The sequence below is a fragment of the Mercenaria mercenaria genome, chromosome 9, assembly GCF_021730395.1.
Source record: "Mercenaria mercenaria strain notata chromosome 9, MADL_Memer_1, whole genome shotgun sequence".
Taxonomy (NCBI): Eukaryota; Metazoa; Mollusca; class Bivalvia; order Venerida; family Veneridae; genus Mercenaria; species Mercenaria mercenaria.
Genome location: NC_069369.1, coordinates 7,567,026 through 7,855,383, shown reverse-complemented (window position 1 = coordinate 7,855,383; position 288,358 = coordinate 7,567,026). Strand labels below are relative to the sequence as shown.

Below are 288,358 nucleotides of genomic sequence, written 5' to 3'. Positions count from 1 at the left end.
CCGTCGTAATTAGAAATATTCCACTACTTTCTTTATAATAACAACCCTAATTGCGACAGCCCAAGGTATTCAAACGAAGACCATCTTGAAAGATAAACAAAACACTTTTAACACAAACTGCATGTAAACAATCATTTAGAGACCGATAATGGATATTTGCCTCCCATTTTTCTTATCGCTGTTACTGAAGATTATATCACTGCGAAAAAAGGGTCAATATACGGGAGTATACGGTCCCGTATATTTCGAAAGTACGGGAGTATACGAGATGTATATTACCAATATACGGACCTAGTATACGATCCCGTATTCGGAACATCAAGTATTCGGGAAGTCCGTATATCTATCATGCAAATACGGGATCCCGTATACGGCGAATATACATTTACGTATATTTCCCGTATATATAAAATATACAAGTTTTCAAAAAATTTCCATAGAAATGGTGTTTATTCGTGTCCTGCTTCAACATAAAATTTTACTTTCATGTATTCGAAGGGTCTATGACATTTTTTCACTTATACGTACCGTATTTTAGAATATACGGAACAAGTATACGAGCCTGTATATTCGGGATATACGTAGTGTACGGGTCCCGTATTTTTGTCATATACAGACTTTGTATGCATCTAATATACGGGGGGATATACGGACCTGTATTTTTTAATATACGGGCTTCGTATTTTTTCTGTATACGCATGATATACTTAGTATACGGATTCCGTACTTTTGTCATATACGGGGAATATACGGAACTGTATTTTTTGATATACGGGCTACGGACTTGTCCCGTATATGCATGGTATACGTAATATACGGATCCCGTACTTGTGTCATATACGGACTGTATTTTCATCTGATATACGGACCTGTATTTTTTAATATACGGGCGAGTGTTTTCTCCCGTATACGCATGATATACTTAGAATACGGAACTGTATTTTTTGATATACGGGCTATAGACTTGTCCCGTATATGCATGGTATACGTAATATACGGATCCCGCACTTGTGTCATATACGGACTGTATTTGCATCTAATATATGGGGATATACGGACCTGTATTTTTTTAATATATGGGCGAGGCTTTTTCCCGTATTTTTTTCACATACGGACTGAATTTGTTTTACATATACGGCGAATATACGGACCAGTATTTTCAAAATATACGTTTACTAGACTTTTCCGTACATGCACTATGTGTAGTATACGGATCTCGTAGTACTACTTCTTTTATTTGACCTCATTTTGTATATTGAGCACACACTGAAAGATGACATAGAAAGAAGGTGAAACACATCTACAGCAGAATACGGGATGTTAGAAAAAAGCAAGACAAAGACAGGGTATGGGAAAAAATAAAATTATGAAGACAAGTCAGATTCAATTCACATTTATTCAACTTAAGTAAGTCATAGAATTTTATTTAAATAAATAAATACACTACACTATAAATACACTGTACATTCACAATTCTGCAAAGTAAGTAAAGAGTAAAGGGAGTGTCTAGCTGTCCTTTATCCGGACGCATAGTCTGCGTTCTAGCCGTCCATTTACCTGCCAATAAAATCAAAAATGGCGAAACAAATAGAAAATGATGATAGTGTTGTTGTCGAGCATTCAGTTACTTTATATTCTATTAACTGACGAGGTACCACGCAGTACACAGTTCATATGCATCCAGGCAATTCCACGAGAGATGCTCTCATCATTGCCCAACTTCTTTTAATAAATGAAATTACATTGACAAAATATTGAAATAAAATATTTTGTAAGTATCTGTTTTGAAATACAATGGTTTTATTCCAAAGTTATAAATGAATTACTATAGGTAAAAGTCTTGTATTTCACACTGGCTTCTTAATCAATTTCATGTTCTTATAAAACTTACTAGTTCTAATGTTTGAAAATGATTTCGTAAAACTATCTTGTTATTTTCATGCTAATATTTTTTACTTAATATTGAATTCTTGATAATAATGATAACAATATAAATAAGTTCATATATATAGAATATGTATCAGTTAGGAATATACAATAGATATGGACTATAAACCATCAAATTCAACGAAAGCTCTCTAACAACGACATCAACATCTCCTTCTAATCGTTTTGGCAAATTTTCGTTTTATCAGCTGACAATGCAGTAATCTATTCAAGACGTTTAAAAATATACTTTCAAAATTTTGTTTGCAGATAATTAATGATATATCAAATAAATAACAGGTTAAATTAAATTAAATCAATACTTATTCATTAAAAAAATCAATTACTGGACGACTAGAAAATCCCCATAGACTATGCTAGCCATCCGGTAACCAGACAGCTAGACTGCAGGTTAGGAGACCGGTTACCAGATGGCTAGACTATTCCTTTTATTTTGACGGGACACTACACATTTGATGAAAAAGAAATGCAAGATCAGCCACATGAAATTTTTTAATTTAAGTGTTTGTTATGTTATATGAACTGGGCAGTTACTAACTGCTCTTGTCGAAAACGAAATGCAAGACCAGCTTTCAACTTCATCCTAAATTTTCTTATCCTTTTACTAAATTATGAGCTGTGCTTACCGACAAAATTTGAGCAATTACTGCAAGACCAGCTTTCAACTCAATCAACCTAAAACGTTTCTTTTTTGACATAATTATGAACTTTGCTATGAGAATATCAACATAAATGCACATGAATGTGCTGAAATTCTCTAAATAAATTGAAAACATTTTTAAATCCATGTTTTCTGTCTTAAATGCTGTATGAACAGAATTTCATTTCATATTGCAAAAGGTATATTATGTCTATGATTTATCTAGGAAACATTTTTAAATAGACACCATAAGTTTCCCTGCTTGGATGCTGTACAAACAAACAAGAACTTTATTTTAATTCTGGAGAATGTATACATTTTGTGAGAATAAATTTTATTTCTTGAAAGTGGTAGATTTTATTTATTTATTTTTCAAATGAAGTACCATGGTAACCAGAACTATGTCTGAATATCAATTTCATCAACTCTAGAAAACGGTCTCTTGCTGTTCAGTGACGAAAATTCATTTTGAAATCTAGTGAGTTGTTGTGAAAATTTACCAACATAAACGCAACCGAAAACAATTGCTTGCAAATAAGCATATATAAATTTTTCATTGAAGATTTTATGTTTTCTTTTTCCAGATCTAACCACGTGCATAAATGCACAACAAATTGACAAATATATTCACCATGTGCACCATAACCCTAACAACTTGTTTCTGTAAGCCCCGTTTCTTTGATTGATGCTGTTGCCTTAAATATCTTCTTTTTGTTTATCACGTGTATCACTGCACTAAAAATATGAACATGTGCATCATTGCACAAAAGTGCTATCACAAGAAACTTGCTGCTGAAAAAAGAAAACGTTTGCAAATGAAATAAAGTGTTTTGTGTTGTTTCTTTTTACAAATAGGATCACGTGTATCATTGCACAAGAAATAATTAAGCAATGTTTGTCCCAAATAAAACCAGGTATATATCAGTGCACTAGAAATTTATTTTCAAATATAAACACATGCATCATAGCACAAGAAATACGATCACGCTCATCTTTGCCCAAGAAATGTAACTGAAAAACATTTGTTTGAAAGTAAGATCACGTGCACTATTGCACAATAAATTTGAAATTGATTTTGTTGTTGTTTTTGTTGTTTCGCAGATATGGCCACGTGCATCATTGCACAAAACATTTACAAACAAGTTCATGTGTACCATTACCCAAGAAATTTGTTACTGTGAAATTAGTTCGTATCTTCCTCTCTATGCAAACAGCTGTTTTCCCCGGGTTATGTCATTAAGCTTTCATTTACTTGACCCTTGTTTGTTTATGCAAAATAGCTGTGACTGTATTATATGTAAATATCAAGCATATCTTTACAAAAACTGAAAAGACTGTAATGCTATTAAAACTGCCTTAAGCTCTAGGTGGTTCTCGTTTATATCCCATTGACCAATTCATTCCAGTACTCCACCACTCTAGTGAAGATGCGGTGAAAAGTGCTATGTTGTAAACATTTGTAATCACAGGTTTCTCACAGGAAGGCAGATTACTTATCCACCATTTGATATCCTCTCTACATACGTTGGTCAACTGTATTCTTGAATCACAGTTCCCTTTATTAGTCCCCTACTGGTTGAAAACCAGTTTCAGGGACTATAGGAATGCGCTTTTCCGCCATTCCGTCTGTCCGTCCGTCCGTCCGCAATTTCGTGTCCGGTCTATAACTCTGTCATCCATGAAGGGATTTTAATATTACATGGCACAAATGTTCCCCATGATGAGACGACGTGTCATGCGCAAAACCCGGACCCCTAGCTCAAAGGTCAAGGTCACAATTGGAGGTCAAAGGTCAACAGGGCTTTTTTCCTGTCCGGTCCATAACTCTCCCATCCATGAAGGGATTTTAATATTACTTGGTACAAGTGTTCCCCCATGATGAGATGACGTGTCGTGCGCGAAACCCGGACCCCTAGCTCAAAGGTCAAGGTCACAATTGGAGGTCAAAGGTCAACAGGGCTTTTTTCCTGTCCGGTCCATAACTCTCCCATCCATGAAGGGATTTTAATATTACTTGGCACAAATGTTTCCCATGATGAGACGACGTGTCATGCGCAAAACCTAGACCCCTAGCTTAAAGGTCAAGGTCACAATTGGAGGTCAAAGGTCAACAGGGCTTTTTTCCTGTCCGGTCCATTACTCTGCCGTCCATGAAGGGATTTTAATATTACTTTGCACAAATGTACCTCATAATAAGACGATATGTCATGCACAACTTTCAGACCCCTAGCTCAAAGGTCAAGGTCACACTTAGCAGTCAAATGTTAACATAGCATGAACAGGGTCTGTTTCGTGTCCGGTCCATAACTCTGACATTCATTAAGGGATTTTAATATTACTTGGCACAAATGTTCCCCATGATGAAATGACGTGTCATGCGCAAATCCCGGACCTTTAGCTCAAAGGTCAAGGTCACAATTGGAGGTCAAAGGTCAATAAGGTTTTTTTCCTGTCCGATCCAGAACTCTGTCATCCATCAAGGGATTACAATATTGCTTGGCATAAATGTTCCCCATGATGAGATGACGTGTCATGCGCAACACCCAGTACCCTAGCTTAAAGGTCAAGGTCACACTTTGAGATCAAAGGTCAGTAGGATTTTTTTCCCTGTCCAGTCTATAACTTTGTCATGCAAAACAGGATTTAGATATCAGTTGGCACAAATATTTTCCTGGATGAGACAAAATGTTATGCGCAAAACCCAAACCTAGGGTCTAATGTCAAGGTCACACTTGAGACCAAAGGTCAGACACAAGAATGACTTTGTCTGGAGCATTTCTTCTTCATGCATGGAGGGATTTTGATGTAACTTGGCACAAATGTTCACCAACGTAAGACGGATTGTCATGCGTAAGTACCAGGTCCCTAGGTCTAAGGTCAAGGTCATATTTAGATGCATGGAGGGATTTTGATGTAACTTGGCACAAATGTTCACCAACGTAAGACGGATTGTCATGCGCAAGAACCAGGTCCCTAGGTCTAAGGTCAAGGTCATATTTAGAGGTCAAAGGTCAAATTCAAGAATGACTTTGTCCGGAGCATTTCTTCTTCATGCATTGGGGGATTTTGATGTAACTTGGACCAAATGTTCACCACCATGAGGCACCCTTGTTTTTAGAATTACGTCCCTTTGTTTTACTATAAATAGATTTTATTGTAACTTTTTTATTATTGGCCGTAGAGAAAAATCGAGACCACTTTTCTGTGGTACAACATGCATGTTACATCCATATTTTAGGTGTATTTTGACCTATCTCTACCTGGTAAAGAGTTTCTTGTGGACTTATATTATATAGATTTTTTTTTGTTTTTTTTTTGTTTTTTTTTTTAAGATTAATTTTCTTTTGTTGGTACTATAAATAACTTATATGATAACTTTTTTATAATCGGCAAAAACATTTCAATATGAAAACAACTGTGGGTTTTTATATATGCACATTTTAATCCAAGTGTGTTGTTATAACATATTGTATATATAGTACAATATTGTTTATACATCATTGACAGATATCAGTTCATTATGTTATATACTGCAGTAGAGAAAATTAGGTGCCTCCCAGTAGGGGACTTTGTATTGCATGGCAATACTTCATTCACTTGTTGACCTACAGCATATCCATATCATTTCGTAAGATCTCTAAGCGTTTGTAAAATACTGTAGCAGTGGACACTGCAGGGGAACAAGCAATTCGAATAGATAAAGGCACCTTATCCAGAATAGATTGACAAAGAGATATAATTTTCTTGCGCTTTTCATTTGATAACGCTACTGTCATTTAAAAGTAAAAAAAAAAACTAGAACGACTTTTCCTAAGCCATCAAATAATTTCACAGTCTTTTTGCACATTTTGAAGACACTCTTTGTAATTATCGCCATGGAGAAGATTCATCAATGAAACCAGTATTCAAATAGCCTTGCTTCCTTAAGTGTGAAAAAGCATATTTCAAGAGTTTAGTGTAATATCGTGTATCTAAATTCAACCCGTTTGGCAAACAGCAAATGTTCCCCAGAGGAAAAAAACACAACTATTTTCTGCATTGTTCCGCCACATTTACGCTTTAATAAGCATCTTTAGGACTGCAGCTTGCGAAGTATGAAAATGGTTTCATCAGTAAAATAGCAGATTTGAGCGTTTCCATTTTAAAATGTTTCGAATCAATATGTTCATTTAATCTTTTAAGGTTTAATATCAATCGAACTAAACAGTCTTTTTTATACCTGATAAACACATCTGAATATCTGAAAATCCGGAGGTTTTTTTTGTTTTTTTTTAATACATGATCATTTGCATCATTTCACCAAGATTCTGTCATTGATACTTTTTCCTGTCAAATAAGATCTCCTTGCAGAAAAAATATGATCACGTGCATCCTTGTACAAGAAATTTGTAACTGAAAAACATCATTTTCCAAACGTGGCCACACGTATAAGTCACTAACATTAGTTCAGAAAGTTTATCATTTATTTCTTTTTTATTTGCACAAAAAATATGCTATTGAAAATTTATTCCTTTTAATACTTTCTATCACGTGTTTCCATGCTGACAAAACCATGCCACGGGATTTAATTGGTTTATTTTATCCTTTGCACCCATAACATAATTCATATTTTTGGCATTTTGGCATCTTAGCACAGAAAACTACAACAACACACAAGCACTGTCAACAGTTTTAGGTCCTCAACAAAACACCCAAATACACATGTCCATCACTTGTACTTGAATATCCTTCACTTGCAACTGTAACACCGTCTTGCAGGCAAAGATTCAATTAATTAAATACGTATATCACCTCAGACTGCCAATAACATTATAGCACAAGTAGCACTACCAACGTTCGTGACTCAAAACCTAATTCTAGTAGCATACTCTAGTAACATTTTGAACAATTTCTACTAGTTGCAGTGTTCATTCAGACTATTTTCTAACATATAGCAAATAATTTCTCAATTTATTTAAATTTCAGTAACAAAACATTGGCTACTCTTCAAGTAAATATAACAGAAACTATGAGGGAAAAATCTCAAGTTGACAGTTTATCATGGTAACAAACTCTTTTTAATACATTGATCTACCAGTTATATGTGCTAGTTCATGAAATTGAATATACATGTATACTATATACATTTATAACTTACATTCTCTACAACCTGTGATTAATATTTCCAGTTAATCCTCGTCGACACTGCACATCACAGTACGTGCATTTCACTTTTTCGATTTCCGAGGTATTAATATATAAATGTATGCCCTCATCTCTGTATATATATAGGTGACATATAGGCCCACTGGGCCGGCTGCTTTCATTTATTTGTTTGTGTGTATATGCATATATATTTTGTTATTGCACATGTCACTATTATAAAATATTTACTTACTTACTTATTTAAACATTTTGTGCATTAGACTACTTTCAAAAAACCAACTGAAAAACCCAACATAACAATTCAGTTCTGACAAATAAAAGAAATATTCGATATCAGACCTCTCGTCAGTCACTTTACTCTCATATATTACAATTTTTAATCACTAAACTTTAGCATCTCATATTAATCTGGTTGCAATAATGAAGAAAATAAACATACCCGTTCGATCCACTTTTCCTTATTCCTATCACCTTACCTTTTATTTTTCCATACATATTTAATACATACATGTTTCATTTCATCACTATGTTTATATATATATCCATTAATACTGCTTTGAAATCAAGAAAAGAGGACAACGTATTACTGTCCAAGGTACTTGTTATGTCTAACATAAAATTTTATCAGCTACATTAACAACAATGCTGCTGCATGCATGTCCAGTAAACAACTGACCAAGTGGCTTATTATAATCGGGGCACATAGAGGGCACTTGAAATAGTGAAAATGATTAGAGGCACACAAACCAACAAGAGCTGTCACAGGAGACAGCGCGCTCGACTATTTCCATGTCGGATAGTGAAACTGGGCATACCTGATGAGGCAGCTGGAGCTGTCACTGGAGACAGCTATTAGAAAATAGCTTAAGTCTGTGTCATATGAATCTAGTAATAACATAGATAGGTAAGTATATCAAAAAATTAAACAAGTATGAAAGTGACAATTCATGGAAAATGTCTGCAAAAGTAATGCATCATGACTTTGTGTCATGATGTGTCTAATAATGTGGACCAACTATTTGAAGTTTGAATCAAATAAGTGAGATGGAGCATAAGTGAAATCACAACTCGAAAGTGAAATTCTAGTGAAAATGGAGCAAATCTCACAGCATTCTGGTGCCAACATCATGAACATAGTGACATATGATGTGGGTGACCATGTGGAAAAACCATTTTAAGTTTGAATAAAATCCATTTAGTAACAACAAAGAAATAGTGATAAAGCATCGTAATTAAACTGATATTCTAAGCAATAAGGGGACAAAAGTCATTAAATATTTGAGCCAGAATAATGTACCTTGTGTCATATGATGAGGACGACAATGCGGAAGAATTAGTTTAAGTTTGAATCAAATTCATTAAGTAATAACAAAAATAAAGCGAAAGTGCACCAACATTAACCGGAAATTCTAAGTAAAAAGGGGGCATAATTCTTCAAACATTGGTGTAAGAATTATGGTCCTTATGTCATATGATGTGGATGATGATGTGCTACAACTATTTTAAGTTTGAATCAAATCTGTTTGGTAATAACAGATATAGAGTAAAAGTGCAAAACAAAAAACTTTAACCTGAAATTTTATGTAAAAAGGGGGCAAAATTTATGAAATATTGGAATTATGACCCTTGTGTCATTATAATGTGGGTGATGTTGTCAAATAATTGATTTAAGTTTAAATCGAATCCCTTCTATGATAACAACAGATTTAGTGAAAATGCATCAAGATTAACCTAAAAATTTTAAGTAAAAAAGGGACATAATTCATGAAAAATTGGTGTGAGAGTTATGAACCTTGAATCATATGATGTGAGTGGTGATGTGGAGCAATTATTTAAGTTTGAATCAAATCAATTTAGTAACAAGTGATAAAGAGTGAAAGTGCACCATTACTTTAACCTGAAATTCTAAGAAAAAGGGGGAGATAATTCTTAAAATTCCTTAAATTATTGCTGTAAAGGTTTTGGCCCGTGTGCCAGATGATGTGGGTTAAGATAAAAAATAACTATTACAAGTTTGAAGCAAATCCATCAAGAGAAAAAAAAGAGAAAGTGCATCAAAACCTTAACCAAGGTGTGGGTGGCACAGAAAGACGCCAGTGCGAGTAGGATAGCTCTCCATATACTTCGTGTAGACGAGCTAAAATGCACAAGTTCTTTGTGTCATATGGCTGTCTTGTAAAAGAAACTTAAATTTAATAAAGATACAACTTATCTAAACGTTTGGTTGAAATCAAATAATAAATGTAGAAACTTTTATGCACACAAGCTTTAAGTCAGCATTTTCAGCTATTTCAACAGGTCTAACTCCTTTGAGCAAACAAGGAATCAAGATTTTATAGAAATACAAGTTTTCTGCAACCATTGTGAAAATAAAACAAAAAATAAAGACGGTTTTGTGCACATAAGCACAATGAGCATGAACAGATAATGGACAATGTCAAGATACTAAACAATATACAAGAGGTTAACTCACAGAGCTAAAAAGAAACACTGTTCTTTGGGACCAGTATGGCTCTAGACTTGTCTGCTCTGTATAATCTAACTGTATTGAAATCAAAATACATTCTGTAGAAATATGATGTTTCATAAAAAATATAAAACCAAGGTCACACATGTTTTCTAAAGCTTTCCTCAAATTCTTTAATAGTAGATATGCTTCAGCAATGAAATTATTACATGAATTTTGCTGTCAACATGCTGCTTTAATCATAATAAAAAACAAGACAATACGAGACTTTCATATACAAGTAATTGAATGAAAACATTACAGCTGCTCGCCAACATAATTTTCAGTACACTGTATAAAAAAAGAAAAATTAATTTGAATCATCAAATAAAATTCTCTCTGTGTATGTTTCTGATAATGACTGTTTTGTTTGAATTAAGAAGCCACAAAAATGAGCATTAATCTTTTAAAATTCCTATGAAACTGTGTTGACGTACCTCTACACAGTCAACAGTTTTTCTTCAAAGATTTTCACATATCTATAAATAACAATTTATGTCGTAATATATTATAGTTACTTCACAAGATATTTTCCTACTCTGAATTGTGGGCAAGCAGCTATTAATACATAATTGGTTAGCAAAATCAAACAGAAAAATATACAAATGTGAAAACTGAAGAGCAATTTATGTGCTATAATAAAGGCAACCAATATACAGATTTTCAAAAAGCTCTATCAAATAAATGTATATTAAGACATCAATGTATTTTTAACTCATGAATCTTTGCTGCAATTCTAACTTAAGAGCGTCATATCACTAGCAAAATTGGTGAACAGACTTTCCTTTTAATTATTGCCCTGGTCTTTTAATAACCAGATAATTATCAATTATATTTTTGCCAAACATTTTTAAAAAGTTTTGTGGACTCTAGTATTAAGTTAAATAGAAAATGTTAAACACTATCTTATTGTCAAAGACAAATTTACTTATATTTTAAGAAGTTCCAAGATGCATAGAAATATTTCAACAAAAAACAGAATCATCTTATCTTGCTAAGTCTTTTCCTCCTCAGTTCCTTCAATTTCGCAAGCTGCCTCCTCCTCTTATCCATCAACACACAATTCATCCTTTTCTCTTTTTCATCATCAGTCTCACTCTCACTCTCTTCCGATTCACTCTGCTGTCTTGTATTCTCACAAACATACTCATTTCTAACAGTCAATACCTCTCTCTCAACCATCTCCTCATCACTCTCACACACAAACTCTCTGTTCACTGTAACTGGTCTCTCTCTTTCAGAATCTTGTCCTCTTCTCTTCTTCCTGCTTGCATAGAATGACAACCCCTTCTTTTGTCTATCCTCCTTGATACGTGTATCGATTCCGTGCAATATGGCAGTGAGGGATGGTTCCCTTCAGGCAGGGAACCTTACCACCAAATCCTCCCCATCACTCTCTTCGTCACTCATGAGGTCTGAGTGTACACGTCTCATGATGTCCACCTCACCATCTTTTGCGTGCTTTCTCCTCAATGTGTACAACTGTAAATGAAATGAACCAAATATAAACAATGAAAGATGTTCCACCCAAAACAAATACAGCAATCCTAAAGATACTTTTTTTCAGACCGATGGGGACATTATATTTTTTAATGAAAGATATTTTGAGTCAGAACTTAAGGTGATGTTTGCTTAACTAGATATAGACTTTTCTCCTTTAGAAATGCTACGTGGCATTTCACAGTTAAACACGGAAAGTCCGGGGGGAGAGGACCCGGCAGAATGCTTAATGAATTCATTATTTATGGTACCCCTGTATTATCAGATTTTCTACTAAAGTTATGTAACAAATTTCTAACATTGGCTATTTCCCAGATTCGTTGAGTGAAGAATTGATCATTCCGATCCATTAAAAGGATAGTTTAACAAGAACTGAAAATTATGGAGGAATAACACTCCTCAGTTTTATTTGCAAATTGTTTACTAAGTTGCTAAACAATAGACGGAATGAATGGGCAGGGGATTATTATATTCTGTGCGAGGCAGGCCAAGTCTGGATTTTGTGCTTAAATGGAAACATCTGATAACGTATGTGTCCTACATGGCTTGATCTCACATTTTATTAACTTTTTTTTTTATTGTGTTTTTGTTGACTTCTCAAAGGCGTTTGATTATTGTTAGGGACAATATATGGCATAAATTATTGAAATTTTGCGTGAAATCAATGGTCAAACTAGATAGAGAAATAACTAAAAGTTTCGAAAGCTATTTAGGTGTAAGATATGGTGATGCTTATCTCCTTTGATCTTTTCTTTATATTTAGATGATCTAGCGGATGAACTATATCTAGATTCATCAATAAGTTGATGTAAGTATGCTTAAACTCTTCCTACTTATGTACGCAGACGATATCGTTATATTTGCAAATTCGGTACAGGAATTATAAAAAGCCTTAAATAATTTAGATTATTGTTCCAGATGGAGGTTACATGTTTATCAAAAACAAAATCATGGTTTAAGGAGATGGGGACGCTAATCTCAAAACCTGAAAGTTTATTGTATGGGCACAGAACTTGAAATTGTAAACAACTTTACATACCTGGACAGCTTAGCTCAATAGGGAGAACGCAGATCTACGAATCCCGGGGTCGTGAGTTTTATCATTGAGCGGGCAGTATGTTCTCCGTGACGATTTGATAAAAGACATTGTGTCTGAGATCATTCGTCCTCCACCTCTGATTCATGTGCGGAAGTTGGCAGTTACTTGCGGAGAACAGGTCTGTACTTGTACAGAATCCAGGAACACTGGTTAGGTTTCCCCAGTTAAATAGCTGAAATACTGCTGACAAATGACGTTAAACCCAAAACAAACAAACAAAATTCACGGCTACTAAACGCTAGCGCCACCACCAAATTGTGGTGATAAGGAAAAGAGCTATCGACATTTCCGTGGTGCAGCTATCGGCCGTTTCAGCTTTTAAACACGTGAGTAAAATTTATATTTTATCCTATATTTTTATTGATAGAACTTTTTTCGAAAATCGGAGAATGTAGTTCCGTGTAACAACACTTTTACTACAGGTTAGCTGTTATTTCATTAAAATATTATGCAAATTGTGGTGCCAGGAGCTTTTCTCCCGAATCTGACAGTGGCACATTTTCATATCGGCCAGTATTCGAGCACCATTCAGATGAATAGACACACTGTAAGAACAAACCTGCGCATGCAAATGGTGTAGAAATAAATTACACGTATTAACACACACAAAAAAATAACGAAAAACACCAGTAAAATGGAAAAACACCAGTATTTTTGAAAGTGGTGGCGCTATCACTCTAGTGGTGGCGCTATACAGTAGTGGTGGCGCTGTTGTACTATGGGCTAATATATTCAATTGAAATGTATGAAAATCCCACAGCGGAGCTTTATATGGTTGTTGAAATCGTGGACTTGATGCTAAGGGTTTCGTTTTGAGGAGGCTGCGTTTTTGGTGCGTGGCATTCCCTGTTTGATATTTGTCTTTGTTTTGAATTAATTGTAAAATTTCTGTCAGTTACAATGTAAGTACGCGGATCTTTGAATTTACTTGAGCGGTCTATCGGTGCCACTTGAGATTATCATTTATCTTTACAATGTGATAAATTTTGTGAAAAGATTCTTTTGAAGCATGGACTGAAACCGACAAACATGACAGCAGACTCGGTTTGGTCGTGCGTGAATTGTAATACCCCTCACGTCTGTCTTCTAGCAGTAAATTAAAAGATTACAGTTTTTTTTAAATCATTTTATATTTTAGAGAGCATTTTTGTGAAGAACTATCTAGTTCTGACTTACCACTACTTTATTGTTCTAGAATCCCTTGAATAATTTATGTATACACTGTTTATCTATTTCAGATGGGGATTTTCAAGGGAAGAAGGAAAAGGGGACTTTTCCTTACATCTAAAAAGAAGAAGAAATACGTCATCCAGTTTTGCTCACCGACAGGAATAGGTCCGCTAAAAACAAGTACTCCATGGAAATCAAGTTCTGAAAAAAGAAAACGGACTCCAAGAAAAATATCTCCACACAAAAGGGCTAAATTTATATCACCAATTAAAAGATGTATTATTAAACTTAAATCACCATCTAAACAAGCAAACACAGTTGCCAAACCGTTCAATAAAAAGTCAAGAAAAACTTTGAAATATGAAGATGTTTCAAATGATTCAAGTAATAACAATGAATACGAGGAGTTATCAGAAAACGCTTACGATCTGGAGGATTGTGAAACTGTTTTGTACTCGTTTGAATCTCAGGGAGACTCCACTGTAAATTACGGAGATAATACCACGGATTCGTTTGTTTTTAAGGAGGAATATGAAGAGGATAGTATTGTAGATGTATTCAAGGACGTTTTACAAATACTTGAAAAAGAAAATATGAAAGAAGAGTTTATGTCATTTTTAAAATTAGTGTCCGCTGGAAAATTTCCACTCGATAATGTAGCATTAATGTTGTTCATTGACGTTATAAAATGGTTCAATGCTAGTGACGTTAGGCAAGTCAGATACAATGATACATCACTGAAATTTTTTTGGCTTGGAAAGAAGTTATTTGGTGGACGATTTATACGATTCATGTCAGGTCCGAAGAACGAAGCAGATATGATTTCTGGTAAAACTGCATTAAGACCAATGGATTCAAAGGTGAATTTTGCATGTCCAAGTGAATCTATTCTCTCTAACTATAACCCACTTGGATATGAGCTTGAAGCAGAAAATGGACCGGGTATATTGCAGTCGATGATTGATCTCACAGCAAGCAAAAGTACGAGTGGAGTTTCATACGTTTTAATGTTTGACGGAAAGAAAATAAAAAGAGGGGCAGATGTAGATCTTCTTGGATTTGAAGACGAACCAATTGCTGGAAAAAGAGACGCCCTTGAAAATGACTTGAAAGTTATCGATGAAACACTAAACACATTACAATTATTCAATCATAACATCGAGATGGCGCGTGAATCGGACCAAAATATGAAGGACGAACTGACTGTCAAAGTACAACTTTGTTTCAGTGTTATATCTAAGTTTTTAAGAGAAATGCGAATCCTGCGACAATCAAAGGCAGTGGCTATGCGCAAGTATAAAGAACGGATAGAAAAAGACCCGTCTTTGGCAAAGACATTACAGTATGCAATGGATGCCTGTCGTACTTCGTCATACCAGACAGAGAACTGTATTTCAGTATTTCTTGATGTTCAGTGGGAAATTTGCAAATGCAGCGCGTTTTTGCATGGGGCTCTTAGTTTATTTGCAAAATCGAAAAAAGTCAATATCGAGAATCAAGGAAATGTGAAACTCCTAAAGCCTGTAACTGATATGATGTCTGAACTTGACACAGATAATCTGCCAACAAGTCTGATTAAACAGAGATCTCCGGAATGGCACTCTGCTAGAGAAAATGTTAAAGTAACAGGAAGTTCTATCTATACCGCAGTGGGTTGTGATGGACTTAAAAAACAAAATGAACAATTTGACAGTGTTTTCAGTAATATAGAAAAACCAAGACCAAATGAAGCTCAGGCAAAAGCAATGCAACATGGTGTAGATTCTGAGACTAACCAGATAGCGACCTTAGCTGGCGTCGTTTTACCAGCCTTTTTTCCTTACATGACGTACTGGGAAGAGGGTTATTACCTCGAAGATCGAGTTATAGTCTCTCCAGATGGCAGCATTAGAGACAATTCAACATCATCTGTTATATATGCCTTCGAAGGGAAAGCACCAGTAGAACGCCAGTTTACCACCAGGCAGCAGTATAAGGTTCCTGAGAGGTATATTACTCAAACACTGTATGAACAGAAAGTAACGCGTGCAGAAAAAGGAACACTGTATATGTGCTGGACTCCTGAAAGTTCCACTGTATTTATAGTTCCAAAAAGTGAAGAAATATGTTCACAAATTCAACACGTAATTGAAGATTTGTACTTAAGGGATATCCCAAAGAGGAGAACCAGGATTTCAAATGAATCAAAGCAGTTGAAACAAAACCTGAAAGATCACGTGTCTAAGTGTATATTCGTTGGGGAGTTTCCTTCCGTTGAAGCTGAACAAAACACAAATACTGAAAAACCTGCTACCGTGGCAGATGACTCGAATAAAGACTATGAATACAGTGATTTGTCTAAATCTCTTTTAAAAGCAAAGTCTTCAATGAAGAGCGCATACAATATTCAACGTAAATACGCATCTCAGGTCGTGGTGTATCTACTTGCAGACTTGGATAGACTTTGGAAATCGGAATTACCGCATGCAGTACCAGTAATGTACTGTTACAGAGGATATAGTTTGTCAATGGATGTAGCTAGAAATCTCCTTGAACATTGTAGGAAAGCATGCACTGACCAAGGACTCTTCTGATGGTGAATTTATCCAACTAATGGTTAAAGGTCAGGACGGAAGACCTCTTACTATGTGCCAGCTTAGCAAGTCCGTGTGGAATGAAGTTTGCAAAATCAAAAAGTCCGATTTAGTGAAATGTTTACGCTCACTGAACAAGAAACACATATCAATTGAAGAAGGGGGACACGTTTCATTGATATCGGTTGATGGTGGATGTAACATTACAACACCAAGGAAAGGTTGGAAGAAGAAATCTAAAACGGGAAAACACACTGAAAACAACATAATGATAGACATTGAAGAAACTGATAACATGAATGAAAATGTTCTGTCGGATGACCACATGAAAGAAATTGAAGGACAAAAGGCAAGCATTGTTAATGAAGTGGATAATTTGTTTGACGATACTATTGAATATGACATTGAAGAGCTTTTAGAAATTGAAAACCAGTATACAAAGGCAGGTACATTTCCAAGGAGGCTCGAAAATGATGAACTTAAAATCATCTTGCAAATGTTAAATCAGCGAAGACCAAAAAAATGGAACTCTGTTTCAGTTGAAAAGTTGTCTGAGATCATGGAAACCAACATGAATGTATTAACCAAAGAGGAATTGCTAGATGTTGCCAAATACTTGAATATAACATTGAAGGGAACAGGTAAAGAAGTTGCAGTTACAAAAGTAAAGAAGTCGGATCTGGTGGAGCAGTTAGGGAAGCTTTTAAAAAGCACGACTAAAACCCAAACAACGCAGCGGAAGAAAACGACAAAAAATCCTAAACGTCTACAAGACATTGCTGCTGGGATACTAATAAAAGCGTCATATCCAAAGCAAGTGTTAAACATCGCTTATGCCGAGTACATATGGCCAGAAAGGGTGAAACTATGGAAAGAGAAAAATAGAGTGGCACAAACGATAATGGTGAAGACGGAAACAGAGGAGATGAATTTTGAACCATATTACGTACCGGAGTTTGACGAAAACAGTGGTGTTTTCAGGATTTTCACTTATGATAAAACACATCTCGGAACCAATTTGCGGAAATGCATGTGTCTGGACAAAGTGAGAGGAATTTCAATCCAGGCGTGGAAGCATGTATCGAAAGCAAGACCTGACATCCTTCACCCATCTCTAGTCGAGGTTGATGATGATGGAAGAATTTTAGATCAAATGAAAGAGTCTCTCGCTAGAAGTATGGTAAGCAAAGAGGTGGAACAAGAAATGTTGGAACATGGATTTGGAAACGAAGCTGAATTTTGTAGTGTAATTCGTGAAGGACTGTATGTTGCTGATGATGTTCCAGGCATAAGCGCATTAGACAGGTGTAGAAAGAGAATTTCTCTTATGCAGTGGTTAGATAAGGGAGTTGATTTCAGTCAGTTTCCACCATATGGCGGACGTATTAAAGGCCTCTCACACATATTATATGAAGGACTCAGACTAAGCCAAGAAGCAAAGATGTATTTGTATGCCCTTGCAAAGTCTGGTACATATTGTGTCAGGGCTCCCAATACACTTTGCAGTGAATCATTCTTCGGTACCATGCAAGAGATGGACCCATGGGGACAGGGCATTCTTAGTTCAAGCGGTGTACAGAAGCATATATCAGATTTTACAACTATCACCGCAATGAAAATGGATGAAAAAAGGTAAGTTTTTATTGAACTTTTATATTTATCAGCTATTCTGTTTCATAGGACTTTTGCTCGGAAAAGAAAAATAAAGACTTGTTACACATTTCTGTTTCCGACTCGCGTTAAAGTGATCTATAACAAAATGTTTATGCAAAAATATTTTGGCTATATTAAAGTCAAAGTTATAATCAGAAATATGTGTAATTTCTTTAAGCAAAATTCCGACGCATTTGCCTTTTAAACATTTATTTTTACTGTTAATATAGCATTGTATAAAGTACTGTTACTGAAGAAATCATCTATAACAAAAGAGTGCTCTAACACTATTTATTCGCGATGGGCGATTATACGTCGGGCGTTACAAATTCACGAGTGCGCAGCCCTCGTGGACGAGACGTCATTCTAGCGTAAGCGTGTTTTAATAGAGACAATCTTATTAGAATTATTAATAGACATACTATTATATATTCTAATACGCTTGTCTCTGTTAAAGCACTCTTACGCTAGAATGACGGCACGTTAACGTGTGGTGACGTCAAAGTTTTTGTTGCAACAAAGAAAGAGCGCATCTATATTCTACCTACTGTTTTACATTAAGGGTATTTTAGAATCAAAATAATTTATAACTAAACCGTGTTTAACACTATTTATACACTCGGGCGGTAATACGTCGTACGAATAACTTCACTCAGGCTGCGCCCTCGTGATATTATAACGCCCGAAGTATAACCGCCCATCGTGCATTTATAGTGTTAAAACACTCTTTTGCTATAAATTATTTCTTAAATATGTTTTTTTTTATTATTTATAAATGTTTAACATTGTTTTTTTGCTTTCTGTTTTGTTTTGATATAACTCCATCGTAGCGAAATATGACCATTTTGTTTCCATTCACCGTAAAATCCAACTAACTCACTTTTATTATATTGATTAATACTAAAACCAAGTTGAAGAAAGTCTACGTGTTAAAACTTTTTCAAAGGTATATAGGTTCAGACATCAACGTTTCTTTTTCACCTTAATGTTAAAAAAAAACCACATAAAATATATCAATGGTTAATACCCTGTTCATTTTAAAACAGACACGTGTACATGAAGACAAAGAAGGATGCAGTTTATCCGTTACCAAAAGTAGTATCGTCACAAGAATTGTACACTAATGAGGAAGAACAGAAAGAGCAGGAACCAGACGAGATAGTGCAACATAGTGGTATCGAATGTCACTGTAGACAGGAACGCTTTATCCAATGCATTGTTCCACGGTAAAAATAATTCATGCACGTCAACCATTTGCATTAAAGACTGTTCCATAGAAATTTGCATGTCATAACAGTGATAGCTTGAACGCATAAGCTCTTCATATGTGCGCGTCAAACGTACAAGTAGTGTTGCTTTCATTTTTAGACAGAGAGTGATTTCACAAGATAGTGCATAAGCATACGTGTAGTGGATCACCCTATTATATGACTTTCAATCCATTATCGAAAGTATTAGGGTTAAATACATCTGTAATTTTCTAAGTGATAAATCACTTAATATATATTCAACTGGTAAAAATGTATGAAATAGGTCAGTTTAGTAAGAACATGAAATTTAAAAAAAAAGTTGTTTGTTTTACATGAAAGATAAAAATATCGTTCACTCAGGAACACCTTATCATATATTTTCATTTTTCGTGAAGACATTGCATCTTGTGTTCACTTGTGGAATATATATCAATATTACACTTAAACAAGCAAATTCTTATTTCTTTTAAAGACCAAGCGATTATTAAAAAAAAGGAATAAAATTCTACACGTCTGGGCACAAATCCATGTGAAATATTGCAACCTCTGTTTTATTGTCGATTTTGTTATTTTATTTGCAGAGACCATTTCTTCGATTCAGCGGCAAGAGCCAGACTATACAAAGGCGAAAAAACCTACAAATCAAGCGTTAATTCGGGAGTATTACGAGGTGAACAACCCATACGATCACAATATTCGTATAAAATAAACGAAGCCAGGATGCTGCCTTCAAAAAGGCTTGGTATTGAAGATAAAGTTTATCAGTGACTTTTTCACAAAATCAATTAATTGTTTCTGAAAGAAAGTGATCGGGAAGGACATAATTATGCCAGCTTTAATAATGGACTTGTCCACTAAATAGCATACACGGATATACCAAAACAGTATCTTACAGTATCATTATAGATTCTATTTACATATATATACATATATTGTGAAAGTTAAAGAAACTCGTTTCCACCGACATAAATTAAAACAGGAACAGATAAAGACTCTTAAGTTCTGGTTCTCTGATATTACAACATCGTGAAATGTCTTGAATATTTTGATGTTAAAAGTGTTTTTTCCATGACTTTGCATTTTGCATATTGTTGATAATATCATTTGTCAGTTAAACTTTTGAACAGAGTTGCTAAATTTTAAGCACAGTTGCCAGCAGTAACAGGTTTGTATTTTTATAACACTGTGGAAAACTGCAGTAAAAACATCTGAAAAGATGGTCGTTTTATCTTTTTATTGTAATTTTAATAGACTTTAATAAATTTTAATGAACAATAACCAACATTGAGTAACAAAGTAACATAAATCAAGTAAATCACAGACTGATTTGCAAACATGTTTGATTGGGCGTAGTGAAGTAATATTTAACATATAATCACATATCTATTAACTATGATTGGAAAAAATAAACAAGATAACAGAAATTTAAAATGTAGGGTTAACGCACGTTTTTTTGTGTAACAACATCTGCAGAATCCCAAGGGATTGGTTGGTGCACGAGCCCGTAGGGCGAGTGCACCAACATAGCCCGAGGGATTCTGCAGATGTTGTTTCACGAAACAAACGTGTGTTATCGCTATTCTTGCATAAAACACAACTAAAGTGCTGGAAATATTGAAAAAGCAAGACTATTCAGCTGACATTAGCCGATCGAAGTCGGCCGTTTCAGGTTGTTATGGACACATGTTTTATTTATGCATTTCCAGGGCATACAGAAACAGTGCATATTTTATACATGTCGAACGGACATTCTTGTTATGGTAATTTCTTTAATATTAAATATATGTAAAATAAGCATGACTTCCCCTTTTTCCGATATATCGGTAGGAACTTTAGCTTTAGAGGCTCGGAATTATGAGAAAAGGGCATACTGTACACGGCATCCTGTCTTTAGACAATTTGCAGGTGAGGTGCCGACAGAATACAATTCTGCTTGGTTTAAATTAATAGTCTGTCCCTTACGCTTTTTAAATGTAAATATTATCGTTTAATAGAAACTGGTATCGATACCTATATTCTTCATGTCGTTAAAAATGAAATCTCTAGGCCTATAACTAGAAAATTTTGCTTTGCACCCCACCCCATCGCGATCAAAGTTTGATAAACACAAAAATTTGAATTTTTCCAACATCGATATAATCAACTTAGATTGGATTTATAAACTCAAACATGGTTGGTGAGATCTACAAATAAATTGAAAAATATATAATAAATACCTTCTGTTCATCAAATGTTCATTAACTATGGAAAAATTCTTCAAACTTTACGCTTCGTCATGTTTATGCTTTACATTACACACCATCACTACATCAGTAGACTGCATAGATGTGTAAAGTAGACACAAACATTTTTTAAAAGTTTTAGTGTAAGATTTAAAGTTAGCATGTCAACTTTCTCGACTCAAATTAATTTGGAAAACGAAATTGTATTTTTGTAAATATTGTTTGCCTATCATTTTCAGGGATTAAATCGCGGCGTGTAAACTTACTTTGAGTCTAATACGCGTAATAATACAATAATAAGGAACGTCAATTCAGTCGCGTATCAAGAGAGGTAGCGCTTATTACAAGTTAAAGTAAAGTTAGGTTGAAAAATGATATTTTTAATAAAAATGCAGATGAAAAGATTTCATAAATCTCGGACCTTTCGACTTCGGCCAAAATTGATTCGGGATCCATAATTTGCTTACGTTGGACCCGCAACAGCATATTCAAAACGTTCACCAACAGCGCGTGCTCACGAGAATCTCCTTGTTTGTACACGTTTTTTCCCTGTTTGTGCATGCCCGAAATCGGCAAAAAACAAAGGTTTTATGCAAGAATAGCAGTTACGTGACAAACAAAGGTTAACAAATGAAGATTTTTCCATATTCGTAATTCTTAAAATGGTATGTCAAAGTATTTCAAATGAACCCAAAATAACGAATAACAGGTCTTTCCACGTTGCATGCCGACATAATTAGTTTATCATCTTTAATCTATTCACCTGACTGCCAAAACGAAAATATTTTCTACGATAATGCAAATGTACATACATTGCTTTACTTCATAGAGAAGGGTCATTGTAACATAAGTACTGTGAAGTACATAAGAGTTTTTGGTAGGATGGAATAATAATTGTTCTTTTTTACAAATATTTAAGAAACAAATGTAAGTTTTTGAGTGCAGGTCTATCTGTGAACTAAATTTGGCACGTAAATGTACTAAACTTTACCTGAAATAAACTGAGTATTATGAATAAAATAGCAGAGATCAATACGGAATCACAGATAATTACGCAATTATATACAGAGCGATTGGCAATGATTTGTGTTAAAAAGTTCACATTTTAACAACAATCAACTATATACCCGGTGAGAAATCAAGGGGTACTCTTAACTGACAACTGATGTTGCCTAACTATCATTCAAGCAAAACGTCTCAAAAAGAAATACCAGCCAAGGAACTAATTGTCATAACGGTGCACATTCCGAAGGTGTCTCGAATAAACATCTTTACGAGTAAATCGCTTCCCACACAAATCACAAATATTTTGTGGATCGAAGTGTGACTTCATATGGACATTCATCGCCCGTTTGGAAGAAAATCTCTTGTCACATGATGAACATGAAACGTTTTTTTCAGGTGCTTTACCACACGTTTTTTGATGTCTTGTCAAATTTCGTTTGTAAGTAAATTGTGACTGGCATTGCGCGCATTGATACTTTTCCTTCCCGTGTTCTTTTCTGAAATGATCGTTTAGTTCTAATTTGTTGTAGAATTTCTTTCCGCATATAGAGATCGGGCATGGATAGTTCTTTTCGTGTGCATGCATTCTCTTCTGGTGTTGATTCAACGATTGCCGTGTAGCCATGCGTTTATCACACAAGAAACACACTGTATTACTTATAGATTCCTCGTGATAGTTTTTTATGTGGAACTTGCATCTCCACCTTGAGCTAAATACGGAACCACAAGTATCACATGTGAACTTCTTGCGCGTACCTTGGTTCATCTTTGTTCTTCCTGAAAGAGACAGTAAATAATTTTTAGCCTTTTACATGTGACCAAATAATTCTACCAAATTACGTTAAGATAGTACTGCACACCTTTAACACTAGCAGTGATGGAGTAACGTAGTTCATCTATAAAACACAGAATAAACCCTGGACCTGGCGTCCGGAAAAAAAAATCATCTCATGAAGTAATGGCAGCCTGTATGAAAACTTCATTAAAATGGCACTATGTCATCAGAGATGTGATTTTCCCAATAGTGTCCAACTATGTTTCTTAAATAATTTATTCCAAAATACCCCATCTGAATGTGAATCAGATATATCTAAAGTTGACTGTTTGAAAAGTTCAGTATTTCGTACAGTGTTCTATGGTATAGCGGAACACTAACTTTTCCTGCAAACCACTTGGAAGAAAATAAATTTGTTTTTCCTGTTATTCCTAAGTAAAATGTCATATCATTTGGTCATACTATGTAAATTTATATTTAGAACATTAAACTTTGAGGGGGGCGTCCGTTGCCAAGTGGTTAAGGTCGCTAACTTCGAATCACTTGCCCCTCACTGTTTTGCGTTCGAGCCCCACTGCTCGGGGCGTTGGTACTTCGTGTGAAGAAGCCATCCAGCTGGCTTACGAAAGGTCGGTAGTTCTACCCACCCAGGAGCCCACTCGTGATGAAATAATACACGGAAGGGCACCTGGGGTCTTCCTCCGCCGTCAGATATGTAAAGTCGCTATATGACCTATTTTTGTCAGTGAGACGTTAAACAAAACTCCCCAAAATAGCTTTGTTTCTAACCTATCTACTATTTTAAAAGTGCAAACGCATGAAAAATAGATGCCTGCGTCGGGAATACGAAACCGGGCCGCCGCAGAAATAAAAACATTTTGAACCGTCTTAACCGATACCGCCATGTTTAACGCGTTAATTATAGGTATATCAATCATTACAGCTTTTCAGTTTTTATTGTATATAAGTAAAAATAACTAATTCTCATGTGTTTCAATATGAACCGCGCCATGAGAAAACCCACATAGTGCGTTTGCGACCAACATGGATCCTAACAAGACTGCGCGGATGTGCAGGTTCGTCTAGATCCATGCTGGTCGTAAATGCATTGTGTTGGTTTTCTCATGGCACGGCTCAATTATCATGTATTCTGTCAGTAAATTTCAATGTTTTCTTATTTATATAAATAGCATTAAGTTTCTGTTACTAAACTAGATGCAGGAACCTTTAAAACCGCATATTAATACACTATTTATCCTACTCAAGAATATACAGTATAGCAGTACATAAAATAAACGGTGTGTAGAGCGATACTCTTTTATAAACATTCTGCGATCAAATACTTTTCATTCACTGATGCTTTTTAAATAGACACTGATTTAGTCTGTACAGGATATATATTCATTTTCGTATGATGACGTGTGAAAAAAAGATCTAAAAACAAGAAAACATGAAATGTATGTAAGTTTGTCCGTCTGCAAGCCACGGAAATTTCTACAATAATCGATGTTATCAACCTATCCCACGCTGTACACAAATTACGTTACTCAACAAAATGCATAGTAGATCTAACCTCTACATGATCGCAAAATAATCTACATGTATATGGATCAGATTGTACATCTTGCTCTATTGATTAATCATATTTTAATCGAGTGGAATTGAAAATGTACTGTACTCACTTTTCAGAAAGAATTGTGAAAGTAATGTCTTTTGTTTACAATGACATGCAAACGACGTATAAAAACAAAGGGAAGTAACTTTCAGAATCTGAATTTAACAAATAAATTCTACACTAACTTCATATAATTTCCTGGACACAAATCTTTGTTTGAAATAAATGTATTGCTACTATTTTCCTTGACCTGAATTAAAAGTACACTTACGTTTGTATTTAAATAGAATATTTACAGGTTAGACATATAATTCTACATTAGCGTTTTAAACAAAGGAAAATATTTACTTTGACTACAAGAGTCTGTGAGTATTGTGTTCTTTTATTTTTTTGGATAGAGAATGTTTCATAAAGCTAATTAAACTATGATCGTGTTTTTCTTTCTTTAATAACATAATTCCTTGCAGGAAAATTACCAATTAGAGAAAAGTGCTGTTTGTTTTGTTCCGAATGCGTCAGTAGTTCGTATTATTGAATGCCGTAACAGCGCCACCACTACTGTATAGCGCCATCACTAGAGTTATAGCGCCACCACTTTTAAAAATCCTGGTATATTTCTTCTTACCCGAGATTCTATTATTCATGGTGTGTGCGTATATTAATATTTATCATTTCTACACCATTTGCATGCGCAGGTTTGTTCTTACAGTGTGTCTATTCATCTGGATGGTGCTCGAATACTGGCCGATATGAAAATGTGCCACTGTCAGATTCGGGAGAAAAGCTCCTGGCACCACAATTTGCATAATATTTTAATGAAATAACAGCCAACCTGTAGTAAAAGTGTTGTTACACGGAACTACATTCTCCGATTTTCGAAAAAAGTTCTATCAATAAAAATATAGGATAAAATATAAATTTTACTCACGTGTTTACAAGCTGAAACGGCCGATAGCTGCACCACGGAAATGTCGATAGCTCTTTTCCTTATCACCACAATTTGGTGGTGGCGCTAGCGTTTAGTAGCCGTGAAATTACATTCTGGATGTTACGTTTATCACAAGGGGGACTTTTAGAGTTTTTCAGTTCTGTAAGTCAGTTCTAAGTGTCAAAACAACCACTCAGAATGATTTGATATTTTCCGAGTGTAGTTAGATATGAAAAGAATTCATCAAATAATAAAATATTGGTTTAAAGAAAATAAGATAAGAAAAGAAGATATATCGAACGCTTTTAATAGGGATTTTGCTCAATGTGTTGAAAATGTTCCTTACTTTTTTGGCATTATTAAGACAGCGTATCAAGGATTATATTGGTCAAGAACCCACCAGCTTAGCTAAATAGGGACAGCGAAGATCTACGGGTCGCGAGCTTGTTCCCTTGGCGGGCCGTATGCTCTCCGTGACGATTTGGTAAAAATACTGGTTAGGTTAACTGCCATTACATAACTGAAATACTGTTGAAAAAACGGCGTTAATCCCAAACCAAACATACCTTGGTCATGAGCTACATGCACGTCTAAACCAGTCATCACGGGCAATATTCTATAATAACAGTTTTCTTTTGATTACAAAGAATATCTAGACACAATTTTGTATGCCAATACATAGATACGCAATGACTTGGTTAAGACTGACTTCTTACAGACTACAGGTAGCAGTTGTTGGTAGATGGAATAACAATAGAAACAATAGAAAATGTTCATACTGTCACATATTAGAAAAAGAATTTCGTTTCGTTTTTGAATGCCTAGTTTATGAAAACTAAAGAAGTAAATATATTCAGTCGTTTTACAGAATTAGACCAATGTTAAAAATGCAGTTTCTGTTTATGTTAGGTAATACAAAACTCCATAGTGCTTACCAAATTATGTTTACCTTTTATCTTTTACCATGCTTCAGTATAATGTGACTGGATGGGGTATCATGCCACGTGTCTACGGCGTGATATTCCAATGAGGCAGCACTCTAAAGTTGGGCATTGTGCTCACTGCTACAAGTAGACACCGTCGTTTATATGACTGAAAAATTGTTGAAAAAGACGTTAAACCCGAACACACTCAGACATAACCTGAGAAAGAGACGCATTTAGTTATATGTTTTTTGTTTTTAAGGGTATTGTTTTACAGACAGACATGTATTAAGTAGCCAACAAAGTTGCCGTCGAGACATGTGCGACTGTTTATATAAACTGCATTTACTGGTGGGTCCTTTTCTGTAGCGTTTTTAAGGGTAAAATAATTTGACATACTTTGGCTTGAAATTACATAGACAACTTTGTAAAAGTCAAATCATGATACTTTCTGTGATACTGTTTTCATTGTGTCGCATTTTCAAATTTTGAGATAATGTAGGCTAGTATATACTTGTTTTTGCTTTGACAACTGAAGAGGCCAAAAGACTATAAATAAGTTCTAGTCGAAAAGGTGAGAGCTTTAACACGGTCCGGGGGCTTTGCAGATTTTAACGAATGAATTAAGTGTACAGTTGATATTCCCGCATCAAAATAAGATTAATTAATTGTTTTTCGTTTTCTTTAACTTCATCAAGAGAAAACTGGTGACGAGAACGCGTTTTTATGCAAAGATTGTTATAGTACAGATTGAATAAAGCAGTATGACATCTAAACGAGATGAATTGAATTTAAATTCATGTGTTATATCATCTTCTCTTATTACGAAGTTAAAACTTTATCCTGTAAAAATAATGAAATGAGAATTCTACTGGAATTGGATCAAATCTAGTATGAACAAAGAGAGACAATTCGTATAGTAATATGTCGCCGTTACTGTATTATTATTTATTATGTTGAATGTATGTGATAATGGGTCATTTCTACCTGCTTCATATGTTTTGTACATATATATCAAAGTGGAATGAAATAAACTACCTGTATGAACATACATTTCGGATTTCTGTGAGTCCATTTGGAGCTTTAGCAGAAAACATTAAGATCGAATAATACGATACTGTCTACGAGTAAATCGTTTAACACCAGTACCAGTGTTACTTGGAGAAATCGGACAGCTTCCCAGAGTTTACCACAGATGACTACTTTTGTAACAAGCTTATAAAACACTAACCAAACACGCATTCATCATCAAACAATAGCTGGTGCAGTGAAATTAATACTGTCATGTACAGCTCAAATGTTTGAAAGCAGCATGCTCGCATCCTTTGAGTGAAAATAGAAATCTTAACTATGTTGGCTTAATACCCAGTTTTCGTTTTTCTTTAGAAATACAAAGTCACAAAAGCGATATTTTTGTTCAGTTATATCAAAAAAGTCAAACTGAAGTAATGCTGTAATATTATGAAATTAACAAATAGAATTGATTGTCTTTTGATTTATAATTAAAATAATTATCGCCCTGAAATTGATTTACATATGAGTGGTATGTCTCCGTTAATACCAAATGAAATGTTAATTCCAAAAATTAATATACTTTTATTTTGTTGCAATGTGAAATATTCTGGTAACTTGGGCCACGAATAGTTTAAGAAAATTGATAAATAATGTCCGCCCGCAAAATCTGGATCATGCGCTAACTTTAAAATCATACAGGATACTTTAATGGAACTTGGTTATAGTGATAAAAGACTATAACACGGTGGTACACTTGCTTTTATTGTGTTGCCATGTCAAAATTTCCGGTTTGTGCTATAAATGTATCCTGGAGTAACTTCAGAATTACGTAGTTTTATGACAGTTGGGTTATAATAAAGGTTATTAAAAACTGTGCTTGTGTTTTGTTGTAACTTTGGAAAAAAACTGTTATAACAACAAGTAGTTATTATAAACAAGATGCAAATAGAAAACTGACGTCTGTAAACTAAGTAATACTAAGTAAAACTAATCTTGTGATAACTTGAATAAACTATTCTGATGTAAATTGGTACTGTGATAAAGGAAAATAAGGAGATAACGCACATGTTTGTATTTTGTTCCTTTTTGAAAATTTACAAATTTAAAAGATTATTATATATCAAATATTCATGTTAAAAACATGTAAACTACAGTCAGACTGCCCCACTTGGTTACACATATCAAAACTTTCCCGAGGAACTCGCGGACCATGCATAGACTGTGCCACCCGCCACATCCTCACCAAAATCCTGGATACGTCACTGTATTTTTTTCTCGAAATCTTTTTTTTCCTTCTAAATACTACATTACTATATCACCAGGATTTGCGACTAGAATCGTCTCCATAATTCCTGCCAATAGTCTGGAACACTTTTTTTCTTTCTGGAATAAACGCTACGTAAATTATGTTACATTTAGAAATATTTGAGCATCGGTCAAGGTTTGAATTTACTGAATATTTTCTTGCAAGTTTCAGTTAATTTATTGGTGGGTACTTCTTTTCAATTCCAAGAAAATGCTGTGAAATCATTCAGAGACCTGCATCAATCTCAGCTTGAAATTTGGTCACATTCTGACTCAACTAATAATAATGATTTCATATTGCTAACCGGTCTATGTCGGGTGAGACAATAAACTGTCCTTTCACAAAACGTGTACTGGTTGGTGCGATTTTTTTCCCTGCAGAATCATCATTATGAAAATTATTATCCCAAAGAACTAAAAAACAAAAACAAAAAAGGTTCCAAGTAATTCACGTTGTAAAATTGGTGCTTCAGTGGAGTAACAGCGGGATTTTTTTCTGAGGAAATAAACAGGTAACTGCAAACATGTGACTAATTATAAAATAACATTGTGTAACAGTTCATTAAGGGCACGATACGTATGCTTATGGTATTTAATATAATGCGTAGTATGTTTATTTTTTATATTTGACGCGATCGAAGAACATATCCTTTCCGCAGCCTTAACGTACTAAAACGTATTAGCGTCTGATGGCCCTTTCACGCTTCCGTAGAAACAACATTTATTACACGAAACTTATTTTGAAAATATTTCTGAAATGTCTAGGTCTGCAGCTCTCAAATGCGGTTATATCTTACATCTGAGGCATATACTGACACTCAAAAGAAGTCCACGCACATACATTTAGACGGGGTGACCCCTGTGCGTGACCCCTGACTATCTACGAATCAAAATGCGGCTTTCGTTTTTAGGTCTAGCAAATAGCTGAAGGTCGAGTGACGTCATTTTCTGTGTTGTCAAAAACATACATATGCCTGGCGAGATTGCATAAGTATGTGCTGGCCGTCCTAAGGATATCTGGTGTAGATGAAAACATCATGGTGGCTCATGTTCGAAGACAATCTCTACTGGAGCATTTCTGTGTTTTACATGCCATATCTTCATTTACCTTTACCTGTAAACGGGATTCGTCAGGCGTTGGTAACTCTTATATACACTGTCCTGTAATGTTGGAACATGATAGGGATTGCAAGCGAAGAAGGCGCTCCATCAAAGGTATACAAAACACAAATTTCATATTTGAAATCATGAACAGCTACCAAGATAGCTTATGAAAATATAAAACAAGCAAGGTTATATGTACTATTACAGGGTTATGCATTAGATTTAAAAGTGTATTCACTATTTACATTTATAGCTAAATACAGTATAGATGTACGTGTACTGTCACTAAAACCTGAATATTTGTTAGAAAAGGGCTATAGCTTCATGAAAGTACTTCTGCAAAACAATTAATTTATATATTTATTAAAGTAACATGCGTCTGATGAGGATTTTCAAACTTGGAAGGAAATATGTAGAGTTACAATATTGTAGTGAGTGATGACCACTGTATAGCTTAACTCGTTTTTAACGCCCACTGATGTTTTAGCCACTTGTGCCCCGATATTATTCGTTAAGACCGCGTTGTTTATGTTTTTCTTTGTCTATATATTTGATGTAAGCATCCATACATACACTGCTGTGTTGCTATAAAGGCATGAACACATCCGTATATACACTGCTGTGGTGTCAAGCATATATCTTATTCATGTAAACCTATCTACCTACACTGCTGTGGTGTTGGGGCCATGCATGTTAATCATGTACACGTGCATTCATACACTGCCTCGACGTTAGGGAGGCGTATATATTGATCATGTGCACATCCATACATACACTGCTAGGGGTTTCGGAAAGCATATATATGTTAAACATGTACACATCCATTCAAACACTGGCGTGGTGCTGGGGAGGCGTTTATGTTAATCACGTACGTATCCATACAAACATTACAATCGTGTCGTGGAGGCGGATATATTAATCATGTACACATCAATACATACACTGATATGGTGTTATGGAGGGATTAATCATGTACATATCCATATATACACTGCAGTGAGATTAGTGAGGTTGGAGAGGCGTATATGTTAATCATGTATATACATACACTGCAGTGAGGTTGCAGAGTCGTATATGTTAATCATGTACACACCCGTACATACACTGCAGTCGTGTTGTGGAAACGTATATGTAAATATCTTGTACACATTTATACATACACTGCTGTGGTGTCGTAGAGGCGTATAAGTTAATCATGCACACATCCATACATACACAGTCGTGTCGTAGAGGCGGATATGTTAATCATGGACACATACATACATACATACACTGTTGTGGTGACGTGGAAGCGTATATGTTAATTATGTACACATCCATACATACACTGCAGTCGTGTCATGGAGGCGTTTATGTTAATCATGTACACATCCATACATACACTGCAGTCGTGTCGTGGAGGCGTATATGTTAATCATGTACACATCCATACGTACACTGCAGTCGTGTCGTTAAGGCGGTATGTTGATCATGTACACATTCATACATACACTGCCATCGTGTCGTTAAGGCGTATATGTTGATCATGTACATATACATATATAAACTGCAGTCGCGTCGTGAAGGTGGATATGTTGATCATGTACACATCCATACATACACTGCCATTGTGTCGTGAAGGCGTATATGTTAATCATGTACACATCAATATATACACTGCAGTCGTGTCATGAAGGCGGATATGTTAATCATGTATACATACATACAAACACTGCAGTCGTGTCGTAGAGGCGTATATGTTGATCATGTACACATACATACATACACTGCAGTCGTATCTTGGAGGCATATAGGTTAATCATGTACACATCCATACATACACTGCAGTCGTGTCGTGAATGCGGATATGTTGATCATGTACACATCAATACATACACTGCAGTCGTGTCGTGAAGGCGGATATGTTAATCATGTATACATTCATACAGTAGGATGCACTTAACTAGTAACCCTCAAGTTCACTTAAGTTTCACGAAGAATGCAACTTTCCAGTCATGCTATAACTCTAAAGGACGAATATTTCAATAAGGCGGTTACTACCCTAGGTTCGTACACTGGGTATATCAAGTTCACCCTCAAATTAAATAAACTACAGACCAAGCCAATATATTAAATTGCTCTAAGAATTAATGTGTAGTTTTAACAAACTTTAGATTTGTTGTGAAACAAATGTAATTTAAATGTTATGAATAAAAGGGAATTAATTCATGCGATTACAAAATTAAGTTAGAATTACTGAACTTCTAATTAGCATATGGAAAAGTCAAAACAGTTACATTCCTCCCTCTATGTACAGAAAAAAGTTATGACGAAGGAATATATTTTTTTAGGTAAAACTTAACAATGAACATGGTACCTATGATTCATAATTATGCTAACCGGGCCAACAATACGGTAACACCATGAAATTTCGATATTATAATTGATTCATAACTTCTAGCCCAAACTATCAATAAGTAGTCAAGGCTGACCCAAACACCACGAGGTCATACTGGACAGGTATACTTCCTTAATGTGGAGATTTTAGGGGTCAATCATTTGAATATTAAACTTAAATATCTGATAAAGCAGTCAAAGCCGACGCAGAAGTACCAAAACCAATTTGTACCTTCAATCATAGCTGTTATTTTTCGATCTCCTCTGATCGTTCAGCACTGTTAGTGTACTGTTTAATTTTTAGCTTGTACATTTCGGCTTAGGTTGTTCCAATACTCCCGCTGCTTTAAAAGCTTTGGATATTGTTTAATCACCCCTTGTTTATGTTGCCTGCTTTTTAATTTTGTCTTTTGACAGTTTTTGGGATATACAGGCTCCGTAAACACAGACCTACTCTCTAAATTCCATTTTGTTTAGTTCTGCCCATTGTTTTCTCGTTTAGGCAAAGACATTATTTTATCTGGGGACCATATGCCGCTGCACACTGTGCATCATTGAAGGTTCCATGTGCACCGCCGTATGAATACATCTGCGGATGTCTCTAAAGTATATTCTAGTACTTATAACATGTGTAAATATTGAGTTCTGGTCAACCCGGAGCCAGAGGGCGCGGACGGTAGCTTGCACTTCCACTATGGTCCAGACCAGGCTCAGTCAAATCTAACCTGCAACATTTTCGTTTATGTCGTGCTGGGCGACCTGTGGTGTTCCACTTTTTAGCTCGCATGTCACAAAGTGACAAGGTGAGCTTTTGAGATCGCACAGCGTCCGTCGTCCGCCCGTCCGTGCGTCCGTAAACTTTTGCTTGTGACCTCTCTAGAGGTCACATTTTTCATGGGATCTTTATGAAAGTTGGTCAGAATGTTAATCTTGATGATATCTAGGTCAAGTTCGAAACTGGGTCACATGCGGTCCAAAACTATGTCAGTAGGTCTAAAAATAGAAAAACCTTGTGACCGCTCTAGAGGCCATATTTTTCAATGGATCTTCATGAAATTTAGTCAGAATGTTCAACTTGATGATATCTAGTCAAGTTCGAAACTGGGTCACGTGCCGACAAAAACTAGGTCAGTAGGTAAACTATTAGAAAAACCTTGTGACCTCTCTATAGGCCATATTTTTCAGTGGATCTGTATGAAAGTTGGTCAGAATGTTTATCTTGATGATATCTAGGTCAATTGAAACTGGATCAGCTGCGGTCAAAAACTAGGTCAGTAGGTCTAAAAATAGATAAACCTTGTGACCTCTCTAGAGGCCATACTTTTTAATGGATCTTCATGAAAATTAGTCAGAATGTTTATCTTGATGATATCTAGGTCAAGTTCAAAACTGGGTTAGGTGCCATCAAAAACTAGGTCAGTAGGTCAAATAACTTAAAAACCTTGTGACCTCTCTAGAGGCCACATTTTGCATGGAATTTGTATGAATGTTGGTCTGAATATTCATCTTGATGATATCTAGGTCAAGTTTGAAACTGGGTCAATTGCTATTAAAAACTTGGTCAGTACATCTAAAAATAGAAAAACCTTTTGACCTCTCTAGAGGCCATATTTTTCAATGGATCTTCGTGAAAATTGGTCTGAATGTTCACCTTGATGATATCTAGGTAAAGTTCGAAACTGGGTCACATGAGCTCAGAAACTAGGTCGCTATGTCAAATAATAGAAAAAAACGACGTCATACTCAGTTCAAAACTGGGTTATGTGGGGACAGGTGAGCGAATGAGGACCATCATGGTCCTCTTGTTTATTCTAGCATCTGTTCAACATACATTATTTACAATTAGTCAACGCCACAACCACTCAGCACTTCAATCATACAGCCCGGCATAATTCCTAATGGAACCTGGGGAGTTTAAACAGTCACCCAACTGAATATAAGGCACAATTATCAAATAAGCAGCCCCAGCTGTTTCGACAGCGCCCAACCAATATGACCAAACATGTGTCTCAAAGGAACCTGAGGGAATTTTAAGCGGACATTTTAACACAGTTTTGAAAGTGGACCTCCTAACCGAATATCACTCAGATGTCGTCATATCCTGATAGTCCATTATTAGATGTCGTGACATCTCTATATTTCTCTATATCAAACTGATCAGTTCCCACAACATACATATCACATTAACAGCTATTTAAAGTTGTAGATACCAATATATTTAACGTAATAAGCAAAGTAATGAAAAAAATATCTAACCTTACATCTAAGACATTGAAGTCACATTAACAATTATTTAAAATTGTAGACATCAATATAATTTGCATAATAAGCATAGCAATAATTAAAATCAATATACACATATCCGTGTCCTTGGTAGGTCGCTAACACTAAAAAAGATCAAAAATGGCCATATTTATTTTTCTACACACGGAAAATCACTATATTACACACAACTCCAGCGACGAAACAGTGATGGTTCCAAGTTTCGTAGTCTTCTTGAATTCCTGAATTAATCCGTGAATTCGCTGAAAACGTAAAAACTACCCAGGGAAGGTGAACGCATGATTAAAGCATGGTTAAAGCACCTCTCTATGGGTGCTATCCCAATGCTCAACCCTACTCTCAAGATATTAAATTTATTTACTCGTAGACTTTATGAAAAAAAAATATTAGAAAATTAAAAAAAAATAAAGAAAGTACAATTTACGGGTTTGTGTGGCGGCTGTAAAAAGTCTCCCTGTACTTGGACTCAGTGTTGTTATATTTTCTGGTCCTTTTGGATCATGGAGTCCATTTAACATAATGTGTAGCAGAGTTCCGCTTAAGTCGGTGTTTGGGGGGTGCGTGAGAGGTGTTGCACATTTCATTACCTCTCATGGACAGACTCAATCAAACCGAGACTGCTATTATCATTCTTGGTTGCATTCTTTGCTTCCAAAGGATCTTTTTACAGATTTTATTATTTATACATATCTACTTTCATAATTGCCAAAGCTAAATGTCTGCTTAAGGAAAGAATTAACTATGTACATACGGGTCTATTTCCTTATAGTGTTCTAAAAAGCTTATCATATGCTTCCTGTTGCCTTCTTAGAGCACGCAAACACAAAAGTTTTTCTCTTGTAGCATTCCCTCTGGATTGTCTTGATTTGAGAGAGTTTATTTCTGGTTTGTGTAACCTCCAGATACGTACTGAGACAACCTTTGGATCAACATACAGTTCATTCTCTCGGAAATGTAACTCAGTGGAAGCATTAGGCTGACATTTCTTGCAGTGGCTTTGTGCTGCCTGTAAGATTTTGAATTCTACCTTACAATAGCTACATGTGTAGTACTTATTCTTAGGAAAATGAAATTTAATGTGATGTCTCCGTAAAGAAGAGGGATGACTAAAGAATTCCAAAGACTGGCAGTTAATAACGGGGCAGCACGTACCATACTCTGGAAAATGTTCTTCCTTCGAAAATACTCCTCCTCGTCAGAAGATGCTGATAATTGTAAGACATCACTATCAAAGCAAATAGCAATTTAATGGACTAGTGATTTCATTAGTCATGAACTTCTTAAATCGCCATCATCGCTCTAATCGGTAGTATTTCTTAAACTACTAAAATTAGATTTACTACGCCTAGTACTTGCTGTCACAAATCGGGCCCTAGATTACCTAAAGAATGAAACTACTAATAAACTTTGATAATGTGGCAGTTGACCTCAATACAATCGTCACTGTTTATTTTCCAATACAGGTAAATCCAATATTTGCTTTACAATAAATCTATGACGGATTATCTTTGAACACCCCTGGACATATAGGACTCATCTGCCACATTATCAAAGTTTATTAGTATAACTAAGTTGTTTTGCTTTTGTTTTATAAATCTAAGGCGAATACATTATTCTTTGTTTAACTCTACGTCCAATGCTGACTGGACTTTGATTTTCAGTTTCGACATGTGTAACCTCATCTTCCTCAATCTCACTCTGGTCTAAGAAATTGTGATCAGGAATTTTCTCAGTCTCTGAATAACTGTCAAGCACAGGATCTTCCTTAACAATCTACGGTTCTGGGGCACTTTTGCCTTTATGCACCGCTTTTTCTATTTATCAGTTTATGGTTTGCTAAAAGTGCGATTGTACTAACGGATATGTTAACGTTAAACCTCTTAAATTCTAGTGGATTTTATTTACAGTGCGTTTTTGTAAACATCATGTTTGTAAACATTAAAGAGTTCGTTTTGTAACCTTAACTCCGGCTTCCATAATTTAGTGTTTCTAGTATAAGAAAAACGCGAGCTCAAACTAAAACAAAACATATTCAGAAATTAGAAAGGTCATTTTGTAAGTGAGAAAATTTAGTTTGAAAACGTGTAAACACGTATGACCTAGTAATCGAACTGTAATAAAGTGAATCTATTATTATTATTGAAAACTATCAACCGCCTAAAGCTTTACCCAATGTAAACTTTAACTGATATACCCTGCTCGCAGCGCCAAAAATGTAATCGTTCTATCTGCTCACACTTTAAATAGTGTCAACCCAAGCTGATTCTGCAGGATGCACTTAACTAGCAATCCTCAAGTTCACTTACGTTTCACGAAGCATGCAACTTTCCAGTCATTCTACAACTCTAAAGGACGAATATTTCAATAAGGCGGTTACTACCTTAGGTAATCAAGTTTACTCTCAAATTGGATATACTAATGACCAAGCCAAATCACGGTTTTCGATTTTATTATAAAGCCCCAACAAAAAAAGACGTGCCAAATCTAAGTTCTACTATGATAGAATAATCCAGGCAATATGTGACAAGTATAATAAGCTAGTACTGTAAGACAATAATCCTAATTATGGAGAGCCAGTAGGAAACTTACGGGTTGTGACGAAGGTGCCGACCGTACCCAGACTTATATAAAATCGCACTACATGATCATGACAGAATACCCTTTGAAGATGGAAAACGTATATGATAACATGGATCCACTTGGGAATCTCCCTTTGGTTTATGACAGAAAATGGCTGTCGGGAACCCGATTTGTGACTAACTAACGTACTAGACGTAGGGTCAGAACTTGCTGACCTAGATACAATAATTTCCTAAGTATTTATGTAAGCTTTCAATAACAATTAAACATGTATAAAATTAGTATATTAACATATTTATAAACAAGAAATGTTTTGCTCATATCATAAATACAACTCTCTTTCATCTGAAAGATTTATTAAATTGCTCTAAGAATTTGTGTAATTTTAACAAACTTTAGATTTGCTGTGAAACAAATGTAATTTAAATGTTCAGAATAAACGGGAATTAATTCATGCGATTATAGAATTAAGTTAAAGTTACTATACATCTAATTAGCGTATAGAAAAGTCAAAACCGTTACACATACACTGCTGAGGGGTTGTGGAGGCATATATGTTAATCATGTATAAATCCATACTTACACTGCTGATTTGTTATGGAGGCATGTTTGTTAATCATGTACAAATCCATACATACACTGCTGATTGGTTGTGGAGGCATATATGTTAATCATGTACAAATCCATAAATACACTGCTGAGGTGTTGTGGAGGTGTTCATGTTTATCATGCACACACCCATACATTCACTGCTGTGGTATTGTGGAGGCGTATACAATATCTCGTTTTCTGTCAATCAAATAAAAGATTAAAGGAATGACAGTGCATTGTATCTGTACACTGAAAGAAATCACGACGATTTAAAAGCAATGCCTGGTACGCTTTTTATGTGTAGCGTCACGTATATTTTTTTCCGTTAAGAGTTTTCTCCAGATATATCAATTTACCTAAAAGAACAAACGCAACCAGGTGCCATATAGCAAGCAAAAATTGTTATTGTTGAAAAAGTTGTGGGAAACGTTGATGGTGCAATCAAATCAAAAGGCCTATGTACCAGATAATTTAAACAAATGGACAAGACAGTATGTGATAGGGTTTTTATAACAGTAGATCGATCTGGGACTCTGTATTCAGCTCGAGTGGATTTTGCTAGATCGTATCTCACGAGGCGCTCACGCGCCGAGTGTGATCCGTCCTTGCAAAATCAACGACAGCCGAATACAAAATCCCAGATCTATCTACTGTTGCAATGACCTTCTTATTCTATACCTACAGCACACCTTTTTGTTTGTTGTTTTGTTATCAAACGAAATCTTAAAGGTTTGTAGATGTTGAAATAGAAATGCGAGACAGTTTTGCGTGCGCTATTTATAGAACTGTGTCAGGTCATGCATATTTAATGAAAGTAGTCCAGCACCATACAATACAAAAGGTACAATACGGAATGTTTGTCTGCCTGTTCATTTTTGCTTGTGAAATACAAGCTGTATTTTTGACAGAATTTATATAGTTATATAATTAAAAGTGGTAATCTGATTGTCAATGAGTTTGTCTATGAGTTTTTGAGTTATCCATGGATGGTCTACATCGGAAAAAAATGGCTATATATATCAAGAGTACATAGCATATATGATGACATGTTGATAATGCATGGACGTTGCTAACCTTTTAAGCCTCTAAAGTATAAAGAAAGAGATCAACAAAATACATTTCAAGTTTTAATATTTAATATTACTGTGCGAGAATTGGAATAAAACATGTCGCAAATATTATTAATTATTGGGTTTGTTACTGACCCTCTACGGAAATATGTAGGGCCAGCATGCTTTATAGAGGGCGAGGCGAAAACCCAATAATTGATTTGTTTTATCGACCACTTAATTACGTCTCCGGGCAAGTAGGATAGCTCCCTCATTCGTTTCAAAATTTCTTGTAATTACTTTTACTTTATCGTCATTTTTATATCGAAAATGCAAATTTCCGCCATTTTGAATTGCGATTCTCATATAGGGTCACTCACTGACCCTCTGTAGAGATATAGAGGGCAACCACGTGACACTTCTCAACCAATGAAAGCGCTAGAATCTGGTGGGAGGTAAAACAATTTCCTGTATGACTACTGACACTACAGCAATTGCAACAGCGTTTATTTTGATGTCTGTTTCTTTTGTTTTGCTGGTATATTGTGATAAAATTAACAATAATTGTGTTGGTAAGGTTTGTTATAAATGAAATAATGTTCTCCTTGATGCATTTGCATAATTCATTAGCACTAAAGTTCAACTTTTCACTTTGAAGCGCTATGTTTAGGGTAAAATTCTGTCACAAATTGTATAAATTTCCTTCTTTTTCTGTCAGATCTGAAGGATTTATGCTTTAAATGTCAAGCGAGTTGTCGCCATATATTAATATAATGTTCATTAATTGAAAACATAATTTCAACGTGTAAAGGAGAGGCAACTTTGTTTTTGTGTTCGTTTTATCCAGTAGGTAATTTCAAATTATTCAAAGCACTGCAAAATCTGCAAACAAGAAAGGTAGAAATAGATTCTTCTGACAACCATTTTATTTACATGGAAATGTCAAACAAAACCGCGGATTTACTTTGTGTTTCTACAACAATATATATATTAATGTCAATCAAGAAGTCACAGCCAACCTCGGGCACTTCCAAATCACAAGGAGAGGGGTGCCCTCAGTTCCATACCCATTTTCAACGAGTCTTATCAACCTCTCAGAAATTTTAAGCGGTGGCCTCTTTTAATTGTAAAAATATCAAGGCATCGTCTCATGCAGTCCTAGAATTTTTTAAAGACTATCAATTTATTTTATTACAGGAACATTGGTTGTTCCAGGTGCAATTATTATTGAGTTGTATTTCAGAAAAGATGGACTTTGTAGGTAAAGGGACAGACTACAAAAATCCACTACTACCCATCCGGCTACCACGAGGATTTGGGGATGTCGCGATCATGTGGGACGAGTCTTTTAGTAAGTTTGTCACGCTAATACAGGATGGCTGGGAGCGGATTCAATGCATTGAAGTTGGGGATAACCACTCAGACAATAAAAAAATTCTACTAGTTTCTGGATATCTTCCATGTCATGGTTACTCAACGAGCAACGATGATTTCTGTGAAGTAGTTGATGAGCTCTTTGAAATAGTTACTAAGTATAGAAATGCACAAAAGATCATGATAGGTGCAGACCGTAATGATAATCTTGGGTCAAATGTTACCAAGAAAGACAGACATATATGTTAGTAGTTACTAGAGAGTGAATTTTCATGTGTTGGCTCCACTTTTTATTCATCCAAATGGTGATTCTGAGTCAGAGATAGACTAGGTTTAGATTTCAAAAGACAGGAATTTCTAGTTCGCGAAAAAGAAATTGTACACATAGATTCTAATGTGTCGGGCCACTTGCCCATAGTCATAACTGTGAAAAATGAATTGAATACTGTTAAGGGAGGCAAAACAGGAAATAATTCAAATCCCACTTCATGTAATGTAAACAGGGACAAAGCTGACAAAAGCGTATATTCTGATATAGTTGCACTGAAACTTGAAAATAGTGATGGGGTCCGGGATGGAAACATTAAAAACTCAGTTAAGGCACTTTGCAGTGTTGTGAAATAGAAAAAGTGGAAACTCCACAGGTCGCTCAACACAACAAAAACGAAAATGTTGCAGGCTCGGTTTGATTGAGCCTGTTCATGGACGGTAGTGGAAATGCATGCTACCGTCCACGCCCTCTAGCCCCGGGTTGAGCAGAACTCAACATTTACACATGTTAAAAGTACAAAAAACAATTTAGAGACATCCGCAGAAGACGCATGGCTTGCTGCTGCGGGTAAAGAGAAAAGCAATTTATGTAACGTGTGGTGCAGATACTTTCTATTCAATAAAGTCAGTGTATAATGCAAAGACAAGTGATCACTAGTGTAAATACGTTTTAGGTGGAGGATTTCCGCTTAACGCATCCCGGTATTGCCCTGGGGTACGCCATTGCTGGCGGTGAAGATACAGAACAGAACAGAATGACTAAAGGCAGAAGATAGGGTTAGGTTACTTCACAGTTAACAATAATGATACTTTGTCAATTCTGTTTGATTAGTAACTAGCTAAAACTGTAGACTGAACTGTTGAATTGTAAATAAATTATTGTTGCATTATTTTCATTTTATCTCTGTTTTCATAAAGTGTCAACGAAAGCTTGAAATGTGATTAATTTTTGAAGATGTGTTACAAAACAAACCCAAAAATATACACACTCAATTAAGTTAGTTCTTCATTGTTACATAATGACATGTGTGACGGTAAACATGAAATGAAATATGTCAGGTAGAAAAACCTTAAGCTCTTTGAACTTAATATGTTACAGGCAATTACTGTGAAAATTAAGACAAATGAAGTTTGTGTTGTGTTCTGAAGTTTATTTATATTGTACCTGACTGTTTGTTTCAGGGTTAACGGCAAATAATTGCTCTCACGGCTAACAAATGATATAGTGACGTGTGCACATTTTCCTATAGAAGTATAATATTTTCATGTAAGACTTCAAATATTTGGCCTTAAGACAAACGTTTAACTAATACATAGATTATTCTATCTCGAAAGTAATTCTTATAAATCTCCTAAACGAATCTTAGTACGTTCTTTTTCATTCGATGTAAGCATCGTTATTCCTGTATTTGTAGTGTTCCTACATTTTGCCTTTTTATCATGAAAAGAGAATAATCATAATAAGAAAAGCCGATTGTACCCGATTTTCTCTCTGTTTTTCTTGTCTTTCTTGATAAATTTAAGCAGGATTTTGTTGGGCATTGTTAATAGCTGTAGTAAATTTAAACAAACATGGTTTTGGTCAGCATATCAAACAAACCCCACAATAATATTTTGACATTAAATCCGGTTTACAAATATACGATTTCGCGTGAACATACCCAAAATGGAGAGATGGCAATAATATGATAACATTTGGGACACACACATTTTTTATATAGGCATAACCGATCAACATTTTTACAGTGTCTCTTAGAATATACCTACCCCCTCTCTTGAATGACATATAAAGGTCAAATGCCAACTGACACCTATATAGAACTAAGTGACAATTAAAATGTCATATAGCCAATCAGACACTTGTAAAATAGAAAACATTTTATTTTATGCTTATTGGTGAAATACTGGAAAATAGCAGTGAGATATAAATCGATATCACTCACAGTGCCGAACTTTTTTTTTCCAGATAAATGATCTCCCTTGAAATATATTCTTTAAATACCTCCCTTTGCTGCCTTTAAAATTACTGATTATACTAATACAATACAGAAGTCATGAACTGCTAGACAATCCTATATAGAACAGACTAGCTATATAATTAAATTTGCAAAGGAAATAATTGCTACCTTTGTCAGCTTGGTTGCTAGGCCTTGCCATTGATGTAGCTACGGACATGTGTGTTTCCTCTACTTTTTTCCATTGGTTCACTATCGTGTGGTAGATTTTACTGGCGACAACACATTTAGTTGGTTGTTGTCTTAGTTAATTATCACAAGACATCAACTCAGCCTTACGTAATATGCCAGCATTTTCGTCGAAGTACTTTCCCACTCTAACTCCAAGCACAGCCAGTTGTGTTCCAACTTCCATCCATTTTGTTATGCTATGCAGCTCCTAGATCAATATTTCCTAGCTATTTCTATTGAATCGATGATGATATTTAATTCTACAGCTTGATTTTCCAAGGACTTACGCATATTCCACAGTTGTTTAGATTTCTAGTGTTGTTTTTTTCATCTGACCTTCAGCGTGTGTTTTGGTAAACAAAGCAAGCTTCCGGTTATTCAACGAACTGACGGATTGACCCGAAAAGTTTTAAATATGCTTCTACATAACTACCGGCATTTGTCAATGTCTCTGTTAGCCGCGGACTGTGTATTTTTACACAAAATATTTAAATGCAGTTTTTGTTTTTAAAAACAAAATGGCGTCGTGTTGATTTAATGAACCTAATCACCAATATTCGATATTAATGTGCCTAAGTGTCCATGGTAATTTAGCGGATGTATCATATGTAACACGGTAGCTTAAATAAATCCGAATTTCGTCATGAAATATTGGATTTATATGAACATTTATGCACGTAATAAACAGAAAACTCGTTGATCTTCACAAACTAGCCTTCGTGAAAATATTCAATTGTCTCCCTTATCGGTGATGATATATTTCGATATCTCACTGCAAACAAACAAATATCCTCTATGTATTACACATTTCTGTATTGTTAACATTGCCTCTTTATCCAATCAGTTTCATGTCTCATTGATTCTTACGGATTTCCCTACTACATTTTAACCAATCGAAAGACGATTTCAATAAAAAATATCTGACCAAAATTGAATAGTACGATATACATATATTTAGAAAAAGTGGAAACTCCGCATGTCCCTCAGCGCGACAAAAATGAAAATGTTACAGGCTCTGTTTGATTGAGCCTGTGCAAGTGCAAGCTACCGTAGAACTAACATTTACACATTTTACAAGTAATTAAAACAATTTAGAGACATCCGCAGACGTGTTCATACGGCGATGTACATGTAATGCGGCTTCTCTTTTTTTATGATCACCCTTCGTCCGTCGTCCGTCCGTCCGTCCGTGCGTCCGTCCGTCAACAATTTCTTGTCTGCACGATAGTGGTTTCATTTATGATTTTATTTTAACCAAACTTGCATACAACTTGTATTACCATAAGATCACGGTTCCTTTCTTGAACTGGCCAGATCCCACTATGGATGCCAGAGTTATGGCCCCTGAAAGGGCCAAAATTAGCTATTTTGACCTTGTCTGCACAATAGCAGCCTTATTTATGATTTGATTTTTACCAAACTGGCACACAACTTGTATCACCATGAGGTCTTGGTTCCTTTCTTGAACTGGCCAGATTCCATTATGGGTTCCAGAGTTATGGTCCCTGACAGGGCCAAAATTGGCTATTTTGACCTTGTCTGCACAATAGCAGCTTCATTTATGATTTTATTTTAACCAAACTTGAACACAACTTGTATCACCATAAGTTCTCGGTTCCTTTCTTGAACTGGCGAGATTCCATTATGGGTTCCAAAGTGATGGCCCCTGAAAGGGCCAGAATTAGCAATTTTGACCTTGTCTGCACAATAGCAGCTTCGTTTATGATTTGAATTTAATCAAACTTGCACAAAACTTGTGTCACCATAAGATCTCGGTTCCTGACTTGAACCGGTCAGATCCCTTAATGGGTTCCAGAGTTATAACCCCTGAAAGGGCCAAAATTAGCTATTTTGACTTTGTCTGCACAATAGCAGCTTCATTTATGATTTGATTTTAACCAAACTTGCACACAACTTGTATCACCGCAAGCTCTTGCTTCCTTTCTTCAACTGGCCGGATTCCATCATGGGTTCCAGAGTTATGGCCCTTTAAAGGTCCAAAATTGGCTATTTTGGCTTTTGCAGCCATATACATGTAGAGACTTCATTTATGGTTTTATTTGATACAAACTTCCAAAATATCTTCAACAACAATAAATCTTGGATTCCATGACAAATCAGATCCAATCATAGGTTCCAGAGTTATTTTATATCTGTTTACCTCCCCTGATTGGAATCAAAATGGATTTATATCAGTAAGTACTTACAGGACTTATTTGAAATTTCATTATTGTTATTAGTTGGACTGAGACAATCAGGGTAGATAACTATGGACTGATTTTATGTCAAATTACCTCCCTTTATTTCAAATTAAAATTGTTATATCTCCATACCTACTGAAGATACTGATCTGAAATTTCATTTATGTCAACAGATTTATTTGGCAGATCCTTTTGTCCACTTACAATATTTTTTTTAATTACTTCCTTTTTTACATTACTATAAATAGCTTATCTTTAGTAACTTTTTTATTATCGGCCGTAGGGAAAACAAGAGACCAGTTTTCTGTGGTACAACATGGATGGTACCTCCAGTTTTTAGGTGTATTTTAACATATCTATACCTTGTTAATTTTTTTTTGTTTTTGGTTAAATTTCTTCCCATTGTTCCTGTCTTTTGGACTTAGATATTTTTTCTGAGGACCTTCTTGTCCTCAAGTGCAATGATAACAGGTGAGCGATATAGGGCCATCATGGCCCTCTTGTTTTTTTTTGAGGGGGTGGGGTTTGGTTGGGTTTAACGTCGCACCGACACATTTTAGGTCATATGGCGAACTTCCAGCTTTGATGGTGGAGGAAGACCCCAGGTGCCCCTCCGTGCATTATTTCATCACGAGCGGGCACCTGGGTAGAACCACCGACCTTCCGTAAGCGGCTTCTCTGATACCCATAAATGCGCAAATAAAATATGCGCAAGTCAAAATTTTCATTGTTTCTCTTTGAAAGAATCAGCAAGGCAAATGTTTTTCCAAGAGCACTTGACACCCTGTACAATAATAATTGAACTACATGCGTCATGTCCCATGTGGTTCTGGGACGTATGAAAAGAATTGGAACCACTACCTTACCCTTGCATGATCGTAAGAGGCGACTAATAGGGTCTTAACACTTGGTTTTGCTGTAACTCTGTGATTCCAGCAGGTATGCAAATTTTGATTCCATACCTCATGTTTTTATTCCGATGTAAATGAGATGTGAAACCAAAATTTGTAGTCCTGTTTGGCGCCATATAGCCTATACTGTGTTGGTGCGCCGTAAAACCCAAATAAATAAATAAATACATACGTCAAGTCTATAAGTCCGCAATTATGAACAGTAATCATTCGAAATATATTATACTTGGAAACTGAACACACTGTTGTTCCTTATTCATGTATAATATTGATACATTAGACAGGTATCGATCTGTTTGTACATATAATTTATCTCATACTGGCATACTTGTGCTGTATTTTCTGCGGGAAATTATATGAGCTGAAAATAGGCAACTTTACAAACTAGGTAATTAAATTCCAAGTTACAAAAAGTACTTCTACCAGTAAGAGGCCGGTACTGGTTCTATCCGGAACAGAAGCCTTCGCCTATATCGATGCAAAACCCGGGCACGTTCGAGAACCATTAGAAAAGATCTGGATTACAGATGTAATTCTCGGACACCAGGTGCCTACCGTTATTCTCAGGTTGAACTCAGGATTATGACGAACTTTTGATAAATAAGAATGCTCTTCTTTAGACGTATATGTAAGTACTTTATTACTGCACGCTTTATATAGATATGATGAAGAGGAACTTCTTATGTTCAAGTCATATTATTATGAATAAAAAGGTCTTTAGAAAGCGCAGCATTTTCAGTGTTAGCTATATATAATATATAACAGATTTATATAGCACTTATTTTCATGATGAGCACGTGCTTTACACACAAAGGCAGCCACGCACAGCACCAGATTCAGCGTCTACAAGAATCTGACCAGAGAAAGACCACAGACGATCTGTAATCCAGCTATTTTCTAATGGTTCTAAAACGTTCCCGGGGTTTTGCACCGATATAGGCGAAGGGCCTCTTACTTTGGTAGAAGAACTTTTTTGTAATTTGGAATTTAATGACCTATTTTCTAAGTTGTAACTAAAATATTAAATTGCATTTATTGGTCATGTCAAACAAGAGAGCTCTGCTAAAATCTTAAGCCATAGTATATTGAAACATGTCTGTTTCTATATCATTCCTCGATGATGTTTTAAGTGGAATTTCTCCACAAATAGACTGATTTGTGACACACCTTCGCCTTTTACGGGCACCAAATGCTTTTACTCCTCTGATTAATGCCAGACTAGCATTAGCAAACTGTATGTATGTAACGTTTCCTCACTAGCGCCTATTTCTCTTTGATTAAGGATGAACCTGTTACGATGGCACTCTGGCATTCTCACGATATTAAAAAACAATTTTAGTATCTACTGTAACAAGGTGACAGACATCTTGCATAAGAAAACCCCAGGCTGGATGTCTCATTATAAATAAATCATACGATATTACTCTATCTAACAAGACATATTTGTATACTGTTGTCACTAAGGAGAGAGAGGGAAAAAGTGTGGGGGATTCGGTTGTGGCATTGTCGTGAAGGAAAGTGTGTAAAAATATGTTCATGAAAAAATGTACCATATCTTCTAGAATATTTACTTCCCCTGAAGTTCCGCAATAGTCACAATCAGCGAATGTCAAACATCGTGAAGATTGGGTTCTTAAATTTTTCAGGCATGATTCTTACAGAATATTTAGATCAGCTTAGATCTGAGCAAGTAGTGCGAGTGGGTGACTTTTATATCCGTTGAGGCAATAATTTAGATTGTTTTTACAATGTTTACAATTATTTTGATTTTTTTCAACACGTTAAAACCCTACACACTTCCGTGATCATATTTTGGACTTGATCATCAATTGAAAAGAGAATATAGATTTTCTAATGTCACAGACTAAATAAATCATATCTGATCACTGTTTCTTAAGCTCTTGGTTTTCAAATAGTTCATAAACAGAAGTTGGAATCTGGAATCAAAGAAACTTTGCTGTATGATTATAAGAAGATCTTGAATGTTGCTGAACTATTATCTGTTTACCAAATATACCTTGGGTACCGGAAATCTCTCAAACAATATAAAAGATTTATAGAAAAAAATCTACTTCAAGTCAAAAACAAACATGATTACAGATATTGACAAAAAAGTTAGTGACTGACCTATTGCTTCAGTATCAAAAGCAAAGAATGGATACAGTCAGTCTAATATAAGTGAAGCAGAGGCCAATGTGAAAAGGCTATATATGGGTAATTTCATGTCTACTCGGTCGTAATGAAAGACCTTCCTTTGCCACCAAATACGGATGATACGGTCCTTGTCAATGATTTCAACTTAGTTTTGTTAATGAACTTTGCTTTAAGTGCATGTTAAATCAGATTCAATATGTAAAGTTTTTTGTAGTTTCCGATTAGCCTTACTCATTTGGCTTATCGGGATGACTTATTTTATGATCTGATATTTTATACTTGTCATCACTCTAATCCTTACCCGTATCTGCATTTTACTGTTAGGAAAACGAAGACTTTAAAAATCCAAAAAGGTCATAATATACTGGCCAGACTTACTGGCTTTAATAAATTAAACATTAATATTCATGTAGAAACTTCATTTGGGTTGAATTTAATCCATAATTTTAAATAAGAGACTTAAATCTTCGAAAATATGATGTGACAGGTGCGAGGAGATATCAACCCTGACACCGGTTTCAATAACAGCAGACTGCCGATACGACACTAAATTACAGAAATAAAACACAAAAATGTCAGCGAGGCAAGTTTATGCTTTAATGTCAACACAAATTCATTATCAGGGATGTAATCATTACAAATACTTTGTACATGTACCAGAAAACGTTCCCAACGGATTTTAATTGGGGATTTCCTAATAGAAGTATGCAGAATAAGTTTGGACGTGACGGAGACAGCGACAGTCAAAGGTTATCACACTGTCCCGAAACGTCCGATTATTTGGACTAGCTTCCGATATGCCCGAGTTTATATTTAATGTAGCTCGGTGATTTTAAATGATTTTTGTCTCTACAGCTTTTGATAAATATTCAAATTTCCGTTTTAATCCTATTTAACATGATATAAATATAGCATTACTTTACAACTTCTGTTGTATGATGGTTACAATATAACGACATCAAAACGTACTGAAGTCGACTCTTTTTTGTACTTGATACACTACTGTATAATTCTTCATTAGTCTTTAAAAGTTGTCAATACTGGTGAAATCAAGACGAACTTGCTTTCAAGCACGATTCCGTTCTTTATATATTACAAAAGCTATAAAACGTAAATGCAATAGTTCTATTGCGCCTTCAGGTAACAAAACGTGATTATGTTGACGAATACTTGAACGTTTTCCAGATAATATCGTCACGATTTCTAATTAGGATGAATGGATATGAATATCTCTACGCTTGGTCTTAAGAATCAAATGTCAGGAATTCATTATTGCTTAATGAATACAAAACACATCTTAAAATAACTATAGAGACTTAACTGAGAAGGTTATGTTATAACATCTCGAATGATGTAATACGTAATTTAAGTACTCTGGAGGATTATATTTTAATTTCGTGTATGTAATAACTGCTTAAATAATTATTCTTGTCATTGTATACAAAATGATAATCGCACCTGAGCAATGATTGCAAAGGTATTTTCCAGTCTTCACAGGTGTATACGAGGTGATTTGAAATTATATCCTCTTGATTTCATGCTATCATTATAATTATCATCCAACAGTGTATAAACTAAGAGAAAACTTATTTTCGAAAATTCATACGGAAAATCCCATGTGGAGATCATGAATACACAACATTGTAAATTAACTCGTAAAGCTTTGTAAATACTTCTCTTAACAGCTAAGATATTAGGAATTATTGGCAATATACGAATTATAAAAATTATTTAGTAACGTAAAATCTATCGTACACTGGCCTTCGGGGTTTATTGTTCAATTTTGTTTTCATAAAAGAGCACGAAGTAGAGTCAACACACTATTTAAAACCGAAGCAACACATTTGACTTCTGACAATCTTCTATAGCATCCTCTTCGAGATTGTTGAAATAAAAACTGCCCGAGTTAGTATTTAAAATAATTATACCACGTCAGTCGTTGTTAAGATCTTGCCATTTTTAGAGTTAAAAAAGTGCAATATTTTTCAGAAATAATTTCAATACTAAGACGAATTTCGGTGTTTCTGTTTCATATAAAAAAGCAAGTATCGTTTTCGAAATTATCTGTGTATACTGCATAGATGTGTCATGTAGCCAAAAGGCAAGATTAGTCACGGTCTTATGAATTATTTCCACGGACATTAATTTGTCATTTATGTACAGGTAAAATATTTCATCTTCAAAATTGGTTTGAAAGGAGAGCTCTGTCACATAATACTTTACCCTCAGTCAGAAGTTGAAAACTAACTGCTATTGAAAAACAGTAAGATTTTATGGTAGAGGATTCCCATTCAACGATTTTGCAGAACTGTACATACCTGTGATAATTCGGAAACTAAGTAACTAAGACATAGAAATTCATGCTTTATCAGACAGATTTTGAGATACCATCAAAAATATTTTACATGTTTCATTAAGTTTCGATATGGCATATAATTGGGATTATTTTCTGTTGTGAATCATACATTGAATTGTTTTGGGATGGCAAAGCATTCAACAAGACTTTAGAAAAATAAATGTGTTAAAATGACATAACTACAAATTAGGTAGCCCGCCCGCTTAGCTCAGTAGGTAAGAGCGTTGGTCTACGGATCGCGGGGTCGTGAGTTCGATCCTCGGGCGGAGCGTATGTTCTCCGTGACTATTTGATAAACGACATTGTGTCTGAAATCATTAGTCCTCCACCTCTGATTCAAGTTGGCAGTTACTTGCGGAGAACAAGTTTGTACTGGTACAGAATCCAGGAACACTGGTTAGGTTAACTGCCCGCCGTTACATGACTGAAATACTGCTGAAAAACGGCGTTAAACCCAAAACAAACAAATTAGGTATTTTAAACGTTGAAATATACAACTGTTAGTCATTAGTAGTATTGAGTGAATGTGTAATAATCAGTCCTTGAAAAATATTTCTAATTACAAATAAACACACATATCTTAACGTGCACGGGATAAAAACCCAGTGCACTGTTTCGAAGTGCCTTCTCTATTCACAAATCAATTTACTTTAAGCCCTCTGTTATAGTTATTTTGGTAACTAACTATTCGCTATCAGGAGTTCCGACCATCATCTCCCATTATATAATTCACAGATTCCAGAGGCAGTTCCGCCATCTCCCATTATTTAATTCACAGGTTCCACTTGTACTGCCGCCAACTTATTTAATTTGCAGGTTCAATGTGCACTGCCGCCAACTCCTATTATTCAATTCACAGGTTCCACATGCACTGCCGCCAACTCCCATTATTCATTTTGCAGGTTCCAAATGCGCTGCCGCTAACTCCCATTGTTTAATTCACAGATTCCACTCGCACTGCCGCCAACTCCCATTATTCAATTCACAGGCCGCCAGCTCTCATTATTTAATTCACAGATTCCGCTCGCACTACCACCAACTCCCATTATTCAATTTATAGGTTCCACATGCACTTCCGCCATCTCCCATTACTAATTCAAAGGTTTCTCACTTCATCTCCCATTATTTAATTCACAGGTCCCTCACGCACTGCCGCAATCCCCCGTTATTTACTTCACAGGTTCCACATGCACTGCCGGGACTAGTCAGCTAGGTGTCAGTATAATATGACCAGATGGGGTATCATGTAACATGCCTATGAGTAGTATAGGCTGATGATCTGGTACCAGTACCAGATCATCAGCCTATACTACTGCTATGGCGTGATATTCTTTTGTGTAAGCACAATAAAAGATAATAGGTACGAGTAGATTTCCCGGAAGCACAGAACACCCAAAACACAGCCGAAGAGCAATGAAAGAAACGCTAACAGCAAACAAGACAACAGACACAACATAAAGTACGAGACGGGCAGAAAACAAGTTGAAAATAGGGTCACCGTCTTCGGACGGTTAGTAACCTATGAAATGGAAACTGGGGCATTCTAACCTCGTACTTTCCGTATTTTCAACAAGTTAGACAAGACAGTGTAAATAAAATAACTCCCCGCTGAGAAAGGCTTTAATATTAGTGACAAAATATCAGATCATATCAAGTAAAACATAAAAATAGAGTCAATCTAAGGTAAAATTACACCAATGTACGCAACAACTTGTCTCAAGTCGGAGCAGCAAGAGCCTAACTTTTAAGGGTACGACTAAGTAAGCTGCAAGACAAAATTCCACTCTCTCCGTCCCTTTTTATAGGATTTTGGAGAAAAGCATCAAGGAGTCTTACACTTTATTATAGTCATCACACCTTCAAATAGGAAAGCGTAGCAATTAACTGTATAGGGGTTAGTCACCGAACATGCACTATGCTTACGATTTTCGCATTGTATCCTTTTTTGATATTTTTAACACAGTTTACAAATATTTGATTAAAATAAGCATTATGTTTAATTTTTCGAATTTTATCAACTACATCTCCATAGTATACCGGTTGTGTAAGACGAAGTTTTAGAAGTGTTATAAGGTTTGTGTTATATTTCTTTTAAAGACGATATGTAGTAAAATTTAGTGAAAGCCTTCCATAGCTTATGATATTGGTAACCCTGTTATAATAAGTTTTGGTGATATGAAGATTTCTATCATTAAAGTCCCCTAACTTTGAGCAAGCTTTTGCAAAATGAATAAGTTGCGAAATATAGACACCGTATGATATCGCTCGAGGGACATATTTCCATCAAGTTGTGTGTGTGTGGGGGGAGGGGGGGGGGGGGGGGGCGTGGAGTTGACAATATCAAAATTGAAATCGTCTCTTTTATCATATATTTTCGTTTCTAGATTACAATTCATAACTGTTAAATCTAAGTCCAAAGTGGACATTGTGATCACAGCTACTAGAATGCCGTCGTTTTTTGTTTGTTTTTTTTTTATTTTGACTGAAAAATTTGGAAAAAGAAGCTAAACCAGAACACGTAAACACTGCTATCTAGTTTATACTTATGATTATATTTGTTGTTAGATACCTCTTTAAGATTATAAACTGAGTTTGATACCTAGCTGAAGATTGTATTCAAATGAATCACTATTTTCACCTAGAATACGGACACTTCTTATGTATTTTTAATCATTCAACGGACTAAAATTATCTGGAAGGTTATGAACATTTAACAGTTGTTAGAAATCAGATAACAATATTTCTTTTTTTCCCATTAGAATGGAAGAAAACACCACAATAACACTTAATCATCTCCGCGAATTCAGTAGTGTGAATATGACAACATAAAGACTTAAATTGTTGCCTACATGCTCATGCATTTTCTAAAATTACAAACTGTCGATTTTTTAACAGTGGTTTGAGGGGGCCTCCACGGTCGAGTGGTTAAGGTCGCAGACTTCAAATCGATGCCTCACTCGGGGCGTTGAATTCTTCATGTGAGGAAGCCATCCAGCTGGCTTATGGAAGGTCGCTGATTCTACCCAGATGCACGCTCGTGATGAAATAGTGCACGGAGGGGCGCCTGGGGTCTTCCTTCACCATCGAAGCTAGAAAGTCGCCATATGACGTATAATTGTGTCGATGCAACGTTAAACCCACCAGGTCTCATCTCAGCTTTATGAGTGTTTGAACGAAGAATTTCATAACACCAATGTTACTTCTTTCCTCATCTTTTAATACAGTTTCGAAAAACAACAGCCAGACTTTAAGAATCGTTAAGACAGAAGAAAGGTACCTATGCCACATGATTCTCCATAAATACAATACAGTTACACCTTCTCATACACAGATAGTTACCCCTAGCTGTAAACATTTTGTCTGGAAGTAGGTAAATAGGCGGGTAAGATATTTTATTCCATTTAGTGACCAAGATCATTTTGTAATGATAACGGCTAGTATTAACTTTTCTATTTATATAGATATATTTTGTGTGTCGTATAATACTTAGATGGGATATTGTGTTACACCCAATAATCCGTGTGAATTCTATGTGTTGGGATATATTTTTCATTGTTTTTGTTTACGTTTTAAAAAGAATTGTATGAAATATTGTGCTACACCCAATATTCTCAGTGAATTCTACTTTGCATTATTTAATGTATACTCAAACAATTGGATTTCAAATGTTCTTATTATTCTGAAATTTTCCTTTCAGATATCATTTGATAACATTTAAGAAAAATAAAACAATATGCCAAATTAATGTTAGGATTTAGAAAATTGTTAGTTGTTAAATTTAAATAGTTATTCATGTTCATTTAAATAAGGACTAGGACTATGTGTGTTAGTGAAATCAACAAACTTTAGAAAGTGATTGTGTTTAAGAATATATAGGACTAAAATACTAGGACTAAGTTGGTGCTATTATATTCCGTAGTGCATTATAGTTTTGCATTAGACTTTCCGTGAATTTCTTTTCATAGTGTATTTCTGGAATAACTGTAAACATGTGTTTTGTTTTCATTGATATTAGTATTAATGAACTGGTTGATGTAATCTTATTGCATTCTCTAAATATATATATATATATTCATTCTGTACATTCTACCCGATTTTGATCCGATATCATGCTAAATGTAAATTTCATTATTTCATTTTATCATTTTTTTTTTGTGCAGAGAGTATTTGTTGACTTCATCTGTGGAAATTTGGAAGGATATAAGATTATTTTTAATGGGGACCATTAAGCCAAGCGGGGTGGGGGGGTTGTTATTCTATAAAGAATTAGATTATTGCCTTATTTTCTTTTCCTTAGAATATTTCATTTCAGAGAATCGCTGCTACTTTCTGCAGAAAGCTGGGGTCAGCTTGGGTCCGTATGTATTTCAACCTGTAGTTCAATATACTTCTAAGGTCTAGGCTACCTAGCTGGCAGAGATTCTATATTTGGGTGATAACTTGTAGCTGGTAAAAAAGCGATTGTTTTCTTGGCTTTTCTAGATGTTTTTTCTGGGCTGATTGGAGAGATTATCGGGGTGACGAAGTAGCAAATATGTGAGAGGAACAGAATTTACCATTTTGAATCAACTGCTGTACTGACTGTAGTGTAGATTAAAAATGTAGTCGGAGTTTATGAACTTTGTCTTTTATATATCTACATTTTTTTTTAACTTTTGGTAGGAAACGCTTATATTTGGTAAAATATTACATTTGTGTCTTTCCACTTTGAATTTATTAAACTCGTTGAATAAAATTGATAAAATGCTCGACAGAGCTTCGCATTTTATTATTTTATTAAACTAGTTTAGGAGGCAGTAAACAGTTGTCAGCTGTTAGTGCCGAATTGGCAAGAGTCATATTTACAAATATGAGGCAATTTACGGATTGAAATGCATATTTGTACTTTAAAATAATAATAACTGCTAAAATTGAAGTTTCAGTGGCAAGAATTGAATTTCAGTTATTGATAGAAAATTAGTTGAGTAGCCTTGATCTTGAAATTATGACGTAATGACTTTCAGATGCAAATACATGCCTTCGTTGAGCTAGCTTAAAGTGGTTGTCATTTTAACAGGAGCCTCAGGAAAACTGGAATAGTAAAAAAAACATAAAGAAACGGTACGGATGGCACATATATTTGAGCTTATTTTCAGATTTTTCAGTGTTACCGGATTATGAAACCGTGTAGCAGTTGGTTCTATCATTTGCAAGGAATTTTCTGCAGCGAAATTTAGCTTTTTTCGTCATACGATTTCGCGGCCGGGAGAGCACAAAATTCAGGTCTTGTAAACAAAAAACATGTATTGCAGATGGTTTGTAACAATAGACATACAGTCATGTTAATTCTGGAAAGGAATTTACATAAGCTCTCAGCTTGTTTTCCAATCCATGTATTTGACATGTAAAAGTTTGTTGTACATGTTATGTGTATGTTGCTTAAAAAAATAATAAAGTATTGTTTAAACTAATTCTGCAATACCATTATTTCAGGTGTGTGGGTACAGACTTTTGTGAGGTTTTGAAAGTTGAGTCGAGAAGCTCTGAAAATGTGTACTGCCTCCTTAATAAATTCAATACGAACAGACACTCATGTAATATCCTATGTTTATGCCCTTGAAATATTTGACTTGATCTCAAAGTAATATACGGGAAATTATTACGTAACTAGCATGCAACTGATATGATAAAACATAGATTTCATTGTTTATTAAAGTCTCATCAAAGTATACAAATCAATATTAAAGACATGATAAAATTCTATATATACATGTACTTTGCCACTCTTTAGTAGAGTTATAAGAGACTACTAAAAACATAATACTATCACAGTTTTCAATAATTACTACACATTTAATATAACAGTGATTCAAATTAAAATTCACTTAACATACGGTATATATGCATAATGTATACGGATTACATGCATGCATACAGACTATGTATTTATACATTTTATCGGAATACAATAAAAAGGGGATTGGTGTGTAATAACTATACACAAATGTACTACATGTTACTGAGTTATGATGTGTGCCAAAGCTATATTATAATAGGATTTAAAATTACATTTACTACAGGCAGAAAAAAAAAGTACCGAGTTTATCCATTCATTTGCCAAATGGCATTAATTTAGAAAGGATATCTAACTACTCAACTATCCCTATATACTGGTCATTCACATTTTATAACAGGTGCATGCGTCTTGCAGGTGCAGATGTCTCTGTTAGATATAAATATTATCCTATACCTGAATATTAAAAGTCCAAAAGGGGCCATAATTCAATCAGAGCAATGTAGAGTTACAGTATTTGCTGTGCAGAGTCAGTTTTTAATAGTGAATAACTGTTTCAAGTTTAAAACAATAGCTTTGGCAAAATGGAGGAAAGTTTAGCTAGAGGCAAAACTTGACCAAGAAGTGTTGCAAGTTTTCAACATATTCAAAAAAAAAGTAGCTTTGATAGATTAAGAGAAAACTTAAAACATAAAATTTAAGACCCATGAATAAAACTAAAAACAGATGTTACATCTAAATCCTAGGTTTCCTAATTAACATACCAGTCCCTATCATTATCAGGGACCTATTATAATATATGTATACATGTACATCAACTACAAGGATAAAACATTCCAGTTTTCTACAATATTAAAAAAACATAAGTCACCTTGCTGATCAAGATCATAACATTGACACCTAAATAGACCGGGTCATAAAGGTTACTGAAGCATATAAGATGTCTTTAATGCGACCTACTGACTAATGCCCTCTGGTCATCAGTGCCATAATTAGTTCGCACTCTGACTACAAGTAATACATCACGTTGCGGAGCTGTTTTGTAAATCAAAAATAAACATATCATGCGATATGCAAACATCTGAGTAATATCTACATGTATAAGTATATCCTCTGGAACTTTGATTGACATTTCCTTTTAAATTGATGTTCATTTTGGAATAACAATTTAAATTCGTAAGATCTGGATCATATCAAGGACTTAATTTAAATTTAAATTTATTTACTGAAGGAAAATATGTTCATATTCTGGATCTTTTTTTTATATATATATTCTAAATATAATCGGAAATATACGATGCGTATAAATCATTAACCTTCAATGAATATAATAATTATAATAAACTTGAAGTCCACAAAAAATAGAGATCATGGTCTAACAGCAGATAAAAAAAATGTGCGTGTACAACACCCTTCCCCCGTACCCGCTCCGGTTCTGTTAAATTTGACCACTGCGGTCACAATTCCAACCCCTTTAATATTGTTGAATAGAATAATTAAAATTTAAAGAATGAACAGAAATAAGAAATTAACAATTTTGAAATGAGAATTATCTCTTTGAAAATGGAATGAATTGATCGCCATTCGGGCATATTTTGATATGAAATCAATGGATGTTTGTTACATTTTACAGGGTGGGGGTTGGGGATACATCAGTAGGATATATCTGTAACCGCGTCGAAAATATTTTGCTTTTGAATATTCAAAATCCATACTTCAACTACCATGAATTAAGCTGTTCCTTTTTAAGTTCGGCTTTTAATGATATTATCATGTATGCTAATTCAGACAGTTTGTAAGTTCTGTCGCATTTTATTAAGAAATGTCCATACAAACATAAGATTTTCAAACTGATCATTTTCTCATTTTTCTTTAACATCAATTTGTCCACATGATAGATCAATATTGCTGAAGAATAGTTTGTTGCCTGTTCATTATGAATCGCTTATTATCAGGTATAATGCGCATTATTCGAAGTGTCACATTTTGAGCAAGGCAGTTTTGGTTGTGAAAATGATTAAATGTACTTATGTCCCCTTCGAAGAAGGAGGGGTATATTGTTTTGCTGATGTCGGTCGGTCGGTCGGTCGGTCCGGTTTCCAGATGATAACTCAAGAACCTCTGGGCCTAGGATCATGACAGTTGACATGGAGTTTGAGCATGACGAGTAGATGACCGCTAATGGTTTTGAGATCAGTAGGTCAAATGTCAAGGTCACATTGACCCAGAACAGTAGAACGTTTTTTGCCAAATATCTAGAGAATGCTTTGGTCTAAGATCATATTTTATACGGAGGTCACTTATGACGGTAAATGATCCATACTTGTTGATTTGAGGTCAGTTCGTCAAACGTCCAGTGCACAGTGACCAAATTATTTCTGTTCCTTGTGCAGTTACTGAATGTATCAGGGGGTTCTTCGAGCTTTTGTAACCTTTGTCTTGCACTGGTAATTTATTATAATAAAATCTCATAACTAAAACGTTGTCTATTTATATTGTGCGGTCACCAGTAACAAAATGCTTGATTCCGGTGTAAAGTACATTGCATTAACAGTCAGTATATAAATTACGAAATCTCTAGCGTTAGTGCGCATTATCGCTATTCCTATTCCTAAAGGATGTCGTTTCACGTAGACAAGCCACTGATACCCTTTCAAATTGATTGAACACACTCCTAATACGAAATAAAGTTCCCTTCCCGGAGATAAGGCAGACATCTTGCGGAAATAAAACCAGAATCTGAATGGCTCATTATAAAGTGTATATCATATAATGCGCCTCGTTACATATGTTCCCGGATAAAGCTTGTACAACACACATTTGTACAGAAAGAATATTGATGTTTTTTTCTAATTCAAGTATGTTACATGAATTTAATCTAAAAGGAGTTACTTCGAAAAATAATTGCATCAAACAAATTTTGCCACCAAATCCATTTTAACAATGAAATGTATTTTTTTTATTGTATTCTATTTTGGTAGCAGGGTACACTTCGAATTTTGGCCCCCGTCAATATTTGTTATAATTAGAACTTCGTGATTTTGCATGTCTGTAAATTAACGTGAGAGATAATGATTGTTAATTCTTTAGAAAATTTAAACAGCCTGTATATGTAAAATTCTGATGTAAGATGTAAAAACTAACTGTTGCTAGCTTTGTATGAATCGGTGAGTCACCTTGGCGCGGGAAATTCAAATGACGGAAGGGTTCCGTGCTTGTTGATTGATACTCAGGAACGTTTTCGCTATTTTGTGAAAAAAACGAGCTGGATGGGCCCCCATTCCGTTTATATCCTGTAGTTCAGTAGGGACTATTAAATTGAGAAGTGCAATTAAATTGGGCATTGTTCCTGCAGCGGGATCATTGCAGGCTGTTCAAAAAGTGCAAAATTGATTATTTTGGCATGCTATTTTTATTGGAATATGTAAAACTTTCGTTTTGATAACATTCTGTATTCTTGCATGAGTGTCCTGATCTTGCCATTAATTAAAAGCACAAAACATGCACGCAATTTATAAAATGGCCACCCTGATTCTGCTCATTAGGGAAGTGCAATATTGCAACTCGCTACATGTAAGCCTGATCGTGCCCAAAATTTTCGAATCTAAGTGTACCCTGCTACCTTTCGTATGTGTGAGGAAAAGAAGAACAAGTTTTGCTCACCTCGCTCGTTTGATGAACACATGGTGCAACAATTTCACATACGTTTTGTTTTCCTCTTTACTTTATGTAGACAGACTAACGTTTATTAACGTCATAGCCGCCGTCGTTGCTATATTTGTCATATGTAGAGTGAGTGAAGATCAAGTTTACGACACCTGTGTTTATGTATCAACACAATGGCTGTATTTGTTTCGCTTGCACTCTTGCTGAGTTTAAACATGCGCGATAGGTTTCACGCATGTGTATTTATGTCGCACTAAGTGGTCTAAACTAACGCTTAGAACAACGTTCATAGTTCTTGCAATTAACCCCAAATTTTGTCATATGAGCCGTGCCATGAGAAAACCAACATAGTGGGTTTGCGACCAGCATGGATCCAGACCAGCCTGCGCATCCGCGCAGTCTGGTCAGGATCCATGCTGTTCACTTTTAAAGCCTACTGCAATTAGAGAAACCGTTAGCCAACAGCATGGATCCTGACCAGACTGCGCGGATGCGCAGGCTGGTCTGGATCCATGCTGGTCGCAAACCCACTGTGTTGGTTTTCTCATGGTACGGCACATATGTATAAAGGATAAATTTGCAGTCTTCTGATACGTTTAATTATTTCGTTGATGATGAATGAAACTAAAATAGACTACCTTTACATGTTCTATTATTGTATAAAATATGAATAAAAATTAAGAATGCCATAAGTCCAAAACATGTATATAAATGGTAAACGACACCAATATCGAAGGATGATTACATTACTGGTGTGTTTGCTTCTGTCTTTATAAGATTTGTACATACCTCTCGCGTACAGATTTAGTCAAATTAAATCTGCACTGAGTTTGCTTGGTTGCGTTTATGCTTTGAAAGTGTCTTCACACATTACATCAGTCTTCAATTTTCCTTTTGGGACCACCCAGATTGAATCTGTAGAATGTTTTGTCTGCTCTCTAGACAAATAATTTAAATCAACTCTGTTTCTTACTTTTCGGTACTTAAAATAAATCGCATTTTTCAACTCGTATATACCTTATTGTCCTTAAAAAAGAAGGAGATTTTACGCCATTACGTCGCGCAGATTCCATTCATATGTGAAATTAAAAATGGCACTCTTATTGAAGTAAACAAACTTTAAGTGTTGTAGATATTATAGTTACATAAATACCCACTTGTTTCCGACGCAACAAGATGTTTACCTATAAGCTGGAGAATGTTCCACTTTGCGACAACATATCTGAGAAAATACAAGTTTAATTTAACAAGGGAAAATATGTTAGATTCCAGTGATAATCATATTGAATGGTTTAATTTTGAACATGCGAACAGCATAGACGTCTAAACAGAGACAGTTCACCCCGGACTAAATAAAAAGTCTAAAGTAGCTCCAACATGTATAGTTTTCTAATTGTTTTAATAAGAATGTGTGTGTTATGTTTGTTTTCTAAAGTAATTTAAGCTGGAAATAAAACATTGACTGAAATGATACACATTCAAATTAACATAAGTTCTTCATTATGAAATAAAGCCATGTTATGAGTAAAAACATCGGCGATAAACATGAAAATGAAATATGTTAGACAATAAGACCCTAGGCTCTCTGAACTGTGATTGTTACATTGTACTTGGTATGCATACAAATGAAAATTAAGACAAATGAAATAAGTGTCGTATTTGAAAGTTTCTACATATTGCGCCTGGTTGATTCATGTGCATTGTCACTTTAGTTTTTAGACTCAAAGCCAAAACATTTTTCACACAGGAGACAAATGATATTGCGGTGTGTGCATATTTTGCCACCAAAAGCCTAATTTGAAATAACTTATGTAAACAACGAATTACATTTTAATCTTGCAAGCTAAGGATATGAGACGCATTGCATTATTATTAATTTAATGTTAAGCCTACGCTATTCCGATATTTATATTTTTACCATTCATCTTGTTTTTGTCAAATATACTTAAGACGAAAAGGGAATTTTGACAAGAGAAGAAGCATCGCATCACACTTACTAAAGGTCAGTCACATCAGATGATTAAGCAGACCATAACGTACCAGATTCCTGGTATCCGCGTCTTGACTCTACCTGCGGCTAGAAAGCCTACATTTATAAGCAAATTTCTTCTTGATTTTTTTTTTGCTTGTCTGTTCTTGTGTGTGTGTTTTTTGTTTTTTCTTTTGGTTTTCTTTTTTTTCTTTTTTGTTTTTTTTTTTTTTTTTTTGTTTTTTTTTTCGAAGATTCGAATTCCTGAAGGACTATTTAGAAATAAGTGACAAAAAGGTATTTTTTCAAATGTTATGACCTGTTTGCAAAATACGCCTTATTATTTCCCCTGCATTCAAAAAATCTTCATATAGATTTTAATGTTAACTATCACAACAGCAGCTTTAAATGCCGTGTGATGGCCGTAAAATTTCTCTCAGCGTATTTTCTGGAGTCAATTCAATATCTTTATAATAGAGTTCTGCTTAAACCGGTGCTAGGGGGCGTGAAGGGTGTTTCACTATTCATTACCTCTTGTGAACAGACTCAATCTAACCGAGTCTGCTATTTTTTGCTTGGTTGCATTTTATGCCTCCAAAGGATCTTATTATGTACTAGTATTTCAAAGTTTATGGTCGCAAAAGTTAATCATTTGTCCCTCATGGCTATGGATTCGGAATAAAATCCCGTTTTGGGTGTTAACTTTTTCATTTGAATAAGCCATCCAACTGGCTTTCGGAAAGTCGGTTTTTCAGCATATATGTATATGCTTACTAAACGTTATCCAAGTACAGAATCAAGTTCTATGTCAAATATACACGAGGCATCTTACGTAAGTGGAACCGAAGGTTTAATTGTTAAATGTTCATATTATACACATACTTCTACTGTTCCTGTCTTTAAAGGTAAATGCCACAGTTGCCTATATGTATATAGGGCAAAAATTTTGTGTACTGACTGAGAATCGGATTTTAAACGGAAATATGTATTAAAACTCATAGGTACCCAGGCTTGATCTTGAATTATCTGCCCTTGAATATTAGAGAATACTAAAAAAATCGCATTTTCAATGGCAGATATATAGGGAAAGTCAATGTTGTTTTGATGTTAATTCCATCTGCTGGGATTTCTTTAACCATTTAAAGAAGTGAAAGAATTTTCAAAATCGACTTAAAGATGAGAAAGTTATGAGCGTTTAAATAGTTGATCGAAATGGCGGCCATTTTGTTTCCATGGCAACAGAAAACAAAATGGCGGATTTATTTAATTTCTAGACACATATTTGAATTGTATTTACTTATTTCTATTAAATAATTTCTCTATTATTTCCAGCTATAATGAAAGAAATTACCATGTTTTACATCTTACACTCAAGAAACATATAAACATTAATCTATTTAAAAGGTTATCTGCAAAATGAAAAATTCAGCAGTGTGTAAATGACGTCATAAACACATAAAATGGCTGCCTCCATGATCAGTAATTTTCTTTTATTTCAAACTGCCATATCTTTTTCAATAGTGGTCCGATTTTAAAAATTCTTTCAGCATTATGATAGGCTTGAGGATGGCTTTCATATGAAAACAAGTGAATGAAGTATTGCCATGCAATACAAAGTCCCCTACTGGAAGGCACCTAATTTTCTCTACTGCAGTATAACATAATGAACTGATATCTGTCAATGATGTATAAACAATATTGTACTACATATACAATATGTTATAACAACACACTTGGATTAAAATTTGTGCGTATATAAAAACCCACAGTTGTTTTCATATTGAATTTTTTTGGCTGATTATAAAAATGTTATCATGTAAGTTATTTATAGTAACAACAAAGGGAAATTAATCTTTAATAAAAAATCTATATAAGTCCACAAGAAACTCTTTACCAGGTAGAGATATGTCAAAATACACCTAAAAATTGGATGTAACATGCATGTTGTACCACAGAAAAGTGGTCTCGATTTTTCGCTACCGCCAGTAATAAAAAGTTACAATAAAATCTATTTAAAGTAACAACAAAGGGACGTAATTCTAAAAACAAGGGTGCCTCATGGTGGTGAACATTTGGTCCAAGTTACATCAAAATCCCTCCATGCATGAAGAAGAAATGTTCCTTACAAAGTCATTCTTGAATTTGACCTTTGACTCTAAATATGACCTTGACCTTAGACCTAGGGACCTGGTTCTTGCGCATAACATGTTGTCTCATCCAGGGGAATATTTGTGCCAACTGATATCTAAATCCTGTTTCGCATGACAAAGTTATAGACCGGACAGGAAAAAATCCTCTTGACCTTTGTTCTCAAAGTGTGACCTTGACCTTTAAGCTAGGGTACTGGGTTTGCGCATGACATGTCGTCTCACCATGGGAAACATTTATGCCAAGTAATATAGTAATCCCTTGATGGATGACAGAGTTCTGGATCGGACAGGGAAAACACCTTATTGACCTTTGACCTCCAATTGTGACCTTGACCTTTGAGCTAAGGGTCTGGGCTTTACGCATGACATGTCGTCTCATCATGGGGAACATTTGTGCCAAGTAATATTAAAATCCCTTCATGGATGGCCTTGTTGACCTTTGACCTCCAATTGTGACCTTGACCTTTGAAGGCTGGCTTAGATGACATGTTGTCTCATCATGGAATTTGTGCATATATAATCCTTCGATGGCTGTTGACCTTTGACTCATTGTCCCTGCCTTACTAGGCCAGTTTGCCACGACGTCGTTCCTCAGGGAACATTTGTGCCAAGTAATATTAAAATCTCTTCATGGAAGGGAGAGTTATGGACCGGACAGGAAAAAAGCCCTGTTGACCTTTGACCTCCAATTGTTACCTTGATCTTTGAGCTAGGGGTCCGGGATTTGCGCATGACACGTCGTCTCATCATGGGGAACATTTGTGCCAAGTCATATTAAAATCCCTTCATGGATGACAGAGTTATGGACCGGACACGAAACTGCGGACGGACGGACGGACAGACAGACGGACGGAATGACGGAAAAGTGCATTCCTATAGTCCCCGAAACTGGTTTTCAACCAGTAGGGGACTAATAACTTACTGTCAGGTTTTCCTTACCCTTTAAGATCAAGGCAAGAGATCTGTGCATTTTAATTTTTTTTCTGTTTCAGACTTCATTTGCAGTCAGTATACAAAGTTTAAAGAAATTCGGTCCATGGGAAAGACTAGGACTTTGCGGTATCATTTTGTTATGTTCATAGTTGAGGACATTTGCAACAGTATGGGGCAAAAATTTTCTAACAGACAGAATTTCTTCTTTAAACTTTTTTTACTGACATAGAATCAAGTCAAAAACAGAAATAAGAAATTAAAACAAACCATAGGAGCCCAGCCTTGGTCATGAATTATCTGCCCTTGAAAGTCGGAAAATACTGAAAATATTTACATTCAAGGGCAGATAACTCAAGATTAAGCCTGGGTACCTATGATTTTTAATACATATTTCTGTTTTAAACTTGAATCTCAGTCACTACACAAAGTTTAAAGAAATTCGGCCCGTAGGAAAATTTTTGCCCTATATACATATAGGCAACTGTGGCATTTACCCTTAGGAAATAGCATTTATCAGTGTCTACAGATTTGATAAAATTTACAGTTTTGAAGATACACATTTTGAATTCACCTATGAAATTTGCGTAACAATGCCATTTTCAGGTATATTGTCATTTGAGGGAGATAAAAACTCATGTTTCATTTCAAATAATCTTTTAAGTCATATTTTTAATAACCGTCATATTTACATTTGTCCATATTTTGGAAGTCGTAAATTTAATATCATGTTGTTGTCAGCTTCGTTTGCTTCATCTTTGATATATAGAAATGGTTGAAGATTTTGGTGAATATATTATAATAGTAATGATTCTGATTGTAGAAATCCTAAACCTTTATCACAGTTGTCTCTCTTTAGTAGGCCTTCTGATGATAAATTACATAGTGATAGACTGGAAAATTACTACCTTGTTAACAATTGAATATATGAATTAAAATGTCACCAACAGTCAGTCTTTAATCGTAAATGCAGTACGTTTCAATAAAAATCTTGCAAACAAGATAATTTGTGACGTACACGGATAGGATTCTGAATTCATTTTAACTTGATGGATGGTGGTGTTTTGGTTGTCCGATTTCACCAACGGCCTGAAACTGAAGTTCAGACTTGGATTTTCAAATGAAAATAATTATGTTTGTTTCAAATGTATTTAGATCACAGGAACATATGGGAACTTTACACGATCAAGAAACAAATACGTTAAAGTACACTGTGAACAAAATCACGTCGGTATGTTCATAAATCATCTCTACTCAAAAATCAGTTTCAATTATTGCATAATTTTACACCGTTAATTATTTATTTTTTGCAATAAACCATTTGCTGTCAAGAGACTTCCGTCATATCTCTGACAGCTTCTCCTTCAACTACTTTGTTTTGTCATTTATTGTATCCAAAATATGTAATATCTCATCATATATGATAGAGCAAAGCTGTATTATTAACTAAGCGCACGTGGTGGCTTTCAAACCCTCAAGTAAAATTTGGATAAGTCCTTTATTAACGTCAATTTAAAAGCATATCACAAAAGACACGAAAAGAATGTGCGAGGAAATTCTTATGTAATACGGGAGTATAATGTATTGTGAGTCAGACTGTCAAGCCAGCAATGTCGTTAGAGGCTCTAAGTTTATAAAACTGAGGTTGGCATGGAACCTCGGATTAGTTTAAACATATTTATTAAATCAGAATTTTACAAGTATACATATATTAAACAAATACGAAAAGGATTAGAGCGAAAGAAAACTTATATAGTTCCTCTTCCTGGAGCCTCAAATTAGTAACTAATGAAGTAAAACTCCTGTCTGTTGTTGAAGGAACCTGGGACAAATATTTCCAAAATAAGCTTCTTTGATAATATTTTTTTAACAAATCATGCTTTTGATTTACAGAATAAATCATGCTTTTGATTGACTTTCTCTGGAATGGAACTCCGCCTAGTTAAAATAGAGATATTTGAAAGATTCCATTCAGTAAAGCCAGTCGGCTTTTCCGTATCAATTCAGAATTGTCACAATGATGGAGTCAGTATACAATGTGTATCCTGAATACCAAAACACACTGCATGTAAATTTGCTTTAGCTATATGACGTAGGCTGCAATGGAGTACCACAGGGCATTTCTAGATACAGTATCATTTTATTAACTACACCACACCGCAGTGTTAAAAGGTTTACACTCGAACCGATACAATACGTGAACTGTATTAGATACTTACAGTCGCAATAAAACAACATTTTTTGTGACTCAAGATAGAAATCCATCCCATAGAAACATATGAGCTTCAACATATGAAAAAGAATCAAACGCAGCAAATATTTAGATTGTTTTAAACAGATAGGGAATTCAAATCAACGAACTTGGAGTGAGCGAAAGTGAAGACGGGAATTGACCGGGAATGATGAAATAACAAAATTTGAATATCTGAGATAATGTTTGTTTCTTTATGTATAATGGAACGAGGACATAATTTGCCCCCGATATGCTCACTCGTCTCCTAGGCCTACACTTACAATGTAGCAAGTTTTTGACATTTTTATTGTAACGAAGTCAGGATACTGCTACTTAAGGTATTGGACCCGTAATAGAGTACCTCCTTTTTGAGAAGTATTCAATTCCTACCCTAAAACTACTTTGACTACAATTTTCACGGGGTGTGTGTAGGGGGCGGGTGGGGGAGAGGGGGGGGGGCGTAGGTTCAAGCCCCACTGGGACCAAAATTTTTTTCTCATATGTTCCATTTTTCTAATAACTTTTTACTTCTTTCAAGACTTATTATGGATGCATTGTACAAAAGTGGAAAATTTTCATTTTATAAGCGTTTTTTGCTGTTCAAAGTGAATATACCTCTGAATCAGGAGAGGTAGAGTTAGACATTTTTAAAAATACTGAGTTACGGGCGGTAAAAGTTCTCTGTTTTGCCTTCATTCTTTAGATTACATATTGTGGACGAAATGCAGGTAGGTTTTACTTCTGCCCCAAGGTTATTTTTGAATGAAGTGAGCAAAATTTAAAACAGACCCACAGGATTCGACCTTAAGTTTTCAATGTTGGAGTTAGAATTCTGTCTCATTAAATCTGTTTACTTTAGGCACCTAGACAAAAATGATATTTACAGTTTTATTTTGTTAAATTAATGCTGTAATGAATTCTCTGCAAACGTTTTAGATAGTGGCCATCACATTGAAATTTGTCTCTACTTGTGCTTGAGGAAATACCATAGATTTATACAAATACAAAAAACGGCATGGTAAAAGTTGTTTAAAACTTGAAACACAGTGCGGAACATGGTCAACTTTAAGAATATACCAAGCAAATGCCATTTTTTAAACATTACTATTAGGGGTCCAATACCTTAATAGTAACTGTAATAGTTTTTTATTGTAATGTTTCTTCTTCTCTCTTAGTAGTGTTTAATGACCAAGTTTACAACACCTGTATGGAAGAAGGATTTCATAAATGCAGTTATGTTATCCCGGACGTATTTGAATAATTCATAAACAATTACGTTCAAGTTTTCACTTTGAAGCGCTATGCTGAGGTCAAAATCCTGTCACAAAATGTATGAATTTCCTTCTTTTCCTGTCAGATTTGAACGATATATGCTTTAAATGTCAAGCGAGTTGTCGCCAGATATTAATAACTTATTCATTAATTGAAAACATTATCTTAAGATATAACACACTTTCGAAAAACAGCAACTAGATTTCATGGATCATTTATCCTTTTACCATAGTCATAGTGTTCTAAATTCTTTTACCAAAAATGTATAAATTCCCGGAATATGGTGAATAGAAAAAAAGTTTTTTGGTATTTTTGTATGCTAATATAAAAGGAAAATTATATTTTCATTCCTTTCCATTTTGTATTTAAAATTCATATATCCTATGGAGGGGAACTGTTCAGATCTGGTCGATTTGCATGCCAAGTCGAAGAACAAAAGTTTAAGAGTGCAATCTTTTTTCTGAAGTTTTATTTTCAGTTAATAAAGATATTCAGCAATTCCAAAACTTTACCGTATTGTGGAACATACTTATTCGTGTAAGTCAAATAAATCAGATTACGTAAAGTAATAATATTTTAATCAAATCTTACAAAGTAAATATTAAATTTAGTGTAAGACGGTACAGCCAGTCAAGAATTTACTCTCGAAATATTTTACTGTAGGATTTTGACATAAGCCTGTTATAGGAAATGTTTAATAATTGTGTTCTGGCCTCTTTCGTCGGCTTCTGAAAGGTGTTTCTCTTGATAAAAGCATGGAATACAAGCGTTTTTTGTTTGTTCTTAAGGTTTGCTGTTTGTTAGAGCAGTTTTATGTTTTACGTGCCATTCTGTATGTTGCAGTTGTGCATGTCAGGGATTAATTTGTACGACCTAACTTTCATTTACACTGTTTTGTGAATTTCGAACATAATTCGGGTTGAGAGCGAGGTTGGATGCGCATAAAAAACGATTAAAGCGTTTCTCTGTGGTGTTTTGCCGCTGACCGTTCCAGGGCGGAATCCCTCTGTGCTCCTATAATTGTTTGTTCCATCCTTATTGTCTTTGTATTTTGCAATGGAGCGTGCGTGTGTACATGCATACGTGCGTGGGTGAGTGCGTGTTGATCGTGCGCGCATCCATGCGTATTCCACTAGGCTGTGTTCTCGAAAGATTGTTTTACCTGTTGTATTTACCCTTATTTTTAAAAAACATTTATTCAAAGTCTTAAGAGTGAAATATCAAGGAAAACTTTGAACTTAAATTTCATTGTAAATCAGCAAACAGAAGCAGGAAAAAACTGAGGTTGTTTAAACCTATACTGACTTACTTCTGTTTGAGACATCGGTGAAAGGAAAGCAGCAGCACCTGCTAAACCCTTTTTCGTAATAAATAAACACGGTGGAAATCATATGACGGCTTCAAGGTGCTACACTCCTTTAGGTACTGGACAGTGTTAATGCCATAGATCTGTTTAAGATATTTTGAAAGCGGAATTATGCTTACATAAATTGAAAAGAAATTTCTTACAGTCTTAAAAGGTATAACATGAATATTTTCTCTCAAATAATGCATAACACTTTACACAAAATGTTGCATTGCAATAATATATCTAGAGGTTTTTGTGTTTCTTTTTCCTTGCAAGTAAACAAGTAACCTTTTACATTTATGAACACAGTCAAAGAAACCGAGTCTATTATTATTTTGCCTTGTTGCGTTCTATGCTTCCACAGGGTTTCTTATAGATTTAATTACACATTACTTCAAGCTTCAATTCCCCTTTTTGGGACCACCCATCTGAAATCTGTAGAATGTTTTGTCTACGCTCCAGAAGTTCTACACAAATAATTAAAATCAGTTGAGGTTCTTTACCTTCTCAGAGCGGTATTTTTAATCACCCGTACATTTTAAACCCCGTCTGTGCAATCTACATTGCATAAGTGCATGATCATAAAACAAGAGAGTAGAAATGCCACTCTCACTGCAGTTACCACACTTGAAGAGTCTCAACAATTACATAAATATTCAACTTGTCTCCGAATTATCAAGCTTTCTGGCAAAATACCTGCTACAGCTTTCTGCCAAAATAAAATAGGTGGAAAAAATATTCAGGTACGGTTTTCTTTTATTTTTAGATAATTAAGTAATTGTATATAAGCGAAATATCAAATAAAGAGTTATTATGATACAAGATAACCTGGTGCTTTCAATCAAGCATCTATAACTTTATATATTAAGGTAGTTTCTGTATTAAGAAAAACAACAAAAGTATAATCAAAAACAGAAGCAAAATAATTTTGCATTATAATGTATATTTTGTGACCGATGAAATACCGTCGTTATGTTGTGTCATTTCAAAATTTGAATACCGATTAGATAATTAGTGTTGTGCGATTAAGTTTCGTTGTTTGTAACGTCAGTGTTATTTTCTATTCCTTTGAGATCTAGGGGTGCATTCAAGTTTACTGTGGTAGTATTCCGCTTAAGTCCGTGCTAGGGAAGCGGGAGTGGGGGTTAGGGGTATGAGGGATGTTACATATTTCATTACCTCTCGCGATCAGATTCAATCATACCGAGTCTAGTTTTTCTTGACCGGTTGTTTTATTTATTTTCCAAGGACCTTCATACGAATTTTATTAAGTTCGCGGATAAAGCATTTACAAGACAAGATTTTAATATTACATGGTAGAGTCAAGAAAGACCAACATTTTTAATAGACAAGTTTGACATTTCGAACATAATAAAAGGACACTATTGCATAACTCATTTAGGTTTTCATTGAATAAGCAAAATTCGATCAAACGGATACATCTAGATTATTCAAATAGGGATTGCCGTTTAAAATATGATCTTAATATTACTGTACTTTCCAATAAATAACACGTTGCAACACTGGCACCAGAACAGAAAGAAAAAAAACCACTGTACATGTTATACCTAACCCTTAGTATACTATAAGAACCATGGTCGTTAATGAAAAAATATACTAACCCATTTAAATCAAACATTCCTCGTAAGTATGACGGCTCCAAGTAGGAAGGAAATTAGATCCTACTGCGTTGTTCTCTGAATGTACCAGTCAAGCAGATTCTGCAAGAATTTAACAGTGTTTGCGGTGATTTCCCGAAGCCACTGTTTATAGGCGGACAAGGGTATTTAATGAGGGAGAATCTAGAGTCACAGATCTACCTTGCGTAGGGCGCCTTGAAATGTCAGCATCCTGTTATAACGTTGCTGCTGTAGCAGAAGACTCAAATTATACTGATTCCAAAACAACTACATCAATGGACATTTCATCAGTAAGTGTTCATGAAATTCTGACTATTATGTACATGTCATTCCCTTCCCCTTAATGCTTTTTTATATTGATGACTTATTGTTTACTTTAAAGCCTGTCCTTGTTTGAGACATTATGTATGTCAATAATGTATTTATATTATATGTTTTTTTTTTCTAGAAGGTTAATCGTCGATATAGATTTCTGTGTTGATTCGCCGTAAAATCCAACTCACTCACTTCTAGAAAGTTCCTTCGACAGGGTTTATACATTATTTTAAAAGTGTAGATTATTCTGGGGCTTTGCATTTTTCTTCTTTTTATTATTGGTGATACATGAAGGTGCTGGAACATTCTATGATGCATTAAATAGGAAGTTGTCAGAGGACAGGGCAGAACTTTAAGTCAGATCGTAATAAAATACAAAATATTACCAGTTTGGACATTTAATACTTGAATGATTTACATTAACATTGTGTAGTTAAGAAATTATCCTTAAAGAGAGGAGTTATATTCTTTGGATAAAATTTGAAAGTAATACTGATTGGATTTAAATTTAGCAGGACAGGATTTGTACTCTACTTGCATATTAGTTTGGACATTATGGCTAGTTAACATTTATAAGGCATTTTAATTGTTACTTTTCATAATGAACCTTGTTATTCCTAATAGTTGCTGGTTTGTTTTTCTGTTTAGTTACCTTTAGTATTTTAATTAACAAATAATTGTTATCTTTAGACGTTACTGGAAACCTCATATTTTGACCAAAGAGCAAAAAGCTGAAATGGGGGAATGTTGCAAAACAAACTCAGAAATGCGGATGAAAAAAGGTTAAATGTACTCACAGGGTAGCGACATGTGTGTATTATTTCGAACCTAAAAGGCAGATAAACAACAAACAGCGTTTAGGAAACGGCAATAATGACCTGTTAAAACAATAAAAGTTGCGAGTTCTTTATATAATTTTCAAATTCAAAGGCCCTATTGTACAAATACGCAGTGCACCCGGCAGATTTATTACTGAAAAGTTTTACAGGGACAAGACTCTAAAATCAGTTAGAAAAAAGTACAATAAACATAATCCACACACTGGCTTACGGGGCATCTGCTTTATTTATGACAATCCATCTGCACAAAACAGTAATATTGTACAGCAGTATTTACAGGAACAGTAGGTTAAGCAATTACCGCAACCTCCATATCCGCGATATAAGTCCCTTAGATTGTTTTCTCTTTGCTGAAAAAAGATGCTGGCTGGGCGTCGCTCTCATTCAAGAAGCGCCATTGTATACAAAGGACACATTACTCTATAGCTTTCAGGTCATGGATTGCCCGGGTGGAAAATCGCGTTTCTGATAAGGATGAATAGTGTGAGACTGGTGTAAGCAAAGTTTCTCTACGGACAGTCTCAACATTTCAATTCCCCTCGTAAACAGAGAAAATGTCGGTTTTCTGTCGTATAAAAGAAAGGCCAGAGATGCCTGTTTACAAGTGAGAAGACGGAAAGTAAAGAAATCGTAGTTAATGTTTGTTATTGTTTATTTTCTATGCAAGTTTGTTTTTGTTGGATTTAACGTCGCAGCGATACAATTTTGGTCATATGGCGACTTTCCAGCTTTGATGGTCGAGGAAGACCCCAGGTGCCCCTCCGTGCATTATTTCATCACGAGCGGGCTTTCTATACAATATGTATGCATGTCTATGCAGTGAGAGATAAGTAAAATATCTAATATTGAAAGTTGTTTTAGTTAAAATGAACCTATATCCGAGTTGGTAATTTAGATATCTAAGTAAAAGCATATATGGCGTGCATGAGAAACCAACTGTTGGTTTGCGACATCATGATCAGGCCAGTCTCGCATTCGCGCAGTCTGGTCAGCTCCATGCTGTTCGCTTTAACCTATTGGAATTGGAGAAACTATTAGCGAACAGCATGGATCCTGACCAGACTGCGCGGATGCGCAGGCTGGTCTGGATCCATGCTGGTCGCAAACCCATTATGTTGATTTTCTCATGGCACGGCTCATATTTATTATAAAGCCTTTTCTGGTTTTGAGACATCATGTAGGCCAGTTTGTTATTAACATTCTATGGTTTTCTAGAAGGTTCCATCAACATGGTGCTAACATTATTTAAAGTCTGGGGTTTTCCAGAATCTTCTTTTTTTATTCTTGGGGATACATGAAAGTGCTGGAATCTTCAATGATGCTTTAAATAGGAAGTTGTCTGAGGACAGGGCAGAACATAAGAAAGATCTTATTGAAAAATGTTCTTGTATTTCTTGATAACAAAATATTACCAGTTTAGACATTTAACATTTGTTGGGTTTACATTAACATTGTGGATTAAAAAATGTCTTTAAAGGGAGGATGTATATTCTTTGGATATACAAAATTCTGTTTGGATTGTGTGAGAAATTTTGAATTGTTACTGGCTTGATTTAAATTTGACGAGGACAAGAGTTGGACTATTCTTATTTTATTATAATCTGGACTTTACGGCTAGTCAGCATTTTTAAGGTATTTAAATTGTTATTTTTTAAATAAAACTTTGTTATTGTTAATAGCTGTAGGTTTGTTTTTCTGTTGCCTTTAGTATTTTAAGTAACAAACAACGGTTGCTCTTAGACGTAACAATATGTAAATGATAAATTCGTAACATATATTGTTTCAGCTATTTCATGGCACTTTTTTAATAATGCATTTTTGTATATTTCCTGCTTTTTCAATTTCTACACGAAAATGGAAACAACTTGCGGCACAAAAGAATTTCCTCCAGCCACAACAAGAGAATGGTGTTCTGACGTTTGTGGCTTACCGGTATTTAATCGTTACTGGTTTTACTTTTGCTTCAATATGCATTTTGCTCTTTATCTAAGAAAAATCAATATGTCAAGGAAAACCTGAAATGAAGGTGTAAGAGGGGTAGGGGTTAGGGAAATATCAAAGTATGACTGCACGTTCCACCATATTATTCTTTCACCGTGTGTATATGCTTTCGTTTTTCCTATGTTAAGAACACGACACCATTTGTCTTAATTTTCATTTTTCATTTGACCAAATAATAAAAAGCTGTGACAATTTTTTTCTTGATATATTTCATTTTGATATTGATCACCGACGTGTTTACTCAAGATCGTTTCAATGTTATTACATCTCTTATACTTTTCAATTTCTGAAGAAAAAAATAATTATGTTTTGTATTGTTAAAAAAAGTACATATTTCTTTATACTTTTACAAGAAAGTATTGTACCATATACCATGTATCAGTTAAACATCTTTGCAAAGACTAGATGGATATCTAGGTGTCTTACATGTTTAGAGTACCTTTTCTAATCCAACATTGTATTTTCTCAGATATGGATGTAATTTGGTAAGATAGTGTATAAAGAAGCTTAATAAATTTTAAAGACATTGAAGTATTTGTCTGGAATAACTGGTTTGGAGGTACAGGTGATTCAAAAATGCCGCTCAGACATATATAAGAACCTCAGCTTATTTGCATTATTTGTATTTAAATTCTTGAGAGCAAACAAAACATTGTACAGACTGAAAAGGGAGACTTGAAGGTTGTGGTATTGATTTGGTTTATTCCTGAAAGGTATATGCTCCCCGATTCACAATTAAAACTATACCTCTAAATACGGAATATGTGAATATTGCATTAAAAACTAAATGTTATTGAAATTACCCTATGGAACAACAATTGTTATCATTGCTTTATGTTAATATTATCATCTAATGACTTTTTATATAGTTTCGCACTGACATAAATACAGAAATAGAATTTTTAGACAATAATGAAAGAGTAAAACTGAAACAATTCTTAAAATGTAGCAGCTGTTTTTTAGACTATTTTAAATCTTAAAATAGTGTTTCAATTTTAGTATTTTATTGATATATGGCGACACCTCGCTGTCTTAAAAGGCATAAAAACTTCAAATCTGACAAAACTGACAAAAAAGAAGGAAACTCTCACATTCGTTGACTTAATTATAACCCAAAAAGCGTACTTTAATGTAATTAATGAAACTGAAATCGAATTAATGAATTATGTAAATACGTCCAGAATAACACATTTGCATTCAAAACCAACCTTTCTAAAACAGGTGTTGTAACTTTATCAAACTAAAGCCAAACCAAACAGAAATAAACATCACAATAAAATCAACTACAGTTGTCCTGACTTAGATAAGTAAATCAATTAAGTAACAACATTATGAGTTCGTGAAATCAGTGAGCAATTCAGTGCATAGTCATCTAGGTCGTTTTTGCACGCTCAAAAACGCGACATAACGAAACAAAAAATGCAACAGAATGAAACATTGTATTTCGCGTTGGCGTGCGCGCTATGAGCGTAGACGAAAAAGTCGCATTGGTGTGTGCGCGACTATGTAACAAATTTTGTAGTGTCGTCCTAGCGCGTGCGCCAATGCGAGACAACGACATATTTTATTAACATTTATGTGTCAGACTTTCAAGATGAAATTGGAGAACCTTTACGTTTATTTCTGAATACATTCTAAGAATGATCAATGATCTTCACCTCAGTTTTATGTTCTTATGGTCTAAGTATTCGCTGTAAAACGTAGAGTTTATGTGTGAGTGTATTTACATTTGAGTCATTCCTTTTCATATTTCAAAACACTTGACTAGAAAGTTTAAAACTTGTTTACGTAATTAAAGTACTTCTTTCTATGGCATGTTTATACATACTTTGAATATAATAAATGACAAAACGAAAGTACCGTTAAGTAAAGCTGACAATAAATAAGGATTGCTGAAGAAAGAAGTTCTTAGCAGGGAATATTTTATTACAAGAAAGAAATAATAAAGAGTGCATAAGCACGCAAAAAATTGAAATTGATTTAAGCAAAGCTGGTTTTATGAAAATATTGCCATGATTTAACTACCCATGCTCTTTAAATCTTTATTCCCGGGTTGAACACTGATCGTGCATTACATAAACTATATACTAATGTAGTTACAGGTCTAGTATAACTTTAAATATTTTATTACGGAAACTAAACCACCAACAACATAACTGTCCGTGAAGTTCCTCATTTTTATCTCAGTATGGAAAGCATATGTTCAAACACAGACATTATAAAACTTCAATCACTGTTGTCTTATTTAGTGCATTGACCTCACAAGAAATAAAACACTTGAGGTTGTTGACCTTACACAAAACGAAACTCTGGTGGACCTGTAATATCTGCACACAAATACAAACATATGTAGTGTTTGCCAGGTTATATATTTTCAAAACAGTCCTATAGGTAGCTGTAAAGAACCATCTTCCCCAATGAAGTATGTATATTGTCCTTAATATATTGACGTTAAGTACTTTCACTACTTATCCTATATTTCACCTTCTTAATAGGTGTCACCAACCTAAAATTAGATTATAAAAACTGCTCGGCATATCAAACAATGATAATTATCATTTTCGTACCTTTCACGAAAGTAAAGAGACCTGAAGGCCAATATATCTCGTTGTTTTCATTACGCCAGTCAGTTGACTGTTTAGAAAGATTGCTATCTATTATTAATTAAAGTTGTATGGTTCTCTCCTCCAATGCTGAAAATCATTACCTAATCAGAATCCACGACTCAAAGTAAGCATGTTTACAAGGATAATCATAATAGTAGAAAGCAGATTGGTCTGCAGCATAAAATACTCATGGAGTCCTTTTTCATACCAATTGTCTTAAACTTTGTTACGACAATCCAATCCTGATCTTAAGGACATTGTAAACTGCAACATGTATATAGTGCCGGTAGGCTTCCATGATAAAATCTGCTCACACTTGTTATTTTTTCTCGACATTGCAACGTATGTCCCTCATTTATGTCACCAATGCATATTAGCGTGTCTTTTACATGCTTTATAATATTGGATGGGTATTGGAAGATCACCTTTTAAACTTTATAATTAGCAATTTGGCTTGTGGATGTCTGTCTTATCTTCAGAACTGAACTTTGTGTCGCACTGGGGGATTTTTCGATCAGGATTAAAGGGTATCAGCGACTTACAGTAAGTGTAAAATGAATCGTTGAATGCATTTTAATGTCACGACAATGTCAAAATATCTGCGTCAAACGATAACCTGTAGGAACAGATTTAATGCGCACTAATGCTAGTGAGATGGCATGACTTATACTCTAGTTTAATGATACGTGTGCATTTTACAAAGTAATGTTACGATTATATGTAACAAAGCAGTCATTCTATTTCGAAACACGGAGAAGGGAATCAAAGACAGACACGTTAAAAGTAACAATGGAAAGTATGAAAAACAAATGCAGTTCACCATTTAGTTATGAAGCATTTTAATTCAGATTGGTACAGATGTACAAGAAAAATCCACAAATGGATTTCTGTTTTAAGTTGGACTGAAATGAGTTATTTTTAAACTGTGATGTATATACTCTTTAGGACATGTGCATAGAACTAATTATATGTATTTAAAACATAAAGGAGAAGGATGGTTTGGCAATCTTCTGTGGTGCACCAACGGTCTTCCAGACAGACTACGGGATAGGTTCAGAAGGTACAAAACATAAGGCAAATTCCCCAGAATATAAAATCTTGAATTGGTGCTGTATAAGTTAGAACATTTGAAGCAAACTATAATGCATAGTCAACTGCCTACCATTCTGCAGTTGTTTCTTGTGTGACTTACACAGCATTCAACTTGTCTGCATGTAGTACGAACTACAGCATTGTTTCATAAATAGATACTTATCGGTATTTACTAGATTATTATTTTGTTACTATTTATTCACAACAACTAATATATAAAAGTATATTCTCAACTGCCTCAGTATTCCAACAATTCAAACAAACAAAAAAGAATTCTTTAAACAGTTCCTCTACAACGTTTTTACATAATAATTGTATGCGGTTGCATTCTGTTGTTCTTTTAAGCGGAGGAAGTTGTGGGGGATTAAAACTTTAAGATTTATTTTTTAGTAAAAGAGAGGTACGAGAAACTGCACTGGCAGAGTGGAAGCTTATATATCCATCAGCATGGACATTTTACTTATATGAGACATAAAGAGAACGATGGGAGTAAAATTTCGGGTAAGGAAGCATTAGTAAAAAGGGGCATAAAATGGGGGAAGCATGTAATTTAAAAGAGGGAAGAAGTGAAGAGAAGTAAAAAGGGGGGGGGGCACTACATTGAAACGGTCATACTTATAGAGGAACGATTGAATCTTTGTTCTGTAGCAGGAATACACACTCGATAGATGAGTCAGAATACACAACGATAGACGATCAGAACACGATCGGATAGATGAGCACGGAATACAACCATGGATATAGAGGACGGGAAAACAACCAGACTCGGATAGACTTAGTCACGGAATACAACCAGACTCGGATAGACTGAGTCACGGAATACAACCAGAAACGGATAGACTGAGGCACGGAATACAACCAGACTCGGATAGACTGAGGCACGGAATACAACCAGACTCGGATAGACTGAGTCACGGAATACAACCAGACTCGGATAGACTGAGTCTGTTCTTGAGAGGTAATGAATCGTGCAACATCTGTTGCACCAGCTTAAACTGAACTCTATACAAACATTATATACATACAAAATGAACACGATATATTGACACAATATAAGTCTTATGACGATTGTCAAAATATAATAAAGGAAGGAAAACTACAGTGTTCATTTAGTAATTATTTCAGGTGCGTGCGGACACCTTGCAGCTCCCCAGGACATTCGAAGTTTATAGCTACTCAGAGCAACTCGCTCACACTTGGAATTGGGATAAATATTTTCAACATGTTTTTTCAACCAGTTTTGCCATAGAATTTATATACCACACTGAAAATGATAAAATGAGTGAATGTAAATGTAAGATATTAGTAAATTCTGTGGAATTTGCAAAATGTAAAAAAAAAAACAAAACTACTGCACATTGAAATTTTGGCTGAAATGTAAATTAAAATTCTTGTTTCAAGTGTTTATTACCTTAATCAATAATAAAAGCATGTTTTTAACGGATACATTTGCCAAAATGTTTAAAAGTATTTCCGATTTCCGTTTTAACTATCATCAAGTCTATAATCGATTTTAAGGTCTTAAGTAAGGCTTATCAGCAGTTCACGGAAGTTGACAAGATTTACAACTTCTTCAAATTTCATGCCGATTTTGATAATAGCGGTGAAACTTTTAGATATAGAAAGAGGTCGATACAGGTACCTGTCGTTTAGGGAAGTATTTAGCAACTGTGTAAGTGAATCACAAGAATTGAAGTTAGTTTCGCACAGTTGTAAGAATTTCAATGTGATTCTCACTTCTTGAGATAAGGCAAATATGTTGCATATGTAAAAGCCTCATTATAAAGCGCAGCTCTTATATTGTTGCTCTTTGTATATACTTTAACATTGTTGTTCTTTGTATATACATGTCTCCAAGAGTAAAGCGTATAAAGCACAACATCACATTGACATCGTTACCTTGCGTGTATCAGTGCTATACACTGGGCACGTTAAAGAACCAGGCTGTCTATTCGCAACGAGCTAGGCTAAGTTAGCCAGACAAGCCTGTATCTGATTTCTGATCTCTCTGTCGTGGGGGCTTTGTCTCACTCTGTCCCTCTGGTCAGATCGCTCTGTGTCTGTACTAGTAGAGGATGAATTATGCGCCCTGTGTGGCTGCATTTGAACTATGTAAAGCGTGAAATTGATCATGAAAAGGGCGCTATATAAATCTGGTATAATAATAATAATAATAAATAATAATAATGGAGGGACAATCTAAGAGACAACTGTTACAGTGTCGAGAAAGTTGGTAAGTGTGAACAAACTATTTCATGAAAGCCTGCCGCCACCATATACAGTTCCCAGTGTATTTGTTCCACTCAAGATGATGAAGTTGCCTTTGCAAAGAATTTCAAAACATAAGATTGAGACAAATTATTCTTAACAGAAATTAATTGGTATTTAGTTTTGTTGACCTGGGTGTTAATCATTTTAAATGTTAGTTTCCTTCGTAGTAACATCATTTAAAATGTATGGTAGAAGTATATTGTAATACGATATTTGACTAATCGCCATGACTTCCTTTTTAATTGGTAGGTTCAATCTGTTAGGTCAGTTCTATGCGATTTCTTTTGATGAAAAATATAATGAGGCTGTTGAACATCTATGTTCAAAAACAATGGCGTTAATTTATTTTGTAAAAAACATATGTGTACAATGCACTGTTAAGAACTATACTTTTCCAAATAACATAATCTTTTCAATGACATATAATACTACATTTTTCTCAGTTTTCTCAGTTAGGAAGAGTTATAGCCTTTATAATGTCTTCGGTTAATAACAGTTCAATACACTTTGGAAAACTGAAATGTTTAGGAGACTATTATGATATCGATTCACTCCTTTACTGGAGACGGAAGACAAAAATACCTCTCCTGGGACGTTATTTCTGGTGCGTGCGGTAACCGTAGAACCGCTGGCTTAACCGTATGCAAGCTACCTAGATAGCTTTTTGCTACAGCGGTTCAAATCAGCGACCTTAACCACTAACTGAATATATGTTTATAAAACTTATTATATAAATTATATAATTTTATCTGTTCTAGCTTAGATGCCAAACCTGTTTTAATTAAGATGTGTCTAAATGCAACATTACAGCTGCAATAGCTTATACCCAATAATACTATGAAAAACTCCACAAATAAGTAGGAGTTACAAGTAACACAGAAAGGCGTCGTCTTTGGACGGTAAGTGGCAAATCAACCAACGGGTAGTTTGAAATAATTTTCTGGTACCCTTAAGAGGGTTGTGGTAGCTAATTGTCTTGGAGAACGCCGTAATTCTTCAAACACGAAAGCGTAGTGACTGACTGTAAAAGAGCTGGACACTAAACATGTCGTGGGCTTCAATGGCATAATTTGGGTCATACGACGACTTTCAAAGTCCCAACGTGCCCCGCCTGGTATTGTTTCAGTGTTTGATTCAATTTCTTAATGTTCTAAGCCCCAGTGTCTCTACAAATAGATTACTAAATGGCACACCAAGAATTGAATGATTTAACGTTTAACGTTTAGTTCCAGTGTACCTTAAACAAACAGTATATAAATTACGTCGTGCTTCTGACATTAGTTCGCAATAGTAGGATGTCGATTTCTGCTGACATCTTTACTTTTTAATGATACTAAAATGCATTACCCGTTAGACAATTTTCAGTCCTTCCCATAGTCGTTTAAACCCTTGAGTGAACACGTTCCAAATACGGAGAAAATTTCAGTTCAGGAAGATAAGGCAGACATCTTGTGTAAGTGTTTGGATGTCTCATTATAAAGTGCAACTTTTGTGATTCTGCATCCTCTTCCTGTGCCAATCGTGGCAGATGTTATGTAGTATAAACAATTTCACTGATACTTTTCAGCTACATTCAGGCTGTATGATACTGGTTCCAACTTGCCTTGTGCTTTGAAAATGGTCTTTAATGTTGTGGTTACATGTATTATTCTTAAATGTTTCAATTATGTTTCACATCTATCCGTTAATCTGCTATTAATTATGAGCTTGGTTTCTTTAGAAAATTCAAATAAATACCACAATACATAAATCTTCCAGAAGTCAGACATTGTCATGCTAATTTCAAATGTAATTAAAAAATGTCTTGATTAGTATTACACTATTCATCAATATCACCATGTTTTCGTGTTTCCCCCTAATTATGGTGAAACCTATTTACAGCTTTTATCTCATAGACCAGGTGTAGATGCTTTATACGGAAAATATAATCAAGCGGCCGCAGACGAAAAAAAAACATGTCTAGTCAATACACATGCAAATTACTAATATTTCATGAAATGTTCGTACAAACATTTTATGCTGTTATGACACAGCAATTGATAACAAATTTAAAGTTGCATGAAAATAAGTAATAACTTAAATTAAAACAAACATTTACCTATTGCTTGCTGCATAAACAATCTATTAGCAGTTTTGACAGTTCATCATTTTGGCATGTTGCGATCATTTACAAGGATATACATTTGTAATTATAAATTCTAGAGGATAGTTTTCATTATTTATGTGGATAAAACTACAGTAGTGTACAAATTTTGTTTGTATCGACAGACAGTGTAAATCTGGAGGACTGTCAGAATCATTTAAGTTTCATGTTGAAAAAATATCATTCGATTAACATTATATAAATACCATATGGCAGCGTGTGTGACATTGATATTGTCAACCCGAGGGCAGAATGTCACCCGAGGCGATAGCCGAGTGGTGACATTCTGTTCCGAGGGTTGACAATATCAATGTCACACACGCTGCCATATGGTATTTATTTTATTATACCGAACAAAACTAAACACATAAAAAAGTTTTAAAAATGTTTCTGGTTCATTTAATTCAACAGTTTCATCTTTAGCGCGGTAATCAGTTGTGTACACACTGAATAGCGACGTCATTACAATATGACACTGTGTACAAGGGACGCAATCATATGGCTAAAAACCTGAAGCAGTTATTTGCCCTTATATGACATTCAAAATATCAGCGCGGTCACATGACCTGACAGTCACTTTCGCTTGGTCACGTGTCAGAAAGACTGAAAATGTTTCTGATAGTCAAAATATCTCCTTTTCGGGTAATGGGATTTTACCATTGTAGACAAAAGTGAGGTATAATAAAACATGTTTTAACATATATTCACAATATTTATACAATATCTTGCTGAGAAGCACACATTTTTCAGATTAAATCATCCATGTTTCTTCTATAAAACATTCAGGTCATTTCTAAAAACTTGCGCGATAATCTTGTTACGGTCCGCTATAAAAATGAAACGTCTTGTTTGCTTTCAATTTGTGAATTATCTCTAAAATAATTATAAACAGAATGTTTTGTTTCTATGGGAAACAAGTTAGACATTTTCATGCTTAAATGCAGGATGGAGACCCAGGATGCCTCTCCGGGCATTATTTCAACCATGCGTATGTACCTTGCTGGGCATGTTGGCTTTTTACGAATCAGTCGTGGGGCTTGCTCATAAGCTAAGACTGGCTAGGAGAGGATCGAAGTCAACGACCTAAATCTCAGATTGAAAATATTTGTACTAAAATCAATGAATAATCAGATATTCGACAAGAAACATAAGATCTCCCATTGTAATACTTTCATTTTGCAGTAAGTGTATTTGCCATCAGTCTGCAGTAATTCTGATCGAAGCATGTAGATGTAACTGTATAACGCAAAGTGAAATATTATTTTGGGGGATTCTGGGGTTAATATCCGTCGACTTTGTTTACGTAATTCTGGACAGTACAAAGATAATCAATTATCTTATATATCTTACAATAATTGTTTGTGTCAGTTTGGATATTGCGCCTGAAATTCCACAACATTCTGCTCGTTAAAGACACGTTTATACAGGTGGGGTTCAATAATTTGCCGATCTTCTCCTAGTTTATACTTACTGATATTAAGAACGCCTCAACTTCTACCCACTTACTACTTTGTATATATAAACTCGTAAATAGTTATATCCACGAAATAGGTAAGCATCACGCATATATCACAGTTTAACTCAACGGAAATCAAATTATTGATCCATTAGTATCAAGCAAAACGAACAAAATATTAAGAACGCCTCAACTTCTACCCACTTATTACTTTGTGTATATAAACTCGTAAATAGTTACATCCACGAAATAGGTAAGCATCACGCATATATCACAGTTCAACTTAACTGAAATCAAATTATTTCACTGACTGATGATCCATTAGTATCAAGCAAAACGAACAAAATATTGGTACTTTATTAGAGATGTTTCTAGAATTTTCCTAGAATGATAAAATGATGTTTTGTAGAATGATTGTGGAATTAAACAGTCCCTGTATCAGCCATATATTGTAATAGGAAGCTCTGCTTGCAAGATAGGTGCTCTACTAAATGATCTAACAGGGCGTCTGGTTACGCAGAAGCCTCAAATCACTAACTCCGCCTCACTTTGATTTTGAAGGTTGTCTATCCAATAAAATCTGGTGTGAAATAGTAGAAATCTGGCAGAGCTGTCAGCTAACGGTTTTATTGTCGAGCCCGCTTGCGGAAGCGAAGACATAGTTGACCAAATGGCTGTTCGGTGTATGTGCCTGCGTGTATGTATGCGTACGTGTGTGCGTGCGTCCGTCCGTCCGGATTTGTTTGTCCGGACCATAATTTTGACATGCATGGAGCAATCTTGCTTATATTTGGTATGAATGTTAACCTCAGTGAGACGGAGTGTCGTGCGCAAACCCCATGTTACTATCTCAAAGGTCACACTTACAGGTCAAATGTCAAATTCAAAAATGACTTTGTCCGGAGCATTTCTTCTTCATGCATTGAGTGATTTTGATGTAACTTGGCATAATTGTTCACCATCATGAGACGGAGTGTCGTGCGCAAGAACCAGGTCCCTAGGTCTAAGGTCAAGGTCACACTTAGAGGTCAAAGGATACAAGAATGACAACTTTGTCCGGAGCATTTCTTCTTCATGCATGGAGGGATTTTGATGGCACAAATGTTCACCACCATGAGACTGAGTGCCAGGCGCAAGAACCAGGTCCCTAGGTCTAAGGTCAAGGTCACACTTAGAGGTCAAACGTCAGATACAAGAATGACTTTGTCTGGAGCATTTCTTTTTGATGGATAGAGGGATTTTGATGTAACTTGGCACAATTGTTCATCATCATGTGATGGAGTGTCATGCGCAAGATCCTGGAATTACTTCCCTTTGTTGTTACTATAAATAGCCTCTATTTGTAACCTTTTTATTACCGGTCGTAGGGAAATATCAAGACCGCTTTTCTGTAGTACAACATGCATGTTACATCTAATTTTTAAGTGTATTTTGACCTATTTTTTACTGGTGTGGATTTTTGTGTGGACTTAGAATTTTTTTTAAGATTTACGTTCCTTTGTTGTTACTTTAAATAAATTATATTGTAACTTTTTGCGATCTATCTTTATTTGGCATAAATGTTTGCCTCAATGAGACAAGGAGTGTTATGTACAACTCCCAGTCCTTTTGACAGCTGGTGGGCTCGACATGTTGCCCGTGGGCATCTAGTATAATACAAATGTGGATGCGTATTTTTTTTTTCATTTATCTGTTTATTTTTTTAATTTTGATATTGTTATGCACATCACTTCTGTAAACACATTCATCACAGCTTAAGGGCAGTTACTTGTTACTTATAATTGTAAATTGCGGACGGTATTAAATATTTTTACTGTTTATCTTTATGCGAGTGGTATGCTGTTATAATTGTAATTTATTTAAGAAATAATATATCTCATCCAGTGATTTGTCGTTGAATAAAGGAACTATATCACGAGGGCGCAGCCCGAGTGATATAATAATACGCATCTGAACGACAAACAATGATTTATTCAAGAGCAAAAAACTAAATGAGATATATTATTTCTTAAATAAATTATAAATAACAGCATACCACTCGCATAAAGATAAACAGTAAAAATATTTAATACGATATATTTCGATACTAACACGTTACCAATGATTTTTAAGTGCATCTTTGATGACATGCATTAAATATTTGCCCGTTTTCAATCAGTTTCTTTTCCAGCGCGCCGCTATGCTGTTTGACGCCATGACGTGATAATTGTGACGTCAGAACAGTGATTTGTTGTATAATAATTCACCGTTTCCTGCCTTCTTTGTATAATAGAAAAATGAATCGGATCGTGTTAGAATTGTACTTTTGTTATATGTTTAGGAAGACATGTTAAACAACATAAGCTGTCAGAGATAAGTAAAACAATATTTGTTAAACTATTTCATCTGGAAATTAGTTATTGTTTTGTAAACATGAGCCAAAACCTGAGTAACTTTTCTAAATATCTCAGAAAAAAGGATATCAATGATTTCATGGTATCTTTCAGTTGTATAAAATTTAAGGTACTTTTGCAGTAAAATATTGACCATTGAATAAATATGATAAATATGTGCATTTTGTATTATATTTTTCTACGCACGTAAATTGGAACGTATTATGTGATCGCTTGCGTCAGGTGAGCAATAGGGCACTAAAGATGTTCGCTCTCGAACAGTGTTTATCCAGTATTTACCAAACTTGGCCAAAATGAGTACTACAAAACATCTCAGCCATTTTCGAATACCAGCCAGATTGTGTAAGAGCCTCTGGAGTTTTGATCCTTGAATTATAAAAATATGCTCTCTAGATTGAGCAGTTCTTGCTAAATTTTGTCGCAAAACTGGTCCTTTCGCACTTTAAGTGCATTTCGGTAAATTGTATTAGTATACATTTGTCTATGTAAAAGTCGGAGGTATGTCCGTTTCAAGTGACGTCGTATGGCCATATAAATGTACGCTGCGCATCCAGTTTGATCAGATCGTCCTGAAAGTTCGAAGAGTGCACATCGAAGAGAAACTGAAGAAATATAATTAATAAGTAAGCCATAATTATTACTGGGACTTTGGTATAAATAATTTAGGTGAGGCACCCTCATATTTTCAGCTTCGGCTCCTGGGTCCTCTTGATAGCTATATTATTATATTGGTAAGCAGATGGTTTAAGGTTATAGTGCTGAACCTTGGTAGGTCTGAGACAAGGTTTAAAACATAGTTTGAGGCAAGGTTTAAAACATTGGTTGATTTGAAACAGCTGGTTAAAGGTCATAAATTTAAGTTGTTTGATACCAGTAAGTGAACAATAAGGACCGCATAGCAAATTGATTATTTGCTTGATTTTTAGTTGATTTATGTTTCAAATAATCATTTACAAATCATTGGTCAAACCAATCAGAAGCAAGACAGCTTGAGAAAAAATTATTATAAAAGTTTCAAACTAATCAAAAGCTGATAGATTAAGGAAAATTATATATATATATATATATATATATATATAATATATATATATATATATATATATATATTATATTATATATATATATATATATATATATATATATATATATATATATATATATATATATATATATATATATATATATATATATATAGTTTATTAATAAGTTACGCTCGGTACACGTGACAATTTTCACCACATTGGGTCAGCGTTTTTCGACATAAGATTTCGTCCAAGTTCGATAACCAGCTGGATTGTCCAAAAGTTCATGGAGTTATGACCCTTGAATAACTAAAATCTGAATATTGACAGTGTCCTCTGCTTACGTGAGTAGCTCTTATTCAAGGTTCACCATTCTTGGACATTTTAATTTGTGTAATATCTCGAGAAAAGGTTGATAAATCAGCCGCATACTGTTAGTCGCTCTTGAGAAATGTCATTTGGTTTTCGTAAAATTACGAAAATTGACAGTGTCCATTTAATATTTTCAGCAGTTCTTTTCCAATGTTCACCAGACTTAGATCGTTTATGGGCATATTTTTCTGGGCTAAATCCGATAACCTTGTGGATAGTATTTCTTCCTCTGGAGTTACGGTCATTGAATTAATCGAAATTGAGAAAACTGACAACAGTCCGCTGAATAAGTAGAGTGTTTTAAAAGTGAAAAGTAAATTACTGTGACGTGCGTATATTTGTGACACTTTGCAGTTCCTGTTAGTATATCCGAGCATTTTCCTCAGAAATAAAAAGATTAAAATAGCTTATTTCTTTTCATGTGAATTTTGGATGTTTGTCGTTATTCGTATCAGATACCTTATAATTATGCTATGTACTGAAATGTGTGTGTTCGGGTTTAACGTCATGACGGTGTCTTCTTGTAGCAGTGAGCACAATACCCAACTTCATAGTGCTGCCTCACTGGAATATCACGCCGTAGACACGTGACATGATACCCCACCTAGTCACATTATACTGACACCGGGCTGACCAATTCTAGCACTATCCTCTTAATGCTGAGCGCAAAGCGAGGAAGCTACTAGTACCATTTTTACGTCTTTGGTATGACGCGGCCGGGGATCGAACCCATGACCTCCCGCACTCGAAGCGGACGCTCTACCACTAGGCTGCCGAGGCGGTATATGTAAAATCTATAAAATAATTCCATGGAAATGTCTTTAAATAGAATTAGTTTAGATGTAGCATGTCAGTGAAATCTTATGGTTTGCGACACTGTTACAGGAATTTGAAAACACCTACTTTATAACTAAAGGATGAATTGTATGTTACACAAGAGAATTTGTCATTACTTGAAGCCATTGTAATTTGAATTGTGTCAGAGTTGATTCCATTTTTTGAAGTTTTAAAATGTAATTTCTGCACAAATGAATTGTTTTGTGCCACATCATTGTTGTTTACTGATTACAGAATGGTTTTACTTCTGAGTTTAATCCCAGTTTACCACTCACAGACAGTATATAAATTACGCAATCTCACTTGCATTAGAGCGCATTAACTTTTTCCCTGAAGGTTGACATTTTACGCAGACATCTTGACATTTTCACGACATTAAAACGCATTGGGTGTCTCTTTTAACATCTACCGTAAGACGTTGATACTCTTTAAAACTGATTAAACACGCTCTAAATACGAACTTAAGCTCATCTCGGGAGATAAGGCAGACATTTTGCGCAAGAAATCTCTAGGATGAAATGACTCATTATAAATCTTTGTCGTGCTTTTACGATACCCATTCCAGGGAGTCGAACGTGTTTTGGTTTGATAGCGTTGTAAGCGAGAGCTAGAGGTTCATGAACGTGAAAATGGTGGGTATTTACTGTCTAATCTAGACATAAGATCGGTATTTTTCAAAGTTTCATGTTATTCTCAAATCATTTTGCTTATTTAAAAAGTGCATCGAGTTGACAAACATTTCACTATGTGTCATCTGTAGAGAATCAACAAAAATCTTTTGTTTTCCTCTGTAACAGGTATTCCAATTATTTTCAGTTGACAGATGTAAGGTGCAAGAAAATGTTCCAATTGAAAGCTCAATGCAAAAGAAAACACTTCCAATCCTCTTCAGTTTAACATTTCCGTTTAAACCAACCAATAACCAGAACAACAATTTCCTTTAAATCTTCATTAGCACTGAACGTCAACAAAACCATCCACAAATGCAATATGAATTCGAAAATGAGTTATGTCTGTTGTAATGCACACGATGGTGTCATTTTTTATAAATCATTTTGTTATAATGCCTGTTTTAATATTTCTTGCTTAAATAATAAGACTGTATATGTCACGAGAGTGTAATGTTTCACGATTTTGAACGGCTGATATGTACAAGCTGAATTTTCTGTTTATTTAATTTGTATTCTAACACGACTAGCAAAAAACCTACATATATGTAGAGCAAAATATGTCTCGGGTTGTTCTGCGATAAACCACTCGCGTGCAATGACGTCATCAGATCCAGGTGTGTAGCACGGTCGTAAAAAGTAGCTACGGTACCATTTTTTTCTAACACTGTTGATACTATATAGTATATCGTGTTAGAATCGAAATAATAAGTTCCTAAGTGTGATTTATCGTAGAATAACCAGAGATTTTCGTTCTAATGCGAAACAATATAACACTCAGGCCTACGGCCTTCGTGATATATTCTTACGCATAAGAACTCAAAACTCTAGTTATTCTACGACAAACCATGTTTAGGAACTTCTTATTTCTTAGATACAAATATGTCAATTAAGCAAAAAAAAAATGTGTACCTTCATTCTGTTGCTTTCAAACATTTTCGCAATTTGTACCAGCGCGGGAGTGGGTGAGAGTGGTGTTCCACATTTCATTGCTTAAATCAAAAGATTTGCTGTTGTTTTGCTGTGATGCGTTCTATGCTTCCAAAGGATCTTCCTGTAGATTTTATCATCTGTCTCAAAAGCAGAAGCGCTTGGTGGCAGCTGCTTTAAAATTCTCCCCGTTGTTTGCCTCAGTGTTGTCACATTTTCTGGTTCTTTGGGAACAAGGAGCCAATTCCGCCAAAGCCGGTGCTAAGGGGCAAAAACGGTGTTGCACATTCCATTACCTCTCGTGGACAAACTTTGTCAAACCGAGCCTAATGAGAATGAAATGGATAGGAACCTTTTTCTATAGATTTAGATTATTTTAGAGGTTTACGTACAGCGGTAATTCTTTGATATGTCAGTATTGTGTATTTCTTAACAACGACATCGACCTTTGATCTTTGTGAAAACCTTTAAAATAGAATAAATAGTCATTAAATTAAACCCCATCCCCTCGTAAAATCATGGAACTTTTGATATTTTGTGGTCTTTCTAGCCCACGTCATACCCTCTTTTGTGTATTTAAATGTAACCTAAGCACTTTTTATATTAATCAACCGTAAAGCTGCAAGGCCCTTCGAGTCTGCCATCCATCAAGTTTCAGGAGAAAATGCCGCTGAAAGACATTAGATGTTGTTTTGCTGTTTAAAACACAGTGCTTCATTCGAATCTGTCTCCAAAAATAAGGATTCACAAGATTAATGGATCTAGGTATAGTCAAATACTCGCATCAGTTCTGTATGGCTACATGCACAAATAAAATGATTACTTTAATAAAGTCTTTGGCGGCATAGGACGCGACCAAGCAACATAATAGCAGACTCGGTTTAACTGGGTCTATTCATAAGCCCAAAGGATCGAAAATATATCAACAAATAGCTTTAGTTCGGGGAGACATTTTGAGCCGCCGCGAGACTTCAAGACTGCTTCAATAAAATCTGTGAAAAGACCCAAAAGAATAAAGTTGTTAATTGGTACACTTTGAATAAAGGTACCCTGGATATTATTTTTTGATTCATCATCTAATGGTGCTGTTTTGTTTTTGTTTCACGGTAATGTAAGCAGGGTTAAATCATACTAGCACAATTCATGTCATAAATGTGGTGGTGATTCGTCTAGCTTTACTGGAGAAGGAATATACATGTGTATCTCTGGGTAAAATTTCAGGCACGTGCGGACACCTTCTCACAACTTCGATCCTTTAACGCTGCTTTAAGATTTTTTAACAAAAGTTATCAATTTAAAGTATGTGTTATAAGGACTTAATACATAACATATATATTTCTGATAAATTTATTGTGTACATAGATCTTATGTATTTGTTTTAATTAAGTGATTATGCAAAATGATATTTCATAGCATTTTCCTGGACAATATATGTCTAGACGAATGTTTATCTAAGTCAAGCTGAATTATGACTAAACGGGAGTCGGAAGTTTAATAGATGTCATTTCTGTTTAAGTAATTGTACACTGCATAAAGATAATCAATTACATCACAGTTATAGAAATTAGAAGTGCAAATATTTAGTCATAATTTCCTTTGTTTGTCCAGATCATATAGCTCGTTGGCATTTCGGAAAGGTCTGCTCATTTCTAGACAAGTGCTTCCTGCTAGTAAGACATACTATTCCAAATAAAATAATCTTCACACCTATCTTGTCTCACACCGGTAACGGATTTCTACATTCCCCTTGGCTATGATCTAAAGAGCCGCGGCATTTCAGAAATCAACCATTTATACATTTATACATGATGACGTTCATATATACATGTATATATATATACATAAAGAAACTCTTAGACTTCTTTCGCATTCATCCCTCGGATAATTCTGTTATTTCCATGAATTTATGACAACACAATCTTTACAATTGACAGAATATTGAAGACGGTATTTCTAAACACTACTATGGTATATTTCGTTTTTTTTTTTTACCTTATCCACCTGAAAAGCTAATGCGTCACTGTAAAATAAAAATGTCTTAAATTAAAAATTTGGTATGAAATTATGAAAATGAAAATACTTTTGAAACTCTCTCTATACGAGAAGTTAAAATTACGACCACTTTAGTTTTGGAGTAATTTTTGTTTGTATTAATTTGAAGAAGTATTAAGATATAGCTCGATACATGTTACAAAAATGACAAAAATGATTTTTATTTCGTAAAACAAATGTGTTTACTATCGTCAAAGGGTTCATTTTCTAAATGAGTTCCTTTACAATATGATTAAGCTAACTTGTTATATACACAGACAACAGTCAACAATGTAAATCACGTGAACGATGAATGTCTACAGCCCTTAATAACAAAAAGTACATAATTATGGTACACGTATATTTATTTAGGTTTCCATGATATATACAATTTTTGTGTCATATACACTTTGCTTTCAATATGTAATACAAATGGTCATTCTTCGTAATTGTGATAGTAGTTCCTTTCCCAATTTATAAGCACAACAATTAGAACATCACATAGAGTCACTCATAACAAGCTGAATTTATGCAAACTTGGATTACTTAGACGGAATGTGAGTCTGCCTCAAAATTTAAAAAAAATCGTATATTTATCAAGAAAAAGGAACCCGTTCACTACTCCTATATGACAAAAAAGGCACGGGTAGATTTCCCGGAAGGACAAAGTACCTTAAATAGAGCCTCGCAACGCAATGTAGGCACACAACTAACAGAAACTGCTGTAATGGAATAATATAGCAGACAGGTTGCTTCAAAAATCCAACAACAAGTACATTTTACATAAGTGGGTAAGGGGTTGATAAATGGTGGGGAAAGCTGAAAAAAACAAGTGTTAATATTCAACAGGGAAAACCACGTTCCAAAAACGCAGTCTCCCTACACCGCAAACCACACAGAACAAACAAACAGACAAGCAGGAAAAGAACAACACAGTCAGCACCGCCTAAGGACGACCAGGAGCCAACAATAAGACGTGCACCACACCTCACTCATAATAAAAGAAGTGGGGGCGTAAATGCAAGGGATGAACGGGGGATGAGGAAAGAAATACCAACAACAAAGCAGACACTGTTGTAATGTTTTAATGTGCTCTGTACAGGCTCATAGCCAATGTCTTAATATGTCATTTATTTATTAAAACTCATAGAGCAACACTATATTGTTTTTACACTTTTATTACTACGAGAGCTAGGCAACTACTACTAAAGTATCAAAGAGGCTAAACAGCATGCAGGCAGTGTAACATGATATAGCACCTACGTCACAAGTATATGTAAACACTACAACTGTATATTGCATGAAATACGAAACAAACAAAAAATAGAACAAGTTGAAATAGGGGGACCGCCTTTTCAGTAACTTATATAAAGGAATCTAAGATATTTCAAAGCGTTTAGGGCATGCCAACCTCGCATTTATCCTGCTTGCAACAAGTTGGACAAGACACCGCAAATACAAATCCCGCTGAGAAAGAATCTAACATCAGTGACAAAATAACCGGAACATAAAAACAGGATCAGTCTAAGTATAATTACAACACTGTCTGAAGTTATAGCTAGTTTATGAATTATGTTCATTTTTAGGTACAGTGTCATATCTTCTAAGTTCAGTGTCAAGTCAAAGCATTACTAAATGAAATTAAGCTAGTGCATACCAAAATCGACAAATACAAACAACAAGATATGTTATAACAAAACACGCTTTTATCATGTTTATAAGAAGTTCGTTTGTGTTTGAATTCACATTTTCATATCATGTCAAATCATGTTGAGAAATCCTTTTAGATACAGGCCTGTCCAGCTAACTTAGCCTTGTTCTTTGCGCATAGACATCAGGTTCTTTAACGTGCTCGGTGTATAGCACCGATACACGTGAAAAGTCTTTCCTATGCAGAACCAGTACTAGCCTCGAGCTCTTAGTTAGGTGGGAGACACTTAAAAACATTTCCAAAACTTCCAGGGCCTGGCCGGGATTCGAATCCCGCTCCATCCGATTGACAGTCAAGCGTTTTACCACAAGGCCGCCGGGCCACATTATTTTGTGCAACGACTATCTTGTAGATTTAAAAGACAAAAGCGTTTATGACTCGCTGTGTACATTCAAACGAGTCCAGTCGTAGAATGCTGAAGTCTTACAAGACTGCAGACGAGTTCACATACATATTTTGCAAGCATTTCGCAGACCTCAAAATTTACTCCCATACATTAAATTAACATAAAATATTTTGAAAAATATGAATATCAGACAGGTGAATAAAGACATGTACTGACGTCATTGCCATTTCAGCTGCCATAGTATTTAAAAGAGAGCTGTGAGGTGAATGTCACACTTTGCGATAAACACTTTCAAAAACGGTTTTGAAATCTACAAACGCAATTTAACATTTCAATATAAAATATTATCAGTTGTCCTGTATGTCGCTCTGGATATACACTTAGCTTCGATGATCTTCAGTTTAGCGAAAAAGGAAGCATTCTACTGAATGTATGTGGAGATAATATACCAATTATATAAAAAGGGAGATATCCCTATAGTTTGAAGGAATATTGATTTCACCCTTTTTGTGTATACGAACGTTCTGATAGTAATCCGCCTGAAAAAAAATAACCAGCTCAATTTAGGTAGGAGAAGTGACGCTGTCTGTACATTCCTTTAGCAGTTGGGATGGATCCCATCTTTATCTCCAGCTTTTATTTATTTATTTTTATACTGTTATTCCTTTATCTGAAATATCTGTTTTAAACGAGGGTTGAGCAAGTTTGTCAATTTCTTAATTATCTTTTACTTAATCAATATTATCCGTATCATCAACCATGTGTCGAAACAAGTTTTCGATATGCATTTTCCAACTAATTGTAAACATTTCTTTATTATTAATATCTCCAAAATGCACATGAAAGATAACTAAACTTTCAATAGCAGCAGTTACGAACGCAAAAAGAGGCTAACTATAAAAGCTCGGATTTCGTCTAACAAGAACTCTTGATAATTCAAATAGATGTAGAATAAAATTAGTGCAAAAATCGAAAGCCCTTTATTTTATGTAACTATTACTGGGAAATTATAAGTAGCACATGTTATCAACAGACAACCAATATGTAATAGTGTAATTAATTCTTCCCACTTGGTACCTCAACAAAATTAAACTACTGCGCATGAGCAATGCTATCTTCATGCCCCGATAAGACCGAAAATTGTTTTGTAAATACAGGTGAGGTATCACCATAAATCCAAACATTATCCAGCCTTGTAAAACAGTGATTTGTTGTAGACATAAAGAACAAACATCCAGGTGTCCTGATGAAACAACTGCGTAAATAACGCAGAAATAAAGCTGTAATTACATGTGTCCGGGAACTGGTCCTGTCCGGATACTAATTCCAAACCAGTACATGTATACAGTGTACACTATGTTATAAGATGACATTGGTAAATCAAAGCCTTGAAATGTCTGATGGTTGCGGGTTTTTGGTAGATTTATTTTCTATTCAAATGCCAGTCTATGAATATACATGAATGAGAAACAAATACAAATTTAATGTGCCTCATATCTAAGATGAACTCTACCTGACCCAGCTTGTGGTGTAACCATGGGCTGGAATACATTATCCTTGATAGATCTTATATAATCTAAATGGCCAGTATGAGCGGATACAGGTTGAATAAGAGCTGCTTTTTCATTGATAATTCATCCGCATTGTTCATGAATGGGACTATTTTGTGTAGCACATGAACATCATTTGGATGTGATTTGGAATAAAATAAAGATGCTGGAAATGGGCTACATTGATTAGAATTTGATAGAAAATGACAAATGTATTGCAATTTTGTTGAAAATGAGGATAAAACCCAAAATATCACATTTTCACTGTTTTGAGTGTATTGTTTTCAAAAACTGCAGATTTATGGCCTGTTGGTTGCTAATTTTTGGTCATCAGAGGTAAAAGTGAACATATTTAACAGTTCAAATGTGTAATTTGTATGTAGATCAGAGTAGAAAATGTCAAAACAGGGCTAAACAAGGCCGCATTTAGGGTAACTGCTTCAAAATTATGTCGCGACAGCTATTTTTGACAAAATCTGACGCTTTGTCTTATGGTATTGAAAATGCCATAAAACCTTAGAAACTGTTGATATCAAGCTAAAACCTTGTATTTTTTCATGCATTTAGGTTTCTTGTATATTTCAAATGGAACTGGCACAGTGTCAGAAAAAAAAGTTTTTCTTATACCTAATGCATAGTACTGTAAATACACATAAACTTCTTAATTTTATTATCACATAAAATATATAAGGTAATTGTACATGTTTTGAAATAATAAATTTGGATCTAATGTACCTTCAATCATTTTTATATTTACATGAATTAATCGATTTTAGACAATTATCTTTCTGCTCTGACCCAGACTTCTTTAACCATTACCATCTGTTTTAGACTGTAAAGTGTGCTAAACAGTATTTGGATATTTGTAATAAATCAATATGAATTTGAGTTAAACAAAAATTCAGTTTTTGGGCAATTAGAATGTAAAATATAATAAGAGGACATACTAATTTATGCCCCCGAAGGTGGGTATATAATCGCGCTGTCCGCCCGTCCGTGTGTTTGTGTGTGTGTGTGTGTGTGTGTGTGCGTGCGTGCGTGCTTGCGTGTGTGTGTCCGTCCGTGTGAATTCTTGTCCGGGGTGTAACTCTGCCATCCATGAAGGGATTTTACAGTAACTTGGCTTAAATGTTCATCATAATGAGACGAAGTGTCATGCGCAAGACCCAGACCCCTATATCGAAGGTCGAGATCACACTTAGACGTTAAATGTTAACAGGGTCTGTTCCGTGTCCGGTCCATAACTCTGCCATCCATGTAGAGATTTTAAAGTAACTTGACATAAATGTTTACCATAATGAGACGACATGTCACGCACGTAAGACCAGATTCCTGATTCCAACGCCAATGTCACACTTAGAAGTCAAGTGATAACAAGGTCTGTTTCGTGTCCGGTCGATTACTCTGCCATTGATGAAGGGTATAAATATTCCTCACAATGAGATGACGTGTCATGCGCAAGATCTAGACCCCCTAGCTCTTAGGTCAAGATCACACTTAGAGGTTAAAGGTTAATATGGTCTGTTTTTGTCCGGTCCATTACTCTACCATTAATAATAGGATTTTAAAATTCATTGGCATAAATGTTCTTCATATTAAAATGACGTGTCATGCACAAGACACAGGCCCCTAGCTCCAATGTCAAGTTCACACTTAGAAGTCAAATGTGTTTCTTGTCTGGTCAATAGCTCTGCCATTTATATAGAGATTTGAAAATAATTTGACACAAATGTTAACCATATTGGAAAGGTGTGTCACGCTTTTGACACGGATCTCTTGGGTTAAAGTCAATGTCACGAAATGATGTGTGTGTTTTTGTGCAGACAACTGTAGCACTCTTTGACATGCTTCGGGGACATTTGTCACCAATAGTGGCAGCTCTTGTTTTTTTAGTTATTATACTTTTTTAAGATTGCCCCTCATTTATTACAGTAGTTCCTCTGTTAATAAAATGTAATTAAATGGAAGAAAGCTAAAAGGTTTCCACGATCTTGTCGCGATCATTAATGAGAATGGAAGTGCTAGAAAGACTTGAAGTATTGATTTCGAGCATCAAATTGCACAACTAGATTACTGTGAAATTAGGGAAAAAACTTCCTAAATTAATAACCGAACTTAATGAACAGAAGATGTGTTTATCTGCTTGCATGATCTGATGTCAGTCTTATATAGTGCAGTTTAATTCGCATTATTGGTATTCCAAGAATCTACTGAATGCGGAAAGTTTCTATATCGATTACTATCAAAGTATTGTCCTGCAGCTTTCGAAATTCAAAAAATCCTAATTAATAATTGCATAACTATAACCACGTTATTGATTAGAAATATATACATTGAAATTTATATTTAGACGTATATAACATAAACATTATTGTATAAAAATGTAACAAATGCATGTAAAAAGACAAGAAAAGCTCCAAACAAATTATCATATTATTATGTATGGATGACTTAAATACGAATATGCGATCAAAATACATGAACAGAGTAAAATCATATAGACAACGATGACAAAACAGAAGTAAAGGAATAATACAGAAACACCAGTGTGGAATTACACTTTGTTAAATTTGTCACAATCTCCATCACTTTTCAAGTTTAAAGAAATGTTTAATATATAAACTTATCATACTGCTAAAAGTAACCATGTCATAGAGCAAGGAAAGTTCAAAGGCCAGATTTTGCCTCATTGTTAGGTGACATTTGTAAACAGTTTGACTTTAATTATACATATCAAATATTAAACACATAAATACTTAACTTAAAGTCAAAGTAAAAAAACTAAACATATACGCCAGACACTGTTTATTCCAGACGTACGTACTGTGTAATAAGTTTGGTATTGATTACCGAAAGTGAAATGGGCCTTGTACCTTTAAGGAATTGTAGTGTGAGTTATTAACTTAACACATAGAAACAACGACATAGTAACAACACGATACACAATATACAACAACCTTTATCAAATGCACAAGTACCCTTTACTTTACATATATACAATCCAATAAAAGAAACACAATAAAATGGGTTTAAAAATAGCAAAAATTAACTTAATAAAATAGTATCCGGAATTTCGCTTGAAATAAAATGCATATACCACCTATCATATGAAATAAATGTGGCAAATAACAATGCCTAAAATGTAATAAATCATTATCTAAAATAAGATATAAAATAAAATTATTACACATAAAAAGGTAACCTTTTTTTCTGGCGCATTCATCAGTCTGAAAACGGAAGGAATTTTCCACGTGATGTCCGACACAAATTGCTTTCTTTTCTGCTCTTTGATTTCTTTCCTGCGAAACTTATTTTTCTCGTTTGTTAAATCTGATGCCATTATAAAGGCCAGATAAGACATTAAAAATAAAATTTGAAATTTTGCAAATCGAATGGAAAAAAATCGTCATTTACGACATACGCTGCACCATGCACTCACAAAAAGCCATCACAAATACTCCACGCCTGTGGATGCGGAGAATATAAGAACGGAAACATAATGACTTAAGTACACGTACTTAATGACTTTCAAAACGACAAAGTAACAACTGAAATATTACTTGACACAACGAAATCCATTAGAAAGCGTCTGTGTTGATGTTATCTTTAATAGGTCGGTGTATTGTTTGCAGGAAATGTTAATAACGTAGTTCTTGAAATATTTCCGAACCAAACGTTATTAAAGTCGTCCGACTCGTATTGATATCCGTCTCGGCTTCGACATGATACATATTCAACAATACACGCACAACTTTTTTGAACTCAATTGCGCACAGTAGTTTCCACAACTAAACAGATTAACGCTTGTATAAAGTAATGCAGCCAATTGTGAGAAAAATAAAACGACTAACCTACTTTTATTTTCCGAGAAAAATGCTCACCCAGATTTCTGTTTATTAAATTAATACGTTTTCGTGAACAAAACTAAATCATACCAGAAACCAGTTAGAAGTTAGAATTTCTTTAAAGGCTTTCGTATATCGACAATATTTTCAATTTCCACTATGTTTTCAAGAATGTCAAAGTTTTGACAGCCTACGAAAATTCAAGAAATCGTTTGCTAGTATACAAGATGTAACCATCTTCTGCCGCAATAGGTGCGCGTTGAAGTTTTAGAAATAAATTACCGATTAATTTGACTTGCCTCGGTATTTTTATGTAACTGTACTCGTTTCTTTCTATGGAATATTATCCTAACAGTGATAACTAAACACTGAGTCATAGTACTGAAAACAATGTACAACAAATATTCTTTTGTATTTTTAACGTTATGTACTCTCAATTCATGAAAACAAAATAAATTCTATTTTCATGATGCGTGTGAAAATAAAAGACGACAAAGCACATACTTTGAATACCACGGATACTGCTACAATACTGTAACCACGTAACGTAAAGGAATAAAAAGCAACAACGTGTCTTATGGTACAAACAGTTGTATTTTCTTTAGTGGTAAGAAAGTCTAAGAAATATGAATTGACCCAGATCTTATTAAAAGCCGATTGTCACACAATTAAACAAATGCTAGGGGGCATTCTAAGCTGAGTGGTTTAGTTAGCTGCATTTGAACCCTCGCTTTAGGTGTAAAGTTCTTTCATGTGAGGAAGCTATCTAGTTGACCTGCGTAAGATCGTTTGTTCATCCTAGGTGACCCCTTATAGTGCTCTGGTGGGCAAGTGGGGTTTTAAAAGCCGCCACGTGAAATAATTGTGTTGCTGTGATATAAACCAAACAAAAACAAAGAAAGAAATATAATAAGAGCATAATGCCGTACCATGTTTTAAATGCCACCCACTAGAAATGGAAAACATTGTTCTTTGTTTACAGGTGGTCTCTCAACACATATAATGTTACACTTTTTATCCCTATTTCGAAAGAGAAGAAAGTGGCCGTTTTAACGAGGTTTCACAGCACTGGTTTGTATCCAGAGGTTGTCTTTAGCACAAATTTGACTTTAACTTTTTCCGAACAACATTGTTCAAGTTGTTTTAATTTCAAATTTTATTTTGCGACAACCATAATCATGTATCGCAGTGGTTCCTGTATTACGCCTTCAGGTGATAAAACTTGATTAAAAAGAGGAAAACTAAAAGGTTTCCGCGACCATCCTGTCACAATCATTAATGAGACTGGAATGGATAAGAAGATTTGTAGTATCGATCTTGCGAATCAAATGTCATCGTTAGATTACTGTGAAACTAGGAATTAACCACTGAACTTAAGGAATAGAAGATGTGTTTATAAAAACATCACTTTCGAAGAGTGCATACTTTGATTTCGTGCTTTGCAATTTGATATGTAATATTGATATTACAAGAATCTATTGAATCCTAATAATAAGCTGTTCTCGAAATTCAAAAATACCTAATCACTACTTGCACTATTATATATAGCTTACTGATGAGAAATTTATTTTTAAGAAATCATTTTGAGAAGCGTACTGAAACATTATTTAAACAAGAGCTCATAGAACACAAAATGCACCCCACCCCCCCCCCCCCCCCCTTGATGCATTCAGTAACTGAACAAGGAACAGAAATTTTTTGGCCGCTGTGCACTGGACGTTTGACCTCAAATCAATAATTATGGGCCATTTACCAGTCATAAGTGACCTCCGTATCAAATGTGATCTCAGACCAAAGCATTCTCTAGTTATTCGGCAAAAAATGTTCTACTGTTCTGGGTCAATATGATGGTCATCTGATGGCCATATCACGCCGCTACCCTATTAACTGACTCAATCAGGATCTCGCTAGTCGATCACCCAACCATTCGTGATCATCCAAGTTTCTCGTATCCCGGAAACGGTTTAACTGTTCAGGGTCACTGTGACCTTGACCTTTGACCTACTGATCCCAAAAATAATGAGGGTCATATTCTGGTCAATCAATGTCGATATTCTATCAACTTTCATGATCCTAGCCCCAGGCATTCTTGAGTTATCATACGGAAACCTTAGACCTACTGAGCTCATAATCAATAGCGGTCATCTTTTGGTAATGTTCAACCTCCCTACTATAATTCACGATCCCAGGCCCAAGCGTTCTTGAATTTTCATTGTTTTACATACCGACAGACCGACCGGCCGATATCTGCAAAACAATATACCCCTCCTTCTTCGAAGGCGTGCTTAAAAAGGAATTGTAAAAATCCAGTAGGAATATAACCGCGTTACCTAGAGCGAAAACTCAACAACAGCCTATATTTACATGTTTTCATGACGCAAAAGTATGGACAACGAGGACAAAATAAAGATTTAAAGGAACAAAGTAGGGACAGTCAGTTGCAGAACACAACTGGGGAGTTTTCGTCGGTTAAACGTGTCCTAATTTTCTAGTTCCCATAAATATTCAAAGTAACAAAAATATGAACTAATTCTCCTTTCGGCAACAATAAGTGTTTGAAAACTATCCCCTTACAACTCCTGCCCCAACTCCACCCCAACACCCACGCATCCACCCTAAAACGCGCATGCACGTATACAAAACACAACACCCCTCTCCTCCAATTATTTTCTTCATCAGAGCACCATGTAAAACACTTTCTGTGAGTGCATAACTTTTTCATCACGAAGGAAGTCGTTATCTGATGAAAAGTAACGAAAAGTAACATAAAAGAAAATTGCATATTTTTCCTTGATATTTAAATTTTATTCTGTGTATTGTTTGTTAAATTCGGCAAACGAAATGGCAACAAAACATACTAAAACTGTACATATGATATTGGCCATCATCTTCGTCAATGCCAGTGTTTTCGTTAATATGTATAAGTGTACGACTGATGTTATAGTCATAGAATGGACATAAACGGTCTTACCCATACTTGAGACCTCTGTAAAAGGCAAGACGTTGAAAGCATATAAATATAAAAACAGATGAAGGAAAACGTAACGATCCATGTACTCATCTAGAGATTTATGTTTAAAGAGGGGTGTTCGAAAAAAAAATATCCGGAAAAGTACTTGAATATCATTATTTCTGATCCAGAAGTTGAAAGTGCTCTGAATGTCAAAGTGAAGAAATTCAACCAAGCGCGGGTAAACGGCGGGAGTAACTATGACTCTCTTAAGGTAGCCAAATGCCTCGTCATCTAATTAGTGACGCGCATGAATGGATTAACGAGATTCCCACTGTCCCTATCTACTATCTAGCGAAACCACAGCCAAGGGAACGGGCTTGGACGCACCAGCGGGGAAAGAAAGTTGAAATATGATGGCTTTTTTCCTGACCTCTTTTAAACTTCCTGTACCACTTATAAATTGCTGTTTTCTTCCGGACACTATCCCTTAAACCGTATACATCATAGTATTTTGTCTTTATCCTTTATTTTTTTTATTCAAAACACAAAATGGTATCTCATGTCTCCGTTCAACACTGATTTTCCATGACCAACACAATATTCCAGCTTAACATTTTTATAATGTCACATTCATAATTTGACATTATTGGCGTAACGCTTACATTCCACGTTGATATTTACCAGGTTGTAGAAATATACATAAGTGAAAGTTATATTTCATCGAATGACAAATAGAAAAAGAGACAAAATTGGGCCGGATGACGTCACATGACGTTGCCATAGTGACTAGCATTTACTTATTTTTTGCCCCAAAAAAATTTGATTTTGACATTTCAACTAAATATTCCCAAAGCTACATTATGTAACAGTTTCGTTGACTTTTGATAATACATGAAGAAATGACAGCACTTTTCCGGGTATTTATTGAACACCACTCGGAGAAGTCAAAACAACAAAAGAAACATCATTAAGGACCGTCAGCAGAAAGATAATAGGCGAGGTGTTTGATTTTATAATTTCAGACAGTACGATGATAATCGATGAATAATAGAAACTAGAAGTGCAATTACGCATCTGTATTTGTCAGGCGAGATAATATTGTGTCTGTGTTTTATAGATCTATGTATTTTCCGCAAGGAATTCGGGGAAGTTTGCAAGGTAATTCTTGAAATACCTCCAGACTAATTGTGTATTTATATTGTTATACCGTCCAATTTGCGACATGCAGATTGATTTTGATGACATGGGACCAGAAGTAAATGAACTGTATTTTGTTGTCATTGATAGAACAATCACAGTTTGGAAAGCTGCAAGAATCCTTGTAACGTCAGATCCAGATCGTCTCCGCGAAATTATACGTACTCTTAAAAAGGTTTCAAGAAAAGACTCACAAACTTTAGGAACACATTTGCACACAATGGATTTCCCGAAACAAAACAAGTTGAAAACAATATCTAGCACATGAAATATGAAAATAAAGGACAAAAGCAACTTCGACTCTCATACAATCCAGTCATCTGGAGACAATGTAGATTCAAGGACCCTACATAAAGAATAAAACGCCTGTCTCCTCATTCTCATGTTTTCGATCTGTTGTTTTACTCCAAAGGTCCCTTAAATAATATGATCGTGCCAATCGTTCTGTTTTGATTGCTGCATATCTTCTTTTCATGTCCAGATCCAACAGTAAACCCGAAACCTAAGTTATATGTGTATATCCCTTGTAGAATTAATCCATTTTGGTCAGCAAAAAACAAAAAGAAAATTTGTTGGCGGTACTTTCCGCAAGAGCTTAATTTGCTCTCTTTCTGTTAGTCCTAAAAGTTTTAAAAATAATCACTAACATATTTCTAATTTCTAAGGGAAACGCTCATAATGTCTTAGACCTTTATTGACTTAATGACATCTTCTCTTAAACCGCTGAGCCTATTTCAAAATAAATTCACACAAATGGTCCTTATGAGATTATTCAAATTATTACGATTCGTCAAAAACATGGCTGCCAGGGGGCGTGGTATATGTTTAAGTTGAAACTTTAAAAAACTCTTCTTGTATGAAACTGATTGTCCGATTTTGAAATAATTTCACACAAATAGTCCGTGTGTCACCCTCTGCCGAGAATGTTCAAATTATTCCGATTACTCAAAACACATGGTTGCCAGAGGGCGTGGAATATTTTCTCTATATGTATATAATGGAAACTTAAAAAATCTTCTTATATGAAACTGCTGGCAAGATTTTGAAATAAATTCACATAAATTGTCCTTGTGTGATCCTCTGCCAAGATTGTTCAAATAATTCTGATTCCTCAAGAAAACATGGCTGCCAGAGGGCGTGGTCACTTTCCCTATATGTATATAGTGGAAACTTATAAAATACTATTGTCAGAAACAGCACATCTTATTTTAAAATAATTTTACACAAATGTTTCTTGGGTGACCCTTTACGAAGATTGTACAAATTATTCTGTTTCATCAAAAAGCATTACCACTAGGACAAAGTGTGGTCACTTTACCTCTTATTTATGTAGTGGGAACTTTGAACAATCTTCATGATGATATATTGTCATATCACATCATTTCCCCAATGTCTTATCCCACCAATACTCCCGACACTACCCCAACCCCCAAATCCTACCTCAACACACACACAGTACATGCCTGTATTCATTTCGTAGAAACTTTAAACTGTTCAAGCAAGCAACTAAACTCATGAGAGTGATGGCCCTCTTGTTTAATACTCTGATTTATTTTGATTACGTCTCTAGAATAAGTTAACATCTATACCACTGTCGAGAAATTTAAACATGTATGACATGTTTCTTCATTTTGAGATCATTTGGTACCAAAAGTCGAACCGTACATATTTGTCAACGACACTAGAATCGCAAATATTTCAGTTTAAAATGTAGATAAATCTCTTAAAATTTGATCATATCTGTTATCCGATGTCTGGCTACAGCCGTTTCAGAAAGAAAATTATTAATATTATCAGAACAGTACAGATCAGAATTCTACTGATTTAAGCATATAAGCTCATCATCATTACATCAATATGACACTCACATAAATCATGAATAAATCATATCTACAAGTGAAATATATAATCTATTTCAAAATAACTCTGAAAGATACATTTCGAGTGATTATATAAAACCAAACATACGTCATGCGTTTAGAAATATTACAGCAAAAATAAGATTAAATTCTCATAACTTAAATATAGAAACTGGTTTCCATAGAAATATAGAAAAGAATCCACGAATATATCCGTTATGCAACTTAAATGCTTTGGAAGATAAGTTTCACTTCATATTATAATGTCCATTGTATACTCATATTAGAAATAAATATATTCCAAGGTTCTATATGACTCGGCCTAGAATGTACAAAAAAAATTAAACTGAGAAAATAAATGTTTGTTGACTAAACTGGCATTTTATTCTAGAAGTTTCAGAAATGATATGTTAATTATCTTTGCTGCAGGTTCAATAGGTATAAGTACTCAATAGGTAATCAAGAAGTACTTTCAGGCTAGTCAGCTAATGCTGGAAAGAAAACATCCGCATTTTTCTGTTTTATATAAGCCATAAGCAGTTCCTAATTTTTTAGGCACAACTGGTAGCACTGCATCACTTCACGTTGTAGAATTAATTATTATTTGGTGAAAGCCTGGACCTAATATAAGGGTCACGTCAGGATGGAGATATCTCAAAGTTAGAATACTTTTCGACACTTGTAGCAGCAGCCACCACACCAAAAAATATTAACAATGTTTAATAAAAGTATTATATGTTGAACAGTGTTATAAAATTGATTGTTATGTGAACTTGACACTCATACTTGGGACAATAATAATCTGCAATCAACAGATGGGCGAATATCGAATGCTCGTAGCCGAAATTCGAAAACATTATACGGTATTCAAAGGCATGTTAACACTCAGTGCAAATGTTTGTATAAATCCACATAATGCCGGATGAATACTACAACATTTTCTTTTTAACAGTAGTGTTACTTCGCTGAATATGTCTTGAACTTTTTAATATGACTGATTCATTCTCATATTTTTATGATTGCTTTAATTTACATGATAAGTTCAAACCGAATGACAACTTTAACGGGTGATGAAAGCAAAGGTGCTAACCTGAGCTTTGTTTCATGCCAAAGAGCATACTGTGGTAACTAGAACTACCGACATTCATTAAACAAACAAGGCTGAATGGCTTTCTCACATGGAAGAACCAAACTCGGAACTCAATGGCCTTGTGGTATTAGAACGCATCCCGTGATGACATATATTCTCTATGATAATCTGGCGATATCATTACCATTACTTCTTACATGTTACGCATGATATTCCTTATTCACGGTATCGAGTAATTACCTGTTTAACAAACAATGATGTTGTCATTTGCATTTTCTTTATTACAAGTAACTGGAACGTACAATAAGTAATTTATATATTTAGACCTTTTTGTCATGCCTTGTGTCATTCTACCATCAAATATATTTATTAATTATCTAATGGGATACGCTATACGCTTGAAATTGTTGGTGTATATCCCTCAAAGTATAAGCGCCAATAGGCGGGAAATAGAGGCCATCTACACCTTGCAAACTGCGGCTGTCAAGCTGAACACATATTTTAATGAAACAGAAAAATTTGAAGCCACAACACTTCACAAGTGCGGTATATGTAATTTGCAAAATGTCGTCATTTAATAGTGCGTATGATACGAGTTACAGTGCGTTAAGAAGGGTTGTGTTATTGATTGCTTTCCTGAAATAACCGATTATCAGTCAATTTTCTGTCTGTCTTGACCCAGATTAATCAACAACGACTTGTTAGGACTATTCCCATCACTATCCAATAGTTTGCAACCTTGTGAAATGGCATTGATCTAGACAGACATTTGTCAGATAATTAGAAATATACATGTAAACACCGTTGATAATAGCTGGATATTTCTGTTTTCTAACGTTATTGTTCAAGTTCATATCATTTCAGATTTTAGATTGCAACAACCGTAATTATTTACGACAAAGGCTCTTGTATTACGACTTCAGGTAATAAAACGTGATTAAATTGAGGAAAACTAAAAGGTTTCCGTGACCATCTTGTCGCGATCATTAATGAGAAAAGAATTGCCAGGAAAATTTGTTGTTCTGATGTCCTGGTCTTCAGAATCAGATGTCACCGATAGATTACTGTAAAATAAGGAAAAATAAATTAACCACAACACCAAATGATAGAAGATATACTAAGAAGTGTACATAATTAGAACTCTGTGCTGATCGATAAGGAACAATAATATTCCAGGACTTGATTGAAATTAGAAAGTTTCTATATCTATACTGAACAAAAACAGCTAACCCGCCATTTCTTCTTTTGCCAGTAATTTAAAAATTACTGAACGTACAAATTTGAAATTTAGCCTACGCTTAGAACAATATGCTGTTGAAATATTTTCGCAATTTCAAAAACAAATCAATGCTATCATATAAATTCGCTCATTTTATGACTTCAACCAATCCGTTTGAAAAGTCACAAAAATATACTAAACATCTAGAATTTACAAACTACCGAAAAGCGTTATGGGGAAGAAAATGACAACAAACACAAAATTATGGCAATGCAATGCCCTATCGTAAAAGAGCATTTAATATACGAGTGAAAATTAAACATTCCCTAGTAAAAAATCAAAATCTACACTTCTTTATTTCTATAAAGTGTATATATTCATTTTCTAAAAACGCATCTTTTATGTGTATTTTTTGACTGTTTAAAACGGGCTTTGGTAGTAAAAGGAATAAAATCCTATTTTCCACAATTTAAAACTAGTGAAATTTTGAAATGTTAATATTGATAGATCTAACTGTCCCATTAATTTAAGAAACGTACTTTCAGTATTTTTTCGGCGTTAGCTGAATAACATGGATTTTGACCTAGATTCTGCAGTATTCGGGACACTTAACAGGTGCGCGCTGAGAAGATAAATCATTTTTTAAGTCTTAAATGACATTGATTATCAGAAGGCACATAGTAAATGGAACATATTTAGTAGTTTTGTTACCCTAAACTACAATGATATATTCTAATTTAAAGTTTTTAGTAATTTATAACCGCTAGAGAAATCGAAGGTAAACTTCTTCCCCCGTTGCGTACCTCACTTATGGATGAATGAGCTGTGGCTGGTTGTAACTGTAGAGTCAGTGTACCCGGTGTCGGACTGTAAGCGGTTTCGCACACACGGCAAATTCATGTTCTTCGTGAAAATAAAGCAGAAATTAAACAATTCTTTGGTATTATTTCACGAAACTGAGATATTCCCTACATAATTTGACACCAGGGGTCTTTCCCCACTGGAGCCTCGCTCTGGAAAGTGCAGAGAAAAACAATAACAACACCAATGGATGCCAGTATGTCAGCTGAAAATTTTTAGACTTCATGAAAATAATGGCTATGCAAACAACAACAATGTGCAAATTAAATTTAAAAATCACTATTCCATCATATATTATGTAAAAATTTACCTATTACTTTACCAAAATAAAAAGCTTTCAGCATTTATCGAAGGTATCCCAATCTGCAAATGTTTGATTTTTTGCTTTAAGTTTTTTTGTTGTTTTTTTTTTTTTTATTATTATTATTTATTTTGTTGTTGTTTTTAAAACTGAGAACTTAATCAAGTAATTAGAGTACACTACTGGTGATTTAAAAGCTAGGGTTTTATTTTCATGTCAACTGCTTTAGCCTTTTCCACTCCAACTAATTGTACGCTGGTCGACATATTGTGCTAGTGGGTTACTTATAGGGGATTTTGACCCAACACGAAATTATTTCAGAATCAGCCCAGGACGTCAAATCATTTTGACCTTCTATCACGGAAAGGATACCTCTTGATAATTTAAATTTGCTGCTTAGTGGGAATATTTGCAAATGAATAATATGTTCGTATATGCATATCCAAATATTTTCTGTCTGTACATTCTGTTTAATTTTGAATTTTTCATGCGCCAAACATTATAACCTCTACGCCGTTTTTTAAAGACATTTCTTGTTTACCTATTTGGAATATAGCAGCTGGTAGGTTAGCAGTTTGGTCCAGTATATTATTAAGATGTGATCGGAATTCAAAAGGTCCTAATTACTAACTTCAAAATTGTAAGCAACTTATTTATCAGAAATATATCCTTAGAAATTCGAAAAACTTAAGTTTTAACTGAATAGAAGATAGTTAAAAGTGATAAACCTTTCATCAGACAATTTATTGAATATGCTGATGTGGTTTATAGCAAATGTACGCAATATGAGAAACTCAAACTCGACAACATTCAGCATGAAACTTCCTTTCTCGTTTCTGTGGCAACTAAACTTGTGTCTACCAAAGAACTCCATGAAAAAGGTTCCTTGGGAATCTCTGAAGAGTCGAAGATAAAACCATAAGCTAACTTTACACTACAAAACTCTTGATTACCTTTCGTCCTTAGTCCCTCCATTTGTTGGGGAAACTGTTTCACTGTGTAGTTTCATTTTAATGACAATGTTCTAATATGTAATTCTTCATCTAAGCGTGCCATATATACCTATATTTCTTATAAGATCACAAACCCTGTCTTACTTACCTACAACATTATGTTATTGTTAGAGAAGACCTCTATAAACTGTTGCTTTCGGTTCTGGTCCTTTTTATACATGTATCGTTTGTACTGAGAAACATTAATTTAAATATTGAAATCATTGCTTAAAGTAAACTGTATTTGAACAAAGGATGTTACATACTGAAGCAAATGTCTTATAAAAACAAACGGTTTTCATGATGTCATGGATTACGCCTATCAAAGTTCCATTTATATGAGCCGTGCCATGGGAAAACCAACATAGTGGCTTTGCGACCAGCATGGATCCAGACCAGCCTGCGCATCCGCGCAGTCTGGTCAGGCTCCATGCTGTTCGCTTTTAAAGCCTATTGGAATTGGAAAAACTGTTAGCGAACAGCATGGATCCTGACCAGACTGCGCGGATGCGCAGGCTGGTCTGGATCCATGCTGGTCGCAAAGCCACTATGTTGGTTTTCCCATGGCACGGCTCATATATCCTTTTAGCACTTTCATGCCTCCGTCGGGACAATAATTATTGCCCAGTGAGGACAAGACCTGACGCAGTCTTTGAGCTCAAAATATATAACAAAGACATAATATATAAACAACAGTGATTTGTCGTTGAATATAATCATTGTTTGGAGTTCAGATGCGATGGAATTATATTGCGAGTGCGCAGCCAGAATGACAGAATAATATTCTGAAAGACAAACACTGTTTTTACTCAAGAGCAAATCACTAATTGAGATATATTTCGATTCTAACATATTATGTTCATCCCTGTTTGTGCATCCTCCAGCACGAGGACATGACAGTAACATTTTCTGTCGTGTTGGCGCCCTTTATGTCGTGTCCTCGTGCTGGAAAGGGCACCACGCGACACAATGAAGACACGCAAAAGTAACTTTTTTTTCATGTCGTGCTGCCGATGGTCCCGCGCTACAACGCGAGGACACGACAAATTATTTTGTTTTTGTTTCACCTTCCAGTTTTTAACATGCCATTGTGCAGGAGGACACATATGAGCCTCTTTATTTTAACCTAATGAAAATAGAAAATAACTACCGCAATAAATAAATTAAAGAGGATATGATCTTGGCTAAGTGGGGTACGGAGCGACGAGTACTTGCTTTCATTTACCTCGATTAGTTGATTATGTGTGTAATTAAACTGCCCATGTCAGCTGAAAGGCAAACAACAACAAAATAATGTGTTCCGTTGTCCCGTCATCGTATTGTCGTACTGTGCCCCCATCCCCACCCAACAAGAGCGACGACACTACAGAATTCTATTCTGTTCTGTCCTCGGTTTGGCGCGGGATGTCCTCGCCAGCATGACAAAAGGTTTTTTTTGCCATATCCTCGTGTTGGCGCGTTGCATCCCTAGCAGCACGAGGACATAAACAGGGTACTATCGCGACAGGAATATGTGTCGTGACTCGCCCTACTTTTATGGTGTCTTTATGCTGACATGCTGGCGGGACACCAACAAGAAAATCATAATTCCAAAATCATATTAAAGATATACAAGATTTAAAACAACCAGTGTGAGCATATATAAAACAGTCGATTCACTGCTATATTTTTATGTTGTATTATTTTCTTCGTTTTTCGTTTCTAATTTCAATTGCTTTGCCGAATGTTGGGAATATTCTGTTATGAGTAGTAATAATATTCTGAATACGGGAAATGCAAGTGTGTCTCTTCCCGTCCTATGTAAACGTTTTACATGCAGACGAGAAAATTGATAATCGAAGTAAGAGACCCAAAATTAGTAAATCAAACAGACTCGATAGTGCCAGTACAAAGAGAAAATTTACTCAGGATTAACAATAAGGATAATGACGAATGAATTTGCTCATCACTTTTAAGAACATTTTCTGACTTTTATTTGCTTTAAACCTAAAACATAATTGGGTCACATTTAACTATGTGGCAAAATGATCAACGTTTCTTATTTTGAAACCCAATATTTCATACTTTGAGCTAAACTGCGATCCTTTGTCCATATAAAAACAATGAATATTGCTGTAGCATGAGGATAGTCATATTTCGTTGTTAGCATAATGTCGAAATGTTGAACGGCTAACTAAGGAAGGTACAGCGAGAGAATATTATGAAGAAACCCTAGCCTAGTCTAGACATTCTTGTGTATCAGACATACCACCGCCAGTATTTTGGCAGGGAATAGTAAATTTGAAAATACCATTAAAATGCGCGGATAAAAGTGCAAACTAAAATTATATATAAAAAAAAACATTTCTGGAAATAGAGCGAATGTATCAAATATACTTGGCACTTCATAGCCTGCCAATGTAGAATTTATGACAGAAACGAGTAAAATGTTGATTTCAGGACAATAAATTATGACCGGAATTGCACACACAGTGAGACATGTCCCGTATTTTCTGCAAATGACTGACATTAAACATATGTATAGTTTTATAACATGAGACCAGATGTAAATAACGGCGGTGAGAAAATTGTCTCATAACAATTACTTGCTGAATCTAGATGGATGGTTGACTGTTTCCTCGATAACACGGATTATGTTTGGTCCCGACCGTCTCTAAGAGGCAAGTGCATTCATTCATTTTACACCACAATTACACATTCCTGGGAATCCTTAGCCTCAATCTTCAAATATTTCCACACAGTAAGTGCTCAGGAATTCTCTCAAGTATAATTGTTTAATGTTCATCAAAATTCATCTAATTATTAGGTCAGGAAGTCAACCTGACAAATATTACGAAAACCCGTCTTTACTTGCTGTGTCTTCTTTCGAAAAATGAACATAGAATAGTCAATTTATATGGGCAGTCACAAATATACAACAACAAGGACACAGTATGGTAAGAACAAGCAGCATACTCCTGAATATGAGTAGTCCTTGGAAATGAAGCAACTGTTATGATACACTTTTCGTATCAGGTTTTTTTATTCTGACCAGTATTCTTACAAACCACATGTATTACATATATTAAGTGAAAATTATGGATGTTATTGTCTTTAAAATTCACATTTTTGACCCGATACTTACCGAGAATTGTAAGTCTCCACAAAGATCAAGCAGTTCACTCCGCCACAAGCCTACCATGTGTAATGCCAGATGAATGACGGCAACCTTTCCTTTCTTGTAGCCATTTTACTTCGCATTGAAATTAATCGATTTTACATGTAATTGATGATGAATGTTCCTCCTCATTTTCTTACTTAGCATGGAGCGTTTCGTGTCATGCTAATTGTATAAGGTGTAAATTCCCACCACACATCAACAACTTTCTAGTCATAACTGTTAACGAATGATGAAAGCAACGGGTCCTTCTTACAACCTTTTTGTCATGCAAAAGTAAATACTAGGATAAAACCATTGATCTTAAAGGTTTGCTCAAATGGGAGAATCAGAACCAAGATAAAGCTCGAACCATAACCGGTGTATGGCATGTGGTTCGAAGTCATCGGCCTTTACTGCACTGCCACGGAATCCGCTGTTTACGCTCTTTACCACTGCAACGGCTTCCGAGATGAGAATTTATATATGTCTTCAAATAACAGTGACTATTCCATTCCGTGACATTTCTTACTGATTATATTTGAATATAACAATTTTACCACCTGGACATTTTATCATTGTCATTACAACGTGAAAAACTTTCTCTTTCACCTGTCAATAAGCCTATTGTGTCAGCTGTACAATACAACGTGTATATTAGTTATCTAAATGACTGGACTATACTAATGAAAATTTTGAATAACTATGAAGGTATCTATCAGGGAGTGAAGTATCTTTTTAGTGCTAAGCTTACTGGAATATGCATTTGTCAAAAAATTAATCTTTACATAATCAAGTTATAAAACTGAATTCTTGCACAGTGCCTTCTGTGAAATACTTTCAGGTGTATTTTATGTGTAGGAATAGACGTTGCTGAAGTTGTTTTCACACAGCTGTTAGATAGCCTAAACTATAATGTCCTTAATCTTAAAACGACATCTTAGGTAAGAAGGCGGCATGGAATAACGTGTCTCTATACGATCCAAACAGTACCATATGTCAGCTACAAGGGACGATCATATAAATAACATTCAACCAGCCTGGCTAGATAACATACTCTTCAGAATGTCGCACTCGTGCAAATACGTGTGTGACGGAACATAATAATCCTTCAAAAGCTTACCAACATGTTGAAAAAACGCAACATCATGACATTCGACCTCATTACACAACCTTGACCTTGAATTGAAATTGCCGTCAAATAAAATGTGCAGAATAAACAATTGTCCAAGGGATTAAAATGAACAAGAGTAAACAAACAAAACGACTAAATGAGTACAATGAGTACAGTTTTTCTTACATGTCTTAAAAATGCTTTACATATATGGCTGAAAATGCTTTCTATAGATATGTAACAAAGTAAAATATTTCTGCCAAGACTTCAAAAGATGCTTCAAAAGATGACACCTAATACAAACTTTTTGACCTTATCTAACTATATCACCTTCCTCAAGATTCTATACATACAATAATACAAGACTTAGTCAAAAAAGGTAGTTAATATCTTCTAAATGTCCAATGCCCAGGCTCAAAATCTTTTAGTTTCATTGGTTCTAAACTTTGGAACAGTCACTAAAATTAACAAATTTCAATCATTTAAGGTAGCTATCAAAGTCACTTAATACAAAGTTTCCAGTGATTGTTTAATGTTTACTTTTTAATGTTATAATGCATTAAATTATTGTTTAATATACAAGTTGCTGCCCTGAATATTCTCTTTTTTCATCCTATTTAGTCATTTATTTTTGCCATGACGTGCTCTTTTATATAATTATCAGAACCATTTTAGCCGTTTCATTTTGTTTCATGGATTATCAAAAATATATGATCAGATATTTTGATACTATTAGTAACAGTATGACAAAATTTGTGATAGTCTGACTGTAATAATTTCAATATGTGATATAAGTGTACTTTTTCATGTAAATAATTTGTTTTAATAAGTGTCTCTCTATGTCATGCCACTAATGCTAAGGACCACAATGGAAATAAGAGCTTGCTCTTTATTGTGTTATCCTTTGTATTGGGAGTATGCCATGGTTTTCAAACTCATGTTGGATGCTACGCTTTCCTCTTTAATTGTGTCTGTCGGAATATATATATAAGAGCATTTTTGTGTTTTACATTACATGCCTTCTGTTGCCTTTATGTATGTTAGGGTTTCACCTGGCGGGGATAACTTTTATTTACACTGTCTTTTGTGGTCGGGGTAAGAGTGAGCATAGGTGCACCATAAACCGGTTTAATCTCCCAAGTGGTGGTTTTGCCACTGACCGTTCCAAGGCGGTGCCCCACTGTGTTCCTGTATTTGTTTTGTCCTTGTGTGTTTATTTTGTGTGTATGTGTGGTGTGCGTGTGTTGATCGTGTGTGCTTTCGGGGAGGCTGCGTTTTTGGAACGTGGCTTTCTCTGTTGGATATTCTTCCTTGTTTTTTGTACTATTACTGTTTCAATTCATCTGCCTTTTATTTATTAAAATCAATAATGCAAGGTTTGCACTTTATAGCCTTCCCATGTATTTCCCCAAATTTATGTATTATCTTGTTAATGACAGTAGCTTTAGACATGTTAGTTCGATGTTTTCGTAATTTAACAACAAGTGCAGTGTTTACAGATACATAGAAATGTAGAGGGATATATCAACTAGGGTATCTAGATAGCTTGGTTGTTTAACTATGTTTGTGGTCTAGAGGCGTCACCAACACGCGAACTTTATACATGTTCCGCATTTACAATACATATATTTATTCAAATTTGTTAATGCCTGTTCATACAGTTTGTTTATACACAGAAATATCATATACCGCAGGATATGTACAGTAACGTGTGTGTACAGTCCAAACGTTTATTGAATTATCGACATTTTAGAGTGAAATATATCTCGGGATTTTTCCCGCAGTGAAAATTTCAAATATATTTTACACTTGTAAGAAATTATAAAATGAGTTAATTTAGTCAAAACATGAAATAAAAAAAAAATATTTGTTTGTTTTACATGTAAGATCAAAATATCTTTTACTCATGAACACTTTATCTTTCATTTTCATTCGTGGCTTTGCTACTCGTGAAAATATTGCTTCTGGTGCTCACTCCTGAAAGCTATTTCAATCTGACACTGAAACAAAGAAATATCCTCTATATGTTTGTGAGTAGACAAACACACTAGACTAGTTTCATGTTCGATTTAAATTATGCAAAATAAGTTTCTCTCATTAGTTTGAAATTTTAAACTGTCAGACAGATTGGAAAACACTTTGTCTGATGTAAATTGGTTGGAAAGCAAAATATCAGAATAAAGGTAAATCATGCAGGCACTGTTTTCCTCTAAATTTATATTCAATGCAAATGTTGTGATATGGTGTTCTAACTTTCAGCTGACATGAACACAGCCATTGCCAAGAGCCGTTCAAATGTTGGCTGGTAGCTGTTAGTGCATATGTCGAAAATGGCCTTATTCAGCAAAAAGAAAGAAAGAAAAAGTAACTGATTGACAGGTGATTTCGTAATACTGTACATGTTGGCGAAGGCTTGTGTAGAAAGCACTACATGTGTTTTATGCTCTTGTTCTTCCCATCCTTTCTGTGACCAGGAGAAAACTGGCAATATGTTTGAAAATTGACTCGTGTTTTTGCTGTTCCAATTTCATTTACTAGTTGCATATATACTTTAGAGTCTTATAGAAGGCAGATAGTTTTTATTAATTTCATGAAAACAAGCAAATGCGTGTTTAATATATGTTTTATTTCTTTCATGTATGCGTGCTTAAGTGAATCTAAGGAAGAAGGGTTTAGGCCGGCTTGCGAAAAGTCCAAAAACCGGAAACTACTGCCTTTACTCATTACAATACAGATGCACTATTCTCCATGACCAATACAAATGGGGTCAATGAGTTCTTGCAATGAAGGCAACCAGTCTCAAAGTTTGTCTATCTAATTTGCAGTAGTAGGAAAGAACAATTATTTTCAGAGATTTTTAGAAACAATATCAATTTATATCTTGTTTGTAGGTTTAAATTCACGGAATATTTGCAATTAGTCTTAACAGTCACGCCAATTTGTCAAAATCAAGTCAATCAGTTACGTAACACCTGATACAGTTAGCTTTAATTTATTTCACATAAACCAAACGCTTAATTAGCATGGCACTGTCATGTTATTAGATATAGGTAGTGAGTGTTAGAATGCTCTTGTCTATTTCCTTTAACACAACATTCAGTTTTAATGAGAGAAGTTGAGATGTTTTTGGAAGAGAAAAAAGCGCTGACGCACATTTACTGAGATATCGGAATGCAACGTGTTTACGCTCTTCATTTTGTCTAGAAAATGTCTAGGAAATATTAGTGATGATTTAGTTAGCCAAATTTTAATTGATCCTGAATTAGACTGTTCTTTAAAACATCGTATCAATCATTATTGATAATGAACTATTAAAATGAACAAACAAACTTCTATATGTTTGTTGTGGTGTGTATGGCCATATTGTCCCAAGATCACATCTTTCACACACGTCCTCGCCATTTCAATGTGACAAATATATTACACAAAAAGCTGGTAAACAAGGATAGCACAATTTTCAGAGATTCTGTCCGTGCCTTTTTGTCTCGCAGCGTATTTATTGAATCATGTTTTCATAACAATTATCATTATACTACAACCTCTACTATTACTACTTCTACTATTGTTACTACTGCTATTATTACTACTTCTACTACTACCACTACTACTACTACTGCTGCTGCTGTAACTACTACTACTAGTACATTTGTGCTGCTACTAATACTACTGTTACTAATACTGCTACTGCTACTGCTTCTACTACAACAACAACAACTACTACTACTACTACTTGTGTCGATGCGATGTTAAACCCAACAAAAACAAACTACTACTACTTTTACTACTACTACATCTTTAGCTGATTCTACTGCTGCTATTTCAATTGCCACTGCTTTTATTAGTTTGCATTATTATCATAAATATTAAATTGGCAGCTCTTGGTGAAACATTTTGGAACAATGTCTAGTGTATGGTCACAAGTGATTATAAGCTTAATCGAAATATTAGATCAAGTTATGTTGCCCCAGAATTTTTCAAAATTGACCATATCTTTTCTCGAATAATGGAGCAACAAAACATCTGAGACCCCAATGAGGGCTTGCCTACAGTACAGTATGGCTTTACCATCAAACGGAGAGTGCGAGGTTCGACTGCTCGCTGATATTTCTAAAACATTAGTAAAATTAGACATGTTTAGAAGTATGCATTAGAGCACCTGTTTAAAATAATCTAAAAGAGGCAACTTAGCAAGATTGGCAAACATTCTTCGCAAAACAAAATAGTTGTATTTAAATAAGTAACATATATTATTACATACTCGTTTCTATTCCCCGTTAAGTTACAATGGTCATAATATAGTGTGTGTGTTGGTGCAATAATTCTTTTATTTAGTTCAGTATTGTCAATCTTATTCAGGCTATTGAACAAATCCATAATATTTACATTACATTTGTAAGTGTAGATACGTATGTAATAAAAAGGTCGGGAAATATGCGCAGAATCAGAATCGGAATCAGAAGTATATTTGGAATAAGTTATTATTATTGATTATTGAAAACTGCTAATTACAATTCGGTAGGTATGGAGTACTTGTCTCTGTTTATATCATTGTAAACTACAAGACATTAGAAAAAGATCAGAGTCGCTTGCCATTATTTAATTACCATCACTCAAACAAAAAGAGATATATTGTTCTGTTCAGAATAACTGCTACTGAGTAAACTTTCAACAATAAGTGCATATCTGATTTTAACGAAATGCGGATTTTTCAAGAGCTAAATCTTTAGAGCAAAGTTTATAATTTGTTATTTAAAGGATGACTATTGAATAGTTAAAACAAAGCCAACACCTCACGAACATGCTCGGATGACAAAACATTAACATTTTATATGGTGAACAAGATCTTACGTGTTTCAAATGAGTCCTTAAGATAAACTGTCGGTTTTTCGGTGTATGTGTGTGTGTGTTTTGCTTTTTTTTTTTTTTTTTTTTTTTCAGAACTATTGATTTTCCGTTGCATGATGCTTTCATTTTGAGTGTGCAATCATGTGACACCAGTTGCAAGTAACTAAAACGTTTCAAAATCTTTGAGACAAGTAGCTTAATTTTGTTACACTGAATGACTCATGATTCTAGTTTTTTCCCCGTTTGAGACTTCAGACGAACTTTGTGATAGTCATAAATTTAGAGGTTTCAATATTTTATTAAATTCGTCGTTATAAAAATATTCGAGATTAACTTGTCAAAGCTGGGCCCAATTTTGATAATCTTTTGACATCCGGGCACTTGAAAAGATAATCCCTGATCTATGGCTCCTGCTGATATGGACGGAGCTGATAGACACGAACATAGGTTATCAGTTTATCCTATATAGATTAATTTTGAATCTTGTTTGATTAAAATGATAAATATGACACCACTTGTGGCAATAAATACCCGTAGACAGGCGACATCAAGTTGCAATACGAAAACATTTACCGACGGAAATTGATAATAAAGCCAGTTTTGTTTATTTTGTATTTTGCAAGATGTAACAAAAGCAAAGAATAATATGTCATGAATAAAATTTGTTATTTTTGTAGATTTGACAGCGATGAGTGTTTAAGAAAGGTTCACCAAGATCGTGTTAACGTTTTTTCCCACAATGTATCCATTCTTCATGAAACTTAATACAATATTTATTTTTTACATGTGGTATAACGTCAGTTTCTGCAAAGGTCCGACAGAAAGTTACCCCCGTGTTGCCTTAATAGCTTCAGTTGTAACTATATAAACTGGGAAAATTCTATAAATTGTGGATTTACCATTACCGAATCTCAGTCTGTTAAGTCTTTATTTTGTGAGGCAAGGGATATCATTTCATAAAAAATATATTCCAATACCTTCTAGTGTTGCAAAACAAAATTATTCAAAATACAAGCTGAGACTTATTTATTTATTTATTTATTTATTTATTTATTTATTTTATTGATTTGTCCGTTAAAAGTAGTCTGCCTTTGAGCAGCATGTGCTGATGTCAATGAATGTCGTGGTATGCAAATCCGGAATAACACTTGAACAAAATAATATAATATGACAATGTCTGATGCCCACAAACTTACACAGTTTCCACTGACCATGTTTGTTCTTTGTTCATTTGTCTGCTATTTTAGTCATTTACAATATGGACGAAGCGAACGAAGACTGCCTTTTTATTATATTTATGTTTGTGGCATTTTTACATAGCATTTCATGACGTATTCTCAGTCAGCTGTGCATTGTTTGTAGATGCATTCTGTGTAATTCTGAGTATTTTGGGTGTCATTGATGTCACTCAACTTTTATTGTTGAATTTTGAAACTTCAAGAGTTTAAGACAAACAATTAGGTCAATCAGATCTTTCAAGTTTTATTTCAGTTTCTAGTTACCAAGAAAAATCAATTTAATTTATAGAATTATGTATGTACGAAATTGTTTCTACTAGTCTATTTCATAGTGAATTTATGTTGTTTGGTTTTTGTTTTCAACTGGATACTTTTGATCTGTTCACGCAAGTGAGACTATGTCTAATTTGTATCATAATTTGATGTATAATGTTTATATTTATATTAGTCCACTGGATTTTTTGTGGATGTGTCCCTGTTTACATTTTAGCTGTAACACTATGTAAGACTTCTGATTCACATTGAAGCACGTCCTAAACCTATGACACATTTTACACGTAAACCAGATTGTGTAAACACGGCGTTGTTTATTTAACATATCGTTATCTTTCGTAAACGTAAACAATGTATAAAACAATACACTGAACTTCATTTCTGATACGGATCCAGACAAAACGGAGACAAATTGTTTGTAAATAAATATAACCCGTATCACCTATGTGTCCTATATTTCTGCTTCCATTTTGATCGGTTTGTGTAACTTTAGATATAGTAAACTTATCAGATAGGAAAACAGTCCAGTTCAAAATATTAAAAATCTTCTGTGCACGACATTTGATAAGATACATGGATTACGTACACTTAGATTACTCTCATATGCTTACCGATTATTTTTTCCGTATTCTTGATTACTTTTAGACAGATATCCGATGATTTATTAATTGTGCACTTAGGTTAGAAATCATTTTCAGCAATTAACAGTTACATCACAAGTTGTTGAAAGTTGTTTTTATTTTCATCACATGGTTGTCTACTCGCTGGTAGCATCACCATGTCGACTACATTCTGCTGACCTAAATATTGTCATTTATTGTATTGTTGTGGCACTTTGACTTGTATCACTTTAACTGTCATCTACAAATGTTTGATACCTAACCAAGAGGTTACATGGTCTCATAGTGTGTTTTATTTTCTTTGCGATATGGCAACAATAAACAGGTTTAAACTCCCAGACTGACCGTCCCGCGTGGTAACCCACTGTGTTCCTTTATTTGTTCCATTTTTTTTAGCTTGGTTATGTAGTTGGGAGTATATATTATTACGGTCATCATGTACACTTACATACTCACATGGTCCCAAAAATATCTTCTGCGACCATTGGTATAAATGCAAGTATTGTAGGTGGGTTTTAGTTGCCAAACGTAAAAGGTACATACGCTTTTATACCGCAAGCTCTCATCACACTCTTCTCTCTATTCTAAAGAGTTTATAAGTGCAGTCTAATCAAAATCTGCACTGTTCACCATTGAGTCAGTATCGTTTTGGTAGGCACCCCGTTTAACAGTTAATGGTACTGTCCAAATTAAAAGATGGACCAGTTCAATATAGAAATTTAGCAGGGTAAGGGTTAATTATTGTATCTTATCTACCGCATTGAGAATGTTGAAACTAGAGATGAGATGTGTTGTTGATTTAACTATGTTTGGGTTAGCTGGTTACTGTTTATATCCAAACAATGACTAAAATGAAGATAATGTTAAAGTGTTTTAACTGAATATGAAACAAACGAAACAATTATGACATTCTACCTGTACATCCCTGATATCTAAAATCAACATGTTTGCTCGTGTAATCTGTTCACGTTTAGTCCGCTCATTGGTATGACAGGTGAAGAGCTGACCTCGTAGCCTCAGGTATCCTTACTTCGCAAGATAACGTTTCCCAACCGCCGATATGCCATGCTTGCATTGTTCCGTTACTGGACAATGTGACCTTACATAGGCTTGTTCACACTGTAAAACCAATATTCAATAAGTTTAAAATTCTTAAATAAATAAAAGGAAATATTAAATTAAGTGACGGAGATATTTTTATGCTGTGTCCCCAAATACTGTTTACGACGTTTTAACATACCATTTAATGCATGCTAATATTCCATAACAAACAGATCTTAATATTTCTTACACTTTGCTATAGTTTAAAGTTATCCTGTGTTGATTTTGTTTAGAAAACTACAATCTTTAGAAAGTAAGTTATACTAAAAGCTGAGGAAGTAGTATTTACATTGCTAATTTTGGCTTTTCATTAAGTTTGATACAAATTTATATCTCCTTCTCCATTTTAATTGTTCTGTTTGACGGGGACATTTTGATATTAATACTCTAGCCAATGATGCAACTCTAACTTAAACTATAAATTTCATTATTTCTGATATCTATGAACTCTAAATAGTTTTATGTACAAATAAGGAAACACTTATATTATCTCAGACAACTTTAACGATAACTAGAACATGATGAAACATATAGGCACTGACACAATGGACGAGTACATGTAAAAATTGTGTTACTGCTACTATGAAATTGTTCTGCAACATATCAATAATAAGACACTTTCAGCAAAGTATAACATGCTCAAAAAACAAATCAAACAAAACTGTTGTACAGAACTTACTAAGGTCACAGTTTTTGCTAGTATTGATCGGTGTATATTTGTGTGAGCCCACGGTGGCGAGCGAGGAATTAAGATGCCGATGTTGCAGCAACAAAACGCTGTGGAGGGTATGGCAAGTATGTCATAACAAAACACTTCATGGCTTATCTATGGGAAAATATAGGGATATTGATCCTTGCCTAAGTGTGTTTATGCAAAAATGATATATTCTACGTTAGAGAAATACGACACTCCAAAGCGTAGTTTAATATTTAAGCAATGAAATATATAGATTTGTTCATATCCTAATTGTGTTTTTAATCATATTTAAAATATACATACTTTACGAATTCAAAGTTTGTTCAAATTCTGATATATTCTGTATTTCATGTTTGTATTTTCAAAGAATACATCTGTTGATTTGTATTGTCGTTTAATTATCGTTCACTTCCCTCTCTATCATGAAACAAACTCTAAGCCTGATTTAATACCGCGTAAATCATCCATCTCCCACAGAGCTTCAGCAGGAGACCTAACTCAACCAGAAACAGAATGAATATAAAACACACATTAGATAAATTATAAAACCATTGCTATAACATGATAAAAGACAAAGTAAATAAATCTGGTGGTCTGGTTTTGTTCGTTTTATGTTTTGTTGCAACATTTCACGGGGATAAACCATTGATATGAAAGATTAAAATAATTGAAAAGAAGTCATAAAGAGTAATGCTGAACTGTAGTCCGACTGGTATTTTTACTGCATCAAAAACGTGATCCCTTTGTTCTAAATGTGTGATAATATCTATCCAAGGGTACAAAATATATTCCATACGCTAATAAAAACGTCATTATGCCATTGCTTAGTATATACCTTTGAGATATATTTAACAAAAAGCGTTACCTTACACAAGAAATGTGAACAATCACTCTTTTTTCGCAAATCTGTAAAAACGTCAAGTACTCCTATGATACAAGATTATTTTCTTGACTGGCCAGATGCTTCTCGTTCTGTGTGTTAGATCTAGATAGATTCGTACATTGATTATGTATTTTTATGTAAAATGCGATAAAAACTAGATACCTTATAGTATATACATCGACTCAAAATAAATTATTTTATCGACCAAAAACGTAAAGTTGATCTACAAATGAAAAACTAAACCGAAACTTGTTGTGTGTCATGAAAACGTCATGATGACACTTCTGTTTACGGACCTTGTTTTCCCGTGCTTTTGTTTAAATACCGGTTAGTACAAGAAAGAGTAATAGATAGGAAAGTATTTTGATTTTTCTTTATCTTTTCTATAATTTGTAAAATATGGCAGGCAAGAAAAATAATCTTCCACTGGTAAGCTCCGAACCGCATTTTAGATTCAGATACTTGACAAAAAAAGTAGATCTCAATGTGTCTAGGAACATGTATAGTTGTAATATATAATATCCATGAACACTTCAAACAAAACAGTCGCTAATTTCAGCTTATCTGATTTAAACAGCTACCAGAAATGATTGTTTGATGGCATTTTTATTCGAAGTCAGTAATATGTATAATATGAAAGTAAATACCTTTTCCATGTCAACTATAGTTTATGTTTGATATAAATATAACATGAAAACACTGGTTAGCAGTTAAAATAAAAGCACATAATAACGCTAGTCAAATACCTTTTTTGTTTTTATTTCTTTTCTTAAACACTTGTACATATGTACATGCAAAGATTTATATTTAGAATTACTTTACATACTTTTCTCTTTCCTTAATTGTATTTTTCTTATGCTGCTATGTTAATATTGATAATATAAACAGACATTTATGCGCTAGCTGTACTCCAGAATTAGAAACACCAGTTATTCATTTGTATACATTTTTACATACAAAACCAAAATGTTATAGTCATTAGTTTTAATTGATTTATGTATATGAGCCGCGCCATGAGAAAACCAACATAGTGGGTGTGCGACCAGCATGGATCCAGACCAGCCTGCGCATCCGCGCAGTCTGGTCAGGATCCATGCTGTTCGCAAACCCACTACTAACAGTTTCTCCAATTCCAATAGGCTTTAAAAGCGAACAGCATGGAGCCTGACTAGACTGCGCGGATGCGCAGGCTGGTCTGGATCCATGCTGGTCGCAAACCCACTATGTTGGTTTTCTCATGGCACGGTTCAAAATGTTATAGTCATTAGTTTTAATTGATTTATGTATGATGTATATTATTTGCAAACATGAAATTTCCATTTACATTAATTTAACCACCCAATCATTCTTATTACTCATGACTTGATAGAGACTTATTTCTGGAAAGGGCGTGGCTAACTAGACGCGGGTTAATTTGAACCATAAGATCATTTTGTAGAGGTAAATGGCGAACCGAATTTAAAAAAAAAAATGTTCCATTTAAAATACAACATGAATGCATGCTATTACATATAATTAAAATACGTAAATTTTCTATGGTGAAATACTTCAACAGAATGTTCGAGATGAACTTAATTGTAGCGTAAGCAGTTTGTGTATTCTCAAATAAAAATATGTTATTATGGCTAAATAAGCCAAAATTAACCTCCTGTATTATTAGCTATCGTTTGCAGTTGGCTTGTCATTTTCTAATACAGACTATGTAATTTTTATGGTGGCTGATTTCTGGAATCTCGTGTTGGCGTGTTAGCAAGGCCTGATTTGTCGTGTCGGTGCCCTCTAAACATTGTGTTTTCGTGTTGTGGTGTTTTCACCTAGCCAGCACGACATGGCAGAAATCAGCCACTATGATTTTAGATATGCTGCTATTGACATGGAGTTGTGTTAAAACAAGACAAAGATTTTCAATAAGAAAAGTGATGTTCCAAGACCAAAGTCATTCCAGAGGAGACATCTGTAAGTTTACTTTGGATGACACACCTATGACTTTAACAAAATTACATACTGTTCTTTTTTTTATTTCATTTTCAGTCATTTTAATCATACTTTACTTACACAAAATTAAGTTTGTTTTATATGTGAAAAACTTCTGTTTAATATATTAGTTGACGCCTTCCCTATTTTCCCCCATTTGTTAAATGTGTGAAGGAAGCAACACTACCTGTATATTTGTGTAGGCCATAGTTGCATTGTCTTGCAATGAGTAGCAATGTAATTTTATGTGCTGAAAGTATTTTAGCTTATTTTCAATCTTTTATTTTTTTTTTTAAATTCATAGTCTCGTTGTATTGAATCTTCACAATGGCGCCTTCTTCTAGAACTTCCTGAGCTGCAGTTCCCTTTTCATTCCAATCAATACAAGCAACGATCTCGCCGATGAGCAACTTACTTTATTTGCATCCAAACACAATTGATTAAATTAGCTGAGAATATTACCATTGTTTTAATTTCAAATATAATTTGATACCACTGTCGCAGTCGCTACATCAAAAGCATACTTTGCTAACTATATACATTTAAACAGTGTATTAAGCCGCAAAAATTGTCAGAATAGGCCATGAACTTTCGTGATCTGCCACGTGTGTACTAAGAATTTAATGATTTTGGAGCAAACCGGTATTTGGATTATTCGTCAATGTGTTGTTACCACAAGGCAAGGAGTGAGTGAGCGAGAGCGAGTGGCAGGGAGTTCTTAGAAAAACATCATGTTAGGAATACTTGCATACGGTAAATCAAAATATACTGCAGTTTTATGATTAAACCATATGACCTAAGAGTGTTTCAACACCTGAAAAAATTACCTTCTATAAAATCTGTCAATAACTTAACCCGTTGGCAGGTTAACTCTACTTTTATATTGTAACAGAATGAGCAGTATTCTCGGAACCATTGAAATATTATATTTGAAAAATAAAACTTTTAAAATATTCCAGGTGAGAAACTTGAAGTTTGTTCAACGGATGTCATCAAACAATTGTAAAGTTTAAAAAAAGCACTATGGGAAACGTCCTTAGGGTTGGTGTGGACAAAGAATATTACCCTGAAATGTTTTCTTGAATTATGGTAACATTCTGCCGCATTTCATGTTCAACGTTTGAACACGTATTCATATTGTGTTGAATGGCTCAGTGAATAAGCTGTGATATGAAAGTTTTTTTCAATTTGTCCCATTCTATGCTTTTATGTCCATCATTAATGAGCCGTGCCATGGGAAAACCAACATAGTGGGTGTGCGACCAGCATGGATCCAGACCAGCCTGCGCATCCGCGCAGTCTGGTCAGGATCCATGCTGTTCGCTAACAGTTTCTCCAACTCCAATAGGCTTTAAAAGCGAACAGCATGGAGCCTGACCAGACTGCGCGGATGCGCAGGCTGGTCTGGATCCATGCTGGTCGCAAAGCCACTATGTTGGTTTTCCCATGGCACGGCTCATTTATTAGTAACGTCTTCTGTTATGCTACATACATTAAATACACCGTTGAACTCAAACGACAGAAACATGTTACCAGACTGTGTAATGAAAGGTTCGCAGTATGTTCTAAAAATAAAACATTAATGTGAAAAATATCAAACTTTTGTAACATTTACGTACTTGTGGGGTATTTGATGAACATATTTGACAATCAACTACAAATTTACAAGACCATATCTTATTTTACAAGTGTATAAAGTCATTTTGTACACAGTTTTATGTGAAAGTGTTAATCATGCCATTACTCATACATATTTTTTGCACAAAAAGTGACCGTCATCTGTAGCATCATTTACTTGAAACTTCAAAATAATTAGTTTGCGATTTTAAAAACAGTATTGTACTGTCGTCTTGTATATGTAAATTTGTGCATGTTTTATAAAATTTTCTTAATCATTTTCTCTTTAGAAGACATATTCCACTTTCTTTATTTTGCATTTTGTAATTATCAGAATATATTTATGAAAATGGTCATAACATACAAGAGCATATGTGTGTGTATGTGTATATATGTTTACAGGTCTGAAACTACGTTTGTTATTTATCATTTTCATTTAAAAACGTTAAACTGATATTGATTATTGAGTTTCTATATAGAATGAGCATTAATTTGTCCATTTGTGTATAATTGCGTTTAAATGTCACATTGTTAATTAAGGTGACTTATAGGCCCGTGTGGCCGGGTGTTCTCTATTATTGTACATATGCCTGTTCATTATTATGTACGTAAACACATATCACTATAATAAAAGATTATCTTATCTTATCTTATCTTAACAGTATTGTACTAGATATAAGCATTAAACATTCGTTTTGTAGTGCACAAGCAAGCCTTATTGTACTGGTTCTTTCCATCAAGTGTCAAAATCGTCAAAATAACAGTTGAACATTTCAAGACATGCCAATATGACTTTAATAAATGACATTGTTCATAGCAGTATCAATCTAACATCGCCCTAGGGCTTACCTATATACTCTCTTATCCTTAACATTAATTTATTATTAAAACATTTGTTTGATGAATAACATTCAACGTGACTAGGCCACTATGAGGTCGATTCAGCATAGGTAGGGATGGCAGGGTGTTTGAGACAAACAAAATCCTCCTTGATACAAATGGTGACACAATTTGACAACTTAATCTTGCCTCTTTTTGTCTTCTGTGTTCAAAATTAGCTTTATACGAGATAAACAGGGAAAATTTGATTTGGTGTAAAATATTTACATCGCTAAACAAGAATGGAACGTCATATTCAAATGAGGTCACGTGATTAATATTTGTTCAGCCAAGTTGAATTTATTTTGAAGAAGAAACATTTTTGATAAAGACTGTTTTCGGGAATACATCTCACTTATTACTTTCGGATACATTCATCATTCAGCTTGTGATGTGTTTAAGGTTTTGAGTGATTCAGTTACACGGAGGATAACTGCTTACCTTAAAATGCAATATAAACGATGCGAGCATTTATAGTTAAAATAAGGATTTTATTAACGTAACGTTATGTACAAATTAAAATAAGGTTAGCGTTATTAAAGAGTAAGTACTATTTCGAGGAAGTACACATACTAGAATGAGAAAGTTGTAGATATTATTGATCAGTGATAGCTTGGATTATCTGAGAAAAAGTAAGTATAATGATTTAGTAGAGATCGTTGCCGCTGTCCTAGCTGTAAGATTGTACTGGCAATTTATAACTATCATCTGTATGTAATACTTCACTTTGAGAACAGACCATTTTAGCACAGATGGATGCAAAATAATATATGTAAATCTTGCATTGGATGTTGCCTAAGGTTCATTATGTTTGAAGATAAATTGCATCTGAAAAATAAATGGTAGAAATATGGTCCATTTCAAATGAACGAGCTCTTCAAATGGGGTTGCTTTGGTACATTATGTGTAAAGCAACGGTTTTCCAAGAGAGAGAGAGAGATGTTTTAGTCAATAATGTATTTTTCTTTGTTACTTTGGCACCTTATTTTCTTTTTGTTTGTTTACTGGGATTTTAGGTCTACGCCAAAAAGGAATTCCCACACTTACAAAGGAATATTCAAGTGCACATTTTGTAAGCACATTGTGTTTGTATCACCTACTCTTTATTCAGTTAATAAAAACTGTAGTTGTTTTAATTTTCTTACATTCCTTTCTATTAATCTATGTGCATCACACAGAAATTAGGGCACGACAAGATAATATTGTAAACACTTTGTTGTAATTAGTACTGATGATTGTGTAAGACAACGTTTAATGGGTTGTTGTATTGCGGGAAATACAATCCATTTATGTATGAATACGTGGTTACAGTCTTTTTATAGCCATAAAAGTGTACGTTTTGTAAAATCTTGGCTAGTTTTTGCATCTGTCGCATTGAAATGATGGCTTGTTTAGATGTAGCATGTAAAATTGTTGTTGGCGGCTTGTATACCAGTCCTCTTAATCTTACCAGGAAACATATTTTTTTATTTGTTTATTATTATTTGTCAACTGCTTTTTACATGTGTCCATTGACGTGAGAATACACTAGAGCCTATAATATCTTCATGTGCCAAAACACAAATGGTGCATTGATTTTTTATGTCACTGCTTTTGTGCTCTGCCTTTTTAAATCAGCTTTAGTTGTGACGTTTTCTTCAATTATCATTGTGTCGTGACATTATTCGTTTTATTAAAAAAAAGTTTGGTTTCAATTCTTGAAGGTTTAATTTTGTTTGTCTACTTACACATTTTCTTTTCAATAGTATAGATTTTCTTTGATTGTTTTGGAATAATAAATTGTTCTGAAATCGGCACAGAATATAACACACTGACTAATTTATATTCTAATACTTAATGAAAAAAATATACCCTTTATGATTAAATTTGGTATCATTTTAAACATGTTAAGGTATGAAATGTCCAAAATAAAGTTGGTCCTGTTAGGTACAGCAGGCTAATATCTCCATATACCATAAGTCATCAAAACATATTCACTATTCTTTATTAATATAATATGATTTATGTAAACTTTTAAACATTTAAATTCGAGATGTATAAAACGGCTATATAGGGCGATAAGCATTTTAGCATTGTATTGCAAGAGATTTAAACATATTTTATAACTAATGATGAAGCAGATGGAATTTATTGTATATGTTATTAATTGTATTTTTCTATCGGAAAAATCTTTAATGGGTATTTATGGTTACAACACACTAAACAGCTGTTCTTCTTTATTCTGTATAAAATTGACATATTTCCAATGGCTGCAGCACACATCAGGACCCATTTTAAATGTTGAAACTTACATTTTCTTGAAGAATATTGTCAGTGCTGAATAAAAATCAAAAAGAAAGTGGGGGTCATATTTGATGCTAGAAAAATATTTTCAGTCAAACACACAAACTGCAAAATCAGCTAAAAATGAGACCATAAATTATAATGGTGGTGTATGATCTAAGTTTCGATGACAAATTATGTAATGTTATTATTTCATTGTGAAAATGTACATGTCAAGCATAGATCTGTCATGTGATTTCAGCAAAATATTGCAAAGACAAACAGATATTTTATTTGAGACTTGTACAGTGTACATTGTCTATAACATATAAGTTAAATAAATAATATCAACGTGAAATTACACGTAAATTTCATAAATAGTATCAACGTGCCATTATAAACGGTTTGAATAAGACATTATATTTATAAATATAAATGGAAAATGAATAAGTAATTGTATAATCTTATATAAACATTGTATATGGATATTCGAATGAGATGAACACATTTAAATTTCAACATTAAGAACATTGGAACGTGCACACAATGCTTCTTGAACAAATAAAGCTAAATTAATAAAAAAGAAAATTAGGAAAACAGCTCTACAGAGCAAAAACCTGAGGACTATTTTTCCTATTTAGTGTCAGTATACCTTATATACTTGGACCTGTGATATACTTGTCAAGTAAAACATTTCAGTTCGTTCTCTGAGTACTTTCAACCTTTTAGTCGTATGAACACATCTGCTGATGTCTCTAAATAGTTTTTAGTACTTGTAACATGTGTTTCTGCTCAACCCGGGTCTAGAGGGCCTGGCCGGTAGCATGAATTTCCACTACCGTTCATAAATAGGCTCAGTCAGAGGGCGTGGCCGGTAGCATGCATTTCCACTACCGTTCATGAACAGGCTCGTTCAGAGGGCATGGCCGGTAGCATGCATTTCCACTACCGTCCATTAACAAGCTCATTCAGAGGGCGTGACCGGTAGCATGCATTTCCACAATCGTCCGTGAACAGGCTCAGTCAGAGGGCATGGCCGGTAGCATGCATTTCCACAACCGTCCACGAATAGGCTCAATCAAACCGATCTTGCAACATTTTTTATTTTATGTCGTGTTGCGCGACCTTTGGAGTTTCCACTTCTTCTGTTTATTCTGTTACTTGTGTCTGTGTTATGATGCGATTCTAGTTTTGATTTACCTGTTCTGAGACTACTCAAATAAACCATTTCCAAGTGTCAGTCATTTCGAATTTGAAATATCCAAGTATCTATTTACCTCAATTAAATAAATTCACAACCAAATGATTAATAACCGGAACATGATAGATGTTTTCCTTCTTCAGCTGAAAACACGACAGAAGAGAGTAGCCAATTCTTCAGTAATTTATATCTAGTTATACATTCCAGACCTACATAAATACTCATAATTCATGTGACGTAAATATTAACAATTATTAGAAATACTTCATCTTTAATGACTTTAGAGAACATGTACACTGTATATAATATAGTGTACCTAAAGTGACGTCAAACCGTATCTGTGTGTTTATGTTTTTATATATCTTTCAATTGTTTCAGAGGCACTGTTTGCTTAAAGGATATATGCTATTATTTTAAATAATAAATTTATAATCCAACTTGCATTCAGTTGCTTGTGTACAATTTTTCGCTTTCATTGCTTTGTAACAGTTGTATGTTCATGTATTTCCATGTCTGGAAGTGTAATACGAGAAAGCTTTTTTTCTTGTATGTTTCTTGTGGACAAGCACGTACCACACTGGATACGTTAACTGGTCAAGTTTATTTACATAAAATACAGCTGACATCGCACATTTAACACGCATATGTAACTAATGGCAACACTGCAATATCCGGATATTTTATTATAGAAAGTATAAAACCGCAAGATGTCATAATTGTTTTTCCTATGCTTATCATTTTGTTTTTCATTAATTGTTATTGCAATCGGTGCGAACTAGTGCAGTTTTTGGTGTCGTCTGTGTAAATCATTACAGTGCATTTTGATCTTGCAAATCCATCAAAATGGGTTGTGTTGTTTCGGAATAAGAAATCCTATTCGAGTTCGTACCAATATTTCCACGGATCTAGATTTTCAACGCTAAATAATGCCCATCAGATGAGACATTTGTAGGTGCAGACATTATCCCTGTGAGCCATAATGCTATATACGCAAAACCCGTGAAAAAAAAGCGATTGGATTATTAAACTTGTAAAAGCGTTCTTGACTTTGTCTTCCAGGGGAACTTCATTGTTTGTGTAACACTGGCACAATTAAGGTAATATGGCGATCTTTCAAATTACTGGAGAAACAACCCCAGATAACTCTCAAATATCATTTTAGACCTGGACAGATCAGACAGCAAGAGACCTGTACAGGCAACTGGATATAGCAAATCAGACATCTAGAGCCCTGGACAGACAACTGGATACAGCAAATCAGCCAACTAGACACCCGGATAAGCAACTGGATATAACAAATCTGCCAGCTAGAGACCTGGACAGGCAACTAGATATAGCAAATCATCCGGCTAGAGACCGGGACAGGTAACTAAATATAGCAAATATGTTGGCTAGGGACCTGGACAGTTAACTGGATATAGCAAATCAGCCGGCTAGAGACCGGGACAGACTACTGGATATAGCAAAACAGCCGGCTAGAGGCCTGGCCAGGCAACTGAATATAGCAAATCTGCCAGCTAGAAATCTGGACAGGTAATTGGATATAGCAAAGCAGCCGGCTAGAGACCTCGACAGACAACAGGATATATCAAATCTGCTGGCTAGAGACCTGGACAGGCAACTGAATAAAGCAAATATGCCGGCTAGGGACCTGGACAGACACCTGGATATAGCAAATCTGCCGACTAGAGATCTGGACAGGCAACAGACAACTGGATATAGCAAATATGCCGGCTAGAGTTCTGGACAGGCTACAGGCAACTGGATTAAGAAAATATGCCAGCTAGAGACCTGGACAGACAACTGGATATAGAAAATATACCAGCTAGAGATCTGGACAGGCAACTGAATATAGCAAATCTGCCAGCTAGAGACCTGGACAGGCAATTGAATATAGTAAATCTGCCAGCTAGAGAGTTTCTCTCTAATGTATAAAAGATTTCTATATCATGAATGTACGGGGTTTCAAACCCACAAATTAATTCGCATTTTCAGCTCAGGAAGACTATCCTGTAACATTTTCTGATAAAAATGGGGAAAAAAAAAGAGAATGAAAGGTGATAGTTTACAAACGTGAATAACAAATGGTTTACGCTAATTTTATACAAGTACTAAAACTATGTTGACAGAAGTAAGCAAAATTACCCACTATATTATGAATGTAAACAAAGCAAAGGTCTTTGAAAAACAAAAACATTTTACAAATAAACATACATTAAGTAATGTAAGTTAACATTCAACACTTAGTAAATGTCCATTTATTTATTTGTACATTTTCTTTGATCGTTACAGTGTACACATACTACATGTATACGCTCCCTTTGATGTAAACCGGCAAAATTAATGTTATGGCCGAAACGGTCACCCACGGTATGCTACGTGCCAATATATGGACTTTAAAGGTAAATATATATTACAAAACAGATATGCACATTAAATACATTATAGTAAACTTCTTTCATTATATTGCTTTAATGTTTCTGGCCATGCTGTTTCGCATGTATCGAAGCAATGTATATAATTCGAATAAAGGCTAGAAAAAATAAATTTGTAAAAGTGCTAAATATAAGATATCTCCATATAGATCTGTCAAATTCCCAACATAATCGAGTTGAAGAGTCAGTGGATATGCACATGTTAGCTTTAACAGAATCGTCACTTTACTCGGATATCAAACTGGAGACCATTGGATTGGTAAGCTGCTACTACCCTGTCGAGCTCATTGGACAAGCTTTTATGAATTTTCGCTTCAATCGGATATTGGTATTACCTGGTGGGAATTTCCGGGTCAGTGCCTTCAAGTACCTTCCCAAAATACCGTTCGCTTAGCGCAAGCCAGTAATTTCTTCCTTAATAACCAAAGGCAAATATTTATTGTATTAACAAACAAGAAATATTAAATGTTACGAGAGCAATGTGCTTCGCATTCCAGCTCACGCGCATGCACATGGTAATATAATAACATGCGCAAAAAATGCACGGTCGGTCTGGAAAATAATTTATACACATTATTTATCTTTTTTAAGATCATAGGTAACAAGAATTGATCGAATGTTGGATTCAGGAGAAAATATAATTGACTTTCATTGGTTTAGAACATACAAAATCTGGTAAAATTATTACAAAGTACAAATAAGATTTTAGCTTATTTGTATTTTACTATGTTTTAATTAAGTCGGTGAATAATAACTCGTATCAGAAATCGTTATAACGCGAAAGTCATGTTTGTCTGTAATATTTAATTAAAAAACCCGCAAAATCTGGTAAATTATCTATGCACATAAACACAAATTTTACTGTTTGTACGTACAATCATTTCGATGTCTCAATTCAATAAAGACTATGTTTATTACCCGTTTAACACCATCTAACTTCCATAAAACTCCCGTGTTTGACAGTCTCTTACAAATAACCCTTAACGCGGCAATGATGAGGCCACGCGACACCATAAAGACACGGGTTTATTTACGAGCTTCGGCGGTGAAGTCTGTGAAAGGGAGATAAGCTCAGATCGGTAGTATAAACACTAAACCTTGTATACTGAGGTGGTGTTTTACGGCTCCTAATAATGCATTACTGCCGCTGTAAACAACTGAAAGTGATCCATTCACATTTTATGGTAAATAATTTAGTTTCTCCAATATTGGTTAAATTGCATCGTGTCAAAGTGGCTGCAGACATATGAATTATTGCAACATGGTTCTGCGATGGGATTTTTCCACAAATATTTAAAAGCGATTTCCCATTATTATATTAGCCCTCAGTCTGAAGACAAAAGCAACAACGTTGAATACGATAACATTAAAAGTTTTCCTCTTACATGAAATAAAACGTAATATGAATTCTTATAAACTTGATATTTGAACTTGTATTTCATGTCCAAATATTGAAAAATCTTAATAATCATTGTCATTATAATAATACAGAACTTTGAAGATGATCATATAAAACCTTTGCACTTATGCCTCTTGTTTGTTTTCCAGCGCCGTATCTTACATAAAAACTATGTTGTACCCCTCTTTCGTCTGCTATAGAATTATTCATTTCAAAAAATGGAGTCTTGAATATTTCAGCTTATACTAAATCTGTATCAATACATAGAATTTTACTGAAGACCTGTTATTGATTAAAACCTACAAAGAATTCAATCAAATTGACCAAAACAGCCCAACGGTGCAAAATTCTTCGTTCTAAATGACCATCAAAACACCGCTAAAACATGTAAGATAATATATGCGACATAAAAGCTATGCTAATTTATACCAGTTGTCATAAAATAAATCCCTAATGAAATTTTCGTGTTCCCGATAAGCCAAGTGTTTATTTTGGAGTACATATTTTTGTGACGCGACCCAGTTCTGTCCTCGTATCTCCTCTAGTGTTCAAATATCACCATAAAGAGTTGTTGAGTGTGTGCAAACCTTGGCTAAAGTTTAAACCGGCACTCTAGATAAATAAAAATTAAATCCACATTTCTTGCATAATGTTGTTTACTTTTCTAATGGGTTACAATGAGTTTTGAATGAAAACGATCTTGAAGTGCATCTGAATTGGAGTGTTTAATAAATCTCACTTAATAATTAGCAAATAGACCATTAGAAGATATTATATGAAAGATGCAATGTCATAAGTATAAGTGTTCCACCTGGAGAAATAACGAGATTATTACGCTACTTTTTCATATTGATGTGATTTTACATTCTGTACGTTAACAAGTAAGTGTAAATTTTTCCCTTACGATTGTTTCACTTTTGGTTTAATTCATTGTGTTTTCCTGTATTTTTGTTTGCTCCTTGGATCGGACGTAGGTTTCTGTTTTGTTTAGGATCGTTTGGGATCTCGTGCAGGAGGGCGAGAGGATTGTTTCATGCAGTATCAGTATGCTGTTTCTATAGCAAACTTGAAGTTGCGTGGATTAAAAGATATAATTCCGAAACTAAGATGAAACATGTGGTCCACTAGAAAAGGTGTAATATAAGTTTGTTGTAGTCGTTGTATATAGATATTGCTACTAGTAATCTTTCTTTCTATTCACCGCAGTGGCTGGTCGTATCTTAATATTTTTACGATGATGTTACCAAAAAGACATTTATTCTGAAAATGCATTTCTCTGTATTGGTATGTTGGTGCATTCCTGACGTCTTATCGAACCAACACAAGAATACATTGTCAGAAATCGTTTCCATTTTGATAAGTAATGGAAAGTTATCTTGTACCATATCGTATATCTTGCCTGAATTTTCGTAAAAAGTGCTACCTAAAGTTTCACTGACGTCTGGTAAGATATCACATATGAGGATCGTAGTAAGTTCTAAAGTGCAGCTATCACTTCCTTGTCTTTTCCTGGCCCGTGTAATGTCAGGATATCGAGATATTAAACAGTGCACCCTGGGTGATGAAGCATGTTTCCTAATTTCAAAACGACTGCTGTAAATTGCGTCTTTGATCAATGAAGTCCTGTTTTATATCATTTTTATATAGAATCATCGTTTTCTGAAGATGATGGTGCAGTATACGCCTTCATTAAATTTTCAACGTAATGTAGAAAAACTAATTTTAAGCATAAAACAACATTTAAATGTAAAGCATCATCACGAATTCCCACCAGTTAAAATGTTATTGCTGCTGTCTTTAAAATAAACAGAGTTCATAAAACATACGTTTTTGGCTTTTTGTTACTCATTCATAGATAAAGGTAATGTGTAAATAAACTCTTATCGTCTTGCAAACAATATTTGCTGCCTACATTTCATAATAAAAATGATAATTCGTAATAAAAAGCTTGCATTTTACTGAAGTAAAATAAAATTAAAATTGGTAAAGTAAATAACTGCAGACATTTTAATCACAAAGGAAAAGAAGCAATGTTTGTGTAGTACTTGTGCTTAGTTTTACATATTCGTTTAAAAGATTTAGGGGCCTAAGTTTAATATAAAGACATAAACATAAAACAATGCCAATAGCCACAAACTAACTAGATGAGAGTATGATGTGTTTTCGCCGGTGCTGGTAAAACCGCATCCTACATCCGTGGAGGAGACTCTCTTGCTGTAAACGACCTACGACGAACTATATTTATTTAGTAGATTCTTGCATTAATTATTGTTTTATATAAAATCGAATAAAAGCAGATACCATGATAGTTTCTCTTTGTTCCTAGTAGTATATTTCCCCATTTTTTTTAAAAAAAAGTGTGATTTTGCGTTAAAATACATAATCTAAAGTGTATATAAAATAAACGTTTAAGTTCACTTGATGATTTTAAATTACTTTAGGTAGGATAGTACATCTAAAGCTGCATTTCATAGAAATTAAATTTCGCTCCAGAAAAATATTTTTCTGTTTGTATTGAAGCAGCGAAAACAATACCGTAAGAAACCGAGACAGAAACCAACGATTCTGTTGAAAAAGAATTCATACATACATGGTTAAATTACCTTATTATCTTACCGAAATCTCGAAACTACTGCCTGTGGTCGCCATTGTTGATTGTTTTTTTTTTTTTTTGTTTTTATATATATATATATATATATATATATATATATATATATATATATATATATTATGCCATAAAACAGTTATGATGTTTTTGCACTTATCTGATGGTTTCATTCCGTATTATATTTCAAAGTTATAATATTTTTCTTTCGGCTTAACTGTCTAGTTTGTTTTGTTTGTTTGTATATTTGTTTATTTATTTTTTGTTCGTTTTTTTTTTCTTGAAATAAGAAGAAAATATTGCCGTACTGAGGACAAATATTTTGTGAAAAGCTATAGGCCTGGTATATTTCTATGTAAACCAGAATGCCAATCATCAATGTGAGTTGGATGCAAAGTCGTTTGAAATTAAATAAATATTCCATCATAGACTAGGAAACAGAACACCTAAAGCAATTAAGGTAATTTATATATTTATTAACACCGTTCTCAAAACCTTTTACATCGCTGAAAGAGTTCTTACTCTAGCTGAAAATCTTGTCGTTGCTTATGCTAAAACATTACTGGTATATTTGTAACTTACATTAATAAGTACATCACAATCTCTCATTTGATATTTAATTACTGAATTACAGAAGTTATTTCCGTGACCTTTTGTTATTCTAGAGCGACAGACCATTCGTTACATGATTTTTTGTGCGGACTCTAACATCTTTCATCATGTATGCATTTCATAAGCGAGCGTAACAAAATTTTGCATTTTTGCATGTCAATTGAATTATATTTAGACTTATCAAATTATAAGTTGTGGTTTATTACTATAAGCCAAATACGTGAAATAAATCAATTAAAGTATGCCATTACGTGTGCATTTGGCAGGGATAACTTTTGTTTACACTTGGGACAATTAGGTCGAACCTTCGGTGGATATAGATGGTAAATAGGAATGAAGAGTAGGGATTTCTACACAATCTGCCCGGTAATATTTGCCACTGACCGTGCTCAACACAGTTCCTTTTAACATTTACCCTGCTTAATTTCTGAAATAAACTGGTTCATCATTCATTTTGAGCAGTACCAGTTATTATTCACTGACTGAATAGCGAACAGTGCAGACCATGATCAGCCTGCATGGAGGTGCATGTTGATCTTGGTCTGCATTGGACGCATAGGCAGATTCACTTGCCGCCAGCAGGCTGAACGTTAAGTAATCTTGTCTTTTTTGTTTACTTTGTCGTGTATATATCTGTTTTATACACCAACCAAACATTCGCTACTGCGGGCTGGCTTCTTCGTGTGGAAGTGTCTATATTTTATTTTTGTGTCCTTGTGGCGGTTTTAGTTTGGCTTCTTGTTCAGAATGAAACGCAAACAGTACATTATTATACTGCATTTCATATTTTGCAATTCTATCTTTTTCCTGTATTCATTAGTCATATATTTTCCTTAAGGTTTTCTTGTGTTTTGCAGTGTATAGCCATTACCCGTGCCATCTTTTATTTATTTTTTTTTTTGCCTCTGTAATGTCATTTTTCATCATTATCTCTGTCTAATGTATTTTTCCACTATCTTACTATCTGTGGTCTTGTGAGCACGGCGACATTGTCAAGCTCTCGTATCGTAGTTCATCTTATAAACAAATCATACACGTGTTGTTGGGTTAGTGCGTCCATTGTCATGGTAATTCGTGAAGTTGTTCTACATCATTCGTATTCATATTATACATTATCCGTGAATAGAATGATTTTATAAGAAGACTGCAAAAGCGTCTGAGCCTTTTATGTTGAGATTTTAAATGGGATCTTTATCAAACTTTTTGATTTGATTTATTTGACTTTTGCCCGATAAAGAGATGTGTTTCGGGAGTGTTATTTAAATCATTCTGCTTAATTACTAGATTGTAATTAATGATATTCTGATGCAAGAAATCAAATAAATGCGTCCTTATCAGTTAATTTACAAATACGCCTACAAACGAACAAAATGGGTCTTCACTGTGCAAGCGTGGTAGAAAACTTAATTTGCCAATTAAATAGGAAGACAGTAATATTGGTCCGGGGATAGCTATATTGGTCTGGTTACAAGGTCAGAAGATAGTAATATTGGTCCGGGGATAGCTATATTGGTCTGGTTACAAGGTCAGAAGATAATGATATTGACCCTGGTGACGTACTCGGAAGAAAGCTATACTGGTCTGAGTGATATTGATCTGACAACTCAGACGAAAGCTATATCGATCTGGGTGATATTGATCTGGATGACAACTCGAAAGAAAGCTATATTGGTCTGGGTGATATTGATCTGACAACTCGGAAGAAAGCTGTATTGATCTGGGTGACAACTCGGAAGAAAGCTATATTGGTCTGGGTGATATTGATCTGATAACTCGGAAAAAAGCTAAATTGATCTGGGTGACAACTCGGAAGAAAGCTATACTGGTCTGGGTGACAACTCGGAAGAAAGCTATATTAATCTGGGTGACAACTCGGAAGAAAGCTATATTGATCTGGGTGACAACTCGGAAGAAAGCTATATTGATCTGGGTGACAACTCGGAAGAAAGCTATATTGGTCTGGGTGATATTGATCTGGGTGACAACTCGGGAGAAAGCTATATTGATCTGGGCGACAACTTGGAAGAAAGCTATATTAGTCTGGATGATATTGATCTGGGTGACAACTCGGAAGAAAGCTATATTGGTCTGGGCGACAACTCGGAAGAAAGCTATATTGATCTGGGTAAAAACTCGGAAGATCGCTATATTTATCCGGGTGTCATGCAAGGGAGAAAGCTATATTGATCCGGGTGACATATTCGGAAGATAGCTATATTGATTCGGTTGTCATGTCTGGAAGAAAGATATATTGATCCGGGTGACATACTCGGAAGATAGCTACATTGGTCTGGGCGACAACTCGGAAGAAAGCTATATTGATCTGGGTAAAAACTCGGAAGATCGCTATATTTATCCGGGTGTCATGCAAGGGAGAAAGCTATATTGATCCGGGTGACATATTCGGAAGATAGCTATATTGATTCGGTTGTCATGTCTGGAAGAAAGCTATATTGATCCGGGTGGCATACTCGGAAGATAGCTACATTTATCCGGGTGTCATGCAAGAGAGAAAGCTATATTGATCCGGGTGACAAATTCGAAAGATAACTATATTGATCCGGGTGCCATGTATGAAAGAAAGCTATATTGATCCGGGTGACGTACTCGGAAGATAGCTAGGTGACATGCTTGGGAGATAAGTATATTAGCCCGGTGATATTCTCAAAATAGCGATACTGGCTGGGTGGCACAATGCATTAAAATGCCCCCAAAAATACATGGTTACAGGACAGTATTTCCAGTCAGCAGAGACAAGAATTTGCAATTGTGTATATTCACAATTTTTGAACAGTAAATGGAGTGTTATAGAAACGTGTATGTCTAAATTCGAATTCTATTGTTTTGAATGTTGACACCTGTTGCACTTAAAGCTACCCCTACCCGCACAAGTAAGAAATTTTAAAATACGTGTGTCATTGTGGCATTGGAGAATCGGAATTCATTGAGACAGAGACACGAGTCGGCGGTCAGAACAAGTTCTATTTATACAGGTGATACAAGGAGACAGTGCCATGATAGTCGCAATTTAAACAAAAAGTGTGCGAAGATAATTATATAAGTGGTTTGCATATAACGGAAATGACATGAATAATTAAACGAGTTATTAAATATTACATATCTATAAAGATCAGGAGCTTTACTAAGAATGCTTGGCGAACTTATGTTAATTTATTCGTGTGGAGACATAGATATGTTATATATGCATGTAATTATAACGTGTTAAATATGAAAGTTAGTTCTATATTACTGCATAAAGTATATTTAAAATGAAATATATATGTATTTTGTTCTAATATCAATGTGTTCTATGCTATATCCACCCAGGTATTTCTATCATATTTTGAAAAAAAAAATCTACAAGAACATCATTCTGAAGGATACCGAGCAAAAAAATTAGCACACTCGGTTTGAATGTGTATGTTCATGAAAGGTATTGAGATGTACAGCACCAGTTACGAACCTTACCACCGGCTTAAGCGATATTCTTTTAACAACAACATTGAATGGACACGACACGGAATCAAAATACGGTGTGATGACATGCGCATTATAGCACCCTGAAAGTTGATCATTACAAAAAAAAACAAAAAAACAAAAAAAAAAAACAAGGTAAAGACAAGGATGTACAACTGGGGATCGGAAAGTGTATTGATATGTAATATACAAGGTAATATCTAAACAGTTGGCTTTGAAGTAGATTAAAATCTGTCTGAACTTCTGTTCATACGTCTTACTTTGGCGATACGCCTTGATGTCAAATATATGAAAAATGCAAATTCAAAGAAACAAAGGCTTTGGTTGACTTGATGCCTAAATAACTTGTTCAGACCACACAGTGGCTCTACACTTTCTTTAAAGCTGTTTGGAAGTTTATTGATATGTACACGGAAATAAGAAACAAATAAATCACTGAACAAACGGTATCGTCATGGAGAGAAATGTCAGCAAGAAGAAAAAAGAACGTTTGTAAACAGCATTACAATAAGCACAAGAAGCCACACGGCGAAATAGCTAGGTGCAATTTATACATGTGCCACGATATGATACGATACGATACAATAAATGGCATGACATGATATTACACGATATGATATGATATGATAATGATATGATATTCACAAAAATAATTTGAGCTATGATGTAAAATGAGCTATGATATGGACAATTAATGCATGATATGCTATGATCCACCGAATGATATAATGTATATTTTGCTTGATATACTTTGAGCTATGGTATTATACGAGCTATGAAAGATGTGTTATATAGTTACAGCTATGATATGATTTCATTATTTGATTATCATTACATGATCATTAATATGATACATATATGATATCAAATGATCTATCAGATGATATGAAACATGTATTCGTATGATACGATATGAACTAATGATTACCATGATATGCCATTATCTGTAGTACTACTATGATATACAATCAAATGATCTATCAAATGGGACGATCAATGGGAAAATATGAGCCATCATGTGATATGGGCCATGATATGATCGGATCAGAAAGGATGTGTATCCGTTGTGGAAATTTAAACAGTAGATATCCACATCAATTTTCATAAAACATCCTTAAATGCATTAACATTTACGAGTGTTAAATGTTTGAATATTATAAATTCAGTATATAAAGATGATTGATGGACGCCTTTGATTTATCATGATCATACTTCTTGAATATATTTACATTTTTACTTTGATCTTCCGCTGTGTCCAGAACAATTAACCTATTGTAGCAGCTATGCATATTCAGGCTGCTCTCACAAATTAAAATTTTATTAGTGCAAATGTTTAAATTCGTGTTTTTTTTTTTTTTTTTTTTTTTTTTCGTTCCTTTGAAGAAGTATTGGAATTTAGGTTAAGTATAGATAGATTATCTAAACACTAATTTGACAAAACTTTTCTTTCACTTCTGTTTTAACTTTGTTTTTAAATATGTAATTTTTTTTTTATTTCAAATGCTAATTTGGTAGGGTGCCGCTGTTTACCGTGTTATGATAATGTTTGGTTGTGTTATGGTAGGAGCATAATAGTAGACGAAGATTAAATGAAAATAAGTTTACGCGACAGGCAACAAAACGCATACACGATTACGAAAATTTCTTTCACATGATTAGTTCGTATCCAGATTTATGTTAAAAAAACTGACAACAGGACTTTATTCACTTTCTTTGTTATATTTACTAGCAAATGTTTACCAGCAAAATGTTCAGCAAATATTTACCGGAATGCTTTCGGCATACCTCCAGAATTATGCATCTATTATAAGTAAGGAAGTACAAGTGCTCTATTAGCTGTTTATAGTACGTATTTTACAATGAAAACACTGTTAATTAAGCATTAGTGACCCCATTTACTGACATTCTCTGAGTTTTTTATGTAGAGCATGGTACTTCCGTTCTCTGATGGACATAATATTATGGAGTGGTTTGTTTTTTTTTCTGAGTTTAGTAAATACAGTTTTCAAATGTATATTTTAATAAACTAAATCCATCATTTTGTTTTACTTTGCTCAAGTCACTTTTTAAGTCGATTTCGAAGAAAAGCAGATAAAATGTATGTAAGAACATTATCTAACAGGTACTGTAAAATAGTTAAAATTTAATAGCTGACATATTATAATGATTATTTTTGTTATTCTTATTGTAACTATTGTTGATGACTTGATAAAAAAACCTAAACTAAATGTATCTCCTAATTTGCAAAACCTTCGTTAATTAAGCATAAGTCTAAAAAATGTAATTATTGTGCATATGGTTCACAAAATAGAGGTTATTTTTCGGAAGTATATCTCCATTTTTTTAATGTTCTGTGTGAGTTGTGTAATTTCTCCATGATTCATGTTCAGTAAATGCATGGGTCATCAATCACAGTGAATTGTCTCGTATCAAAATCCCTGTTTGATTGATGATTAATTGAAACAAACGTAGCGACGAAGAAACTGCATCACTACATAGAACAAATAAAATATATACAAACAAATGGTGGTTGCTTAAGCTAACATCTTCATAAAAGTTATACCGAAAGCATGTTTTGTTTATTTTCAAGAAACCAAAACAATACAGAGATTAAACGAACTTATATACAGAAATGATACTTGTGGTTTGTTTTGCATCCAGACTGATATATTTTCTAAATAAATAGTTTATATGATTCACATCGTTTTAGAAACCTGACAAAAAAATCCAACTTCCTATATTTGTCATAGTGCAACTGAGTCGAAAGGGAAAACAACAGAGGCATGCACAAAAAGAAAAATTGAGCCGCGCCATGCGAAAACCAACATAGTGCATTTGCGACCAGCATGGCTAGACTGTTGTTACATCAGTGGCACTGAAAATGATAATTTGAGCCGCACCATGAGAAAACCAACATAGCGCATTTGCGACCAGCATGGATCCAGACCAGGCTGCGCATCCATGCTGTTCGCTAACGGTTTCTCTAATTGTAATAGGCTTTGAAAGCGAACAGCACGGATCCATGCTGGTCGCAAATGCACTATGTTGGTTTTCCCATGGTGCGGCTCATATTATCATTTTCAGTGCCACTGATGTAAGAACAGTCTAGCCCTGGCTAAAATACGTTCTATCCCATTCTCTATTGTTGAATTAGGATAAAGATCGTAAAAAGACTAAATTAAAAGTTTGGTTATTTCTATTATAGAACATTTTATAACATAAAAGTCTTTTGAAGATTTGACCTAGTTGAAAGAGTGTTCACATTTTATAATGAGTTCATGATACCATTATTAACAATACAGAAATGGGGATAAAGTATATATAAGAGCTGATTACTCAAGTGTTTCGTAAGCAAAAAGCGGCTGATTGCATTCAAGATACAAGTCTTTATCTTGGAGTTTCTAGAGGGTTTGAGAGGCATTGCAGAAATGGCTTACGTTTTACAGCTTTTAAAGTATTGTTTAGTCTCAAGTGTCTAGGTCCACATTGAAATAAAGATAGGTAAGAGGTCTGAAGGTTTTTGAAATTTGCTCTGATATAATGCACTAGATTATAATAAAATTATGTTGCAGTTTGATGTAAAATTTTAATAATTTTAGATTTCAATATGATTGCTACTATTATCGGTATTTAATATGTTGAATAGCTAGATTTTGTTTTTTATTTTTCGTTCATGAAATAAAACAGACGTAAATGGAACTGAATTTTCTCTTTTGCATAATACATTCGAGCCGTGCCATGGGAAAACCAACATAGTGGCTTTGCGACCAGCATGGATCCAGACCAGCCTGCGCATCCGCGCAGTCTGGTCAGGATCCATGCTGTTCGCTAAAAGTTTCTCCAATTCCAATAGGCTTTAAAAGCGAACAGCATGGAGCCTGACCAGACTGCGCAGATGCGCAGGCTGGTCTGGATCCATGCTGGTCGCAAACCCACTATGTTGGTTTTCCCATGGCACGGCTCATTTTATATCAGGTAGTGATCATTTTTTGTTGGTATTCTTTTTTTTTTTCGCTTTTGTTTAAAGATATACTATGCCTATTATTTTATACCTCAAAATTTGAACACTAACTGCACTGTGTCTTTGCAAACATAGAATAATCGGGTTTATGTGTATAAACAGGACTGTGTGCAAGATAAAAATGATACATACTAATAAATGCATGTATAGAACAGTATGAATACCTTTATGTAATGCCTTAAAAAATGAAAGTTTTTTTAACAAATTTATGACATTTAGTTTTGCTTGCAGTTCTACATATACAGAGTGTGTACGTATATTATAAACAAGTTAAATATTGTTAGTTAAATCAATATCAAATGATAAATATTAGTGTAAGATGAGCACATATGGATAAGCATAGCGCATCTTTAAACATTTTTAGATATACAAAATGGTGACGTAGTAAAATGTCACTTTGATTAGTATTAAAGAGGTTAAAATGTTTAAAGGTACACTACGCTCTTCTTTTGTTGTCAAAATAATTGCGAATCGTATTCAATACTAAAACTGTCTGACGCAGTCCATTAAGCACAAAAGGAACAGAACAGAAAGTTTATTTAACAAATACACTTATAGGCACGTTGTTAAATTTACATACAGATATATATAATCATATTTTCAATGTCGCGAATTCAGATTAACTAAATTGTCAATATTATTGCATTACGTACGAAAAACTACCGCAAAAATATTTCCAGTAAAAAGATAGTGTGCTAAATAGAAAAGGAAGTAGTCAGTTAATGATTAATCCATCGTCCAAAATGGAGAATGAACTGAATAAAAGAGCAAGTGAGATATGTAATTCTGAGATACTTGGCTATACAGGAATTCCTCAATTATACAGCGATATATTTTCCCATTCTGCGAACGAGTATTCTTACAGATATGTGGCTAAAGTGTTCATTTAATCTTTTATTTCCGTTTCGTGTTTTCAAAAATTAAGTAAGATGGATTTAATCTTTGATTGTAGCAATAGTGTGAAGATAAACCGCCGTCATAGTTAATCATATTCTTTATACTTTAGAATGAAATGGTACTCGTCTCCGACGTCGTCTTATCACAAAAATGATAATTATATAATCTTTCGCGACGTTCTTGACGACTACGAAGTCTGTGAGAAGACATGTTTCACATTGAAATAGGTCCAGGTATTCAAGTCAGAAATCTTCATTTATGTAAAAGACACACAATTATTTCTTACATCAGTTAGCCACTGTTGCGAATAACAATCTGTTAATCTTTGCTTAAATAACGGCTTTATAAAGCATCGCACCCATTTTCAGCCACTGTATCACTTTGGTCGTATCAGATTGTTTAAACATTTGTTTGCTTCCTTGACATTAGTCATAATTCCCAAAATTTATACACTAATTAAATCGAAATTTTATGCCGCACATGTTTTGATTTTGATCATTTTCATTAGTGTATTTTTGTACGCTTCTTAACCAACCGGAGCAATAAAATGACATTATATCACAGAAGATGCATCTTTCTCTCCATTAATTTCATGTTCCATTTTGATTTTTATCGGTTTTTATTATATTAAATTGTTTTATATGCGACCGGTTAATTAGCGATAGCGAAGACATCGTTTGAAAAGCAAATGCTATTAGATGAGATGCGCTTCCTCTAGTATCGGATTCGGTTCAATCAAACATTGTGTTAGCCTTATCACAATTTTGTGCAAATATTCCAGTCACTTAGCTCATTTTGATAGCGATTCTAAATGCGTTTCCGTAACAAATGAGACAGGATTGCAATGCATCATCATATCATATTAATCTAACGACTAAATCACTTTCATACATTCGTTCTAAATCTCCGAATGCTATGAAAACGTTTTATCGCTTTCTGTTATATTGTCGGAAATGTTCGGACTTAAATACAAAAATCAAGAAAAACTCTATTAACTCAACAAATAGACACAAAGTAAAATAATTAAGAAAGGAAATGAAAGAACGGTGAGAGACACGACTGGATATAAAGACCGTTTCAAAACACTAGGCCAGAGATAGAACATTTTGCTCACGGTTCGCCGCGCTCGTCAATGTACTGTTGATGTAAGAGGGGAATTGATAGAGAGACGATATGAAGTAGGAAAGGGTTTAGATGAACAGTGTCGATGCTACTGGCTGGCTGACTAGACGTATTTGATAGTTAGCAAATGATTATAGCTGATTTATGACTGTTTTGTTGTTTGCTTACTTGTCATTGTTACATTTGGAAGTGATATTATTTGATGGCGTTGCGATGAAGTTTAACGGATTTTATAGATATTAAAATGGAATTATGGTATGAATAGTTGGAGTATGATGTAGGAATTCAGTACATGCAAGAAACGCATTAAGTAATGTATGACGATTAACTAATTGAAAAAAATGCGATCATTAGGAGAATATAATTACATGATTATATATTTTTATTTAATGCATTTATTTGATTTTCTGTGACTAGTTACGGATTGAGGAGCCGTATTATAATACGGTGTAAATTGTGGATAATTTCAACGATGTGGAGCTGAACTTGTATATGACGATATATTATCAGGGTGGATTGTAGCCCCATTTTTGTGTTACCACAAAGGAAAGACAAATGGGATAACATTTGAACTTTTGTCGTACTAAAGTGATAGTTAAACTTCAGATATGTGTTTACATCATTTCTTTGATAAGTAATACAAAGGGGAGATTCGTCCGTGTGTTTATTAAGATTTCTGTGTCTATGTAACTTGATTTTAGATAACAGAAACAAAAATTAATTAGAAAACTTCATGTATAAATTTGCTGACATTCGACAGAGATAAATTGAACAATTTTGTGTTAAATTTATGAAAGTTGATAGATTAAAATTGGATAACGTTATTTAAACTTTATCTGATATCAACTTGTTTTGGGTCAAAGTACAGTACTAAGTTTTATGAAATAATGTATTCAAAAAAGGATGTTATTTACATTCTACTGTGTAAGTATACCCTACGTTCTTTTATCATGCAAAATATCAGATGCGATATCAATCTTTAAATGTATGTAAAAACTGAGATATGTTCGACGATATTTAACACCAGTGAATCAGATATTTGAAGATGTTGTATATTTGATCAGTTGCAAAATCTTTTTATTAATACATGGTTAGCAATGTACTCCCAAATATCGCTCGATTCCGGTACCGAATTTATCCTTGTCCGTAAATTCGCGGGAAATTGTATGACACAGACTCCCGAGAGGATACTCTTCAATTACTGTCAAACTGAAAGTAGACTGTTTCCTTAAATATGATGCACTTTGAAATATCTAAAGGCTATATAAAAACTGTATTTTTGTATTTTTATCCATTGCAGAGTTGAAAACATCAGACATGTACAGAGGATATCTACACCTGAACTTGGCCCTGGTGTGTTTGCTTGTTGCCCTATGTTCAGCAGTGGGTAAGTCACTGTTAAATTTTAATTGGCCTTAATTATGATAATGTGTTTTAGAAAAATATGTCTGTTCTACAACTTAGATTTTCAAGAACTAATAGCTATATTAACTAAGAACAAATCCTGGCTAAAATATTAGCTGGCCAAGAAGATTGCATAATATCACAGGACAGTAAGACTCCAGAAGTCTTTAAGAGTCTATAATTATTATCATTCAAAATACCCCCTGTTACCTGGGATGATATTTTAATGAGTGTTTCAAATTTTATTGTTAATGGTCCTATTCTATGTAAATCTGTATGTTCTTTGAAACAGATTACAATTTGAACATTTCAAACTAATGAACCTAAAATATTTGAAATAATTATGTTAAAATTGTTACCTTTTTCTTTGCACTTGAATAACATTTAATTAGCCCTCATCATTTTGAAATTATACAACATAAGGACAGTTATTCAAGTGCATAGCAGGTTTTTTGTGTAATCTTATCTACCACAACTGATGTATTGTGCATTATATAAAATTTGATATTTACATTTGATACTTCTTAACAAATTAAGGTTATTAACTGTACAAAAAACTATGATGTCTGGTGCCTTTGCTCAAATTGATAAATCACTTTTTTTTCTATCCGTTATGTGCTTCTTTTGTACAGTAACTACTGACATAATTTGTTTTAATTTTTTTCTTGATTTTGTCATTTCTACCATTTAAAAGAGAATCTACAAAGTTAAATTTTCACATTAACTGGGCTATCATCAAATTTGTTTGAGAACTGTAAATCATTTTTTACCCCTTTGAAGAGTGTACAACTCTGAATAATTACAGGTACAGAAAGCCCAGTCTTTGTGCGATTATGAATAATTATACATTTTATGTGGTAGAGTTCCGCCCCCTTTATTGTAAATTCTTAAAGAGTGTAATTAGTGAAATGCTGGCTCCAGAATTATGACTGGTTATCATATTACAATTTATAGATCAAATGTACATAAAATTTCTTTATAAAAGATATTATTTTTGAAATCTTTCCGTTTAATAATATTAATCTGCAAATTGTTTAACACTTAGCCTGCTGGCAGCAAGTGCGACCAGTGCAGATCAAGATCAGCCTACGCAGCCTGCAGTCTAATCATGGTCTGCACTGTTCGCCATTCAGTCAGTATATTCTTGATAAGTGCCATTCAGTCAGTATATTCTTGATAAGCACCCCTTTTAACAGTTAATAGTACTGTCCAAATTGAAAGATGGACAAGTTCATTATAGAAATTTAGCAGGGTAAGGGTTAAAATCACAAGTGACAAAAAGTGTTGAGTTTTACAACATAGACCTAACATTGCTAAACTGTGCAGCACTTAAAAAAGACAGTTCAGATATAAGAAACATTTATAAGAATCCCTGTATTGCTAATTCTACACAACTGACAAAAGAAAAGAAAGAATTTTTGAATATCCGAATGTCTGTTTTCCTGTTTTAGTACTGTTTGATCCTGCGTAGTGTTAATTATCTCTCTTGTTTTATACATAAAGCATTTTCTAAATGTTTCAAATATAAGAAAATAGATTAACACACATTTTTCCCCTATGAAACTCACAGGAGCTCTTTAAATAAGCATGACATGAATTCTGCTAACTTTACACCATCATTACCCCATCTCTATACTGTTTACATTTAAATAATTACATATGTGTACCACGCATACCTCATAAATTTTCCCTGCCACTTTGGCGACTACCCCTAAGTAAATACATTAAGAGTTCAACCAATATCGTAAATTTGTATGTGTGTTTTCATTGACACTTTTTAGTAGACCCAGTTTTGTGTTTGAAGAAGATAAAACCTACAATTTGCTTATTTTTTGACACATATAAGATTTATCATTCTGATTTTATATGGTAGTAGAGTTTCTTATTGTAATTCTGCAATTTTTTTGGTTTTCATTAATTTTATCAATGTTAGGTTAATTGCCTAAGGCACACTAATAAATTAATTATGACAATATCAAGCTGTTTGTTGTTTTCATTTAAGGTTATGTAACTGTTTCTATCAGTGGTAAATATTTATTTAATTTTCTTTGACATTGTTTTGCTAGAGATAAACAACTGTATTACTTTGCTAGAAAAATAATAAGCAATCATGGCATACAGTGATTTTTTTTGCTATTTTTACTGTTATTTTCCCCCCATGCAAAAAATAGCTATATTTTCCCCTAAAATTGTTATATTTCCCCTTGGAATATAAAGAAAATGTTCCATAATATGCATAGTGTATAATTTTAGGAAAGGCAGTGTATATATATTTTTAAACCCTGAATTACCCCCATGTTGCTGTGTTACATTGTTTTTTCTCATCATGTGCCAAATTCATAACACATTGGTATCAGTTCCTGATACGTACACATTTTCATCCAGCTGAATTATGGGTCTTATTTGAGTTAAGAGAATTTTTTTTCTACAAATATATTTTATAAAACTTGATTGATTGAATTTTTTTATGCAAATACCCCCACACACGTTTAATCCATCAACCGCGGTTTATACTGATGTTTTAATAACTTGTATAAAACATCTTGTTCTCCATGATGCTATGTTTGTTTAAGGAGTAGAAGATTTAAATTCTCCACATTTATTAAGGGTATCAGATTTAAAATCTTTTATATTGAAGCAGTTTTGCATAAAGAGGAAAATTAAGAAGATTATGAAAAATCAGAGTAGATCCAATATTCTTTTTGAGAACGAAATGTTCAGTATGTCTCAAACACTTGATCAAATTATTTTTCCAAATGAGGTATGGTTCAGCTCAGATGATGTTTTGACCCTGGTTTCAATAATACCTATTCATGTAGTAGTGGATTAAAACGACAGACGAGTTCATAAATTGAAAATCTTTTGACGCTTGATTTATATTTCGGTTTCAATGGGTCCCCCTTCATTATTCTAAACAGAAGTACCGAGTTGCCCTGTGATCCAGTCTTTCTTATTTCAACAGATTTCCAAAATGTTATTTTTGAGTTCAGTGACTTTCCTTTAATTTTGAAAAGAACGGTGAATACATTGCGAACAACTTTTTGTGTTAATTGCTTTCATTCATTTATAAATGAAAAAAAGTTACTGACTCTAGTAGGAATCCTTCGGAGAATGTACTACAGAACTGTAGAGTGAAGCAGGCAGGTGGCTGCCTCTACTGGAAAAGGTAAAATTAAAGCAGCAATTTTGGTAACTTTTTTTTTCTAATAGGATTATACATAAATCCTACTCACTATCAGCACTTTATCGAAAAAGTATTAGTTAGGACACAGGTTATATAGGTATGTTCCCCAAAGTATTACAATAGAGGGCAAAAAGTACTTTGAACGATTTGTCAAATATTGTCAGGGGTACTGTATTAGTATTAATTACACTATTTAGAAAGACTTGGATCACTTTAGGAAAAAATTGTAACACTTGTATGAGTATATGAAAATATCGGTTACTTGATCCCATGTGTTACAAAACTTGAATAATTTGCCCAAGCCCTTATTTGTTCTTTTTTCAAACAATACGGCACGCCTGAACTTGAGGTGAAATTAGAAACCAAGATGTCCTCGCAATTTTTACACCAGAGCTCCCACGCCATTGTTCATCCAAATATTTCGGTGGAACTAATTATCGAGTCTCGCGTCTTTGTGGTCATGGGGTCGCGGGCAAATGATTCTTGTCAATGGTATAGGCTAGATAGTTTGCGATGTTCATTGTATCACCCTATATCATCGGCGAGATGGTTTTCAAGCCTTATTGTTCAAGACAGGGACCTTACATATCTTATCCAGATCATAATGTATTCTTCTTGTTGAGTTTCATGCAGTAAAGACACAATAGATTGATAAAGGTGATCGGGTAGCACTTTGTACAACATGAGTTCATCTAAATCAAAATCACTGCATGAACATATTGCCCTTTTGTAACAGTATACATATTGAAATGCCTGAACTAATGTGGTTTGCCTTTTTAGGCATATTTTTGTATAATTTGATGATTTTGTTGTCAGCGAAAAATTAGTTTTTCAATTTGGAAATAGTAGTGACAGTAATTGTCAGTGAAAAATGACAGTAAATATTGCATTTCATAAAATAAGTTCCTGTTATTACTATTTAAAACTTTTGTAAAGTTAATATGTGCATTTATCTTGCCTCCTACAAGTTTCTTGCATTTTTATTGGTCAATAGACGTCACGTGGAGACGGGATATATTCCATATCCTGCTAGTACATTCCAGATATGAATTTTGAATAATAAAACGGCTACTGCTTTGTAAATTTACAAAACATTAGATTATAGCATGTTGGCAAGATAAAATCGTTACACAGCTTGTTGGTGACAGGATACGGGATATACGCTGTCTCGAAAATCCACATCAGGCTCGAGCTTCGCTGTCGCCAGATATGGATTTTCTTGACAGCGTATATCCCGTATCCTGTCGCCAACAATCAGTGTAACTAATAATATTTCAGTTTAAAACAGCTGGTATTGTTTTAGCCCTTTTCAAAAAAGCAGTATTTTTTTTATTGGCAAGGTGAAAATGTTCATTTACATAACTATAATTTTTTAACAAAATATAATATTTTGTGAATTTATTTTTACACAGAATGTGGTGTACACATGATCATGTTGATACCTATATTTAAAACATTTTAAAAGATTTTTAAAGGTTATGAATAAATAGAGTCAAAATAGCTGACGCTTTTAACTGGCAGTTCTTTCATTCAGACATTATTTTACTCTCGGAACTATTTCAGTGACAACACGTTGGTTTTTGTAGGTAGCACTCTTAGCTTGTCCTATCAATTATAACAAAACCTGCTTCTCTGCGATCGCCTTCTCACATGTTTACATTAGTTTTATGTCTTTTGTACCATTTTGTCTAATTTTGTATTGTTTTTTTCCTGGCCTACTTGTTAACAAAAATTAACGCCCTGGGAACTGGAAAGTAATGAAAGAAATTAGCTGAAAGTCGTCAACTTGGAGCTGATATAGATCAACACAAAAATATGGTTCTTTTCAAATTGACAAAACCTTGGCAGCAGTATTTGTAATTTACAGGAATATCTAGTGAACATCTTTTTAACTTGTTTTCTTTCACTTTAAATGAAAATTCTTACATACTTTCATAACAGATAAGATAAACTGATTTTCTAGAAGGATGTCATGCACTGTTTTGTTTTTCATTAAAGGAGCTTATTCTGTATTTTTCTGTTTATATCGAATATTTTTCTTTGATTGTTATCATTTCTTTTCGTTAATTGAAAAAGCCGAGTGGTAGCATTTTTGCAGCAGACGTTTCTAGATCAATACAAATATTGCAAGAACTTTTGGCTATATACAAACTTTTACTTCTTTCAATAGTTTCTTGGCATGATACCTGACCTCTGAGAGTACAAACTTCATCAGGGACAGTTACAGAACTAAGATTCATACGTATCCTTACAGCATTCATTTGCATGTTCATTTTTTGTTTGTTTTTGAGTCTACATCCAGTTGTCTTATATTGAAGCATTCGAATCCCTTTCCCCACCCACTTAACTTCTTCCCTCAATGTGGACTTCTGGGATTATTGGCTGAAAGTTTACAACATTTAGGAAGCCCTTCACCAAGCGACATCTTGGATATACTTAGTTTCTTACTTACATAAAGTTCTTACACATAAAAGCCAAGTTACAGCGTAAAGTAACGTACATCTAAAATCTCATGCAGTTTTGCAAACATTTTTTGTCAGCTCCATAGATAATGACGGACATTTTTGTATAATTATAATGCAAAACGTACATTAATAATTTAGCACAAAGTAATAAAATGACTGCTAGATCTGTCTTCAATTTGAAGATCTGTCACAACATCATTACATAACTGTTTTCTTTTAAAAAGCATTCTTTGTACCATATGACAAGTAGTTTGCTAATTTAGCTCTTACCAAACAATGACATAAGTGTCATTTCATTTGCCTGGAGGAAGATTTTTAAAACAAAAAATGTGCTGTAATTGAATCTGTAATATATATGTAGGTATTTGACAAGAAAATATTGTTTTTTCTCAGTGACAATATTAATACTTGCCATGACAAGTCTAATGAGTCTATGTTACTAATTTTAGTGTATGAACAGTGTTATTTTGATAAAAGCTTAATGAAGCTTCAGATGAAATGTATATAGAGCTTGGTAAGAGATTAACTAAACAATAACTTGAAATTTAATGAGCATATCCTCCCCAGAGTAAACCAATATTAAACAGTTTAGAAAACTACAATGTGTTTATTGAACAGAGGTCATTGCTTTGAAGAGGTTTAATTAAAGTGACTAGGAATTTTATCTGGTGGGAAACAAAATAAGTATTAGACTATAATGTAGAGAGCTGTTGCTCTGGATGTCTGGTTAGTGGTTACTTAGTATTTTACTGCTGTAAATATGATTTTTAATTTGCTTTTCTTTCTGCTAAACTCTTGATTTATTAGTCTTGAATTAACTGCAGATTGTAAATTGTTTGATTTTTCATCAGCCACATCTTTGCTATAAAAATCAATTTCATTGGTGTAGTTAATGTGCCATTAAATGAAATTGGATGTCTATCTGTAAATTATTTTCTCATAAAAAGATTAGTACTGCCTTTCTGAATTTGTCATTTTATTTATTCACTCTTTAATTCATTTCTGATATCTGTTTGTTAGGGTGATACAGTTAGAAAAAAGATAATTCAAGTATGCCAAAATCATAACTGCCTTGTCTGTTTATTGTATTTTAATGCACATGGAATAGTTCTGTGTTTTCAGAATAATGACAGCAATTAATTTTCTTTATTTTCTGGAAACTTATCAAAGATAAGATATAAATTTTATATAAAAAGATTGTCTGTTTAGATCTGGTATTCCACTCAAGAAGCTAGTTAAATCATTCCTGGAAGGATTACTGTTTATTCAGATACTGACATGCATGTTATATAAGTGCCCACACAGTTAGCTCAGAAGAGAGAGATCGGAAAACCATCAAACAAGGGGTTGTTGGTTCAGCATTCTAGTTATAATGATTGCATGACTCTTTACCAATTATCTACAGATGTATTTGATTTGTGACAAAGCATTATGCAAGGAAGTTTTGGAAGTCCTTATAGAGATAGCTAGTTTATTGTTTGCAGCCAAACATATGATCTATATTATGTTGGTTTTTGTACCGGAATAACATTTTTTGCAATGTTTCATTAATTTTGTGGAAACTTCAGTCCTTGAATTGTCATTTCATTAATTAAATCCTTCATTTATCCATGAATATTTTATAGGGCACAAAACTTGATAAACTTTTACTGCTCATTTAGAAACATAGCTGCTTGCAATTTTTCACTATGATATAATGGAAGAGGTTCGAAAAAGAAAACTCGATTAAGTAAGATGTCACTGCTGTAAAATAAGGAAGCATAAATGAAGGCGTGCACTAGAAAACCATATAGTGTTGTGCGACCATTGCTGATCCAGACCACTGCGCATCGCGCAGTTGGTCAGATCTGCTGTTCGCTTTTAAAGCTACTGCAATTAGAGGAAAAGCATTCAGAACAGCAATGGATCAGACTAAGTAAGCGGATGTCAGCTGTCTGGACCATGCTGTCCAAACACTATGTTGATTTCTAGGCACGCTCAAATACTGAACAGAAGGTTGCTCTGTCCGACTGGGGATTCAAATTAGTGAAAATTATTACAAAATTATGGTAGTTTTTTTTTAGATAATATGAGATAAGGTAGAGTTAATAAACTCAAATTACTAGCATAGTTAGTTCCCAAAAATGTTAAAGGTTGATGCTGTTAATATAATAATCAATTTGATTTCATTTCACAGCAAGAATAAATACAATCATAACCAGATGTCAGTGGCCTTTTAATCAGTTATGTCAATTAGAGTATCTTGGGACAAATAATTTTGATACAAAGCACAGACTTGCAATTCAGTTGAAAGCAAAGGGTTATACAGTTTAGAATATTGAAATGTTTTAAGTTTAATTAGGTAGAAACGCTAATTAAAATATGTAAATATGAGGTCAGAGTTTGTGTAGATATTCTGTTTTAACTGAAGAACAACATTTTTAAAGTAATTTAGGAGCAGCAAGTAATGGAAGTAAATCATTTCAGCATCTGAGTCATGGGAAGCATGTAGACTTGACCTTGTCCACCTCACTTTAAAATATTGGTATTGGGATTTTAGGCATGTACACAATTGATAAAAGCCCATCCCTGCTTCAAATAATTATGCACATATACTATTTGTGCCAATTTTCCACAACATCTGTGGTCCTCCTGAAAAACTTCAATATTCAAACTCTTCTCCCATTATTAGACAGGATTTGATTTTGCCTTGATATGCAGGTGTTCATTCAGATATGAATATTTGAAGGTGCCATACTTTAGATTGTTATTTTACGAAGGGCTGGTGTCTGGCAGACACATTGCTATATTCTGAGGACTTACCCCCACCCCACAACCCAGAAAAGCCTTCACAAATTAACATCAGATACAGTATACTTCCATTTCATTATTTGTAAAAAAATTAACATTTTCTTACAAAATAATATTTGCATCTTGAAATTACAACTTGTTAAAACAGCTAGGGTAGAAAATAGCTTATGTGTTTTATACTTGTAGATTATTTACTTTTATATTCACAATTCACATAAATCTACAGGTGGCGGCATGATAATGTGCCACAAAACAAGAAAACTCCTTGTAGCTGCCTACTGATTGTTGCTCTAATTGGATGCCTTATCTTACAATGTAAACAAAAATACAGGATGTTGGATATACCAGTTTACCCCACCCACCTGCCACGAATGTCAGAAAAAAATACTAATATGAAATATTGATCATAAATTGTTCAGTTCTAAAATAGAATAATATCAGCTAAATGAAATCAGTAGCTGAGAGTTCATATCCAGTGCTCTTCAATTAGAGGTAGTAAAAGTCTAATGAAGAGTGTCAGACAGCATGCAGTTTACACTTTTTGTTTGTTTAATAATTTCTAAACCACTTTGATATATAATCAAAATTAATCTATAATATAGTCTTCCAAACAAGTAGTGATAGCTGGCTGTTAATTGGTTAATTGTAATATAATTATTTTTGAAATCTCTAAAGTTCAATTATTAATTTGGTTATAATTACATTTTGTATCTTTTTTTTTTTTTAACTCTACAAAAGATAAATCATAATTTCAGAATATGCAAATGAGCCATATAAATTTCAGCTGAATCAGTTTTTATATTGTAATGAATTGTGCAGTCAATAACAAGAAAATAAAGTGCAGGAGTGTTTTCTAGTGCTCTTAATTAATTACTTTAAAGTCATTAAAATGTTAACGATTTATTTTTCAACCTGTGCAAAATTTTTAACTGCAGTTTAAATGGAAGACAGTTTGACAGAAGTTTTTGACTTGGGCTTTTGTTTCAGTGAATTGAAGGCTTTAAAATGCAGTTAAGAAACATTTATGATTAAATGACATGACATTGTCAAAACTTGGTTTTTTATGCGTTTTTAAACTGATGTTGAACAGTTTCCTTGTAAGAGTTTTACAAAGTTAAGAAAAATTATTTACAAATGAAAGATTAAGAATGATTGAATTCATGGTGTGGATGCTGCATGACCCAGGGGACATTGTGAGAGAATGCCAAAGGGGCAACAACTCCTCCTCTCCATGGAGACAACCTTGAAGCTTAAAATTAATATACTTTATAAAGCATAATACTCATGCAGTCACACAATTTAGGTGAAAAAAAAATTCTCTTGAAGATCCATTAAATGCTGGTACTGTAAAAGATTTTAGTCAGGCACTTAGATAAATTTAGCTTTCTGAAGAGCCGCTTATATTACAGATGGACATGGGATTTTGTAGGTTTTCATTCTTAACTTTATTTTGATCTGGCGTGTAAAATTAGAAAAAAAATATGTTTGCAGTTCATCAGAATTACTATTAAGTGATTAAAGAATGTGTCACTGATAGAGAATATTACTATACTGAGGTGACTTTTACCATTAGTTCATAAAGACCTGAGTAACTTAATCTGCATTAAATGGGGGAAGAACTCATTAAAAGGTTAACATAGTAGGACATGCAAGCTTAACATTTATCACAATTATCTAATGTAGGAAACTTTGTTTGACAGCAGGTTAGTTTTATAGACAAAATACAGAAAATTAATGAAACTGTGCAAAAAATCATTTGATCATGAATTTATTTTCTACATTCCTTTTGCCATGAAATTAACTATTAACAAGTTTCTCTCATGTCAAAGAGTAATAAAGGAGAAAGCTGAAATGTTCCTTTAAAAGCACATTGTTCACAAGGAGCAGATCCTGTTTCAAGGTTTAAAGAAAAAGGATGATTTGGAATACAAGCTTGCCATTGGTCAATTATAAATTTGTGCTGAGAATCAACCAATCAGATGCTTTAGGTTTGAGACTGGTCTCCAAACTCTGGTTTTTAATTTTGGACCCAGGGTGTATACGTCAAAAGCAGATTTTCCTCCCCATTCATCGGTTGACTTTTCCTGATCAGCAGACTGTTCATAGCAAACAAAGTTTGGTCTTCCCTGGAGGTGTTGCTCTCCCTGGAGGTGTTGCTTCTGACAGAACTATCCAGCTTGTATAACAAACATTTATATTGATGTTGGGTGTAGCCAACCCATGTGACTTTTCGGGATCGTACACATTGAAAAATCATTTGATTCATTTTTGTTTGTAGTTTTAATGAGTTTCCCTGTTACTTGATGGATTTTAGTGTTTTAAAAATCAAAGACAGATAAACTGGTGCTTTCCTTGGCACAGAATGTTTGCCAGACTTAGCTTTAAAGTTATAATATAATTATACTGTCTCCAAACACTTCACCCCAATTCCTGTGTGAATATTACCTACACAGTTGGTCTGTGAAAAAGCATTTTGACAATGTGTTTGCAAAAAGTATCAAGATTGTCTTGCAAACACTTTGTAGCGAGGAAAGGACTAACTTTCCTATATTCGATGCTCTTTGTTTTGTCAAAATCTGTCAAATATTATAATAAGGAAATAATATGTCAGTATAAATTATATAACCTGAATCAAGCAATATTGTCCATGTCAGTGATATCGAAAAGTCAGTTATGTGTAATTGTCTACCGCGTTGAAATATCATCATGTATGTAACAAAACATTTATAATCAACTATCAGCTTTGTGTAAACCTGAAAAATATTTATTTTAGAGACTTTTCTTACTGAAATACATTTTTTGACAATTTCTGTTCATGAGAATTATAAGTAAAAAAAGTCATTTTCTTGCATGGCAGTGAACTCTACATTCATATGAAGGGAAACTGTTGCATTTTGTATTAAGTTACACAAATACTCAGTTTAGTGTGACTGAATCAATTATCAGGTGACATCCATGATAGATGAGAAAAAAAGCTTGATTATTGTACACAATGTCAGCTTATTACATTCAATTATTCAATAAGGAAGCCTTATAGGTGAACAGGTAATTGACAAAAAAGCTACATGAACTTGATGTTAATATTTGTCAGCCCAGTTTGGTAAAACAAGCCACCCAGACATCTGTATCACCCCTGTCCCCACTACCCTCTTACTTAACCCCTGCGAAATAAAACGTTACTGTTCATGAACAGTGCATGCATATTTCATGAATGGAGTTGATGAACACTTCATGAATTGTTCGTTAAGATAAAATGGCACATATTCTTGAAACATTCTAAAATACCGTGTTCATGAACAGTGCATGAAAAGTGAAAGATGACTTCAAGAACTAATGTACATGAACAGTTCATGAACTATTCACTTCATGAATAGTTCTTGATATTTTGTAGAATATTAATAGTTCATGAACTTCTTGCTATATGTTTTTATTGTGCCATTTTATCTTCATGAACTAGCAGTGAACCATTCATGAACATGATTCTTCATTAGTTCATGAACTACCTGTCATGAGTATTGCATGAAAGATTCAAGAAAATAACATCATGATTGTTCCTTTAACCTTTTATCATGGACAGTTCAAGAACTCTGTGTGATTCTTTAGTAGTTCATGAACTGTTCATGAACACATTTTAAGGACAGTTCATGTCCAAAAATTCATGAACACAAATCAAGAACTGTTGAAGGTTAGCTCATGAATAGTTCTTTAATGGTTTGAAGTGTTCATGATTTCAAGAACTGCATCAAGATCACCTTTGTCCTCTCTGTAACCCTCTTCTCAGAATCAAGCCTGTCCCCACTACACTATTATCAGAATCATCCCTGTCCCCACTACATTCTCATCAGAGTCACCTTTGTCCCCAATACCCTCTCATCAGAACCATCTTTGCCCCAACTACCCTATCATCAGAATCATCCCTGTCCCCACTACCCTCTCATCAGAATCACGCCTGTCCCTACTACCCTCTCATCAGAATCACCTTTGTCCCCACTACCCTCTCATCAGAATCATCCCTGTCCCCACTACTCTCTCCTCAGAATCACACCTGCCCCCACTACCCTCTCATCTGAATCACCTTTGTTCCCAATACCCTCTCATCATAATTATCCCTGTCCCCACTACCCTCTCATCAGAACCATCCCTGTCCCCACTGCCCTCTCATCAGAATCACCTTTGTCTCCACTACCCTCTCACCAGAATCATCCCTGCCCTCACTACTCTCTCATCAGAATCACCCCTGTCCCCACTACCCTCTCATCAGAATCATCCCTGCCCCCACTACCCACTCATCAGAACCATCCCTGTCCCCACTGCCCTCTCATCAGAATCTTTTTTGTCCCCACTACCTTCTCATCCGAATCATCCCGGTTCCCACTACCCGCTCATCAGAATCATCCCTGTCCCCATTACCCTCTCATCAGCATCACCTTTGTCTCCACTACCCTCTCATCAGAATTACCCCTGTCCCAACTACCCTCTCATCAGAATCACCCCTGCCCCCACTACCCTCTCATCAGAATCATCTCTGTCCCCACTATCCTCTCATCAGAATGTACAGCGCTGGTTTAATCATATCTGATGTGTTAAAAATCATCATTTTTATTTAAAAATGGGTGGATCTGTAATTATTTTCATGCATCAATCAGCATGTTGTCTATTTACACTGCATGCCAAATGAAAACAAAAAATGCAGGGACATTAACACCCAGAACGCTTCTGTTTGCACTTCTGTTTGCGCCATTTTCCTTCAGAGAATGATAAAAATCAGAGTGTAGCTTGTTAGTGAAATTTTCTGCAAAAAATATTTCATGTAATGCCACCAGTTTTCTGATTGTGAATAAGATAAGGCTGCATTCACCTTTTAGATAACATTTTCAGCAATTTGCAAACAATGGCAAGGGACTCATTAAATTCTGTACACTACAGACTGCAATGATTATTTAAATGAAATAAATTATGCGCCTCTCATTTGAATATTTTGTAATGAACTTTTTTACAGTATTTTCAGCTTGAATGAAAAAAACAATTCATTAGAGGTTTAAAACAGTTTGCAGGCAGTACAGTCCCAATAAGGGAAAAATGCTATCAGTCAGTTTCGAGACTGAGTCCAGAATAAATCAAACATACATTAGTCTATTTTGAGTTTTAAAACTGCTCATGTAGCAAAGTTTTAATACTATTCCAGACTGGTTGTTAATTTTAACTTCTAAATTAATCAAATCTTAATTTCTACCGCACCTGTCCTTTTTTCCTGCACATATTTTACCTTGTTTGTCTTTAGCACTTGCAATTTAACCTCTAGCCATTTTACAAGTTTTCATCCTTTTATTTATCTCTGGCAAATTGACTGTTGGAAGGAGTTGTTTGTACATCAGTATTTACACAATGTCCATTAGCTGTGATTTATTAGGAGATCTGCTTACTCTCCACAAGTCACAAGCTCATATATTTCCTTTACAAAATCTCTGCTAAGTGTTTCAGCTTCTGCTGTTTTATTGAAGGTCAAGAGAAATTAATTGGCAAAAAACAACAAAAATGTAAATGAGCTCCTGAAAAAACAACAACATTTTATTGAGGCATATATTTGAGCCTTAGTTAAAGCCATGTTGCAAGGTGGACACTTGGGCAAGCTTAAACTTCGGCTTCCTTAAAAACTCTTCACACCAATTCCTGTAAAATGTTTTAAAGCATCAAGTGAGGTCTTTGTGGCAAAGTTGTCGCTTGGCATCAAGTTGGGTCTCTTTGGCCAAGTGGTTTCTCAGCATCAAGTTGGGTGTCTTTGGCCAAATGGTTTCTGGGCATCAAGTTGGGTCTCTTTGGCCAAGTGGTTTCTCGGCATCAAGCTGGGTCTCTTTGGCCAAGTGGTTTCTCGGCATCAAGTTGGGTCTCTTTGGCCAAGTGGTTTCTCGGCATCAAGTTGGGTCTCTTTGGCCAAGTGGTTTCTCGGCATCAAGTTGGGTCTCTTTGGCCAAGTGGTTTCTCAGCATCAAGTTGGGTCTCTTTGGCCAAGTGGTTTCTCAGCATCAAGTTGAGTCTCTTTGGCCAAATGGTTACAATTGCTGATATCAAATCACAGGCTTTCACCATTACAAGTTGTAAGCTTACATTGGATGTAGGATTCTTTCATGCTAGGAGGCAATGGTTTGCTGTAGTTTTATGCGTTTTACCTTCGTGTCCATCTGTGACTTATTTAATGTTTTGGTGGTCCAGTAAAGCTGGAATGTCACATTTGACCTCAGTTACTTCAGGGGGCGGCGGGATTTTCACTCGAACAACTCACACAAAACTGTGAATCATTCCTACAAGAAAAATGATCAGGTACAAAAAGTTTAATGTGTTAAAAACAAACATATTTATTTTTCAGTTGAAAGTTCTAATTCATACAGTACTTAAAAAAAAAAAAGATCATTTAAATTATTTGTGGCTGCTTCTAGTTATAAGCATGTCATTAAATAATGGAAGGTAATAATGTAATTATATAATACCATTCATAACCCTGAGGAATTATGACAGAATCATACAGATATCATGCAGTGAAGAGAAATGAAAGCAAACTGCGTAATCTTCTTTGAACCAATGAAAATCCATCTGACATCGGGGGTCCATCTTATTGGATTAGCATTTTCTTGACATGTTCTCATTAAAATATTAGAGATTTTCAATGTTTTAAATAAGAAACAGGAAAAGATTTCCAGCTGTAGTCAATCTGATTATTGCGATTTGTTTGTTTTCTTGGGTTTTAAGTCACGCGTATGCAATTTTAAGTCATATGGCGATTTTCCAGGTTTTGATTGTGGGGAAAGAAAGGTCTTATATGTGGCTGTATAGGCAGTTAAAATTTCAGGAATGGACTAGCATCTTGGTAGAACCACCCATTCTTATGTAAGCCAGTTGGATCACAAATGGAAAAATTCTACACCCCAATCAAGGATTTTGAACCAATAGTAGTGAGATACAAGTTACTTGAAATCAATGACCCATAACTATTTATAGTCATAGAGCCCTCTCCCTCGCACTCAGTTATTGCGATTTAATGAGTTTGGAATCTGTTGCAGTTTGATATCACAATCTTTCTGTAGCAGTAGCATAATATCTGTCAGGTTCCGCAGTAGCATAAATTCTGTCATGTTCCGCAGTAGCATATTGTCTGTCATGTTCCGCAGTAGCATAATGTCTGTCATGTTCCGCAGTAGCGTAATGTCTGTCATGTTCCGCAGAGCATAATGTCTGTCATGTTCCGCAGTAGCGTAATGTCTGTCATGTTCCGCAGAGCATAATGTCTGTCATGTTCCGCAGAGCATAATGTCTGTCATGTTCCGCAGAGCATAATGTCTGTCATGTTCCGCAGAGCATAATGTCTGTCATGTTCCGCAGAGCATAATATCTGTCATGTTCCGCAGTAGCGTAATATCTGTCATGTTCCGCAGAGCATAATATCTGTCATGTTCCGCAGTAGCGTAATATCTGTCATGTTCCGCAGAGCATAATGTCTGTCATGTTCCGCAGAGCATAATATCTGTCATGTTCCGCAGAGCATAATGTCTATCATGTTCCGCAGAGCATAATGTCTGTCATGTTCCGCAGAGCATAATATCTGTCATGTTCCGCAGTAGCGTAATATCTGTCATGTTCCGCAGAGCATAAATGAAAATTTCCCATCAGATGCAAATGTAGTGGTCAAGTTACTGCATGAGCCATAATATTTGTCATGCTTCCCAGTAGCATTAATAGTCTGGATCTGTTGCAGATGAATCTATCTTTCTTGCAGTAGCATAATATCTGTCATGGTTCCGCAGTAGCATAATGTCTATCATGTTCCGCAGTAGCATAATGTCTGTCATGTTCCGCAGTAGCATAATATCTGTCATGTTCCGCAGAGCATAATATCTGTCATGTTCCGCAGTAGCGTAATATCTGTCATGTTCCGCAGTAGCGTAATATCTGTCATGTTCCGCAGTAGCGTAATATCTGTCATGTTCCGCAGTAGCATAATGTCTGTCATGTTCCGCAGAGCATAATATCTGTCATGTTCCGCAGAGCATAATGTCTGTTATGTTCCGCAGAGCTAATTCTGTCATGTTCCGCAGTAGCAAAAATGTTCCGTGCTTGTCATGTTCCGCAGAGCATAATTCTGTCATGTTCCGCAGTAGCGTAATGTCTGTCATGTTCCGCAGAGCGTAATGTCTGTCATGTTCCGCAGAGCATAATTCTGTCATGTTCCGCAGTAGCATAATGTCTGTCATGTTCCGCAGAGCGTAATGTCTGTCATGTTCCGCAGTAGCGTAATGTCTGTCATGTTCCGCAGTAGCATATTGTCTGTCATGTTCCGCAGTAGCGTAATATCTGTCATGTTCCGCAGTAGCGTAATATCTGTCATGTTCCGCAGTAGCGTAATATCTGTCATGTTCCGCAGTAGCGTAATATCTGTCATGTTCCGCAGTAGCGTAATATCTGTCATGTTCCGCAGAGCATATTATCTGTCATGTTCCGCAGTAGCGTAATATCTGTCATGTTCCGCAGTAGCATATTATCTGTCATGTTCCGCAGTAGCGTAATGTCTGTCATGTTCCGCAGTAGCGTAATATCTGTCATGTTCCGCAGTAGCGTAATATCTGTCATGTTCCGCAGTAGCATATTATCTGTCATGTTCCGCAGTAGCATAATGTCTGTCATGTTCCGCAGTAGCGTAATATCTGTCATGTTCCGCAGTAGCATATTATCTGTCATGTTCCGCAGTAGCGTAATATCTGTCATGTTCCGCAGTAGCGTAATATCTGTCATGTTCCGCAGTGCATAATGTCTGTCATGTTCCGCAGAGCATAATGTCTGTCATGTTCCGCAGTAGCGTAATATCTGTCATGTTCCGCAGTAGCATAATATCTGTCATGTTCCGCAGTAGCATAATATCTGTCATGTTCCGCAGTAGCATAATATCTGTCAATTTGTTCTGCAATATTATTAATTTATTATGTCTATTGATCATGTTTTGTCATTTTGAGGGATGTGTTCTGGTAACCATTTTTCATATGAAATAAATTAATACAGCCCTCAGCCCTTGGAGTATTTTGATTCTTTATTCATCAGTTACACAACTGTTTATGCCTGTTTTGATTACTGTTAATTGATGATATTTTCCAGGAAGTGTTTCTTGCATCACTGGTCCACTGTTTACATGATTTGTATATTCCTTAACTACCCTGACTAATGTGATGTTGATAGACAACAGATTAAATTGCTTCTTGTTAATTACCAAGAAAATTGGCCCATCATTTAGCATGTAATTGATAACTGATAGTAGCTAGTGCCTCAGGTATATCTGTTACTTCACTATCTGATAAGTAAATAGCCAAATCTTTGTCATAATCTGATCTTGGATATATGATTAACTGCTGGTACATGCAGTAGGGGCATTTTGAATTAACAGTGAAATACAATACCCGCTTCAATCAGAGGTTGGACTTCTCAGGTCATCCTGGTTTATTTATTTTAGATAATGATCTTTTCATTGGTTTCTGAAAATTAATCTTCCTGTTACTTGTTGTAAAGTCCTGGAAAATGTAACTATATAGCATAAAGGGTCTGTTGGAGAAAAACTGGAAAAGCCTCAAAACATTTACTGGGCAATACTTTGTTTCCTCTATGGCTTTAACCCTTAGCCTGCTGGCGGCGATTGGTTTTGCCTTTGCGACCAGTGCAGACCAAGACCAGCCTGCACATCCGTGCAGGCTGATCATGGTCTCTACTGTTCGCTATTCAGTTAGTAAATTTTCAGTGAACATCCCTTTGAATAATAAATGGTATTGCCCAAACTGAATGATGGAACAGTCCATTTTAGAAATTTAGCAGGCTAAGGGTTAATTTATTAGGTTATAGCTATAATAGCTACATCTTATATATTTGACCATTGTCTGCAAAGGAAAATGAAGCTGTGTTTTAACATTATTATGTTATTGCCTTTCACAACAATTTTTAATGTACCCAATGTATTGATAAAGAATGGTGAAATCATGTCATGTGTCATCTTGGAAGTTTGGACTGGCTTTGTATGTTTGATATTTCTTAATTTTTTAGCCTTTTGAGAGTAACAAGGGCATGAACTCTTGTATTACAGATTAGATATTAAGCAAAGGTGTATGAGACCGACTGGGACATTTGATGCAAAATAAAACACATCACACCATGTCATGTATAAGCAACATTTTTATATCACACTAAACTGTTAGACTTCGTTGAAGGAGTGTTGAAGGAGTGTTATACAGTTAACCAGACCGCCAGAAGTTCATAGTATAATTGATGCTGAAAACAGGTAATAGTTTTGACAAGATCAAAGATACCATGATGCCTAGCATACATGTTTTTAATTGATACTAATTAATGCAAAAAAATGGCTGTAACTTTGTTGCCCCTGTTGCGATTAACCTAATTTACTCTGTAGGAACCCAGGTTATCATGAAGAACATGTGAAAGAATTAACTTTCATCATGAACCAGATGGCTTCTATCTGGAATAATGAAAAAGTTAATATAACAGTATCATGATAGAAAGTTCTTAACAGCCGCACTGACTTAATTGTTCAGATAGAGAGGATGTTAATACCTACCTGAAAACGTTCATTTGCTGAGGCAGGACAGAAAACAAATAGATCTAAATAGAAAAAGCAAAAAATTAAGTTTTTGTTGTATTTGTTTCAGTTATTCTGTAGCGTGTGCAAGAAAGAACAGACAGTTTTCATGATCTATGCTTTCTGGAATTATCATAATGTGCATAATTATTTCTGATAATCATCAATATAATGCCATATTGATATGAGGTCATTGCCGCACAGGGTATTTATAATAGCAAGAAATATATTAGTTTATACATAATTTATTTTAGGTCGATTGTGAAGGAAGTTCTACAACTTATATTAATCACTCTCGACACCTCATTCCTGATGGAATCCATCACCATGAGGGTACGAGAGAAGAGGCCAGTTTCCCTTTAATGCTGAGCGCCAAGCAATGGTGCGACCATTTTTCACGTCTTTGGTATGATCGAACCCACGACCTCCCGCACTCAAAGCGGATGCTCTACTACAAGGCTATCGAAGCGGTTTTATATAGAAATATATTTAGGGTAACAGTAGTTAGAGTCAGAAAGACAATAAAGATATGAAAATTCTGTGATTTACTTTTTGGTAACAAAAGTTACAATTTAAATGTTTGAAACCATTAACTGAATTGTTTCCTTTATGTAAGTCTTTGGGACATCAAGCATTTTGTTAAGATCATTTTTGTACCATCCATCAAGAGGAATTACTGCAACTTCTGTTTGCATTTTTTGAACATTTAAGCATTTAGGCATAGTACACTGACAGCCAGAAGGGCTTACCACCAGTTTTTAATGCCACATACTGACATACTGTCAAATATATGGCTCGATTTCTTATAATATATAAAGTAAACAAAGCTTTTAGTTATGTTTTGTGATTGAGATCTTTGTTCAGCTAAACAAATAATTATATTTTCTTCTTTCTTGTGAGACATTAGTTAGAGCTTGTTATTATGATGGTGGCTGTACAGTTATTACTTTGAAGATTCACTGTTTATATATCCCTACTGGCAGGCTGTAACTGCAAAATCACTTACGCTGTCAAAACAGTTTGTAAAACCAGGTCCCGGGGCATTCCAAGATGTTACTGTAATTGTTTCATAGGCAGTTAAATGCCAAACTTTGCATAATTTTCATCTACTGGAACCTCAGTACATCAGTACATGATATATGGAAAAATCAGACAGCAAAGTTATAGGTATATATATCATGAGTCTTTCATATAACAGATTGGTGGAGAGTCAGAGCTGTATGATGAATATTTCAAATTAGCTGATTATAATAATTGGTAAATATTTCTTCAAAAAAGTATTCAGTTATATTTTTTACAAAAAGAAATCTCTGTATGCTTTTGTTATATGCCCAAAGGAAACGTATTTTGTTATGACGCCGGTGTCCTTCAGATTCTGTCCATCTGTTAACAATTTCATGTCCCCTCTGTACCTTGTGAACCCCTTGAAGGATTGCAAAGAAACTTGACACAAATGTTCACCAAAGTGAGACGATGTGCAGAGTGCATGTTTTGGATGGCTCGCTTCAAGGTCAAGGTCACAGGAGTCAAAGGTCATATGACTTTGTTTTGTTCTGCTCTCTAACTCTTGAACTGCTTGAAGGATTTTGAAGAAACTTGGTACAAATGTTCACCACATAGAGATGATGTGCAGAGCACATGTTCGGATGGCTCGCTTAAAGGTCAAGGTCACACTTAAGATTCAAAGGTCATACCATTGGGCATATATTGCTTCGCATTGCGGTGCTCTTGTTTAAATGTCAAACACAAGAAAAAAATTGCCATTATTAACCACAGGTGGCAGTAACGTACCTAGGATACAGTATGGGTCCATGAGCAGTATGCCCTTAAATTTACTACAATTTTAATGTTTTCTTAGGAAAAAAATGACAAAAAGCCATTTTGAAAAAAAAAATTGCTCCTGTGACAATGAGCCATGAGAAAGGTGATCAAGAACAGTTTGACATGTGCACTGCTTCCAGGTCCGTATTTTTTTTTCAAAACAATATTTCCTTATCAATTGTTGGACGCCTTTTCGGCAAAAGATTAATCTTTCTGAAAAACCTTACTTCGAAACCCAGTTCCAAACCGTTTACGCATCACAAGGGAGCAACGGCATACGAAACGATAGTGATTTCTCCACCCGAATAAATCCCACACATTTTTCGCATCGAAGTCTCCCCCCTAAAACACATCAAGCTCACAGTGCGAGTTTAAAATAACGATATAACCGTTCATAACAGACTAAACACAAATTGACAAGACCGAAAACTAGGTTCAACCCTACTTTGTTACTTACAAATTCGCTATTTAACATTTTCGCTTTCGGAAATTACCTTCGCCTGCCATGATTGCCGTTGACAAGACGGTGGTTGTAAAGAACGTTTTCATTGGCGGAGACAGTTTACGTATTTCAAACGTAGCGATAAAATCAAAAGAGTACCCGAATATAAACAAGCAGCGATGGCTCACGAGGATTATTTACCAAATTCAAATAAATAACAACTGGTAAGTAATTAAGTAGAATTGAACCTTATTTTTAGTCTTGTAAGCCTATATTTAGCCTATTCTGACTGCTTGCAGTGCTATTTTTAACTGACATGGTGTACTTGATTTGTTTTACGGGGGAGACTTCGGTGCGAAAAATGTGTGGGATTTATTCGGGTGGAGAAATCACTATCGTTTCGTATGCCGTTGGTCGCTCATGATGCGTAAACGGTTTGGAACTGGGTTTTGAAGTAAGGTTTTTCTGAAAGATTAATCTTTTGCCGAAAAGGCGGCCAACCATTAATAAGGTAATATTGTTTTGAAAAAAAAATACGGACCTGGAAGCAGTGCACATGTCAAACTGTTCTTGATCACCTTTCTCATGGCTCATTGTCACAGGAGCAAAATTTTTTCAAAATGGCTTTTTGTCATTTTTTTCCTAAGAAAACATTATAATTGTAGTAAATTTAAGTGCATATGGCTCATGGATCCATACTGTATCCTAGGTACGTTACTGCCACCTGTGTTATTAACTACTGAGTGGGTGCTGTATTTAGAATTTATTAAATTCATATCGAGGTAATATATATGCATGACCTCTGCAGCAAAGATATTGCATAACTTAATCACAACTTTAGAATATTATTCCACAAAGATTGAGCCCATTATTTCTAAAATTATTGTATAGCTAAATAATAATCATTTAATTACATACACCTCTACACTGAGTATTGTATAAACGAATAGTTTCTACTTTTGTCTGAGTGCATTTGAAAATATAAATGAACAATTTAACACTATGTACAGCACACATTAAAATTCAATATGCCACACCTGTTAGGAAACATACATCGTCGCCTTAATTCCAGAGTGCCGTAAGTCCATTTTTGGCAAAATTGAGATTTTAGTGCCACTAGGTATGTCTCTATGACATCTGTTGGATGGTGAATTTGTGGCCTTGTAGTACGAACATAAACAGGCTAAATTGTAGTTCGACTAGTTTGTAAGTAGTGTCATGTCATTGACACAAATCTTTAAGCATTGTTTCCCAAAACTATCAAAAAGCAAGTTACGACATTATGGGAATTAGGCGACGACATGTCAGTTTTTGAAAAAAAATGACCATACTGTGAAAAATAGATTTTTGTATTTCACCTGATGTAGTTCACTCTAATATTTCAGTAATTGACTGAAAAACTTGTTGAAAACATTTGGGAAGGGAAGAGTACATAATGCTCATTTCATGGCATGCAGATTGATAGTGAAGAATACAAAGCATTCGGATAGCGGCAACGTCCCAGCAAGAAATTATTCCGTGCTGCATTAGTATAAGCATTCAGCTTTTAAGTTATATGGGTTTTACTGCATTAAAAAGCATTTTAAAGACTGGTGTAAATTAGCGAAAGGCGGTGCAACAAGGAGAAATTATTTCTCGTAATCTAATTATAGAAGACTGCACCGAACATGATGTTGGTTTTTAACCAGTTTACAGTAGTAAATGGGCCATAATGTTGGTAATTTGTGTGGTATGTTGGTTTTATGGAAGTTTTATAGGCAAAAAGGTTGAATAGAGAATTCTGATTTCTGTTTTTTGAGGACTACAGTTGGACCTCACAAAACCAAGACATGAGAGGAAATCTTTGGAGAATTTCCGCTACCTTTGATAAGCTTAATATATAAACTTAACAAGTTTAAAAAATGACCTTACTGTAGTAAGTTACAGAAAAAGGAAATTGTCATGTCACAGCAAGAGTTGATGAGTTAAAGACAATAAAAATGTTTCACATGACATATGTTATGACATTGTTTTATAATTAAAGATCTCTGGGCTACTACTGACTGAATGAGTTGGGACATAGTAAAGGAATTTGTTTTACAAAAATTATAGACAATTTATATCAGTGTGTTCATTTGCAGTGCAGTTTTGTACTTGTATAGATAGGTTATAATACATTTGTAGACTCTTCTTTCTGTAGATACCCATGTATAATGCACACCCTTGTAGACACACCTGATGTTTGCCTAAAATCCTGGGGAAAAAACTGTTTTGGTCAGTTTTGAGGTAGTAGAAGTTAATATTGACCTGGCAATAAATTTTATGACTGTGGTGAAGAACCTAATTAGTCTCCTATGGATTTCTGTTATCTTGAAAATTAAACCAATAAAATTTAATTATCTTTGTTGTTTCTTTTGTTTAAATTTAGATATTTTTAGAAATAAATAGAAAGATGTGTAGCTTTTTGCAATTTCTCAAAGTGGCATCTTCTTTTAAAATGACACAAGTTTCTCAGTTCAGACCAATAACAAAAAGTATGGCCGTCTTTTTTTCTGATTTGTTAATAAATCAAAAGACCAACAATAATTTATTATTGGCAGTTAGCATGATATTTAATGTCAATTATCTTGTTCACATTAATTGCAGTCAATATTGGTTAAAAATAATAATCTACCTTAATGATTATCGATCATAATATTTGTGATTTTTGATATTTCTTTCTCCAATTCATAAAGTTAATTTCATTTAAAAAATAAACATTGTTTTTTATTACAGAACCTAACAAAAATCTTAATTTTTAGCCTTATAGATAGCTTTGAGCCCTGAGATTCAGAGGGAGTCATAAAACTGCACATTATATAATGGGTATCTACCTACAAATTTCTTGTATCAGTTGATTTTCTGGACAGGAAGTGTTTGACCCAACATTTTCAATATGTACAACTGATACATTAGTATAACAGATATTTTATGAAAAAAAGCTTTAAGAAGGGATTGTTTTTAAACAATTTTATTGTCATTCAGTGTGTCTGATTAATACTTTTTACTCCAAAGTCTGGCCTTGTAGTAACCCAATGTATAAAAGGTCCAGTTGGGCCTGTCCTGCATTTCTGCATCTATCTAGGATATACAAATAGTCGTATAATTACTTCAATTACAGAGTATAATTATTTCCGAGTGGCTGGATGGTATAAACACTATGACGAGTGTAATGTTGTCACTTGTCCACACTCCACCTTGCCCGAGCAGAATTGCCCGTCAGCAGTGTCATTAGACAATTTATCAGCGGTCATCTTGTGTGGAAAATTCATACCTACAATTGTAATTAACAGGCTATGGTTGTTAGTTGATCATCTGCTTGAGATTATATTTTTAAAATCAAAGTGACAATACACAAGAGTTTGACACTTACTGTCCAGTTTTCAGAGGATTTTTAATGTATAATGTTCCTTTGTTGTCAAGAAAAACTGTCCAGTTTGCAGAATTCACTTGGTATTTTGACAATCAGCTGATTTTCAGAGGATTCCGGTTTTTGGAGTTTTTACTGTATTTGGTTTTTCAGCTATTACAACAAAAACATTTTTTAATTTAAAGTACATGACATATTCAATTATGGATATAGTTAATTCAGTAAAAACCCCTATTAATTGTCAAGTATAAATTCCACCACAAGCATTTGGCTACAGTTGAAAGTATTAAATTCAATACTACGTACAACCAGGTCTATAGTAACTGATGGACTATATTTAAAAAGAAATAATAGTCTGGTCTCTGTATGCTACTAAGAATGACCCTTGGCAACATTTTGGCATGTTGATTTTTCTGTCATCACTTAGACTTGTAAAAATTTTATTTTCACCTGGATCTTTGAAAACCACATTTTGACAAATTGCTACCAAATTTTAATTGATTGACACTCAGTTTGGTCTGTTTTTATCATTGCAGGGGTTAAATTTAGAAGGTGGTAGTGAATAGTTTTAGTTTATCAAGCTGGAAGAAGCTTCACCAAAACTGACAAGGGTTTTATTCCTAAGTTGTGAAAAGATCATTAAAACACAAAAACTGGAAAAGAGGATTTTGTCACTTTGAAACATTTACGGTGATGTCTGTCCCAACAAATTAGGACCAATTGTTCAATTTGCGAAAAAATAATTGTGTAGAATGTTGGGAAATCTTCATCAAATTGTTTAAGTAATAATGTTAGTTTTCGCAACTGCAGCACTATTGTGATTTAATTTGACACATGACGGTTTGAAAGACAGTCCCGTCACTGGTAATAAGATGTCGTGCTGGGTGGAGTCTGATTAAAGGGATGAGAACTAAATTAACATTCATGGTATTCTAATCTCAACAGCTGAAAGGTTGCAAGCACTTTTGATTGAACTAAATTATTTGAAAGTATGATCATTATAGCATTTCTTTCTGTGTTACTTAAAGAATATATTAATTATGTCCAAAGTAAGAATGATCACTATACACATTATCTATGTGAAAAAAGATAAAGTTTCTTGTTTAATGTGGGTAGTTGACGAAAGTCCCCACCTGGAATGGATGGAACAACTCATTTCCAGCCGAGCCCATGGCAGGCGTCCAGTCTAGGCCGATACTGCTGGAAACAGTACCAATTTAAGTAAATCACCCAGCACTGAACACTAGTTGGGATATCAGCCTCTACAAGGAAACGAACCCGGACCGCTGGTGTTGTAGTCCAACCTGCTAACCACTGAGCCACTGACTCCCTAACATGAAATAAATATTTTTTGTGTATATACAATAATAAGTGATAGGTCTAAAAGTGTACATACTAATTAATGTATTATGTTATAAACACAATATAGAATGAATATGTAATGCCACTAAAAATACTGGAAGTTTTTTTCACAAAAAAAATTACTTGATATGACATTTAATTAAATTATAGCTAAAAATAACAGCTAAAATTACACAGTAAGTGTGTACATTTAAACAAGTAATATATACTTTGAAGTTGACATTGTTTTAAGTAGAGAGGATCTTGGTTGAATTGAGTTTGTCTATAATAGCTAGATGAAGAAAGAAGAAGTTTCGACTTTTTAGCAGAGAAAGCTATAACATGTGATATTTACGGTGGCACAGAGGTGACATCCACAACACTTTATTTATATTGTGGCCACAACTTAGTAAATTGTGACCACAAGTTACTAAATTGTGGCCACTATTTACTAAGTTGTGGCCACAATTTAAATACAGTGTTGCGGATGTCACCTCTGTGCCACCGTAGATATTAGTATTTGGTTTTGTATTTCATTTCTTAAGTAAATCCAGTATGAAAAATCACAGGAGAAAGTAACCACAGCATCTCTGATGTCTAAATGTGAATGTAAAACATTTTGAATTAATATTAGACTAAGTACAAGTCACATAAACAAATAAAAAATAAAAGTGACATTATAAAAACTATAATAATTTGTTATTGTTTTATTATCTAGCAAGTCACTTTTGTCATATAGGGTTCCATAAAAGTCAAGTCACTTGTTGATACATTGATTCATTGCGATGACAGGTGTCTTGTCTGGTATATAATTTTCTCCACTGGACTTCAGTCATTAATTTGACCATCTTCTTGCCTGGTATTAATGTAGCAATTATACTGGCTGTCACCAGGGCTATTTTCCTGTCAGATGACATGTTGTTTGGTCATATGGCTCAATGATAAAACAATTAACTTGCCTTGAGATCACAAATTATTACCATGCCATTTATTTTGCACTTTGTGAGGATTACTCTGTCCATTATAAGACTACAATTTGATGTCATTATCTTCTGCTGTCTCAGAGTCTGATAGAAGCTTTAAGACAGATTTCCAAGGGTCTTGACAGTCTTGATGAATTCTTAGAGCTCATTCAATGTGATTTAGATGCTTTATAAGGCTTCTATAGGATTTGGAAGACTTAAAAATTATCTTGTCAATTTCTGGGAAATTATCTATCATTTATTTCTATATTTGGTGTTTGAACAGTTGAAGATGTTTAAATCTTGATAAATATTTACTAATAGCGGAGAAACTTTCATTTTCCTTTAATATAATTTCTTCCCTTTTTTGAAGTAAAATAAAAGTTTAGAATGCAACCAATGAATCTGGTTATTACTGGGTGTTTTTGTTAGAGGTACTGAAATGTGCGATGGCAGTGCGCGTCCCCTTGCCCTGGTTGTGCGCATCCCCTTGCCCTGGTTGTGCGGGTCCCCTTGCCCTGGTTGTGCGCGTCTTCTTGCACTGGTTTAAACAGAACTCAATTTAAGAAATAATATATCACAGAGTCATGTTTTAGTATATCAAAACAATAAGAAAAGGTTAATTATATGCCTGTGGAAAAAATTCATGAGGGCCTGAGTGAATGATGCATATGGTGCATTACTGAATAGTGTTGTTGGCCGGTGATATTAAAACATGGTTCTGCTGAATGTTCTTTCAGTTCCAATATGTCTTTTTATGTAAACACTCCTATGAAAAATAGGGAAGCACTATTTTATGACATGACATCAACACCTAACCGTGTTTTAACAGGGTAGCATGTCCTCTGGAATAACTTAGTAGTGCGTAGATGTCTAGCAAGTTACTCTGTATGTCTAATAAGTGATACAGTTTGTGAGAATTAAATGTAACACCTTCCTGTTATATCATTTCGATTGTGAAACATCTTTATATAAAATAATAGATCAAATGTAGTAGCACTCTTTCTCGGCATTTGTATGGTACCAAATAATATGCTGACATGACATCAGTACTCATGTATTTTAACGGAAATGTGCATGGATTTTACATATTAGAATCTACAATCACATTGATCTGCAAGGACCAGAAATAGCAACAACACCAAGACAGTGCAAGTCTGAGGGGAGGTTTTACAGATCCAACAGTGTTAAGGTCAAGTCAAGTCTATAAAATCATAGAATGCAACCAAAGATAATAGGTAAGGGTAGATTTCTCGGAAGCACAGAGCACCACAAACACAGCCTCAGAGCCATGCATTTGCAAAAAGAACAACAAAAAGAAGCTGTGATGGAAAAATATTATAGACGAGTTGCTTCAAAAATCCAACAAGTACATATTTCTTTTATGCAAAATATAGAAACGGGGAGGGTAGTGGGTAGGAAGTGTTAAGGGGGTAGAAAGCGGGGTTTAAGGGGAAAGTCACCGTAGGAACAAGAACGAATATTCAAAAGAGAATGCTACATTCCTTAATCACAGTTACCCTTGTTTTAACAGAACTCAATTTAAAAAACATGAAATTTGAGTAAGGTCAGATCGAGAAACCATTTAAAATTTTTCCTTTGTCAATTAATCATTCAGGAATCACATTGCATTGAATGAAAACAACTCTAGTTTTTGACTATTGTTAATTGATGTATTTTGTTATCAGTAGCAATTAATTACTGTTTTAGCAGTTAAATGATAAATCATGTTTGATGGGAAACTTTCTAAATCAAATTATTTAATGCAACTGTCAGATGAATGAATAAAGATATAGGTCCATGTTTCGGAGAAAAAAGTTCGAATGTCATCAAATCATAGATTATAGGAAGCATTGTTTTACATGAAACTTTAACAGCATATAAAACATTTAAATATCATTATACAAAACCATTGTCAATTTACTCATATATATACTGAATTCCAGAAAGGGATTGCATGAAGGGACCACACTTCTGGACAGTTCAGCGCCTTTAAAAACTCACCATTTTTAAAAAGCTGTTACATGTCTTTGTTTTGATGCATTTGCAACATCTTACGAATGTTTAAACTTACACAACTAGGTAAAACATTGTTTTTGACAATTGTTTACATTTATTTCTTTACAAATGGCATTCTTATTTAAAGGGAGACAACTCCTTTAGAATATTTTAAGTATCCAACTCTGTAGGACAAACAGTAAAACATGTATTGGACAGATAAGTTGTTGGTCAAGATGCTGTTCATTTACTAAAAAATTCTGTTGTTTTGTGATATACTGCTAAACCTTAATACCTAAGAATTTGTAGAAAAAGATATGTAATACTATTGCACTTTGGAATGAAACTATAATGCAAGTTAAAAAATAAACATGGGAAATAACTTACTAGTCGTTCAGATATGTGTGCCTTTGCTCCATTAAAATCTTTACTTTAAAAACGTAGTGATATTACCATTACTAAGCAAGGAATAGAAAATGCAATAAGAAAATTGAAGCCTGATATAACTATTGGTAATACATTCAACACTAGTACAAACTAAAATCAAGAAGAAAAATAATTGGCATCACTTTTACTTTCTAAGATCTGAAAAAATGCTCACAGCCAGTAAAAACAGATTGTTTTCTAATTGAGGTGCGAACATGGCACTGTTGACATTGCCCCCCTCCTCTCTCTCATAATTCTCTCTAAAAGCAGATGTTTTTAGAAGCCAAATTGGTAACTGCATAATAACTGTATGTAAATAATATTTGATTGCTGTACTACAGTTTCATAAACAGACTGTAATGGAATTTTGGAACTGTTTTTGCAGATTATACATCTCAGTTTGATTCCTGTAAGTCTCTGTTTGATTAGGGTGTTCAATCAGTACAGTTAAGGCTCAAAAATGAAATCAAGGATGATTTATTAATCTAATTCGTTCTTGCTCTAGGGGTTATGTTTCCATTTTACTGATGTTATTTTTAATAAGATCTTTTTCTGCTTATTAGCTGTAATTCTGTTGTCAGGTTTGTGTTACTAGTATGTTCCGGAGATTTGTATTGTTTGGAGTATATTTTGTTTGTTTTATCTTACTTACACAGAAAGCATCTGTTGGATATGTCATTATAGTATTACTGTCTTTTGCAGAAAATTAATTTTAGTTAATTTATCTAAAACAACTCGGGGGGGGGGGGGGTACTACACAGTGCATGTCTATATATAATAATAAACAAGTTTGGATGGATACTTTTTCATTGTGCTGTATGTAGATGTTTAGGAACTAAATGTCTGTGTGAAGTCAACGAGCATTTCCATTTACAAGATCTTGCCGTAATTTCTGTCTTTGTTGATGATAAGTTATTTCTGTTTTTTTCAACTTTACTGCATATTCAATCATTATGCACTGGGCCATATTTTAAGGCCTTATTGGCTGATGCATTATGGGTGCAGGGTTTTAGATTGTTTATTATTTGAGAGGCAGCATATTGAACAATATTTGAGAGTGTAACAATATTTTTTTAAATATATTTCTGGTATTAATTTTTATACACACAAGATAAATCAAAATTTTAATGCATTCCAGAAATTTCCAAGTGACCTGAAAAAAAATGATATGTTCTAAATTTGCTTTTAAGATTTACTTTCTAAACAAGAGAAATTTTCACAGCATGTTATAGGCTTATCAGCATGTTCATCACAAGTTTATGGGAACTTTTGAAAAGATTTTGTAAAAAGTGACATGCGCTTAAGTAGATTTTTTTGCGAGAAAGAAAAACCTACTAGTCTGGAAAATATGTTTGTTTTGTATTTGGAATCACTGAAAATTTAATGTCAGTTTATCAGTAGTAAACAGTCTGATCATCTGCCCATTTGATTAACCGGAATTGAAGGCATGTTATGTCATTTATCCGGAAAAGCTAGAATAATTATGCCTTTTAGCCGCTGTCATATATAAGTTGGCAGAAAAAATGTTGCTGAAATCAGTTGTATCCTGAGTATTGTCAAACATTCAGCACTACTGTCTTTTTTAACATTAATTTTGACAATAGGTTATTATTATTATACCAGATTTATATAGCGCCCTTTTCATGATAAACACGTTCAAAGGCACTTTACAACAGCTGCAGCCACACTGGGCGCGAAATCATCCTCTACTAGTACAGACACAGAGCGATCTGACCTGAGGGACAGTGTGAGATAAAGCCCCCAGAACAAACAGAGAGAACTTTTCACATACAGATGTGTCCGGCTAACTTAGCCTAGCTCTTTTCAAATAGACAGTCTGGTTCTTTAACGTGCCCGGTGTATAGCACCAATACACACGATGAAATCACTTCAATTCAGAATTGTTCCTGAAAGTTCCACAGTCAGTATGATCAGTGTATCACTTCCATTCAGAATTGGTCCTGAAAGTTCCACAGTCAGTATGATCAGTGTATCACTTCCATTCAGAATTGGTCCTGAAAGTTCCACAGTCAGTATGATCAGTGTATCACTTTCATTCAGAACTGGTCCTGAAAGTTCCACAGTCAGTATGATCAGTGTATCACTTCCATTCAGAAGTGGTCCTGAAAGTTCCACAGTCAGTATGATCAGTGTATCACTTCCATTCAGAATTGGTCCTGAAAGTTCCACAGTCAGTATGATCAGTGTATCACTTCCATTCAGAATTGGTCCTGAAAGTTCCACAGTCAGTATGATCAGTATATCACTTCCATTCAGAATTGGTCTTGAAAGTTCCACAGCACTTTTAATTTTATGTAGTGCTTTTAAGATATAAAAACAGTCTGATACAGAGATGTGCAATGTGTTAATGCATGATTAGAAAAGCTTTATTTTCAATGTTGCATATGAACTGTCAGAACCTTAAAGGGAGGTAATAAGACACCAATATTTTCTACAATGTTTAGATATTCAAACCTTTGACAAATATATGACAACAATTGCTGAAAATTTGACGTTACGAGAAATTGATATATTTTATGTATAAATTTATGTACAAAAAAACTGCTGTAGACTTATTACAACAAAAACTTAGTACATTTATCGTAGATTTGGATCACCAAAATTCATACAGCACGAAGCTGTATAATGTTGCATGTTCTAATGTTTCTGTGAAAAAAAATGGGTCTCAAAGATTTTGTGCCAATATGAAAGTTTATTTTTAGATTTGATGAAGCAAGTTATGACGGGAATATGCTGACTGATAGCAATAAGGGATTGTATACTTGAAACAAAGGCAAACAAAGAGAATATTACAACAAATCATTTAGTATCAAACTGTGATTGCAAAATATAAGTTAAGGAAACTATGTTCATGAAGAATATTATATAAGAAAAAACAACAACAGTGTTTTATTTGTTAAGAATACAAACCATGTTTGAAATCAAGCGCCTTTAATGTCCTGCCCAGAAATGAAAAACTTCAATAGTGTCATTATAAGGTACAAGATATATTTCTATTTTTTTTTACTGCCCAACACAGATTTGATGACCAAGGTATAGCTACTGTTTAATTCCTCATATTTTTTTAAGCATCTAAGATGACAAACAATTTCACTTGTGTTATTATATTACTAGGGTAATGGTTTGTTTTTGTGTATAACCATGAATGAAAAATTTGTTCTTCCCAAGTATAATCTTTATAACATAATTATACAGTTCATAGGTTTGAATTGTTCTGTGAAGATAAATCAGCCTAAAAACTGGTCAACTGCTTCTTTATGTCAATAGTTAAGTTAACTGCTTTTTGCACTAAGGTGAACTTTTATTTGTTATGTAACTGCTGTTAGTTTTTTCTTAACAAAGTGATTTGATTATGCCTAATTCATTGCCAGACTATAGGGATTGGATGTAAATTGCATTGATGCAATGGAAGAATGTGAGAGAAAAAATACCAATACATTTTATTTTTACCAGTTTTCCAGTATTTCATGTCATATGTGTATACAGTATATTAAATGTTTTTCATGTCAGGGTGAATAAAAAAATACATAACTTTTTTTGCCCCAAAAAAGTAGCAAAAGAAAAAGATGAAAGATTGAAATGCTTTTTGTTTGTGCCTACAGCTATGTGTTGAGGTGTCAATTTGTCTTTTGCCCTAAAAAGCATCAATTCTAGGCTGAGGTAAATGGCAAATGTCACTTCTCATTGTAGTGAGTCTGGCATTTTTTCTGATTACTTTGCATCGCAATTACATCATCGTTAGTTTCACAAATTACAGTTTTCTTGCATTTTAAAGCGAGACATGGTACAGCTTTCGTGAAGCACGAAAATTAGATACGATACAGCTGTTCGGGGATTGCATTCATTTCTACAATTCGTCAAAACTAACTAGCTGTGAGTGCATATGCATGCTTCCTGCTAATTAGATAATATGTTTATGTATGCTTTTAACAAAATATGTCATTTCGCAATGTTGAATATTCTTTCTTCCATTTTTACAAAGTCTTGAACATTAATATGTTACAAAACTAAAACATATGTTTTCCTGCGCGCTTAACATGAGAGGTCTCTCGCTCAAAAACTCTTTACTCGATTAAAAAAAAGAACAAGAACGCACATAAATGTTGTAACAAGTGTAGCAAATGTCATATCAGCAGTAGGGCTATGGAATGATTTACTATGTCTTAATAGGTAGCACTCTGAAAATACATATTTCAGTTAGAATCAGACAAGAAAATTTAGAGGATTGGAGAAAATGGTTAGGTAATGACACACCTGGCAATATATCCCAACAGACAAAAATAGTGCAGTAGCAGACAGTGACTTCAGGTTATTTATTGATTAAAGAAGAAAGAAGAAAGCTGCAAAAATACCAATGAATTTGCTATTGCCTGTAGAAATGTATTCTTTATATTTTCATCCTTTGAGTTGGAATTTTTGGTGGTTATAATGAACAGACACAAATTTTCCACAACTACTACTATACTGTACACACAAGTTTGCTACAACCACTGTACTATACTGTGGACACAAGTTTGCTACAACCACTGTACTATACTGTACACACAAGTTTGCTACAACCGCTGTACTATACTGTACATACAAGCCAAAACCACTGTACTGTACTGTACACACAAGTGTGCTACAACCACTGTACTATACTGTACATACAAGCCAAAACCACTGTACTGTACTGTACACACAAGTTTGCTACAACCACTGTACTATACTGTACACACAAGTTTGCTACAACCACTGTACTATACTGTACACACAAGTTTGCTACAACCACTGTACTATACTGTACATACAAGCCAAAACCACTGTACTGTACATGATGATGTTGATAATGATGTTTGAGCAAAGGTTACTAGAAATGATTATGATGTTTGATCAAAGGTTACTAGAAATGCTGCTGCTGCTGATGATGATGATGATGCTGATAATGATGTTTGAGCAAAGGCTACTCAAAATGATGATGATGATGTTTTTGATTATGACATTTATGATAAAAATGATGTAACAATTACCTAGAAGTACATGACTTAATTGTATGAAGTTCTTTACTCATAATGTCAATTCTGATGTTAGAACTGCTATAAAATCTTGTTCAGATGCAAACTTAAGTCTTCTATAATTGCTATTTGCCATAAACTAAGACCTGTATTCAAATGAATACTCTGTATCAGTCTGATTATAAACACATAAAAGAAGTTGGACATCTCAAGTAGAGGAAGCTGGAAGAGATTATCCTGAAGTAAATGACTGGTGTACTCACTAAAAATGTTGTACTCATTAACATGTCTTGAACAGATGTAATTTCTATTGCAGCACTGATATGTTTTTCAACAGTTTTTCAATGATTATTGTAGAATTACTTAAGTACTCCCTGGTTTGTTTTACCACGTTTTCTGATACATAGTTTCTCAAACTTGAAGATGCATTTTATCAAGTATTTTCTAAAATCCTTTTCCTAAGGTAATGCATGCATAAATGAGAGATTTGATTTGCCCACACTTTTCCTGAGGAAGAGCTATGTAAACAGTAATATATTGTTTGACCAAGTGTAGACTGAGTGACTAGCGATCCTCTTTTTCATCTGCCATGATTTTTAGACTGATTTGCGATCATTCATCAAAATTCATCATTCACATGTTCAGATTAGATGCCAAGGAAAAACTCTGAAATGAAGTTAGTGTAATTTTTTGTTGTTTTTTTTTGTCAGTTCAGCTGTTGTGTTATTTATATTTCATCACATTGAGCTGTTAAAAGCACATGCTTGTGCAAATAATAGTTCCAAGGGTAAGACGGGGATGACAGATGCTTGATTCGGCCTCAAAATTCACAAGTCTTAAAGGTAATACTTGGAATAAATGTGAAATTTTATATGGCTGCTATATGAAAGGGATGATTATAATATTTGGCAATGTGCAGCACTGCATAGGATGATAAAGTTTGTTTACATAGCTTTTAAATGTGAATACCATTTCAGTCACTGAAGTCTTCTTTCTGGAATTATCAGTGTCTTATATGAACCCAGCAGGTCTTGAACCCAGGATTTTAAAAGTTGTTGCACAAATAATGACATATAATGTTTTATTTGCACTTAGGTCAGATAGATGAGAGCAGTAACATTTCAGACTATAGAATATAATTATAGTGTCACAAGTGACATTAAATAGGGCATATTTTTCAATAGCCCATGACAAATGTTAAAGAAATAGTGAGTTTGGTGCTTGTTACCTTTTATTGTTTATATAACATAATCCTTTACACTGCCATAGGAGTATTCTGTAACAGTGATTTGCAGAATATGATAATTTTATACAGCAATATATTCTTTAAAAAGTAATCTGTGTGGCCTTAAAATTGAAAAAAAATTGGGGAGATTCCAGTCCCAAGGTGCCTCTTAGCCTGGTGCTCCCTACTTGACAACGTTCATATATATAACTAACAGAAGAGGTACTACTGATAGACGTAACTGGACGGGGGTGATGGTGAGGAGGTAAATTTAAGTGTAAATTTATAAATTTAAGGTCACACAGATGAGAGAAAAATAAAACATAATTATTTGCTTTTTCAAATGAAACATTTGTCAAATTTACATCATCTGTAGGAGCCGCCAAATATTTGCAATCTTTGACATTAAATTTAGTCCTGTAGTCAGAATTCTAAATGTTTCAAGTATCTAGAACTACATTTCATCAAGCATTAAATTGCTTAGAAAATACATAAACTACCATTAGTGTAGGTATGGTTTGTCTACACATAAATCTCCTCCAGAGATTGAGTATACCCTACAAGAAAAATGAGAGGTCTGTATATATAGATACCTAAAATTTATTGTCCAGAAATTCCAGTTTTTCAGTCTGGCTTAGGGATAGAAAACTGTAAATTTTAAGTAATGTTCAAGAAGTATTGAAATGGAATGACTGTGAATTACAAAGTCAAATTGTTCTGTGGGTAAAAAAAATCATTGTCAGCTAGTTAACAAGAGACATATTGATGTGGTAAAACAAACCAGGGAGTATTTAAGTAATTCAGTCAAAAAAGGGCCATAATTGAGCCAAAATCATTGTCCTAGTTATGTATGCATAGTCTTGCCTACATATGGAGACATGATGGTAAACAAATGGTCAAAGTTTCAAAGCCATGTGTCAAATAGTTTAGACAAAATGTTGACTGGTACGAAAAATTTAACTGATTTCCAAGTCCAAAAAGGGCCAAAATTCAGCCATATATCTTTGACATAGTTACATACCCTTGACTACAGATGGAGATCATGAGGATGAACAAGTGTTCAAAGTTTCAAAGCCACATGTCAAATAATTTTGACAAAACATGGACTTGTACGAAAACTGAACCAGTTTTCAACTCCAAAAAGGGCCATAATTCAGCCAGAATACTTTAAAGAGTTATGTACTCTTGCTTACAGATAGGGACTGTTGTAGCAAACAAGCGATAAAAAGTTTCAAAGCAATATGTAAAACAGTTTACACAAAATATGAACTGGTACAAAAAACTGAACCAAGATTTGTAAGATAAAAGGGGCCACAATTCAGACAAAATCCTTGATGCACTCCTAATCTTCCGAACCCTTGCACACAAGTTAATGAAACTTCACACAAGTGATCAGTACCAACCCTAGTTGTGCATAGTGCATATTATGTTCTTTTAGATAAATATTCTGCAGAGTTATGGGACTTTGTTTTTTGTTACTATACTGTATACATACAGTCTATATACATACTGTCCACGTAATTATGCAATTTTGTGTGCATCAAATTACAATGTACTGTGTCAGTGCGTGCGGGGTGGGGGGTGTGGGGGGGGGACATTCATCACCTTTAGTGATAGCTCTAGTTAACTCAGTTTTCTTATTTCAGAATGTTATATATATGTCCCCTCTGTGACACTGAGGTGGAGCACTTGGGTCAGGAATCCAGGTCTCCACAGTCCCTGACACCAAAGTCGAGCACTGCTCAGGAATCCGGGTCTCCACAGTCCCTGACACCAAAGTCGAGCACTGGTCAGGAATCCGGGTCTCCACAGTCCCTGACACCAAAGTCGAGCACTGGTCAGAAATCAGGGTCTCAACAGTCCCTGACACCAAAGTTGAGCACTGCTCAGGAATCCGGGTCTCCACAGTCCCTGACACCAAAGTCGAGCACTGGTCAGAAATCCGGGTCTCAACAGTCCCTGACACCAAAGTCGAGCACTGCTCAGGAATCCGGGTCTCCACAGTCCCTGACACCAAAGTCGAGCACTGGTCAGAAATCCGGGTCTCCACAGTCCCTGACACCAAAGTCGAGCACTGCTCAGGAATCCGGGTCTCCACAGTCCCTGACACCAAAGTGGAGCACTGGTCAGGAATCCGGGTCTCCACAGTCCCTGACACCAAAGTCGAGCACTGCTCAGGAATCCAGGTCTCCACAGTCCCTGACACCAAAGTCGAGCACTGGTCAGGAATCCGGGTCTCCACAGTCCCTGACACCAAAGTGGAGCACTGGTCAGGAATCCAGGAAACAGTACAGTTAATGTAAAACTAAACTGCCAAACACTCCTGAAGTCCATAGGCAGTTAAAATAAAACAGACGAAAAACATGTGTATTATATCTTATATGTTTTTGAGAAAACCCATTAATCAGTTGTTATTTTTTTTTCACTCAACATTTATAAAAAACAGAGTCCAGATAATCTGGAATATAAAGAATAAAATGTAAGAAAATAGATAACATATTGATGATAACATACACATTCTGTGTGATGTTGGAAAGCAGAAACAGCCCAGTCTTTGATGTAAGATAATACCCTGAAGTTATGGTATCGGAAATACATAAATATCTGTCATCCTAGACCTGCCATTGTGGATAAATTGGCTATATTGATATTTTAAACTGTAGTAATTTGATTTTGGGAGGTGATTGTAGATTATGGGATGTGTTAATAAATGATAAAAAAAGCTGAATTTCCAAGATATTATGTTGTGAAAATTAGCAGGTTTTCCAATACAAGATTGGTATCTTTTTCTATTTGAAGCAGTGACCTACTTTAGATTGCTTTTCTTTATTGTATGAATGTGTGTTCAGTTGTCACAAAAAAGAAGAAACTCACATGGACCCATAAATCCAAAAATATTAATTCAATGGTTCCGAGAATTTTCTGCAGCGTAAGCTTGGAACGTCCAGAGTCTCCAACCATTCTGTATACTGCAAGCCTAGAAATCCAAAGGTTATCCACCATTCTTCTTTGGGCTGTTGAGTACAACGCAGGTCTGGAAATTCAAAGGTCTGACCATTTTTTGCAAGCGCTGGAATGTAATTGATTCTCAGACTATAATCTGACCAGTACATGCTGCCAAAGGCTCCAACTCTTCACCTTCAGCTTGTTATATCAAACCATACCATCTGTCAGCACACCTGGAATGCACATGCAAATTAATAACTGTTTAGTTCTTGAACTACATCTATCATCTGGAGGTTTTTTTTTCCTGCATGATAATTAAAATCCCATCTTCTTAGATGATTGATATGAAATAACTGTAGTATCTTAACAATTGAATTCATGGAGCCTGGATACCTTTACAATAACCAAAGGTTAAATGCAAGAAAATTAAGCTTGAGACAGTCACAGAATGCAGTATTCCAAGGCTGAGCTTAAAATCAACTAATCAGGGTCAGAATCTGTGTTTCAAGACTTGGAGTCTCTGAATGCAGTTCTTCCATTGGTCAGTTTTAAACAGAGATCAACCAATCAGCTTGCTTTAGTTAAATTTCTAAAATGAACTTGTCCATCTTTCAATTTGTATAATATCATTAACTATTAATAGGGGTGCTTACCAAAAAGATACTGACTGAATGGCGCATGGTGCAGATCTTGATCAGACTGCACAGATGTGCAGGCTGATCATGATCTGCACTGATCCCAAAGGCAGAATAAATCTGTCCAGCATGACAAGGGTTAATGATGAGGCTGGTCTACAATATTTGTCTAATTACCTGATATTTCTTTATTATCAGACTAAGATTGATATGCTCATTAAATCAGGAATTTTATCAGATATTTCAATTTCAAATGTATTCTAATTTCTGTCCAGGTCTGGCCTTTAAACATGATACCCCTGCATAGTAATTGTTTGGGTTGTCTTTGATGTTGGGAGTGTAATCATGTTTATAGAAACATCATTAAAGGTTGTAAATAGACCCCTTTCAGATGTGTCCCTCTTCATAATGATTGGCAGGTTTCAAGGTTCATTTGTAAAGGCAGTAGGGTATCCTTTATAATGAGTGTATTTTGTACATTCATACACTAGGGCAGGTTGGGCTCTGTATTAAGATATTTGGTAGTAAATGATGATGTGTTTGATTTATAGATATAAACCTGGTCTTGTTGCAGTAGAGGTACAGGTTTCAAGTCTCTTAGCATTTAAAATTGTTACTAATGTTGCTGGGACCCAGAAGCAATTCATGAAGGAAAGATGGAAAACTATTACAATGACCTTATTGTTTATGAGTACAAATCAGTAGAAGCAGAAATAAGCTGTTGAATAAAAAAAATGTTTAAGTAACAAAAACCATCAGTATCAGTACTTTACAGCATGTGTTTTCAGTTTCTTTAATAGTTTTTAATGCAAAATGTCAACAGATAACATGACCATGTGATATCACCTGTGGAAATATATGAGTATATCTACAACCCTGTTGTATACTGAACACCAGATATCATTACAAATTCTTCCTTTCTTCACAGGTGTAATGTTTCTCCATACACTCAGTGTTATTGTAAATCATGGTGGTATCCTAGATTATCAAGATTACATAAAAGATGGAAGATTTTTTAAAGGTTTTATTAATTCATTCAAGTTTCTATTAACTTCAAAGTGGAGGTGATGTGATGTCTTTTTCTGCATTTGCTTTAAGCTTTAACCCTTAGCCTGCTAAATTTCTATAATGGACTGGTCCATCATTCAATTTGGGCAATAGCATTTATTATTCGAAGGGGTGTTTACTGAAAATTTACTGACTGAATAGCGAACAGTGCAGACCATGATCAGACTGCACGGATGTGCAGGCTGATCTTGGTCTGCACTGGTCGCAAAGGCAGAATTACTGCCGCCAGCAGGCAAAGCGTTAATAGTACAAGTATTTTTTACGGATGCATGGTTAATTTTCTGGGCATCAGTTTCACAGAGTTGGTTGATTTTAGTGTCCATGTCCAAAATCCCAGTCGGCATGATGTAAAGTGGTATATTTTGGATATTATTATGGTAATATCCAGCAAAGTTAAGAAAGTTAAGTTACTAGATACTATTGTGTTGTCCGCCTGCTTAACTCAATAGGGAGAGCGCTATGGATCTTGGGGTCACAAGTTTGATCCCCGACCGAGGCGTATGTTGTCCATGATGATTTGATAAAATACATTGTGTCTGACCTCATTCGTCCTTCACCTCTGGTTCATGCGGGGAAGTTGGCAGTTACTTGCTGAGAACAGGTTTGTACTGGTACAGAATTGAGGAACACTGGTTAGGAAAACTGCCCGCCGTTACGTAACTGAAATACTGTTGAAAAATGGCGTTAAACCCAAAACAAATAAAACTGTAGTGTTTGCTAAAAGAACAGGCTCAGCTTCAGCATGGTAGTAATTTTCAATAGTGAATAGTTTTGGTGAATATATAGAACCTCAGTGCCTCAGGATATCCTCGGTGGTTACAAGTGTTTAGAGTATTATAATCCTTCACAGTAATTAAAAGCACTTAAGAGCACTAATTAATAAAGTGTTATTTATTATACTTGTACATATGTAGCTTGTTTAATTAATTGTTACATCTGCAGTTATACTGATCTTCTTATAATTGTTTATTGCAAGTTTATGTTTAATGTCGGTTATACAGTCAAACTCTACTCAAAGACCGCATCCTTAAAACAATGACATCATTTAAATCTAAACTTTTTAGACTGATTAGAAAATATCTGAATACTATTTCCTTTTCTCTGTTACATAATTATAATATAAAAGATGTTATCGAAGACCACTTAAATTTTTCATTTCCCTAGTGTGTTTTTTTTAAACACCGAATGATTAGGCTGTAGTTAAATATCACAGGAAGAAAGCACTACTATAAAAAATTCATAAAACTTGTTCTTTATTCCGTTTACAGTTTGAATGACAATAAATTTTAAGTCACAGCTTTCTCAGTTTAAATGTAGATTACAAGTTGTATTTTTGCTAGTTTATAACTTGGAAGATGATTCATCTTTTTTTATGTTATTGTGAAATATAAGAAAAACGGTAATGTTACAACTAATGGTTAGTTAGAAGATGGATGGGTTTTGTACAACAGTGGGGTGAGGGAAGTTCCCAACAGATGACAGTCGTTCTTTATTGTCACAGTTTAAAAATATCATTATTTCATTTTAACAGAACAAATGGCTGGATTGACTGTATACTATATTAAAGTATGGTTGATTTGATATTGTGCAGCCTCTCTGTAGAAAGTCTTTCCAAACTAAAAACAGCAATGGTCTTTGAAGTATTATTCAATACAAGGGAGGCAACCAAACACTTAATGCAGTTTTTCTACAACTTTTTGCTTTGACTAAGTTTGGATTTAATACAGAATGTTTATCTATTTCTTTTTTTCCCAAAATACAAAAAATTGAAAACATAATTTCTTGATATCATCATTCTATTTTGAATTTTAATATAAAATAAAGATTTCAAGTCATGAGTAACTTCGCAGTATGCTGTGATAAATGTTATCGTTTTCACCTCATGCATGCTCTGATGTACAGAATCTTTTCTTTGAGACATGAAGCAGAAAAAATAAGAGTAAACTTACTGTAGGGAATGTCAGTAATTTTATTAATGCACCTATATAATTTATTTGATGTCTATTTACAATCTTGGTAATTCATTTCATGTCTATTTGCACGTATTTGAGATTAGCAAGGAATCCAATTGAGTTGCCCTTTCACTAAAATCCATTGAGAAAAAAATGCCCTGTTATCTGTAATAAATTTCACTTGTGTTTATAAAAGTGCTACTTTTAGAAATTCAATATATTCATATCGGGAAGTATAAAAAATAAATATATTACTTCAATTGATTTATTAGACAGAAATTATTTTCATTTTTCTGCAAATTTGATTTTGAGATTGGTCAGATGATGTAAAATGTTTAAAAAATTGAACAGTAGGTCATACATGGGAATTCATAGTCCTGTGGGTCATTATTGAGATAAGGTACCTCATACATACCGGTACTTAGCTCTTATTGTGAGGTAGTTGAGTTTTCAATGCAGAAGAATTCTCTTGGTTTTGAAGTTAAATTTCTTTTAGAGAAGTTAGCACTAAGAACTGTAAGAAATTCTTTTGAAAATTTGTTTTTTGTTTGCAAATTTCAACTATGTTGACAATAAAATGTAATACACAACCAGTCTGTATTATTACTTTATTTCACAGTCTGTATTGTTTCTGTTTTCCAGGGCCACCAAAACAAGTAGGTCTTTATCAAGCACGTCAGGTCGCCAAAGTAGGTCAGGGAAAAAAGCGGTTTGCATGTCCAGTTCAAGCAGACCCGGTACCTATTGTACAGTGGCTCAAAGATGGTGAAACAATCACAGAAATGTGGGAACCTAGGTATCGAATTACCAAGAAAGAGGGTGCTTTAAGAATAAAGGATATAGAGCTGGATGATGCCGGGCTTTTCGTTTGCAAGGCAACAAATGGGTTTGGCAGTATAAACGTCAACTTCTCCCTTATTGTTGTTGGTAAGTTAAAAAAAAATCAGTTTTTAACATATTTTACATAGTTGTGTTGTAGGGAACATTATTTTGGCCCGCCTTGGCAGAAAGATATTTATGCCCCCGTTCGAAGAATGAGGGGTATATCGTTTTGCTGATGTCAGTCGGTCTGTCTGCCGGTCAGTCCTTAGACCAATTATCGGTTTCCGGATGATAACTCAAGAACGCTAAGGGTCTAGGATCATGAAAGTTGATAGGGAGGTTTATCATGACCAGCAGATGTCCCCTATTGATTGTGAAATCAGTAGGTCAAAGGCCAAAGTCCCAGTGACCCGGAACAGTTAAATGGTTTCCAGACATTAACTTGAGAACACTTCTGCCTCAAGATCACGAACGTAATAGGGAAGTTTATCATGACCAGCAGATGAGACTTTACTGAGACAGTTTTAAAGATGTGAAGATTTAAGACACTGAAAAGTTCTGTATAAAGAATTGCAAATTTCCTCATTATAAGAGTAATTTATCTGCTAAATCTCGATTTCATTTTGTTTTGGAGACAGAAAAGAGATAACACCAATACCTTGGATACTCATAAAGAATTTTAATTCCTTCCAAAAAAATCAATTTACTAAATCGCTTCCTGAACAGAAATATATTAATGTTTAGAGAATAGCGCAACTGACTGCAGAACAGTAACGGCTTAAAGGGCTTTATATGTTTTGGTAAAATGATTCAATATCCATTTAAACAAATACTGAAATTGTGATAAATCAGCTATATTGCGAGATGGGTTTTAGAAAACTGATCAAAATGATTGTCTGTAAGTCTTTAACATTACAGTCATTTTCAAGAGGTAAAATGGTACAGTTATTGATAGATCTAATGCTATTTGAACATGTTCTGACACTCTTCTTTGTCCGGGACAGATCTAATGTTGTTTGAACACTTTCTGACACTCCTCTGCCCCAGATAGATCTAACACTGTCTGTACACGTTCCGACACTCCTATTTGCCCCGGATAGATATAACACTGTTTGTACACATTCTGACACTCCTCTTTGCCCAGGATAGATCTAACACTGTTTGTTCACATTCCGACACTCCTCTTTGCCCCGTATAGATCTAACACTGTTTGTACACGTTCCAACACTCCTATTTGCCCCAGATAGATCTAACGTTGTTTGTACACATTCTGACACTCCTCTTTGCCCAGGATGGATCTAACACTGTTTGTACACGTTCAGACACTCCTCTTTGCCCCGGATAGATCAAACACTGTTTGTACACGTTCCGACACTCCTCTTTGCCCCGGATAGATCTAACACTGTACAAGTTCCGACACTCCTCTTTGCCCAGGATAGATCTAACACTGTTTGTACAAGTTCCGACACTCCTCTTTGCCCTGGATAGATCTAACACTGTTTGTACATGTTCCGACACTCCTCTTTGCCCCGGATAGATCTAACGTTGTTTGTACACGTTCCGACACACCTATTTGCCCTGGATAGATCTAACACTGTTACTACACATTCTGACACTCCTCTTGGCCTCGGATCGATCTAACACTGTACACGTTCCGACATTCCTCTTTGCCCTGGATAGATCTAATGCTGTTTGAACAAGTTCTGACACTTAAGTGAGATAAGTTTTGTTATGATTTGGGTCATTTTAATAATGAAATTTAAACTTGCATTTTGGTACTAAAACTTGGTTTTTGACACTTCATCCAAAAAGTTGCAACTACAAGCAAGGAAATTATAACAATTTAAGGACTTATCAGAAGAACAAAAAAACATTCTTTATATGCTAAAATATAGAAATTATTTCCTCACAATCTCTCAGACAGTAGAGTAAGGAGAAAGAAAAATTCATTGATAGGTTTTCTCGAGGCACGATAATTTGAAATGTATCGAGAACGATGGAGGTCCTTTACCATAGACATTATTTCATTTTACAAGAAAGAAACAGTAAATTTGGAAACATCTTATCAATCAGATTTCTATGATAGATACGCAGCGCTCTGTATCATTTCAAATCTGTCAAAAGTGGCAGAAACTTGATTGAAGTGTGATCGCTATGTTGTGACCTTGCTCAATTACATCATATGAAATAGTGACAAGATTGATCGGTGTCTACTGACACAGAAAAAAATTAGTTTCTTCAACTGTCAGTGCGAGTGTCAATTTGAGTGACTCTTTTATTTATGATCAATATGTATAGAATGTTTTCTTATGGTTTAAGATTCAGCTAATTATCTGCAGCATAACATGCTTGTGCTAGTGTAAGGTCTCCTTGTAAATAATCATTACAGAAAAATCGAAAGCTGCAGTTCTGTTCTGACACCTATTCTGTCATTTTGACAGATACGAGTTTGGAGTAGACATTGGTTTCTGCCAGACAGAGTATAACCAGTATTGAAAAAGGTCAGATAATCTCAAACACTACTTGATCCTGAGGTGTAAAAGGTCTTATATGCTTCTGTACTTTCACACCAGGTTCTCTGGATAGTAGACTAGTGTACCTGAGGTCATGAGTTTCATCCTTGGGATCATACAATCAACCTTGCAATACCATACAGGCTGTGCAGTTTCTATCTGATCTTTATGGAATCCTATCAAAAGTTTTGTCTTATGAAATTCTGTAAAGTTAGGAAGTGGAACCAGTTCTGATCATGGATAAACTTTGTTAGCATGCTAGAATCACATTTCGTACCTAATCTACATGAAACTTGGTCAGAATGGTACTCTTAAGGTAGTTCTGCACGTTTGGATCAAAATTGTTTCTACAATGTAGAATTTGATTAAACTCCAATTTTTCAAAACTTCAAAATATACCTAGAAAAATCGCAAATAAAAAAAGATAGGGTCGTGTGCTTGATTTTTTGCTAGGCTGGTTTGAAAAATTTGGACCTCACGCAATATTTCATAATGGGAGTCTATGGGAAAATCATATCTTTCATAAAATTTTAGCGAATAGAATTTTTTCTACTATGTAGATTTTGATGAAACTTCTCACAATTGTAAATAAACACATGGCCTATAATTTGGTGAAGTAAAATGTTATAGGTCCGTGTGCTTACTTTTGAGATATTTTACCATGATTAAAGGGAACCGGGCATTTCACGTTAATTTTAAGAAATTATTTTGATTTTTTTAACATGCCGTATGTTTTTATATCATATTTTGACTTTAGAAATATAGCAACAGTGCCATTTTAACAAATTTACTCACAGGTTTCGATTAATTCATAAATTGATTTTCATTTCCGTACGCCGAATCCAGGCTTTATTCTACGTTTTCCGGATAAATGACGTTACGCCATCACTTCCGGTTTTTCAAACGTGCAGAACTACCTTAATAACACAATCACAAGTCAGGTTTGAAACTGGGCCGCCCTGGGTAAAAAAACAAGTTGATCCCAGGTCAGGTAACAAAAAAAAAAGAGAAACCTCTTAAGGGTTTTATTCCCGTTTCTTCCTAACATACCTGAAATCTTGTCAGGATTGTGTTGTGTCGTGTCAGGCGTGCAACTGGGTCACCTGGTGTAGAACTAGGTCACTAGTTAAAGTTAAGGGAAATGTAATATTATCTCTTCAAAAATCCCATTTTTGACCTAAGATCTTGGTGAAAATTTGGTCACATGTTTGTCTTTATGAATTCCGTACAGATTTATGCCCTATTATATATCATAAAAATGGCGGCCAAGGATATCTTTCAGTTAGCTGTATTTTTTTATTAACTTAGAAGTCTTAACAATTTAACATTACAAGCAGGATCAAACTTGGTTCATTCATAAATGGTGTATGTCAACAGTATTTATTCCTTGCTCATAATAATTATCTCTGTGAAACCTATACTAAACTGTTTTGAACAGTACAGAACCTTCATAGACCTCTTGATTTTCTGTATTTCTATGGTTTGAATAGGTGATCATCAACCACTGGTATATACAGCTTCCATTCCGCTGTTTTTATACATTAATATGCCATTTATTTACTTACATTTGACAGCAGAAAGAAAACAATTTTGGATTTAGAAATAAATTGTATAAATGAATGATTAAAAAGCAGCCAAGATTCATTTACAAGTTAAACTAGTTTAATTGGCTCATTAGAGAAAAAGTTTGTGAAGTTTGTTTGACTCATCAATTAGAACGTTCCTAAATGGTATAGAAGCATCCACTTAGTTTGTTACCAGTTCCGTTAGCCCAGGAGAAAGTCACATCTAATAGGGTGTTAACACTTTGTAAAGCATCTTTAGTCCTTTCTCAATAATTGACGGGAAAACATTTATCCCTAAGCAACCGCTCTGAGTTCTTTTATTACTAACTAAAAGTGAAAACAGAAAAGAAATAACTACGGAAACGAACAGTTGTGACAAGACTGTGTTTGTCACATTAATTACCTAGTCTGCAGGAACATGCTTCATGCAGCTGTTCTGCGGTAAATGTTTGGTATATTTTATGAAATTCTTTATTAATTTTGATTTTAATAACTATAAGTAAGGGGATGTAAATTGTTGTTATATGGTATGAAATTCTTTTAATTTTGATTTCTAATAATTGTATGTAGTTGGGAGTCTAAGCAATTCAACATGTACAGACATACAACATGTTAAGGTAGATCTAAACAAATAAAAGATAGATATATAATTGAATAACGGTATGTGTAAATTGGAAATTTCTTGCCTGAAGATGTCTAGCGCTATATCCCTTTAATAATACATTACCTGCGATTACGCATGAGGACCTTTGAACAGAAATATCTAACTGAGATGTCAAACACATTTTACAATTAGCATACTAGTTACATGACTTTAATCAAACACATTTTTACAATTAGCACACTAGTTACATGACTTTTAATCAGTAAATAGGGATTAGATTGTGTCATCAAAGATTTACTTAGACACCATTTTTGTATTACGGGCACTTTTATGGCAGTTAATTTGCTTACTTGCCAAATCCTGTTTTAGGGTCCGAGACGAACCGATTTTATATACGTATTTTTCATTGGTCAGTTGAATTTGTAATAAGATTTTTAATTGGATAATTTCGAAGAAATCAGCCGTTTCCAAAATCCTTTATAAGCACATCAGCTACCCCGAGAAAGCCAAAACTCTGGCTTCGTAGAAAAATAAATGTTATTGGGGGCTGACAAGATTTTTATTCTTTTTATAGGTAAGTCAAATTTTGTACTCTGTATTTTTTTTCAACTTTGTAAAATCTGGATTGGTAACTTTTAAATTTTAACAGAGATCTTACCTTAATGCTAGGCACATGCGTACGGGAATTGTTTGTTTTATATGTTCATGTGTAAGATTGGTACTTCTATAGTTTAGTTTTATACATATGCATTTCGCTATTCAGAAAACTTCAAAGTATTTTTGTTTATGAGTAAGATTTAGTAGATTCTTTTTACTGTTGATTTATTACAGAAATTATGTATGTTTTATAATGAAATCTGAACTAGTTATTATTCACATAGAGAAAAGAAACGTATTGAGTATTCTTATTCTCGATCAGTTAAAGCGTACTTTCATTGAGAACTTATTTAATTTGCGTTTTTCGTCCATTGGAATAATATTCTAGGCATTGAGTACTCTTCGTAGGAAAATAAATTTAGATGTATATTTTAAAAAAAAAACTAAAGCAAACTGAAAATATAACTTTTAGGCATTCCAAAGCTTATAAGAAAAAACTAGATTACATGATATTTATGTTGCATGAATGTTGATTTAATGTAAGAAACCAGAATGGTAGGATTTTTGTTTGTGTATATTAAAACTATTTGTTGATAAACTTAGAGTATGATTTTCTGGTTCATTAAAGAGTTAATCTCTAGGCTTGGTGAATTATTTATCATTTTCTAAAGTTTATTGAGCATTGATTCAATGTATGTTTGATGTTATGTATGTGATTTATATGAATGTTTGTAAAAAAAAAAAAAAACTCTGGCTTCGTAGAAAAATAAATGTTATTGGGGGCTGACAAGATTTTTATTCTTTTTATAGATCTTAGTATCCCCGCGGCCTTAGCCATGAGGCGGAGAAAGAAAAGAAAGAAACTCTTTTAGGCAAGGAGCCTATATCCAACGGCTATGATTACTATTATATAGTAAAGGCTGAAAGATTAACCATCCATTCAGACATACCAACAATATCTTTTTATGCATAGCACATACCTGTAGACGTACAATATAATTTTATGCATAACACATATAAAGAATACAATAAAATTTAATGCGTAACACAGCTACTTCATGCAAGTTTTGAGAATACTGCATGTATCATACTGGACTAGAAAATTGAACTTGATGCAGAATCAGTTTGATGTAGAATCACAATCAGTGGCCTAATTGTGAAAGAGGCCTTAGGTTTGAATTAGTTTGAAATGGTCTCAAACATTTACTATGAGAGAAAAGAAACGGCTTGCATGCTAAGTTTTTGTTTTAGGAAATACATGTAGATATCTGAACCATCTACTGTTTGAAATATATGATATAAAGTCAGCATGCTCTATTTTAAGCCACCGAGGTACTTCAGTTTCATATGAAACTAATCATGGTGTATTTTCTCTTTTACAGATCAGCATGAAAGTTCTTAATAAAAGATTTAAGGCTTTTTCATACCACATGAATATTGTACATAATTGAATGTTTTCAGTATTTCCTGGATCTGAAATTGGGATAAGATAAGGAGAAGAAATTATGAATGAATAGAATTTTTGGTTTAGCAGGAACAAAAACAGTGAAATGAAAAATTTCAATTGTTCTGGTCACCTGCTTCCCCACTCCCCACTCATCTCAGTCCCCCACTGCCCTGCTTCTCCCCTTCCCACTCATCTCTGTGCCCCATTTCCCTGCTTCCCCCTCCCTACTCGTCTCTGTCCCCCACTCCCCTGCTTCCCCCCTCCCCACTCATCTCTGTCCCCCACTCCCCTGTCACCACCACTCACCACACTACCTGTATTTTAACAAAGTTTACTATTTTTGTCAGTTTTCTTCTCATGTTAATAATCGTGAATGACAAATAATATAAAAAAAGTCTTATTGTTTGTAATGAGAGATAATATGCTCTTCAAAAACGATTTCTTTTTTTTTGTACACTGGTGTGGTTAGGAGACACTATGTCTTTGGAAAGATTAAATAAATTGTTCAGTTATAGGTAAAATAACAGTCTCAAAGGAAATTGTATCATTGCTAGGATTTCATCTATGTCATTATTTTCCAAATTTTTCAATTTATTTCTCTGTTATTATTGTATTATTGTAACATCCCAGGGATGATTTAGCCAGTTCCGTAACTTCTAGACATTTTATTATAATTACACGAGAGGCGGCTCGACTTTGACAAACTAATTAAGATATTTATATTTTTGTTTGACATAATGTTAATCCCCCAGGTTTATTTAGGGATTTCCTGAGATTTAAGATGATTTGATAATGAAATTTAATTTGGTGCTAGATTAGTTCATTTTATCTTGCACATATATCATTATGAAATTTCTAAGCAACAGAAGGTTCATATAGCAGTAATATGGAAAGCTTTCTGTCAGTTTCATCATACAAATAACAGATGTTAACAGAAATATATTGGAAATGGTGTCTGTAGATTTCTATGGTGAAGTGACTTGGTACCTATATAATAACTGATATATAGTTCTGTCTGTATCTCACTTATTTAATTTAGTTTGTATAAAGAAATGGGTTTCTGTCTTATTCTACACATTCATGGCTGACGGGTTCCAACCCCAGTGAGAGTAGAATTGGATGGCAATCCCCACAAGCCAGTACTGTAGTACAATTTGACTGAAGTCTCCACAGCCTCTTTACTTTAATTCGAGTACTGGGGTACATTTTGACCGAAGTTTCCACAGTCCCTTACTTTAATTCGAGTACTGTGGTACATATTTATTTAGTAGAAACTTTTAAACTAGTCTTGTTGGAAAATACTGGCACTTCTTCAAAATAATTTCACAGACATTTTCCTTACACAACCATCTACCAAAACTGTTCAAGCATGCAGCACAACTCAAGTGAGCGATATAGAGCCATCATGGCCCTCTTGATTAAACTTTCCAATATCTTGGGCTTTATCAATAAAGTGTTGTGCGTCAGTCATAAAATCTTCAAAAATGACAGTAGTCTCTAAATTTGGGTTTTTGTTTCCTGGCTTATGGTGTGTTTACTTTAATGATTTTGATACAAAAACGTTGATGATAAATCACTGTTCGGATCTCAAGTTTATCGGATTTCCTTATTTATGCCCAGCCCAATGACTGTTAAAGTAGAGAAATATTAACACATTCTTTGAAAGCATTTATCAATTCTACTGTAATTTTTTATTGAGTTCATTCGAAATAAATTGACTTGAAGTGGGTAAGACGAAAAGATTTGTTGTATTTCACAGTCCTGAGTTTTCCCTTGTACTGAACGTTGTCCTTTATTTTGTAGCTTTAAGAATAACAGACTTGGCAATTGATCTGAAAAACTGTTGCTTTTTTGTGGCATATTGCTAAACATTTCTTCAATTGCAGTCATTTAATGGCAAGGAATGTAACGTATAAAGGTTTAATAGCTGTGGAAAGAAAGGAAGATGCTCTCTAGAAAGGGAGGTAACCACATACTATCTTATAAAATACTTACAGGCAAATAAAAATAATCTGTTAAATACACTAGAAGTGATGCTTTGTTAGGTCACCTGAACTTTGTTCATGGTGAGCTATTAGTATAGGCGGATGGTCCAGCATCAAGACAAGGTCCTCTCTCAAGTTGTTATGCCTCTGGGCATATAGCAATTGAACTGTCCATCCATTTGTCTGTCCATCTGTATGTCTTTTGTATGAACCAGATTTTACTGATCAGCCTGTAACAGCTCAGATAAATGACCCGATTTAGTTCATACTGGCACTCTATAATCTGGCTAGACCTACAAGGTGACCTTGACATTGATATGATCTTCACCTTTAAACTTAAAACCTAAAAAATCTTTGGTCATACCTCCGAGCGGCAGCTTCTTGTTATAAATGAATATAGATGCTTTTAAATGGCTTCTTCTCATGAACCTGTAGATGGATCTTCATCAAACATGATTGCTAGCATCATTGTAAGGTCCTTTCAAAAATATTTTGAAACAGGAACATTTAGCCCCATTTGGTGTCCGCTAGAGCTAGAAATAGGAAAACCTTTAACATAACACACCTGGCCTTTTTTAGGGACAACTCAAGTGTTAAAAGTAGAAATGCCTTGAAACAACTTCTTCTGATGAACTGTTTTATGGATATTCATCAAACTTGGTCTGTAATATCATTATGAGGTCCTCTCTTCACTTTGTGCAAAGTGGGGCTCTTAGTCCCTTTTTTGGGCCACTATAGCTGAAACAGAAATACCTTTAAACAACTTCTCATGAAGTGCTTGATGGATTTTTATCATACTTGGTCTGTTACATTCTTATGAAGTCCTCTGTCAGAGGTCTTCAAAGTGGGTGGGGCACATGGCCCCTTGAAGAGGCCACTAAAGTTGAAAATAAAAATATGTGTAAATGACACTTTCCCTTGTACAGATTGAGGGATCTTCATAAAACTTGGTCAGTAGCTTGCTTGTAATAAGGGTCTCCCTAAAATTTGTTCAAATGGGGGCATTTGACCTGTTTTTTGTTTTTTGTACTAAACACAACTGATATGATTCATGATTCAGTGTGTCATATATAATATTCAAGGTTAAACAGTCAATGTCATTTGAGCAACTTGTAAGATATAAGAACAGAAAATTGCCCAACAATGTTGTTCAGTTATGACTGATGACCTTTTTGAGAAATTGTGTGAAAGTTTGATGAAAATATTAGGTGAAGGTTTTAATTAGCATTGTTCTCTTTTTAAGGGAAAAATTTTATGTTTTTAAGTTAATTTATTCTGTTACATTTTGAGTACTTGGCAATGTGTGAAATGGTATGAATTAATTATGTAAAATTGTTGAAATATGTAAATATTACTATTAGCATTATAGTGTTAACAATTCTGTATTATCGTCATTTAAGATCTTACACAAGTTTATGAATTATGAGAAGTGGTATCATAACCATATTGTATTTCATTGGCAATAAAACACTGATTTTAAGACCACTTGTACAACAAAACTAACAGTGAAAGGTATACATAGAACCGAGATAATATCAGAATTCTACTATGTTATATTGTTTGTCATACCACCCTTTACCATTCATAAAAATGTGAGAAAAAAATGCAGCAGTAAAATATGGTAATTTTAACCTGAAGGAATTTTTCATGTTTCTTTGAAAAAATACGACTTAAAGTTTTGATTTAGATTTTTTTTATATTCCACGCAAGTATCGTGTATCATGTGGAGAAGTTGTCATGTAATTGCAAACCTTAGCAAAATTTGTACAGATTGAATACTTTTTGAGATTAGGCATTTAATGTCATATTGTTTTCTGCATTTTTATAAGCTGTTTTGAAAAAAGTGGAACACAATTATTTTCTCCCTTTCTGTGGGTACATCTGTGCAATTAAGGCCAAAAACAAATATGTATGTTTCCTGTGACATGCCAGAAAAAAATAGGGTAGGTAGGTCGATTTTTCTTTTTTTTTTTTTTTTTTTTTTTTTTTTTTTTTTAGAATGCACATCTTTACAGTAGTGGAAGTCCCTTGTCTTTGCTTTTGCCTATTGTCTTATCAATACGTATATGTCTGTACTAGATGGTAGATGCTATACACTTTAAATACACTGCTTTTTATATACCCTTTTGGCTTTTAGTCAAATTTTTAAATACATGCCGTCACAATATTTCAACAGATGCACCGTTGGTTTTCCATTGGTTCAAGCCTAGCTTAAACTCATGATTTTTTTATGAACAGAACAGGTATCATGGCATCTGAAGTGAAGATCAAAGCGGTATAGTTGCCCGAGATTGTCATGGCATTACGTCATGTTTTCGCGGCAAGGCAGGGGTGTAATTTTTTTTCCCCTACCACCTGCCCTGCAGGACTACTAACCACTAAAATCTCTTGCCGTTAGTGAACAGTCACTTGCCCTTATAATTGACATGTTTAATATTGTCACTTTTATGAAAGGAGTATTATACAATAAGTAAATTTCAAATGTAACACTCAGTAGACAAATACTATTCACTTGTACCCTACATTTCCTTTTTAAGGTGACATATTTGTTCTTCTTAAACTTCCTTTTAACAGCAGACATTTTTATTTTTCTTTCCTGTATTTTTATCAGCAGCACCAGCCAGTTGCTCTCCAAAATAACTGCAGCGACAGTAATAATAATTAAAGTCTATCCCCTCCCGTATTTTCCTAATCTATTAGGACAACATAAAATATTTAGTTATTTTCATTTTCTCAAGACTTATTTCCTGAAAATAATTATTTTGAAAAGTGTCCCCAAAATATGGACATAATTATCATCATCCACACACCCTTTGTGAAAGGGAAAAAATAAAACAACAATTATCGGAAATTATTCTGTTTATAATGCTAAGTAATTGGTCTTGTTTTCGTCATTAATTAACACCCTCCAAAGAGCTAAAAGAAGTGTGTCGGTATCATGGCATCTGAAGTGAAGATCAAAGCGGTATAGTTGCCCGAGATTGTCAAGGCATTACGTCATGTTTTCGCGCCATGTGAAACATCACTGTTTGATCGTACCACCTCGCTTCTTTAAATTGTTGAGAAGAAATCAATGAAAAAGTTTCTGCTTTATTTTTTTTAAAAGCGAATGTACAACATCACGAATGAACTGATAAACAATTATACCGGATATCCTACCTCTGTGACCTGTTTGCCCTCAAAGAATTTACATTATTGTTACATTATTGTTAGAGAAGAATATCTAACAAAGTGTCGTGTCAAAAATAATACTTGTACGAAAAGATTCATTTAAAACTTAATAAAAACCGCAACAACATCATACTGCGTTATTCTAATACCACATTCTATTTACATTCACGAGGTCACGTAACCTATTCTGCCGTGCTAACAGAAATCTGTTTTGCGAAAAATTGTTTTACTCCATGTATTTAAATTGCTGCTGCTTTTTTAGCTCACCTGAGCACAAAGTGCTCAAAGGTGAGCTTTAGTGATCACCCTGTGTCCGGCGTCCGTCGTCGTCCGTCGTCCGTCCGTCCGTCCGTCCGTCCGTCCGTCCATCGTCAACAATTTGACTGTTAACACTCTAGAGGTCACATTTTTGACCCAGTTTTAATGAAACTTGGTCAGAATGTTACCCTCAATAAAATCTTGGACGAGTTCGATATTGGGTCATCTGGGGTCAAAAACTAGGTCATCAGGTCAAATCAAAGGAAAAGCTTGTTAACACTCTAGAGGTCACATTTTTGGCCCAATCTTAATGAAACTTGGTCAGAATGTTACCCTTAATAAAATCTTGGACGAGTTCGATATTTGGTTATCTGGGTTCATAAACTAGGTCACCAGGTCAAATCAAAGGAAAAGCTTGTTAACACTGTAGAACCGCATTTATGACTGTATCTTCATGAAACTTGGTCAGATTGTTAATATTGATGATCTTAAGGTCCAGTTTGAATCTGGGTCATGTAGGATAAAAAAACTAGGTCACCAAGCCAAATCAAATGAAAAGCTAGTTTACACTGTAGAGGCCACATTTATGACCATACCTTAATGAAACTTGGTCAAAATGTTAATCTTGATGATCTATAGCTCAAGTTCAAATCTGGGTTAGGTGGGGTCAAAAACTAGGTCACTAGGTCATATCAAAGGAAAAGCTTGTTAACACTCTAGAGGCCACATTTATGACTATATCTTCATGAAACTTAGTCAGAATGTTAAACTTGATGATCTTTAGGGCAATTTTGAATCTGGGTCATGTTGGGTCAAAAACTAGGTCACCAGGTCAAATCAAAGGAAAAGCTAATTAACACTGTAGAGGCCACATTTATGACCATATCTTAATGAAACTTGGTCAGAATGTTAATCTTGATGATCTTTAGGTCAAGTTTAAATCTGGGTCAGATGGAGTCAAAAACTAGGTCACTAGGTCATATCAAAGGAAAAGCTTGTTAACACTCTAGAGGCCACATTTATGACTATATCTTCATGAAACTTAGTCAGAATGTTAATCTTGATGATCTTTAGGTCAAGTTTAAATCTGGGTCATGTGGGGGCAAAAACTAGGTCACCAGGTCAAATCAAAGGAAAAGCTAGTTAACACTTTAGAGGCTACATTTATGACCATATCTTAATGAAACTTGGTCAGAATGTTGATCTTGATGATCTTTAGGTCAATAGGTCAGGTGAGCAATACAGGGCCTTCATGGCCCTCTTGTCATTATTTAAGATTTTTTAGTTCTGTTTTTTTATACTTTCTGTTCAAAAGTCTGAATTTTATGACCATATTATGTATCATTTATTTACTTTAAGAAAGAAGTAAGTTATTAAGATCGCGCTGTTTGAAATGTTACAAGTGATTACATGAAAATTCGGCCGTTTTTATAGAATTCTGCCTACATTTTTGTCAATGTTTTATTAAAATTATTATAGAATTTAAGCTGTATTACTTCTCAAGCGGTGTTGAAAATTTGAAGCGATTATATTAAAAAATGAATGCACTATGCGCGTTTTTTTGTGTTCGTGTCGATAAACAAAAGTAACTGTGAGATTAGATATTACGATAGGTCGCACGTGCTCGTGGAATGGAAAATTACCGGCATGACGTTTTGATATCCTTATGATTCGCGGGTTAATTCCAGTCAATCCAGGTATTTTTTCGTGATATAATTTCTGAATTTGGTAAAGTTACGATGTAAAAACCGCTCGCCCGATCGGTCGAGTATACAGCGAAGTCCACTCGTCCAAAGAGCTATAAAAATAAATATTTCTTTGACTCGCCCTATCCAGAGTTTAACTCGTCAATGTACGATGGAGGTGAATATAGAACTGTCAGATCCTTCACAAGAAACTGCCTGACGGCGGGTGGACTTGTTTAAAAAGCCCGGTGAATGTACATCGATCCGATGTTCCAAAATGAGAGCATATAATTTTTTTCGTACCCGCAAATTTTCGTCCGAAAAAAAGTTTAGGGTCGGGGCTAAAATTAGGGTCGGTCATGTCACCGGAAATATACATATTTTTTTTTTTAAGCCTAATCACATATTTATATTAATAGTGATTGATTTATCTCCCTTGTTATTTTTTCACATTTTTGTCCAGGGCAATATTACATAATCATACCTAATCATTATGGAAAATGTGGAACCCTCTTAATTTTCAAGTGTTCAATGCTGCCAACCTGTGTGCAAGTGTTGCAACGTATGAGCCTTATTGTATAATACATCTGTGATTCTTACAGTATTGTATAATTTGGCTCTGTTGATAAAATATGCTGGAAGATAAATGATAATCAGTCTTTAAAATTACACCAAATTTTCACCAGATTTGTAGCGAATTTCGCAAGTATGTTTTAAATAATTGTAATACTTTGTGAAGTTTGCAAAGAAAAACTGTCAGTGTCAGAGTTACTGTAAAACATCAGTTAGTCTAGTCAATTATCACACTTGTCCACTCTTAATTGAACAAAAACACATCTTAGGAGTGAGTGGTTAGTGAAATATTATGAAGGGAAATAAATATTTCTAATATGGTGGTATGATAGGTATTACCTGTGATAAGAAAAAAATCTGCAGAGTGAAGTTTATATAATACAGTTGATACTATGCTAGAAGTTTTCTCCCTTTGTTCTAAAGCTGAAAGGTGAGGAGTTGTCTCCCTTGATGTTTTGCATCCTTAATTCCCATAATCTTTCAATGGAGGAAATAAAAAGAGAAAGTAGAAACTGCTTGCAGTTGTTTATTAATCCTACTCTGCTGCAAAATTGTATCCAGAATGATCGAGCACTGAATGTTCAGCCTGGTTCACTGCAGACAATAGTACTGCTTGTCAACGCACTTCCCCCTAGAGAATTATATAACAAGTAGGATAAATGTAGCGAGACATTATATTGAAGTGTCATCGAGTCGCCTGGGATGCTAGATGTCAATACAGTCATTGATTGACACCCGGTAGCGTTGTAAATATTGCATTTTGTCGGTAGAATATTAATTATTGCATATATTTGAAAAAAAATTTGATTATTGCACAATTTCTGTATCTGGTGTGATATTTTTTAGAGCATTTGAGGATCAAATTATCAAATGTTAAATAGTGCCAGTTACATTGGGCAATAGTCTTGTCTGTTACATTATATCCATTTAAAGTAAAAGGATACCAAAACTCCATACTGGCTTGTTTCTGGGTTGATTTATAAAGTTTTAAGAAAGCCAGGTTTGTTTATTGTCCCATGAAAATGCTTTGAATGCAGCAGCTGGGTGCATTGGTCTTTGAAGAAATTATTTTTTCCTTGAAAGAAAAGAAGACTTGGAGGCAGTACATTTTTAGGGAGAATGGAAAATTGTAATCTACTCTTCACGTTTGTGATATAATTCTGAGAATCATAAAACCTTTTATCATTAACATGAAGAAAGTTTTTAGAGAACCTTGGTCAGCTGTAGGTCTTACAGGAACAATAACGGTTATCGGAACTATTTATTACTGAAATAACTGATATCAAATATTTTAATAGCCATTCTGTTGTCACATTCAACAAAACATGCCACAATAAAAACTACAAATTGCATCATTATCGACAATATGTTTATGAACCATGTGAATATTTCATGAATGGAAACAGATAAGCCTTGAGATTGGAAATGTTTACGAGTTTCTATTAAACGCTTATCACAGAATATTGAGCTATAATATTGCCTTCATATTTTAATTATCTTGTTTTCAAGAATAATGTTCCAAGAAACCTGTTTTTATTATGAAGGGACTCATAGGATTTAATGAATTCTATTACATCAACTCTAGAAGGCTGCATTTCTTTGTGCCAAGCTGACTTGACACAACTCTGGTAAATTGATCAGTAGACCATTTTTGTTGAGCCCGCTTGTGGAAGACATAGTCATCCAAATGGCTATTTGGTGTATGTGCATGCGTTGTGCATCCGTGCGTGCTTGCATCTGTCAGGATTTGTTTGTCCAGACCAAAACTTTGACTTGCATGGAGCAATCTTGTTTATATTTAGCATGAATGTTAACCTCAGTGAGACGGAGTGTCTTGCACAAACCCCAGGTTCCTATCTCAAAGGTCAAGGTCAGAGTTGGAGGTCAAAGGTCATGTCAGATTTTAGTCGGCCCATAACTGACATGCATTGAAGAATCTTGTTTATATTTGGCATGAATGTTTAACTCAATGGGACGGTTCCTATCTCAAAGTTCAAGGTCACAGTTAGGGGTCAAAGGGCAAGCTTTAAGTTAATATCTGAAGAGAAGTGGCACTGTTCATGTAGATATTTTGTTTTTAGCTCACCTGAGCAATGCTCAGGTGAGTTTTTCTGATCGCTCGATGTCCGGCGTCTGTCGTCCGTCGTCTGTCGTCTGTCGTCTGTCGTCTGTCAACATTTAGCTTGTGTATGCGATAGAGGCTGTATTTTTCAATTAATCTTCATGAATATTGGTCAGAATGATAACCTTGATGAAATCTAGGCCGAGTTCGAAAATGGGTCATCTCGGGTCAAAAACTAGGTCACTAGGTCAAATCAAAGAAAAACCTTGTGTATGCGATAGAGGCTGTATTTTTCATTTAATCTTCATGAATATTGGTCAGAATGATAACTTTGATGAAATCTAGGCCGAGTTCGAAAATGGGTCATCTCGGGTCAAAAACTAGGTCACTAGGTCAAATCAAAGAAAAACCTTGTGTATGCGATAGAGGCGGTATTTTTCAATTAATCTTCATGAATATTGGTCAGAATGATAACCTTGATGAAATCTAAGCCGAGTTCGAAAATGGGTCATCTCGGGTCAAAAACTAGGTCACTAGGTCAAATCAAAGAAAAACCTTGTGTATGCGATAGAGGCTGTATTTTTCAATTCTTCTTCATGAATATTGGTCAGAATGATAACCTTGATGAAATCTAGGCCGAGTTCGAAAATGGGTCATCTCGGGTCAAAAACTAGGTCACTAGGTCAAATCAAAGAAAAACCTTGTGTATGCGATAGAGGCTGTATTTTTCAATTGATCTTCATGAATTTTGGTCAGAATGATTGCCTTGATTAAATCTAGGCCGAATTCGAAAATGGGTCATCTCGGGTCAAAAACTAGGTCACTAGGTCAAATCAAAGAAAAACCTTGTGTATGCGATAGAGGCGGTATTTTTCAATTGATCTTCATGAATTTTGGTAAGAATGATTACCTTGATGAAATCTAGGCCGAGTTTGAAAATGGGTCATCTGGGGTCAAAAACTAGGTCACTAGGTCATATCACGTAAAAACCTTGTGTATGCGATAGAGGCTGTATTTTTCAATTGATCTTCATGAATTTTGGTCAGAATGATTACCTTGATGAAATTTAGACCAGGTTCGAAAATGGGTCATCTGGGGTCAAAAAGTAGGTCACTAGGTCAAATCAAAGAAAAACCTTGTGTATGCAATAGAGACTGTATTTTTCCACTGATCTTCATGAAATTAAGCCAGAATGATTACCTTGATGAAATCTAGGCCGAGTTCGAAAATGGGTCATCTCGGGTCAAAAACTAGGTCACTAGGTCAAATCAAAGAAAAACCTTGTGTATGCGATAGAGGCGGTATTTTTCAATTAATCTTCATGAATATTGGTCAGAATGATAACCTTGATGAAATCTAAGCCGAGTTCGAAAATGGGTCATCTCGGGTCAAAAACTAGGTCACTAGGTCAAATCAAAGAAAAACCTTGTGTATGCGATAGAGGCTGTATTTTTCAATTGATCTTCATGAAATTTGGTCAGAGTGATTGCCTTGATGAAATCTAGGTCGATTTTGAATATGGGTTATCTGAGGTCAAAAACTAGGTCACTAGGTCAAATTAAAGAAAAATCTTGTGTATGCGATAGAGACTGTTTTTTTTCAATTGATTTTTATGAAATTTGGTCAGGTTGATTGCCTTAATGAAATCTAGGTCGAATTTGAATATGGGTCATCTGAGGTCAAAAACTAGGTCACTTGGTCAAATCAAAGAAAAAACTTCTGTATGTGATAGAGGCTGTATTTTTCAGTTGATCTTCATGAATTTTGGTCAGAATGATTGCCTTGATAAAATCTAGGTCGAGTTTGAACATGGGTCATCTAGGGTCAAAAACTAGGTCATGTCTAAGAAAATGCTTGTTTTATGGCAAGAGACCAATTTTTTTGTCCAATCTTAATGAAAATTGGTCAGAATATTTGTTTCCATGAAATCACTAGGTCAAACATGTTTTACACTGTTATGGAGTGTTTCTTAGGTGAGCGACCTAGGGCCATCTTGGCCCTCTTGTTTATTTTGATCTCTTATCTTTTTAGTACCTTTCCATGTTACATACACAAATTTTGAAAAATTGTAATGAAAAATGAGCTCCCTGCGTCATTGTGTAATTTGCTGATATTTTGGACGAAGTTAGGCGTTAAAGCATATTCATATCATTACTCCTGCCGTGATTTAATTTCCATTCAACTTGAGAATATGTAACAAAAATAATGAAGTTTACATTATTTGAGACGTTTATCGTTGTTACGATAACTGACATTTCTTTAACAGTAAATAATGCAGGAAGTGTTTTCTAGATAAATCCAAGTATCCCAGGGTGCAACACACTGAGCCCTGGTGGTGCCCTGGTGGGAATGTTTCAAAAACTTATTTTTCGAAGTTGTAAAACTACTTATGTTTGCTATAAAAGTGGGAGTTTGTTCATATAATACAGATGTTATAAGACAATTATTCAACAGTATTGAAATATTTTATTTCTTGTCTTCATTGTTGACATTAAATTTGCCAGGGTTTGCGTATGTGGAAAGGGGGAGGGTCAGCATTGTTGACATTAAATTTGCCAGGGTGTGTGTATATGGAAAGGGGGAGGGTCAGGGGGGAAAGGGAGTGGTTTAAAGGACATAAACTTTTGACTTAATAAATCAATTATGGTCGATCATAATTATGACATAATCATGCCAATAAATAGCATTTCTCAGGGATGACCTTTGACCAAGCTATATAACACAAGTTTTGAAAATTTTCAGCAAGCTTTAACTGATCAGTTTATACAGAATTTTTATGCTCCCCAAAGGGCGAGCATATAGTTGCTGCTTTGTCTAACCTTCTGTCCGTCTGTCTGTCCATCCGTCACACTTTTGTACGGAGTATAACTTGAATAGTGCTAATGGCATTTGATTTTAATTTCTCACATAATTGTAGAGGCCATTGAGACAAAATGCAGTGTCAAAGAGTCATAACTCTACTTTACCTAGTTTTTGAATTATCTCCCTTTATTATACAAATAAAGGCTTTTCTGGAGCATTACTTGAAAAGTGTTAATGGCATTTCATTGAAACTTCACAAAATGATAGAGGCCATTGACGGGAAGTGCAGTGTCAAGAACCATAACTCTACCTTACCTAGTTTTTGAACTATCTTCCTTTATTCAATTTTCTTCTTTTTATTATCTCCATTTTTTGTTTGTTTCTATTATGTTATTCCCCATATTGGGACAAGCACATGCATCGGGGAGCTATTACCATTCCGTTTTACCGATTCCTTGTTTACCTGTATGCAAGAAGGAGCATTGTTATTTCGTAATGTTAAAAAACAACAAATACACAAAAACATGAGTAAAAAAGGAATCTCTTCTACCATGAAAAAAACATTTAAAGGCATTGACCTCCAGATTTTGGCTTAAAATGATCTTTCTTTAAAATTGAAGTTTGGTCATATTATGAACATTAGAATTTAAGTTTTTATTTCTAAACAATCTTAAAGTACCAAATAAAAAAAAAAAAAGATGCCAGCGTCAGCAATCGAACCCGGGCTACCGAGGCAATAAAAACTTTCTTGCTGTCTTTACCAGTACCGCCACCAAAAATTAAGAAAATTCTCTTTTTTATTTGCTGTAACAGTTGTACAATCTAGAAGAGGACAGTGCCTTTAAGCTCCTTATTTTTCAAGTATGTTTAGACATAACAATAAAACTGTTGTTCAAAAGACACATTTGCCAGAGAAAAATGAAGATGTATGAACTTGATCATTATTCTGTAGTTTTATGGTAATAGTTTCATATAATTCAATTTTCCCCTTGTTTTACATTTTAAGAGCTTTTTAATGAAAGGGAGGTACTCTATGTATTATACATGTTTTGTAAATGAGAAATTTCACCAAACTTTTTGTTTTATGAGTTGAAATATAGAAATCTTCAAATCTAGAGCACGTTTTTATGAAAATTACCATGGGAAACATTTGAAACCCCATTTTTTTCAGTAGAGATTTCTTGAGATATGATTAAAAATACATAGTTTTTCTTACAAACAATTTCTCAGTTTCCAAACTTTTTTTATTGCTTTAAACTATTAAATTTAAAGAACTTTTGAAACAGCAATACTGCAATGTAAAGGCTTTTTATCCCTCCAGGAAAAGGTGACGGGGATATGGTAATGGTCTCTGTCTGTCTATCTGTCGTCGGACCATTTGTTCTTCCATCAGTATATGTGTTTGCGAGTCTGTCCTTGTGTCACTAACACTTTTTGCATAACTCAAAAACTATTGAAGGGATTTTGTTAAAATTCAGGCCATCAAATTAGCCATTGAGAGGAAGTGCTCTGTGCAAGAACCTTAACTCTAGATCGTTACTTTTTTAATTATATTCTTTTATCAGATATATAATTATGTGTAATTCATATATGTTGGTGTTAAAGAGATTAAAAAGATGGAATATATTGAGGGGAAGTACAATGTACAAGAAATATTACTCTACCTTGCTTACTTTTTGAATAACCTCCCTTTATTTGATTTACTCATAACACTTTAGTTTGGAGCAGGACTCAAAAAGTAGGAAAGGGATTTTGTTATAACTTCACGCATTGACAGGGGTCGTGAAGAAGAATTAAATGTACAAGAACCATAACTCTTCTTTGCTTACCTTCTTAATTACCTCACTTTGTTACATTTACTTATCTGAGGCATAACTCTTTTAAGAACTAAAGGTGCATACAAAGATGTGTATATCCTAGGGAAGTGCAGTGAACAATAACCAGAACTCTACCTTACTTACTTTTTTTTAATCATCTCCCTTTATTTCACTCATAAAATTTGGTTGTGAGTATTACTCCAAAACCATTAAAGGGATTTTGCTAAAACTTTTCAGAATTTATTTAATCTTTATGAGCAGGTAATTTGTAAGGTAACTGCAGTGATTGTTGAATGTAAAATATGAGCCATGCCATGAGAAAACCAACATAGTGGGTTTGCGACCAGCATGGGTCCAGACCAGCCTGCGCATCGGCACAGTCTGGTCAGGATCCATGCTGTTCGCTTTCAAAGCCTATTGCAGTTAGAGAAACTGTTAGTGAACAGCAAGGATCCTGACCAGACTGCGCGGATGCGCAGGCTGGTCTGGATCCATGCTGGTCGCAAACCCACTATGTTGGTTTTCCCATGGCACGGCTCATATAACTATTGAATGCATATTGAACACAGTTGTCTTGATAACACTGTTTTCCTCTGCATTTACAAATTATTTTCTCTTCTTGGCCACCTTTTACTTTGTAGAGGTTGGCCATGTTCAACTCAGCTCTTGTTTTAAGTTTATATTTTTAACAAATTATAGATCAGTCACTGAGTGAAAGGTGAATAAATATTCTTTTCTCAAAGTCAGTTGGTTAAGACTGTTGTAATACCGGTAAAACATTTTTTTTTCTTTATATTGATAATTACCCTTTGGAAAAACTAGTTAATTTGAAAATGACATTAACTCACAAAAAGCCCACAAACATTAGGAGTTTTAATGTTAGTATGAAAAACTGCTGAAGTGTATGGAGTAATGTTTTGGTATTATGGTAATTAAGTATTTCTTGTAAATGAAAGAATGCTTTTATTTTGATCTTTTTTCTATGATTATTGTTTTGTATTATCATCAACATCTGGTTTAAGGTGTGTCAAACATGGCTTTTTTTTTGCTCCCTTAAATTATGCAACTTGATATAAATCAAGAGATAATAAAAATTTGATATATGAGTCATGTTTTCTGTGCAGGAAAGCAGGGTTTTGATTGACGTATTTATGCGAAACCCTCCGGTGAAAATTATTCACTGGCATGCTCGATAGATAGAGCCCAATTTGTGATCTGGTACATATCTTATGGTAAAACATCTGCGTTGAATCGGGGGCATACAGAGCTTGAACAAAGTTTCCTTATGTTTGAATATATGAAGAGTCATGTTCCCTATTTTAATGAAAAGTAAATCTAGCGGTATGTGGTTATGTTGCCAAAGATGGTATTACTGTTGATTGATGGTTCAAAGCCGTCACAAAATTGGTTATATGAACTTTGTATAATAGAGTATGAATAAATTACAGGCAGTTGTCATGTTCCCTTTATAGTGGATAAACATCACCAATTTATGCTTTATAAATGATAGAATGAAATAATATACTCTCCTTGTTTGATTGTCTCTCAGTTCAGAGGTCGCTGGAAAAATGTTTCTTTTAAAAACCCATCTAGACTCTGTTTTTATTCATGAGATAATTATGTGAATGTTATCTGTATCACATAAATGGGTTAAATTTATGAATAGTTCAAAGATATTAGTTTTGAATATTTATATAATATTCATGATAAAAAAGTAATGATCAGTTTTTATGTTTTAAACAGATAAAATGCTTTACACTGGGGTGGGAGTGTGCTTTGACTTAAATGTACTTGCCTATGATGATCCAGAATGCTAGGAGTCCATAATGATGTTTTTTCATACAAACAGGAAATATAGCAATTGTAAAAAAAATGCAAGAAAAAAATAAGTTATAGCTAACTGGCTTCTTAGAGCAGGTGGCTGGTTACTACTACGGCTGACTCAGCTGTAGACTGCTTACCGAAGGTGACCACATTGATCTGTATGTCATTTATTTCAATTTCAGACAAAGAATCTGGCCTTGTGAAGCAGGGAGGCAGTGTATATGAGCCGGGCCCAGATGAGGACCTTACGAAAGAAGGAGGTGAGATAAATGGTGCACAAGCATTAGTTTTTAGTTAAATGATTTAAGTTACTTAATTGTGAAAAATAAAACTCAGCATATTTGAATATCTCTTTTTCTGTTTCCTAGGAAATACCCTGCATGACAACACATCCACTGTAGCGGAATAGTTTTTAGCTCGTCTGATTTTTGAACAAAATATCATTAGATTAGTAAGTAGGTCAAGAAACATAACTCTCTCTTGCATTTTGTGAGAAGATTGGACCTTTTTAACTTAGAAAATCGGTGTTTCTTGTTTTTTATGTTTAAGTTCAATTTTCTTGAATACTTACTGTAGCTTTGAAACTGCCCACATTCCTTTTGTTATCAGTTAAGATGCGTCAGAAGGCCAAGAACCAAAACTCTTTACTTGCATATTGTCCAGCACTTACAGACCAGTGATGGCACCCGCTGGCGGTACTCTTTGTTTATCTAGTAATCTGCTTTGTAGAATGTCTATAGTCTTGTTAATTTGTGTACTTTTGTTATCTGTGAGAAGAACTTACACTGAACCTTCAACAAACCTTTTAGACTTTTCATTATTCAAAATTGATCTTACATTGTAAAAGTGATGGTAAGGTATGGTAGCTAGATAGGTAGGTTTCAGCATGGCAGTAATGAACAAGGATAACACAAAAAAGGAAAAAGTGACTTTCTATTTTTCCATTGCAGCATTTCCATACGTGCTAAAATCTGCATAATTCAAGCATAAAAAGTCATCTGCATGCAAGTTTCAAAGATCCACGGGTAAAATAATCTTCCTGGTGGAATAAAATTATATGTTGATAGTTACCTTACGAGAATATGTAGTTAGTTTGTTTTTAGCATTTTATATGCCTGAAGGGACATATTATGTTATACCCCCGGTATCAGTCCGTCCGTCCGTTTGCTCTGTAACTCTTGAACCCCTTGAAGGATTTCAAAGGAACTTGACACAAATGTTCACCACATCGAGATGACATGCAGAGTGCATGTTCTCGTTTCAAGGTCAAGGTCACAGGGGCCAAAGGTCATACCTGAACCCCTTGAAATATGACTTTGTTTTGTGTCCGCTCTGCAACTCTTGAACTGCTTGACGGATTTTAAAGAAACTTGGCACAAATGTTTACCACATCAGACAACATACAGAGCACATGTTTCGGATGGCTCGCTTTAAGGTTAAGGTCACACTTATGGGTCAAATGTAATACTTGAACCCCTTGAAGGATTTCGAAGAAACTTGACACATATGTGCACCACATGGAGACAACATGCAGAGTACATGTTCTGGAGGGCTTGCTTCAAGGTCAAGGTCACACTTAGGGGTCAAAGGACATATGACTATGTTTCGTGTTCGCTCTATAACTATTGAACTGCTTGAAGGATTTTAAAAAATCTTGGCAAAAAATTAATGTCCACCACATCAAGACTATGTGCAGAGTGTATGTTCTGGATGGCGCGCTTCAAGGACAAGGTCACACTTAGGGGTCAAAAGTCATAACTTAGGGCTCCACATTGCGGTGCTCTTGTTGTAGATATGTTATACCAGCAAAAAGATAATTTTGATCTTCAAGACATGCTTGCTTTGCATGTAGACTGTACACTGATTTGATGACTGTACACTGATTTGATGACTGTACACTGTTTTGATGACTGCACACTGATTTGATGACTGCTCACTGTTTTGACCATTCTAAAAATTGTCTTGCATAAACTGTGTGTGATTATTTGATATGATCATTTTAGTGTCTGCACAGTAGTAGCTGCAGCTAGTAGTAGTTACTGTATCCCATTAACAATACTGTAATATGATGTTTTATTTGCTTTGACTTGTGACCTTTCTTTTCTCAGTGATGTGATTATTGTATATACACTGCACAGTGGCATGACTTTCATTTTCCTTGTATTTTCAAGCTTAATATTGTCTAACACCGTCTTTCGACGTGTTATAAAGAAAATAAGAAGGCGTTATTAAAGAAAAATAATAAAATATACTTAGAACAAACTCATGGAGCTAAGTAATAAAACAGCTGATAATTTTGTTTTTATATGAGGCCATTTTTTATCAATCTGATTGTATGTAAAAAAAAATAGTAAAATTATCAGTATATAACAAATATCATTATTTTGTATGTCTGTAAATATGTTGTTGAAATTATTACCAAAAAGTGTCAAAGTCAAATGAAAGCTTGAAAATAGAAGTGAAGTGAGAACATGTCTTTATACAGCACATAATGTAATCATTTTGTACACAGTACCTGCTTCTAGTGAGTCCTGCATGTTCATGTATTTATTTTCCTTTTCAAGTCAAACCTAAGTTCATAGAACAAGACAAAATGGAGCGTAAAAGTGTGATTGTTCGGCCTGTTGGTAGTTCATTACGACTACGATGTCGGGCTAATGGAAATCCACTTCCAGCAGTGCGTTGGATGAAAGACGGACATGATACAATACTCATTTCAGACGAAGGGTCTGACGCTGATAAAAAGAAATGGACTTTAAAGTTACGAGACTTACAGGAGGCTGATAGTGGAACCTATCAGTGTGTAGTGTCAAATAGGCATGGAGTTATTAATTTTACTTACTCTGTAGAAGTTATAGGTAAGCATGCTTCTCTCTTCACTTTGTACACGGGTGCTTCAAGTTTTCAAAAAAGTAATTTTTTGAGTTTCATTTGGAAAAATACAAAAAAGGTAGTAATATTAGAGTGTTGTAAATACAGGCTTCATAGAGAAAAGCGCGATGCTGTTTTTTTCTTGAAAAGACTGGTAGCCTGTCCAGGCTTTTGTCAAGATCACGAAGTTTAAGTTTGAGCCCAGAGAACAGTAAAACTGTCTAGAATGGAAATGTTATTCATTTGAGCCGCACCATGAGAAAACCAACATAGTGCATTTGTGACCAGCATGGATCCAGACCAGTCTGGTCAGGATCCATACTGTTCGCTAACGGATATGCAGGCTGGTCTGGATCCATGCTGGTCGCAGATGCACTATGTTGGTTTTCTCATGGTGTGGCTCATTTCAGAAAGGAAAATAATAGCATTAGCAGTTTAATGGGCAAAACTTGAAGCTCTTGTGGTGTTTTCTACTAATTTGCATTTTAAATGGCAAAACACCTTTGATTTTTCTAGTCTGCATTGATAAGAAAAACCTTTAAGTTTTGTTTGTTGTCTCCCTTGATTTAAAGCATGCCTTGTTTTTATGCACATAAACTTTGTCACTGATGGATGTTTTTGCTGTGGTTGTTAAATATATATATCATAGCTTATCACAGCTTAAGTCAAGGGAAGTAATGATATTGTTGTAGGTTTAACATAAGTCTTGAACAGAAGTTCCAGTATTTACCTCTACAGACGGTAGGTTTTTGTTGTACAACACTAATTATCTCAAAGATGTACAATTTTGAAATTGTACATTTTTTACATACAGACAGTATTCCATTCTTATATAAATCACAGAGATTTACCTATATAACATATAGTGCATCAGGTACTGAAAAGAATGTAACCATTGATAATAAAATGATATTCACTTTTTTATGTCCCATGAATTTGATTACGCATGACACAAATAAGCCAACCCATGAGAAAACCAACATAGTGGCTTTGCGACCAGCATGGATGCAGACCAACCTGTGCATCGGCGCAGTCTGGTCAGGATCAATGGTGTTTGGTTTCAATGTCTATTGCAATTAGAGAAACCGTTAGCAAACAGCATGGACCAGACTGCGCGGATGCTGGTCGAAAACGCACTATGTTGGTTTTCTCATGGCGCAGCTCAAATCATTTAACTTTTTAGTGTCATCCTTTTTCCATTGTGCATTAGAAGCCATTTTATCTTCAGATTTGTGTTTATTTTTGGGACAATTGTTTCTGGAATTTCATTCACTTGCCTCTTATCAACTAATTATTTACCAGTTTGTTGCTTGTCAACGTGGGTGGTACGTAAGGCAAAACTTACGAAATAGAACATGTCCTAATCTGTAAGTCAAGACTTAAGATTTACGTAATCAAGGAATAGCATCCTACACACGATAATATTTGGCTGTACATCTTAAATTTAATTGGTGTTGTACAACAAAAACCTACCGTCTGTAGAGGGCTTTAGCGTCTTGTGCTTGAAAATGTAGTACATGTACATGATATCCTGACAATACATTTTCTTGTAACCTACGGTATATAACTTGCTGAAACAGCTTAAAGATTTTTGTTTGTTAATTACCACTACCCCTTTAGACACTAATGGGATTGACCACAACCTATTAAGCACATAAATTTATGGCTAACCTATTAAGCACATAAATTTATGGCTAAATTTCATCTGTGATACCAATTTTGCAGATTACATTACTTCATGGTCTCAGACACTTCTTGTGAATATTCAATACAGTTGTTTTATTAGCTCACCTGAGCACAAAGTGATCAGGGTGAGCTATTGTGATCGATTACCGTCCGGTGTCCAGCCATCTGTTCATTGTCTGTCCACACTTTCTTCAAACAATATCTCCTCTGAAACCATTGGATGGAAGTTGATGAAACTTGGCAGGGATGTTTCTTGGGTGGTCGCGGCTCTTTTCAAAGTTGTTCAAATGGGCCCGCTTGGTTGCACATAGGGGCCGCCAGAGCTAAAAGTAGAAAAATCTTCTAACAACATCTCTTCTTAAACTGCTGGTCCAATTTCAAAATAATTTCACCTGAATGGATTATGTAACGCTCTGTCAAGATTGTTCAAATTATTACGATTCGTCTAAAAGCATGGCTGCCAGGGGGCGTGGTCACTTTTCCCTGTATGTACTAATTCAGGGATGCAAAATTATCAAAAACAATATAAGGGTTTGGAGCTATGGCCAAAACGTGAATACAATGTACTAAAAGAAAACATGCTTAAATCCAAAGTTTCCAGACATAGCAGTTGTCACTATTTGCCTCATGTTTCGTGATAAATGCTTCCAAAGATAACAGTAACTGTTGTAAACAAAAAATGAGTTGGTCAATCAACCAAAACCTTGATAATATTTGACTGACCAATGACATTATGCAAACAAAATTTAATAACAGTATTCTCAGGTAACTTTGAAAATCTACAAACACACACAGAATTGTTCTGTTTAGATTAAAATATTGACAGGTGTTATAGCAAATCCTATTGAAAAATGAAAAAAAAAGTCACATAATTTTAGATAAATGAAGCATTGCATAACTTTTAATTACCAATTTCATTACCATTTAACTGTAATTATGTCAATTTTTGCTTCTATAATGTATTGTAAGCCTGCAGAAAATCTGTAAAACAGATTGCTGTTGCCAATTTTATAACCTGGACTAGCCAAATGCAGAATACAGTGTTTATAATCATTCTGTAACGATGACATTAATTATTGCAGACAACAATAGATTGGTTAATGATTTTAATGAAAACTTGCATAAGGACATTCCAAGTAATTTCTTTGTTTTACTTGTTTACATCTTGAAGGAAGTTCCATTAAAGAGGAAATGGACAGCAAACTGGTCTTCTGACGGCTTTTTTAGTTCACTTGAGCATGAAGTGCTATGTAATCACTCACAGTCAATTGTCCGTCTGTTCATCCACACTTTCCTCCAAGCAACATTTCCTCTGAAACCATTCAGTGGGAATTGATGAAACTTGGTCAGGATGTTCCTTGGGTGGTCCTCTTTCAAAACTGTTCAAACTATTTTGCTTGGTTGAAAATATAAAATCTTCAAATGAAATCTGCTATTGAATTGCAAGCTGATAATGAAATAATTTCAGACAAGTGTTCCTTGGGTGACCCTCTACCAAGATTGTTGAATGACATGTCAAAAAAACATGACCGCCACAGTATGTAGTCACTTTTCCCTTTATGAATATTGTGGAAACTCAAAAATCTTCTTTTCAGAAACGCCAGATTTCAAAATAATTTTATGCAAATGTTCCTTGGGTGACCCATTACTAAGATTAATCAATTTATTTGAATTTATCAGAAAAACATGGCTGCCAGAGCTGAATATTAAAAAAAAATCTCCTTAACAACTGGTCTGGTTTCGAAATAATTGCACAGAAATGTTCCTTAGGTGACCTTCTACCAAGTGTGTTTATATTGTTCAAAATTTTCAAAAAAAACAAAAACAAAAACACACACACAAAAACACTTGGGCACTAGAACTAAAAATAGAAAAATCTTCCAACAGCTCAATGGAAACTTTGAAAATATTCCCCGCTGAATCTGTAGGCCTGTTTTCAAAGTAATTTGTCTTATACTTGTATGAATGGTGAAACTCTAGTGAGTGATAGTCTTGACCATCATGGTCCTCTTGCTTCTTCTACAATAAAAGGCATTCACAAGTATATGGCATTAAAAACCTGACATAGAAAAAACAGAAATTTGCCTGGCCTTACATAACTTGATTTGCAGGTTGATTGCGACCGAATGTACATGTAGAGATAAAATATGATAAAGCACCTTTAATATCCATAAATGGAAATTTGTCTTGTTGATGTGATTTGAAATGTATGAGATAATGGATCTGTATTGCCTTGTTTAAATGTTAACTTAGGTAGTTTTCTGACTAATGCCTGCATGCTTGAGACAAGATAACAGCTTTTTTTTTAACTTTATAGAATAAAAATATAAATATTATAAACACTGTTACAGTATGCAAGATTTTCATGGTTTATTAAATGATTTTCTAAATGAGGTTTAAAATTGCATGAAATTAGTTTTTTTTTATCATAACTCCTGAATAAAAACCTGATTCATGATTGGTGCTAATGGTCATGTTATCTATCTAGGGGTCAATTTAAAAGAAAATTTAATTGAATAACGTAATTTTGATATTTTAAAGTTATCTTGCCGAAAAGGACAATAATTGCCTGTTCAGAGTGTTCGAAAATCTTTTTTTTATTCAAATTCAACATTAACGAAATATTCAAATTTATTCTCTAAAAAGATTCTAAAAAACATGCTGCCAGATGGTACTTTCAGTGTGATGACACACAATGTTCTGTACTCAGCTCTTTTATTTGCTGTTTTGTATACTGTGTAATGAAATAACTGCTCAGTATTTAGTTCAGTTTTATGTTGTTGCATGTTGTGCTTACATAGTGCATGCCATGCGTGGAAATTTATTATTTTTCTTTTTCGCTTGAACAGGAGCTGGATATCTGCACTATTTTGGATATTAAACATCATGTTAAGATTTATTTTGAAATACTTTTATTGTAGATGTAATATATTACAATTTTTTGTTTCCAGGTCAGATGAAAACCAAGCCAGTATTGATAGGACCTCACCCCTTGAACGAGACAGTAACGCTGGGAGGTTATGCCTCATTTCAGTGTAAAGTGAAAAGTCAGGTTCAGCCACATATACAGGTATGATATTTGGTTAAGATGTCAAAAATCTACAACAGAAACTATGGTTCTTGCATACCAGGCAGGACGTCCAGTATATTCGCAGATGCCGGAAATTTTTTTCTTGCAAACCGGACTGACATTTCCGGTGATTTCACCCATACCAGCAAGACCTATCTGGCACCCACCATGCCAGATGACTCTGATGCTGTTATTGACAACTAACGATTTGTGCATCGACGCTATATTTATACATGTTTTTGTTAAATGCAATAAAAATTAAATACCTTGGCGGTTGCCATTTGTACCAAATACTAGGCTAATAGTATATTTCTTGATTCAAAATTAGTTCTTTTTAGGAAAAATCATAACATTTTGCTACAAACAATAAAATTAAACCAGAAGTTGTTGTGCTTAATTGAAAACATTGTGATATCATTTCTGTTTACAGACATTAATTTCCCGCACGTTTAGATATGCTACTTTGAGACAGAGTACTACCAAGAAGTATTTCATTTTATGATTTGGTAAAATACCATAATTATGCAAGAAAAATAATCTACCACAGGTTGTAGGTGCAGATGGCAATATCCAGCTCTTAGGTAAATGATTTGTCGATAAACTCAGCAGAGCCTCATTACGGCCAAAAGTTACCCTTGAACTGGATATTCCAATGTGCATCTACAACCAGTGACAGATTATGAAAGTCTTACATCTCAAGCTGTAGGATGACTCGTTTGCTGTTAATAAAGTATGAAAACATGTTATTTATCAGTACATACTACAATACAGTGTTGCTTCCCCGTTTGAATATGTAAACACTGCCACTGTTTATAAATTGGGTTGAGTTTTCATCTGAGTTGCATAGAGCGGAAGCAGTGGTTCAGTGGTAACACTGTCTGACTACAAAACCAGAGCCCCTGCTCTTCCAACTAAAAATTACTATCACTGGGATAAGAGTCCCCATGTATGGGTGCTTTACACCTGGCACACTAAAGAACCAAGGAAGCTTCTGGAATTTGAGCGTCTTCTGTAGGAGTCGCCTGTATGGGTTACCGGTGGCGACTATGATTAAGCTTATATACAAACAATCCAAGTTACATTTTTGACATTTATTTTACAAAATTCAGTTCTTAGTAGTAAGTTATTTTATAACTTGATTGTAACATGAGTAAAAAAAAAAAAACTACTAAATAATATTTCTTTTTACTGTATTGCAACTTTAGTTATAATGTAAGCAATGAAATTCAGTTTGCCGTTAGGTGGCGTTTGATTTGCCATAATGAGATGATATGAAGAACACAGCCTTTTGTAGAGTCAGTCTAAGGCCAACATTTCTTTGTGCTGTAGCAAAATAATTCTTAGCAATCAACTCTTTTGTTTAAATAGGGCAGACATTGTATTTTTCAAAGCAATTTGTATTACTTAAAATATTTATATTAATGCCTCTTGTCTTTTAATGATTTCAGTGGTTAAAACGGTTAGATAAGGAGTTGGAAGCAACTGTGAATAGTACAAACATTATAGAAGTGAAAGGACAGAAGTTTGTGGTGCTGAAAACCGGCGAGGTGTACAAAGACAATGAAGGATTCTATGTGAATAAACTTGTGATAAAAAATGTGTTGGGGACAGATGTAGGCATGTATATATGCCTTGGTGCCAATACGATGGGATATAGCTTTCGAAGTGCCTTCCTTACCATTGTAGCAGGTAATGCTCTCTTTAATAGAGGAAGTATGAATGGTTTGTATATTACTGTAAAACCAGATTTTTTGCAAGAGATATATTTATGTCTCCTTCCCTCTGGGGGAGACATATAATTTTTGCCCTGTCCTGCCATCTGTCCATCCATCACACTTCATTTCTGATCAATAACTGGAGAACAATTTGACCTAGAACCTTAAAAATTCATAGGGTGGTAGGGCTTATGGAGTAGATAACCCCTATTGTTTTTAGGGTCACTCCATCAAAGGTTAAGGTCACAGGGACCTGAACATGGAAAACCATTTTCAATCAATAACTTGAGAACCACTTGACCCAGAATCTTGAAACTTAAGAGGATGATTGGACATGCAGAGTAGATGACCCCTATTGATTTTGGGGTCACTTGATCAAAGTTCAAGGTCACAGGGGGGCAAACATTGGAAAACCGTTTCTGATCAATAACTTGAGAACCATTTGACCCAGAACCTTGAAACTTCATAGGGTGGTAGGACTTGTAGGGTGGATGACCCTTCTTGATTTTGGGTTCACTTGAGCAAAGGTCACAGGGGCCTAAATATGGAAAACTCTTTCCAATCAATAACTTGAGAACCACTTGTCCTAAAATGTTGAAACTTCATAGGATGATTGGATATGCTGAGTAGATGACCCCTATTGATTTTGGGGTCACTTGATCAAAGGTCAAGGTCACAGGGGCTAGAACATGGAAGACCATTTCCAATCCATAACTTTAGAACCACTAGGCCCAGAATGTTCAAACATCTTTGGATGATTGGACATGCTGAGTAGATGATCCCTATTGCAGACAACCTGATGTCTTTTGGACTTTTGCTCCTGTCCCCTATTGACTTCTTGCCTGTTACTACTATGCATTGGGGGAGACATGTGCTTTTCTACAAAAGCATCTTCTAGTTTTTACTGTATTTGTTACCCATCTGTATTTCAATGAGTGCTATTATTTTTCTAAATAGACTTATAACTATGTTTCTCATATTGGCCATGTATAGTGAATGTTCTACCATCCAAATTAATTACAGTTTTCCTTGGCTGTTTTGGGCACGGAAATTCTGCACCATTTCCCTCTCCCAAAAGTATACTGTTGTTTTCTCAGTTTATGACAAATACTTCACTTCAGAAAAAAAAATGTTTATGTTGTCCAGTTTTCAAATGAAAACATCTTTAAACCATGCCATTTAAAATGGGGGAGAGGGGTTGAGCTTTTAACTCATTTTCTTCTGGACTGTAACAATATTTATGACAAAAACTATTTTCATTATGATCTGATTTTCCCCATATTTTAGTTATGATGCAGTTTTCCCCTCTTAAAAGGTGCTGCCACAGTACCTCTGAAAAAAGAAACACTGATTTTAAAAATGTTTTAAGCCTCCAACATTATCTGATTTTACAGTATTTGGTTGGTAATAGGCATCATCTGCTCAACCAAGGGGACTGGGGTTGGAAAACCATGCTGCAGTTGCACCTCCTCATACACTTGTACTGGTTTTCCCAGGAAACAGACTCAGGAATGACTTAGATATTAAATGCAGGCTTTCTATAGAATTACTATAGAATTAAGCTAAAATGAAATTGTAGCAGCTAACCTAAGATGTAATAAATTGCCCGGAGGGACATCTGGGGTCTTCCTTAACCATCAGAAGCTGAAATTTATTGTCATATGACCTAAATTGTGTCAATGTAAATTGTGTCAGTGTGATTCTAAACACAACAAAAAATAAATGAGCCACGCCATGAGAAAACCAACATAGTGGCTTTGCGACCAGCATCCGCGCAGTCTGGTCAGGATCCATGCTGTTCGCTTTCAAAGCCTTTTGTAATTAGAGAAACCGTTAGTGAACAGCATGGATCCTGACCAGACTGTGCAGATGTGCAGGCTGGTCTGGATCCATGCTGGTTGCAAAACCACTATGTTGGTTTTCTCATGGCATGGCTCAAATAAGTAAATTAATCACTACGATCATACTTAGCTAAACAAGAGCCTTTCGTGTTCATTTTAGTATAGTGTAATTAGTAGCTAAACAAAGTGCTTTATTCATTTCAGATGATTCCGGTACTCCATTGTCAAACAATCCAAGTTTGTCAAACAGTCCAGGTTTGTCATCGGATCCGCACCAAAGACCGAGGTCGGAAATAAGTAGTAGTGAAGAGGTGGGGAACGGCAGTCTGCCATTAATCATTGCAATCCCAGCTTGCGTGGCAATAGTGTTAGTAACGCTCGCTATATTTATTCTAAAAAAGAGAAAAAGGTGTAATAATAATTCAAATGCTCGTAGAAACACTCGCTTTAATGCAGTACCAACGCAGGAGCGTGAAAACTTTACTCCTGCTGTTCAGTATCCTCATATTTTACCTCCAAAAGGTCCGCCCAATAGATCTATGGATAAAGCATCCACAAAACATAGTTCAGACTTTTATTCAGACATTTCGTCCGTTTCACGATGTCATCATCATCCTCAGCAAGCACACAGCAATCATCAGTATGGGTATTGAAAAACTTCGACTTGCCGTCATGATAATGACAATAACATCAGAGACATCAAAATTAACCTGTTATTTTTGAAAGTTGGAAGTGCACACATAGGTGCTAGACTGCATTATTATATCAGGAACGAGCAGAAAAAGTATGATGCAGAATATGTGCATTGAAAGGTTTTAAAGAAAATAGCAGTTTGAAGCACATTTTCTATGTTATGTTTCCAAGTCCATACTCGAAAGGAATAGACGTCTAAGTTATATATATTATTCTGCGTTGAAGGAAACTGTAAGATTGTTGAAACTGCAATCTTCATTGTGATGTGGACTAATAGGAGAGAATGATATTCCAAGAGAATCAAAAATAACAGAACCATTGAGACAGCCTTTTGTGCCAGTCAAATTAACTTTTGTAGAAAAAAAAAATACAAAAATTAATTATAAACAAATGTTTATACTTACTTACATAAGAGCATAGACTTAAATGGTTAGGTTGACTACTACAAGTTGTTAACCAACAAGTCAAGTGGAGCAGCTGGTTCCGCAAGAATGGACAGACTTGGTTCCACAAGTATAATTTAGACTGTGATTTTATTTCTAAGAGATAGTTACAGATTGTTGTAACATTTGTATCAAATAATATTTTGCAATATTGCTATTCTAGGGTAGAAATATGGCTAAGTTCTTCATTATTATTATTTTTGTCTCCAGCATTCTTATATGAAAGCATATGATGTCCTAACTTGTAATAGCAAAGTTGAAATGACCGTTAAAACATAATTTTGAAAAGTTTGTCTGTTAAAGTACTATTTTATCTTTTTTTAATGACTTGATTTTCACCTATTAGAGACCTGCTTGTGTATATAGGTTATGTTAACTTAAACTTACCATTTTAAAGCTTTAACATTATTTTCTTTTAAATACAGACAACAGTAATAAAATTAAGGTGTTTTATTTCAACAAAAAATGTTCAAAAAGACAGTTGTTTTAACATGTAATACATGTATTACTGAAAACACCATATATGTATTATTACCAGTAAACAATAGACAAAGAACAATTCAGAAATTATTATACAAAATATAGGCATAGGAAATAGAGATCAATATAATTGCACCTTTGCTAATCCTACCAGGTGTTCTGTATTACAAAAAGTAGATCTATTGTGACATTTTGATACAAGCAAAACTGTATTATCTGCTGTAATATTTACCTACTGGTACTTCGTTTTATTATTGGCTTGTTAAAAGTTAATTTTTTACCATATGTAAGTTGACAGAATCATAGGAACCATGTCTTGAGGGGTAAATCAAACACAAATGAATAAATCCTTAATGATTTTTTTGTGCAAAAATGTAAGATATTGTGTAGAAAACAGTTTTCATTTTCCACTCAATTGTGTAATTGCAAGGGAAGTAAACTTATAGATCTCAACTTATAAGTACTAGCTTAAGGCAAGAGTTGTCATTCTTTGTGGATCACAACTTTAAATTAAAAATTAAAACTTCTGTTATTGATATTAACAAAACTATCATAAACTCCACATTTGTGAAATCATTTTTAGTTATTTCAAGGACTTGGAAATTATTTTCTAGACTTTATTTAATGTAATATTATCATTGAAAACTTTAGAACCTATCTCTACAAAATACAGGATAACCATTGCCTTCTATATATGTTGATACAGTTGGTGCTTGATTGGTGTTCTTGTTTATCAAGCATTTATTTTATTAGATTACCTCTTAAGATATTGCTGAAAAAGTGCATTCGTAAAATCATTTTTTTTTTGTGAAATAATTAGTATGAAGAAGGTTCTTCAGTTGTGTTTAGGTTCATTTTACAAAATATTTGAATAGGAAAAATATTTGAAGTTTAAGTTAATCGTAATGTATGTAACAATGAAGATATTAGTGCTTAGTAGAACTGAATGTTAACTATTTGTCAAAGTATAAATTGAGTCATTTCATATGCTAATGAATGGGAATGAGCATAAACAGACAGCTGTAGTAAGTTTATTTGCTCTCCACAGCCATGGTCATATTCCAAAATGTGATGAAGCAGTGCAACAGTTTACTGGTTTGCTGAAGGTTGCAGGATATCTTTATTTTTAAATACTGTCTAAGTTGCCTGTGGGTTGTGTGGGGATGAGGTTATATTCAGCTGTTAGAATCTTCCAAGATTTAAAGTTGTATGACACGGAACGTACAGATCATGAGATGAATCAAAAAATTCTCATAGATAAAAGGTAGTTTATTTTGTGGAACAAATTTTATAAGCATGCGGTAAAGAAAATTGAAAAAAAAAATCATTTTTGATTGTTTTATTACAAAACTTACTCTTTCATAAAGGTATCTTCATAGATAGAAGCAAAAATAAGGCAGAACCACATACTACAGAATAACTTTAATAAGTGTAATAGAAAATGAATTTGGCTGTCTTGATAAATGAGTTTTTTGATTACCAAACAATTTCTTCCAGATTTATTATAATACCAGCTAATTAATAAGTCATTTCCTTAATGATTATCTAGTATTTGAATGACTCATTTTGGATAGTGTGTAAGTACAGACAGGCTGTCCCTGTAGCTAGCAGAAATATTTGATAATTAATACCATGTTAATAAAAAACAGTTTTAATGTCTTAAATCAGTATTGATTGTGATATATTTTGTATATTTTTAGTAATTAGATGAACTGTGCATGCTTATTGTTTACAAAACAAAGATTTTGTTTTAAAAAATCTTTAGTATTGTAATAGATGTATTTTTGTAGTTTTTAAAAAAGTGTTTTAATGCAAAATTGGCTCTTCACATTAAAGATACAAGTAAAAAGAAGTAAGTTGGTTTTCAATGTTGCATGTCTGGAACAGGGACTTCTCCTGTCATAAATTTAAATCTCGACATTTACTACAGATATTTTTTGCTGCATCTCTTATTTCATATGATTTTTTGTGTGTTTCAGAAATGTGTATTCATTATTATTCAAATTAAAGTCAATGTCATGAAAGTGATATGGTGCACTTAAGTACAAAGGCTCACACAATCTTCTTGTTTATTAAAATGTTGATAAAACTTTAAAAAAAAATTCTAAACAAATGCTAAAATTTTTAAAGCAAGATTAAAGGTCTTTCATGTGTTCTGTACAATCCTGTTTTAATATATTTTCATTTTGATTATGTTAGAGAAAAAGCTAGGATGAGTCATATATGTTGTTAGGTTGAAACAATCAGACATTTACACCAATATCTCATTATACAAAATGATCATGACAATATTTGAAGGTGCAATAATCATTCAAGGGAAGTTTTATTACATTTCTGGCTTTATTTGTAACATTAAAACAGCATTTGAGCCGTGCCATGGGAAAACCAACATAGTGGGTATGCGACCAGCATGGATCCAGACCAGCCTGCGCATCCGCGCAGTCTGGTCAGGATCCATGCTGTTCGCTAATAGTTTCTTCAATTCCAACAGGCTTTAAAAGCGAACAGCATGGATCCTGACCAGACTGCGCGGATGCGAAGGCTGGTCTGGATCCATGCTGGTCGCATACCCACTATGTTGGTTTTCTCATGGCACGGCTCATTTCTCTATTTGAAACAGATGGAAATGTCTAATACTATGTACAGTATCATAAATTACAATTATTTAAGGTGCTATTTTTGGAACAGCTGAAGTTTCTGTATGAATACCTTTTTGCCAGTATAATCACTATTGCAAGTATAAAGTTATTTTGTTTAGGTGTGAGACTTTTCTTGAATGTTCTGCTGATTGTCATGGTAAAATTAGGCTGAACCAAATACTTTAATATACACTAAGGGGTACATGGGCATTTTCTGGACATTTCTTGTTTTAATTTTATATCAGTTAATCATACTTTCCTCTCTTAGTTGCCAAAAATAATTAAAAAATTCAAATATATAAAAGGTTTATTTGATGAATGTGCAGGATAAACAGTAAACATTTGATAACAGCCAGGCTCAGTTTGAACAATGTATTAAAGGTAGAAAAATATATTTACATGACATGATAGTTTACCAGTTTGGACAATGTGTTTCAGTAGAGAGTGTAGTATGTAGAGAACATTCCTAATTAAAGTAAGCATTATCATCATTATTGCTTGTTGATGATCATACTAACCAGTAAGTTTCTCCCTCTATACATGTTAACATGCTTCAAAATCATTTAATTTCACAGGCACAAAATTTCTTGGTTTTAGCTGAAACAGTTATTTTATGGGAATCTACAAAGGTTAGTAGGGGTGTGTACTAGTTTCCAATATAAATCAAATACTGGTATTATAGGTTTGATTGATATATCTTATTGAAGGTTGTCGTATCGGTGAAAATATCAAATAATTAAAAGGATTGAACCAAAAAGTATGTTTTTGTAATCTATTCCGGCTGTCATTTTAGTGTATTTTTGCAAGCAACAGTAATTGCATTTTTAACTTTTTCTATACACAAGATCATGTATGTTTTGATTGTTAATTTCAAAGACACCTGTTGATGATCATGACATGTCATAATTATGTAAATTAAGCGCACAAGTTAAGGAAACACTTTTTTCAATGTTATCTATTTTCATTCATGCACTGACAGGAATTTACCCACCAAGGAAATCAAAACCTCATGCTGGTAATTTTATGTTGCGGGAGAACGTATCACCTAATTTATGTATGGAAAAATACCATTAAATACACTCATTATTTGTTTTTTTACTTACATTAATTTCAGTTTCATTAATTGAAGTCAACAAAAAACAATATTAGTGATAGGTTTAATCTTGTTGATATTGGTGTTGTAACTATGTGATTCGAAAGAGAGGCTGGCTAACATTTTGTCTGCACAGTATTAGGATTAAAAAATAAGAATATCAGAATTCTTCACTAATCAAGAAAATACATGTTATTTTTAAAATGCATATGAAAAAGTGCAACTCGGTGACACATACATCTAAGTATAGGAATATCATACAATATATTGAATATCAATCATTTTTATTTATCGATAATTCCAGTCGATACACAGCCCTAAAAATTAGTCACCCTCAGAATTTAATATTAATGATTTTGCAGTAATTGTGAGTAATTTCACATTATCTGAGATTTGTCAGTTTCATCTTCCATTCTTTATTTCAAACTCGCAAGCTATATGTACCACACATGTACAAAAACATACTGGTAGTGTAGATATATAGTGTACAGATCAATGTCTGTTATTTATTTGTTATTGATTATCTTTCTGAAAGAAGAAATAGCATTTGATATTCATTTTTCTCTTCATTTTCTTATGTAATTCAGTTTTGTACCATCATTATAAAAGATATTAGACTAAATCTATAAAGTGGAATCATGTTCATCAACATTTAAAGTCGGAAATTTAGATGGTGACTTTCAAATATGACAGTTTCATCATGCTCTGTCACTGGAACAAAATCTGATTAAATAGTGCATGACTGTGCATTATGCAGCTACAATCAGCTGAGCAAAATTACAATGGAATAAATTTGATGTGAATAATCCAAGTTTCAGAGTCAGTAAACATTGATGTACTGTGTGTACACTGCCCAGTGCTATTTTTAGTTGCACTCGTATGTGCATTTTCATAAATATCTTTGTCTTTATTATGCATAAAGGCATATACTAAACAATATTACAAAAGAAAAGCCTTTCTGTTTCTCAGAACTGACAACCATATTTTTTTTTCTAATCCATACATTACAGTTAAGAGCTTCCAATAGAGTAAGCTTGTCTGGCCTTTTTATGTCTTAATGCTCTTAACTGAGCTTTGGTTTTGCCCATTTTGTTAAGGAAGTTAGAAAAACTCATCCCTTTTCATCTTATTGCATTATACTTTACTTTTCAAATGTAAATTACCTCACAAATGACAATTGCTTTGTATAACAACTCATTTTGCTGCTGTTAACTACTTTTGTTCTTTGTTGTTTTTTGTATCTGACTATGCAGCTAATGCTGATAGGAAAAATAGATTCTTTTTACAAGCTATTATTTGAAAAAAATATCAACAAGCTTGTTGGACTAGGGGTAAACTTGAATATCGTAGGATACATGTATAAATATTTAATATGATTTAAAAATACAGTGTAGTCTATTGTTATTTGTTTTTATAACTTAAAAAAATCATAGTACAGTTAATATTTATTAGAATGAAGTGTCCTGCATATGTTTTAACATCTTAAAAAAGATTGATTGTCAGCATTTTGGTAGAAGATGTTGATTTGTTAGGTGAAATCAGTTGCATTGTTATATTTTTAAAATCTTTGAAGATTGTTCAATATAACATTGTTCTTGAGATCATTTTATTTCATTGTTTTTCATGTTGACAGTAATTGTCATTTTCATTTTTGTTTTCCTGTTCATTGATCTATGATAAGGCTGAATGAAATTGATGTTTAGTTTTTCAGGTCAAAAATTTCCCTCGGAATATTTTGAACTTCTTCTTTAAAGGGAAAAGCCTCTTAAGTCATTTTATTTATAGTACTTTTCTCTGTTTCTCATTTTGTTTAACACAATTTGGTTTGGAACCAAAGTATCTGATATTTGTTCCAATATTGTAAATATTTTAATAGCCTACCTTTGTGATTGGCAGAAAAATAAGTAAAAGATCTACCTTGGTTAATAAATAGTTTTCTTATTTCAGACTTCAGAGAAATTTTAAGAAGCAACATAAAAAGGTGAAATAAGGACACATGTAATGACTTTGAAAACTGTTAGTCAAATTTATTTAGACTTATTTTGTCTTTCTATGTGCAATATCTGTAAATATTTGATTTCTACAAAGTATATACATGTAAAATGTTCTAAATATTCAGGCTGTTATTATATGGCATTGTATAGCAATGTGACCACCACTAAAATATGTATACATTAATACGTTTGAGATATGGTATGTTACATTTGTCTGTGAGATGTGGGTTGACTGAAAGATTTGGTTTGCCTGTAAGGTATGGCTTGCCTGTGAGCTTTGGCTTGGCTTGTCTTTACAGTTTGGCTTGCCAGAAATGTCTGGCTTGACTGGAAGATATATGACTTGTCAGTTAAATTCGGCTTGCCAGAAATGTCTGGCATGACTGGAAGATATATGACTTGTCAGTTAAATTCGGCTTGCCAGAAATGTCTGTCATGACTGTAAGATATGACTTGTCAGTTAAGTTTGGCTTGCCAGAAATGTCTGGCTTGATTTTAAGATATATGGCTTGTCTGTAAAGATTGGCTAGCAAGAAATATCTGGCTGGACTGTAAGATATATGGCTTGTCAGTAAAGTTTGGCTAGCCAGAAATATCTGGCATGACTGTAAGATATGGCTTGTCTGTAAGGTTGGCTTGCCAGAAATAGCTGGCTTGACTGTAAGATATATGGCTTGTCAGTAAAGTTTGGCTTGCCAAGAATGTCTGGCTTGACTGTAAGATTTGGCTTTTCTGTTCAGCTTGGCTTGCCAGAAAGATCTGGCTTGCCTTTGAGATTTTTGGCTTGCCAATAGCAAGGATATCAGGTGAGCATAAATTGTCAGAGCTGCAATACTAGCTGTATGAGGCATAATACTGCTGTTGAAATAGTCCCCTTTAGAACAAATAATCACAAAGCATTTGAATTTAGACAAATCAGTACCTCTTGTAGTACCTTGGATAATACTTAGATAAAGTTTAATGTTTGATTATAATTTATGTTTTCTGGGATTTTTTTAATGATTTAATTTCAAACCTAATTGTTTTAGAAATTACTAGTTTGGTTCATTCTTTACATTTCATGGCTTTCAGATTGTAAAGCCGAGTTCTAAAAGCAGTCACTTACCCCCAACATCTGACTGGTTGATTCTGAGTACAGTCCTGATACTGACCAATGGGAAGCTTGCATTCTGAGACTGGTGTTATTACTAAGTTTTAATATCTTAAAGCCAGTTTTTTTTATAGTTTTATACAGTTTATCAGTGATATTGATATTATGACATGTAAACATGTTCACAGAAAAAGTTTTTGTGTGAACTGCAATGATCTGTACTCCATTTTGTTATTTGTACCAAATTTGATTGATTAGTATCACAGTGTTGTATGTGCATCGAAAATATAGTTTGTGCATACAGACCTTTGAACTAAAATCTTTCAAACTAGCTTAGAATGAGTGGTCAGACAGGGTAAATGTCTATTCTGTTTTGTTGTAATAATAATACTTTATATGTACAAAATATGTACACAAGTAAAATGAATAAAAATATCAGTTTATATAAAGCATTTTTCTTGTTTCTGTTTTTTCAGTCCACATGCATTAGAGTACACTTATTTTCGGAATACCAACCCAAGGCTGAGCTATTGTGGCAAGTCTGTCAACATTTTCCTTAAAGCAACATCTCCTAAACTACAAGGCCAATTTTGATGAAACTTCCCAGGGATGTTCTTTGGATGGTTTTCTTTAAAAAAGTATTCAAAGAATTAAATTCCTCTCAGAACTCTGGTTGCCATGGCAACCAAAGGGAAAAACTTTAAAAATCTTGTCCAAAACCACAGGGCCTAGGGCTTTGATATCTTGTATGTAGCATCATCTAGTGATCCTCTACCAAGATTGTTCAGATTATCTCCCTAGGTCAAATATGGCCCCACCCTGGGAGTCACATGATTTATATAGACTTGTATAGAGAAAAACTTTGAACATCTTCTTGTTCAAAACCACAGGTCCTAGGGCTTTGGTATGTAGCATTATCTAGTGGCCCTTTGCCAAGATTGTTTAAATTATACCCCTAGGTTCAAATGTGGCTCCACCCTGTTGGTCACATGGTTTATATAGACTTACATAGGGAAAATCTTCTTGGCCTAGGACTTTGATATTTGGTATGTAGCATCATCAAGTAGTCCTTTACCAAGATTGTTCAAATTATCCCCTTATGGTCAAAATATGGACCCACCCTGGGGGTCACATGGTTTATATATAGCGAAAACTTTGAAAATCTTCTTTACCAAGATTGTTTAAATTATACCCCTAGGTTCAAATGTGGCTCCATCCTGACTTATATAGGGAAAATCGTTTTGTCCAAATCCACAGGGCCTAGGACTTTGATATTTGGTATGTAGCATCATCTAGTGGTCCTCTACCAAGATTGTTCAAATCATCCCCTAGGGTCAAATATTGTTTTTGGGGTCACTCCATCAAAGGTGAAAAAATTGCCTCAGTATATGCAAACAGCAAAGACGAATATCTATATACGGACGTTACCGTCTCGGGGATTTTCATCCCCGGCGCTTTGCGCCGGTGATAAATCCCCTATCACTTCTTATTGATAATACAACTGTTAAATTAAGTTTGAACATTACGAGGTTTCAAAACTGATACTGTGAAAATTTATTTCATATTTCATTATGTCGCTACAGGTACACCATATATATTCAAGGTAATACGCATGTCATTCAAATTTTGGGATGCTAGGAAAATTGTGTAGCTTTATAAGCGTAGATCCGAATCTAACATGGCTGCGATTGTTTAAGGCAAATGTTTTTGAAGGAAATGTGGGTAAAAATCACATTTGTTGGGGTATTTAAATGGTGTTTGTTTACCTGTCAATGAATTATAATTATGTGACAGTGCATTCAATGTAAAAAACGCAAGAAACGCAGCAGTCTGTCAGAAAAAGTGTTGTGGCGTCAGAAAATGGCCGATCTTATCAACAACATGTGAAGGTATCGGAATGCGGTTTTTTCCGGTTCTCGAAATATTTTGTTTTAAAATAGCATCCTACGTGTTGATACACCGATTGGTGTATCGCTGAATACACCAATTGGTGTATGATACACCGATCGGTGCATGATGCACCAATCGGGGAATATACTAGACCTGAATAAGACAAATATGAAAATTTAACTTGAAGCATTTTTAGATCGACTAATCGAAGTATATTGAGACCTATCCTACTCGCCCCGGCGTTGGCATCCTTCCGCGTCCTCACCTTGGTTAAAGTTAAAGTAAACCCTGGGAGAGAAAATACCAAGGTCCCTACTGGGGCTCGAACCAAAGGGGTCCGACACATGTGGGTCACCTTAATATGGCATAATAAATAGCCCTAAGGCACTGGGGGCAAAAACATTGGTCAATAGATATATAACTGTGACCAGGGAAATTGCTCTCTATGGGCCCTTCAACTATCTCACTCTATAAAACCCCCAAAATTTTTAAAAGGCTTCGTTACATCCATTGTTTCTCTCTGTGAATTACAGGGCTATGCATTGCCACTCATGAAAACACACATCTTTAATCCATGCCTTAAACGATGTTCATTTTGTCAAGCTTAATTTGTATGTCACAATAATGAATAAATTTCGATCCATTTACACGCGTTCGTACACACGGAATGCATCAGTAAAATGACTCTTGAACGCAAATTGTCGGTAAAAAATTGCTACAGTCCGATAAACAAACATATTTACTAACACTCACCACTAATGTTATATTTATATTTCACTTAACACAGACGAAAATCAGTTCCAAGTAAATTTTAAAAATATTTCCCCCACCATCCTCCACCTTTACTGGCGCGTGCTATTGGACGGAACGGATGATGTAACAAGTGATTTTAAAGCGCTTAGCCAATCAATGCAGTGAGGCAGCACTATAAAGTTGAGCATTGTGCTCACTGCTACAAGTAGACACCGTCGTTCATATGACTGAAAAATTGTTGAGAAAGACGTTAAACCCGAACACACACACACAAACTTTGGCCTTTTATTGACCTAGTGACCTACTTTCACATTTTTGAAGCTACAGACTTCAAATTTGGACCACATGCTTAGTTTTGTGTTCCAAAATAAAATATGACCTTGATTTTAACCTAGTGACCTTTTTTTCTCATTTCTCAAGCTACATCCTTCAAATTTGAACCACGAGCATAGTTTTGTGTACCGAAATGAACTTTGATCTTGAGATTGACCTAGTGACCTACATTTTTTACTTTCACATTTCTGAAGGTACAGGCTTCAAATTTGGACCATGCGCACAGTTTTGTGTTTCGAAATAAAATTTGACCTTGATTTTGACCTAGTGACCTACTTTCACATTTCTCAAGCTACAGCCTTCAAATTTGAACCACATGCATAGTTTTGTGTACTGAAATGAACTTTGATCTTGAGATTGACCTAGTGACCTACTTTTACATTTCTGAAGGTACAGGCTTCAAATTTTGACCACATGCATAGTTTTGTTTACCCAAATAAAATTTTACCTTGATTTTGGCCTAGTGACCTACTTTCACATTTCTCAAGCTACAGCCTTCAAATTTGAACCCCATGCATAGTTTTGTGTACTGAAATGAACTTTGAACTTGTGATTGACCTAGTGACCTACTTAAACATTCCTGAAGCTACAGCTTCAAATTTTGACCGCATGCATATTTTTGTGTTCGGAATTGAAATTTGACATTGAATTTTACCTATTACCTACTTTCACATTTCTCAAGCTACATCCTCCAAATTTGAAGCACATGCATAGTTCTGTCTACCGAAATGAACTTTGACCTTGAAATTGATCTAGTGACCTACTTTCACATTTCTCAAGCCACAGCTTTCAAATTTGGACCACATGCACAGTGTACCGATATGAAATTTGACCTTGATTTTGACCTTGAGCTAGTCTTGAAATTTGGAACTTTCAAAAATGGCTCAGTGGTGGGCGCCAAGATCACTCTGTGAGCTCTTGTTAGGTTAAAGGTCAAGGTCAGATTGAACCAGAACGGTAAAACTTTTGTTTACAGTGAGCATATAATTTCTGTTCCTTGTGCAATTACTGAATGCATCAAGGGGGGCATTTTGTGTTCGACGAGCTCTTGTTTGAAGAGCGACTGGATGGTGGAGATGACAAAAATACAGTGAAAGAAAAAGAAAAATGTCTGCTGTGAAAACAAAATTTAAGCTGAATGAATATAATTAAAATGGAAATGTAGTGTACAAGAGAATCTTATTTGTCTACTGTGTGTTATATTTGAAATTTGTTTGTTTAATACATCAATACTTCTTTCATAAAAGTGACAGTATTAAAGATGTCATTAAGATAGTTGTAATTTTATTAGGGCGAGTGAATGTTCCCTAAGGGAGAGTAGATTTTACTGGCTACTAGTCCTGCAGGGTGAGTGGTGTGCAATTTTTTTACACCCCTAACTGGCAGGGTTGGCATGGTATTTACCGGTGCGGTAATTACCGGTGGTAATTCCCGGTAATTCCCGTACCGGGAAATACTCCTAAAAATTGCAAAAGTGGGAAATACTGGGAAATACTCAAATTTTCAGCAAAAAACAGTTAATTTTGACAAAAAAACCCCACAAAATATCTGTTAAATAACAAGCATTTGCATGCATACATACACTATGGCAAAAATCATATTATATTCCACTGTCAGACCCCTGGTGACCATGAAAGTGCCTTCATCACCAGTCCAATTCCTCTTTGGACCTTAACATGCGGAAGCAAAACACCAGTTTTGCTGCTTTTTTCACTCCAAGTCTATTTCTAAGTTTTGTTTGAATGACAGCAAAATTAGAAAACACTCTCAATGCCATCAGAGCTAGCTGGCATAACCAGAAGTTTTTTTGCTAGTTCACACAGTTTGTGATCGTTCCACAGCACGCCACCACACTGCTGGCTCGAAGAAAGATCGTTTCTTAGATGGTGTACTTGATGATGGTTCACACTGAGATAACTTAACATGGTCAATATCAATATCCGGCTTTGGAAGCACTTTGACACATTTAGTTCTATGAGTCCTTAATCTGTCACTCTTTGCACTGACAATACATCCACAGTCTTTACACTTTGCTTTTTGTTTTGAACCATCATCAGATTCTATGATATCATAAAAATTCCACACAGAATCTTTGGGCTTCATATTAATGCTAACTGTCACAGGATGAAAAGTGGAATGAAGTACTTTTGAAAAATAAAAAGCAATTACATGTATTTTGAGAAAGTGGATAAATACTCAGAGGTTTGACTGATGAATTTCTTTCACTGTTTTGTGAAATCACAATGGTGGGAATTATTTTACAGCAAAGTATTGTTACTTTATTTGCAACAAACATGTGCAATAGGATAGTTAAATATAGTGCTTGGGGCTATACTGTATATTCTGTATCATTATAGAATCTGTCAATAATCCACCAATTAGCAGTAACACCTCCCCTGTATTTTGGAGTGTATAATTGGACTATTTGAAAGGAGTGTAATCTTGTCTGAAGTTAGTATGATAAAATTTTTGGGTCAAATTTACAACGAATGTAAGGCCTGAAGAGTATTCCCCAGTATTTCCCGTCGTCCCGGGAAATACGAGTATTTCCCGTCTTTTTGCCAACCCTGCTAACTGGTGTTTGACATATGTCTTTACTTCATACTGCTTTTATGGTTAGATGCTAATCTACCATTATCAGTAATATTACAGACAAAATTGCCTTACTTTGTATAAATTTATGCTTTGGTGACTAAACCAGGTAAAACTTAAACATGATTCACAATACACAATGTTTGAAAATAGTCATATGTACTTCTATTTTGTGACTTTGAAAACTAGCTGGAGATGAAAGAAGTGGGTAGAGTGTTTGCTCAGTATGTTATGTTGAGAAATATGAGGCAAAACTCATCTTGTTTTATTGTAAACGATTAGTTTTACCAAAATTTTACTTTTGTTAAAAGTCTTTTATCACACTATTCGAATTGCCTGTTTGGATTATAAAATTGTTACCATTTAAATATCGAGATTTTAACTTCATCAACTGCATCATATTTCTCAGGATGTGACAGTGATGTGAAAGTCCTTCCTTGATGTGAAAGTCCTTCTGTGATGTGAAAGTCTTTCCGTGATGTGAAAGTCATTCCATGATGTGAAAGTCCTTCCTTGATGTGAAAGTCCTTCCGTGATGTGAAAGCAACCAAAGATGAAGCCAGGGGCGTCTGCACTATGTTGTACATCAGTCGGTGTCCTTGTTGTGGCTGTACTTGCACCTGTGATTTATATTTACATGTTGGAGCACTCAACTTGTGAATGTGGAGATAATGATACAGGAAGAAAGCAAGAAGACACACAGCTTGTCATTGGTATACTGTCTGCCAGGGAACATTTTGAACAAAGACAGGCAGTGAGGGACACGTGGCTCCAAGATATTCATAAAGGACATGCTTTGGAAAAAGTGTTGTATAAGTTTATAATAGGAAGCAGGAGTTGTGATATCCATGTTCAAAATAGAAAAGATTTATATTCATGTGAACAGTTAAATTTCACATATGCCACTAATCTAAAACATGACAATCAAAATATTCCATTGGTTTCTTTGAAAAATATAGAAGAGAGTGACTTAAATGTGAACACGGACAGACGGTTTAGTATTATTTGGAATACCTCAGTCATCATAAGGCATTCAGTTATAATTAAAAGAATTGGTCTACATGTGGCAGTTCCGTTATCAGAGGAACCAATCATTGTGCAGTTGTATGATGAAAATACCGAGGCTGCTGTGCTATCAGCAAGATTTAGTTTGCTGGATCCAGGAATAAGTGCTGGAACAAACTCTGATATAACTGCAGTATCTTACAGGTTTCAGTCAGTTAGTCATGTTCTACTTCCGAAACATTATGAGTGTTCGTTAAGAATTATTTTTGATGGAGCTGCACAGACTAGATCTAAACTGCTTGGTAGCCTTACTAACCTAGTATCAATAAATAATTCTGGAGGAACTGTAGAATTATTACCAATAGATGAGAAAGGGTTCTATGTTCAACAGGAATCTGAAAACAAAATTTTCCTAGGAAATCTTTTAATGGCAGTAAATGATGTAGACGAGTTGGAAATGGTACAGAATAGTCAGGCATTACTTAATGAAGAACACCAGGCTGATCAGGAAGAAATCAGTTGTCAGATACAGAAAGAAAATAGTATATACAATGATATATTATTAGTAAATGTGACAGATGTCTATCGTAACCTTCCGTTAAAATTGCTACATTTTCACCAATGGATTCATTCTGAAATAAATGCACAGTATGTTATGAAAACTGATGATGACTGTTTTGTTGATGTTGAAAAAATAATGACACTGTTTGACACAATACCAAAGGTTAATAAAATCTGGTGGGGAAATTTCAGAGAGAATTGGTTTGTTGAAAGGATGGGGAAATGGGCAGAAAAGACTTACCGAGCATCAGAGTACCCTCAGTTTGCTTGTGGATCTGGAAACATTGTTTCTAAGGACATAAGTGATTGGTTAGCAAGAAATGCAGAAGTCTTGTTTCCTTTCCAAGGAGAGGACACTTCAATGGGAATATGGTTAAGTGCCCTTGGAACAAGATATATTGAAAACAAGGAATGGTTCTGTGATAAGGGTTGTGATAAAAATGCTTTTGTGATACCGCAACTGTCTGTCAATGAAATGCAGTCATTATGGACGAATAAACAGCAGTGTGACAACATTTGCGGCTGCAAGTGAAAAATATTTCAAATTTCTCGTAATGATTCAAAAATAAGTACTTGTTTATGGTACTTGCTGCAGAAATATATTTGATAGCAGACTATGTAACTGCAATAATCTGTGTGTTTTAAGTTTCACTGGCAAGAGTTAAAAAAATGTATGTATCATACTTTTGTGCCAGTCTGATATAGATCAATGGCTTGGTATAGATCAAAGTGAATTAAAACTGACTGTCTGGAACTTTGTGGCTTTTGAAGACAAAGGAAATGCATTAACTGAAATTGCTTGTGTAGAAATCTCTGACCATTTACTGAAGGAAATTGCTTTCATCTTTGCTGGCAGTTTTTATAGGAGACATTATTTTTTGAAAGGTAAAGGAAATTATGAATTTATATGTATTGCCAAACTGACACTGCTCTTACTTACCATATCTCTAAACCTTTTGTTCATAATTGCACAGACAGGCAAGAATTTCCCATACACTTTCTTACAACTTAGGCAAAATTTCTAATAAAGTGGTTGAAAATGTCATTTTTTAGCTCGACTATACTCGCGTCGGCGTCTTTCCGCGTCCCCACCTTAGTTCAAGTTTTTTTACACTTTCTCTTTTTTCAACTTATCTCTGTAATTACTTGATGGATTTGATTCAAACTTGAAATACTTATTCCTCATCATCATCCACATCATCTGACATAAGGGCCATAACTCTGGCACCAATATTTCATGAATTTTCCCCCCTTTTCACTTAGATTTTCAGGTTAAAGTTTTGATGCACTTTCACTCTGTCTCTGTTATTACTGAGTGGATTTGATTCAAACTTAAAATAGTTGTTCAACATCATCACCCACATCATATGACACAAGGTGCATAACTCTGGCACCATTTTTTCATGAATTATTCCCCCTTTTTACTTAGAATTTCAGGTTAAAGTTTTGGTGCACTTTCTCTCTACCTCTGTTATTACTGAATGGATTTAATTCAAACTTAAAATAGTTGTTCAGCATCATCACCCACATCATATGACACAAGATGCTTAACTCTGGCACAATTTTTCATGAATTATTCCCCTTTTTACTTAGAATTTCAGGTTAAAGTTTTATGCACTTTCACTCTGTCTCTGTTATTACTGAATGGATCTGATTCAAACTTAAACAATTGTTCAACATCATTACCCTTATCATATCACACAAGGTGCATAACTCTGGGACCAATTTTTCATGAATTATTTCCCCTTTTTACTTAGAATTTTAGGTTAAAGTTTTGATGCACTTTCACTCTGTCTCTGAGATTACTGAGTGGATTTGATTCAAACTTAAAACAGTTGTTCAACATCATCACCCACACCATATGACGCAAGGTGCATAACTCTGGCACCAATTTTTCATTAATTATTCCCCCTTTTTACTTAGAATTTTAGGTTAAAGTTTTGATGCTCTTTCACTCTGTCTCTATTATTACTGAATGGATTTGATTCAAACTTAAAATAATTGTTCAACATCATCACCCACACTATATGACACAAGCTGCATAACTCTGGCACCAATATTTAATGAATTATGCCCCTTTTTGCTTAGGATATACTTATATAGTGTTTTGATACATTTTATCTTTACCTCTCTTATTACTTTAAGTTGATATTTTTGAAATAGACTCAGGCTATTGTGCAATATCTTCATCCACAATTCGTCACCTCAGCGCAAGAAGTGTATAACTGCATTGACTTAAAGAAGGACTTATTCACTTTTTGCGCTAAGGTGGCGAATTGGAGTCATTAAAATCTCCAGTGACAGCTCTAGTTCCCTCAGATGTGCCCAGTTTCACTATCCAGCATCGAAATAGTCGAGCACGCTGTCTCCTGTGACAGCTCTTGTTATTACATGAAATGTTTCAGTTTAATTTGGTGACTTTGTATTTTATAAATAAAAAGTGGATCTCTGTTGTTAATATGATCGCCAGTTGTGGTGTTCCACAGGTGTTACTATGACTGCATGATGACATTATTCTCAAGGTAGATTCTAGTTCTGTACATTTAGAACAAAATTACAAATAATAGACACTCAATTTTTGTCACATTCATTTGAGAAAATTGGCTAAATGTTCACAGATTTTTGATAGGAAACATGTTGACAAAACATTTTTAGCTCACCTGTCACAAAGTGACAAGGTGAGCTTTTGTGATCGTGCGGTGTCCGTCGTCCGTCGTCCGTCCGTGCGTCCGTCCGTAAACTTTTGCTTGTGACCACTCTAGAGGTCACATTTTTCATGGGATCTTTATGAAAGTTGGTCAAAATGTTGATCTTGATGATATCTAGGTCAAGTTCGAAACTGGGTCAAGTGCCTTCAAAAACTAGGTCAGTAGGTCTAAAAATAGAAAAACCTTGTGACCTCTCTAGAGGCCATATATTTCACAAGATCTTCATGAAAATTGGTCAGAATGTTCACCTTGATGATATCTAGGTCAAGTTCGAAACTGGGTCACGTGCCGTCAAAAACTAGGTCAGTAGGTCTAAAAATAGAAAAACCTTGTGACCTCTCTAGAGGCCATATATTTCACAAGATCTTCATGAAAATTGGTCAGAACGTTCACCTTGATGATATCTAGGTCAAGTTCGAAACTGGGTCACATGCCATCAAAAACTAGGTCCTTAGGTCAAATAATAGAAAAACCTTGTGACCTCTCTAAAGTCCACATTTTTCGTGGGATCTTTATGAAAGTTGGTCAGAATGTTCATCTTGATGATATCTAGGTCAAGTTCGAAACTGGGTCACGTACCGTCAAAAACTAGGTCAGTAGGTCTAAAAATAGAAAAACCTTGTGACCTCTCTAGAGGCCATATATTTCACAAGATCTTCATGAAAATCGGTCAGAACGTTCACCTTGATGATATCTAGGTCAAGTTTGAAACTGGGTCACGTGCCATCAAAAACTAGGTCAGTAGGTCAAATAATAGAAAAACCTTGTGACCTCTCTAGAGGCCATATTTTTCATGGGATCTGTATGAAAGTTGGTCTGAATGTTCATCTTGATGATATCTAGGTCAAATTTGAAACTGGGTCACGTGCGGTCAAAAACTAGGTCAGTAGGTCTAAAAATAGAAAAACCTTGTGACCTTTCTAGAGGCCATATATTTCACAAGATCTTCATGAAAATTGGTCAGAACGTTCACCTTGATGATATCTAGGTCAAGTTCGAAACTGGGTCACGTGCCATCAAAAACTAGGTCAGTAGGTCAAATAATAGAAAAACCTTGTGACCTCTCTAGAGTCCATATATTTCACAAGATCTTCATGAAAGTTGGTCAGAACGCTCACCTTGATGATATCTAGGTCAAGTTCAGAACTGGGTCACATGCCATCAAAAACTAGGTCAGTAGGTCAACTAATAGAAAAACTTTGTGACCTCTCTAAAGGCAATATTTTTCATGGGATCTGCATGAAAGTTGGTCTGAATGTTCATCTTGATGATATCTAGGTCAAGTTCGAAACTGGGTCACGTGCCTTCAAAAACTAGGTCAGTAGGTCTAAAAATAGAAAAACCTTGTGACCTCTCTAAAGGTCATATTTTTCATGGGATCTGTATGAAAGTTGGTCTGAATGTTCATCTTGATGATATCTAGGTCAAGTTCGAAAGTGGGTCACGTGCCATCAAAAACTAGGTCAGTAGGTCAAATAATAGAAAAACCTTGTGACCTCTCTAAAGGCCATATTTTTCATGGGATCTGTATGAAAGTTGGTCTGAATGTTCATCTTGATGATATCTAGGTCTAGTTTGAAACAGGGTCACGTGCGATCAAAAACTAGGTCAGTAGGTCTAAAAATAGAAAAACCTTGTGACCTCTTTTGAGGCCATATATTTCATGAAATCTTCATGAAAATTTGTCAGAATGTTCACCTTGATGATATCTAAATCAAGTTCGAAAGTGGGTCACGTGCCATCAAAAACTATGTCAGTAGGTCAAATAATAGAAAAACCTTGTGACCTCTCTAGAGGCCATATTTTCCATGGGATCTGTATGAAAGTTGGTCTGAATGTTCATCTTGATGATATCTAGGTCAAGTTTGAAAGTGGGTCACGTGCCATCAAAAACTAGGTCAGTAGGTCAAATAATAGAAAAACCTTGTGACCTCTCTAAAGGCCATATTTTTCAATGGATCTTCATGAAAGTTGGTCTGAATGTTCATCTTGATGATATCTAGGTCAAGTTCGAAACAGGGTCATGTGCGGTCAAAAACTAGGTCAGTAGGTCTAAAAATAGAAAAACCTTGTGACCTCTCTAGAGGCCATACTTTGAATGGATCTCCATAAAAATTGGTCAGGATGTACACCTTGATGATATCTAGGTCAAGTTCGAAAGTGGGTCACGTGCCTTCAAAAAGTAGGTCAGTAGGTCAAATAATGAAAAAACGTTGTGACCTCTCTAGAGGCCATATTTTTCATGGGATCTGTATGAAAGTTGGTTTGAATGTTTATCTTGATGATATCTAGGTCAAGTTTGAAACTGGGTCAACTGCGATCAAAAACTAGGTCAGTAGGTCTTGAAATAGAAAAACCTTGTGACCTCTCTAGAGGCCATACCCTTGAATGGATCTTCATGAAAATTGGTCAGAATGTTCACCTTGATGATATCTAGGTGAAGTTTGAAACTGGGTCACCAGCCTTAAAAAACTAGGTTAATAGGTCAAATAATAGAAAAACCTTGTGACCTCTCTAGAGACCATATTTTTCAATGGATCTTCATGAAAATTGGTCAGAATTTTTATCTTGATAATATCTAGGTCAAGTTCAAAACTGGGTCACTTGAGCTCAAAAACTAGGTCACTATGTCAAATAATAGAAAAAACGACGTCATACTCAAAACTGGATCATGTGGGAAGAGGTGAGCGATTCAGGACCATCATGGTCCTCTTGTTGTGATAGTTATGAAACAAGTTTCCTTTTTACTTTGCATTTATTTTTCATAAGGAAAGGTAAGAAGAACACCAGAAAATGAAAATGTTTTGCCACCAAACATATAACCAGCTAATTAAATTGAATTGGTACTAGTTGAAACAGAGTATTTTGTATTGTCTGATAATATTCGGATATGACCAATAAAACCTCCTTTGAGGTTGCGTATTTGTTTTGTTGTCGAGCCAGCTTGCGGAAGCGAAGACATAGTTGTCCAAATGGCTGTTCGATGTATGTGCGTGCGTGCAGATTTGTTTGTCCGGACCATAACTTTGACCTGCATGGAGCAATCTTGTTTATATTTGGCATGAATGTTAACCATAGTGAGACAGAGTGTCATGCGCAAACCCCAGGTTCCTATCTCAAAGGTCAAGGTCACAGTTGGAGGTCAAAGGTCATGTCAGATCTTGTCCGGACCATAACTTTGACATGCATTGAGCAATCTTGTTTATATTTGGCATGAATGTTAACCTCAGTGAGACGGAGTGTCTTGCGCAAACCCCAGGTTCCTATCTCAAAGGTCAAGGTCACAGTTGGAGGTCAAAGGCCATGTCAGATCTTGTCCGGCCCATAACTTTGACATGCATTGAGGAATCTTGTTTATATTTGCTATGAATGTTTTACTCATTGAGACAGACTCTATCTCATGTCAAGGTCACAGGGGTCAAAGGGCAGGATCGACATGTTGCCCGTGGGCATCTAGTCTTGAGAAAAGTCACATGATGTAATACCGACCAATCTGTTTATTACAGTTGGCAAGCATAGTTACATATGTGACTTTGAAGTGAACATAAGTGTTACAACAGTTTTGATAATACATGTTACATTTTCACTGGAGGTATTTTTATGCTCCCCGAAGGGGGAAGCAAAGTGTCGCCACTTTGTCCGTCCTTCTGTTTCACAATTCTTGTCCAGAGTATTTCTCAGCAACCACTGGTCGGAATTTAGCGAAACTACATATGAAGAGATGCGCATATTATCTTCATCTGCAGTTTCTACTAGCTATAACACTGTTTGTGGAAATAGTTGATAAAAGTTGTTTACTAAGGTTTCAAGGCATGATTTTGAGAAAAACAGTCAAGTAAAAATTTAAAAAAAAGTACTTGGAAAAAAGTCCTTGAAAAGTACTTGAATTTTGTTTCAGATATTATTAATGAACCATCAAAAAACAGGTTTTTTTTAGCATAAATGTTAAAGCAATAAGCCAGGAGCATAGTAAAAACATAAGAACTATTGTCTTACATTCGTTGAAGAATTACAATGACAATTGCATATTTAGCTGAAATTTACTAGAACTGCAAGTTTGTACAAAAAAAAAAATTATTACCTCTCTTTTCCTATCTTGGTTGCGCAACAGGATAGACTGGAAATGAAAGAATTCCCAAGTTAGCCATAATTTTGGTTCAGAGTGTTGAAATATCAAAAGCTGGAAAAGTCTCCATATGACCTAGAATTGTGTTGATGTGACTCTTAACCAAACAGTCCTCACATGACATGCATGTTCTCTACAATGATGAGACAGAAGACAGTGATTCTGAACTCATTCATTCTTCAACTCGGATTTATTTGTTGAATTTGTCATTACCAGAGAACAAGCTGGAACTGGTACAGAATCCAAAAGCACCAGTTTTTCAGACTAACAACATGCCAGAACATAACTAACATTCACTTGAAAATGGATTAAAAGTAATAACAAACATTGTAACCTTTTTAATTATTTCAGGATGTTCGTGACTGTAAGGATACTGAGGAACTGGAAGATTTGAACAGTAAAGCAAGAAATATATTGAACCAGCTGAAAACAAAAATACAGGTAACACCCAGTGGTATAATTATCTTTCTTTCTTTTACTTCTTTAACTATAATGACTCAGTTGCTGAACTGCTATGTGTGTGGAAATGGAAAGGTGAAAAACTTATCTAATACAAATGTAAAAGTGCTGTAATACTTTAAATTAAGCATACTGTAATCTTGTTTAATTATGTGAGTATAGAATTTTGTGGTTTCTGTATAGACTGTCAATTGATGGAGACATAAATTTGAGGATTTCAGATTTTTTAAATGAAATGAAAGGGGAATTTTCTTTTGGGAATGAATTGCACTGTTTTATTGCAACAATGAAATCCACAAAAATTAGTTCCTCACAAATATTAACTCTTATTATGCTGGACACGATTGATTCAGCCTTTGCGACCAGTGTAGATCATTTAAAGGCATATAGCTTTGAAACTTATTTTTTCTTTTTCTAGGTCAATTACCAACCTCACTGGGTCAAGTCCCATAACTCTGACATGTATTTTAAATTTTTGGCCAAATTATGCCCCCTTTTGGATTTGGAAAATCCTGGTTAAAGTTTTACATGCAAGTTACTATCTCCAAAACTAATACAGATATTGAATTGAAACTTCACATGTGTCTTTGGGGTTATTAAAGTAGGTGATAGCATCAAGTCCCATAACTCTGAAATGCATTTTGGCCAAATTATGCCCACTTTTGGACTTAGAAAATCCTGGTTAAAGTTTTGCATGCAAGTACATATAGCTATTACTTAAAGGCTTATAGATTTAAAAAAAAATTTTTTTTTTCTAGGTCAGTTACCAACCTCACTGAGTTAAGTCCCATAACTTTGACATGTATTTTGGGCAAATTATGCCCCCTTTTGGACTTAGAAAATTCTGGTTAAAGTTTTTTGTGCAAATTACTATCTGCAAAACAAATGCAGATATTAAATTGAAACTTCACATGTGTCTTCGGGGTTATAAAACTAGTTGATTGCATCAAGTCCCATAACTCTGACATGCATTTTGGCCAAATCATGTCCCCTTTTGAACTTAAAACTTCTGTTTAAAGTTTTGCATGCAAGTAACTATCTCCAAAACTAATGCAGATACTGGATTGAAACTCTATAGATATTTTAACATTTAGGGTAATATTCCTGCTTCTGGGACAATGATTCAGATAGTTGAGCACTGGCTGTCTTACAGACAGCTCTTGTTGTTCTGACAGCGTTAAAACCAGCTAGAATTAAATTATCCCAAATTTATGATGGTGATCAAATTTGTTCATAATTGATACAGGAACAAAACTGCCTTGTACTCTTGAAAAGATGTTGTTGGATGGTAAAAAAATAAAATTAAATTAAATAATCGAAGCAAAGAACTTGTTCTCTTAAACTACTATGGAAAGGAATTCACTGAATTGCATGATATTACCTTTAATTTGATATATCAGTATTGATATAAATATACCATAAAATGTCATAGCAGTTTTTCATCTGTAAATGCAGAAGAAAAAATAAGTTCAAAAGGAAGGTCTTAAGTTGTAAGAGTTTTATTATCTGGAGACACTAAATAAATATTAATTGTTTAAAAATACATATTTAGGGGTGAACAGTTGATGGCATATACATGACAAAGTATAACTTGAAATTAATATTTTTATTTTTTGCCAGGATTTAGAGAGGCTTGGAAAGGAGCAGGATAGAGATGAAGACAGACAAGTTATCCTGAAAAATGTGGAAAATCATAGACAGAGAATGACCAGGTGACGCTTATAAAGGAGAAGTAATTTGCTAAAAAATCTTCTGTTGAAACAAGTTTGTGTCCTTTAGTCGAAATCATACTTATGCGCTAACCAAGAAATTATGTCTCCCACCACACAGTGGTGTGGGAGACATATTGATTTACTCCTGTCTGTGTGTGTGTCCGTCTGTATGTCTTGTCACAAATCTTGTCTGCACTCTTTAAGTCGAACATTTCTTGCACACCGGACTGGCGTTTCTGGTGATTTTACCCATGTTGGCAAAACCCATCTGGCACCCCCATGCCAGATGACTCTCATGCTGTTAATGACAACTAGTGGTTCATGCACTGATAATATATTGTTTATGTAAAAATACGAAAAAAGAAGGTACCTTGATGGTTTCTCTCCATTCCTTATAGTATATTTCTCGATTCAAAATACGTTAGTTTACAGTACGAACATAACATTACGCTACAAACGATAAAACTAAAGTGGAACTTTGTTATTGTGCGTAACACAAAACATCAAGACGTCACTTCTGCTTACGGACGTTAATTTCCCGCGCTGTACTATAAGAAAGAGTGCTACAAAGAAAGTATTTCTACCTGTTATTTGTAAAATACGATATGCAAGAAAAATAATCTGCCAAAATAAAATGCTAACATGTATACGATATGCAAGAAAAAATATCAGTCATGTGTTTACGAATCGGATGGAAATATCCGTCCCTCGGACACCTATGCATGGGCGGTAATTCGGCAAGCCTCATTACTGCCCAATGCGCAGGTGCCCTCGGGACGGATATTCCTATCCGATTCGTAAACACATGACAGATATTATTATTCTCATCCGATCTTCACCAAACTTGAACAGAATGTGTTTGACCATAAGTCCTCGGCCAAGTTCGATAACTAGCCAAATCGGCCCAGGCACTTCGGAATTATGGCCCTTGAATTACCGAAAATCGGCCTTTTTACTCTTGTCCGCGCTCTAAGTCGAACATTTCTCATCCGATCTTCACCAAACTTGAACAAAATGTGTTTGACCATAAGTCCTCGGCCAAGTTCGATAACTAGCCAAATCGGCCCAGGCACTTCGGAATTATGGCCCTTGAATTACCGAAAATCGGCCTTTTTACTCTTGTCCGCGCTCTAAGTCGAACAGTTCTCATCCGATCTTCACCAAACTTGAACCAAATGTTTTTGACCATAACTCCTCGGCCAAGTTCATTAACTAGCCAAATCGCCCGAGGCACTTCAGAATTATGGCCCTTGAATTACCCAAAATCAGCCTTTTTACTCTTCAAAGGTATATTTGTAGTGAGTAAACAGTATATAAAGACTGACTTACTATTTAGATGATTAGGCAGTTGTGGGAGACATGCACTTTTCTCAAAAGCAGCTCTAGTTTGATTTATTGTGCATACTTTGAAAATTCCACCGTAGCACAGTGGTCTAAGGCATTGGGCAATTGTTCCTTTTGTAATGTTACAGTAGTAATTTTGGAGTGTGACAGACAAGTAGTGATTCTATTTCTAATAACTGTTCAGCCTTAATTTTTTTTCTTTTTCGGTAATGAAAAAGGAACCATGTATATAGAGTCAAGGTCAAAGTCACAATTACTAAAAATGTTGTTTTTTTTTTGGAAATTTTGAAATGAAAATTGGCCTATAGGTAGCTTATAGTAAGACCAAGGTTTGGATTGTATTTGGGGTCAGTGAGGTCAAGGTCAGGGTCACTGTTACTAAAAATAGAATAAAACAGTTTTTGTTCAATAACTTTTGTTTAAATTGATGTGTTCAAATTTAACTTGGCAGATAGGTAGCTTATACAAAAACCAAGATTGGGATTACATATGGCGATAGTGGTATCAAGATCAAGGTCAGCATAACTAATTTAATGTGCATACTTCGAAAATTCCACCGTAGCACAGTGGGCTAAGGCATTGGGCTATTGTACCGTTTGTAACAGTAGTAATTTTGAGTGCAGCTGACGAGTAGTGGTTCTAATCCTGGTCCAGGCTTAACTTTTTTTTTCTTTTTTGGTAATAAAAAAGAACCATTTAGATGCCAAAGGCTCAAGGTAAATGTCACAGTTACTAAAAATAGAAAAATAGATTGAATTTTTTTTTTTGCTGGAATTGTCAAAAAGATGGTTTCCAGTTTATAACTTTAGTTACGATTGACATACTGATTCAAACTTGGTGTATAAACAGCTTATAACAAAGAACTAGCTTTGGCTTGTATTTATATTTGGGGTTGCTGTTACTAAAAATAGGAACTTTATTTCTGCTTAACAACTCTTACTTAGAAATGAGATATTGCGATGGAAGTTTACTTAAGTTTTTGAATGTTATGTTTTCTTCTTTCTTTTCTTATTTTGATGATACTAAAAAGTTTGATTAATTGATACAGAGTAGCTAAAGTGTTTGAAAAACCTGGTTTTCGTGGAATTTGCCTTGTCTCTTTTTTTTGTACCCCCCAACAACAAAGTTGTAAGGGGGGGTATACTGGTTTCAGGTTGTCTGTCTGTCTGTCTGTCTGTTCGTAGACGCAATCTTGTGCGCACCATCTCTCCTTATCCCCTTGACAGAATTTAATGAAACTTCACACAAGTGATCAGTACCAACAGTAGTTGTGCATGGGGCATGTTAGGTTCTTTTAGAAAAAAAATTTGCAGAGTTATGGGACTTTGTTTTTTTGTTACTATACTATATACATAGACACAATCTTGTGCGCACCATCTCTCCTCATCCCCTTGACACAATTTAATGAAACTTCACACAAGTGATCAGTACCAACAGTAGTTGTGCTAGTTGTGCATGGGGCATGTTAGGTTCTTTTAGAAAAAAAAATTTGCAGAGTTATGGGACTTTGTTTTTTTGTTACTATACTATATACATAGACACAATCTTGTGTGCACCATCTCTCCTCATCCCCTTGACACAATTTAATGAAACTTCACACAAGTGATCAGTAACAACAGTAGTTGTGCATGGGGCATGTTAGGTTCTTTCAGCGACAAAAATTGCAGAGTTATGGGACTTTGTTTTTTTTGTTACTATGCTATATACATAGACACGATCTTGTGCGCACCATCTCTCCTCATCCCCTTGACACAATTTAATGAAACTTCACACAAGTGATCAGTAACAACAGTAGTTGTGCATGGGGCATGTTAGGTTCTTTCAGCGACAAAAATTGCAGAGTTATGGGACTTTGTTTCTTGTTAACATACTATGTACATACAGTCTGCATATGCAATCTTGTGCGTGCCTAATCTACCAAACCCTTGCACACAATTTAATGAAACTTCACACAAGTGATCAGTACCAACCCTAGTTGTGCATGGTGCATGTTACATTCTTTTAGATAAATATTCTGCATAGTTATGAGACTTTGTCTTTTGTCACTATACTGTATACATACAGTCTATATACATACAGTCCACATAATTATGCAATCTTGTGTGCGTCAGATTGCAATGTACTGTGTCAGTGCATGCGGGGGGTACATTCATCACCTTTAGTGATAGCTCTAGTTTTTTTAGCTCACCTGAACCAAAGGTTCAGGGTGAGCTGTTAGTATAGGGTGGTTGGTCCATCGTCCGTCGTCCACAATTTTACTTAAACATCTTCTCCTCTGAAACTACTTGTCAGAATAACACCAAATTTGGTCTGTAGCGTCCTGGTGAGGTCCTCTATCAAATTTGTTCAAATGAGGGCATTTGGCTCCTTTTAAGGGCCGCTAGAGCTAAAAATAGAAAAACCTTTAAACGACTTCTTCTCATGAACCGCTTGATGGATCTTCATCAAACTTGGTCTGTAGCATCATTATAAGGTCCTCTCCCAAGTTTGTTCAAATGGGGGCACTTGGCCCCTTTTAGGTGCCGCTAGAGCTAAAAATAGAAAAACCTTGAAACGACTTCTTCTCATGAACCGCTTGATGGATCTTCATCAATCTTAGTCTGTAGCATCATTATAATGTCCTCTTTCAATTTTGTTCAAATGGGGGCACTTGGCCCCTTTTAGGGGCTGCTAGAGCTAAAAATAGAAAAACCTTTAAACGACTTCTTCTCATGAACCGCTTGATGGATCTTCATCAAACTTGGTCTGTAGCATCATTATAAGGTCCTCTCCCAAATATGTTCAAATGGGGGCACTTGGCCCCTTTTAGGGGCCGCTAGGGCTAAAAATAGAAAAACCTTGAAACAACTTCTTCTCATGAACCGCTTGATGGATCTTCATTAAACTTGGTCTGTAGCATTATTATAAAGTCCACTCCCAAATTTGTTCAAATTGGGGCACTTGGCCCATTTTAGGGGCCGCTAGAGCTAAAAATAGAAATACATTTAAACGACTTGTAAACATGAACCGCTTGATTGATCTTCATCAAACTTAGTCTTTAGCATCATTATATGGTCCTCTGTCAAGTTTGTTCAAATGGGGGCACTTGGCCCCTTTTAGGGGCCGCTAGAGTTAAAAATAGAAATACCTTTGAACGACTTCTTCTCATGAACCGCTTGATGGATCTTCATAAACTTGGTCTGTAGCATCATTATAAGGTCCTCTCCCAAATATGTTCAAATGGGGGAACTTGGCCCCTTTTAGGGGCCGCTAGGGCTAAAAATAGAAAAACCTTGAAACAACTTCTTCTCATGAACCGCTTGATGGATCTTCATCAAACTTGGTCTGTAGCATTATTATAAAGTCCTCTCCCAAATTTGTTCAAATGGGGGCACTTGGCCCCTTTTAGGGGCCGCTAGAGCTAAAAATAGAAATACATTTAAACGACTTGTAAACATGAACCGCTTGATCGATCTTCATCAAACTTAGTCTTTAGCATCATTATATGGTCCTCTGTCAAGTTTGTTCAAATGGGGGCACTTGGCCCCTTTTAGGGGCCGCTAGAGCTAAAAATAGAAATACCTTTAAACGACTTCTTCTCATGAACCGCTTGATGGATCTTCATCAATCTTGGTCTGTAGCATTGTTATATGGTCCTCTCCCAACTTTGTTCAAATGGGGGCACTTGGCCTCTTTTAGGGGCCGCTAGAGCTAAAAAAAGAAATACCTTTAAACAATTTCTTCTCATGAACCGCTTGATGGATCTTCATCAATCTTGGTCTGTAGCATTGTTATATAATCCTCTCCCAAATTTGTTCAAATGGGGGCACTTGGCCTCTTTTAGGGGCCGCTAGAGCTAAAAACAGAGAAACCTTTAAACGGCTTGATTGATCTTCATCAAACTTGGTCTGTAGCATCATTATATGGTCCTCTCCAAAATTTGTTCAAATGGGGGCATTTGGCCCCTTTTAGGGGCCGCTAGAGCTAAAAATAGAAATACCTTTAAACGACTTCTTCTCATGAACCGTTTGATGGATTTTCATCAAACTTGGTCTGTAGCATCATTATAAGGTCCTTTCTCAATTTTGTTCAAATGGGGGCACTTGGCCCCTTTTAGGGGCTGTTAGGGCTAAAAATAGAAATACCTTGAAACGACTTCTTCTCATGAACCGCTTGATGGATCTTCATCAAACTTGGTCTGAAGCATCATTATATGGTCCTCTCCCAAATTTGTTCAAATGGGGGCACTTGGCCCCTTTAAGGGGCTGCTAGAGCTAAAAATAGAAATACATTTAAACAACTTCTTACCATGCACCGCTTGATGGATCTTCATTAAACTTGGTATGTGGCATCATTATATGGTCCTCTCCCAATTTTGTTCAAATGGGGGCACTTGGCCCTTTAAAAATAGAAATACCTTTTAAACAACATATCATGAACTGCTTGATGGATCTTCATCAAACTTGGTATGTAGCATAATTATATGGTCCTCTCCCAAGTTTGTTCAAATGGGGGCACTTGTCCCCTTTTAGGGGCCGCTAGAGCTAAAAATAGAAAGTCTTTTTTAATTCATAATTTAAAATTATTTTTTTTTAATTCTTTTTAAATTTAATACTTTGTCACAAGCAAGATCTAATTAGGTCAAAGCTGGCCTCAGGTGAGCGACTTAGGCCCACTTGGGCCTCTTGTATAATAGATCAAGTCATTCAAATAGAAGGATTTAACTATGAAAATACAAGATTATACAGTTTAATGCTACCCATCGTTTTCATTCTTTTTGTTTTCCTTTTTTATTTTCCAGCAATATTGCATCATTACGGAAGACCAACTTAACAGTGAAAATGTCTATAGATAAACAAGAAAAAGATGAACTTCTCACTGGTGGAACAGCTAGAAAAAGGTAAATGGTCTACACTAGAAAAACAGGCCGGCATTCAGACTGACCTGTTTGAACAGTTTTGCTTAATTTGCTGGGCCAGTTGGTTACATGCTGAAACATTTATATTGTTCTGCTATATTTGCTGGGCCAGTTGGTTACAGGCTGACACATTTAGATTGTTCTGCTATATTTGCTGGGCCAGTTGGTTACATGCTGACACATTTAGATTGTTCTGCTATATTTGCTGGGCCAGTTGGTTACATGCTGACACATTTAGGTTGTTCTGCTATATTTGCTCGGCCAGTTGGTTACATGCTGACACATTTAGGTTGTTCTGCTATATTTGCTCGGCCAGTTGGTTACATGCTGACACATTTAGATTGTTCTGCTATATTTGCTGGGCCAGTTGGTTACATGCTGACACATTTGGATTGTTCTGCTATATTTGCTGGGCCAGGTGGTTACATGCTGACACATTTAGATTGTTCTGCTATATTTGCTGGGCCAGTTGGTTACATGCTGACACATTTGGATTGTTCTGCTATATTTGCTGGGCCAGTTGGTTACATGCTGACACATTTAGATTGTTCTGCTATATTTGCTCGGCCAGTTGGTTACATGCTGACACATTTAGATTGTTCTGCTATATTGTTCTACTATATCAGTTATTCCATTAAAAAAGTTGTTTTAAATGCTATATACATGTATTTGGCTTATTTTCCTAAGGTGCACATAATGGAATATGCTGTGCATATTGGTACATTATAAATAATAAAGGCATGTATGTTTCGTTTTTACCTCCCACAAGATTCAATCATTTTCATTGGTTAAAAGGTGGACACACGGTGACCCCCTATTTTTCTTTGGAGGATCAGTAGCTTTTCATGTTGGTTTAGGCCAAAAATGAGTGTTCAGTAAAACAGTCAATTATTGGTTTTGTTTGTGACCCTTTAATTAAATATTTCTGAAATATTTGTATAATTTCTAACATTTTGTTTTGTAGAAATATTAATACAAAAGAGAACTTGGCCAAGACGGCCACGAATATTACAGAAAGTTTAATGGAACTTAACCAGACAATGGATGCACAAGTTAAAAAAGGAAACCTAACTCTCACTGCTTTAGGTAACATATTGTTCAGTAAATTATTAATATTTTTTAAATTTTTTACATTGATGGGTTGCTGTGTTAATTTCATGTATGCTGAACAGTGTTGCAATGTTCTATCATCAAGATTCGAACCAAATTCATGAAAACATGCCATTTTCTATGGCTCTTTAAATTTGACCAAATACTTTACTTTATTTGCATATATCATGTTTATCAGTGAAATACTAGAATATCTCAGTGAAATAAAATTGATATTTTCACTGTTTCTGAGCAGTGGAAATACCATTTTCCTTTTTCCCTAGGGAAGCTGTATCTGCTTGAATACAAAAGAATATGAATTATATATAATCAGAAACCCTTTCCAGAATATACTTTGATAAAAAATAGAGATGTATATAAATACATCATGAGCAGAAAGGTATACGCTCCATTGTAATAAAATGTGAACATGTAATATGAAACTAACAAATTTTCGTTTTTTAAGTATTTTAATGGTTTTAACAAAATTGTATACTCATTTTTATCAGCACAAAGTCGTATGTATTGCATTTTAACATCATAATTGAATTTAATTTGATTGTATATTTTCAGAGGCGTCTTCGAAAAACTTGACTGACACACATGAAGAATTCAAAACAATGGGAGGCCATATACAGAACTCTAAAAGACTTTTGACTAAATATGGTCAAAGAGAATTAACAGACAAACTCCTGATATTTATAGCTCTTGTGTTCTTTTTTGCTACAGTGATATATATACTGAAACGTAGATTATGGAGCTAGCAGTACATTGTGCAGTTTTTTTCCTTATCAATATGTGTAATTTGTTACGTTATTTAAATGTAAAAATAAAGAAAATATGAGCAAGTAAATTTTCTTTTAAATTGGTTAGAACCATTATTTAGAGTTTATGTTCAGATTTCTGTAGGATGAACTATTGTAAGAGCTGCAGCTGGTCTGTTGTGTTAAATTAAAGAAAGTATGTGTAGAAGTCATGAAGAGCATAGGTATTCCTCTGCAGTAATGCCCATTCTAGTCAGGCACATCACAAGACAGTGACCAACATCTGTTGATTTGGGAGTGTTCATTTTGTTTAATATAATATTTATTTGTTCACTTGGCTAGACACTACATTAAATACTTTTTGAGATAAATGCAGCATATCCATTAGGCCCTTTATGCATATTTTTGACTAATCAGGGGGCATAACTCTGGTCTTGGTGAAATGAAATCTCAAATAAAACTGCAAATGCACAACTGTACTTGTCGAATAACATTCCTATAAACCTTTAGGTCTGTTACGTTTATTTTTGACCAAGTCAAGGGTCATAACTACCGAGTGAAATACCAAACATAACCCCAGGTACACAACTGAATATCCTGAATGTTTAATGACTAAGTGAATAATTCTTGAGATATGCACAACACAAAATGTTCCAATTTCCTTAATTTTCTTTTCAGTTACACTGGATTTCCCTGTTCACGATGAAGTATGGAAATAGTTCAAAACACCAGTGTTTATGCCCTCACCATTAAATAACCCTTTCCATGTGTACTATCCATGCATAAACTTGTGTCCAGCCAATAACGTTCTTGTGCTCTGTTGGATTTTGAAATCACAAGGCATAAGCAAACACCATAACAAGATGACAGGTTGCGTTCAAGACCCAAATCCTACCTAAAAAGAAGGTCACATTTGGAGTTCAAAAGATTGAAGGTCATTTTTCTGTCCACTATATCTTTTTTATGCATGCATGGTTATTTAAAGAACTTTACACAAATGTTCACCATAACATGACTATGTGTCATGTTCAAGAGGCATAACTCTGCCTTCAAGGTCAAGGTCAAACACAGAGGTCAATGATTTAAAGGTGGTCAATCACATTTAAACAACATTTAATGACATTTTTTACTTTTTGTATATTCTGGTAGAGAATTATTTAAGGAACAAAAAGACCGATTACATAGAGTTAGATTCCTATTTGAAATGTATATTTTATTATTTTAATAAAATTTTGTAATTACTCCCCTTTAATATGAAAGTATATAAAAAGCTGGGTGTTTCTTTTTATTTCGATACAATGTCTAGTTTTACATTTGCATTTGATAGACATATCAACTATTGAACAATCTGAACCAAAATGCAAGTTTAAAAGCTGTGTGTAGCTTCTGAAATTATTTATTTCCAATCTATCTTGGTTGCGCAACCAAGATAGGCAAAGGGAGGTAATAATAATTTTTCAAACTTGCGTTTCTAATGAATTCCATCTAAATACATAATTTTTAATGCAAATATTTTACAAATATATTACAATATGTCTAATATTTATACATTTCCTTAGGCAAAGTATGTTTATCAAATTTATACTTATGATAAAATAACTCTATCTTGGTTGGGCAACCAGGATAGGAAAATGAAATTTTAAAAATACCTCCAGTGAAAATCTAATTTGTATTAAGTGTTAAGTGAACATAAATGAGTGTAAATGATCAGATGCTAAAGTTTCGAACAAATCCGTTACATGGCCAAAATCTGATTATCCACCTTTAAGATCATTTTCCTGTTGGCGCTGAACTTTTTTATGAATGGATGGACATTACAGGACACACTTTTGTTTCCTAATACATCATAGTTTGCCATACATATGGACGCACTTCTTCGTTAGCAATTGGTATATCTTGTGACATCCTCATTGAAAAAAGGCAGACACAGTGAGAAATAATCAAGTCCAACATGTTGTTACATAGTTTATTGCAAAATGTACAACTTCAACAAGAAAAGTCAAGAAAATACTCCAATTTTCATGATTTACTTTAATACTGCATGCAAGATATACTTAGTTTTTAATAACTTAGCAATTATATCAATTTTATACTGATCTGTCAGCAGCTGAATTTAAGTTTGTAGCTATTCTATCAATCAAAAGAAGGGCATAAGCTTTACCTGATTTGCTGAAGGATATATTATTTATAAACATAATATGAAAAAGTGAAGGAGATCAAAACTACAAACATCTGACTGAACAGTTATTTCATATAACATGTCTGATATCATACCGTTATAGATCAGAACCCAGTTGTTCAAAAAAGTGGAATAACTTTCAGGGTTATATTTCAACACTTCAGAAGACTTGGCAAAATCAATCTTTCAGTTAAGGATTTGGACCACTAATATGTCCTTACAGTTATATCAAAACATCAGTGTTTCAAATATATTCTGAAACAAAATTGAACCCATGTTAGTTTAACAGCCAGTAAAAGTTTCAAACAGCTGGGTCCTTACACAGATTATATAACTATCTACATTGTTCAGAATTTTTTAGACTAAGTTTTTCACAAGTAAATATTCACCTCGGCCAGCTTCTTCGTAAAAGGGAAGATCTAAACACACATAGTGAAAAAAATGACATAAAAACCCACAAAATTACCACTTAAATTGCATTTTCTGCTGCTATGCATGTATTTCACTCAAAGAGTTTCTAAAGAATTCTGTGTTCTTAATCTGTTCTTGCTATGAAGTTTTTAAATCTAGATTTTTTTTTCTCCTCCAAAACTTTCTTTCAAAGGTCAGGAATTTGCATGGAATTTCAGCAAAGTATTCCTGTACTGGTTAGGAACCATTTTCCGGACAGGACCAGTTTCCGGACACATGCAATATCAGCTTTATTTCGTTGTTATTCATGTTATTGTTTTATCCAGAACATTTAGATGTTTGTTCTTCATGTCTACAACAAACCATTATTTTATAAGGCTGTATAATGTTTGGGTTTTTGATGATAACTCACCTGCGTTTACGAAACAACTTTCTGTCTTAACGGGGCATGAAGATAGCACTGCGCATGCGCGGTAGTTCACACATGCTGAGATATCAAGTATGGAAGAAATAATCAAACTACATAATGATTGTATGCTGATAACTTGTTCTACTTTTAATTTCACGCTAAATGTTACGTAAAATGCAGGGCTGTCGATTTTTGCACTAATTTTATTCTATTTCTATTGGAATTATCAAGGATTCGTGTTAGATGAAATTCGAGTTTTTTATAGTCAACCTCGGTTTGCTTTCGTAGCTGCTATTGAACGTCGGGTTATGTTTCAAGTGCAATTTTGAAGAGATGAATGAATAAAAAATGTGTAGAAATAGTTTAATTACTTATTTTGATATCAAATTAACAACAAAACACCGTCAAAATATTTGTCCGGAAATTGGTTTACCTGACGGGAAAAATACCTCATTTTAGTGACCCCATTTGAGGCCCCACGGAACCCATATTTTACGTCACAACGCGATGCTGATTACAACATCGGATGCAGAAGGGGCTGAAGTTTGTGCAGTATGGACTTCATTTATGTCAAATATATTTTTAAGAATTAATGGAGCCGAAATATGAAAATGTGTCCGGAAAATGGTTCCCAACCAGTATGCAGCAGATCAATCATAGATAACTATTGTGATAAAGACAGAAAATAAACAATAACAACAAACCCAACAACTAAATATCACGGCACAACGCTATATGACAATTCCAAATACTTTAAATGTGTAGTAAAGTATTACATTACAGTAACAAAGGAATGTAAAAATCAACTTGAATGTTCAAATACAAGAATATCAATAACAACAAAAGCAATGACTAACAGAGCATACAATATATCAAAGAAAATCTGGTGGTTAAATTAGAAGAAAAAAACATCTACTCCATTGCAGTAAAAATGTCAGTTTATGTTTGAGAAGTAGCTATTTCACTTGTATATACGCAGAAGTTTTAACATACCCAATCAGGGTCTAAGATTATAAAACTAGTTTCAGAATGCAGTTCTTGCCATTAGTTACTTTCAAGATTAGCCTGATAATCCATCTATCAGACACTTGAGTGTAATAATCTTGTAACCAGTACTCTACAGACAGTAAATTTCCTTATAACTTTTTTTAGACAAACCTGATGTACTGCTTTTCAAACCCAAAAACGTATTTGTTTCTTTCAATAATTCCTTATAGCTAAAATTTATTCACAAATAACAGAGAACAATTTCAGTGTATTTATACAAGAACAGTTTGGCATAAAAGGTATCCTGCGTATATAAAACAGGAATAACACAAGAAGATGCATGTTACACAGAAATGCAGTACAATGAATTTTAAATGACTGCAAAATGTACGTCTGGTCCCAATCAGTCAAAGAAACCAATGTCAGTGCTGACTTGGTCTCAGAAATAAGAATATAAAATAGAAACAGACTTTAGATAAAAATTTCCTCTTTTATAACAATTACAGCGGCTATAACCAGCGATATTTTTTCTTGTTTGGTTCTACCAATTCAAAAAAAAAGAAGACTGTTCCAAAAATGAGTCTGCAAAAAAGGTAGTATGAACAAACTTACCAAGTTATAAATTGCAGAAATATCTATTAAATATCTGAATTATGCGAAACAAGCGCAACTAAATTTCAGCTGGATGAGTATTGATTTCCTATAATTCTATTTTTAAACTACATCTTACATGCGTGACGTGGTTGACCAATTAAAATTTCTGATATATACTACACCTTATCGGCATACTTGATACATAACCTACCAAACATTTAATGGCTGCGCCCGTGAAAAGATTCTGGCATGTATTATTTCTAGGGATGGGAACGAATATTCGAATATCGGCCGAATATTCGAATATGAAAATCAAATTCAAATATTCGTAAATTCATATATAGTTTTTTTTTTCAAAATAAGTATCGATTTTGTGCAATATAAGCATGCTAATTCTGCAGAATAAAACCGTTTGTTCTGTCGTGTTTGTTTATCGCGTATCAAAAGATGTCCAATTAACAAGAAAATTGCAATGCATAATTGACAGGGGCCACCATTACGGATTAACAGTTTGCAACAGGCGTAAATGTGATGCATGTCAAAAATTGTCCAATTAACAAGAAAATTGCAATGCATAATTGGCAGGGGTCATCGTTATGGATTAACAGTTTGCAACAGGCGTAAATGTGATGCCTTTTTATCTTTTGTTCATTTTTATCGGTGCCTGTTTTATGTAACAAATTTAAAAATTATTATTTTTTTCGAAAACAATACCAAACTTGTAGATATTGGCGATCTTTTTACAATATTTTGTACGACATTTCAGACCGTCCGCAGAATCTGTTTTCATCCACAGCACCCGGGCAATTCATTTATTGAAATCGGCCGTTTTTGAAATAAATTTTGAAGTATTTTATAATAAAATAAAGAAAAAACATATGATTAATGCATAAGATCATGTTGAAGGAGGTTTAAGTCTGCCTTCGTTAAGTTTATCGGCTTTTTACATGCCGATTGAAAATTTTCAAAATGGCGGCGGTAATATAACAGCGCGACACGTGCTTAAATGGGACGACGTGCTATTTTCAGATAAAGTTGCGAATCGATTTGAATGTTTTTTTTTAAGCTAAAACACTGGATTAGTTAAATATGTTTATGATTATACTGACGGAATCGTGAAATGAAACGCTAGGGTGGCTGGTTTAACTTGGTAGGGTCGGGTTACCAGAAACAAACATTTTTTAGGCCTTATTATGTACGATGATTCACGTTTTAAACAACGAAATAATATGCCAATCACTTAATAAGAATTTAAAGCTTCCATTAAATCATACCGAATATTCGAATATGGCAAACTGAATATTAGAATATTGATTTCAGTATTCGTTCCCATCCCTAGTTATTTTGATGGTCGAAGTGTGATCGCTGTGAAAAACCACAATATGTGAAATCAAAATCGCAACATAGGGATATCCTGGAAAAATGGACAGCTGTTGTCAATATGTAATAGGTGTATAGGTATGGCTGCGCATCCCTCTGGTCTATTATCTAAGTTTATCACGGACTGCAGGACAATGCCAAAACTGTATCCCCTTGCTTTTCACAGGGGAGAGCAATTCAATAATTCACAATCATGGCGTACAGCAGCAGACAGGTAGGCAAACCCACCCTTTTAATAATTCTATTTCTAATAGTACATCTGTACTACACTAATCACAAATTCAGATTAAATAATTTGTTTCCAAAACAAGCAATGACTAAAACAAGAGGGCCTTGAAGGCCCTGTATTGCTCACTTGGCCTAGTTCTTACCCCAGATAAACTACAATCTAATCTGGCCTAGATTTCATAGGACAAACATTTTGACAATGTTTTTCAATGATTTGATCTAGTGACATACTTTTTGACCTCAGGTACCCCACTTTTGACCTGGACCTTGATTTTATACAAACATTCTGATAAAGATTTATGATGATAAGTAGAAATGCAGCCTCTAGTGTTAACAAGGTCTTTCCATGATCTGACCCAGTGACCCAGTTTCTGACCTCGTGTAACCCAGTTTTGAACTTACTTTAGATTTTATAGAGATAAAAATTCTGACAAAGTTTAGAAAATGTCATATCCGTTTTTCAATGATTTGAATTAGTGATCTAGTTTTTGACCTCAGGTACTCCTGTTTGGTATTTTACTTAGATTTCATAGAGACGAAACATTCTGAGAAAGTTTAAAGAATATCAATCAGAAAATGTGGCATCTAGAGTGTTTTAAAGGTTTTTCTATGATTTTACCTAGTAACCTAGTTTTTTACCTCTGGTAATCAAGTGTTCAACTTTACCTAGATTGCACAGAGATAACCATTCTGAGAAAGAACAATGTGGCATCTAGTCCTAGATTTTGATCTCCGGTAACCTAGTTTTGAAATTATCCTAGATTTCATTGATACAAACATTCTGATGAAGTTTCATAAAGTAGAGGTATATTAACCTAGTGATCTGGTTTTTTTTGCCCCAGATGACCAGTAACGAACTTGGAAGAGATTTTATTGAGGGTAATATTCTGACCAAGTGTCATTAACATTGGACTAAAATTATGACCTCTAGAGTGTTAACAGTCAAATTGCTGATGATGGATGACGACTGACATAGGGTAATCACAATAGCTCATCCTGGTGAGCTAAAAATTCTATCAGGCAAATTAAAAAATATGGCAACAATACAATAGAAGTGAAAGACATTTCAATATTTAAAATTTAATATCCACACAGAAAAACTGTTTCTTGCTCGATATTGAAACAAGAATGATATCAATATGGTATGACACATATCCCCTGAAAAAGCTTGATAAGAACAAAATACAGTCAAAAAAGGGCAAACAGAAAAAAATCTGCCCTGAAATTTCCAGTAATATATATACATGGATACCAATTTACATCAAAAGGAGTTGAGTACACAAGGTACAGATCTATGCTGAACAAAAAAGTTAACCAGCATTTTGCTATTTTGCCAATATTTTAAAAATTACTGAATGTACTTTTATAAATAAAGCCTGCAATAAGATCAATAGGTTGTTAACAACTTAATAAATATATTAAATAACAAAAAGATATAAAAGATATAATTTTATCATTTTACTGCCAAACTCAAATTTTTTCAAAAATACGCATAAAACTTGTGTTTTCAGGAAACAAGTGAAAACCACAGGTTTTGACTGATTTTTTTAATGAATGGTTACATATCATCTAAATATTAAATGTACTTTTCGTAAGAGCATGACGAGGATGTTATTTTGACTGTGTTTTAATTTTTTCCAACATAATGTATACCATAGTTCATTTGAATTGGCTGGAAACTGTAGTCAGTAGATTACTTAATTACTGTATAAGTGGTTAAGTTTGCGACATGGAAAAATATAATGTATTTTGTGAATTGAAAAATTCGCTAATATTTCCTTCAGTGTAAGTATCAGCCGACCAGAATAACAAAGGTGCCATAACACTGGTAGCAAATGGGAGAAATTTATTCTTACACTGGTATAAAAAAAACGATAATATTATATATATACATAGCAGAATTAGTGCATATTAAGCATTGACTATTTGAACAAAATCTTTTTTTTTCTGTACTCTGCCTCTATCTCTGTACATATCAGTGCAATTAAAGTACTACAACGCATGAATAATATCCACATATATAACATCAAGATAATGACATGCAGTTATTATCCAAGACAAATTAACGATTCTTATGACGTGTATTGTTGCATGGCTTGGAAATTGGGAATTTGCTAATATTTCTACATGCTTATTATCTGCAATTCCAAATTTGCTAACTTTTCGACCCGCAGAAATACCCACTTATACAGTATATAAAAAATCTTATATTTATACTGACAACTTGCTTCACAACTTACTTACCTAGATATGGTCAACCAATAGTAATTCTAATACTTTGTAATTATGTTACCTCCCATTAACACAGCAATATATACTACTATGTTTATTTATGGGATAGAAAGACCATATAAAAAATTCCTAATCTAAAATGACATTTAATATTTTGAAAACAAGTGCTAAAACTATTTCTTTATATTCTCTGCTAAAATATTTTTGTCCGAGATGAAAACTGTAGGAATTGTGTATATTATAAGAAAGCGTGACATTCAGGACTGACAGACAGTTAAAACATTTTATGTCTTCCGGGTCTTTGACACTGAAGGCATAAAAATATTAAACTTCAGTGACTGAAAGCAAGTGTGTATACTAAGATTCTTAAGAAGTATTGAGTGTGACAGATAATACACTGGTGCAAGATTCTCTATAGTATATCAAGTATATACGGTAAGTATATAAAATGAATCCGATGTTCTTGTATGGACGGAGTGGACTGCTGTTTCCCTCATCTGGACGAGATGTCAGGTAAATATTGAAGAATATGTGGGTATTTTAGACTTTATCATCGGCAGGCATTCCTGTAAATAAAAAAAATATTATCTTGCGAAAATCTTTAGGACTAAACTAGAGATTACTCTCTCCTTCCTGGTTTTAATTCCATACCAGCAGTGTTGGACAAGTAGTAAGGGTAAAGCTTTTTTCAACCTTTAGCCTGCTAAATTTCTAAAATGGACTGGTCCATCATTCAATTTGGGCAATACCATATATTATTTGAAGGGGTGTTCTCTGAAAATATTACTGACTGAACATTGAACAGTGCAGACCATGATTAGCCTGCACGGATGTGCAGGCTGATCTTGGTCTGCACTGGTCGCATAGGCAGAATCACTTCCCGCCAGCAGGCTAAAGGTTAAAAGCCCATAAATCTGCCAAAAATTATTCAGTATGAGACCTTTGTATAGATTTACAATTGGGGTTGATGAAATTGTCAAAATATCCATAAATCTGGGTAATACTGTTGAAATTCAGTATCTCCAACAATTGCTTATGTTGAAATTCTGACTATCTCGATGTCCCATCACAGTTCCTTCTTAAGGAGGTAGGTTACCTTGTTACCAGGGTAAAGTCAAATTAGTTGAACCACAGCAATTTTTTGTATTTCGTGTAATTTAATGTTTTAACTGCTACAATCTCAATTTCATTTATCTCTGTCCCTTCAAGTACATTTTCTATCCAGGTTTGAAGTACATGACCCTCCAAAGGTATTTTATATTGAAAGAAGAAGGAAAATACGGATATTTAACACTTTTCAGCGTATTTTGGTTTCATTGTTATCCGTAGAAGTCTGCATAATTGATAATTTTATTAGTATGCGCGTTAGCTTTCTAATATAAGCTTAAAATGTATATGCCGCGGTGCTTGTGTTTCAATGGTTACGCATTTTCTCTCATTTCTAAACAACTATGTATGAAAATGGGGTTTTTCGACGGTCTCGGTGCCATTCTGTTAATGACCAACATGGAATATTTGGGTAATATTATTAGCAAAATACAAACCACTTTACATGGTACCCAATTTTTCTTAAAGATTAAAGTAACCATGGCAACAGAGATGTTTAAAATAGCTTATATGTTGCTTTTTATTGTAATTTCTTATAAAAATATTAAATAAAATCATATTTCTTGTTAATGTAGCTTTTAAACATCTTATTTCTAACTTAAGTAATATTTTCGTGTTATTTGCATTTATCTAAACAAATTTCAGCTTAAAATACTTACAGCAGTACCCCTCGTCTGACATTTTTATGGAAAATTGTTCTGCATGCTGCTATTATTCTCATGAATATTATTGAAATGCAAATAAAAGGCTGAAGCTGTGTTCATTTAATAGACCAGTGTCAACGCTTCTGAATTTTACATTTAGATATATAGGTCACGGGCTTCGTTTCGATGGTAACATCAATTTAATTCAAGAAACCACATTTTCTACTGAAATTTGAACAATTTTAAAGCTTAGTTTTAGTATATAAGAAACAAACAAGAGCTGTCTCCATAGGATGACACATGCCCCCGATGGCACTTTGAATGAATAGTTATGGCCGATGTTAGAGTTTAGGACCTTTGACCTATGGACCTGGGTCTTGCGCGCGACACGTCGTCTTACTGTGGTACACATTCATGCCCAATAATTTTAAAATCCATGCATGAATGACAAAGATATGGACCGGACACGCCCATCAATGCACTATCATGAAATATGACCTTTAACGTCTAAGTGTGACCTTGACCTTTGAGCTATGGACCTGGGTCTTGCGCGCGACACCTCGTCTTACTGTGGTACACATTCATGCCAAGTTATTTGAAAATCCATCCATGGATGACAAAGATATGGACCGGACACGAATGCACTATCATGAAAAATGACCTTTAACGTCTAAGTGTGACCTTGACCTTTGAGCTACGGACCTGGGTCTTGCGCGCGACATGTCGTCTTACTGTGGTACACATTCATGCCAAGTTATTTGAAAATCCATCCATCGATGACAAAGATATGGACTGGACACGAAAATTGCGGACAGACAAACAGACTGACAGACCGTTCAAAAACTATATGCCTCCCTACGGGGGCATAATTATCAATGGAAACTGAAAAACAGGTATTACAAATCAAACTGCCCAATTTTTATTTGAAAATGGCCATAATAAGTAACGTTTCACCAAACTATTTTCCCAATAACATTAGTTACCATCATCCATTTTCTTACATTCCGCATAACATTTCAAGATAACTACATAAAAGAAGCAAAATATTGATCATTATTCAGAGCGAAAGACTCATGAAAAATATTTCAGCAAATAATGGCTGTTTAAGAATAGTTCAAATAAAGAAAATGCACAGAATTATGTACTTTCAAAATAAAAGCCATTAATTTTGCGCGGTAACTGACACGTAACGTCATGACGTCATTTTAAGGCAACAATGTTTTGAAGCGTTTCTGCGGCAATTTATTCATTATTATTGCATTATTAAACCATTAAGCATAAGATCGGAGACAGGTTCATGATTTTTTTCCAGAAGAATGGATATACAAACACATTTAGTTTGTCGTAAACATTGTCATAAATCGTCACGTTAGCTTCCAGTTGGGCATGCGCACATACAAATATTAAGGTAACCTACCTCCTTAATGTATGTATTTTCACTCTATTTAAGTAAAATTCAACATACAGGGATTCGAGCTGTGTCAAAGAGAATCTGAAGTCCCGTCCCTCAAAATCCTATGTCTCAGAAAGCTGAAGTAAAATCCTGTATTGCCTACATACAGGACTGGTGTGATCATGTGCTACACATAGCTATAACAAGAGCTGTCACTGGAGACAGTGCACTTGACTATTTCAATGCTGGATAGTGAAACAGGGCACATCTCAGGAAGCTGGAGCTATCACTGGACTGTTTGATGACTACAGTGTGGACGACAATATTGGAAATAGTTTAAGTCTGTGTCAAATAAATTCAGTAATAACTGAGATGGACTGGAAGTGTATCAAAAGGTTTTGAGAAAAGGTGGACGTAAACAAAAATTTTAACCAAGAAACTCAAATTTTCTAAGTACATAAAGTGCCATAATTCTGACAAAATGAATATTAGTGTTATAGTTCTTGGCCTACACATTCAACTAATGATGATAAACAAGTGTGCTAAGTTTCAAAGCTATAGCTTTTACACTTATTGAGAAAAGGTGGACCTGAACAAACATTTTAAAAAGGGGCCGAGCTGAACGATTTTAACAAACTTAGGAGAGGTTTATACAAGGATGCTACAGACCAAGAGTAGTAAAGATCCGTCAAGTGTTTTATGAGAAGAAGTTGCTTACAGGTTTTTCTATTTTTAGTTCTTTGCCTCGTAAAGAGGTCATTCACTTAAACAAAGCAGAGAGGGTACCTTGCAAGGATGCTACAGACCAAGTTTGGAGTAATTCTGGCCAGTAGTTCAGAGGAGATCATGTTTAAGTTAAAATGTTGATGACGGAAAATGGGTGATCTGCCTATAACTATAGCTCACCCAGTCCCTGAACCTATGGTTCAGCTAAACCAACAAAAGTGGATTCACATAATTATTTAAACACATCAAGCAGAAATTACTCAGAATTTGAATGGAAATACTGGTCATTAATTTTTTGACAAAACAGAAGTCTCAGTTAGGAGTATGCTGAATTTGTTACAAAGCATTATACAGAGCAAACACTTACCCTGCCGCCATTGTTCTCCAGTATATGTAATGTATCTACAACCTTTTCTTTGTGCTTTTTATCAGTCATATGTTTTGATACCTATAGAAAAAAGGTGAAAAAATAATTCAACAATCCAATGGCATGAAATCAAATTTTCTGGGAATATTTATGATTTTAGATTTGCACAGAACCTGAACAAGTGATCCATAACAAAACTTTTCATTTTTGACAAAATCTTACTTCTTGACAATGTCCTCAAAATATGTGAAGTTTAGTGTCAAATAACAGTTATTTCAGCCAAATTCCTCTCATCCTTTAAGTGTAATTTCAAAATGAATTCTAGTTACAGGTAGCAAAATTGTGAAAAGCTGACCAATTCTTTGCATTATATTCAACATTAGTGAAATACATGTACTGAAAAAACATCAATGACAAAAATTGAAAAAGTAAGCTGATTTTATATTTTTATATATCTGATTTTGTTATCAAAAAATCAGGCTAGCTGTTTTACAAATTAATCAACCTTTTTTGTTTTGTTGGGTTTTAAGCCATTTCAACGCAGTTTCAGATAATATGGAGACTTTCCAGTTTCTATTTGTAGAGGAATATCTCAGGTGCCGCTTGGGCAGACACCTTGGTAGAACCATCGACCTTCCATAAGCGAGCTGGATGACTTCCTCACATTAAGATCTCTATACCCCAAGGAAAGTTTTCAACCCAGAGGTGATGGGCAAATGATTCGAAGTCAGAGACCTTAACAACTCTGCGGAGGCCCCAATTTATAACGTGAAATTTTGGGCTATTCCCAACACTATTTTCTACTGTATCAACATCATAGGAAGAAAGTAGCCAATGATTCCCTTGCAGTGTCAGATTTTTCCATATTAAGACTGCCTAATGATTTTATACTATGTAATTAGCTTTGTAATTTTAAAAAATACTTACAGGAACAAGCAGTTTATTTATATGAGGATTTAATGCTGGTCCAACAACTTCACTCAACTGGGCAACAGCGTCTAGACCCCCTGTTACAACTGATGGGTCGCTATGTCCCTACAAGTACACAAGTAAGGTCATAGTAACAAGAAAGCTGAAATGGTGGAAATGTGTATCTAAGGTGTTATCTACTCTCAACATCCAGCTACAATGTGTGTATCTAAGGTGTTATGCACTCCCAACATTCATCTACAATGTGTGTGTATCTAAGGTGTTATCTATTTGCAACATCCAGCTACAATGTGTGTGTATCTAAGATGTTATCTATTTGCAACATCCAGCTACAATGTGTGTGTATCTAAGGTGTTATCTATTTGCAACATCCAGCTACAATGTGTGTGTATATAAGATGTTATCTATTTGCAACATCCAGCTATAGTGTGTGTGTGTCTAAGGTGTTATCTATTTGCAACATCCAGCTACAATGTATGTGTATCTAAGGTGTTATCTATTTGCAACATCCAGCTACAATGCATGTGTATCTAAGGTGTTATCTGCTCTTAACATTCAACTAAAATGTGTGTGTGTATCTAAGATGTTATCTACTCTCAACATCCAGCTGCAATGTGTGTGTATCTAAGGTGTTATCTACTCCCAACATCCAGCTACAATGTGTGTGTATCTAAGGTGTTATCTACTCTCAACATCCAGCTACAATGTGTGTGCATCTGTTATCTACTCCCAACATCCAGCTGCAATGTATGTGTATCTAAGGTGTTATCTACTCCCAACATCCAGCTGCAATGTGTGTGTATCTAAGGTGTTATCTACTCCCAACATCCAGCTACAATGTGTGTGTATCTAAGATGTTATCTACTCCCAACATCCAGCTGCAATGTGTGTGTATCTAAGGTGTTATCTACTCCCAACATCCAGCTGCAATGTGTGTGTATCTAAGATGTTATCTACTCCCAACATCCAGCTGCAATGTGTGTGTATCTAAGGTGTTATCTACTCCCAACATCCAGCTACAATGTGTGTGTATCTAAGGTGTTATCTACTCCCAACATCCAGCTACAATGTGTGTATCTAAGATGTTATCTACTTTCAACATCCAGCTACAATGTGTGTGTATCTAAGGTGTTATCTACTTGCAACATTCAGCTACAATGTGTGTGTATCTAAGGTGTTATCTTCTTTCAACATCCTGCTACATTGCGTGTGTATCTAAGGTGTTATCTACTCTGAATATCCAGCTACAATGTGTGTGTGTATCTAAGATGTTATCTACTCTCAACATCCAGCTGCAATGTGTGTGTATCTAAGGTGTTATCTACTCCCAACATCCAGCTACAATGTGTGTGTATCTAAGGTGTTATCTACTATCAACATCCAGCTACAATGTGTGTGTATCTAAGATGTTATCTACTCCCAACATCCAGCTGCAATGTGTGTGTATCTAAGGTGTTATCTACTCCCAACAATGTCTGTGTATCTAAGGTGTTATCTACTCTCAACATTCATCTACAATGTGTGTGTATCTAAGGTGTTATCTACTCCCAACATCCAGCTACAATGTGTGTGTGTATCTAAGGTGTTATCTACTCCCAACATCCAGCTACAATGTGTGTGTATCTAAGGTGTTATCTACTATCAACATCCAGCTACAATGTGTGTGTATCTAAGATGTTATCTACTCCCAACATCCAGCTGCAATGTGTGTGTATCTAAGGTGTTATCTACTCCCAACATCCAGCTACAATGTGTGTGTATCTAAGATGTTATCTACTTTCAACATCCAGCTACAATGTCTGTGTATCTAAGGTGTTATCTACTCTCAACATTCATCTACAATGTGTGTGTATCTAAGGTGTTATCTACTTGCAACATGCAGCTACAATGTGTGTGTATCTAAGGTGTTATCTTCTTTCAACATCCTGCTACATTGCGTGTGTATCTAAGGTGTTATCTACTCTAAACATCCAGCTACAATGTATGTGTATCTAAGGTGTTATCTACTCTCAACATTCATCTACAATGTGTGTGTATCTAAGGTATTTTCTACTCCCAACATCCAGCTACAATGTGTGTGTATCTAAGGTGTTATCTGCTACAATGCGTGTGTATCTAAGGTGTTATCTACTCTCAAAATCCAGCTACAATGTGTGTGTATCTAAGGTGTTATCTACTATCAACATCCAGCTACAATGTGTGTCTATCTAATGTGTTATCTACTCTCAACATCCAGCTACAATGTGTGTGTATCTAAGATGTTATCTACTCTCAACATCTAGCTACAATGTGTGAGTATCTAAGGTGTTATCTACTATCAACATCCAGCTACAATGTGTGTGTATCTAAGTTGTTATCTACTCTCAACATCCAGCTACAATGTGTGTGAATCTAAGGTGTTATCTACTCTCAACATCCGGCTACAATGTGTGTGAATCTAAGGTGTTATCTACTCTCAACATTCATCTACAATGTGTGTGTATCTAAGGTGTTATCTACTCTCAACATCCATCTACAATGTGTGTGTATCTAAGATGTTATCTACTCTCAACATCCATCTACAATGTGTGTGAATCTAAGGTGTTATCTACTTGCAACATTCAGCTACAATGTGTGTGTATCTAAGGTGTTATACCTACACTCAACATCCAGCTGCAATGTGTGTATCTATAGTGTTATCTATTCTCAATACCCAGCTACAATATGTGTGTATCTAAGTTCATAAAAATTAACTACTGGCTCAAGTAATGACAGCTCATCCAAAAGGATAAGTCATTTTAGATTTTTGAAAGTTGTTCGAGATACAGAAGATGCACCAGTTCTATGAACTTTCTCTGCTAACCACTGTGCCACCGATTCCATGCTAACTGCTACCTGCTAACCATTGTGTCACTGACTCCATGCTAACTTCTAGTGTTGCAAAATCAGACTCAAAACATAACTGATAATCCAATGAAATCAGAAAGTGCGTTCCAATTCACAAATAGAAAATACTGTGAAATCATTAATATTCGTGGGGGACCAATTTTCGTGGATTTCGTTGTTGAGTGAATCCACGAAATTTAATCCCAATGAACAAGTAAAATTCCCATTAATTTTATGTTCAAAAGTTGAAATCCACGAATTCACATCCCCACGAAATTGCCGTTTTGACCAAAACCACGAAATTTCATGCCCACGAAATTAAATGATTTCACAGTTATCAAAAGTATACTTATATTTCTAATGTATACCCATACATTTATCACTATCACTTATATTCTAAAACCTACACTTCTTGTAAAGTAACCTTCCCATAATGAATATTTTTTTTATTTGAGCCACGCCATGAGAAAACCAACACAGTGCATTTGCGACCAGCATGGACCCAGACCATCTGCGCAGTCTGGTCAGGATCCATGCTGTTCTCTAACCGTTTCTCTAATTGCAATAGGCTTTGAAAGCGAACAGCATGGATCCTGACCAGACTGCGCAGATGGTCTGGACCCATGCTGATCGCAAATGCACTTTGTTGGTTTTCTCATGGTGCGGCTCATTTATAATACAGTAATGAAGATCAATATATTGTTTATAAAGACATTTCAGATTTTTTTTTCTCTTTAGCAAACTCATGTGGCCAAGGTTTTTACAGAGCAGGAAAATTTTGATCACTGTTTCAATCCTTTTGTAACTTCTACAAAATAATGGTTTTACTCATATATCCAAGATGTATGTAAAAAAATTAACATAATAAAAGTTGTAACTAATCAAGCAATTTCATACTGACCTCCATCTTGGGCCAATACATCATCCACAGACAAATAGCAAGATCAATATTAAATCATACGATTAATTAAATTATTTTACGGATCTATGAAACATAACATGTTTATAACATAAACACAGTAATATTTAACTGTGACTAGCTCAATATATTGTACACAATTCTAAAATTTCTAAATTTTTAAACCAGGGTCACAAAGAGGATGAGCTTACCAGAGCACCTCGCATTGCAACAGCTAATTTTGGCAAGAGCGGCACAACTCTGTTTGAACATCCTGGTACCTCCAGTAGCTCTTTAAAACCTGTTCTCGCAACAAATGTATAGGGATGAACAGTTTCCTTTAAACCCTGCAAAAAATGATGTAGAAAGAAAACAATGAGTCAAACAACATTTTCTAATCTTAAGTAGTTTATATGTTAATGCATTTTTATGATTATTAAATAGAATGTCAATGGTTTTTCTATAAGTTAACCTTGTGACCAAGGTTTTGACCTCAGGTAATACAGTTTTGATTTTGGCATAGAGCTCAATGTGAATCAGTCTAGAGTTATCTACCTTAGTAATCTGAGACCACCTGAAGACATATACTTGAACTTTCAAATCAATCACATACACATGATTAGGACTGGTGAAGAAAGAAAAATGCAAAACAATGTGAAATATAGCATTTTTTGTAAATCAAGGGCATATAACTCTGGTCCTACTAAACTGATCTTTTAATCATACACATTCTGTGTAAATATTATTTGGATTGGTGAAGAAATGAAGTTGCTTGAAAGTAAACAAGGGAAAATGTAACAATTTCTGTAAAAATAAGGAAGAGTAACTCTAGTCCTAATGGTCAGATTTCACTCATAATCAAACTCATCTGAGATCTTATGCACATACACATTCTGTATAAATATGATTTGGATTGCTGAAGGAATGAAAGTGTTATAGTGTAAATAAGGTAAAATATAAGGATTTGAGCAAAATCAAGGGCCCATAACTCTGGTCCTTCTTGTCTGATTTTGTTCAAAATAGAACTCATCCAAGATCTTATGGCAATACATGTACTAGGTAAATATGTTTTGGATTGGTGAAGCAATGAAGGTGCTAGAGTGTAAATAATGTAAAATATAGCAATTTTTGTAAATCAAGGGCACATAACTCTGGTCTTACCAGCCCGATTTTGCTCATAATCAAACTCATCCAAGATCTTGAGGTCATACAAATTTTATGTGAATATGATTAGGATTGATGAAGAAATGAAGATGCTAGAGTGTTAACAAGGTGAAATATAGCAAATTTTGTCAATCAAGGGCATATAACTCTTGTCCTACCGGCCTGATTTCGCTAATAATCTATCTCTTCCAAGATCTTGATGTCATACACATTCTGTATAAATATGATAAGGATTGGTGAAGAAATGAAGATGCTAGAAAGTAAAAAAAAAGTGAAATATAGCAAATTTTGTCAAGCAAGGGTACATAACTCTGAACATACTGATCCGATCTAGCGCATAATCGAACTCATCCAAGGTCTTGAGACCAAAATCACTGTGACCAAGTTTGATTAATATTGCTTCAAAATTGTGGATGCAAGTGCGTAAACAGACTAAATGTGAACAGAAGACAGACAGACAGACTACGGGCATTCATCGATCCTAACAGTTCACCATGAGCCTTCGGCTCAGGTGAGCTAAAAAGTATGATCACTTAACCAAAGTTAAGTGACATCACATGTTCCAAATTTTTTTCTATGATTTCACCTAGTGACCTAGATTTTTACCTTGGGTAACACTGTTTTAAACCAGAACTAGATTCATAATGACAAATATTCTTTCCTCAATGGTGTAAACAAGGTTTTTCTATGATCTGACCTAGAGAACTGGTTATTGCTAGGGTGATAACTGGGTGAAAGTGACAATCCTAAAAACAACAGATGTCCGTAAAACAGCCAATGCTTGACAATTTGAATTGTTGTCCGAGAAACTGGAATTTGATAAAATATCAGACTACAGGGTTTCCATCCAGTATCTGCATTAGTTTTGGAAATAATAACTTGCATGCAAAACTTGAACCAGGATTTTCTAAGTCCAAAGGGGGCATAATTTGGCCAAAATGCATGTCAGAGTTATGGGACTTGATGCTATAACCTAGTTGTATATTAAACCTAGTTTATAACCCCCAAGACACATGCGAAGTTTCAATTCAATATCGGCATTAGTTTTAGAGATAGTAACTTGCATGCAAAACTTTAACCAAAGTCCAAAAGTGGACATATATTGGCCAAAATACATGTCCATGTTATTGGACTTGACCCACTGAGGTTGGCAATTGACCTGGACAAAGAAAAAATAAGTTTCAAAGCGAAATGCCTTTAAATGATAGCTATACATACTTGCATGCAAAACTTTAACCGAGGTGTGATGCCAACACAGATGCCTGGGTGAGCAGAATAGCTCAAACTATTCTTCAAATAGTTAAGCAAACAAAAGGGCCAAGATGACCCTAGGTCGCTCACCTGAGAAACACACCATAACAGTGTAAACATGTTTGACCTAGTGATTTAATGGAAACAAAATATTCTGACCAATTTTCATTAAGATTGGACCAAAAATGTGGTCTCTTAAGTGTAAACAAGTATTTTCTTCAATTTGACCTAGTTTTTGAACCAAGATGACCTACATTCAAACTTGACCTAGATTTGATCAAGGCAATCATTCTGACCAAATTTCATCAACCTCAATTGAAAAATACAGCCTCTATCGCATACAAAACATTTTTCTTTGATTTGTCCTGGCGACCTAGTTTTTGACCCCATATGACCCATATTCAACCTTGACCTTAATTTCACCAAGGCAATCATTCTGACCAAATTTTATAAATACATTTTGTATCCAGTGTAAAATGCAGCCCCTATTGCATACACAAGGTTTTTGTTTAATTTGACCGGGTGACCTAGTTTTTGATCCTTGATGACCCATATTCAAACTCCTCTTAGATATCAACCAGACAAACATTCTGATCAAATTTCATGAAGATCAGTTGAAAAATACAGCCTCTATTGCATACACAAGGTTTTACTTTGATTTAACCTAGTGACCTAGTTTTTGACCCCAGATAACCCATTTTCAAACCTGGCCTAGATTTCATCAAGGTAATCATTCTGATCAAAATTCATGAAGATCAATTAAAAAATACAGCCTCTATCGCATACACAAGGTTTTACTTTGATTTGACCTAGTGACCTAGTTTTTGATCCCAGATGATCCATTTTCGAATTTATCCTAGATTTCATCAAGGCCATCATTCTGATGAAATTTCATGAAGATCAGTTGAAAAATACAGCCTCTATCGCATACACAAGGTTTTTCTTTGATTTGACCTAGTGACCTAGTTTTTGATCCCAGATGACCCATTTTCGAACTTGGCCTAGATTTCATCAAGGCAATCATTCTGATCAAAATTCATGAAGATCAATTGAAAAATACAGCCTCTATCACATACACAAGGCTTTTCTTTGATCTGACCTAGTGACCTAGTTTTTGACCCCAGATGACCCATTTTCGAACTTGGCCTGAATTTCATCAAGGTAATCATTCTGACAAAATTTCATGAAAGTCAATTAAAAAATACAGCCTGTATGCATACACAAGCTAAATGTTGACAGACAGACGACACACGCCAGACGACAGACAGTAGACGGACATCAAGTGATCACAAAAACTCACCTGAGCAATACTCACCTGAGCATTGAGCTAAAAATACACCTAAAGGTGTTGTGATCAGGTTTTGAATCACTAAGGTTTCTGTTAGATAACAAATTTATTAAATTTGGCAATAAAACTTATAGACAAGTAATAAGTATCCCTATGGAGCTTATTACACCCTACTCATTGCTGATTTATTCTTATACTGTTATGAACGAGATTTCATGCTCAGTCTGTCCACTGAGATGCAGTTTGACATTATTGAAGCTTTTCGTGGAACCTCGAGGTACCTTGATGATATTTTAAATATGGACACAGAGCTTAAGCTAGACTCAGATTTTATGGAGAAGTCATTTCTCCCTAAGCTAAGGTTATGGAGAAGACGGGAGGTTATAGGGAGAAGTGGAGAGATTTTAGGGAGAAGGGGAGAGATTTTAGTGCCACGACATGCAAGTCAAAAAAAGAACTAGAGATGCTTTTGAGAAAAGCGCATGTCTCCCACAACTGCCCCTATGAAAAATGTCTAGTTTCTCTAGATGGTTTAGACAAGTTGATCCAATTAGATGGTCTGGATGAGTGGATCCAATCAGTAATTCAAGGGCCATAAATCAAAAGTGCCTGGGCGGATTTGGCTAGTTATTGAACTTGGCTAAGGTCTTATGGCCAAACACATTTTGTTCAAGTTTGGTGAAGATTGGATGAGAAATGTTCAATTTATAGAGCGGACAATTGTATAAAGGCGGATTTTTCGGTAATTCAAGGGCCGTAACCCCAAAATGACTAGACTGATTTGGCTAGTTATCAAATCTGGCCGAGGTCGCATGGTCAAACACATTTTGTTCAAGTTTGGTGAAGATCGGATGAGAAATGTTCGACTTAGAGAGCGGACAAGAGTAAAAAGGCCGTTTTTTCGATAATTCAAGGGCCGTTACTCCAAAATGCCTGGACCAATTTGGCTAGCTATCGAACTTGGCCGAGGTCTTATAGTTAAACACATTTTGTTCAAGTTTGGTGAAGATCGGATGAGAAATGTTTCAATTAGAGTGCGGACAAGAGTAAAAAGGCCGATTTTTGGTAATTCAAGGGCCATAACTCCAAGACGCCTGGACCGATTTGACTAGTTATCGAACTTGGCCGAGGTCTTATGGTCAAACACATTTTGTTTAAGTTTGGTGAAAATCGGATGAGAAATGTTCGACTTAAGAGTGTGGACAAGCTTTGTGACAGACACACACACACACACACACACACACACACACACAGACTGGAGTAAATCAATATGTCTCCCACACCACTGTGTGGTGGGAGACAACTAAATATTACATGTTTGCAGATCAAATTCCTCCATCGCCATTTTTTAAATTGATAGAATTTTACCTTTACATCAAAAATGTGGCGATGCTGAGGGTGCTTTTGGACCTTGTCTATAAAGATCATTAATTTAAGCAACAAGTCGGTAAAATACACTGAATGAACTTGTTTACATTGCCACATGACCGAGAATTTTACAAGATAAAAGGTTGATTTAAATACTGTTGAAATGGGTGTTTAACCGAAAAGTTAAAGGTAAACTTTAAATGAATCTTGCCATAAAATATTACATTGAGCATGCACACTACATTTAGGTTGTGTGGATGTGAAAAAACAGAACTCTAATACATTATAGGCATTTCAGTGCCTTTTGCTGCAGATTTTTCTTTTAAATTATGTATCTTGTGTTTATAAAACGTGACTGAGTCGTGGTCGAGTTGTTTGCGTCACTCATTTTAAATCACAGTAACCGCTCATTCTTTTGTAGGAATCACACATTTTTTTTTTCAGGTTATAACATATGCAAAGTACTGAGGAACGTAGATCTAGGGATTCTATAGATGCTATAACAGGAAAAAGAGCATTTACTAATGCCACTCTAGCAGAAAATGTGTAAAAAAATATAATGGAATTAATATTTTTTTACGTCATCCTCTCTAACACTTAATTTACATTTTAATCATGCATTATAAGGATGTAATATATCTATGTTTTGACACAGAATTAGGTTTTAACAGTACATGATGTCCTTGTAAACACACGTTTACTGCAAAGTTCCATAATATAATAACTTTACTGAATGTTTCCATCTATGTACAACTCAGTGTATTGCTTAAACATATATTTCTAATTGATGGAAATGAAGTTTTAATGTAAACAAATGCAAGGAATCTGCACCCAGAGATGTGCGAACTCTGTCAGATAGATTCTGCCTTCGCTGATAAAATTCTCCTTGGAATTACATAGATCTTAAAACTTAGTCAACGTAAAAATTCTCATCCCTGTGGAAAGTTTTGTCCCCGAGTCAAATCTGGATTTAAATAATAATTCAGAATTTTATCACCCCTTTTATTGACCCCTCTGGTTTTAAATAAGAGTCCAGGATTTTATCACTCCTTTTATTGACCCATCTGGATTTACATAAAAATCCAGAATTTTATCACCCCTTTTACTGACCCCTGATGACCCAGTCACTAACCTGTCCAAGATTTTACTGAGGGAAACATTCTGACTAAGTATCATTAATAGTAGACAAAAAGTGTGACCTCTATAGTGTTTACAATAATATTGTCAAAGGTGCAAAACAGACACAGGGGAATCACAATAGCTAATATTGAGCACTTTGTGCCCAGGTGACCTGAAATTTATTGTTAAAGTGTTTACCTCTGCTAAAGTGACCAGCACAGGATCATATTGGACTTGCTCTGGAGGTGTGTCCCATCTCAACGTGTGTTTCACTGATCCATGTGTCAACCTGTTTCAAATTTATTGGTATATTTTTTACATTAAAAGACAGCATAATTTTAGTTAAACATTTGCGTTTAATAATCTGGCTTGTGGCTTGTGTTAACATCTGTAAGATTTTACTCCATGGCATTTTTTATATTAATTTTAAACTTTCTCCTAGTTCTTATTTGAATAAATATATTTATTAGTATTAAAAGCTAAAAGAAATCTGTCATAAATTGAAAAAGACAATTGCTTGGCACAGGAGTAACAATACCATCGAAGTACAATACAAAACAAGAGCACCGCCTTGCGGGTGCAGACACTCTGTATGATAGAAATATTGTCCTACCCATGATTTTCTAAGTCTAAAAGGGGCCGTAATTCTTGCAAAAAGCAATGTAGAGTTACGGTACTTGTTGGGCAGAGTCAGCTTTTAATGACAAATAACTGCTCTGAGTTTTAAAGCAATAGCTTTGGCCGTTAAGGAGAAAAGTTGACCTAAACGCAAAACTTAACCACGAAATCTGATATTTTCTAAGTCCAAAAGGGGCCATAATTCTTGCAAAAAGCAGGATGGAGTTATGTTTCTTGCTGTACAGAGTCAGCTATTGATGGTGAACAGGTGTTGCAAGTTTCAAAGCAATAGCTTTGATAGTTTAGGAGAAAAGCTGACCTAAACATATAACTTAACCAGGCAACGCCAACACCAATCAAGTGATGACAATAATTATTATAACTCATCATTTCTTTTTTAGCTAAAAATATCTTTTGCTTACAAGATATGCAACAGATTTCATCCTACTGTCATAATTCATATATGTCTGACTAACCTGCTGCAGTCCTAGATAAGAATTCTTGTACCATAGGGATACTTCAACCATCATGAATATTATATAGGTTTGCTTCGACTTTGGGAAAATACATTGGTATTTGGGCAAAGGTGAATAAAGATCCTGTTGTAAAGCTAAATTTAGGGGAAAATTGCACAACCTGAAAGAGCTTTTCTGAGAAGAGGTCTATTATGGCCTCTACTATTGAAATAAAAAGCATTGTAATAGTTAATTTTTTAACAAGAATCAACAAACCTGCATGGAATTCCTCCATTGGAATAAATGGCAGCAAAAGCAGACTGGTTCTTGTTTGAATTTGAAAACTGCAAACAGATAAACTTACAGTTACAATGTACTGTTACACAGAACAAAATCTGAAGAAAATCCAATGATTTAATTGGTTAACATGGCTAAATTTATATCTAAAGTAAATACATATTCTTTTACATGACTTTTATGTTAAATTTTGAACACTGGTAGATCATAATTATGTTAACTATATTTGCACTACATTTTGCACTACATAAATAACAGTAAATCAAATGTATTCAATGAACATACAGGATCAATTGTTTTTGGGTTGAGTTTATCGGAGGGTTTTGATGGTCGACCTGCAGATTTTGTGGATCCCATTGACTGGCGACCTCCAGATGCTACTCTCTTTGACTCCTGTGTACTTGAGGATTTCCTGCTCTCTGCATGAGAGCTGGCCATCTTTGAAATAAGCAAATGTCTTCTATACAGCCATCTTCATTTAACTCATCAAAACTCTGAAGAAAAAGAAAATGCTAATACTAAAATGTTTTAACAAGCACTTTTTCTTTAAGATAATTCCTTACTGATATGACTGTGATCCTAAACATTCAATATGAATGAATAGCCCGATATCTAACGCACAATATATTTTCACTGACTGAGCTTCAAACGCCTGTGGTTAAAACACACTTTTAATATACATTTAATCTGTTAGATTCTTTTACACATTGAAAACTTTACCGGTACATAAGTTACATTTAATGTTTTAAGTTTGATCCCATATGAAACTTTATATTTAAACACTTGTTGCAATCTGGGTGTTACTGATGCCCTCTGCTGATGATTTTTAACATTTTATAAATGGTATAAAACAATTACTTCGATTTTTTTCCTTTGTAAGCTGACTCTGGTAAACAGACTTTCCTCAGCTAAAGAAGTATGGACCTTGCCCATTTTGACAAAAACTTCCCTAAGAATTAAAACAAAATAATTTTCTATATTTTAGCCAAGATTCATATGTAAACTTAAACATCTGAAACACAAGACAATGTGCTCAACTTAGTTATTACTGAACCAATTCTAAAATGTATTACTAACATTTTTATCAAATATAGTATCCTAATATATCACTTTTATTACTGGGCAAATTTACCCTCCTTGGTGGCCGTTTTTTCAGTGGTATGATTACTGGTACCATCGATTTTACGTTTTTTACAGTCAAACGATAACCTCTGATTTTATTTTGATACTGTTATGCATTTGATAGATTTACTATAGTACTACCCGTTATGTAACATTTTAGAAAAAATAAACAACCAGAAGTAAACACCGAAAGATGAAATAAATTCATCTCCTCTGAAACACAGACTTAAATCCGGACCACGGAACATAACGGATTAGACTGGTTAGGCTACAGTGTGACAAAAAATCAATACCAGACAAACACTTCCTCCGGAAATACTAAAATGTAAAGAAAATCTAAACCATCTGTTGGCATGATTTTGGGAAATCTTACCTTGCATTTTGGGAAGTGTCTCTACCACAGTTGTGAAAAAATACTGTATTTTATTGATTGGGAAGCGACTGAATATCAGCCTCTGTTAAATAAGGATGAAAAGCCAAGTTATGGAGCAGAAACAATTTTACTTGACTTTCAAGTGACCTTGACCTGTGACCGACAACCATGTGCCATGTACTCATATTGACCGGCTTTTTGCCAACATTGCTCCTCTGCCATTTGCCAATGTAGCCAAATGCTACAAATTTTAAGAGCTGTCTTCAGATTTTTGAAAGTGGCTACAAGAATTTTATTAAATGTGGCCAAATTTCAGCAATTCAGATTCAATTTGGCACTTTCTCTCAAAAAAGAGGCTACAACTTTATAAGGCCCAGCAGTGCGCAACACATAGTCTAATCATGGGGAACATTTCTGTGTACTTCAAAGCAATTAAAAGTTAAGAAAGCTTTATACTTGACCTTCAATGGTAACATTGACCTCTGAATGATAGGCATGGGTCATGTAAGCAACACATCATTTGGTTTTTGGGAACATGAGTTTGAATGTATATAAAAATGCTTCTAGGCATTTACTTATGATTTAGAAACCAAGGGACAAAAACTATTTTCACTTTAATTCAATAGTGACCTTGAACGTTCTGGTCACGAGGCACATTTACTTGTAGTGGTTAGAAAATCCTTCAATACATATAAAAGTTATAGAAGCTAACAAGGCACCCCTAGCAGACAGGTAGTAGTTCTCTGAATCTCTCTGCAGTGAATAAAGAACTTCATTCGATTGCTGAAAATTATTCATCATTTAAAACTCATGCAAGAAAGGTTCCAGTTAGATCTCTAGTTGAAAAATGATTATTTTCTTTTCAAAGATAAAACAGTGGAAAGAAATTGTAAAATATTGTCAATAATTGTAAATAATCCTAAAAAGCCAGTACGAGAACGCAGCAAATAGGAAATGACGTCATCGGGACATCAGCTTCCATTAAATTTTGCAAAGTATAATATTCGCTCTAACAGGTATGAAAACACTAAATGTAAACTTCTTGTTTTCATCTACATCTTTCACCCAACCGTCGATTTCGGACTATCACTGGGCGGCGCTGTCAGAGAAACAGTTGTTAAACTTAAAGAAATGATATGTTACAAATGTTAAAGAGAATAAAAGCTAAAAAGACAGTACGCTACAGTTAAAATAGGACAGAAGCAATGCAATTACATATTGACCACCGCCAGCCTCTCTCTAAAGATACTGAGGCTGGGGCTAGATTTGACATAGGTTGGTAGGGAGAGTTCCTTTCAACTTCAACAGGCTGGGCACATCTCCCAATCGGGGTAAATTACCTCGTTCGGGGTAAAACAAGAACAATAGAAAAGTAAAAAATTGTTGATAACTTTTTCATTATTTCAGAATTTCACCATTTTTTAACATATGCAAAATTGATAAAATGGTACATAGGCATGTTTGTAATGATGATATAAAGCTTTAGTAAAAATATTTATGTTAGCACTTTAAAGAAAAAAGAAATATCAAATTTTTTGTGCTTTTCTGTTGTTCTAGTTGTACCCCGATTGGGGTATTTTACCCTGAACGAGGTAATTTACCCTGATTGGGAGATGTGCCCAGCCTGTTCAAGTGAAGAATAGGTTCTTGCAAATTTTCACTTTCGTTAGAATAATTTCTGTGCAAGACAAACCCGATTTCAT

General features: G+C 34.7%; 5 protein-coding genes across 8 annotated transcripts; 4 read left to right on the top strand and 1 right to left on the bottom strand.

Moving 5' to 3' along the window:
- The first annotated feature begins 16,581 nt into the window (after positions 1 to 16,581).
- On the top strand, positions 16,582 to 20,701 carry LOC128559645 (uncharacterized). Its single transcript, XM_053551951.1, has 3 exons — positions 16,582 to 18,212; positions 19,280 to 19,459; positions 20,065 to 20,701. The coding sequence occupies exons 1-3, from the start codon at positions 16,600 to 16,602 to the stop codon at positions 20,249 to 20,251; spliced, it is 1,980 nt and encodes a 659-aa protein (XP_053407926.1). The 5' UTR covers positions 16,582 to 16,599; the 3' UTR covers positions 20,252 to 20,701.
- A 108,559-nt stretch (positions 20,702 to 129,260) lies between these two features.
- Positions 129,261 to 229,301, top strand: LOC123547673 (fibroblast growth factor receptor-like 1). 4 transcript variants are annotated; one of them, XM_053550786.1, is made up of 8 exons: positions 129,261 to 129,595; positions 150,295 to 150,381; positions 193,320 to 193,604; positions 216,585 to 216,662; positions 218,967 to 219,260; positions 223,911 to 224,029; positions 225,478 to 225,718; positions 227,790 to 229,301. In XM_053550786.1, exons 2-8 carry the CDS (start codon positions 150,312 to 150,314, stop codon positions 228,236 to 228,238), a joined length of 1,536 nt encoding a protein of 511 aa, XP_053406761.1. In that variant the 5' UTR covers positions 129,261 to 129,595; positions 150,295 to 150,311; the 3' UTR covers positions 228,239 to 229,301. The 4 variants fall into 4 exon arrangements, with proteins under 4 accessions (XP_053406761.1, XP_053406762.1, XP_053406760.1 ...); XM_053550787.1 differs by lacking the exon at positions 129,261 to 129,595 and adding an exon at positions 136,848 to 137,141; XM_053550785.1 differs by lacking the exon at positions 129,261 to 129,595 and adding an exon at positions 148,804 to 149,918.
- Positions 229,302 to 242,138: 12,837 nt separating this feature from the next.
- Positions 242,139 to 243,683, top strand: LOC123546429 (UDP-GalNAc:beta-1,3-N-acetylgalactosaminyltransferase 2-like). Its single transcript, XM_045332682.2, has one exon. It carries the CDS (start codon positions 242,139 to 242,141, stop codon positions 243,681 to 243,683), a length of 1,545 nt encoding a protein of 514 aa, XP_045188617.2.
- A 6,647-nt stretch (positions 243,684 to 250,330) lies between these two features.
- Positions 250,331 to 260,339, top strand: LOC123546430 (vesicle transport protein SEC20-like; the record flags this gene model as incomplete). Its single annotated transcript, XM_053551996.1, has 5 exons — positions 250,331 to 250,426; positions 252,065 to 252,156; positions 258,281 to 258,379; positions 259,362 to 259,483; positions 260,060 to 260,339. Coding segments are annotated over 5 exons (600 nt in total), but the record flags the coding sequence as incomplete, so codon positions are not given.
- Positions 260,340 to 262,202: 1,863 nt separating this feature from the next.
- Positions 262,203 to 285,650, bottom strand: LOC123546431 (PACRG-like protein). Its single transcript, XM_053550784.1, has 8 exons — positions 285,446 to 285,650; positions 285,140 to 285,207; positions 283,989 to 284,079; positions 277,813 to 277,947; positions 273,835 to 273,942; positions 272,908 to 272,988; positions 263,886 to 269,236; positions 262,203 to 263,068 (listed from the first exon to the last, which is right to left on the bottom strand). The coding sequence occupies exons 1-7, from the start codon at positions 285,596 to 285,598 to the stop codon at positions 269,180 to 269,182; spliced, it is 693 nt and encodes a 230-aa protein (XP_053406759.1). The 5' UTR covers positions 285,599 to 285,650; the 3' UTR covers positions 262,203 to 263,068; positions 263,886 to 269,179.
- Positions 285,651 to 288,358: the final 2,708 nt, after the last annotated feature.

Coding starts and splice junctions, on each gene's coding strand:
- LOC128559645 (XM_053551951.1), top strand. CDS start 16,600: ATGGTTAAAGGTCAGGACGGAAGACCTCTTACTATGTGCCAGCTTAGC. Junction 18,213..19,279: donor ATGAAAATGGATGAAAAAAG/GTAAGTTTTTAT, acceptor ATTTTAAAACAG/ACACGTGTACATGAAGACAA. Junction 19,460..20,064: donor ATCCAATGCATTGTTCCACG/GTAAAAATAATT, acceptor TTTTATTTGCAG/AGACCATTTCTTCGATTCAG.
- LOC123547673 (XM_053550786.1), top strand. CDS start 150,312: ATGTACAGAGGATATCTACACCTGAACTTGGCCCTGGTGTGTTTGCTT. Junction 150,382..193,319: donor TGCCCTATGTTCAGCAGTGG/GTAAGTCACTGT, acceptor TCTGTTTTCCAG/GGCCACCAAAACAAGTAGGT. Junction 219,261..223,910: donor TTACTCTGTAGAAGTTATAG/GTAAGCATGCTT, acceptor TTTTGTTTCCAG/GTCAGATGAAAACCAAGCCA.
- LOC123546429 (XM_045332682.2), top strand. CDS start 242,139: ATGAAGCCAGGGGCGTCTGCACTATGTTGTACATCAGTCGGTGTCCTT.
- LOC123546431 (XM_053550784.1), bottom strand. CDS start 285,598: ATGGCCAGCTCTCATGCAGAGAGCAGGAAATCCTCAAGTACACAGGAG. Junction 285,208..285,445: donor ACCCAAAAACAATTGATCCT/GTATGTTCATTG, acceptor ATCTGTTTGCAG/TTTTCAAATTCAAACAAGAA. Junction 272,989..273,834: donor TAAATAAACTGCTTGTTCCT/GTAAGTATTTTT, acceptor TTTTTTCTATAG/GTATCAAAACATATGACTGA.